The 288358-nt window shown below is 36.6% G+C and overlaps 2 protein-coding genes and 1 long non-coding RNA gene across 15 annotated transcripts in view; 2 read left to right on the top strand and 1 right to left on the bottom strand.

Annotated features, from left to right (window-relative positions):
• The window catches only part of MANEA (mannosidase endo-alpha), a 204858-nt gene extending 174669 nt beyond the window's left edge, over window positions 1–30189 (top strand). Inside the window, exons 1-5 of one of the 4 annotated variants that reach the window (XM_068677916.1) lie at window positions 11322–11472; window positions 17619–18211; window positions 21770–21879; window positions 24218–24294; window positions 24981–30189. In XM_068677916.1, the coding sequence (XP_068534017.1) occupies window positions 17662–18211; window positions 21770–21879; window positions 24218–24294; window positions 24981–25617 (1374 nt within the window). In that variant the 5' untranslated portion in view covers window positions 11322–11472; window positions 17619–17661 and the 3' untranslated portion in view covers window positions 25618–30189. Of the gene's footprint in view, window positions 1–11321; window positions 11473–11525; window positions 11677–11921; window positions 13155–17618; window positions 18212–21769; window positions 21880–24217; window positions 24295–24980 lie in introns of those variants that run through there. The other 3 variants (XM_068677917.1, XM_068677920.1, XM_068677919.1) reach the window with 3 other exon arrangements.
• Window positions 30190–139409: 109220 nt separating this feature from the next.
• Window positions 139410–285554, top strand: FUT9 (fucosyltransferase 9). Of its 10 annotated transcripts, none has more exons than XM_068677908.1 (4): window positions 139410–139481; window positions 174153–174630; window positions 253221–253323; window positions 275528–285554. In XM_068677908.1, the coding sequence occupies exon 4, from the start codon at window positions 275536–275538 to the stop codon at window positions 276613–276615; it is 1080 nt and encodes a 359-aa protein (XP_068534009.1). In that variant the 5' UTR covers window positions 139410–139481; window positions 174153–174630; window positions 253221–253323; window positions 275528–275535; the 3' UTR covers window positions 276616–285554. The 10 variants fall into 10 exon arrangements, 9 of the variants coding, with proteins under 9 accessions (XP_068534009.1, XP_068534013.1, XP_068534014.1 ...); XM_068677912.1 differs by lacking the exon at window positions 253221–253323 and adding an exon at window positions 232838–232894; XM_068677913.1 differs by lacking the exon at window positions 253221–253323 and adding an exon at window positions 181852–182151.
• On the bottom strand, window positions 205582–249478 carry LOC137854476 (uncharacterized). Its single transcript, XR_011095187.1, has 4 exons — window positions 246627–249478; window positions 231838–231961; window positions 207755–207918; window positions 205582–206016 (listed from the first exon to the last, which is right to left on the bottom strand). It is a non-coding gene; the product is annotated as an uncharacterized lncRNA (long non-coding RNA).
• Window positions 285555–288358: the final 2804 nt, after the last annotated feature.

Here is a 288358-nt window from a genome sequence, read left to right as displayed (position 1 = left end):
TAAAATAGATTTTCTGCTGTTAGGTATTGAAGCTTCTCAGGGTACCATGACTTCATTAAACTATTTGACCTTACTTATGTCTTCTGAAGTACTTTATGAAATAATTGTAGACTTTAAGGATGCTTTTCTTAGCAAATAACAGTTACAATTTCAACAGAGATGTTCAGATTTGTCTTGCAGGAAATTATAGACAGTGCAATACTCTATTTTCACCTCTCAAGCTGTCAGAATAAATACCATGTTAGAGAAATACAAATATTACACTTGGCAAACATGCAAATTCCTTGCCTAGAAGATCCATTTATTATTATCTTTACTATACACATATTTTTATGCCAAATTTACATATGTTTGGATAGGTTTGTAATGGGTTAGGGTGCTATTCATTAGCAAGGGCAGTTGTAACAGAGGTAATGCAAAAATGGTTGAAGACTGTTATACCTGTTTATTATTTAAAGATATGTTTCTCTGAAGATAATAAATAGAGAAAACTAAGACCCCATTTTTCTCTTTTCTTGTTATAATATTCTTATTCTGCTTCCATATTATCTCACTTCAGAAATGTAATAGGCTATCATCCCTGAATGAATTTAGTTTCTCATTCAATTTAGTCTCACTTCATATTTATTATTCTTAAGTTGCTTTTCAACCACTAATCCTTCCTAAAAAAATGATTTCCAAGTTTTCTCCCATTTTTTTTTTAGGTGGCCTAGTGTGCTACATGTTATCAAAAAACCCATTTGTCTGGTAACATCTTAGCAGAGAAAGTTTTTCCCAGAATGGAGGCTTGCTTCTAGCTTAATTTCCATCTTTCTGCCTCAGAACATCAGGACCAGAACTGGGAATTCATATACCTCAATTCCTATCCTCCAAGTCCTCTGCTCTAGTCTGCTTCAGACAGGTTTTGCAAATTGCCACCACTGTTCACCCCCTTTGCAGCTGTTCCTCGACTAGCAGATGTAAGAAACATAGACATAAATACTTTCCAAGACTGTGCCCAGATAAGAAAAGAAGTGAAAGGTTCCCAAACAAATAGTGACGCCTAATTTATTTATTCATCTGCTTGAAATTTGCAGTGTTCTGTACATATTGTATTTATTTTTAAAAGAGGACATCCAATTTATTTTGCTGTGTGTAATTATGTCCATTTGGGAGCACCATCTGTGCTCCCCAAAGAGGGGCAGTAGAGATATCCCGCAAATATCCAAGAATATCCAAAACACAGACAACCTGCAATGTAGGTGGAAAAAAGTGAAATTATTAGCAGAGACAGGGAGCAGTCATTGCCAAGTCACATAAGCAATAGAAAAAAAAAAAAATTATCGAGCAGTTTGAAAGAAGACTGCCAAGAGTTTGTTGCAACACAGAGATAAAAGTCACTTACTTTACCAGTATCAAGCTGGAAAGAAAGGACTTGTATTACAAAGTAATAGGTGGCACATAATGAAAACTTTTTTTTCTTTTTAAGCTTAACAGTGGCTTTTCTTTTTCAGCTTCTCTTTGTCAATGTGGTTCAACTGGGAGCCCTGTGTTAAAAAAGGGCCTGCCTCTAATTACAATGTGGTAATTTATTTCTTTTCATTATGATTCCTTTTTTTTTTTTTTTTTTTTTTTTTTTTTTTTTTCCACAGCCTATTGGAAAGATTCTGGCTTAAAATGAGATGCAGGTCTGGTCTTTTATGGCTGTCTTTTACTAGAAACTGCTTAGATGTCGGAGGTTAATAACAGGACCTTGAAGAAAAATATGCTCAACTCTCTTCAGGCATGCTACTGAATGGCAAAATATACTGTACTGAATATATGGGAGAGGCATTTTGTAGAAAAAACATTCCCTGTATTTCTCATTCAAGTGAGTCAGCAAGTCAAGTTGCATACTTAAGGAATTATAGCACTTTTCATGTAAAAGAAAGCAGTAAGTGCCCTATCTGCCCCTTGTTATTTGATATCTTTCATAGATTTTCAAGACAAGGAAAGAAGGTGCTGAAGTCCTCATTAGCAAAATCTCTCCTGCTTTCAAATATCATTTACGCAGAGTAGTAGCTTGCTTTTCTTTGAAAGCAAAACAAAATGGAAAGTGCTGGTTCTTGTAGGACAACTCTTGGGGGAATAGAAAAAAGTGAAATATGATGATAATACTTAGAAAATATAAGGGCTTTCAAGAAGCACCTGAAGTGTCTCGTGCATCTTTTAGATAACATTTCCAAATGAAGAAGCCTTAAGTTGAAATCTTAACCCTAAGTCAAGTCAGAGAAAATTATTATCCCTAACTTCAACCAGATCAGCATTTCACTCCACATGAGAAGACGAGCTCAAAAAACTGTGTTCCATCTAGTTTAGACTACACAGCATCTGCAAACTTGTATGGAGACAAATATGTTTACTAAAAATAAACTTTTCTTACAGTTGTAGTAACAATTACTGATGAAGAAGGCCACTTCAGACAATCTTTCCTGAAGGAAATAATCGTTAGGATTCACCTCACCAATAAATAAAGAAAATTCCACTGTACTTTCAAAGTCTAAGAAATTATATTTCTAAATTTCACAATACTTTAAATATTTACAATACTCTATTGATATCTAAATATAAGCATATCTGACAAATGAAAAGACTACTTCCTATTAGTGATTTGTTGCAATAATCTATTACAAATACTAAAATAAGCATGTAATTGTTTCATTTCTTTATTAGAAGATGGCCAAATTACAAAATCACAGGATCTCTTCAGATGATCTAGTCCAACCCTGCTGCTCAAGCAGGGTCAGCTAAGGCAGGTTGCCTAGGACTGTGTCCACTAAGGTTTTGAATGTCTCCATGGGACAACACTCCATCACCTCTCTTGGCAATCTGTCCCAGTGCCTCACCAGTGGAAGGATCACCTCTCTTGACCTGCTGGCAACAGCTGTCCACCAATATCTGCACGGTCTTCTTTGCCAAGCTGCCAATGTGGGAGACAATTATGAGAGACAGTGCTTCACTACACTTGTAGTAAAGGCTTTACTATAGTTGAGGTAAATGACATCCACTATTCTCCCCTCATCCACCAAGCTTGTCACATTGACGTAGAAGGTCGTCAGGTTAGTAAAGCATGACTTCCCCGTTGTTAATACATGCTTAGTACTCTTAAACACCCTCTTGCCCTTCATGTATCTGGAAATAGTTCCAGGGAGGAATTCCTCCATCACCTTTACAGAAATCGAGGTGAGGAAAAAAATAAATTTGAGAAAAGGAGATTTAAGTTAAGAATAATAAAAAATCTATTTAAAAATGAGGACAGTGAAGCATTAGAACAGGTTGTTTAGCAACGCAATCTTTTAGAGGAAATTTTTGATAACTGTCCCTTAAGAATGACAGAATTAGAGTGAATACAGTGTTTCCTTTTAATACTCATTTCCTCACTACTGAGGAAAAAAAAAGAAAGGAAAAAAAAAAAAAAAGGTTGTACAACACACTATTTTTATTTCAGTAGCCTGTACAGGCTACAATTGAAGATTAAACTTTTTTTATTCTACCTGGTTTGCATGTGCAAAACAAAAAAATCATTTTTATTCCCCAGTATTTTAGTCCATCAGACTCCTCTGACAAATAATGCATTAAAAGTTAAGAAATGGAAGGGCTTTTTCTTTGGGTTATTTTTAATACACTGTTACATAACTTGGTTCCTGGTATATTATTAACCAATCATAAAGAAGATGATAGTCAGAAAGTGCATTTTACCTCTGATTACAATAGGTAAACAAAGAAATACTACCTATAAAATGCATAAAGTTTCATATGTAAACTCTTTATATATTTTTATTTTTTTCAGTATCAGCTGACGAATATGTCCCTTCAGGCCCCACAAAGAAAAACAAATATGAGTGATCTCTCATTTGTCTCTCTTTTCCTTCCCTATCTTTCCTATGATGCTTAGGCAAACAATTGTTCCAGGCACCTATTGCTTTTATCACAATTCAACACATGAAGTCTACAGAATCTCAAGTTCGTTTTTAGAAAGCAGCAACTGAAATGTGTCAGCACTAACATTATACTGATTATACTGTTCCTTTTTTCTCCCTCGTTGTGCCCTATTGTTTCTATTTAGCATGATATTTTTGCAAGATTGATTACAAATTGTTCTCTTTCATTTTATAAATTTGTGCTAGTTAAATGAAGGCTTTCCTTTTTTAAGCGTGTACTAAAACATCCCTTAAAAAGGACTAATCCACATACATATCATGGTGCTGTTTGGCTGTGCTTAACAAGTGATCTGCTTTACAGTATACCTTCAGGATACTAGAATTCAACCACCTCTGCAGGTCTTATACTACAAGATCATTTAAAGTAATGCCCTTGAACCAAATAGAGGCTGAAAGGTATATACAGCTGAGAAACTTATGTGAACTTAGCTTTTTGTTAACTTTCCATAGTATACCTGACCCTCTGATGACTTCTGAGGGTAAAATGCTTTTGAAAATGGTTTCTTCCCTAGCACAATGGGAGGCATAATTTCTCATGATCTTCTATTTATTTGTATGAAAATTGCAAAAAAAAAAAAAAAATGAAATGTACTGAATGTTTTTTAATTAAGGGATGTGATTATTCCCCGAGATGTGCTTGTGTTATCCCCAGTGACTTCCTGAAAGCCTTGCATCAAAGCTGCCAATCAACCCCCATATTCTCTGCAGCATACTATATCATTACACAGGACTAACAATCTTTACAATGGAAAATCAGTAACTATAAAATGATCTTCAAATCATCATCTTTGCTATGAACTGTATTTTGATTAACTTCCTGGCTCACATTAGCTGATTCTTAAGACATGGGAAGAAAGTGAGTCATACAGTATCTCTTAAGTCTGGGGCCAAGACTAAGCAATATTTGTAGATGATGTATAACAGACACCAGAGAAAGGCATTTTTCCCCAAAGAAGGACACTCTATTTCTAGAAAAATCAAGTCATTTGCATACATCTAAATAAGCACTAACTGTCAGGGTACTTGTTCACAATATTGCTTTATGAAAGTAAAAAAAAAAAAAATACCTGACTCTTGGATTAGTTTTAGTTTAAAAAAAAAAAAAAAAAAAGAGGGAAAAAATGGAAAAAATAGGTGCTCCCAACTGGCGTTTTGCTACAAGTTTCCACACTCATCTATGCAATTGTCTATACTTCCCAGTATCCTACATATATTTATCCTCCTGAGCTGACCTGCAGTGCCACCAAGGATCACCTTAAGACCTATTTATTTTGGAGATCCTACAAGAATCTAGCCAATTAAATTCTAGTTTTGATTCCACTATTAGTAATACAAATATTATAATAACAGTAAGACAAGACAGTTATTAATGGTGTACAACTACCTCTCCCTTCCAACTCAACGTTGAATCATGCTTGAGAAGTTTGTAAGCCCTCACGATAGGCAATATCTCTTTTCATCTATCTTGAGAAACACTTTCATCCAATTAGGGGCTACAAGAAATAAATGATTATTGTTATTACTATACAGGCACTGACCAATGGAGAGTCACGCTCTGTCAATAATCTAATGTCAAAAATTGTTAGTTACTGTAATAATGAAAGCTGCAGTGCTTGACCATTTGCCAGCTCAGTGAGGTTTCCTTTTCTCTTCGTGATAAATCAGCTGCCAAGTCTGCCTACGGTCTCAAGTGCAACAATAACTGCATGCCGTTCATCCCTCTCTCATCACGTAAAACAGTAAGATCTTTGAATTAATTAGATGCCTTCATGATGCAGATGGTTTTAACTGCATAATTACGGAAATTACTGCACTCACTTGGCGACCTTCCAGACACTAATGCTTGGCTATATAATGCAAACAGATAATCTTGTGAACTACCATGTTCACCTTCTTGCTGTATCCTGGTCTGCATGATTCTGTTTTGCTTCTCCCAATTCTAACAACATTCCAAGATGAGACCCTCAATGCAGGAAAAGTATGCTGTGGGTAGAAGAGCTCTTCAAGTGCAGTTTGTGTGACTGAAAGAGCAATGGGGATTCTATTTTGGTAACTGCACCAAACATTTTCTGCATCTCAATTACATCCACAGTAATATACAGATGGAAACAATGCTGTTTTATAGAACAGCACTGTAATAAAAATGCTCGTATGCTTCCCATTCTGGGTTTATGAGCTCAAACTAACCAGGATGGAAGGCAGAAATATTTTAAACACAAATACATCTTTTTTAATTATTTTTTTTTTTTTTATGAGGAAAATCTGTGCTTCATAGGGCTTCCACTATTGGAAGTGCTCATTTCATAGTCTAACTCAACATATTTCCTCCATTCTCTTGTGACTCCTTCAGTGCCAGCACCTTTCAAACTGTAGACTGATTTGGCAGCATATACATTTCTCCATAGCCTTTTGTCTTCCCAGCTGCACTGCTGTTATAAGGCCATGCAGTACATTTCAGTGCTTTATGATACTGCACACCTTCAACTTACTTTGAGACAGTATTTCTGTTCAATATATGACTACAAATTGAAACTTGCTATAAACTTTTACTGGGAAATGAGACAAATAATTTATCTCACCCAGCAATCCTTCAGACAAACAAAAACCAAACCAAAACAAAAAAGTACATTTGTTACTGTTTATTCAACTGCAGATTAATCATGTACCCAGTGGTCAAAAAAAAAATGTAGTTGTCTTTGTCTGACAGTTACATCTCAGCGTGAATATCAGTGCTTCATTTATTCCTAATAATAATAATAAAAGCTAGTAAAAAGTTGGAATTGCAAATAGCACATTGTTTGATGCTAGTACATTTTCATCACTGGTGTTCCACAGCAACAACACTAACAACAAAACATAGTACTACTCATTTTAATATTCACATATACAGACAGCAGTTAAACACACTGACCTTTGAACCTCACTTTTAAACCCTTGTGGTGGTCTAACTCTGCAGTAGCTATGTGATCTTTGCTGGTTTCCTTACAAGATTAAAAGGAATTATTTTATCCTGCAGAGCTATCCTGACCACAGAACAAAATCACTAAGCGGCTTTATCTTGAGAAAGTTAATGGGCACTCCAAACTGGGGCCTTTTAAAATGGTAAGACTACAGCCTTTCTGGATGTACAGTTAGGGAAATGTGTATTTGCATTTTATATGTGTGTTACCTTGTGTGGTGAGAACAATTCTTATTTCTTCTGAAAGTTTTCATGCATTAATGCATGACTAGCAACTGAAGTGCTTGATCACTCTTAGAAATGGGATGAAATACTATTCAGCTAATTTATTTTCTCAATACTAAATCAATTAATGCTTAAATGGTATTGGAATACTCTGAATCCAAATTGATGTTTTTGAAGAGTAGCTGTGTTTTTTGTGCCATTTTTTTAAACACTCCCTTGGTTTGTCTCCTTTTCTTGCCAACCTCTTGGATTTCAGTTATGTTTAAAGCATATGCCACCCTATCACCAAAGCAACTCAATCTTTGTATCATATTCCCTTGAAGAACTATTTCTTCTGTTGTAACTGCTGATAAATAAATAAATAAACCAGTGTATATGACTACCTAGGCTGAATTACATTTTCTGCCAGAAGAAGAAAACATCATTGTCTCATCACAGTTCATTTAATCTAAGAGGAAGCACAAATGAGGCTTCTAATTTCTGAAGGAGATGAGACTCCAAATCAAATACATCCACAGATTGATAACTACTCCATGGAAAATCTTGAAAACAATATGTAAATTCTGTCTGTATCATTTTCTTTATCAGCAGAGAGAAAAAAAAGGTTTTTTTTTTTTTTTTTTTTTTTTTTCTCCTAAAATATGATATGACTTTGCTTCTAACCATATATATACATATATATATATATATATATATATAAGGGAGTTAAACTTGCTAACTGACTTTTTATCTTTCCAGAAAAGGTCTTGGAAATTAATAAGGAATGAAAGAAAGAAAAAGCTCATCCAAATATATACTAACATAACCTACATGCAACATATTGTCTGCATTCTTTGCTCTATGAATAACCTTCATACAAATCCAATATACACAACAGCACAGCTTGCCAAGCTTGGTAGACAAGATATACAGCATTTTGATATCCTTGAATTATTAGCTACATAAATATTATTTCCCTGTGTAAGTAAAAGAAATTTCTACCTACGTATATTGCCTAGCCATAAAAATATAAATGGAACTTTCTAAGGTGACTATAGTACCTTTCCCATGGCTGCAAGTTCTTATCTTTTTCTCACATATCCAGGTTATTAATTTCACAGCACAAATTTAAAAATATGCAAAGTCCACAGTTTTCCAAGGAAAAACACTGAAAAACATTTGAGTAATGCTTTTGAATCTAATATAACTTCTGTATGTATATATATATATATATATATAGAATAGGTTGTTTCTGAGAAGGCTGGAAGAAACCTCTAATAAATAAAACAGTGTAGAGAACCATTCAGTAAATCCAGTGGTTAGTTTCATGACAGAGAAAGAGTATGACCTTTATTAGGGCTCACTTACATCCACAGTCATCCATGGTTGTTTTAAAATTGCCTTTCCAAGCATGTACCAAGCAACAGTAGGGCTATCGAAATCCAAAATCTGACCAAAACATTATATTATCTCTCCTGCTGTTGAAAAATTGAGTGAAAAAAGGACCCACACTATGCCACTCTTTGTGGCACAAAAGCAAAGCTGTCTGTTGTTTCTGCCCAGAGACTGATGAAACCAAACAAGGAGCTTTGGAGCGTGAGTAATGAAAGTTGGAAAGAAAAGTTCTTGGTCTCTCTGTGTCCAGAGGGATCCAATTTTATCAGATGCTTACTGAGCAAAGACCAGCACTAAAAATGAAGCATCAGGATTACAGTACTGAATTCACATGACCAGTATCAAGAAGAAAAGAATTAAAAGTATGAGAAGGAGGCATGTTCAAGGTAGTATTTTCTGTATTCCTGCTCTGTAGGAGTGCTTTACTATCTGAAAACATGAGTCAGCATTACATTTCAATATTATACTAGGTTTCACATAATTTTAGAAATTAAATACCTTATTGTGTTGTCACTAAATGGACTTTGAGGGAACAAAAAGGTTTCCAGCTGCTGGCTTCTCACCTGATTGCTATTCCCAAGGGCATCTGTTTTTCATACTTATCCCTGACTATTTAGTGTCTTCTAAATATTCTAGGACAAAAGGTGAATATACTAAGGATCTGAATGAGTACAGAATTGTAAGCAAGAGAGAGACTCATGATTTTGAAAGAGATAAGACTCCTTGGAATAAAAGAAAAGGCTACAAGCACAGGATACTCCTTCTTTTGCATTTGCTCTGAAGCCAGAACATGCTATTAGAGCTATTATGTCCATAAATAAAGAATAAGTGAGAAAACAGAGGATATAATGGAAGAGAAAATTATGAAAGCTGCAAGAAAGGTAAGAATATACACTGCAATACACTGCAGACAGGCTGGTGAAAGGTACACCTTAATCTGACATAGAAAAATAATCAAGAATAAGACAAAGAAGGAAAAATAAATGTAAGACATTAAAAATTCTAAATAATTGTGGTAATATTGTTAATCAACCAGTGTTCCTAACTGTAACCAGTTAACAATATTACCACAGGCATATTAACCTTCTTTGTCCCCACTAAGCTTCAGCTAACATAATTATCTTATTTCATTACTATGCAGATAATACAATGATGACTAATGATATAATTTAAACTTTTTTTTTTTAATCTTAGCCAGTAGATTTAGTCTATTCAGCAACAATGTTCAAGCATAGCAGATACGATTTTTTTTTTCTCTGATTAAATGAATATATTTATTCTTCCTGCCAAATGAAATTTCAGATTTACTTCTCTATTCTTAAGCCATTTAATTTCCAAATAAACTTTCTTATTTCGAGTAGTAGTTCATCCACATGGTAAAGAGCAAGTAAAAATTAAAGTTATGTCCTCTACAAAATACAGATGAAAAGCATCCTAATGGTATCTATAGTATCTTTTCTTTTGAAAGAGAGGAGGAAAAAAATGATATTTTCTTAAGGGAAGAAATAAAGGGAAAAGAAAGCAAGCAAAAAACAAATTGCAACCTAAAAAAATGTCATCAGCCAGTGAGTCAATGATATGGATATCAAGTGTTCAAGTTTCAGTCTCCAGTCTATTCATATGCAAACTCATTTATTATGAAAGCATGATACTCTTGAACCATTTACAATATATTCCCTGTTAATGAAATTATTATTCAGACACTTGCAGGAAAGAATATTAGAAATGCACATTACTGCAAATGTATTTCTCATATAAGCACTCAGCATAAAGGAAACATCATGCAACAATTCTGCCTGCCCATTTTCTCAGACTTCAAGGAAAACCACAGGAGCTCTTGAATTTACTTGCTTATCTTGTTTATATCGACACTGTGCGACACTCATTCCAAGTCCTTTCACCCACATCCAAGGTGAAATCAATGAGAGTTTTGCATTGATTTCAGTGCAACCACAATTCTGGTTGCCGTTTCTACTCTGTCTCTCTCGGGGCTTAGAGAGGTTCTTAAAAAATCAGTCAAACTGCACCATGGGGATCCAACTCATTACAGTCACTTTTCATGAGGCAAAGGGAAGAAATGTTTTTATTCTTTGGGGAAACCATGTCGTTCATCGAGGGGAACAATTTGTGTCGAGTCAATCTCAAGTACTCATCAACAAGCAAGCTTCTTGACAGGTTCTAATGCAACAATGGAAAATGAGCATGTATTTTTTAATTGATTTGTTTGCTAATCTCATTATGGCAACTATTCATGGCCTCTTTTCACTTAAAAAAAAAAAAAGATAAAAAAAAGTGTAATTCACATTCTGACCATTAATGCATAAAACATACACAAACCCAATTTTACACTGTTGTGACTGCATGCAAATACAAAAGGGCCATGTAACAGACCAAGCATGTATCACCCTTCTACCCACACGCTTATTGCTTCTGACACGAGTGGTATGAAGGGGCGTCATCCCGATGCCCTGGCTTTCTGGAAGCACCGTGCTCTGAAGTCACCACACGGCATCGTGCGCTGTCTTTTGGTTCTCCCCCAGCTGAAAACCAATGGGCAACCCTGGAAAAAACCTTAAAACATTTATTTAGACTTTTGAGTTAAAAATGAAGGAAAAGGGGGAGGGAAGTCGAGGGTGTCTAATAAGCAGCTAGCCGCTTCCCTTCCCCACAACACCTAAGAGCAGCTAACTGCTGACAGAGAAGCAGAGGCAGGTTTCACGACCAAAACCCTGCCCTAGCTAAAGGGATTCGCGACTCCAACCCCTCAGGACCCCTCCACAACCCCCACACCCCTGGCGCAGGCCCTGCGGGCCGCCCTACACCCGCAGCCCGCCCTGAAGTAGCCGCAGCGGCCGCGCATGCTCCCCCTCCCGGGCATGCGCTCCGTGCCGGGGCGGCGCGGCGCTCGGCTTCCCCCTGCGGCCGCCCCTGGGCCGGCCCTCCCGCCGCGGCCGGGTGAGTAGCGGCCGCGCTGCCGGCCCCGTCGGCGGGGCGGGGAGCGGGGCTGAGGGGCCGGGGCGGGCTCGGCGGCAGCGGGCGCAGGGCCGAGGTGGGGAGGGGTGGGGGGGCTGCCTTAGCACGTTTAAAACAAGGAAAATACTGCGGGGTTGTTTGTTGTTCTTCTCGCTGCTGTCTCTTTGGAATTCAGATTAGCGAAAGGTAATAGCTGTTTTATGAGTGTTTTAAAATGAGCCAGGTCAGTATTGTCACACGTCAAATCCCGGTTTTTAAATTGGGTGGATAAAAAAGAAACCTTGCATTATTGAAAGTGCTTAAAAATGTGTATATGTATTGTGTATATTAATATGTAAACTCAGTTATGCTTGCCATATAAAATGTCTTCTCTCATCTTTAATGATTTTCAAGTGTGTTTTTTTTTTTTAAAGACTTTTTTTTTTTTTTTCTAAAGAGTTGTCCTATGCAAACACTGTTGGAGAAATTTCCCAGTTCCTTTAATACTAGAAACACTCCCAAGGCTCTTAAAAGGAAGGTTGCACAGGCCAGCCTCTCTTGCTTTTAGTGTTTGTGTTTCAGACCCAAACGTGCTATGTGAGTGTGGTGTGGACAGACTCCTCCCCTGAGATTTAGCTTACAAAACGTCACCTGCTCAGTCCCTTGGGACCCAGAGTAAGGTTTCCAGGTGCATATTTGCACTGTAGTCCCAGAATGCAGCACAGGATCAAGGGTAGCCTGTAGGTTTGCAAAACATTGAACTTTTTGAATGCCTGAACTTTAGCTCTGTCTGGAGTTGATCTGTCTCTTCAGAGTGTTCAGGTTCATCTTCTAGCTGGGAAATTTTAACAGAAGCTAAGCTAAGGAAACTTAACTGAGAAGCTTTGATATTTGCTGTGGGCCACCAGCCTCTCAGACTTTTGGATGACCTCTTCTCTCTCTGAATCAAGAAAGTCAGATTTTTCCAAACCTTTATCTGTGTTATGCTTTCATCTGTTATGTTTAAGGAGCATCAGAACAAAGAAATCTATAGTGTTTGCTGTTTCTTGCTAAAATAGATACTGTTTCATCTGAAAATACTTTCCTTGCATTGCATGTTTCTCTGTTGGGATCAATAAAACTGGCAGGAGAAACAAACAAACATAGGCCTGGTTATAGAAACTTGAGCTATCAAAGGACCAAAATGATCTAGAGAAATTAAATCCCTTCTTTTCTATGAGTAAGGAAACACTTATTTTGGGAAAAATAATGGAGGTTAAGGGGGAAAGTTGGGTTACCATCTGTCACTCTACACCCTTTTCCTTCATAATAGGGGAAGGGAAAAACAGTAAAAGTTAAAGCTAGCTTGCGGAATAGCTGAAGGCAAAAAGGCAGAGGTGAGTGAGGGAGAAGAAAGCACACTGCTATCAAATGTGGGTTTGAATGGAAGAAATTATCCTTGTGACAGGCTCATTGTTAAGCTTGGGGTACAGTTTAGAAAATGCTTTAATTTTTTTTTTTTTTAACGGAAGTATTAATTCTTTCTAGGAGGTGTAAGGTCTCCCAGGAGCCTTCTCTTCTTCAGGCTGAACAACCCCAACTTCCTCAGTCTTTCTTCCTAGCAGAGGTGCTCCAGCCCTCTGAGCATCCTCGTGGACCTCTTTGTCCTTGTGCTGGGGGCCCCAGATCTGAACGCAGTGCTCCAGGTGGGTCTCACAACAGCAGAGCAGAGGGGGCACAAGAAGGATGTGGACCTGTTAGAACCGGCTGTGAAGATGATGAACACCTCTCCTATGAAGAAAGGCTGAAGCAGTTATGGTTGTTCAGCTGGGAGACGAGAAGGATTCGTGGAGACCTCACTGCAGCTTTTCAATACCTAAAGGGGGCTTACAAAAAAGATAGAGAGCAATTTTTAGCTTGGGCAGACAGTGATGGGACAAGGGGGAATGGATTTAAACTAAAAGAGGGGAGATTTAGATTAGATGCTAGGAAGAAATTCTTCACTAGGAGGGTGGTAAGGCCCTGGCACAGGTTGCCCTGAGAAGCTGCGGAGGTGTCCATCCCTGGAGGTGTTCAAGGCCAGGTTGGATGGGGATTTGAGCAACCTGGGTGGGAGGTTCTTTAAGGTCCCTTCCAACCCAAGTTTCCTGAAGATTCTGACTTTTTCAGAGACCTTTAAGAGGGAAATTTGCCAAAGGTCTTTATGCCATACTTCCCAAAGTATGGAGTGAATGAATGATTGGTGTGCATGTGTATACATATATTTGAAGTTAATTTTGAAAAGATATACTATAATGCATAGAGGGAGGAAAACAATTTTAATTTTACAGGAACAAATGCTGAGCTACAATGCAGGAACTAGGTCTACGGGTGGTAATAATTCTGTATTCAGATTGTTTATTAGCTGTCAGTTGAATTGATAGATTGCAGAAGTTTTGGGGAAAAAGAATAGAGAGCCAATTAAAAAAAAAAAAAACAAATTTCCAGGATGCATGTTGAGTGCTGAATTGTATTAAAATTTGTTCCCTTATAAAGGAAGGATGTGATGTACATAGACCTCAAACAGTATAGGGAGAAGAGGAAAAAAATAAAAACAGATAAACAAAGCCAAGAGTGTTTAAATGTATCCAGTTATAGAGATGCATTTTAAAGACTGGAATTTTCTCTAAAGGAAAACTGAGCTAACTTGATAGAAGTAGTTAAATTAGTAGCGATGTAGAAAATGTAAGTGATAATGAATGTAACCAGATGCTTGCTGTCCTAGTTTGAGAACTAAACTAGCAAGTGAGTTTCTAGACTGCAGGTGTTTTTTCATCCTGGGCAGAGAAATGACTTTTGGTTTAAGAAGTCTGTGATCCACAAAGAGCTGAAATTGCCTAAATGTTTTGATGAAGCTTTGCCATGTTCTGGGTCCACAGGCAGAGACTGGTGATAGAAGCTAATTTGTTAAAGGCAGGGTTTTTCTGTTCTTTTAAAATGAATTCCCTAGTCAACAGAAGGAGCTTGAACTACTTTCATATATTTTCTGTTGTGCCAATGGGGTTCAACAAACCTGGGTTGGAATCCGAAAATTAACAAAGCTAACTAACTAGTTAACAAGGCATCTTACCAGTCAGAGCAACTGCATTTGAGATCTTAACCTGCATACATGTACAGCTGAAGTTATTCAGGCATACTTTTCCCTGCTGAGGAACTGCCTTTGGATCCAACAGTCCAAGGCAAGGTACTTCATGGGTATATAAAAGGCCTGTGTTTACATCAGTAAATTGAAGTCTGTTCTAAAATTTGGATGTTGATAACAGAGCATAGCTGTGATTTTATATGTCTTTTGATCAGAAATGTATTCTAAGCCTCCGTTTCCAAGGCCAAACAACATCACTTCAGTTGGCTGTTTCACAAGGCATACGTGCTCAGTCTGTTTCCCTGATATTACTGTTCTGCTGTGGCACTAGTGTGGATGAGCATAATTTGCATATCTGAAGAATGACATAATGCAAACACTGCCAACCTGTAGCTCTTGAATGCAGCTGCTACAGTAAAGGTATCTATGCCAGGGCTGAACTGTGTCATTGAGACTATGTTGGCATGCAAAAGACAAGCCGTTAGCATAGGTATCGCATACTTGTTTTAGAAATATTGCACTTGAATGTGGAGGTTCTGTATAAGTACATGAGAATAGCATAATATGCTATGGTAGACCAGAGTCTGTCCTGATGCTAGTAAAATTTTTTATCTGTGTAATCAAAGCTTTTAGTGGAAATACAATTAGTATGTATGGTGCTCACTTTTTAATATATTTTAATTATAAATATTTCATTTGAAAAATGTTTGTTTAAATAACAATGTGGAACACTAAGATCAATTCCCAACATTTCAGAAAAAAAAATAATACTTTATGAGAGTGAAAAAGTGCTTAGGAAAAAATTGAGAGCTGTTCTTTGCTCGATAAGCAAAGAACAGAAAATAACAGTTTCTTCAACAGATAATAGGAGAGCACTAATGAAAAACGTTAAAATGTTCTAATGGTAGACCATAATCCTTAGTGTCATGAAATCTCTTTATAGAAGAGATGAGATAAAATAATAATTGCAAAATAATTTATAATTGGCAAACCTGGATTTTGTTTTCTGAACATCAATAGCATGTGGTTAAAATGAAGAAAATTGGAATGCATTAATATATTTAACCAGGTAAATGACCTTGTTTCGTTTCAAGGAGGAGGGAGGAACAAAAAAACACATCAAAAATGCACCCTCATCCTGTAGAAAACTGTGTGTGATCCTAAACTTGAGTTAAATTCCCACAAGGTGGGCATGATAAACTGGAAAGAAGGCTGGAAAGGTCAGAAAAAAAACACCATAGTAGAATTAGTCTGAATGTCTTTTAATTTCTCACTAGAAAAAAAAGATGTTGAGGATTCCAAATAATCTCAGTGACAGAATTCTAACATCTTGGTATGGATTGTGAGCTGTATAAAAAGAGCTCTGTAATTTGATGTAAAGTGATGTGAAATCCGTTAAATGAAGAGTCTTAAATAAAGTGAAGCACTATAAGAATATATGCTGTAAAATCATTTTCCCCGACAGTAACCAAGGGTATGGTTTCACAGTCCAGTTGTTGAAAATGAGCTACTTCATTTTCCTTTTCTTCTCTTCCTCCATCTGTGCTGTTAACTCATGTGTTGGCATTAATGCTGTTATACTTAACTCAGCTGAGTCAGCTTTCCAGGCAAGTAAGAGGTTTTGTTGTCTATTTTTGAGATGTTAACAGGATTTTGCTCTTTGAGCATACAAGTACTATGTATACTAGATGAATACCAGGGGTTACAAAAGGCAGGCATAAAGATGAATGGAATAAGGTTCAAGTGGAAACAGAACTTCCCACTTTGGTAGTGTCACAGTGCTAATTCAACTCAGATTATGTTGTTAAAAAGCATATTCTAAAATTCCTTATCTAAGCTTCTCATGGTCATAGCAGTGACACGTATGGTATTGTGACACTTAAAGCTATACATGTATGTCAATGCATAGCAATTAAAGCACTCAAACAGTAGTCAAGAACACTGTTAGGAAACTAAGGTGAGAGATACTTTATAAGTATGTAAAAATGACCTGTGTATTCCTCTGGAATTTAAAGTTGGATTGTAAAATTTGGATGTCAGTGGCAGAAACACAAAATCACAGCTGTTGAATCAGAAGTTTATTTTAAGATTTTTCATTCTCATGCATAATCTTGTTCCACAAAACTCTGTGGTTACCTAAGTTTCATTTATTCTTTTCTTTTGCTTTGAGTTTAATGTTGAACAGGAAATAGAGTAACCAAGGAATAAAGTAATCAAGGTTTTGTGTACAGTTTTTCTTCTCCCTCCTTCCAGTGCTCAAATTTTACTGTGGTCAAGCTATTGCTCTTGCTTTGAACTTAGTCCTGGAATTGCACGTGCAGCTGTGGTACTGTACTAACAGGCTGCCAGCAGATAACTTGTAGGCTTTCTCATTGTAGGTTTTCTCGTATCTTTAATGCTGTGCTTTAATAAATATTTATTTATTTATTTATTATGTAAATCAGCGAATAAATGTGAATTTCAGAAGTGGAAGTTGAAAAGCATTATAGTGCAAAGTTTATTTGGCCAAAAATATTTAGGCAATGAATTTCTTATCTAAACAAGTGGTGGTTGGTCTAGTAAGTGGTTAGTAATAACAAACCCATATTCTGAACATAAACTGTGCTTCTGTCAATATCTCATTTTGTTCTTCATTCTTATTCTTTGACATTATTCTCTTTTCATGGCTTTTGCTTTTTTTCTGGTAATTATTTTATTTCTGTCAGACTTGTCAAAATACAATACTTCTTAAATAACGTCACAAAGATTTCAATTTCATGGGATTTACTTGGGTTAGGAAAACAGCAAAGTCTAAAAGTAAGACATTTAATAAAAACTGTGATTCCTCAGTGGTAGAACTTTAGCCATTGACACGCGTTCTCAAACCCAGAAGTGTTTTTGTTCCTTTCCACCCTTTTAATCCCTTGCGAAGACCTGTCATTTATGCAATATATAAATGTCGCATAAATGTCTCCGTATGATTTCTGTTATGTAGAAACTTGAAAAATAAATTTATGCTATTAAATAAGGTAATAAGAAATCTGATTTTAAAAATTGTTTCTTTTGATAGTTGCTGCCAAAATCCTTCTGTTTGGATTCTGAACTATGACATCATGGCAAGATTTCGCAGAAGAACATGCATCATTTTGTTGCTTTTTATTTTGTTTATTTGCTCCATAATGATGGCATTGAAGACTCTGAGACCTGACCGAGCTGGCTTTGGGGACCCATTTGGACTTGGTTTGTTGCCTGAGCTTCAACAACGGACAGAGCTCTTAGACAATAAACAAAATTCACTGAATAGGGTTCATGGAGATACTGTAACACAAATCAGCAATATGCGTGCTGTTGCAGTCAATACTATGAAAGCATCTATGCCTCCTGTAAACAAGTTGGAAGAAGAGCTTTCTTCTCCTAATTATAACTTTCATATATTCTATTATAGTTGGTTTGGGAATCCACAGTTTGATGGCAAATATATTCACTGGAACCATCCGTTGTTGCCACACTGGGATCCCAAAATTGCAAACAATTATCCAAAGGGCAGGCATAATCCTCCTGAGGACATTGGTGCTAACTTTTATCCTGAACTCGGATCTTACAGTTCCAAAGACCCTTCTGTCATAGAAGCACACATGAAACAAATGCTTTCAGCTTCAATTGGTAATGAATGTTAATGTTTCAGAACATTGTTCATTTATCCAGCCTTAAATATTTGAAGGAACACGATTGACCAATTTTTCTTTTTTTTCTGTGTAGTTCTGGAAATGTCTGAAGTTAGTAAATGGCTTTCCAAGGTTTAACCTCCAATCTGAAACAGATGTAAAGCTGCGTCTGATGAATGTAACAGCACAGAAACTAAGAACTGTATTTGTAATCCTTTAGGTGTGTGTGTTTCATGACTTACTGTTAAGCACTGGTGTGTGTGTGTGTGTGTGTGTGTATGTGTATATATATTTATATATATATATATAAATAATAGTATATGGTATATAGAGAGAATATAGAAACCGTTGTTAGAATTTATTGTCTGTGTGTTTTATTTTTGGAAATTAGTACTTAAGTTTTAATAATAGTAAATCTTGTTAACATGGCAATGGAGCAATTTTTCCAAGTATTTGCTGCGTAACAAATATATTTGTTAAAAAGCAATTATTAGAACTTTTATGTAACTTATATTTAATGTAGTTTATTCCTAGGTGTTCTCATTAGCTATAGAAGTGTCTTAAGTCAGAACTCAAGTAAGATAGTTTAGCATACCTAATAATGTTTAAAAAAATTTTTTCATACCAGAAATACCTTTTTTTTTTCCAATATAAACTGATGTTCCCTTTCTTAAATAGATAGAATATATAAATTACAGTATTTAATACATTTGTAATCCACTGTTACTGTGTTTTACCGCTCTTCCGATGTTTATCATCTTTAAAATAAGCAATCATACAATTTAGTATTAAATTCTGAACAACTTCTATAAATGTAGTTGGAACAACAAGACCAGAGTTTATAGAATCATTCCGAGTGATCGCTTCAAAATGAACCACTTTCATTCACCTAGACACTAAGGATCTAAGGATTAATACAACTGCTATATTCCAATTAGTAGTGTTTACTTTTTTAATTTTTAATTCTTTTTTGTTTGTTTGATTGTTTTTTAATCTAACCTGTATTTTGAACAGGTATTAATACAAAAGTAGGAATTTTTGTACTATTTTCAGTAATAACTCCTTTAACACCAGGAACGCTAGTGACAGCGGAAAAGCTACTGCAGAGAAATCTCAGGTGTTAGTTGCCAGTGAGCACTTTTCTTGTCTTATTTAAAACAGAAAATAATTCATGGTAGTCTGATGAAACTTAGCTTTAGATGAATCTGTGACATTACTCATCCTCTTAATGCAAACGTCTGATAACGCTGAACTGGTAGTAGGAAATATGCAAAAGATGAGGAAAAATGCTTTGCAAAGAAAGGTTATTTTTAGGACCTGAAGTTATTTTTGTGTTTAATCTCATCAATATGAATGAGTGGTACATGCTTCCTGTAACATACTGTTTGTGATATATTACTGGTACTTGTGAAAAGTTATTTTTTTTCTGTCGTTATTCTGAAGTATGTTTGAAATTTTCTTCAGTCTAGATTTGACCATAATTTACTGCTTTTCTCAGGTCATTACTTCAAATATCACAGCTTTTTATGAGATTAATACTGTGTTATTTTTTGTGTGTTTTGTATAGCTTCTTTTAGTATTTTAGCTGATTTCTAATCCTAATCTTATGCATTTTTTGTTATATCAAATAATTTTTCTATTAGCCTTTTTTGAGAGGCTTTATTAAGCCTCTCAGAAGTGGTTCTTTCAGCCAATAATGTGTAATGATCAAAGACACGTAAGAGATTAGAGCCGCAGGAACCACATGCAGTGCTGCCTTGTGTTATTTTTACATTTCACATTTTTTCCTTATGTAATTTCCTAGTTTCAAAATCTGTTGTATTCATCTGTTATTCCTCAGAATGCTTGGTGAAACTGATTTTTTGAACCACCCTGTTTTCTTGGTAGTTCCATTTTGAAGTCCTTCGTTTGTCTTGAATGACTATACTCTGAGTTAAAACATGTTACATTGCGCTTTTTGTGAGCAAATCAATCCCGTTGTAGTCTCGTGAAGTGGTACATTGCTCTTATATTTTCTTTTCTGTGGCGTAAATAAAATAACAATAATGATAAAATCCCTGTCTTTTCAGGGAAAGAGCAATGTAAGTGTGAGTTAGGAGACAAATTGTTCACAGAACCTGAAATTCTCTGTTTCCTAACAGTTTAGAAGGGGGTCTTGACAGATGTTGTATTCGAGATACATTGAAGAGTGTAACCTGATTGTGTTTTTGTTCTTCTATTTGTCCTTAACATCATAATCATTTGAATTTTGTCCTTTCTTCTTGTGTTAAATAAAAGATAGGGTGATAAAAATGCAGTAAGCTGTTGCATTTTTCTTGTCCTAAAGCAGACTGTCTCTTGAGGTAGTCTGTTATTTTTGATTCTCTTTTTGAAAAAATGTTGAGAGAGTATGTTGTGGGTAGTTGAACTAACCTCTGCTTTGTATAGTGAACTGAAATTTCTGTTTTTGACATTAGAAGATGGTTGTGTATTCATTCTAATTATTTATTTTGAATAATTTGGGGTTTATTTGGAAATTTTTAATTGGAAAACTTATAATATTAGTAAAGTGTAATGAATTTAGAGCATATCCCTATCTCTGTGACCTAATCTATTTACTTAAAACATTACCTAGTGAACAAGAACCACACTGAGTTATTGTTCTATATGTTTAAAATAGTACTGTTAGGAAAATATTCCTACATCACTATCTCATATATTTCTTTCTGTCCTAACCTTCTTCTTGATTTATTACATTATTTCCAGCTGCACACCTAAGCGGTCTCACTTGTTTATCTGACAGCATTTTATTTTAGAAGGAAAGGTTTTAGCCCCTTCTGAAGAGGTATGTCTTCCTTCGCTTTCATGGAGAGCATTAAGAAAACTTACAGCATATGGGCATTGTATTTATTGTCTTCTTTTTTGTCAGGCATAATAACTTGCTTAAATTTTTGAGAGTTACTCAAGCATGTTTTAGGTAATAAATTTAAAAACTAATTTCACCTAGTTGGAAGGGTGAATTACAGCATAGGGACTGCTTTTGGCTATAAGGAAGGTTGTGAGATTACGGTCACTGCTTCTAGTATGAAATGGCTGTTTTGTAATAGAGCGTGAAGTATAATGCAGAAATACGTTGTGGAATAACTTATCATAAAATAAGAATCTTTTGATCATAGGCATAGGATTTTGATCATCTCTGGAGTGTTCTCTAGCCCAGTGCATTTCTCTAGCCATACTTAGGCATAGCTATTATGCCTTCAGAGTATTCTCCACCTCCCCTCATCAACATCTAGAGATGTTTCATGCTATGCAGAAAAGTGGAAGGTGATGGCAAGTGTTAAGCTTGGGACACTGACTACAAATCTGTTCCCTTGACAGTTGCTTGTTTCACTGGTATCTTTAAAAATTGGGAGAGAAAAGTTAAAATATACCCTGAGAATACTGAGATTTCATAATTGATTAAAAAGTAATGTGAAATTCTCATTTATATAGATTTTACATCAAACAATAATTACATCTCATGACATCTACATGGTACATTTTCACATAATTTGAAAGAGGTGTTTTGTATTTTCAGGTGTAATAGCACTTTCATGGTACCCACCAGGTATGGCTGATGAAAATGGAGAACCAACTGATGATTTGGTGCCTGTTATTTTGGATTATGCACACAAATACAATCTAAAGGTAAAGTCTTCTTAAGACAGGTAATATAGGAGTATGTAGGAAAGAAGTAAAAATGTAAAAGTTTTCTGTGTTTGACCCATAACGTAGAGCAGGGAGATTTGTGTTGTAATAGTATCTTCTGTGTCTCTTGTTATGTTGCACTTTTTTTTTTTTTATTTGGGGGGGGGGGGCGGGGGGAGGGAAGGGTGAAGGGCGTTGTCCAGAAGTAGGTGTGTAGTGTGTAGCACTACACTAGATTTTATGAGTCTTTGGAGATGAGGGTAGTATTATGTTTCAAAATATTACAGAATGCAATGATCTATAAACTAGGTAACCGAGAAAGAAGAAAGGAGTAACCTAATTGTAACCTAATTCTTCACATTACTACATAACTTGGCGGTACTCAAGGTCAGGTGCAATAATAAAGTGGAATTCAGAATTTCTGTTTTGTATGAATGTCTTTATTCTGAAAGGTATCAGTTAAATTGCCTTGGACAGTCGGGTCGGAAGGGTGCTGCTCTGACTTTAGGATACTCCAGGGCATGACAGGTTAGAAAGGCTAAATTACCTGAAATAGATGAAATAACAAATCAGTTAAGGATGACATCAAATCTAAAATAAGTATTTCATTTTGTTTATTATTGTAGTTACACTTGTATTTTACCTTGAGTGGTCTGGGAGGGCCAAGGGTGGGATGAAGAAAGGAAACGTATTTCCTTTTATTTTTGTCAAATAACAATGAGGTTGACTTTTTGAACAATCTAAGTAGCTGTGTGCATTTCATCTCTAGAGTGTGTTGTCTGTATTGGGCACTAAAGAAATGTTCATCTGTTCTGGTTTTAGGTGGTCAGATTTACAGAAAAAAAAATCTGTCATTAGTATCAACTGTAGATTATTTGTAAAGTAGGATGAATGTAGGAAGATTAAATCAGATACAGAAGTAATTATCAAACTTGCAAATGTGATGTGCATTTCACTGTGACATGACACAGCCTTTTTTATGTATAATTTTTTTTTATATAATAGTAAAATACATATTTTACTATAAAAGAAGTTTTATTCTTCCACAAAATTTTCAGATGATCTAAAATTAGGTTGCTTTCTAAACCTAAAAGAGTTAGTTGATGTTCAGGTCCCTCAAAAGAGCCAGGCAAAACTGAAATAAACTACCCAAGAAAGTTGTAATATTATGGTAATAATTGGGATGTGGAAGCAATTGCTATTATTGTTTGGAATAATTACTGGAATACAGATAGTAAGTAAAGATACTACCAGGGAACCTATACTTTCATTATAATGTTTTTAAACATTATTGCTCTAGTAAATGAGTATAGTTAAGTGTTAGGAATGTCAGTAGACCCAAAACAGCAGAGAAAATAAATCTCTGTTTCAATAAAATAAGAAATAAACATCCGCTAGAAATGCAGCTCTGCTAAAGTTGTGTCCTTTTGATTTGCCTGTTTTTGAGAGATAGAAATATGAAGTATGAAATTATAACACTCTTCAACCTGTACTATTGGTCTTTGTGATTTACTGTAACACTCTATTTTTATATAGTTTGTACCTAATAGAGAAATTGGCTCTATAATGAAATTTGCTACCATTGCGGACTAGTTGAATGCTTTATTAAATTCTACTCTACTTGCTTTTTTCATTCTACATTCTACTCTAAACTTGCTTCTGAAAAACTAGTCGCTTTGACTGATGTAATATACTTCTCCCTTTAATTGTGTAGTTGAAAATGACAAGATTTTTGTATTGACATGACTTCATGTGTATGGAATAAATAATTCCATAAACCCTAAGCTTGAATTCAGAGCAGTAGGAAGACATCGTATTAGATCTAATTACAGGGGCTTATTGCTGTTGATAACTTCATACAATTTTAAACAAAATTTTCATGTCCCATATTTTAAAATCTAGTCTGACAGTGAAAACTCTTCTTGCAGAATTATTATGAATAGCAATGAATGCTTTGGAAAATAAAAATTTAAATATTTCATTGGTTAACCAGTTCTTTGACATTCTAATAAATTTTTATTTCAAGTTTTAGTTTCTATTGGAGTTTTAAGTTTTCTGAAGCATGCTTACTACTCATTGTAGCTTAGGGAAAACAAAAGGAGTGTTTTGTATTAATGAAAAATATTTACTCTATTACTGAACTTTACTGGATCTCAAGCTACTCATCTTTAAGAGTTGAATTAGTTTGGACTATTCTCAAATTACTAACAAAAACTGTGATGCTCTGTAAGGAGGAAATATTTTTAATGTGGCTGGCACTTGCTTCATATAGCAGACAATGCCAAGTATTTAATAATATTTTAGGTTTCTGTTGCTTTACTGCATTTTCAATTTTCAGGTCACTTTTCATATTGAGCCCTACAAAGATAGAGATGACCGCAGTATGTACCACAATGTCAAATACATCATTGACAAGTGAGTGCTCTCAGAATGTTTCTTTTTAGTTTTGTTACATATTGATTTAGAGAACTTTGGTATGTTATCTAGAGCTTGAAAGAATATATTAAGAATGTGTATTGAGATTTAATAAAATTTTATGACACTTGGTTCATATTTCCAGTAGTACTGAAACTCATTCTGTTTTCTAAATACTGAAGTATGAACTACTTTAACAACTACTTTGTGTAGTTATTCAAATGTACATTGCTTTCAACATTCATGAAATCAAAGTATTAAGTATACGATATATAAATTAGACATACGTTTTTATAGTGACAAATGAGCAGCGAGGTATAACATGTTGACCTGTAATGATTTTAATTCTGCTTGTCAAATTTTGTACAGCTACTAGTTGTTTTGTTCATCAGTGCTACTTACACTGTCTTGTTCCTTACCGAATTAGAGAATTGCCTTTCAGAGAAAAGTAATGCCTACAGTGCAGTTCTACACTAAATTACTGATTAGTAATAGTTTAAAGGATCTTTGGAGATTCATTATTCAGTAATTCAGCAGGCACTGGATTGAAAACGGATATGGATTGCTACATTTTAAAGCACCTGTACTGTCTTTAAAATGATTTTTAGAGATAAAAATCTTCAGATTGTAAATCAGTGTCTTTCAAATGGCAAATCTTATTTTAATGATACTTCTTTGCTTTATAGATATGGAGCCCATCCAGCTTTTTACAGGCATAAGACCAGCACAGGCAGATTTCTTCCCATGTTTTATGTTTATGATTCTTATGTAACAATTCCTGAAATATGGGCAAATCTGTTAACTGTATCTGGATCACAGACTATTCGAAATACTCCATATGATGCATTATTCATTGCTCTTCTTGTAGAAGAAAGACATAAGCATGATATTCACAGAAGTGGCTTTGATGGAATGTATACATATTTTGCCACCAATGGCTTCTCTTATGGCTCATCGCATCATAATTGGGCAAGTTTAAAAGCCTTTTGTGATAGTAACAACTTAATGTTTATTCCAAGCGTGGGACCAGGGTATATTGACACCAGTATTCGACCATGGAACAACCACAACACCCGTAATCGTGTCAATGGGAAATACTATGAGACTGCCTTTAATGCAGCCCTTTTGGTGCGACCAGAAATTATTTCCATTACATCTTTTAATGAATGGCATGAAGGTACTCAGATTGAAAAAGCTGTCCCCAAACGGACTGGACAGATAGTTTACCTTGATTATAAGCCCCATAAACCAAATGTTTACCTGGAGCTGACTCAGAAGTGGTCTGAGAAGTACAGAAAAGAAAAAGAGCAGTGGCTTATGTGAGCTATTGCTGCTGCCATTGTTCCTTAGCATACTAAATGCAATGAGAAAGAAATTGAGAGCTGAAGAATCTGTTATAACATGTCTTTATTATAAATATGTCCAAATTGTTGTATCACATGAATGTATATGCACTACTACTGAATTTGAATTTCAAAGAGTAAAAAAAATGATTACAATAATTGGCATCTCTAACATTGGGTATTGTAGTCCAAGAAAGCTTTTTCTTAATAGTAATTTGCATGCTGAACTTAAAGAACGTCTGCATGGGTTAACTACATGACTGAAGTAGAACAAAAATTTGGCAGTTATATTTATGTACTTATTCATGCAGTTGTATTCCTAATCAAAGTGATGCTTTAAGCTGAATTTTATCTTGGTAGATCCTTGTAGGATGCACGTCTGTAGTGTGTGGAGTAATCTGCATCTACTGTTTTTATGCTTTGCACATTGTGATTTCTTGATTATAAGATTAATTTGTGGTAAAAACACTGAAGATATATGTGTGATGCAACAATGGTGTTTGTTTTCTTTTTTTAATATTTGAAAGATTGAATTCTAAAGAACTGCTGAAGGATTTATAGTTTACTCTGTTTGTTCTGTTCAATACATGGTGCAGACTTTTGAATACTGGATACTGACCAATTACATTGTTTTTCTATGTTTGAATTTAAAAAAAAAAAAATCTGAAAATATTTTTTGTGGGGGAAAATCCCTAAAAATGAAAAAAAATCTATTACATTTTCAATTGATTGACTGCAGACACAATTTTAGTTTCTTTTTAGAAATGTTTAAAGATTCTAAGCTAATATATTACTAGTCCTACAATAAATGCAATTTTAGGTTATGCTTTTTCATTTACAATTTAGGAGCAGTGTAGTTTGGTAGCAGTGACGGCAGCCACCCATTACTTTTGTTAGAAATGTGAGATGTCAATTTTTCATGTAGTTCATTGGGTAGTTCCAGGGCAGTAAATGCTAAAGTCTTCTAATTGTTGAAGTTCCTCACCAGTATTACCTTTAACTATACGGTGTGCCTGGAAATAAGTACTTTTTAGACCTAAGAGTCTCACCGTTCAAATGTAGTGAGTGATTATTAACTGGTTTTCTTACTGAATCTTGAAAAGTTCAAGTCACATGGGCATGTCTCCTCAGGACCCCTTTTTTGTTTGTTTGTGTGGGTAAGAGGTTGGGGGGGTGAGGCAAGACATTTTCATACAACTTTATAGAAAAACAGTAGACATTGGAATGGTAGACACTGCAGTATTTTATTTGCAGCGAGTGTTTAATTGCAGCAAAGTGTTTCAAAACATTTTTTATACAAGGTGCTGATCCTGTGTTGTAGTTAGTATGCTGGAACTGTTGCGACCACTGGAATCCTATAATTTCAGCACTACCCACTGTAATTACTCACACTTTTTACTCAGTGCTCTGTCCATGAAATTGTAAAGTGCATGAGGGGACTTCTGGCTAAAAAAGAAAACAAACCAAAAAAGAAAGCAGTATGTTCTAGAGGTGGTATGAAGAAGGCTTGATTATCTAACTTCCACTTATTTGCAATTTAATTATCTTGTCACTTCTTTGAAATTATTAAAAAGATGTCATGCAATGCCATCAGCTGCTTGAAAAAAATGCAGAAATTGGGTTACAGAGGTATAATCTGACATGTTAAAGTGTGCCTCTAGAGCTATTGCAGTCTTACTTGTATTTGTTACTTGTTTTCTTGTTCATACTGTGTCTCTGCAAACTCGAAACTTCTAACAGAAATGTTTACTAAAGCTTATTTTACTTGCACTCAAGTCGATAAAATGAAGAAAGATACAGGTATTACCACAGTCACAAAATTGTGTTTGAGACATATGAAGCACTTGTTAAACTTTTACCACTTAAAAATTAACCACTTTGCCATTTATTAAGGAAAAATGATTTATACATTTTTACTATAACTCCCTTGATTAGCTATGTGTAATTTGTTTTCATAATTTGGTACATGTTTTTTACAGTCCAAAGAGCCCATATATTTATTTTAAATGTAAAAGAATGATTAACTTATTTGCATATCTATATTGCATATATTATTAAAAAAAAATCTGGATTCAAACCATTTAAAGGACAAATCTCTTTTTCCCTACTTAAACTTTTGTCATCCACTCTTCTTCTCTCACAGCAGTTGTCTGAACTCTTTACTAGTCATGACAACTATGCACTCAGCTTTCAGCGTCTCACTTTCTTCCAGTAGCAGTTTATATTTTCTCTGTGACTGTAGAAGTTGCTTCTTTTGTTGATGTTTAAAGTTTAAATTTTTTGTGTAGTTTTGTACAACTGAGATGATCTTGGTTTAAAATATAATTTATGGTAACAACATAATGGATCTCCATTCTTAGAAAGACTGTAATTATTGTAAAGGTATCATTTAGCCCTTGCTGTGAAGTGATTTGGGCTGTGACACACAGGTGTGTCAATGGGATCTTTAGAAGAATGTACAGAATTCATGGAAAAAATAAATAAAAAAAAAAATGTTACCTAGTTCTCATCACCTCTGAGCACTTACTATATTTTTGTGTTTAATGTATTTTAAGGCTAAATATGCAACCTGGAAAAGGAATTAAATCATAGACTAGGATTTAATTTGAGGAGATCTGATGGAATAGCAGCTGCTAGGACTACCCCATCCACCTTCCCAGTACTTTCTATATGCTTGGAGCAAATATTAATGCAAGTATTAGAGGAGAAAACTAGACTTCTGTGGATGAATTGCTGCTGCAATCATAAAATATATATATATATATATATATATATTTTTTTTTTTTTTCCCAAAGTGGTTAAAGTATGTCTATGGGAAAAGATTAGTACAAAATGCAAATAAATAAGATTCTCTGTTGTAAGTGCACATTTTCTGGGGTGAATATATATAGAAGATGATTGCTCCAAGCTTCACAGTTGCATTAAAAAAAAAAATAAAATGAATGATTGAATGTGCAATCAAAATTGTGAGGGAGTGATGACTATTCTGAGTTTCAGATCTTAAACGAAATGTAAGGAGTATCTAAATCCCATCTCACTTCTGCCTTACACCCCTGTTTTTTTGCCTAATTGAAAAAAAAAAATATTCTAACAATTACTCAACATTTTTAGAATGATGAATTTCATTTTATTCATCTTATTGTAGTATGTTATAGTACTTACATGAAGCGATACATGAAGTTTATACAAATTAGGGAAGAAATACTATGGTAATACTAAATAGAGATCATGCTATGCTATGCATCTGCACCTACAGAAATACCTGTATTGATTGCATACTACTGACTTAAGTATCACTGGAGGGGAAATGATCTCTGAGACAAGTAGCAAGTCTTTGTGGTGAGAGAGCTTACTTTCAAAGGAAACTCTCTAGGTTCGTTTCTGTTTCTGTCAGTTGTGATCAAGTAAATTGTTACAGTTCTATGAGCTGTCTCAGAAGTGAAGCTCAATACATCTTCTCTGAAGTCAGGATTTATATTAAATCTTGCATAGATCTATAAACTAGTACAGAATTCTAATTTAAGGGAAGGAGCATGTGCATATGCTGTTACTATTTCAGTGGTAAGCTGTAAATTATTGTGAAGGTAGTTTCTGTACTTGGGTTCATCATGTGTGTCTAGAGCCTTTCTTTTGAGGTGCCAATGATTTGTCTCTTAACAGGTTGTTGAAACAGAAGGGTCTTTATTTTTATTATAAGACTTTCTATATATACGCTGTATATAATTGGAATTTAACATTGCACACAGGACTCTTGGGTTCTATGGAAAATGTTTTACAGGAGTGAGTGTTTTCAGCACGGTGATGCTAGCAGAATATATCTCTGTGTACATGGACAGGGCCATGCTGATGTATGTTTGGTGGTGGTGGTCGTAGTAAATCTCATGTGCCTAAGTACTGAAGAGGAGATATAAACTATTTACAAAATAATTGCCATTTAACATAAGTTGAAAATTTCTTCCTGTCTTAAGGTACTTTACAACTGTCAATTCTTATCCTTCTACTTGCTTAAAATAGTGTCAATATTTCATTCCTTTTTTATCTGTTACTTCTGACCACTTCGTTAAATGTTGCATAAACTCCTCAAGTGATTGTGCTTTTCAGACTTTGTAATGTTCGTTGAGAGAATCTACAAAAACATTAGCACTGCAGAAGAGCCTGGTATATATTTCATATTGTATAGTTATGTTTTTTTGTGTGTGAATGGATGATGTATCTTGGATGTATATTGAACATGGATAAATAAAATACATTTTATTTCCTTTAATACACTACTTGTCCATGGCAGAGATGCATTTGCTTACATGCAACAAAAACAAATGTGTGTGTGTGTCTATATATATTATAAATACATACATATATATGTATGCATATAACTGAAGTAATTATTTGTAAAGTACTATATCTTTGTATTAAATTATAGATTAGATTTGGCTACTTTTATGCAAGCAATGTTTTTAATTCCCTATGATGTTTACAAAAAAATAAAGTTGCTTATGTATGAATACTATTGTGAATAATAAACATATGCCTAAAAAGAGTGACTTAAATGAAATGTTTGATGGCATTTTTTGAATAGTATGAGTCTGGAAAGTGTTGTGTTTTTTTTTTGTTTTGTTTTGTTTTACTTTTCTGTCACAGTATGTCTCTAGAACTGAGTGAGGCTGAAAACAACAGGCTTATTACGATGTTTTTTAACAATCATCCTGAAGTTTTTAGGCCTATTTGGATGATATCTTCTGAAGCCAAGTGAATTCACCTGTGTGAGGATAGTGTGCAGGTATCTTCGAGTCCTGAGGTACTACTATATTTCACCAAAGTAAAACCAAGGTTTGTGGTTTAAACAGAAGTTTAAGATGGATGGGCGTGCTAATTAATCTCACAGTAGAATGGTGTATGACAGAATACTAGAACAGGGTCTAAAAAGTTGTTGTTTTCTTAAGGTAAATTGTACTGTGTGGGTGTGAATACTGTCAAGAATGGTTGCCATCCACTGTTAGCAACAGAAATGGGAAACCTCGGTATTTGAAAATTTGTCTGGTTATTCCCAGCAAAATAACTGCATTGGTGATAAAGGAATTAAAGCTAACTAACACATTCACTCAGTACTGCATGTTTCTGCATGTTTCTGTATGTGAATAAAATTATTTTAAAATGTTGAATAATTTCATGTTTCCTTTGTCTATCCACAATATAAGTGTTTCTTGGCTGCAGTAAAAATAGAAGATTTTACTCCACAATAGAAATGATTTATTGAAAATTTTGTGTCTCAGGAAATGCAAGAAATAATCGGCATAAAGCATACTTGAAATTTGAACTTATGTATGACCCGTAATTGACACTGTAGCTCAGGGGACTGTGAAGTACTTGTGCATTTTAAGTAGATAAAATATCTCATAGGGTATGTCATATCACTTCATTTGAATTTAGTAGTAAGAAGAATTAGAAATAACAAACTGATTTTATTGCCTTTGTGTATATCTAATCTGATCACTTTCTATATAGTATACGGAATTGCAAGTTCATTTTTTGTGTGTGTGTGTAAAAGATAAGAAAGACTATCTTTGTTTATTTTTCTTTCCTTATCTGGGCAGTGTAGGTAGAGTACAGTGATAAAAAAGTTGCCTATAGCTTTTATTTCTTAAACTTCAGTTTAGTTCCATTTAATTAAAAATACTGTGAGTATAATAGAATATCCAGAAATGTAATAACAAAAATTTGAAAAATCAACTACTTGACCCACATTACTGGTAGATTTGGAGGAAAAATATCTCAAGACAATTATAATTGTGTTAGTATTTTACAAATTAAAAGGTACATTCTGTTAAGCTGGAGTCAAGAAAGAAGTCATTTATATGTACAGTATGATGTTCTTAGTGTAAACGATGGGAACTCCATTCCACTATTGCTACTCTTCAAAGCACGTTCAAAAATGGTAACATTTCAAATGAATTCTGAGCTTAGGGTATACGTAGGTAAGTTTATGCACATACAAAATTGATTCTTTTCCATTTATGCATGAAGAACATAACTATCCTTGTATGGTAGAAGAGATCTGGTGTAATTTTCAGCTGTTCCCAGATCTTTGCCTGTCAAGTGTTTATGGATTGATCCAGAAAGTTGCTTTTTTGACCCTAGCAGTTAAGGAATGTGGATAAATAGAAGCCGATGGTTCCCAACCATCTTTTATCCAAACATATAGTTTTACTGAATTTTTTCATAATTAGTTTTAATAATAATGATTAAACAGAAATGAATTCAACATAGATGTTTAATGTAGCAAAAGTGTAGGATGGTTGCCTGAAAATTCATGTTAGAGAAAAACTAAGCCAGCTATGTTTTTAAAATGTTGATCTCTGCTATTGCACTCAGAGATGACCTACCACTTTCAGAAATTGTTTTTAAAAATATTCTCATCTTTACTTAGACATATGAACTGTGTGTGTGTGTGTGTTTCTTTGTGTTTACTGTTGTGTTTGTTTTTTTTTTTCTTAATTTTGAATAGATGATTTAAACTTTGAAGAGAATTTTTACTAGTTCTGCATAGAGATAACACTTCAACAGATGTGGATTTTTTTTTTATTTTTTTTTTTAATGCATTGAAATGAACCTGGCCTTCAAAGTTGGTTTTGTAACTTAAAGTTATTGCTATGGAAACACAGCATGATGTCTCAAGACTGATTTTCTCAAGCTGCAGTGCAATTCAACAAATAAAGAACAGACCAGAACTCCAGTTGTTTTTAGAACACTAGTGAAAAATCAGATGGGCACTCTGTGATTTTTAGCAGAAACTTCTTGGAAAAGTCTCATATTTTGATGGAAAATACTTTTATCATTAGTCATTAAGATTCATTAGTCATTAAGACCAGATATATACATTATAATACATAAATTCATACCTATCGAACTTTAACTAGATATATTTCAGTGATGCAGTATCTCATAATGTCACTACCACTAATAAAAATAATTGATAACATTGAATACTTACATTTAAAAGAAGAGAAACACATTGTCTCAAAATAATTCAGTAACCTCAGAAATCAAGCTAAATTTATTCTGACAATTTCAGGGCGGTAAGAAATAGTCAGCAATTTAGTTTGTGAGAAGCTCAGCAGTCTTTATATTGACCCATGCTCTTCTTGGTTATTACATGAACTTGATTTCAGATAAATGAGTGAAGGATCTACTTTAAAGAATGCAGTTTGAAAGCACAAATGGAAATCAGCAGTAGACCTGCTGTCAGGACAGTAAGGATAAATCTGCTTTCCTACATAAGTCCAGCATTTGGCAAGCTTCCTCATCCAGTGCTAGCATTTGGAAGTTGTTACATTGATTTACACATTTTCTTTTGTTTTTAATGAAACCACTTGAAAATGAACACAAAGCAAAATTAAAAATAAAAATAAAAACCCATACCAGTAACATGACACTGGAAAGGTAAGCTCCATAAAGGTGAGGAAAACAGTGAAATGCATTGTTAAAATGTTAAACTATCTGGAGGTCATATGCAGGAAACATAGCATTAGTGTGTTTGTATTACTACATCAATCAACAAAGAATTTTAAGAGGAGTAGAAGAAACTGAGGTAGTTAAACAGTAGAATAAAAAAAAGAAATGTATTTCAGAGAAGATTCTGTCCAAATTGAGTGTTTTGTATTTCTGTATTGCAGAAGATTATGTTTTCCATGATAGAGATCTGTTCCACGTTGGTGACTGATCTGAAAAAATAGCCCAACCTCAGACGTCTCACAAGTGATTTTTGAATGGATTGTTAAACTCAGCAGGCAAAAATCAACACATCCCAATAAGACTGACTCCTGAGTTCTCAGGAAACTCAAATATGAAATTGTTAACCTGTTAAAAATATTGCATAATCACTTCTTTTTTATTTATTATTACTTTGTTTTGTTTTTAAGTCAGTGGTAGTCTTATGAATGAAATCAGACAAGTGTGGTATTTGCTCCAGGACACATTCAAACACAAAAAGGAAGCCTAGAGAGAGTAGAAGCAAAGACAGGTAGTCTCCTAACAAGAGGAACAGAGAAAAATCAGAGCCAAGGACATCGAGGGCAACAAGAAAGGCTTCTTGTAGGTGATAAAATGGAAACCACATAACCTGTGGGCCCTCTCTAGAAAGAAGTGGGAGACCTGTTTACCTGAGATATGAAGACTGAAATTAGGTATGAGGAAGAAATTCTTTACTCTCGAGGGTGGTGAGGCACTGGCACAGGCTATCGAGAGAAGCTGTGGCTGCCCCATCTCTGGAGTTGTTCAAGGCCAGGTTGGATGGGGCTTTGGACAACCTGGTCTGGTGGGAGGTGTCTCTCTGGCAGGGATGTTGGAACTGGATGTTAAGGTCCCTTCCAACTCGAACCATTCTATGAATAGAGAACAATTTTCGTTTCCTTATAACAAACGATGGACATCTAGTTAAATTTTCAGATAGCATGATTAAACAACAAAAGGAAATAGTTTCCATTCAATTCAGTTAAATTATCTAAGTCTTTGCTACAAAGAATTCAAAAATATAGTAGGTGCAAATTCATGTACCATTGATCAGATTTTAATTTCTTAGTGCTTCTGGCTAAAAAAGTTTAAACAGCTAATTGACAGAAGGCAATCAAAGGTATGTGTGAAAGGTAATATATAAATTCTAGTTCCGGTACTACAATGAGCATTTTGTGACAGTCATTGTATTGATTTCTTTATCAACAGAAAATCTTTTTTTTTTTTTTTTTTTTCTTTTCTCAAATTAAGAGTGATATTCACCTGGAAATAGAAAAGAAAGGAAGCAAAAATATGAATGATTCAGCGGTAGCAACTAATTAATGTGATTGTTGTTTTGGTTTTGTTTGGTTGTGTTTTCTTTTTAAATGTGGGGTTGATTGGTGCTACCTCGAAACTATGAAACCTCACAGAGATATCAAGCATTCTGTGCTGTATCAGAGCCATATATTGAGATTGCATTAAAAATTATCGTGTTCATGCAGCTTGTCTACTATGAGAACTGCATAAGGACCGGAGATGATGAAAATAGACCCCATGTGTTGCAGGAGAATTTAACCTATCACAATCTAGCTTTTTGGCCTGGTGCTCTATACGACCATTGGGACCACAGCAAGTTTTTTTTTTCTTGGAGCTTCGCAAAGAGATTCTGTGGAGTTAGGGGCCTTTTGAGTAAAGATTATAAAGGTAAAAAAAAAAAAGGGGACAAGCGGAGCATTAATCATAAGACTTTCAGGGGATCCAGCCTACAAATTGTAATTTTTTATGGTTAGAATGTAATTTAGTATGTAAACCCCCAAATTTCTTTTCTGATTAGCAACAGAAAAGGTCAGTGACAGCCGACTTTTTACAGTTTTACAGTTATTTTTTGCCCTTCTATATCCATTTGTTTCTTTGTTCAATTTCATCTGCAATTTTATTTCCTAGCTAATTCTCTTGAAGTCATTTTTTGTGCAGTTCTTCAAATTTACCTGTGACTAATCCTAATCCATGATTAAAATATAATAATAAATCTTTAGTTACCACGGTCAGATAATGAACTTCAGGAATCTTTGAACTGATGTCTGCTACTTGTCACTTCTGACAAAGCTTGTTAAGGGAGTGTGAGATCAATTTAGGATATTTTACTGTAAAATAAAGCATATGGCTTATACCATCTTCAGCTACATCTGAGGTGAGAAACTGGATTAAATTAATTCAGTGGGGGTGGAAACATGATAAGTCTTTGAACACAACTTTACAGGAGCAATGTGAGACTATTCACTTTTATGATGCAAAATAGAAAATTATTTGTAAATGTGAGATTTTTTTCAGACACCTTTCTGATTCATTCAGAGGCTTTCCGAATGATTAGGCTTGCAACCTTAGTAATTCTGAGATTTGGAAATAATTTTCATATTTATAAAGCTGAAAATAGGAAATTAATGAACAGTTGGCTAGTTATATGAATGACAGTGCTATAATTAGTATGTAAAACACATTAATTATTAATAGGGAAAACAATGAAGTTTAATGAAGAAAATTTCAGGTTACAAAGTAAACGATGAGATTACTTATACAAACATCTCTTCTTAAATTTCAGAAATTGTGAGTGGCATTTAGTAATGAGTGGCATTTTCAGAGATTACTGAAATAAATGCTTACAAGCAATCTGTAACAGAACCATGTGCTTATTAAGAGTTTATAAAACGGTAATGTTATTTTTTTACTACAGCTGATCTATAAAGCTTTCCTATGGAGAATTAATTATTGCTTTTGTTCTTACTTTCTATTTTTTCATTTGAGCCTGATTCATGCAGAAAATATCTATATCCTTAGTTTTATGTGCACAGCTCATTCTTCTCAGCGCGAATATACTCTCCTGAGTGTAAGTACTTGTTTGTTCATTTTAACGATCTGCATTGGTTTCATTTTATTTGCATCAGGAAGGAGAGGGGAACTGTACATCCCATGCTACATTGAATATGTGTTATGAAGACTATGTGCGTGTGCCAGGTTGGGGTCATCATTGAACAAATCAATTTGTACCTTTCTCCCTATGAAAACATGATGCATAGCAAAATTTTCAATTCAACAATATGCTGCTAAATATGGTACAACCAAATCTATTCAGTAAACATGTAAAAACCTGTGATACTGATGAAATGTGCTTTTCCAATGATTCTTATATTGTCCTCTGCATTCTTTGCCAAATGATAAAATACATGTCCACAGGTACTTAGATCTCTGTTTTGTAATTCAAATATAAATTCTTTTCTGTACCAAGTTCATATTGATCCAAAAATAGACAAGAACTTTAAACTGTGAGACTAATCGAAATACATAAAAACCCTCAGAACTAGCTTGCAAAATGTTTGTATTTAGTATAATTACAAAAGCTTTTTTCTCCACTGCTATTCAACCTTAAGTTAAGAAAGCTCTGACAAGAAAGGAAATGAGTGCAGAATGCAGGTATTTTTGTGCCCTTGTTTTTCTGCCAGTGCTTGAAATGTACAAAATAAGGCTGACATATGATAAAGAGCTTGTATGCTTAAGCTTACAGCCCACAGTCGCTCCTTTAGTTGAGATATTATAAAATGTAGCTTATGTAGTGCATTAGAATACTAGGATCTAATTGTGATTCTGAGCTTTGCTTTAGGTCCTAAACAGGTTTTCTAAATTTTACTAAAAAAGCAGGGAAGCTGACCTGTTTAAATACTTAACATGCTATGTACATAAAAGCATGAGAGCAGCAGCCCAAAAGCATTTAAAATCAGAATAGATAAAGAGAAAATAAATAAATGCTTATTTTGGTTCCTTAAATCATATTTTTTATGCCATTACTTTCTAGCGAGAATAAGCTAGAGGTGACTAGATGAAATGTTCATGTGTTTTTAAACTGCAGTAAAATCTGAAATCCTGAAATCTCAGTTTATAAGCCCCACTTCTATGTAATGTTAGTGTGCTCAGCTTTTATCCATTTACTGCTTGCCAATGACACGGTATTATGCAAGGCCCTGAGAAAGTATAAATGAAGACAGATCTAGCAAAAATAGCAGTTTCAAAGATGTTCAGCCTACAGATCCACATGACAGAGCAACTATAACCTGCCTTACCTGAGCCAGCATCACTATAACACCAGCATCAATAGGAAATGACATCCAGATTAGACACAGAATATAGTAAATACAGTATTTTCAAATTAAATTTATAAAACAATAGAACACAATGCAAACATCATCATCATACTGCAAGCACTAACACTACAAAAAACAAAGCAGGCCCTTTTTCCTATATCTAATTTCCTGAGGAGGCTGTAGAGTACTGGATGGAAGCATATAGCATCATCAACTTGTAGCTCACTTCCACAAGAAACAGGAAGAAAAAATGAACATTTTTAGGGGTGCATACTCTGAAAGCCAAGACATGCCCATGTGAAATTTGTCATATGGAAAACAGCCAAGGTGAGGCAAAGATGCTCCTCCAGAGGGAACTGGGAAAACTCTATTAGCAAGGAGGGGAGAGCAGCCAATTTTGAGTTGATTGATCTGTAGAGCAGATGGGAACAGAAACAATTGATGGAGAGAAATAGAAGCTGAGGCTCTGCCCTCTGTTCCAGGATTGACAAGGATAAAGTATAATATCAATATGTAGTGTGAATCTACTCCTACCAGAGATATTTTAGGGTAAGATAAGTGTAAAATTCTGAGCTTAGTTCTGAAATGCTGTGTTTTGTTTGTTTGCTTGTTTTTTTTTTTTTGTTTGTTTGTTTGTTTTTCATTATTAATCTGAATTAATGAAATTATAGAGATATTATACTATTCAAAAATGTTTCCCATAAGACCATCCTTTTTTCTCTCCATTTTTACATTTACATATTTTATAGTACCACAGATGTAGAAAAATAATTATGTAATGTCTCTTGGTGAGGTTCTTAGAGGAATGGTGATTTTTTTTTATTTTTATTTTTTTGATATTGCAATAAGATGCCAGATACAAGATGCAGTCCCCAGCTATGTCACAGACAGCTGCTGGCCTTAGGCAATTGCCTAAGTCCCCTATGTGTAAAACTGAAGTAATAGTCTTTATCGACTATGATTTGGCTATCTGATTTATTCAGTTGTCAAAAGCATTTTTTCAGGCAAAGACTTGTTTGTGATGATTTTTCTACAGAGCAGAATGGGTACCCTGTCACTGTCACATGCTTCTCTAGATACTGCCAAAACAAAAGGCATCTTCATAAGCAAAAAAATCTCCAACAGAACAAAATCCTGAGGTGGGTAAGAAATAAACAGTGCAATTCTCTTAGCCCAGAGAGAAATGAGGGGCAGAGAGAGCCTTGGGAAATACTTCAAATTGTACTCACTGATCATACAAGGAAAGGGTTGTCTTACAATACAAAAACACTTTTCACAGAGTTACAGCCACCACTGGATGTGACAAAAGAACTTCCCTGTTTTTTGCTTTTCTGTTTCATGCCCTGTTGCCTAGGTCTACAGGGAGAGGGCTCACAACATCTCACCTTTCTGCTGATCTTCTTTCCGTATCTCACTGCTCCATCACCTCTGGCTCTTTCCATTTCTTTCTCACTTTGCAGATACCCCATTTCTGAAGTTTTCTAGTAGCTAAGATTACTAAGAAGAGGAAGTAGGGACTGTTGGGGTGGAAGGGTCAGTCTTTGAGATAAACTCAAAATAACAACTTTCCCTTTTCTTAGATAGAAGAGGAGCATTTGGCAACATATAAACTGAGCCGTGGCGTATGGGTGTGGAAGATGACCTCAGCATGGGACCGTAATGTGTTACCCACAAGAATAAGCCTATAGCTGCTCAAGTAAATACTTTGGGTGTAGTACATAAAGTAAGGGTCTGTGCCACAGCAGAAGAGTTTTTTCTGGCATGACAAATCCATTATCAAGTACAGGATTAAAATGACCCCGAATTTCCAATAGCTTAAAGCCAAAGTGCAGTTCTTTGCTTTTTGAAAATTCCTTGTTAGATATTAGCCTGCCAATCAGAGCAAAATTCTGAACATGGATATCCTTCCCACGTCCTCAGACAGCATTTAATACATGAACAAGACTAGCTCACAAGGTCTCAAACCAGATAAATACATTATGGGCAAGCAATTGTGCAGTGAAATTCAGAAGCTCAGTCAGAGAGAGCATGGGTGGGGAGGATATAAGGAAGCAGATTAAAGGGAATGGGATAAGGCTGAGACAGGAACTGTCAGAAAAATAAAAAAGCAGCAAGTACTGTGAGAAGTACTGCTGCGCTCTATCTAGCCAGTATTCTCTTCATGAAAATAGCAATGCTCTGGCAAATTATGGAATGCACACACTCAGGTGCTCAGAGTTAGCTGGGCTCAGCTGAGGCTTGTGTCATGGAGGGAGAAGCAGCAATCACAAACCAAGGAGGTATTAGAAAATAAAAGAGAACTGAATCTGGGGGTTAGATGGAGCATGAGAACAACTGGGAAAAGCTCTTTAAAAGTTTGCAGTTGACAGAGTTCAGAAAGAAAGCACAATTTCATGTGGCTACTTTCATTTCCTTTTGCACCTTCTTTGCCCAGATTGCTAAGTGGATGGTTTTACTGTAGACTGCTTGTTACTATCAGAACTATTACACCTGAACAGGGGCGGTTTATATGAAATAGTGAATATTTCTTGGTATTTCCAATTTTATTTCCTCCTTTATAAAACTAGGTTATGATGAACTGAATTATTTGCTTGTGTGCTTTACCTTTAAATGTCTTTATCGTGTTACTCTCTTACATACTGTAAGAAGACAGTATTCATCAAGAAGATAGACATTCATCGTATATGCTAGCTATAATCAGTTTTGCTTAATAAGCTGTTAAACAAATGATTTTTTAAGATGTAAGTATAATGTAACTTTATGCACACACAGATGCTAATTTGCCTGTGCTTTTTATATAATACAGAGAGACATTTAATTCTTTGCATCTTTTACAGCCTGTGTGTCTTTTACAGCTTCTAGTTATAGCCCAGTGCTTCAGTTTACTTTTTCATGTTTTAAATGTGTTTAAATAATGCTTATATTTCTACAAGCCCTGTTGGTTTTGTTACTGAGTCCATATGAAGCTTAGTCTGGAGTTGTGGTTCATATTGTAAGTCAAGTGTTGAAGTTGTTACTGCCAACTCATTGCTATTTATCGTTATTAGTAATCATGATATTTTAGGGTAGGAATAAAGCAAGAGTGAAAGCTCTGCAATTTACCATTTCAGAACTGTTAATAGGCTTATCACCACCTATTCTCGCAAAGCAGAGAGCTGCATGGCACATCTCCTGTCTTACATAAGTCTGATGAGCACTCACAGAGCAGCTGCAGTTTTGTACCACTTTTAATGGCTCACAGATGAAACACTTCCTTTGTACATGAGCAATAGACTGGCTACCTGTTGGAAACCAATAGCATAAGTGTAGGACAGCTGTTCCATGAAGGAGCAAGGAAATATGTGTACTCTGGAAGCGACAGATGTAATGCATGTGTACAGAGCTGCACATGCCCAGGATGGCTGGTGCTCAGGGGTAGCCTTCAAATATATTCAAGAGCTTTGAAGCTCCCTTGCACTTGTCCAAGGGTGCCAGAGGGCAAGGCCTGAGACCTCCATGAGAGTGCACTGGCTGCTGTTGCATCTTCTTGACAGTTCCTGCAAGTGGCATCAGACAAAATGGGGCCAGCACTAAGGTAAGCAGCCTTAACTTACTCACCTTGTACAGAAAAAAATAGATTTTATTATTATTATTATTATTTTTTCCCACTAATGACTGCATAGTTTGCATAGGGCAAAAAGATACAGAAAGTGAAATGGAAATCCATTATAATGCATATGTACGTGTAAACTATAAGACAAACTGTGATCAAAAACAAATGCTCCTAACTGCCATTGCTAGTTTGATTACAGTTACATATTTATTTGTTAATTAGTTCCTGCTAACTGACAATCAATTAATGCCTCAAACTATAGCCTGTACAAATCCCAGCAATCTATTCAACAGTTAACACAGATATATTGTATTAAATTGCTCTAGTTAAGTGGAATGCCAGCAGCATTGAATCCAAATTTATGCAGTACCTAGAGGGTTTCACGTAATGTTTTGCAAAGATTGCATTATTATTATATATTTCTCTCATAACTGCAAAAATATTTGAATTATTTAAATTATCTTTTTTTTTCCCTATCAATTTATATCTTAAGAAAAATAAACACAAGACTAGTTTGCAAATTTTCATCAAATAAGCAAGAGTATCCATGATATATATAAAAGGAGCTATTTAGCAGTTCAGACAACACATGGGCCATTAAAAATGTTTGGACAGTTACATTAATGTAATACTGCTTGCAAAACATACTATTTTTTTTTTTTTCCTCAAAAAATGTTGCCAGAGATCATTTAGTATTATTTTTCTTTCACAGAATACAAAAAAAAAAAAAAAAGAGCTTAGCAGAAACTTGCAAATGAATGTCATTGCACATGATTAAAATTTGAAAATTATGAAAAAGGCAAATAAACATTCAAAAAAACAATTGTAGTCCATTACAAAAATAAACTGTATTTATTTCTGTTTAAGTGCATTATCAACAATATTGAATTGAATTGTGCAGGACAATCAAACACAGAAATGCTGCACTGATGCAAACCTGTACAATTTTTGCAGGTGGGAAAATTTTGCAGTAGGGCAGGGGCTTGATTGCAGTGCCTTATTTTTATAATGCGTGTTCATAATACCTATTACCATTTATAACACCTCATAACTTTGCTGTGAACTTTCTAATTGCTCAGCTGTATCCTCTGCATTCACAATGTTAAGGGATTTCTTGACCTTTCATCTCCTTTCAGCTAGAACACTCAAAATAATAGACAAAGAGAAGAAAATGTAATAGCAACACATTATTACGTATGTAATTATATATATATACGTATGTATGTTTGTGGCCATATTTTTCAAATGCTTATGTGCTTTCAAGAAAGCAAAACTCATACTGACCTTTATGCTTTTCTATTAAGCAAGGTAGCTATGATATTGGTTTGCTAGGAGAGGCTGTTGAGCGGAGTACCTGAGAAGTCAGCCTGATGATTTAAAGTCAAGTACCCTGTTCCTGACCCTGGCACAGATTTTCAGTGTGACTTCTGGAAAGCCCTTTCCCCACTTCATACCTCAGGCTTTGACCTGGCATATGAAACTAACATTATGGGTTCTCCTTTATATGACAGCATGAGACCTGCAGATGACCAGTGCTATCCAAAACACCGTTCCTTTGTTGGCAGTATTGTATTTTTTTTTTTTATTTGGAAATTCCAAACTTTATGTGCCAGCTCAGCTGATAAATAATGAAGAAAAATTCACATCACTTTTACTTTAGGTATCTAAAAATAGTATTATGAAGAAACTCACAAATCTTGTTTCTTGGTTTCATTGTACAGTGACTAATGAAAGCAGACAGCTTCAGGAAAAGGTTTTGAACAAAGTAGGTGACATGAATATACCAGTTCAAATATATTATATTTTCCTGGGCCAGAAAGGTCTCAACTGAAGATGAGGAGCAGATAATTGTGAATGGAATAAAGAGAGGGAAGGTAAGGAAAAATAAATGCAGAAAACATAAAGTAAGTAAGAATAAAAGAAAAGAAAAAAAATAGAATTACCATTTAAATTTTACTTTAAAAAAAAAAAAAAAAACTCCTGATGGCTCACTTACTGCAAGTCTTTTTAATTTGTAATTTGAAATTGAATATTTAATAAAAGTGATAGCTCAAGGTTGCACCTAGATAATTTAACAGTAATAATCCTATTCTCCACTAATAAACTGTGAGGGTTTTGGCCTCAGAAGTTAACCTGAATATGTTTTTTACCCAAAAAATAGGGAACTTCCTCAAGCTATCCTTATATTATGTATGAATCTTCAGACAATACTAATAAGTGGTCAGTTTTACTTAATAAAATGAATAAAAATGCAGTAATACAATACTGTGTAGATCCCTCTCTGTCAAGTTCTTGCTCAGGGGTAGATGGTAACTGCTGGGAGAACCTTTGGTGAATTTTGATTTATAAGCAGAGTACACAGAGTGGAGGTCTATCATATGTGACATATCCTGCAAAGCAGAGACTGGCATGTGAAGATCTCAGCATATTGCTGCTTATAGGAAAGAGTGGAAGGGGAAAAAAAAAAAGGTGCTAGCCCATTTAGTTTTGTCTCCTCCCTTTGATGCTCGTGTAAATCTGATAGGTAAGATTTGCCCAAGTTCAGTTCTGTCATACTGAAATTTTGCAGAGGACAAAGTAAAAGCAGATCCCTACTCTTGCATGTAATCCTATTTGTAGACCTTAGGAACATGTGGGTGACCGAGGAAAAAAAACATTTCAAGGCCTTGTAGGAATGCATCAAGAAGTAGTCTGTATTTAAAAATTTCAAGTTTTTTTTTTTTTTTTTTGACACAGTTGACACAGTTTTGATTCATGCAACCTAACATCCTTCTAGACAATACCCGAACATGGTTCAAGGAGTGACCAAAATCTGAACAAAAATCTGCTCATAGTAGTCAATATGAATGAATGAATGAGGCCATGTTTTTCTGGATATTGGATGCAATCTGTGCCATGCTACTTAAAACACAGTAAACAAACAAACAGAAAAATATACATTATGAAATAAATAAAAGGGGCAATAACCCCAAGCAGAGCTACAGGCTGGGAGATGAGTGGTTGGAGAGCTGGCTGGCAGAGAAGGACCTGAGAGTGATGGTTGATAGTTGGCTGAATATGAGCCAGCAGTGTGCTCAGGTGGCCAAGAAGGCCAACAGCATCCTGGCTTGTATCAGAAACACTGTGACCAGCAGGGCTAGGGAGGTGATCGTCCCCCTGTACTCGGCTCTGGTGAGGCCGCACCTCGAGTACTGTGTTCAGTTTTGGGCCCCTCGCTACAAGAAGGACATCGAGGTGCTTGAGCAGGTCCAGAGAAGGGCGATGAAGCTGGTGAGGGGCCTGGAGAACAAGTCCTATGAGGAGCGGCTGAGGGAGTTGGGCTTGTTCAGCCTGGAGAAGAGGAGGCTCAGTGGTGACCTTATTGCTCTCTACAGATACCTTAAAGGAGGCTGTAGCGAGGTGGGAGTTGGCCTGTTCTCCCACGTGCCTGGTGACAGGACGAGGGGGAATGTGCTTAAGTTGTTCCAGGGGAGTTTTAGGTTAGATGTTAGGAAGAACTTTGTTACCGAAACGGTTGTTAGACACTGGAACATGCTGCCCAGGGATGGAGTCACCATCCCTGGAAGTCTTTAAAAGATGTTTAGATGTAGAGCTTAGGGATATGGTTTAGTGGGGACTGTTAGCGTTAGGTCAGAGGTTGGACTCGATGATCTTGAGGTCTCTTCCAACCTAGAAATTCTGTGATTCTGTGTGAAAGGAATGAAGGTATACTCTCTTAGTCTGACATCAGTAATATAAATATAGTCCCTCTGACAGTGGTTACAATTTTACCATGTGCTTAGCTACCTGTCTGTATGGGAAGAGCTGTGCCAAACTAGCAGCTTTTCTCAGAAATTATCTAGAAAGCCAGGCCATGGCTAAGGTCGTTATTCTAAATGATCATAGTAGCAAGGGACTCAATGCCTGCTGCTAAGCAAACAGTGGTCCAAGTTTACAGAACAATGAATGCATAAAGGCACAATCCACCAGAATCCACTAGTGAGATAAGAATAGAAAGGGGGAACACATTCTGATAATGGATTATTTATCACCCTATTTGCTGACCTGCCAATCTGATTCTCTAAAAATAAAATTTGGTTGATTCTTTATTTCTTAAGCTGCTTTAATTAAAGTAGTTACTAATTTAAAATGCAAATAAGTTAATAAATGCTATTAATAAATGCCTATTCTTGAAGTTCTGAGCTTGAGCTTTAGCTATCTCTAAACATTATATAATGTTATTACAATTCTTTCCTGGGATTGATGATAATATCATTTAATTCAGAGTTTTCAATATTATTTGTATTACTTTTAATACAGCTTTGGAATGGTTTGTTTTCATGTCAATAAATTAGTTCTCCCTGATGTAGAAAGGTTCTTTTCAAGTGTGAGTGTATCTATAAACAAATTTCAGCCATAGTTTTTTCTCATGATTGCTGTTGTCTGAAAGTTTAGGTCTTCTAAGTTACCGTTTTTTGTTGTTTGTTTGTTTTTCTGGTAATCACTATGTCAGTAACATGCACAACCCACAATAATAATGTGTTTCTCTGTTTTCAGTGGCCTTGTACTTGAAGGTCATTCACTCAATTATTAACAAAATGCTCATAACTTACTTAACCATCAGCTAAAGATCTGTTGTCCCAACTGATCTTTCTGACAGACGTGAATGTCAAGACAAGGTGCTGAATCCAAATTCATCTTGTGTTTCCCAACAGACATCTGATTTTCTCTCACGTATTGTAATGGATTGCATTTGCTTCTTCAAGACCTTTAAAAGATTTATTTACAATACAAATTTTAGCTTTGTTTGCACTCAGTTCACACCCACAATGATCATTTAAGAAATAGCCCTACAAAGTGCTGAGTGAACTTGGAGACATCCTGAGCAATGTCAATTCTCATAGAAGCCAGTGAAGTTAGGGGCAGTTTGCTACCCAAAGAGACCTTTAGTATTTCAGAATTAGTTAATCCATTTGTCTTGTAAAATAAATGGATAAGACTGGTGAGAAAAGCATCCTACCTGCAGCTCCCCTGAGGTATATTTGTACCGCAGTCTCAGGGCTGCAGGCTGGCTGCTTTGGCACAAAGCTCTGCATGGGCTGCACATCCTGTCCCAAAGAGAAAGCAGTGCCTGCCAGCAGGGTTGATAAGTTGGACATGTGACAGAGTTTTCAGAAAACATCTGCCAAGTACAATCACTGGTAGAAGATAGTTTCCAAATGTGACAAAGCACAGTCATGAACTCCACATGTGGGCTGTATGCCTTAATCTGCAGGGACTGACTATTTGTAGAAGTATGAAATCTGCAGCCTGGGTCAGAAAAGATTCTTGGGTAATTTAGTCATAAAATCCCACATATTCTCTGTACTGTCCCAGTCTGCTGTCCCAGTTCCAAGCAGAAAGATAGTCCTGGATTCACAATTCCTAAGGCACTTAGCTAAAGCCTCATTTCCCTGTACCCTCTCTATAGACCATGGAGAGAAAATGAAATTTCCTATTTTCAAATTCCCATCAGAGACTATGATGTATAAGGAAAAAGAAAAAAAAAAAAAAAGTTAGGATCTCAGCACTGCATCTTGATTACCTGTGCTGTTCATGTCTTAGTATGGGCCCAGCACACTTTTGTCCAATGGTAATGACTGCCTCCCGATCCCTACCTCTTCTATGTCCCCAGAACATAGTTTGAGTGTTGACAACAATCAATAGATCATTTCCAAAAGGTGGTTTGGATTTGACCCTGTTCTGGATGAGGAGTTTAGCAATATGGCTGCAGGCCATTCTTTGTCAGCCACTGACAGAAACAGACAACAATGTTGATTGTATTTTATTTACTGGTGGAGACACAGCTTTTTATTCCAACACAAAGCACAAGTGGCATAAGTGACACTAGCTTTTAATTAAAGGTGTTGCAATTCCAGCATTCATACAGGAAGGGGCAGCCCTGGTACCTATGCTTCTTCTGAGAATCTTATCCAAACACATTCGCACATTTCCTAGAAGGCTCTTGACAAGACTATTGACATAGTTTGGCTTGAAGAAAAGCTAGTTGCCATTTCTCTTAAAACCAAATCACACACAATTCAAGCAATGAGTGTAGTTGCACAGGATATCCTGTTCTTGTTGTGCAGGTTGCACTGGATGATGTACAGACCATCTTTATCTGAGGAAGTCTTCATCTCTCAAGCCAACTCTCTGTTTTCACTGAGAATGTAGAGACTGAACTTGCTCACACTGAGGAGAGCCAAATAGCCTGCAGAAATGCAGTGACCACCAGACTTTATGGAAAAATGCAGCCATGAATACTTTCTGTTTCAGCTGTTGTCAGGGGAACCCTGACTTTCTGAATCCCGAGTAGATGGAGTTAGCAAATGGACACATCTGGGTCAGACACACCAAGCATTTCACATGAACCTTCATGCAATATTGCAGAATTTTACCTCTTAGTGTTCCTGACAGTAACCCTTATCTTTGCAAAAAAAAATAAAAAATAATTTCAGACGTAATAATAAATTTCTAAATATTCAGGTGGCTTTTTGAATCCTCATATGATCTTTTACATCAGAGAAGGTTAATGACCTCATTAGTTTTGTCAGTATTGAGTATATGCTAAGACTTGATCTTGGCTTTGGAAAAAGCTGAGCAGCGTTTGTGGAATCATGTTTAATGATATTTTGGCATTTAAAGGTAAAACAAATGCAAATATCATAGCACGAAAGTAATATTTGCATGTTACAGGAGGTAAATCCTGAACTATATTTAAATAGCATGACACCAGAGCATTTTCTTGAGGTGTAAAAAAAATAATAAAAAAAATAAAGGAACAGTAGATTGTAAGACATGAATGATGCAAATCATAGAATCATGGAATCATTAAGGTTGGAAAAGACTTCCAAGATCATCTGGTCCAACAATCCCCCTACCACCAATGTCACCCACTAAACCATGTCCCTAAGCACCACGTCCAACTTTTCCTTGAACACCCCCAGGGATGGTGATGCCACCACCAAGTCAGGATGCCATTGGCCTTCTTGGCTACCTGGGCACACTGCCGGCCTACATTCAGGTGAGCATTGACCAAAACCCCCAGATCCTTTTCCTCTGCACAGCTTTCCAGCCATTCTGCCCCAAGCCTGTAGCGCTGCATGGGGTTGCTGTGGCCAAAGTGCAGGACCCAGCACTTAGCCATGTTGAACCTCATCCCATTGGCCTCTGCCTATCAATCCAACCTGTCCAGATCCCTCTGCAGGTCCTTCCTATCCTTTGACAGATTGACACTTCCTCCCAACTTGGTGTTGTCTGCAAGCTTACTGAGGGTGCACTCAATTGTATTTAAACTATAAATGCCAGTCTGTTTGGGTAATAATTTTCTACTGTTGTTGTTGGTGGTGGTTTGTTTTTATTTCTTTGTAAAAAATTGTGTACTGCAGAACAAATTCATAAAAAGACAAACGACTTCATGTGAATGGACATATCCAGTCTGTACATATTCTTCATAACAAAATAAATTCTTTTAATTACAATATAATGAATAATTATAACAATACAGCAATATAATATAACAATACTACAGGGGAGCTTCTTTTTAAACCCAGGCAGTTAGTAATTGATATATAACCTGGAGCATAAAGGTTTGAATTCTCCAGACACTTTAAGCTGACTCCCAGGCTTTGAAAAATATTGCATACTTTTTCTATTCCTACAATAACATTTGAAATCCCATTGTAGTTCAAAGTCACATTAATGCTGCTGAATATAAGCACCTTCCTTTCATCACTTTTGAATATGGGGTCAGCCAATTTTGTTGAGGGAATGGCTCTGAGGAAGGATAAGCAGGAATGCTCAGATGACCTTCTCTATACATTCATACATTTTCTAAAACGTGTCACTTCTTATTTGTGTCACCCACATTGCCCAGACACAGTATCTTCTTTTCCCACTGTAGCATGAGAGAATGCAGATGTCAGGACTACTGGCCGTGATCATTGTTTCAATCGGAAATACACAGTTTACACATGTGCTTGAACACCTGCAGGATTTAGGGTGATCTGGCCATTTACAGCTCTCTGTTGTGATTTATTTTCATATTCACAATCAAGTATGTGCATGCATATGTCTGTCCATGATGTGGGGACAGACAGTTAATGGATCGCCTATCTGCGAATGACTGCTCAGGCAGACTGAGCTTGCAAAGCCATCCTAGCTAAAGGTAACATTTAGTTCTCCTCATACTGCCTGCATGTCCCAAATACATTTTCAAAGTGTCAGGCTCAATTTTTGTCTTTTTTCTTTGCCCTTCCTTCTCTCTGGTACGTGTGGCTGACACCATGAAATGGATTTTTCTTCCATTTGACTTTCACTATTTTTTAAATCTTATTTGTCTGGAGGCAGAAAAACAGCATATATCCCAGCCTTTTCCAATTTGCTCTTGCATATGGTGCTCAGGCAACACTATATGTGGTCTGCACTTACATATAACCAGAAGCACATCCCACTATGGCCAGCTCTTCCCTTCATCTTATTTTCCTTAAGTATTTTTGTGAAAACATTACTCTTTTATTTCTTGTGCCCATTCAATCCACACTTCTTTGTGTCCTGAGTCATTGCTGAGGTCATCTTGCTTCCTGAGAGCACAGAGGGTGGCCATGTCACCCAGGAGCTTTTGTCAACATATCTATACTGACCAAGGGCATGACGAGTTCACCCCACCAAACTGACATGCTGTTACCAAAGATCCTGTGAACAGAGTTATGACAAAACATCTATTTGTTTATTATCTTAGTTTTAGCCAAAGTCATAAAAGGACAGAAAAGCTCCTGCTGGCTTTGGTTTGGTGCTAGGGATGGAGCATGGATTCTTCATATGCAGTTGTGCTTGCAGGGCCTTGATTTCTGAACTGCAACTTTTGATCTATGAAAATCTGCAGAGCTTTCATATAAAATCCCACAACAGGACAGAAGCTGTTATGGTAAAAATAAGCACCAGTTTCAAAACTGCAGCCTGAACTTCTCTCCCTCCTTCCACCCAAATGGCAGCTGGCTAGTATTGAAAAAATAAAAGCATGTGGTTTGTTTTGTTTTGTTTTCAGTCCATGTCTCTCCAGTGCCTAGAGTTCCCCCTTTTTTATGTGACCAGACTGTGCACATATGACCATGGCATAGCTACGTAGTTCAGTGCCTAGATTGTGTTGATGTCCTATAAGGATCTATCAGAAAGAGAGGTCTTCTCAGAGAATCCTTAAGACACAGCAGAGAGGTTGGCCTGCTTTAAAAAACACAGTTATGACAACTGCTTTCCATTGAGGACATGACTAGAGGGGAAACAGCTCTCCTTTTCAGAAACCAGACTACTAGTTAGACATTTCCAAGGAAGTGTGAGAACCCAAACCTCTGAGGATGAACTGTAACCTACATTGTTCCAGAAAGACATCTCCAGTACTGTGCTACAAGTCATTTAAATTAATGAAGGGCACTTACTGCCTTCCCCCTTCATGTCATGGTCCAAAAAAAACATTTGTCTTTGGGTCTTTGGGCTGAAGACAGAGAGGAAGAATGCTTACAACAGAGAATGGTAGCCAGGCCATTTGCTGGTCCTTGCTTCTATACATGGTTATTCTGCCAAAGACAGGACATCACTGAGGGAGAATGTTATAGACCATTTGGTCAAGCAGAGGAAGTAGATGATAGCTTTGAGCAGGGGATTGGACTTTAAAGATAATAAAAAATCAGAGGCCTATTGAATTTTGTGAGGTACACAGTAGAGTTGGAAGGTAATTTTGGCCTTTGGTACCAATCTTACACTTAAATCACACTAAATTGATTTATTTTAGTTAGTTAGTTTGACTTTGGCTCTTGTCTTGAGACAGCCAAAAAGAAATAAGGTGCATTTGGATATTTTTAGAAGTACTTTGCCAATAACACGGAGAATGTTTTATCTGTGTTTATTTTGGGGCTGTAGGGATTATCAATGCTACTTTTATGCTGAGCCGAAACTCACTATTTAGCAGGCCTTTGAGGCATTTTGTGAATCAGGGGTTCTGCTGCAGGTATTAATTCAGTGAACCCTTCTTCTAAATATAGCACAGCCACAAAGCAGTTCTCCGTGCTCTGTATTAAACGGTGTCTAAAATCCTGGTTCTCTCCGTAGTAACAGAGCTACCAGGAAACTCAGGGGACAACCATGTCAGACCTGTGAACAAGGAGCCAGCAGAAAATCTTACCATGGGATTCAGCTGATGTTACCATGTCAGCCTGAAACACTGCAGGGAGGAAGGAATAGCAATGCTTTTCTCTTTCTAAACACTCTCTTTTACATTGCTTTAGTTATATAGCAGCATGCTATACTGCATAGTTTCATTTCAATCTATGCAGTGTTATACTGTTGGCATGTTACTTTTGCTATTCACTTAAAAATAGAGAATATAATACAGGGAATGTAAGCTACAGCAAGGGTGACAGATGGGATTCTTTCTCTTATGTAAAAAATGCAATATAATGAATATTTATGCAATTGCTTTTTTACTGTGTAGCAATACAATGAATGGATATTTGTGCTTGCATCATAATCCTTATAGTCCTAAAACCTCATGGATTGTCATATGGCACATACATCAAATGGCACAGAAGATTCTAATTTCTTCTCATTATCAAATAGAAAAGAAGATGCACCTTCTTGCAAGAAGTGGGAAAAAATCCCATAGATATTTAATTAAAAATATTAAAAGTATATTTTGTAGACAAAATAATAATAATAATAAAATCAAATTGTCTAGCACACAGCAGACTTTAAACATACATCCCGTTCTACCCTGAATCAGTTCTTTTCCAGCAGCGATCATCCAGAGAGCTGAAAGTCTTATTTTAAGCTTGTGCCTGCATCTTTTTATAGCTTTTTTTTTTTTTCTGTATTTACAAAACCTGTGAAAGAAAATGTAAAAATAATCTATTTAGCTAACTATAGCTAAATATGAGCTAACTGTAAGATTCACATTCTGGAATATAAAGGAAAAAATGTTATATTATTTTGTAAACAGCTGAGAGTCTTATTTTTTAAACAGATGACAGAAATTACATGCAACAAAGTGTTTGATCAATTACTTTGAACAGTCTCATGCTCACTTAGAATATCAGTGAAAAAAAATCATTAAATACATCTTTAATGAAAATACATGTTTTCTGAACTCATAAAATGTAAGAATAGTCAAGAAAAAAGAAACCAAGGTATGAACCCTTCATGCAAGGCATATCTTAGAACAACTCTGGAGCACTACTGTACTTAACAACTATTGAAAATAAGGAAAATATGCTGAAGTGAATTTTCATGTCAGTCTAGGTTACACAAACATCAATCCATTTGTTACTTGTGAATTATTTCAACATGAAAAAAAAAATGTTGTTCCTATAAAAACTATCTTCAGGAAAAAGCAATTCCTAAATGATTGATCCAAAAGAAATTCAGGAATTTATTAAGGAGAAGTTCATTCCCTCTGGAATATTTAAGCATGGTTTGGGAGTAGTCTTAGAAAATCAGAGCTCCAAATACTTTGTGGGTGGAATTCCTCCTAAACCTGCCTTGCACTGTCTGTGAACCCAGAAACCTAATGCCCAAGAGATTGTTTGAAAGCAAGCGTGGCATGTTCTTAATGAATGTTTAAATCATGAGACTCTGACTAAATGTGGGATAGTTCTTATGAATTCCACTTCCTGGCCAATTTCTGTTTGTCAAGGTACTGCACATACACACTTATTTTAGAATGTACTGTTCACTGTTTTGTTAAGTCATAATATAATTGCTAAGTAAATACATTCTTTCAGTACCCATAATGCAGGTCTATTGTTTTTATATTTTGTGTTGCTTAATTTAAAGAAAGAAGGTGATTTAATCTACTATCTTCTTCAGCAACACAATAGACTTTGCCAATCATCATACTACATTTGCTAAAGAGATAAGAGCTAAAATGAGCTTTCTCAACTTTGCCATCTATCACATAGTACCTGTGAGTGTCTTGCTTGGTATGCAACATAATTAAATGTTGTCCTTGAGGAGTTTATATATTGCTTATTTGCATTCTACAGTTATAATAGGAAAACTCCCGTACCTTGTAAGCTTGAGCTCTATAGCTCTTTATCAAAGGTGTATTACTGCATTTTCAAATAGCAGAGATCATTTCAGAAGGCACAGAGCTTGTAAATATGCTTGCATTTACCCCCCAAAAATTGGGGTTCTCATAATATCTACCTGAGGGTCCTAGTGCTGGGAGTGCTCTGTGGATCAGACTGCTCCAGAGATGCAGCTCCCCCTTGCTTGTCTGTCTCATCAATAGTCTGAGCATCAGCAGCTGGACCCCCAGGAGGGGGAAAGAGCTTGCCAAACTTGTCAGTGTGCTCAGGGCCCTGACAAATAGGACAAATGGGAACTGCTGGGACTGTCATAAGGCACTGCAGCTCCTCTGTGGTTAGGAATGCCCAGAGTGATGCCCACAGTGTTTCCATAGGAAAATAGTGAAGGTATTACTAAAGTGTTGTGCTCTTCAGCCTCTCCTTGGTGTCAAGCTGTAAAGCCAATGACAGCATGGAACTCTCTCATAGAGTTAAGGATGAGTACCCATTTGCAAGCCCACATTTTATTATTATTTTAGAAGATCATTCACTATTTGAGTCACTTTGCTGTCAGAAAATGAGAAGTTTGTCAGAAAAACATTGCCATTCACTGTTTTTTTTGTAACAACCCACATGGCACTAATACAGTATGTGAATACTATTTACTTCAGGCATGATTTTGAACCCTTCTTTATATTCTGCTGACAATGAAGTCTATGTATATTTTGTATGCAAGCAGATTAGTAGATTTATATAATTTACCCTAGTTCCATATAATATTGATTTTCTGATTAAAATCACAGAATCACAGAATCACAGAATTTCTAGGTTGGAAGAGACCTCAAGATCATCGAGTCCAACCTCTGACCTAACGCTAACAGTCCCCACTAAACCATATCCCTAAGCTCTACATCTAAACGTCTTTTGAAGACTTCCAGGGATGGTGACTCCACCACCTCCCTGGGCAGCCCGTTCCAGTGCCTAACAACCCTTTCAGTAAAGAAATTCTTCCTAACATCTAACCTAAAACTCCCCTGGCGTAACTTTAGCCCATTCCCCCTCGTCCTGTCACCAGGCACATGGGAGAACAGGCCAACCCCCACCTCGCTACAGCCTCCTTTAATGTACTTATACAGAGCAATAAGGTCACCCCTGAGCCTCCTCTTCTCTAGGCTGAACAAGCCCAGCTCCTTCAGCCGCTCCTCATAGGACTTGCTCTCCAGGCCCCTCACCAGCTTCGTCGCCCTTCTTTGGACCCGCTCAAGCACCTCGATGTCCTTCTTGTAGCGAGGGGCCCAAAACTGAACACAGTACTCGAGGTGCGGCCTCACCAGAGCCGAGTACAGGGGGACGATCACCTCCCTAGCCCTGCTGGTCACAGTGTTTCTGATACAAGCCAGGATGCCATTGGCCTTCTTGGCCACCAGAGCACACTGCTGGCTCATATTCAGCCGACTGTCCACCATCACTCCCAGGTCCTTCTCTGCCTGGCAGCTCTCCAACCATTCCTCTCCCAGCCTGTAGTTCTGCTTGGGGTTATTGCGCCCCAGGTGCAGGACCCAGCACTTGGCCTTGTTGAACTTCATACAGTTGACCTCAGCCCATCGGTGCAGCCTATCCAGATCCTCCTGCAGAGCCTTCCTACCCTCGAGCAGATCGACACACGCACCTAGCTTGGTGTCATCTGCAAACTTACTGAGGGTGCACTCAATGCCGTCATCCAGATCATTGATGAAGATGTTAAAGAGGACCGGCCCCAGCACCGAGCCCTGGGGGACGCCACTAGTGACTGGCCTCCAACTGGACTTGGCTCCATTTACCACAACTCTTTGGGCCCGGCTATCCAGCCAGTTTCTAACCCAACGAAGCGTGCGCCAGTCCAAGCCAAGAGCAGCCAGTTTCTTGAGGAGAATGCTGTGAATCTTGAGATTCACAGCAGAATCTCAACTTCTCAATCTCACTTGAGAATGCTGAGAATGCTTGAGGAGAAATGCTGGAGAATCAGGGAAGAAAAAAAAAAAAAAAGAGAATTGCACAATCATTAGGTTATTGTAAGCTTTAAGAAAAATTGCTGTTATAGATAACTATGTAGAAATACTGTGAAGTGTTCAAGTTCCCGAAATAAAAAAATACAAGAAGAAAGAAAATAAAGACATGAATTGCTATAAAACTTCTGATGCTCTGAGTGAGCACAGAACGAGCATAGACAGCAAAGATTACATATATGAAGACCCTTCCATTAAAATGCCCTATTCAATATCCTGTTTTCAGTTTCTTCAGAGAGAATTTTTACAAAGGTGCTAGCTGAACATCACCCTCTCTTATTGAAGAGTTTGTCTAATAAAACATCAAGTTTGTCTAATAAAACATCAAATAGCAGCAAGAACATGAAATTAAAGAAAAATAGACATCTTCCTCCTTTGTACTTCTGTAGTGGGTTTACATGGCAAGGTTTTGGTAGTAGGGGGCCATAAGGTTGGCTTCTGTGAGAAGGATCTAGAATCACAGAATCACAGAATCACAGAATCACAGAATTTCTAGGTTGGAAGAGACCTCAAGATCATCCAGAAGCTGCCCCATGTTTGGTAAGGGCTCCACTGCTGACCAGAGCCTAGCCAATAAGCGATGTTGTTTTGCACCTCTGTGAGAGCAGATTTAAGACAGGGAAAAAAAAATGCTGCAATGCACAGCAGCTGGGAGAGTGAGAGGAGTGAGGACCAGCCTTGCAGGCACCAAGGTCAGTGTAGAAGGAGGGGGAGAGGTGCTCCAGGCGCCGGAGCAGAAGTCCCCTGCGGCCTGTGGTGAGGACCATGGCGAAGCAGGATGTCCCCCTGCAGCCCATGGAGTACCACGGTGGAGCAGGGTTCCACGCTGCAGCCCATGGAGGAGACCATGGTGTAGCAGGTGGACCTGGCAGGAGCCGCTCCTTCTCAGTTACTCTCATCCCCTGTGCTGTGGGATCCCTCCCACGTGATGCAGTCCTTGATGAACTAATCTGGCATGGGCTTCCCACAGGCAGCAGCTCTTCCAGAACTGCTCCAGATATGGGTCCGTACCGCAGGGTCCATCCCTCAGGAGCAAACTGCTCCAACCTGGATCCCCCACGGGCAGCAGCTCCTGCCAGGTCACCTGCTCCTGCGTGGTCTCCTCTCCACGGGCTACAGATCTGGCCCAGAATCTGCTCCAGCAGGGGTTTTCCACAGGCGGCAGCCTCCATCGGTGCAGGTTCACCTGCTACACCATGGTCTCCTCCATGGGCTGCAGCGTGGAACCCTGCTCCACCGTGGTACTCCATGGGCTGCAGGGGGACATCCTGCTTCACCATGGTCCTCACCACAGGCCACAGGGGACTTCTGCTCCGGCGCCTGGAGCACCTCTCCTCCTCCTTCTTCATTAACCTTGGTGCCTGCAAGGCTGTTCCGCACTCCTCTCACTCTCCCAGCTGCTGTGTATTGCAGCGTTTTTTTTCCCTGTCTTAAATATGCTCTCACAGAGGCATAAAACAACATCGCTTATTGGCTCAGCTCTGGAAAACAGTGGGGCCCTTCCCAAACATGGGGCAGCTTCTAGATCCTTCCCACAGTAACCACCCCTATGGCCCCCTGCTACCAAAACCTTGCCACGTAAACCCACTACAACTTCTCAATGAAGAAGACAGAGGTTTTTAAGAAATGTATATCCTTTTAAGTGCTTGTGGGATATTTAGGGCAATGTCACACCTTTGCCAAGCCAGCATGAAAAACAGCATTATCTAAATAGTGAAGCAGTCTGTGTGGACACATTTTCAAGCTGTTTAATCTGTCTGACATGCTTAGTAAATATTCACAAAAATTCCTCCAATATTTCCCCCCCTAATAAGGGGAAAAAAGTAAAAGGAGTTTCTGGAACTACACCAATTCTTCCAAATAAAATACTCACATATCCGTCTTTTCTTGGTAATGTGTTTGCAAACTCTGAACAAAAATGAAAATAAAGAAGTATAAATTACTTCTGCTGTCTGATCCAAGCGTGTAGAAAAGCTGCAGGTGAAGCTACAAGCTAAAATTCACTAGAGGGTCAGAACTGATTTTATAGGTAATTAGCAGGGGAAGTTGTGTTGTCACCACACTACACACTGGCTAGGTAAAGAGAAGTGTCTCTGTGTCCTTTACTCATTCACTGCTTGGTCTTGCTCAGACGTGTTCTCTGAGGCTGGAATATCAGGATCTATTTGCCAACATCTCCTGCCTGTTTTCTGTGTACAGGCAGAAGAGGACTGTCAAGATCTCTGCTCTTCTCCTTTGGAGTGCTGGCAGCAAAGGAAGACAATTGGGCTGCAGAACTACAGAGCTGAATATGCTTGTTGCCTCCTTCACCACCAGGAACAAAATAGAATCAGAGGTATGATTTATTAACAACAATTTGTTTTGGCTAGGTTGTAAAACTACAAGCTAACTTTCCTCAACTTTCAGGAATTCCCAGAATTAAAGCCCATATGGCATCTACTTTATCAGATTATTTTTATGTGAAGATTCACTTCAAGCTACTGCTTATCCCAGCCATCCATACCTGTAGTGTGGTGGCACAGACTTTTAGACAAGATCACGATCATAAAATTTACTGAGTTCCATACAATAGACCCTAGTTGTTAGGCAGAAATTCCTTCAAACTGAATGAAAAATAATACGCAGAACCCATACTTTGGACCTGCTGGCAGATGACATTCACCCATGTCATGTTTTCTCTACAAGATGTCAACAAGACATGTTTTCTCTACAAGATGTCAACATAGAGCTGCCATCACTCAGAAAGGCATGCTTCATTTTAAAGCCTCAGCCCCCCAGACTGGAGATGAGCTAAGCATAACCCTGACCAGCATCAGTCTAACAGTATTGTTAGTATAACATATTGTATGTTGAATTTCCTGCCTCTGAAATATTGTCTTACTTTTAAGGTTGCATGTTTACAAAGGCAGATGTTCCTTCAAAATGTTAAGAAAATCTGTCATGTTTTTCTGAGTTAAAGGTTGCAGAGTTACTCTGATCTTCTTCTGGAGAAGAGGAGGCTCAGGGGCAACCTTATCGCTCTCTACAGATACCTTAAAGGAGGCTGTAGAGAGGTGGGGGTTGGCCTGTTCTCCCACGTGCCTGGTGACAGGACGAGGGGGAATGGCCTGAAGTTGCGCCAGGGGAGTTTTAGGTTAGATGTTAGGAAGAACTTCTTTACTGAAAGGGTTGTTAGGCACTGGAACAGGCTGCCCAGGGAGGTGGTGGAGTCACCATCCCTGGAAGTCTTTAAAAGACGTTTAGATGTAGAGCTTAGGGATATGGTTTAGTGGGGACTGTTAGTGTTAGGTTAGAGGTTGGACTCGATGATCTTGAGGTCTCTTCCAACCTAGAAATTCTGTGATTCTGTGAGCTGAAATCTTAACATTTGCTCCTTTTTTTTTTTTTAATCATTATTTTTTCCTTACTGCCTCAATGCCTTCTTGCTAACAGACTTACTCTAAATTAAATATTCTGGGAACTTTAGACTAGCCATGTTTTCAATATAAATCCCTCACTATGATCACTTATTCTGGTGAATTGTGTTAAGTCCCAATTCTGTGAGAACTAAATAAATGATAATTTCACTTACGTTAAGAGCTTAATGGAGAATTACTGTGGACTTTGCTGTAAACAGTATTACTCCCTCTACAATAGAGTGGTTTCACAGAGTTTTATTTCATGGGCAAATGTAGCTTTTTTTAGGCTTTTTTGAAAAGAGAAAAAAGCTCACAAACTAAATCTTACTTTTCACCTACCAACAGTAAAACTAATGAGATCTTTAGTCAAGAAGAGTTTTTGTTTGTTTGTTTGTTCAGGAATGATAGGTATAAGTTCTGTAGGTATCTCTTTTTCAGGTATATTGACAGTACTGAGAAACAGATGGAAGCATCTGGATAAGACAGGAAATGTCAGATCATACTCTGGGGTTCTCACTGATTTGATGACAATATCTTTATGACTGAGATGATGTAAAATGGAGATTTTTCTTAAGCCACATGAAGTAAAGTCATTTCTAATGTCTTATTTGGAAAAAAGAATATTGCTATTACAAGGTGTCTGTACACCATTTTAAAGAATAACTAACTTTACTTTAAGATTGGACCTGTTATTTTTTTCTAATGGTATGTCCTAGTTTGTACATAATTAATTAAATGAATACCTAAAGGTGCATGTTAAATTCGAGCTCTGATTTGATCGTTATAATGCTCACTTTTCCTTTCATATCTGTATATCTATCTATACTACTAGACCCAGCTAAATTCATAATAGCTCCTTCAGGTTGGAGGGTTTACACTTTATCTAGTTTAAAAAGTCATGAGGATAAACCTTAAACATATAAAAATAATTAACAACCATAAAATCAAGGGGATTTATAGAACTGTCAAGGAAAATTGATCATTAACTGGGTATTTTTTCTAAAATACAAGTACTATCTGAATACAATTAATAGACATATGTCATATGAGAAGGTATATTAATGCAATTAAAATCTAATGAACTACAACTCAGTTTCATTAAAATCTAATTACTCATCTAGATTTATATAACTGGGACCTGAAATTAACGATGGAGGTTTGTTTCTCTGTCATGTGTTTGCTACCTTCAATCAGAGCTACTTCATTCCCAATAGCTAGGCAGACAGGATTTGCATTTTTTTAAGAAATTCATCTGCCTCTGAGTCCATGGGAAATATCTCTATGCCTTCTTTCAATTTATAATGATATTTTCCAGAGATGATCTGAATTTTTCAGTGTGGGTGATGTGTTCTCATTAGCAGTCAGAGTTCCTTCATACATTAATTTTTTCCCTTTTTCAGAGTGCAAATTAAGTATTTTCCCCATTCCTTATGCCATGTATCTTTTTATGAATCCTTTTTAAGTTATGAATGGACTTTTAGAAGTGCTTAGGCAGTAGTAGTTCTCATGGGTATGCTTTCAGAGCTGCTGGATACCAAACACTTCCAAGTTCACATCCAGATTCTTAACAAGGATGAGAAGTCACCATAAAGTTTCATCAGAGGCTGCAATAGTTTGTGTTCTAACAGCCTAGCCAGTGGCAATGATGTTCATTTGCCAGAAACTATGGAAGAGTATATCTTCTATTACAAGATGTTTGTAATTAAGATCTGTTTGTCCTTTATGTAACAGAACTTTCCTGGTTTCCTTCATTTCAATGGAAAATTTAAAGAAAACCTCTTTGAACATCTCTGTCAGTTTTACCAAAATCAATTCATATGGAGAAATGTTTATACGGGAAAGTTATAGCTGTTTCCCAGTAAGAGAAGTACCAACTAATTTCTCATTAAACGACTGTTCACGTTTGGTTAGTCTCTTCTTTGACCTCAGATTTATAGTTTCCAATGATTTAGGACCCCCTGGAAGAAATCTTTACAATTTTAGGCAACTCTGCTTTGAGCTGTCCCTGCATAGATGTGAGAGAAGATAATCTTGATGAGATGAAATCCTTTTAGTATCACAGGTTAGTCCACAAGCACAGGAAGTTTATGAAGGTAGATAAAACCAGCGTAAGGTTTTGCTGTTTCTGTCACCTCCACATCCAATAGTATCCATAAACAGCCACTGTCACTAGCACTGTAAGTGTGCCTAGCTGTAATACTTCTTTTCTCACAGTACAAAACCTAGACTGGACAAAGCATCGGTAGTAATATAATACACAATATTTCTGCTTACATGTGGAGACAGACTACACAGTTTCTTCCATGTCTAATATTCATCAATCAAATTTTACTTAAATATATCAGTTGATACATTAGGAACCTAATATCTTACTTTACCTTGCTAGTTTTATACACCTTATACTATACATTTTATGTACAGTGCAGCTAGTACAGGTTAAGACAGGATGTGAATTTAAAACAAGATAAAGCCTTAATGTACTTAATGTACTTCCAGAGTAGACTTCAAAGTAGAGTTTTAATATGGAAAGGAAGTACATGTATTAAAAACATGCTTTGAGCTGAACATCACTAGTTAAAAACAAAACAGTTTCACTTGACCATGATGCTAAAGAAAAACTTTATGCTGTATAATTTGTTCTTAAGATTCATATTCTTTCATGTCACAGCATTTTCCCCAAGATTTCTCATGGCAGTTTTCCATAAAATTGAAAGGGAATCAGTAGATCAGGTTCTTCTGCTATCTGTCATGAGACACAAGCACACTTTACCTTTTCAAGAATTAGTATTCTTACTACTAAAAACAAAAAACAATATTCTGTGTTATTCTCTTTGGAGGCCTCCAGCAGAGAACATACCACACAAATGCTAAGAGTAATTACTGATTTTTGCAAGCGGATCCACTAAAATTGTCCTTGAATCATATAGATTAAGTAGATACTGCACACATTAAGCACCCTGTTGTCTTCTATAGAGTTATGTCTTCTTTCATTTCATTGTTCTCTGCTTTTCTATGTGATGTCCTCATACTAGTCAGAGAGAGGAGTGAAGTAAAGCCTAGAGAACTAGAAGGAAAAAAAGAGATTGTTTCTGCAGCAGAAGCTAGAGGAATCTCAAGGCGTTGACACTACACCATCCACAATAATAATTTCATACAACAGAAAAATTCTGCTTGAAGAAAACTTTTATTCATAGTCCATCCCCAGTTGTAGGCTGGTTACGTTTCGATTCCCTTTGATCTGCCTAAATTTCAGTGCAACTATAACAAAACTCATTCTTTAGAGAAAGTTATTTTCCAAATAACAGCATTCAGGAGAGAGAATCTGTTGAAATAATTCCCTCAACTACAACAAGCTGAAAAAACTTTTGATCAGTTCTTTAAGGTGCATCTTCCATGTGGAAGGACAGGGAGCGCAGGGGAACCTAGCTGACATTCACTGGTTCTGCTTTAAATACTTCAAAAACACCATCGTAGCCTGAACAAACAATTGAACAGAGCTAACAATGTAAACAACTTTTTTTTTTTTTAAATCTTTTAATTGCAAATTCTTGGGGGTTAATTATAATTAAATAAATTATTTCATTTATTACTATTACAACTGAATGTTTAATTATCTTGGTAGATAATATTTAATTATTCTTTTTCTTAATCCCCTTTTTCCTGTCAATCGTTATCACCAAGACAGCTGGCAAATATGGGACTATGATCAACCTCTATATGGGGTGAGATGACAACTGTCAGAGAGTCTGTTACTCAGGCAGAATTACCGAGTTCTCAGGAATGGAAGCATGTGTTTTCCTTTCCAGTGCAAGGGCTGTTCTGGGGAGTGGTGACACTAAATGCCATGTCACTAGAGAATAATCTCTTCTGACAGTCAATAATCAAAACCCATTGGCAAGCAGCAAGGAAGATGTTTAAATGACTTCTGACTTGGAGAATAAAGCTTCTCATGACTAATTTATTTCCAGAGAAAGAGTTGCACAGGGACTCAAAAGCAAACACCCCACAAATCCTGTGTGAGTTTCAAGTAGAAACAGAGTTCTGTTAATTCTATGAAACTACCATGTAGACAGATTTAGAAGCATATTAAAATAAGAAAATAGAAGGGCTTAGCAGTAAAGAGCTAGTCAGTCAGGATAAGAAAGTCTTCATTATCCTTATCTTATGTCTTAAAGTAATATTCTTTGCATTAAACATTTCATAGTGAGTTATGTAACAGTTACCAACATTTTAGAAATGTTCAAAAAGCCCTGGTATATGAGAAATTTGGTAGATGGATTTCCAATTCCTACATGCATCCAGAAAGAACCAACTTCCAGCTCACTTTCTGCATGAAAATGCCCTTGATTAAATGTGCAGTCATAATTATATATAGATCAAAGTATAAATCATCTTGGCTGACAGAACTAGTGATGCAAAGCACTAATATTCTACCTACTATTCTCTTTGAAAAACGACCTCTCCAATTGTGAAACACAGACATACCTTGTATTGACTGTTTTAATGTGTTTGGAGGTTCATAAAGCTGGGCTTCTATCTTGCAAATATTTTTGGCAGATGTCTGTCAATCAGCACCTTTCATTAAGCCAGCAGGCACTATATGAACCATTTAATCTTTGAGCTGTTCAGTCCTAGGGAAGATGTGCTCAAGTACAGGTCCTTGTAGAGGTCCCTGTAACAAAGGTCCCTGTAAAAATACTCACAGCCCAAAGTTCTATTTCTGTAATGATCTGTCTGTCCAAAGATCCCTGAACCAGTGAAGAATTTATTATGTTGGCCTCTCCCCATACAGAGGTGTCTGGAAAATGGGAAGTAGTGACAAATCAAGAAATATAGGATGTAGAGAAAGCATCAGTGAATGAAAAAAATAGGAACATAATTTTACACATCTAAAGTGGAAAAAAGAAAAAAAAGAAGGGACTAACTGGTCTTAGGTATGTTCATGTAAGAGAGAGAGTCAGTGATAAACTGGCAGGCATATTGGTAGAGTACTGTATTTTTCAGTACTCTACTATTTCTGTTCCTTCAAGAATTGGATTTCTAAACAAAAGGCACAGCAGGAAATCAGGCATCAGCAAAGCTCTGAGCTTCTGGAAGACACTGCCAAGACTAGGCCTGTAGGCCTTGTTGGCTTGAGTTCTTGTTACAGGCATTTCATGACAAAAAGTTGAAAGGTGGTTCCAGAGCAAAGAACAAGCTATAAGAAAATAACAACGTGTAAAAATCAGAAAGATTATTTTGTCAATGTGAAGATTGCAATATTCATGATCCAATTATCAGGATAATGAATGGCTGTATTAGGTCATAGGGTTATTAAGTGTATATGAACATAGACATGATTTAATAATAAGCAAAAAAGAAGCAAACTATACTGCTACAGCCACAATTCTCCGAAGATAAGAGACAGGATTTTATTAAAGTAATGATCTCTTTTATTAGTCCAGCTGACAGACCTTGGGAAAAATGAACTAACAAACAAATGAACAAACAAACAAAAAAACACACAGACACACACAAAAAAATGCTCCATATTGGAAGCAGGAGTACAAAATTCACAAATTAGATGTAGAGTAGGAATGAGCATTTCCTGTTGTTCTTCTTATATGCTAATTGATAAGACCAAATTATGATAAGCACATATAGGAGCAGGAAATTTGCAAGAGAATAGGAATTTCTTCAGGATCAGAGCAGAAGGAAGATTTTTTTATTTATTTTATTGAAAAAAACAGTATCTCTGTGGATATATGGATGATGGATCTATGACTTTAACTATATGGTAGAGTAATACATTTTAGTTCCCAGGTTTGTCTTTTGAAAGTATTTTATAAGTCTCCTTTGAGTATCAGGACTGAATAGTCAAAAATGAAGTAGCTGCTCTGTGAAAAAGTTTTTCCCAGTGGTAGCTGTATATTTATGTTCTGCATCGATTGCATATGTGAATTCATTTTAGTGCACAGTGGGGATGTTGTTTTATCCAAGTAATTTCAAAGAAGATATTTTGTGCACTAGATGAAATTCTACAATACACATGCTCGATGTTGATGATTCTATTGTGAGAGAAAACACTGATCTATGTTACTATGTATTATCATATACAAAACCTGAAGATCAACATACTTCAATCTAGAACACCAGTCCACCCCCAGAGCCATGGTTTGCAGATACTCCAGCTTATCTGATCTGCAAAGAACACTCACAAAACCCTGTTTATCAGTCTAAATATGATGTTCACCGAAAAAAGTATTCTTCTCATGAAATAAATCACACCTGAATATTGCTGTGACTTCCTGCAGTGCAAACAAAACAAAATAAAACAACAGAACCCACTGATCATATCCTTTTTCACAGCCAGTTTCAATGTATATTGGGTTTTAAAATGGAATACACAAGGTTTGAGCTTTTCCCATACTGACATCAATATAATCAAACCATTATAACCTGTTCCAAAAGATAACCCACGCTGAACCTTTTTTGACAATCTCACTATTCTCTTGAGCTTTCAAGTACTCTTCTACAGATTACTTTTTTTTTTTTTTTCATCAAAAGCAAGCTTTTCATAAACCTGCATACATCACACAGGTGAAAAAGCTCTTAACACTGCTCCACAGGCAGTGTTAATGTCTCACCAAAGCCAAGATAGGTCCCTCTAGTGTGATAACGTTAAGTTATTCTTCTTTTTGATACTATTCTCCTTCCATACTAACAGCCCCCCCCCATTTACCCTTTCCCAAAATGCCCCATTTTTGTTCATTTATATTTTCTATATATATGACCATTCTTAATATTCCTACCTTTGTCAGTAGTGCCATTAAACTAGCATCTTCCTTGCTTTTTCCATACTGCTCATGTTAGTGTTTTTTTCACAACATAACGTTTAAAAAAAAAATGGAATTGTTGTGTAGATCTGCCTATAGACTTAGCAGATCAGTGAGGTTAAAGTGAGACAAATACGTGTTTATAGTATTTTGCTACTTGCAAAGTCTTCAGAAAAAAAAAAAAATATATATATATATATATATATATATTGTCTTTTATTATCCAACGTTCTTTTGATCCAACGTTTCAATGCCAGCAGCGTCAGGGGCGGGACATTTAAATCGGGCGTCACCGCCATTTCGCAGCCACTTGCCGAGGCGATCGGCTCCGGGGCAGACGCGTTCTGCAGCGGAGCGGGGGATCGGGCCAGGCAGGGCTAAGGGAGCTGCCGGCAGCCCTCGTGAGGGAGGCGAACGAGGCGAGAACGAGGCGTAGCCAGCAGCGCCCCCTCCCCGGCCGTTCAAAAGCTGCCCCTAGGGAGCACGGGCAAGCACGGCGTGGCGCGTCAATAGGCAGTAAGCACAGGCAGGGCGAGCAGGCAGGGCAAGCAGGCAGGGCAGAGCGCTCCCCCCCGCCCATACGAGCACCTCCTCTAATGGCAGTCTACCGCTAGCTCAGCTGCAATGGTCTCCAGCAGGCACACTGCGCTCTCCAGGAAGTCTGTACACACCCAGACCAACTGCCCGCTCCAAACTGCGGCAGTTCAGGTCTCCGGGTGCAGGGAGTGCCTGAGCCTGTTGCTACCACCTGCGGGGGGCAGAGAGACTGTGTGCGTGAGGTGCGAGCAGGTGGATGACCTGGTCCGCCTTGTGGCAGAACTCAAGGAGGAGGTCGAGAGGTTGAGGGATATCAGGGAGTGTGAGCACGAGACAAACTTGTGGAGCAACTCCCTGCGCAGCCTGAAGGACAGGCATCGGGGTGAGATGCCCCAAATAGGGGTGGACCCCCTGCCCTGTTGCTGTTGGGCAGAGGGAGGGGACCTGGGAGTTGAGGAGCAATGGAAACAGGTCCCTGCTCGACACCACAGGTGGTGCCTCCCCCTTACCGGCCCCACCTTCCCAGGTGCCCTCACGCAACAGGTTTGAGGCCCTGGAGCTTGAGAGACCGGATGAGAGGGCGGATGGGGCTGAAACAAGGCCTGTTAGAGCTGTGCCAGGGCAAGGCTGGGAGAGAAGGCAATGGCCCAGCTGAAGTGCATCTACACCAATGCACGCAGCATGGGTAACAAACAGGAGGAGCTGGAAGCCATCGTGCAGCAGGCAGGCTACGACTTGGTTGCCATCACGGAAACGTGGTGGGACCACTTTCATGAGTGGAGTGCTGCAATGTCTGGCTATAAGCTCTTCAGAAGGGACAGGCAGCACGGAAGGGGTGGTGGTGTGGCTCTCTGTATTTGAGAATCTCTCGATGTTGTGGAACTCAAGGCTGGGAATGACAAGGTTGAGTCCCTGTGGATTAGGATTGGTGGAAAGGCCAGCAAGGCAAGCATCCTGGTCGGGGTCTGTTATAGACTGCTGAACCAGGATGAGGAGACAGATGAAGAGTTCTGCAGGCAGCTGACAGAAGTTGTGAAATCGTCAGCTCTGGTTCTTCTGGGGAACGTCAACTTCCGAGATATATCCTGGAAGCACAACACAGCCCAGAGAAAGCAGTCTAGGAGGTTTCTGGAGAGTGTGGAAGATTGCTTCCTGACACAGCTGGTTAGTGAGCCTACCAGTGGTGGTGCTCCGCTAGACCTTCTCTTCACAAACAAAGAAGGACTGGTGGGAGATGTGGTGGTCAGAAGCTGTCTTGGGCAGAGTGACCATGAAATGGTAGAGTTCTCCATTCTTGGAGAAGCCAGGAAGGGGACCAGTAAAACTGCTGTATTGGACTTCCGGAGGGCTGACTTTGAACTGCTCAGGACACTGGTTGGTAGAGTCCCTTGGGAGGCAGTTCGGAAGGGCAGAGGAGTCCAGGAAGGCTGGGAACTCTTCAAGAAGGCAGTCTTAATGACACAAAAACAACAAATTGTAATATTTTCTATGTTGAAATCTATTCTTCTTCTGCAGCTCTCAGTTTTGCTAGACTGGAAAATCAAGATTCACAGCTTCAGTTTGCACTCTGGTTACTAAAAATAGAACATTTACAGTATTAATTTACTTTCTTCATCCCAGTGCTTTTGGGATTTCAAGTCAAGAGGTTTCTTTGACATTTTCTTGCACATGTCCATCAGAAGCCATAACTTGAAAGTGGTTGAGACATTCATAATTTCTGAGTGTTCTGGCTTTGCAATAAAAACAATCCAATATTCCTGGAATAGCAAGCGACAAGATTTAGTTTTTCAGCCATCATAATCTTGTTTAGGCAAACCAAAATGCTGATTTCTGGGAAGCATGTTGTCAAGTATCATTATGTTGCACCTTGATAGAAGACTGACCAATACTACAAATGAGAAGAAGCAGGATCTTGTCATCAAAACAAATACAGGATTTCTGTTGGAAAGCAGCTCTAGAATCTCACTACTCTGGTTGCTAGGAATAAATATATATATACGTATATTATTTTCAGTCCAAGTATATGGTTTATGCAGATCTGGTTTATGCATATTGTCTCCTATCTTAAAGAACCATTTCTCCATTAGCCATGATACCCTCCCGATATATCTAAAGAAAACAATAAATTCTGTGTGGATTTGTCTTATTCTCAGACTTTGATTCAAGGCTAAAGAAGCCACATTCTTCTAGTCTCGTTTGGCTGAGAATCATAGAATCACAGAATGGTTTGGATTGGAAAGGACCTTAAAGTAAAGGACCTTGTTCCAAACCCCATGCCAGGGACACCTTCCATTAGATCAGGTTACCCCAAGCCCCATTCAACTCTTCCTTGAACACTTCAGGCGGGGATGGGGCATCCCCCACTTCTCCAAGCAGCCTGTTCCACTTCTTCACCACCCTCATGCTAAAGAATTTCTTCCTAATATCTTATCTATATCTACCCTCTTTTAGTTTAAAACCATTACCCCATTATCCCTCCCTGATAAAGAATCTCTCTCCTGCTTTCTTGTAGGCCCTCTTTAGGCCACTATAAGGCTTGAAGGCCTTATACTATAAGGCCAGTGTAAGGTCTCCATGGAGGCTTCTCTTCTCCAGGCTGAACAGCCCCAACCCTCTAAGTCTGTCCAGCAGAGCAGAGGTGCTCCAGTCCTCTGATCATATTTGTGGCTCTCTTCTGGACTCACTCCAACAGGACCATGTCCTTCTTATATGCTGGGGGTCCCAGTGCTGAATGCAGTACTCTATGTGGGATCTCACAAGAGTGGATCAGAAGGGGAAAATAACTTCTTTTGACCTACTAGCTGCACTTCTTTTGATACATCAAAAGAGAATGTGGTTGGAGTGTGTCTTGAAGTTTGTCCTCATAGTCTTTGCTTCCTCCAATTCTATCTTTCATGCACATGATAATTTATCAGATCAAACTTTCTACTACATTACATTAATTATACTCCTTTCTTTCTATTAAAAATCAATCTCAGAATACATGTTCAGTTAAAACACAAATTTAATATTCTGTGGACTTTTCCAATAATTAATCTTTCTTAAGTTACATGTCCAATGGTAGAAACGTGAATTGTTCTGAACAGGCAAGTGTCACAAATCCTGACCTCATCAAAGACCACCAAGCATGAACTCATCTCTGCATCCATTTGCACATAATTCTGGATAGTGGCATGTGGTAAAGCATGAAGTAAGTAAGTAAGTAAGTAAGACTCTGTGGGCAGGATCATTGCCTTATTGAAGGATTTGCAAATTCTTGGCAGTTGTTGAAAACATTGACCTGTTGAAGAACAGTATTTCTAGGGGATAAAGAAATCTGATTACATTCTTGTATATTAGATTACAGTTAAGTTTATCCTTCTGAAGGAATTACTTTATATTCTATATGGAATGTTCAAGCCTTGGTCTATTTGGCTATTCAATATCATATGGTTCAAAGGGTTTGTTTTTGTATGTTAATTTCCTGACTACAAATGTGTTTTTACTTAGTCATCAGACCTTGAATTCTAAAACATTTTGGCCTTCTAAGCTACAAAAATTAATCAGAACTGTACCAGCAATAAAATGGAGATGGAGACTGATCTAATAACTATCTGTATGAAAGTATCATAGTATCTAAGTCTGTTTTCCTAACATACCTATAAATTTAATTGTTGGATTTTTTAATGAAAATTATTTCTTAAGTGAGAACTAACAGAAGACATTATTTATTTCTTCACTTTCTTTAAGTAGAAGTGAAGACATGGTAATAGTATATTATGATACATTTTAAATAGTTTTTGAAACTGCAGTTGGCATGCACATTCTTTCCTCCTTCGCAATCTGTTCTCCCTTTTGACTTTTATCCATTAAAAAGGTCAACTAAGTAATTTAGTGTATGAGCTGAGACAATAAATGGCACCATTAGAGGTAGCAAAATTTGTATGAGACCAGTTTATGTCTGTCTACGATATGTTTATGCAATGACCTTTCCACACAACTAGTTTAAAAAGATGTTCTCCAAAGACAAATTGGATCTCACAGTATCATTTTTGTTTGTACATCTGTTACCACTTATCTTATTCCCAAGATGCTGGCAGATTATTTTTATCTACTTTACAATACCTGCATTTTTTATTTCAGTCTTGAATTTTAAATATCACATTCATGGGACTAAACAGTAAAGATGCAGATAGTTTACATCTGGCTAGATGATAATGGAAGGTGTGTGTAATTCATACAACTTCAGTAACTCCAGGTGCCAGTGTAGGATCTCAGCTGCACCTATGAACAGTCTTGTTCCAGTTCTGGACATAGCCAGAAAAATCAAATGAAGATGAAACACTGTAGATCCAATAACACTGGAAATGCTAAAGAATGTTTGTAATAGAAAGAAGAGGCTGTTGGATAGTTTTATGTCAAAGACATAAGACAGCCATGACAATGGCAAAATAAAAAGTTTTAGAAAGTCACTGAGAGACTTGGAGTGGATCGATAATAAATGAGGTAGAAAGTCAGAAGAAAACAAGTTCTTGAAAGGACAAGGGTCTTGCAAACTGATGATTAAATGTAGTATACTACATGAAGAAGCACAAATGTGAAATGTTTCTTCAGTGAGGAAGATGAACAACAGGTCCTTCACATCAGGAAAAGAGATTTCTTCTTGCAGAGTTACATTATTATTGAAGTTATTAGCATTTGTATAATAAAACAGACGTAAAAGTAAGTGTGGAAGAGGAAGGATGATCCAGATTCTAAACATTCTAAAAAACTAAAAGCTCTGAATTAGTTGCATTCACCAAAAATAATATTTGCTTATCCCAGCTGCTTATGCCAGCTGCTTATCCCGGCTATTATCAAGTCACAGCAAAATCAGATGTCTGTGAGGTAACATGGAAGCTGATAAATGGAAGGTTCAACCATGAACTACATCCATCACAAACTGAAGGTCAACTTTGAGGGAGTACTTCATATTATCTCTAATAAACAAGGAAAATTTATTGTATATCTAGGATAAATTTGCCGTAGATTATCTACTGCCAAAAAAAAAAAAAAAAAAGTTGAAAAGAGCTGATTTACAGATAGGAGGTGACATTAAAATGAAAAGTACAGATAAGTTCTGGTATTATCTACCTTCAGGACTCTATAAATGCTCAATAAATTTTCCTGTCAAAGGATTAATTAAATTCATCATCTAGTACTGAAAAGATGATAACATTATTTTGTCAAGACTTAATTTCTACAGGTACTAATGGAAAAATTCATCCACCAAAGCATGTGATGTTTGTTGAGAAGTTAATAACAATCAGCAGGAAGTTTGAATATTAAAGTGGATAGGACACAGGTTGTAGTTTGTTCACTAACTTAGGAGACTGATACAGCCTTGTGGCTTGAGAAGCAGGACTCATGTTTCATTTACTCCTGTATGCACACAAACCTGTCTTAGAACAATGTGGACTGGCCTAAGGAGACATTAAGTGCAAGGGGAACATTACATGATGTGGATGAAACCCAGTGGTCACATTATATTCATTGGACCACAGCCTGAAACACCATTAGTTAATTTTATGAAGATTAAACAGAGAAGGAGTATCATAGTGTAATTTTTGCCAAACCAGTTTCCAATGTCACAGAAAGGCTTGTAATGCTTGTGACATAGATACAAGAAGATAGAAAGGAAGATGACACCACAACTATAGTCCAAGAATCATAGGAGAATCTATTCCAGATCTTTCCTTACTTCCATACAGAATAATCCAAACAGGATTAATTTTTATATTCTCATCTGTTATGATGTCTTAGAAAGGATCACATAGGCTATCCACCTACTGTCAATATCCCTGCACCAAAGATGTCTCTTGTTTATCTCAATATGAACCAAAGTCTTGCTGAAGTTACTCAATACAATTTGTATATTTGACATTAAGACTTGTTTTCCAGAACAAGTGAACAGTTTATGAGGAGTTGCTGAGGGAGATGGGAGGCCGGAGAAAAGAAGGCTCAGGAAAGTCCTTACTGTACTTTAAAATCACATTAAAGGAGGTTGTAGTGAGCTTTTTTCCCAAGCACCAAGTGATAAGATGAGGGGAAGTGGCTTCAAGTTGTCCCAGGAAAGGTTTAGGTTGGACATTAGGAGAATTTTCTTTACTGAAAAGGTTGTGCATCTTTCGAATAGGCTGCCCAGGGAAGTGGTTGAAGTATTCATCAACCTAAGGACCTGAAGGTTTTCAAGAAATGTGTACATGCAGAACTTAGTATAAGGGTTTAGTGGTGGATGTGTCAGTACTAGGTTGTACTAAGTGATCTTAGAGGTCTTTTCCATCCTGAATAATTCTACGATTCTATGATTAGATAGGCAAACAGAGGCAAAGATGAAGTGAATATCTTGAGAGCTCTGGAATGACTCCACACATTATTTTCAGAACTAATAACTTTTGAAAGATCTGCAATTTTCTGTCAGCTTTATGTAAATGATTTTGAGATGTCGCTTTTTGAAAACTATGCTAATAATCTTGCTGCACAATCTATTAAAGGATAGTGGCTAGAGGTATCAACACTAGGTAGGCTTCATAATGGCATACTTGAAGCACATCTCCAGATGAATATGGAAAGTATTTCTTCCTTGGTTACATGGCATTTACACTGTCGATGTGGCCCACTTGGAAAGGCATCAGCATCATCAGCTGTGATGGCATCTGCTAAATACATGTCAATATTGTCATTTATTATTGTTTATTTGCATGAATCATGCATGCGTTGATGTAATTTTATTTTATTTTATTTTTCTATGAACTGCTTATAAGAGAAAGTATTCCACTTTCATTGCTTTGGTACCATGCTGATATTAGTATAACATTCAGAGAAAAAGACTGATGGCAGATTTGCATCCCACTACTCTCTTAGCTCTTGTATATAAGCTAAACTAAGCATATTATTGATAATCTAATGATAATTTAGTAATTTATTTATACATGCCCTTCAATTTTCGAGATAAAGGTGTGTCTCAGCTTAACTGGGACATTCAAGCTGTTTGGAAGAATTTCACTGTTTCTGCTGGAATACAGAAATTGAGAAATAATTAAATATTGATGCTCAGATTCTAGAAGTCATAAGTATATTCATTTTCCAGCTATGGACTTCTAGATAGTACCATGTTGCACCATGGAGATATAATTATGTTTATATCAAACAAAAGAGAAAAAATATTTTTTTAATTATTATTATTATTTTTAATTCAGGTATGTATATCCTTAGTATTTAAAAGACTGGCAAATGTTGAAACCTTGTTTGAAATTTTTTAGAATCATTCAAAAATGTTAAAAGTAAACAATCAGAGCTATCAGTACAGTGTATGTATGCTTATTTTTACAAATATTTAGCCAGAATATGGAAATAGTCCCTTCTGTACCCTTCTACCTCTTGATCTGTCTTATGAGTGACATTCATAAATACTAAAGTTAGATAACGACAGCAAAATGGGTGCTTATATCTTCTGTATAGAGATGGCAAAACTATAAAAGGACTTTCTTAACTTTTTAGGCTCTGTTGTGTTTCTTACATGTATGCCCAGTATATATTACTGATTATATGCCCATTGACTTTTGGCCTTCAATAATGTGTCTCCAGTCAAGCAAATTTTGACAAACTTTTGGGCATACGTTACCACTTTAATAAGGCTGAGAAAATTAAATATCCATTTGTTCTTTTTGGCTTGCAACAGTATTTAGTTTTAAATATCATATTAAATAGTATAAAAATAAAAATCATAAATGATAAATTGTTGCTTATATATATTGCTACCACTATAAAGCCCAAAGTGAGATAGAAAAACAATGCATCACTGGTGGATTTTTATGTAGAATGTGGACATTAGGAATTAAATTACTTGCATTAAACAAAACTGCACAGGCTGTGGACAGATTCAGTCAGGGAAGAAGGATGAGAAAGAGAGCAGCAGCAACAGAAGTAATAAAAGAAAAGCTGAGCAAGGGAAAGCTTTGACTTGGAAACACTCTCTCTTTTAATTAATATGAGAATCAAATATCAATCCCTTTCCACTGCAATGCTACAGCATATCAACTTTAGAAGAGTTGTTTGAACTCTAGGGAAAAAAGATACCAAGTAATCAATACAAAATACTTTTTTTTTTTTTTTTTTTAATACTATGTGAAATGGAAACACCTGGCTCTTCATTCTAATATTGTACATTGATCTAGTGACACAAAGGAATGAGGATTTAGATAGCCAGCCTAAAACGGGAAACGTGTCTGTAGTTTCTAAAAGCTCAGATGCAGCCGACATTATTGCACTGATGAGTGGACTTGTATTATATACTGAAGGCAACTAATTCAAGCCAACGTTAAAGCCAGAAGTACAGGTGACCTCAACAGAGATTCCAGAGAACTGGAAGAAAGGGAATGTTATCTGAAATGGCTCCAACCACAAAAAACAAGGAAAACATTACAACATTACAAAGGTGTCGTGGTTTAACCCAGCCGGCAGCTAAACACCACACAGCCGTTCGCTCACCCTCCCCACTCCCTCTCTGGGGCGGGGGAGAGAAATGGAAAGTGAAGCCCGTGAGTTGAGATAAAGACAGTTTAATAAGACAGGATAATAATAATAATAATAATAATAATAATAATAATAATAATAATAATAATAATAATAATACAATGATGATAATAGTACTACTACTAATAATGTGTACAAACAAGTGATGCACAATGCAATTGCTCACCACCCGCTGACCAATGCCCAGCCTAACCCCGAGCAGTCCGGCCCCCTCTCCCGGCTAGCCACCCCTATATATTGTTTAGCATGACGTCAGATGGTATGGAATACCCCTTTGGCTAGTTTGGGTCACCTGTCCTGGGTCTGTCCTCTCCCAGCTCTTACTGCACCCCCAGCCTGCCCGTTGGCAGGACAGAGCAAAAGGCTGAGATGTCCTTGGCTTAGTATAAGCACTGCTCTGCAACAATTAAAACATCGAAGTGTTATCAGCACTCTTCTCATCCTAAGCCAAAACATAGCATTCTACCAGCTACTAGGAAGAAAATTAACGCTGTTCTAACTGAAACAAGGACAAAAGGTTAAAAAAGAACCCATACTTTTTCATATTTTTCCTGATTTTCATTACAAAATTACAGAATGTGTTGGAAGGGACCTATGGAAGTCATCTTATCCACCCCTCTTCAAGCAGGGTAACTTAGAGCCAGTTGCCCATGTCCAGATGGCTTTTGAACATCTCCAAGGAAGGAGATTCCACAACCTCTCTAGGTAGCCTGCTCAGCCTTCCTCACAGTGGAAAGGTGTTTATTGATATTCAGAAGGAATCTTGTGTTTCCATTTGTACCCATTGCATCTTGTCCTGTCACTGGGCATGACTAAAAAGGGCCTGTTTCCATCTCCCATGAATCCTTCAAGTATTTGTACACATGGATGAAATCCCTTGATCTTTCTTTTCCACCGGCTAAGCAGTCACAGCTGTCTCAGCTTTTCCATATAGTAGATGTGCTCCAGTCTCTTAGTAATCTTTGTAGCCCTATATTGGATGGTCTCCAGTCATGAGAGGCTCAGTCTCCGACCATGTTTCTTTTGTACTGGGGAGTCCAGAACTGGAATCCAGCACTGGTGGAATCCATCACTCCAGTTGTGGCCTCACCAGTACTGGCTAGAAAAAAAATTAATCTTTATTAAGTGGTAAAATCATTTTACAGTGACCTTTACAGCAAACAGATTTTCAACCAGTAATACAATGTATATCTATATAAATCTATATAAATCTATATAAATGAATATGCTTTTTATTGTGATCTTTTTTTTCATCTGCCATTTTATCAGTGTCAAGTCATAGGGGCCTGTCATCTTATATTTGATTAATTCACTGATATTCTCTTATTATACTTGAATTTAAAGTAATATACTTATCTATTCAAATCACTGAGGTATGATATTATAGAACCATTACCTCCCACATGGAAGATGGTAGCAATAGTGAATGGACCCATGGATTCTATGAAATATTTGTTTGTTTTCCCTGGCTTGTGTAAGGACAAAAATACAGTCAGATCTGTTTATATATTTATTTTTAGTTTCCAAAGTTTCAATTTTTAAGATACTTGCATCAATAGCAATTTATATTTCTTGGATATTGCTCTTGGATATTGCTCTCTCTGTTGCTCTTTTTATTTTTAATAAAGTGCATTCATCAGTACTTTTGCATTCCACTTCAATAACATAATTTTGTTTTAATTTTAATACAGTTTTACTTTTTTGCTGAAGTGTATATTTCGTATAAAATGCAAACTTCTAATCTGAGTATACTTGACAAAATCAATAGCAGGATTCTTCAAGACACGGAATGCCTTCACAGCATTTCTTTTGCTGACTTGATGACAATACAGTATGCATCAACAGGTTTCTCAGCCTTTGGGTTCTGTGGCTTTAATAATACCATCCAGCTAGTAAGACAGACCTTTGAAATTGCTCATGCATCAGAAAAAAAGTACACAGTTTGATAAATAAATAAACTTTGGGGTTGCTGTTTTCCTTGTTATGCAAAGTTCACAGATGTTCATTTCAAACAGAACTGGCATTGTGATTAAAGCACGCCATAGGCTGTATTATTTGTCTAGGAGTAGAAATGCAGGTGAATGGTATCACACAAAGATGTAAATATTGAACAAATAAGCTTTCTTTGAGTTCCATGGAAGGCTGATATTGTGTGTGTTAGGGATTTTTCAGAAATATGAACTGGAAAATATGTTTGTTGATACTCTCAATATGCTCCCACTACTGTCTCAGTAAAACTCTCCCTGGCTGACTCAGAAGGGCTGTAAACCAATACTGTAGGAAGTCATACCTACAGGTGCATACTACTGCAAATTCTTTGCAGACTGAACTTTAAAGAAAAACAAAGGATCTTGATTTACAAGAGCAAATGAAAGGAAGAACTTCATTTTTTTCTTCCACAGCCTCTGTGGAGGGGTTATAGATCCCAGAGATCTGCAGGAAGGCAGAATTTTTGAGATAGTGACTGTTAAATGTCAAGTTTTGCACAGGAGACTAGAGTGGAGAGCTGAGTGGATGGTTATTAACGTGTATATTTTCATTTAGATATTTTCATTTTGAGTAAGTATATTTTTATAGAATTAATTGTTGGCCATGGTCCATATGTTTTCCTAAAACCAAAATACCTTCTAGACATCAAAAAAATGTATCCATTATATGCAAAGAACATGTAAGAAAGTCAGCTTCATTAGCTAACAAAGGTCTTAAAATCTCTCTTTGAAAGTGATGTTTGTGGATAAATACTATGTCAGGGATCATTCTTCACTTCAAGGTAAAAGAAAGCTGAGTTAAATATGCATACATATATAATGAGGTACCTATGTTTACCTGAACTTGATCAAATAACCATGTATTTGCCACCTGGATGGGGCTGTTTTAATGTGATCATGATACTTTACAGAACCAACATATCAATTTTGCTGGTAATATAACACCAGTATTACTGACTACCTGACTTTAATAGTCTAGGCTTTTGTCAACAAGACAGGGTATCATCACTGCAAAGAAACAAAAGTACCACTTGTTTTCGAAACTGGATCTTACCCTAGGTATCTCACCTAAACTGCAGCTAAGGCTTAGGTACTCACAGATGTTGATACATATAAGGTAGGAGCAAGTCTGCCTGATTCAGGCACTTATCTTGAATTCCACTGTATTTGTGTGTCCTGTAAGTGTGTCCTTTTTCCTCTTCTATATCGTCTGGATCTCCCCTCTGATGAGCCCACTTAACCTAGGGTACTGTCTACAGAAGCTAGCAGACCTGGGGCTTTGAAGGCTTGTCCAATTTACTGTTTCCTAAGGTATTTTGCTGTATCAATGTCTTTTCAATTTGAACATAAAACCAATTGGTGGCACTTCAATTCTGGCTTCATTCCAGCTTTCTCTTTTCTCTCTTTGAATCTCATAGTATCCATGGGATTTTTAATGTGAAAACCGAATCTCAAGAGAGTTTAGTATTAACTTTGTATTGGCTGATGCTGAATGTTATTGTGTTGGACAATCCAGGGAAAACTACTTGTCATACAATCCACAGATAAGACTCCTTTTAGAAATCACTATTATATGTGTTTTTCTATCTCAAGTATTACATGCAAGATTTACCTGTGATACCAGAATGCTGGTGAATTAGTATGGAAATAAGGCCACTGGAGTGTTTCCATACTGCATATGGTCACCTCATTTAAGCAGAACCAGAAACATCATGTGTGACTATCTGACTGCTTTGGCAGACATTCTCTAAAAACACTTGAAGTCTGATAAGGCATGAAAACTGTCAAAGTGTTGTTTGTGTTTACTCTTAAATGAGAAGTGATTAAAAGCAATTTCATACTTAGAAGCAGTTATCTAGTTGGCAGCTCAGAAAGTTCTTTGAAAACAGATGTATTTATTAATATCAGACCCTTTTGAATCTCTGCACTTCAGCCGTATAAGTCAAGATTTAGATGGCCCATATTTACTGCACTCTTTGAGATACAGCATAGAGAGATTTTACATCCTGCTGTTCACTTTTCTTTAAAGCACAAAATGTTATAGCTCTTGGCCTTCTTTCTGATGTTATTTAGTTTCTAGGACTGTCTTGCATCCACCTAGCTGATCCTTTCAGAACTCTTCCCATCAGAGTGAATGGAAGTAACCTTTTCTATAATTGGCTTTTCTTGGAAAAGAGAGACCCATTTCTCAGTAATGCTCAAGTATATCTCAGATAACAAATGAAGTTAAACTTATGATTCTCCCCATAACACACAGCACCCTCTTTTAAGAAAAGAAAAAAAAATGCAGGAAAAAATAATTAGAAGCATAATTGCTCCTGAGCATTTCTGTTTCCATGAAAACCTCTCATCCTATTAGTTTTCTATTGGACATATCTAATCTAATTGTCAGCTGTCACCAAGTAATTGAATACCTTTGATTTTGAACTGTTAAAGAGCCAGTGATACATGTCTGTTCTTGTTATTTTGGGTTTCAGAAAGAGAAACATGGCTTATATCTAATTGCTCTAGGTGATTTGACATTCAAACTTGCTTTGCTTGGCAGCTATATATATGAGCATATATATACATATGTATATACAAATATATACACACACATGAATACAAAGAAATCAGTAATCATAGAATCATAAAATGCCATGAGCTACAAGGGACTTACAAGGATCATCAGGTTCAACTCCTGGCTCCACACAGGACCACCCAAAAGTCAAACCACGAGTCTGAGAGCATTGTCCAAATGCTTCTTGAATACCATTAGGCTTGCAGCTGTAAGCATTGTCCTGGGGAATTTGTTCCAGTGCCCGACCACCCTCTGGGTGCAGAACCTTTTCCTAGCACCCAGCCTGACCCTCTTCTGTCCCAGCTCCATGCCATTTGCTCAGGTCCTGTCATTGCCACCAGAGAGCAGAGCTCAGCGCCTGCCCCTCCACTCCCCTGTGAGGGAGCTGCAGGCCGCCATGAGGCCTCCTCTGTCTCTCCTCTGGGCTGAACAAAGTGACTTCAGCTTCTCCTTATACATCTTGTCCTATAGACTCTTCGCCATCTTTTTAACACTCCTTTAGGTGCTCTCTAGTAGTTTTATATGTCTTCCTTATATTGTGGTACCCAAAACTGCACACAGCATTTGAGACAAGGCCACACCAGAGCAGAGCAGAGCAGGACAACTCCTTCCCTCAGCCAGCTAGCAGTGTTGTGCCTGATGCACCCAGGGTACAGTTGGCCCTTTTGGCTGTCAGGACACGCTCTTGACTCGTATTCAATTTGCCATCAACCAAAACCCCCAGATTCCTTTCTGTGAGGCTACTCTCCAGCCATGCATCAGCCATCCTGTACATATATCCAAGGCTGCCCCATCACAGCTGCAGAATCTGGCACTTACATGGCTGGTGATTGTCCAGCCCTCTAATTTGTAAAGATCTCTCTGCAAGACCTTTCCACCCTTGAAGGAGTCAACTGCTCCACCTAATTTATTGTTGTTTCTAGACTTACTTTGTGTACCTTCAAGTCATCCAAGTCATTTATGAAAACATGAAACAGAACTGACCCTAAAAGGAGCCCTGGGGAACCCCAGTAATGGCTGGCCACCAGCCTGATGGAACCCCACTTACTAGAACCCCGTTAAAACGATCCTTCAGCCAGTTGGATGAACACCCATCATATTATGTTTTTGTCTATCTTTATGCTGGACATTTTATCTAGAAGAATACTGTGAGAAAGAGTATTGAAAGCTTTGCTCAGATTCATTAAGATTACATCAAATGGCTTCTCTTGGTCAACTAAATGAGTAACCTTGTCATAAAAGGAAGTTTGTTAAACAGGACATTTCCCTCATGAACTTGTGCTGGCTGTGACTAATGACTGCATTGTCCTTCAGGTGTTTTTCAATGCCTCCCAAAATAACCTTCTCCATAATTTTACCAGGCACTGAAGTGAGACTGACAGGCCTTTAATTACTAGGGTCTTCTTTCTAACATTTCTTGAAAATTGAAACAACATTTGCCAGCTTCCAGTTGATTGGGACCTCTCCAGATTCCCAAGATCCCAAGATAAAAAAATAATAATAATTGAGAGAGATCTCACAATGATATCAGTCAGCTATCTGAGTACCTTGGGACAAGTCCCAACAGGACCTCTAAACTTATATGCATCCAGATGGAGCGGCAAATCCCACACAAGTTTGGTGTTGCCTGGGAATTTTTTGTTAACAAAGTCATGATCCTCCAACTCAGGGCTCTGGAAGACCCAGAACCCATCATTAGTGTTGAAGAGAGAGATGAAGAAGGCATTAAACATCTCTGCTTTGTATAAATCTCTTTTTGTGATGTGACCATGCTCATCAAATAATGGACTGATGTTACCTCTGGTCCTCCCTTTTCTGTTAACATATTTTAAAAAGCCCTTTTTATTGTCCATAACACTACTGACCAGCTTCTACTCTAACTAAGCTTTGGATGCACATTTTTTCTTCCTACAGTGGTGAACAACATCACTGTAGTCCTTTGATGTTGCCCAACCTCACTTCCAATGGCCATACACTTTCTTTTTGAACATAAGCTCTAGAAGAAGATACCTGCTAATCCAAGCCAACTTTCTACCCCACTTGTTTGACTTCTTACATTTTGGCATTGTGCGTTCTTGTGCTCTGAAAAGGTGGTACTTAAAAAGTGACCAGCACTGATGGAACCCTATGCCTTCAAAGCAGTGAATAATCTCAGACCATGCTGCAATATTTTATATTTCATTTGGACATGTATTCATATATTTTGAATAACTCATTTTTATCATAAAGGCAAAAACTTTAAGGTATGATGACATCTGAAAGACACTTTATCATTTCTTTATTTTTCTTCCTGATGTTTCATTCCTTATTATAATTCAAAGTTTTGATGACAAAACCATTATTAAGCTTGCAACAGTGTTGAAGAACAGCCAGAACAGCCCTTTTTTTCTTCTTCTTCTCATACCATTTTGGATGATGTTAGGCCATTTAGGAACACAGGATTTAAAGAGACCTCCCTGGCTATGAAAACAGTCTCTAATCCTGCAGGTGATAAGATCAGACGATCACTGTCTGAGTTTCCCTCTTTTCCTTTTTGACATGTATTTTTATTTCTTCATTAATGCTACAGCCTCTAGGTAGAATTCTACTCTCATCTACATCATGTTTAGTCTTTTATCATATCTTTCAAAAGAAACTTGCATGTTAAAAACATGTATATGTACATACATACATACACATACAGACAAACAGACACATACAAGCTATTGTAAAAAGAAAATGCGTAGTGTAAGACTCAAGATGCATTACATTACACTGACAAAGAGATGCTGATTTCTCTTGACACTTCCCCTTCATCTCAGGTACAGACTGATGATGTTGAAACTTAAAAAGTTAGAGATTTCAAAATTCTGCAAATAGAGCAAATAGATCCTTGAATTTCATGATTTGTGAGTAAGGCAGAAACAAGAGTGCATGCTGGCTTGGGGAGTAGGTTTTCTGCTCCTAAATAGCTCTGAATGTTTGCCACTCTCCTGTTCTGCCATGGGTCATATTTATTATAGGTTTCAGTAGACTATGGAGGTCTAAGGTTTCACCATTTTGCAGTCATCCACACAGAATAATTTAACAGGTTACAATAAAGAAACGGTTCACTAATTCCAATTATCTCCCACAGTAATTTAGCGGGAAATCAGATTTAGACAGAATTTAAGCAGTCAAAACCATTCTCCGTATCTCGTCTTCTCAGCTGCCATGTGTCCTGAAAGTATGAAGGGTCTCCTTCCCCGATTTTTACATCCCCCTGGTACCTGTCACCCTTCCTTGCACCTTGCCCAGAGATGTACATAAGAAATGAATTCCTCTCAGTGGTGGTAGATAGTCCTCTGACTTCCTGGAAGACTTAAGACTCAGATTTAATAGACATGCTCTGAAAAAATACACTGAACTACATAACAGAGTGGTAGTTACTTCTTTCTTTTAAAGGTCAAAACCACAACCTTTTATTTAGTACTTTGGTAGTTATAGTGGTAGGAGAAGGGTGAGAGAAAAGGTGAAAGAAGTGATAAGAGAGCATTTAGAGGTTAAATGTCAATAAAAAATAAAACATTTCAACTCTCGGCTTTGCTCTCATGATTGTTTATGATGTTTTTATTAAATACTTTCTCCCTCTTTTTCTTTCCTTTGTCTTTCTCTATTCCAGTTAAGCTTGAGTTCTTTTCTACAAAATTACTTCTGTAGTAGATTTTGAATGTCTGGGAATGTTCCTCCACTATCCCAATTACAGAATAAATTATAACTTGGTGGTTAGACCACTCCTTTGGCACACAGTGGAGGTATTGTATACCTCCAAAAGTGGGAAGAACACCTCACCTCCCACCTCCTGGCAAAATGGTCACCATTTCAAAACAAATAAATAATCTCAATTTTTCTCAGACATACCTTCAGTGTTGGGCTTGAAGAAAGAAGAAGAAAAATCTTTCTGGAACACCAAGAGCGAGCTAAAAAACATGCAGTTTTAAGTTTTAAGAAAAGTGTAGTCGTAAGGCTATTCCTTCTAAGTAGCTCCAGGCAGAAAACCACTCAGCATATTGGTTGTTCTGAGGTGCTTCTGTCTCTCTAAATATTTTATATTTAATTCCAGATGCATAAACCAAAGTACTGGGTATCTTACTTACACACTTAAAAGTTATAGGGATGTGAGGATATTCTTCCTGGCATCTATTTTTCACTGTTAAAAAGCAACATGTCATTTAATTGAATTTAGACACAGAGATAATGTGCTTCCATGTGCTAGTTTCATGTGCCAAAGTTCATGCTGTTACAACTGCTACATTAAAAAGACAAAAAGAATACAAATAAAATAAAAAAAAATAAATGGATATGAAGATAATATAGATTTGCAAATAAAAATACAAAACAAGTTATAAAACAAATTTCCTGACATATGTGAAGTCCATGCTATTGGATCAAGAGATAATTGGTTAGTCTGTCAGCTCAAGAGGTGAGATTTGTACATTGGGATCCTTAGAGGAATGCAAACTTTGTACAACCTGCCATTTCATTGTTAAAGAAAAACCCTCACAGACATAGAAATAACATGTATCCCAATGTCCCAAGATATTCCTGAATTAATTTCTAATTTAAAACTTACTTTGATATTATTTTTTTTTTGTCAGTGAATGTGTAATTTATTCACTTTTATGAAAGGGAAAAGAAGAGTAATGAATCATTTAAGCATTTCAGACATGGCATGACAATAGGTGCACAGTTTTCCTGACAGTACATTGTCTAGTGTCTAGCTGTATGGTACATATGCCTTTGTAAATTAGTGGAGGAACTGTGCTGGGAGGGAAGGAAGAAACTAGACAGATGAAAGGTAAAGTTGGCTGTGGTAGAAGACTCCTGTGATGCAAGAATTCTTCTGTTCACCTAGTTAGTCTAATCACTATACAAAAATGACTAGCAATTTGGATCTCCTATTTCCAAACACTCAACGTTTAAATTCTCTAAGTTGCTATGCAAAAATGGGGACACAGAGATGTGCAGATAAATGTAAAGAAATGGCAGATTATTCAATATGAAGCAAATAATGAAGTGCTTAAAAGAGTCCTTCTGACTGTTTGGTAACATCACATTTTAGGCACCTAGGAAACAAGCCAGACTAGTCATGGCCTCATAAACAATGGTTATCTTCTGCTGCCACTGTTCACATTTTATATAGTATCTTAGTGGCTTTAATACCAACAAGTCAAACAGATCACTACCTTTTGCAGTCTGGAACTCAGAGGGAATATTTGTGCTTATATCTTATGTTCATAAATCTCTCCTTTATTGGATGTCTCCTGCAGAGAAAGGCGATTTTCTATCATACAAGTACTTTTTCGTGTAATTTTACCTTAACATCAATTCTGTATTTTGCTTATTTTCACTGCCTTTTTTACTTTGTAATGTCACTTTGACTAACTTGTACTGAAAATATTTAAATCATTGCTACTTTTCATTAAATCAGAAAGATTCCCACGATGCTAGGCAAGATTCTAGGTTAAATTACCACCTGATATGTCTACTTTCCCTGGAAAATGATGTGGCTTATTATGCAAAATGAACCTATCTTTTCTGTGTTCCTCTGAAATAACTCTTTGGTATAAACACCACATTTAGTCTAAAACAGGTGTTAATGCAGTACTACCATTTGCTGTACACAGTAATTCACTGAAATTATGGAAGTCACTTGCATGCTGAAACTAATCTAGATGGACAACTGAGGGATGAATGTTAAAATCTTACTCATGACTAAAAAGAAAAAGGAAATAGCAGAATGCTGAAATATCTTCTTGGTCAAGTTAAAAATGGCACTTCATAAGTATGCCATTTCATAAGAATGGTTCCATGTACTTTTTATTCCTCACTAAATAAAGGGTTTAACTTTTTGTTTATAAGTGTGTTTAAGTGCACTTTACTTTTAGTTATGACTACTATCAAAATTTACATGGCAAAACTCAGCAGTGATAGAAATTTTCTTTTTTTTTTTTTTTCTTTTTTTAAATGGTGGGGGCTAATTTGCTTTCCTATAATTTTCCAACTTGTTTATTTTATTCCCTAGGGAGCATATCTTCATTTTGAAAGGCAAAAGATGAAACTGCCCTTCAGGTTTTCCTTTAATCCACAGAATTATTAGGGAATGTCAGACATACCCCTCTAATCCCAGAATCTTTCTTGTACATAGTGGAAGTATCATATGAGAGTAACTAGCTGAAATCCATTCAGCTTTGCTAGGGAAGAACTGAGACCAACTTTTTTACCTGTAATGCAAGTTTATATTGACTTTCCTGTTGAGCATCAGACTTAGCAGCTGCTTATGGATCTGCAAAATACTACTTACAGGAAGGTTCTGTATACTTGGTAGAATAAATGAATTATATCTAAGCCATCAGTTTTAGTATTTACTAAATATTTACACTCAGGTGGTGACAGATTTAATTTACAATGATAACAATCTTTCCTCATACTACAGAAGTATCAATTCCAAAAACATTATGTTCCATGATCTCATCTAAAACTGCAATCAACAGTATAAATTTCTGTTCAAATAAAAAGACAAAACTTTGTTTTAAGATAGAAATTGAACACAATTTCAAGCACATCTCTACAAGTTTTCATTCATGAATACAAAATAATATAGTAATAATTGTAATGGAAGTTTAAAATTATACCACAAATAATCATCATGCTTTTGCTCACAGATGGACCACATCAGAAGACAAATACCAGTACTGAAGACTGGAGTGACAAGTATAACAGAAGAGAGATGAGGTGGAAGGCCTAAATATAAAACACAGGACAGACACTGACTTTGGCATTGAAGGTTTTGACCATCCTCATCTGACTCAGGATTTGCTCAATGAGTTCTATTAGCTTAGTGCTTTATGTAGCAGGTGAAGAAAATTTTGTCTGAATGTTTCAAAAACCCCTTGCATACTGGGGAGTAAATTGAGAAAGCTTAAGTTAAACAAGTACAGAGATTTAATGCATTGATGAACTAGGTTATCAGCTGATATCCCAATTGCTTGAAATATTCATCTATCTGAACAGCATGTAAAAGTTGTTTTCATTCCCACAATTGTTCAGCTTTTTACCAATCATGCAGTTTTAGCCACAGTAATAATTCATTTGGAAAAACGTGGAGACAAACATTATTCAAATCACTTGATCCATTTACTAACTTGTTGAAAAGTGAACAAGAGCAATTTTTTGAACTTTTTTTTTTTTTTTTTTTTTTTTTTAAATCATGAATTGAGGAATTGAAGTAAGGAACTTTTATAAAAACCCAACTACATAAGGACATTGAGCAGTTCTACAGCAGAAGAAAAAAAAAAAAAAAAGAAATGTGATCTGTTTGAATAACTAATTTTCTTGTAAGTTGTCTGAACTTGAAAACTGAAATGAAAAATCCAGTCAGATAAGTGAAGATGATATACATATATATATATTTATATATATTTACATATATATAAATAAAAACTTAATACGGACAAAACCAAAAAATTAAATACGTGTTTGAGTGATTCTACAACTAAACATTTCAATTTCAATTCAGGTAGTTTTGGCAAATGAAATCAATGGAAATGAAGAGATAGACAGAAAAAAAATAAACAAACAAAAAAAAAAGCAGACAGGAAACAAACAGCCCATCACTTTTAATCATGTATACTCACGTAGAGAATGCATAGTAAAAGTTTAATTTTCTCCTGTGTTTCAGAGGATATAACTTTACAAGAGGTATGCCTCAGTTGCTACAGAAGTTGCTGAGCTGAGTAGGCTGCTCTCCACCTTTTGCTTTCAAGATGGTCAATTTGGTGTAAAATATTTACAAGCTGTTTTGATCAGTGACTGAAAGCTAAGTGTTCTCTCTTGCTATCTCTTCAATAAAATCTCTCACAGCTCTTCTGGATCTCTTTCTCTCTAGATGAATTAATATTTAACTATCCCATGCAAGGTGGAATTGTTCAAGAATTAGAATGAATGTGCCTTATGGCTCTGTCACTAGGATGTCATTCAAAAATCTCTCAGCTCTAAACACAGAAGGACTTAAACTTAAGAGCAGTCAATTTTTTTTGAGAGCCTTCTAGCTGCTGGCCTAGAAGATATTTAAAGAAAGAGAATAGACTCTGGTAATCTCTTCTATTGGATGCTCTATAAAATAGAAGAGACAGGCTCATATTCCTTTTGGAAGAAGAGAAATATGAGGTAGAATTCTTCATAAGTATCCTAAAGATTCAACAATCATGTTGAGGGTAAGGGGGGGTCACTCTATGTTGGCTGTAGAAATGCAATCTGGAAAAAAGGAAACAATATAAATAGTGAATATGCAAACAGATTGAGGATGTCAGGCCAAACAACTCAATATTTTTTCAAAAAATATAGATATTTTTATCTATACGTTTATCTACACATGTCTACATTTGAAAATGAAATCACAGTATTTATACTGACACTTTTTTGATGCATAGTGAGCTCCAGATATTGTGTTAGAAGATTCTGCTAAAGAGATTAAGACTTACATGTCTGGTCTTCTCTTTCAGGCTTGTGCATATTGTTGCATTTTAAGCTTCCAACACTGTCACATCTATGTCTGACAAAGAGTAAGCAATTAAAGACTGACAAGTGTGGAATTTATTATGGCCCTTTGCATGAACTGACTCTAAGGTCCCTCCTAGATTTCCAGGAAATAAAGTTACCAATGCACATGGTGGTCTAACACCAGCTTTGAAAGCTGGTAGTTAACTGCAGCTGTAGAATGTGAATTATCGACGCCTTCCTTAATATTTAGCATTCTGCTTTTGGTCTATGTCTTTCTTCTCAATGTCAACATTGTATTTGTATAAACATCTTAGATATGACTATTTCATACAGCAGAGTCTCAGATGGGCATTTTCAAAGTGAAATGGCTCATCAAAGACATCTTATGAGATAGTGTCTCCCAGCAAAAGAATATGGAGTCAATGAGAATCTTCCTTAAACTGTGGGAGACTTCTGAGTGAGATCATATTCAGTTTAGGGTAAAAGCATTCATGAAAATGACTACACTTTAAAGTGTTTTTGTGAACAATGGTTTTGTGTCCTCTGTCATGCTCCACATTTGTTTATGATATAAAAACAGGCAGATTTTTACAGATAAAGTTTTTAATCCAAAATATGCTTGTAGAGACACAAATGTCAAAAAAAGGCATATACCAACAAAGTCATAAAAGAATAAAATAAACTCCCAACATTACATAATTAAGGAGGTTTAATTCAGAAAAAGGTGGATGTCATACATGTTTGTATACAGTATCTCTAATGCTGGGTAACACTATACATTTTGCAAAAATATGCCATGAAAACTGATATTAGTGTCTACTACTCTGAACCTGTACAGCTGGCTCTTGTTCCCTACAGACTTGCCCCAGAACAAAAGTGTTTGCATTAACTGTCTGAAATGTTAAAATAGCAGCTTGATAGCTACTCTAGCCCCTATTATTTCCCTCTCTTCTTACAGTGAATTAATATTTAATTTTCAATTTACTAAGTTCATGAGTTAAAAACCTTCATGTTTTTCATTAGAAGACTGCAAAAGGCCCCAAACCTTCCTCCTACAAAGTAAATAAATAAACAAATAATAATAACCTGTTACGATGTATATAGGATAAGTGTTTCATCAGAAATTTAAAAGAAGAATTAAAACATGCTTCTGCCTCATACAAGAGAATGGTGGTACATTACAATGTTTCCAGTGTGTTAGAGGTACACTACAGCTGCAAGACAATTTCACACTGTATTCTCAATTTGGCATTTATTCCCAAAGTGTTCACAACTGTCTTGATCTTTAAAACATACTGGAAAAAAGAAGTTTTATAAAGCTGCCCATAGAAAAAAATAACAAAATATTGCAGAAAAATAGATGGTTCTTTTTCTCTCTGGAATGCTTACTTTTATGATTTAAATGAAGAAACAAACAAACAAGCAAACAAACAAAAAACAGGATGAATTCCTTTTTCAACATAGAGATATATATCTATATTTATACATTTCTGTATTTTTGCTTTTATGTTGAACTACACCTGGAAACCAATATGTCACATTCATTGAAAGGACAATTCAGTATAAAATACTGTTCTCCTATTTAAAGCAGAGCTACCTCTTATCATCATTTACAATGACACAAAATAATGTCATTTTAAGAAAAGGACAGCTGTAGCAGCTGGGGCTTGTCTCTCCTTTTCATTATGCAGCCAGAACATCTCTCTCATCGTGGTACAGTCGTTCATACATGCCTCTGAATAATTGAATGAATTTTCCTTTGACTCTTGGTGACATTATATTAATTCCTACTAACAGTGCCTTCATCTCTAAGGCAACGTGTCCTTATTTTCTGAAAATTTAGGACAGGAAGATAGACCGTAAACAGCCAAGTCTAAGCTGAAATGTCATTTTGTCACAGACAGCTTAAAAAACTGTTTTAAGAAATTGCACTACAGGAAAGTAAATTCTCCAAACCAATAATAAAATAGAAAACTGCTGCTTCCACATATATTCATATATTTAATAGTCTTTCTTCATGGGATTTTTATGTTGTTTTGTTTTGTTTGTTTGTTTGTTTGTTTGTTTTGGGGGGGGGGGCTACTTTGTTGGGATGCAACTCAGTTCATCAAATCTCTAACAACTAAAACGGCTTGTCCTGTGTTAAGAATTTTAGATTGAAATGACTCATCTCCTTTGATGGAAAATGCACAGACAGTGTCTCTCTTACTTAGGTTTCTAGCAAACTACCCTGAGAAACTCTCTGTTGTTAAAAATAAGTCTTTGAGCAAAGTAAACTTTGCCTTTTTTTCCCATTTGTAACTTTAGGGAGCACTTCCAAGAACAGTAGCTTTCTGTCCCTTCCAAGGCAACGACAAGGGCAGATTAATTATTCTAGCTCCAGGCCTCAGATTTTTAACGTTTGATAGTGCAGCATAATTAATGCAGGTGGTATTTACACATCATTAGATTTTATAAAGGTTTTACCTCTCTCCTCAAGCTACCATCTAGCTTATTTGTATGAATGATATCCCTTCCTCTCCCGCTTCAGTTCTGGGTATCCTTCTTCTGTTTAGCCGTGTAAAACCACTCTGCAGAGCATTTATTGTCATTTATTAACACTCATTTTCAATCTTTCTCCCTGACCTGGAGTTTAACATTGAGGGCTCATTGGGCTCTCGCTTTCTTCCCTTGTCTTTTTGTACTCCACCCCCACACATATTTTTCCAGAGAAGCTCTGAGTCACAGGACAGGGACCTCATGAGATCCCTTGGTCCATGTTCTTTCCTCCAGTCAACAACATCCAAACAGCTTAGGTGGGTGCTTTTGTAGCACATTGAACTGCCATGGGTAAAAATGGGTAGGGCTGCAAGCATCCAGTCCAGAAAAGGATGTTTCAGTAAAGAATGTTAACTGAAGAAAGCTCACATTGCACTTCAGGTCTTTTTTTTTTCTTTCTTTTTTTTTTTCTTTTTTTTTTTTTTTTCTTTTTTTTTTATCTTTCTGTACTTAACAGGGCCTACAGAAACTAAGCATTACACACTCTATTTAGCATAGGGCCTCACTTTGAATATTGTGTGTAGTTCTTGGTTCCATAATTTCAAAATGATGTTAAGATATTTGAATGTGTCCAGAGGAGAACAAAACTGGTTAAAGGGATGGAAGGCATGTTCTGTGAGGAGAGGCTGAGGACACTGGGTTTGTGAAGCATGGAGAAAAGGAGGTTGAGAGGTAAGCTCATTGCCCTCTACAACTTCCTGAGGAGAGCAAGTGGAGAAGGAGGTGTTTATCTTTACGCCCCGTATCAAATGACAGGATACAAAGTTCAACAAAGACAAGTTCAGGGTCCTGCACCTGGGGAGGAACAACCCCAAGCACCAGTGCAGGCTGGGGGCTGACCTGCTGGAGAGCAGCTCTGGAGAGGGATCTGGGGGTTGTGGTGGACAGCAGGCTGACCATGAGTCAGCAACGTGTCCTTGTTGCCAAGAAGACAACGGTGTCCTGGGGTGCATTTGGAAGAGTGTTGCCAGCAGGTCAAGGGAGGTGACCCTCCTCCTCTACTCAGCCCTGGTGAGGCCTCACCTGAAGTTCTGTGTCCAGTTCTGGGCTCCCCAGTACAAGAGGGCCATAGAACTACTGGAGCAAGTCCAGACGAGGGCTACAAAAACGATGAGAAGACTGGAGCACCTATCATAAGAGGACAGGCTAAGAGAGCTGGGCCTATTTAGTCTGGAAACGAGAAGACTTAGGGGAGACCTCATCAATATGTAGAAATATCTGAGGGGAGAGTGTTAAGAGGATGGAACCATACTCTTTTCAGTTGTGCCCAGTAACAGGATGAGAGGCAACAGGCATAAACCGAAGCACAGGAAGTTCTGTCTGAATATGAGAGAGCACTTCCTTACTGTGGGCATGACAGAGCACTGGAACAGGTTGCCCAGAGAGGTTATGGAATCTCCTTCTCTAGAGATATTTGTAACCCACCTGTATGCCATCTTGTGCAATGTGCTCTGGGTGATCTTGCTTGGCAGGGGGGTTGAACTAGATTATCTTCAGAGGTCCCTTCCAACCTCAACCATTCTGTGATTCTGTGATATGTGGGGATAAAAGCTGCACCAGGGGAGGTTTGTTCTAGAGATTAGGAAAATTTTATTTTCCAAGAATAATTAGACACTGAAACAGGCTTCCTAGAGAGGTGGTTGATGCACTATTCTGTTCTGTTCTGTTCTGTTCTGTTCTGTTCTATTCTATTCTATTCTATTCTATTCTATTCTATTCTATTCTACTCTACTCTACTCTACTCTACTCTACTCTACTCTACTCTACTCTACTCTTAAGGTCTGCAGATATCCTCATCTTTTTGCTAGGACTTGTTCCAGGTATCCCGAATGTTTGTAGGAACTAGTGGTGTCCCAGAATATGCCTTTTCCTCACAGTTCCTTTCCTGTGAGGTTTGGTCTTCTGATGGACAGGTCATTTTCCCAGCCTGCCACACCAGCTCTGTCACCCTTCTTGATACATAGTTCTTTGTCTGTTTTCTGATGTAAGCTAAATATTTTCACTGTTAAAGCTGTTTGCAGGTATCTCCATCTTACCAATGAAGCCTTCATTCGTTGCAGAAATGTCGGATCTCATTTCCAGGCAGCCTGAGATGTCAGGTTCTCTCTAACATTTATTAAATTGGAAAACAAAAACTTTTTTTTTTTTTTTTTAATCCAAACTCATATTTCAGATTAACTTCTCATAACATCTGCAAAGCTGTTTAATATCCTATTTTGCCACAGTGACGTTAAGATTGACTAATTGACTGCATTTAACTGTATCTTGGAATAGAAACTGGCCTTGATGTCAGGAACAAAGCTTGTTTTTATGTTTTGCTTCTGCACTCTTCTTTCATATTGTTTGGTTCATCTGCTGCCCTGGTCCTATATTTAGAAGAAAAAAAAAAAAAAAAAGGGTAGGGACTGTAGTCTGTAGTCTTTGGTTTGATGTTTCTACAATGCCTAGCAAAATAAAAGACCAGTTCTGCAGTTCTGCTTTATTGAGCTCTCATATAGCCTATCTGGGAAAAGAGGTGTATATAGATGTTTATATCTAGCTAGCTAGCTAGCTGTTTATATGTATGTGTTTACCTATCTAAACAGTCAAAGTTAATATTAATACTTAGAATTAATAGTAAAGAAAAGCAAGATGATAGGGCTTTAAAGTTCCACAGGAATACTGAATCTGAGCGGAGCTCATTTAATTAGTAAGATCAGAAGTAATTTTTGAAAAAAGAAATAAAAAAATCAGATGAGTTATTTTCTTAATATCTCAAGTAAAGCAACAAAAATACAAGTTAAGCAGAAAAAATGGAAGCTTCAACTTGATTTAATTGATAATTCTAAGTCTATATTCCTGCCACAAACACCAGAAGGTGGAAACTTCTGCAGTAGAAAAAGTAACTCTTTCTAATTTATTCTACTTAGCATATTTACTGATTACCTGAAAACTTCTTAAATGTACATGTCACAATGTTTACAGTGTTTTTATAGTGCTGTTTGCAAGGATTCCAAACTGCACAGAGACTTCTACAGGATCAATGTCTTAGGAGTGTCTGGGACTTTCAAATGAAACAAATCCTGTGAAATACTGATAGACTGGAGAGATCTTCAGATGAAAAGCTAGCCTACTGAAGGAAACCTAGGTAGTCCTGGCTTTACTTAGTCAAATATAAAGCTCTTCAAGAAATGATGTAACATCTTCTTGGGTTTGGGCTGACAAGATCAGAAATAGATAAATTATTACATCTTATCCAATATTTTCTTCTAACCTTAAGTAAGAGTCAATAGAAAAACAGAACATTGTGACTTATGTGTATCTTAAAGGAAAAAAGAAAGAAAGGAAAAAAAAAAAAAGATTACATGAACCACTTAACTAAAAGAAAAATAGTGCACAATTCTTCCTTAAAGGCAGAAAAAGGAATCATGTCCTAGAAGGTATCATGAACTTAAAATGCCTCTCAGTCAATAACCTGAAAGGATATGTGATCCTGGAAGCACAACCTAGCACTGAGCAATGACTTCGTAACAGACAATGGATCTATATATCTGAAATATATATTTCAGATATCAGTACAAGTATGTTGTAGTTTAACCCAACCAACAGCTAAGCACCAGACAGCCATTTGCTCACTCTCCCCCTCCCCATGGAATGGGGGAGAGAATTGGAAAAATAATAAAAAATAAGAATAAAAAAAAAATCTTGTGGGTTGAGATAAAGAGAGTTTATCAGGACTGAAAATAAAAGAAAAAAATAATAATGATAATACTACTACTAATAATAATGTGTACAAAACAAGTGATTCACAATGCAATTGCTCACCACCCACTGACTGATGCACAGCCTATCCCTGAGCAGCTGCCCCCCCTCCCCTGGTTAGCCACCCCCATATTAATTGTTCAGCCTGACGCCAGATGGTATGGAATACCCCTCTGGCCAGTTTGGGTCAGCTGTCCTGGGTCTGTCCCCTCCCGGCTACTGCTGCACCCCTAGCCTGCCCACTGGCAGTGTGAGAAGCTGAAAAGTCCTTGCTTTAGTGGAAGCACTGCTCTACAATAATTTAAACATCAGTGTGTTATCAACATTCTTATCCTAAATCCAAAAAATCCAAAACATAGCACCCTACCAGCTACTAGGAGGAAAACTAACTCTATCCTAGCTGAAAATAGGACAAGGTACTGCACATTATATATATATTAATTAAAATATTGTGAGAACAGGAAGCTGAGAAGTCTGTGTATTTGTACTTATGTCCAGGTCTTGCACTATACAGCCTTTTGGACTAAAAGGAACAAAAGGACCTCACTTGCAAAAATATGTTGTACAAGGGTTGAGGGTTATTATTTTTTTCCCCAAAGATTTTCTTTAATCTGCCTGAGACAGTGGTTCCAAGCCCTCTCCCTGTATAAAAGAGTTATTGCGTCCCAAACTATTATTTTGTACTTTAATAAAATATAGCATAAGAGATTGAAAACCTTTGGGCTCTTTTGATAGTCTCACTAACAAGACAAAAATATGGAGGCATTTCCACCTCATAATTCTGATTAATTTAAAACCCTCCACACAGATACTTTCTAAGCTCTTGCATTTTAAAATATATATATATATATAGTATGTGAGAATTATTTGTTAGTTACATATGGCCATGTTGTACAATCAATGTGAAGGAGAAATCCCCATTGAAGTTACTGAAAAGTTCAGCATTAAAAAAAAATCAATCATTTATGATTACTCTAAAATATTAATGTGCAATAACTGAAGCTTTCTTTTTAGGTAAAACATAATTGATTCTTAGATGAAGGAGATGAAAAAAAGAAAGAAAAAAAGAAAAAAAAAGAACAAAAGAACACCAATGGAAATTAAGTATTGATCAAACAAAAAATAGGCAGTTAGTCCTTTATATACCACATTTCATTCATAGATCCAACATCATTTTACAAGCAATGTAATTAATGCAAACTGTGACTTCACAGGCAAAGCTCTCCTCCTGGCCCTTGTAAGAAAGATTCAGAACTGCACTAAACACAACTCTACATCCAGAGCCTGGCCTCACAGCCAGACCTGTGCACTGTTGGCTGGGTAAGCAGAACGACATACTGATGCATTTCTCCTGAGTACAGCTGAGTATCAGCACAAATCAATCTTCTTTGCAGTTTATTCTACTGGCATCGCTGAAGTATTGGCATACTTCATGATAGGCTTTGTTACAAGGTTGGGGACTGTCAGCTAAACCTGGTAACTTCTTAAATCATCCCATCAAAATTCAGTAGAAGTCATTTGCCTGAGCCCTGAGACACTGAAGTGAAATGATTTGGCCAGCATCCCATTACAAATCATTTTAGGAGTTGAGAAGCAAATTATGGTCTCCTCACTCTCAAACTTACATTCTGGACTGTGAAATATCATCTATAAACCAAATGCTACTTTCATTAGACTCAGCTGAGAAAATACACACACACCAGCCTCGCCTCCATCAATTAAACTAATTGAAGCAGTAGGTTTAGCCTAGTTCCCCATTCATGACTGCTGGGGAAAAAAAAAAAAATCATCCCTCAAGCTTGAAAAACCTTATTTAGTTATAAAAAAAAAAAAAAAAAAGGTTAAAGAAAGTCTTTAAAGACATCTGAAGGTAAACCTCTGAAAAGAATAAAATAGGCTATAGTTGAAGAGTCACCATGCTGTCAGGCAGATTAAATGACATGCTGGAAGAAGCTTACAGGAGGTCTGGGAGTCCTTTGTGATGAATTCTGCCACCTAATTGGAGATGGATTTGAGGTGATTTTCTTTTCTCTGAAGGAATTCAGCCCAAACTATTTATTATTACATTTTCTCTGCCTGAAAGGACTGATCCTCAAGATGAAGAGAAATACTATAAGGGGTATTGTTTAGAGTTATGTCTCCCTTTGGAGGAAAGCATATCATATCAAGTGATGAGAATGCAAATTTCTAGGCAAAGTATACCTATAACAATGTAAAATGTGCATTTCTTCTGTGCTATCTTCTCATTACATAAACTGAAATCCACTCAGATTACTTTTTCCAAAAACAGTGACTAGGTGTGTCAAACAACTGCTATTTGTCATTGTGTTTTGATTAGTTTTGAGGAAAGTCTAATTTTTTCAAGGATACCTCATATTAACCTCATATTAATACATCTCTCTCTCTTTTTTCCTTTCCTTTCCTTTCCTTTCCTTTCCTTTCCTTTCCTTTCCTTTCCTTTCCTTTCCTTTCCTTTCCTTTCCTTTCCTTTCCTTTCCTTTCCTTTCCTTTCCTTTCCTTTCCTTTCCTTTCCTTTCCTTTCCTTTCCTTTCCTTTCCTTTCCTTTCCTTTCCTTTCCTTTCCTTTCCTTTCCTTTTTTTTTTTTAATTCTAAAATCTAGACATTCTTTTGGATGATACACAGACTGATACATGGAGCCTTAGAAAGACGTTTCAGGCCAGGCCCCCAAAGCAGAGAAACTACTGTATTGCTTTGGCACACAAGTCTATTTTTCTGTTGCAGCAAACATTTTAATTGATTTGTTTTTCAAATTTATTAAAAAAAAAATCTATAATCTTTCCTACCAAATTACTTAAGCAGTCCTTTTTTTTTTTTTTTTATATTAGTTCAATTTTCAGGCTTGCACTCTGCTCATTTGATCACTTTAGCAGTGTACAAAATTGTGCCTCCAGGCACAGCCTGTTGCAAAAAGACATGTGAAGATACATCGCTTTGTGGGGCTGAAAATGATGCTTCCTTCCTCAGTGTGTTATCTCTCAAAGCAGCCTGGTTGTGCTAAGAGGAAAATAATTGATACACATTTTTAGACAGCTGCAGAAAATTCACATTTTACTGCTCAGCCAATTCACTGGCAAATGAGGGGGTGTAGATAGAGGTTTTCTTCTGACTCTTAACAGCCAGGTTTCTTACAGGATGGCAATCAACTGAGCTTTCCCGAGAACAAAGGTTTCTGTTCTGCTTATCCCTGATACATGGACTATGTGAGGTTGTCAGGTCTTTACTTGCAGAAGTATCACTGAGTTCTTACAGGACACTAAAAGGTAAACTCACATCCATTTTCAAGATCTTGAGCAGAGAGCTAATTTACTTTGGGCTCTGCTTGAACAACTCAGAGTAGTTACCTATTCAGGTTTTAGGTGTAAGAAAACTCATAAAGACTATCCAATGGTTCCTGAAAAAGTACGCCTCCATCAAAATCATATTATTTTTACCTCAATTAATTAGCAGATATTAGGTGCTAAAGCATTAGAAAGGAAGATTAAACACCCTACTTCTGATAAAGGTCATAACTGTGCAATCATTAACCGTCTTTGCCTGATGCCAGTTGTTTTCCCAACCAGTGCCTAAAACCAAAAATTCTCTTTGATTTCATCTTCTCTCTTCTTACTTCTCTCTTCCTCCAGTAGACTATGATTTCTATATCAAATAAAGATTTATTATATGTGAGCCACCCATCTCAAAATAACAACAATAACAATTATTAACATCTGATTTTGTTGTTGTTGTTGTGAATACAGATGCTTGACAAGGCTATCTTGTTAATATTTCCTGTACTTAATAAATTCACTGAGAACAACTTACTGCATAATCAAAATAGTGGTCTTTAAAGGAACCAACATTGTTATCCACTGAACACAAATGTCTCTTATGGCCTTAAAAAGGTCACCTTGAAATTTACAAAAGCAGTTGCATGGCCAGCTTAAATTGGCAGTTAGAAAATTACTTCCACAGTCAAGACACTAGACTAAATTAGCATGTTATTGAAGATCCATTTAAGATTCCATTTACTACTCTGAGAAATAATTTGTCATTCCTATTGCTAACGAATATACAAAGCTTATTCCTGACATAGCAGAACTCTTTCTGCACCTCACCAGCAATATGCACCAGCATGACAATCCTGCTTCTGTCAAGCCTTTACCTCAAAGTTATCTGTTTTTTAGAGCTTTTTTTAAATAAATTACCGAATTAGGGACTAAAACTTGCACAATAGCCTTGTTCAGCAATATAAAAGTAGCTTTACAGATTTTGATGGAACTACTTGTGTTTAAGGTACTAACTTTGTTAAATATTTCTGAAGTCCAATCTACTTGGACTGTACATATTTCCCTTAGGTACAATGGAAATATAGTTCATAAAGGCTGAAATATTTAAATCATATCTATTTCTATTTTAATTACCTGTCACAGTCCTAATAGACAAGCTAGGATTGAAAAAGTTTCACTTAATCTGCAGACAGATAACATGACCTGCTGAAGGTATTACTTAAATTACGCTGAAGTTTTTAGCGGGGGAAAAAAAATAAAGACACGTTTTCTTTCTGAAATACATGTGATGCTCTGAAGATACAATAATTGAAAAGAAATTGGGAGCTTTGTCATCAGCTTCGGTGGAAGTGAACAGGATATCATTGCAGAACTGTAGGTACTTTCTGGAGAGTTTCTATCATAGTCTGAACAAGATGACATTTTATTTCTAGAATATTTTTTTTATTATCTGATTCACTATAGTGCAGTTTTATGTTCCTAAGTGTATTTTTCTCCTCTATTCAAAGAATTAATTAACAAGTATTTTATGTGAAATGCATACTGTAAAGCTATATATACATACTGATCAACAGTAGCACATCACAGTTTGGTTTCCTTCCTGTCTTTTGCATGTTACATGAAGGATAACTTTTCCAAAGCAGATACTTGACTTAGGAGGTTAAGTTCCATTTTCAAAAACTGCTTATGCACTTAAGGACCCTTAGGCTCAGTGACTTATAATGTAACTTGGACTATAAGTCCATTTGGAAAAATACATCTGAGTGCTATTGAAAATTACAGATGAAGCCAATTATCTCAGCAAAAACTGAGACTGAGGCAGAGAGAAAAAAAAAAAAACAAACAAAAAAAAACCAAAGTATTATACAAAGAGATAAATGAGTAGATAAAAGAAAGTGCATGAGCTGAAAATTATGTATAAAAAACATCTCAATCAATTAGAGGAACTAAATGGAGGATAACTGAAAAAGAGGAAAAAATGCTGTGTTGTTATTGATTGGAACTAGCACTTGAAATTTCCTGATTTTTTTTCAGACTTTTTTTTTTTTTTTTTTTAATTATTTCTTCACACTGACGAATTGAACTTGGATTTTCTGGGTCAAGCAATTGCTCCATAAATGTAGACATGACAAGTAGCCATTAGAAATGCAGTATATTTGTTTCTCTGACTTTCTAGGCCTGTGCTCAGAAGTGGATATTCTTGAATTTGTCTTGAGGTTCCTATTTGTTAAATCGCAGATATTGCCTTGAAAAATGTTTCAGCCACATTGATCCCTGCTGCTCCTTAGCTATATGAACTCAAATTTAAATGTTTGATGTTAGAAACAGTGAATTGAGTAAATGGAGGAAAATGGATTTGTGTGGGGGCTTTGACTGTATCACTTACATAGATAGGATAGGGTGTATTTCACCAGTCCCCAGCCATTCAGGTATAATGTATTTCCAGAACATGCTCAGAACATACAGCAGAAACAAAGGTGGTTTATGCATGCATAGAAAATAAAGTAAAATAGCACTGAGCTTCCAATGGCACATCTCCAGAGTGAAAAACTGATGTGAAGTACTGCCAGGCAAAGCCACCTGTAGGGTATAACATCAACCTGGTCCTAAAACACTTTCATCTTCTGTCTCCAGGCACATAAATATTAGCAGATTGACTACAGGCAGCTGTTGAATGTTCCTGTGAAATCCATGTGGTTCCCCACTAGTGTCCTCCATATATCTGCATTTGGCACTGTAATTTTAATTTAGGCAGTCTATTAGCTTTGTGGTGTAGAGCCAAACTGGGGGTCAAAGTCCCAAGTGATAAATTAACAAAACTGGTGCCATTATTTTGCTGGAAACTTTAAAGGGAATAACATGTGCAGATGTGTGGAGAACAAAATAGAGAGGTCATACAAAAGAGAATAGCTAACTGCATACACTCAGCCAAAACAACTGATTTTTTTTTTTTTTTTTTTTCTATAGAAATTCATTGTTCTTTCAGATGCTGAAGGGAATAGTATTACACATGAAATATAGTCAGCTAGACTTCTCCTATTCCTTGGAAAATTAAATTTTCTTCACTTTTCTTTACAATGTACAGATTTCAGGTCTGAGTGGGACTGTGAAGACCCATTTTGATGGAGAGGCTGGGCTAGATGACCTCCAGAGATCCCTTCAAATCAAAGTTTCTGTGATTGTAAGACCATCTTTGTGCTGCTGTTGTTAACATAAGGCATAAGGTATTGAAGATAAGCAGTGCCTCAGTCACTCAGAGCTGGAAGGTCAGAAAAGAAAAAGGCATCCATTCCTTCCAGAAACACTGTACTTCTAAGATGTGTGGCAAGCTACCTGTGAACTTTGTTGTGGAATTTGTGGCTGTTTTTGTTGAACAGTTCTTGAGAGGAAAGGTCAATAAAGTGAAAAAGACAATGTATATGAATTGATAAAAGAGAAATGACAATATTTTGCAGGTAAAATACTGAAAATCAATTGAGCATGCATATCTGGCCATGAAATTAAGACAACTGTATGCAGCAACAGAGACACCTCTATCATATTTCTATAAAAGTGTTACTGGCTATTACACTAAGGATTGGCATTGTTACAGGTTTCTTAAATTGATCCAGGAAGAAAAAGGTTTACTTGAACCACATCTGTTTGATCAATTCAGTTTATACTTGTGTGTCTGAAAGCTTTTAGGTCTTAAATTTAAAATGAACTCTGTACAAGTAAGGAAGCAGGCTGGAGTGTGTAGATTTTTTTTTTTCCCCCTAATTAATGTGACAAACTGTTGTCTTGAATCGCCACTCTTCTACAGGTGTTATATAACCTGTTTGTTTTTCTAACATTTAATGTTTTTTTAACATTTAATTCTGGTTGCCCAGAAGTGAGCCATGAAAAACTGAGCATATGTCAAAGACTGTCTTGTCTGAGTGAGGATTCTGCGTATTCCTTTATCTTTTCAGAGGAAAACGCACATGAGTTCTGTGTTCCTGGTGTTGACTTTCACAGAGTTAATTGGTGATGACTTCACGTCATACAATTTTTCCTTTTTTGCCTCTTTCACATTATTTTTTTTCTCAGAATACCATCCAGTAAAATTGATTTTATCCTCTTAATAGCTCAATTTTTCTTTCATTTCTGTAGCAGAAGCAACTATAAAAGCTGATTGGTTCCCAGTTAGCGTAGCCTGTAAGTTAGCAGAGAGATAAGAAACCTCCCTATCTTTGTAGGATTGGCAGAAACAGGAATTTCATTTAAAAAGAAAATGCATTTGAGATAAAAAGACTGAAATGTTTTAAGGGCTATTAACTGTGTTTACTTCCCTGTCAGTCCCATTATAAGTGATAGGAATTCCTTCTGTTTCCAAAGTCCAGAAGGAGAATAATTCAAACATAAGTGTATATGTATGATGCTGGGAAATATGTAGTTGTTTATTAATGCTCTGTAAATGCCTAATATAATCATTTATATGCTGGATTGGTGGTATTTGCCCTGAATATTTAATGTATTGATTACCAGTTAATTCTTTGTTGTTAACAAGTCGATGTACTGCTTTGATCATGAATTAAGTGACACAAACTGAGATGCTTTTTTTCCCTGCAGCAGTAACCATTGGAGAGGTGCTTTGCTGAGCCAGCAGCTGGAGATGAGATTTGGTCTGGAGAGTCAGGAGTTCAGGTAGGATGCCCCAGCTCCATTGTGGAGCACTGCAGAAGTCAGAACATGCACTGTCCTTAGGAAAGGAGAAGCACTGCCCCTGCAAGAATATGGCTTCTCCAAAAAGGCCAAATCACCCTTTCCACCCCCTTATTCACTCCTCCTTTCTCTTGCACCATTCTATGCCAGGAGCTGGGAGGTGCGCATATTTCTTATTTCCCTTTGGTGAATACATCACTCTAAGCTCATCTCTAGTGAAGTTCATAATACCCATCCACAAGTCTCTTTGATGTCTGATTTGGCTAAGGGAAGATTTCAGTAGCCCATTGCATTTTTATTAACTTAACAAATCTGACTTTTAAGAGACTGTACTGTGTAGGTCACAGGAAACAACACAGTTCATAATCTGAGAGCAGCTTCTGCCTAGCCAAGGTTTTGGGTCAGTCCGAGTCCTTACAGAGCTCTCTTGCTTAAAAAGATTTTTGAGGATAACAAAAGATTTTCAGCTTATAAGAACATCAGATTTCCATTTTTACTACAACCACAGGTCTACCAAAAACTCAATGGTCATCTTTATTGCTGGATATTAAATCTATGGCTTTTTATTCACCTTGCATTCACTTATTTAACCAAACTTTGAGTCTCTGGCTTTGTGAGAAATGGAGTTAAATACTAACTTTCTGATACTTTAATTCCAAGGAAGAATAATCCATGTTGACTACCCTCTACTTCAAAAATTATAAAGCAGGTCTCCAGCACCCTATCCTGCATTATGTGCATAGACATGGTTAAAAAACAAAACACAAGCTAGCTACAAACTCTTAAACTCCTAAATGTAACTTTAAGTCGTTCCTTAACTCATTGCTTGTAAATTGACCAGTGGCTAGGTAAATCCCCTTTAAAAAAAAATGGTGGGATCTACCTCTGCATTCTCCATTGTGCACCCTTTTTTTCCTTGGGGACTGCTCACCATCTTTCAGCCTGATCAGAACTGTCTCCCCATGGGTGTGGTTTGTCCTTGCAATTATCTTCATTGAGTCAGTCCCTAAGAAGATATCAATAAGTTGGATATTAAGTTGAAGGGCTATGGCAACATCTACTGCGGCTTTATTTGTTGTATTACTTTACCACCTCAGAGATATCTGAGGTAGGTCTGAATTGTAACAACCTTAAAAATGCACTTGCAGTTTCAAGTAAAATGGAGTGATATCACTGACCTGTGAAAGAGTTGATCGTGATCATAAAGGCTTGTTTTTGAAGCACACTATTTCAATTTCTTTTGCAACTACAATTTGCTGTTCATGAATATTAGAGTGATCACAGGGCAGTAAAAGCTTATGAGTAAGTACTGACACAAAGTCATATCAGAAACACATTGTTCCTATTTTTCCTATAAAAAAAAAAAAGTCAGTCTCTTCAGGGACGGGAATGTAAGCTATGTAGTATGTAACAAATTTCTAAACTTGAATACAGAATATCAGAAAAGGATGATTTGCCAGATGGCTAAAGTATATCAGCTGATCACTGAGGATGGTGTGAAAATATAGAACATTCCCCAGTTCTAAAACAGCAGGACTACTAATGAAAGACGTCTATTTAAGCTATTTAAATTGAAATTTTCAAGTTTCAGCCAATACTTTTGAACTAGTAATACTTTATTTATTTACCTTATTGATGCTTCTGTTTTGTCTGTATTTTTTTCCCAAGCTCCCCCATTTCTTTTCTTAAAAACGCTCTGAAAAAAACTCCACTGAAAGAGAGAGATCAGATTCACTATCTTCCAGTACAGAATTAGTACATCCTAAAACTCCAGAAAGCTTAAAAGCCCAACAGTCTGGTTTGTATACCCTGGCTTACAAACTTATCCCCAGCAAGAGTAATGGGCATGTTTAGCATAAAGTTAAGTTATAGAAAATTCCATTTCTTTTGAATCTTTGTATTGTAATAACATTTTAGCCATGATGTTTGTATATCTTTCTCACAATATATGATTCCTGCCAGTATTTCTTACAAATGCAGAGGTTTTATACGCTGGAGGAGAAGAAAATGAGCTATACAGTTTCATAACTGCTCTCAACAGTTTGTCAGGGGAAAAAATGCAAACATGACAGAAAATGCATACTTTAAAAAGTAGGAATATTCAGAGATAATTAAATATAACTCTATGTAAGGAAAAACTCTTGTATTTCAGTAAGAAGTAACCTTTCATATGAGAGTGTCATTAGTTCAAAAATCAGCATTAAAAGTATTTAAAGAGTAAGTTATTACTTACAATTTGTTCATTACTGCTCAAAGACAGAACTTGTAGACACAACTCATATTAGTTTTAATAGGAAAGGAATGCCATGGGGGATTTCAGAGACAGTGACTTCCTCCTCAAGCAGGGAGCCCCACAGTCATTAGTAATCTCGCTATACAAAATATTGTCACACAGGGGCCACATTTCAGACACAGGCCAGGCTATGACAAGTTTGTCAGCTTTTGATGAGTGTTTCAGCACTTATAACCAGTGAGACACAGCTGGCAAATCCATCCAACTCAACAATGTGAAGCCTGGAGAGCCACATCATCTGACTGTTTTTTAGACCAAGTGAGAAGCACTGGCATGGGAGTTGTGAGAGTGGGTTCAGAAGGGTGATTTGCCCTTCATCTTGGAGTCATCCTCATTGCCTATGCAGGCAGCAAGCTGTTGGCAAGTACCCCTGTACCCTTGGGGTCCCCCATCCACCAGCCAGAAAGGAGGGGGTAACTTGCATGGGTGAACAGGGCTGGCAGGTCAGCATGCTGCCAAACCCTCCCACATGGGCTGCCTGGGAAGGCACAATGTGGCCAGAGAACAGTACATGCAATGTACTGCCCTGAACAGCTGCCAAGTACAGTGAAGACAGAGACTTCACAGTGAGTTCTTGGGTTTGGAATTTGTCCCTTTTCCTTCTTGAATGCAGCTTTTGAAGGTGCATGCAGTTGTGTTTGACAGAATTATGGCCAGCAATGACCTTGTGCCTTTATCTCATACATTCTCGGAAATTCATGGCATGATCTATGAGGGGTGAACTTGAATATATGATACATAAAGCATAAACTCTGCCACTCATAGGATAGATGAACGATGCTGATTTTGTTGCATTTGTCAGCTCAAAGAGACACAAGTACATCAGAGTCCAGGCATACAAGTAGCAACGCACTGCACTGGAGGACTATACACCTATATTCAGGAGAAAGTACAGAAGCTCATTAACACTTCAGTAAAACAGATGCCAAAAAAAAACCATGCTGTCCTTGGAAAATGACAGCTCCTAGAAAGTCTAAACCAAGTAAAGTAGCAGGCAAGAGGACAATTTTAATAGTGTCATACTTTTGTCAGTCCTCACTGACAAAGCAAGGTGAAATTTGAGCCATAACTTTCAACATGATGGAGAGGAGGAAAAATCACTTTGTAAGGTGCAGAAAAGTGAAAGGGTGTTGATATAATAAACAAATATTGAAAACGTCACCTATCTTTCAGTGTACAGTATACCTTGTACATTTATATTCTGTGTTTTCACTGGAATTGTTACTATCTGAATCACAAGAGTTAAATCAGTAATTTTCTATGTTCTTGGCATCTTGTTTTTCTGCTCCTTCTGTTGTATCCAAACATCTCAACTGTTCTCATTTTTGTGGATAAAGATTTCAAAAGCAATAGCAATTCACACTGGGATGGATTTTTTCCCCTTCACTGAAAAATCAAAACAAACCCAATGTGATCCCAACATTTTCTTCATTGCTCTGGGAGACAGCCAAACCCTATCTACTGAGGCTATTGATGAGATTCGTATATCATAATCAAATGGGAGAGAAAAAAAATCTGTGTTCTTCATAATACATTGTGAAATACTGGGATAAACAAACAGCTTAGAAGAGCTATTAAATCATTTGCACCACCAATAAAAAGAAAAGAACATTTAACCTTCCTCTGACACAGAAAGCCTCTCTGTCTGTACTGTTTGGCAGAAGGTTACTATGGGTAATGAACTAAGCAAAATGCTGGTCTAGCTGCCTGGAATGCAATTTTATAATAGCATCAATAGCAGAAACTTTGTTCATCCCAGATGAAGGAAATAGGCTAGATCCAAGTAAGGGCAGATGACTATACTGCGGGCACTTGCATCCAAAACTACAGACCTTTGCTCAATTTCTTGTGCTCCACTCCCCACCTTACCTGAAAATTCCCTTTTTGTGCCTCATGTTTCTGCAAATGACCCTTCTACTACCCACACTTAATGTATAGGAATGAGATATGACATTAGGTAAGTCAATGAGTCAAAGAAATATATTCTCTCTTTTTAAGAAGAATACTTATTCTTTAGGAATAAGAGATACTGGCTATAAAGGAAGTTATTGCCACAGCTGATGATGTACTGTGCCTTCTACAGCTGCAAGAGGTTCAGGGACTTACCCAATACTTATGCATGTATGTGTCTTTAAACACAGAGACAGGAGAGAGAAACCAAGCTCATGCTGTTGCTGGTTCTCCTGTTAAAGTGGCAGCACTTCAGGGCATCAAGCGCTGCAAGGAGAGGCTTCCACTTCAGGTTAAGATTCTTAGATTTTTATGTCCACACATAGATGTTCATATGCATCAGATGCTTAAGTTTCTGCTGCTCTTGCTGGAGCTGGAGAGAATTTAAGCTGGCCAGCCTGTGAGCTCCTACTTTAGGCTGAATTTTACTTTTCTATGTTTGTTTAGCTGTTGGGAGCAGGTCCCCACTGACTGGAGGTTCGGTACCTTGGACGCTACCAGAAAAGACCACAAGAGCAACATGCTTATACATGTAGCATTTGGCTGGGAAGGTCAAGTTCCTATGCTTTTTTTTTTTTTTTGTAAAAAAAGAAAGAGGGCACTCTGCACTTAGATAAATGTTCTCAGATGAAAGAAGCCAGGCTCCTTTTTTGTGTTCTTTCACAACAGTTTTCTTCACTATTGTGTCTGATCACGTTCTACATGCTTATTAACTGATATGACTAGGACCTGACTTACACAGCTTCTTTATTCTGCATTTTTTCACTGGAATGAAATTATAAGCAATCAAATGTCTCTTATCTGGTAAAAGCAAAATACTTTTTATTTCAAATGAAAGTTGCAGACATTTGTGATCAGGTCATGGTTTCTAAACCCATTCATTTCATTACTGGAACAGCCCTTGAGAAACCACTGTCTTCTGCAGACAGAAGTATAACTTCATAGTGGTAGCTCCATTGTGAAGACAGAGTTTTTCAGAGTGAAACTGTTGAATTCAAGCTTTGTTTTAGAGCACAAGGGTCTTATTTCATGTAAGTGCCAGGTAGCTCAATTATTAATTCATGGTTTAATCTGGAACATTTCCCATATTACTTACCTATTCTCAAATACTTGAACAAATGAGTAAAACAAGGAAATTAATTAGAATGAGTAAATAACCAGTGAACAGAGAGTTCTTTCTCAAAAATCTGTGGCTGGTATCCCAGGTCACTCTGATAATATAGATTCTATCCAACACAGTCATGTCAGCTAGAAACTTGGCAAGGATATTTCTCTGTTTGCTATTGTGTAGCTCACTGCTGTATTATTGCTAATTTGGACTGAGGAAGTGAAAAGAATACAAAACTGAAAAAAAAAAAAAAAGGTTTTCAGCTAGTATTGTTAATTGGAACATTTGATAGTCTTAGAAGAGTTTCAATCCATGTTATAGCTTAATCTAGTCAACCCTTGGAAAATGTAATAGTTTTGCAGTTGTTATCTATTTTTGCATAAATATAATTGTTTTCAAGTTCTTTTTTCTCTGCCAAGAGCATTGATAAAAATGAAAAGTTTCTCTGCAGAAAACAGTAATACTAATGCATTAAGGAGGTGATCTTTAAAAACACTGCTCTCTCATTCAAATTATAGAGAGGAAGAGCTAGTTTTGCTAACACAAAAAGATGCAAAATATAGTTCCTGCTGTGAGAATCTCATCTTATTTATGTGTGTTCAGTATTCATATAAGAATCTAGTTTAATTTGGAATAGGTCTCTACAAATACCTGGCTGTCAGAGCAGTGCGGATTCATTGTATATAGGTTTTGGCCAGTATGGGCAGAAACAACTGCTTTCTAAGATGCACAAGTGTCAAGTTTACCAGACACTGGAGTTGTTTTGAACCACTCTCGACTCTTGTTATCAGTAGAATTTTTCTTTGCATTTCATCCACAAGGATTTTACTGTCTGGAAACCTACAACTGCCTGTCTCACAGTGTTCTCCACCTAGCTGCTCCTCTATTCTGTCTGCTTTTTCTGATTATAAAATAATGATGATTCAGACTTTATCCAGAAACTGAGATGGAAACTCTTACTGAGCCTGAGTTTGCAAAATCCTTAGAGGCCAAAGGACTTCCTTTCTTATAGACAGATACTGCATATAATTCTGAAGGTGATGTAAACAGCTTAAATCTCTTCAGAATCTTCTCTGGCCTCTCTTCCAGAATGCTTTCAGCTCATAGAAGACAGTTACAATAGTAAATACCTACGTATAAAAGTTTATATGACATTTATATTCAAACAAGAAATGAAAGGTTCATTCAGAAAATGACCAGCGTTATTTTAAGAATTATAATAACCAATAATAATTCAACTGATACAAATTCACCATCACAAATTGATTAATTTCTCAGAGACTATTTAGGGCAGAAAATCCAACAGTATCTTCTGTTTCATAGAGAAAGATTAGAAAAAAGTTACTGCTTTGGAGGATTTCAAATAAATCCTTTATCTTATATTCACTGAGACTGATATTACAGTTGTGGGGATGACAAATAGTCCATCCACTTGCCTTGGAAGAAGCAGGAATTTTATTCCTCCCAAAAATGTGAGGACATTTGTGTCTGCTTGAGTGAATGCAATGTTACCTGTTATTTGAAGATTATTTTCCTTACCCATAGAAGGAAGTAACAGCTAGATAGTTAAAAAAGATTTTCAAACTTTATTATCAGTAAAAACACAAAGTCTCCCTCACCAAGCACACAATTCAGCTTTTACTAGCTTACTAGCAGCATAAACTGTTATTAATACCTGCCCAAGCCATACATATTCCACTTTCTGGCATTTCTCTGGACTCCCTCTCACCCTCACATTTCATCTCACTATCAGCCTCAATACTTATTTGAATTAGGTTTGCCTCCTTTCTAAGTTATAGTATGATCTTTTATCTCATGGCTTGTTCCAAATTCCCTTTTCGCTTGCATCATGACAGAATAGTGAAGAGAAAAACAAATTCCCCTATGTCTCTTTCTGTTGTCTTGTTATAAGTTACATAGTGCTTAAAGTACATTACAGCAGGATGGCATACTGGTCTGCATCTCCTTCTCTTTGGCTTTTAGTTCCCATCGCCACTTTTTCCCAGAAACTGATTTTTTCCTGACTCTATGGTGTGTTGGTTTAACAATGAATTGGAAAACAATCCAACAAAAGCAGTGAATATTTTTCTGTGTTTTAGTGCTCTAAATCAGCTCATTACAAGTTTACACAATAGCTAGCGGTGAGAAAAATGAGATAGTGGGACAGCCCAGGGATGTCACACAGGGAATGGGCCTGTGAACCCTGCTCACCAGCTCTTTGCCATTAGGTTGGCTCATCTGATTTTGCACTTGGAACACAATTCCCAATCCCTTTTTCTTTAGCATAATAAAACATATTAACAAAGTATGCATTAACAGGGATTTTATGAGGGATTTAATATGGGATTAAACTATTTAATTGACTGATTTCATTAAGATCATTATTAATAGTGTTCAGGTTACTTTTGAAACTGACATCTAATTATGTGTTATATATGATGACTGTAAGATAACTTTCATAGGAGTAGATACAAGTTGCTAGACTTTATCTCAATACTCAGTGCTTCATACAGATATTTAGGACATCGCTGCATCAGTTTCATAATACTCATTTATTAATCAAAAACACAGACAATATCATCCATTTTCAAATGTATATTACATCTTCTTCCCACTGTAGAATATCAGATTCACAAAATAGAATAATCATGTCAAGTGCAAAATTAAATTTTGATTTACTTATTTTATAGGAAGCATTGGTCTACAGTAATGAAAAACAATATGGCTAAATCCTCCTTGTTTTTTTCGTATAGGTAATCTTATTATGGACTTGCTCTAACATACCTGGAAAGATTTACCATGGTTTCAAAAGACCCTATATCAGTCTCCAAATTAATATATTTTATTTTCTTTAGAAGGGATATCCTGAAAGACCCTTTGAACAGGTAACTACAGATTTCAGTCTTAAAGAAATAGAGGCACATATATGTAATATTGCAATATCACATATATTTTATGTAATATATATGCAATCAGCTCATCATACATTTTAGCTTCTGCACCAAAGCAACCCTCAGCCCAGCCCAGCATGGCTGAATGTAAAAACCATTCATGTTGCTTTCCAAGATGCCAGAGTAAATAAAACACAAAGAAAACAACATTTCACACGAAATTTCTATTTTTTTTTCTATTGCTAGGATTGTAAGAAACTGAAAGATACACCTTTATATTCAAAGATTTCTAAAACACTACTTGAGACTTCGGGCTTGCTGTCACTGCATTTATTGATAATGATTTCCATATTAATGATAGTCTTGATTTCCACTGATTTGAAATCTAAGCTTGCCTTATGGAAAGTATGTTCCTGACTTCTGCTTTGCTGACTAAGAAGCAAACAGATTTGATCAATTCTATTGTCTTTTACTTTTTTTTTTTTTTTCTTCATGTAGTCTATATCTCTTATTTTTTCATGTGGACAGAATTCTAGAGAGCTGTTCAAAGACAGAGAATGTTTCCTGACAAGTCTGAGGCAGAGAAGGAAATAAAAAACATCAAAAACTAGACAATGTCAGGATGATCATTTCATACTGTCACTCCAGACTTCACTGCACTTCCAGACACTGTTACAACTGTGCTGACTGACAGCATTTCAATGCAGCTACAGATTGTTTATTGGACCTCCAGCTGTTATGTCAGAGAGTAAATTGGAAGAAAATGATAAATTTGTGTCCAGTTCTTTAGATATTATTTATTTATTTATTTATTTATTCAGTTAGCATTCTTTTAACATATAATCTTACCAAGGGAGAAATATTTTATTTCCAAGGGAGTCACTGTATGCAGAATGCAACTATCAAATCACTTTTGTCCTTTAAGTCCTACAGGGGATATGCTTATGTGTTTTGCTGCATACCAGTGACAGAATATAAGGTAATATTTGGTGGTAATTCTTCCTAAAACACTAGTCATGCCCTTCAGCATTATGCTAAATCTTTATACCCTTAGGGATGTACTGGCATCTATACAGGTTGTGGGCATGGATCTAAAGGTCACAGATAACAGCTAGATAATACTTTCAACCTCAATTGCAAATTATTGCTTAATTGTCATCTGTGCCTTTGAAAATGTTCCCCTTAATTGTTTTGCTGAATTGGTACCTATGTGTGGCCTAGCTCACTTCATATTTTACAGGGTGAAGTACAGAGCTAAAGATTTTGCAGGATTAAGAAAAATTCTCCCTGATACACCAGCTCTTTTTCTTTATTGTTTGTAATGTCAGTGAAGTTACCAGAATGTTATTCCATACCATAAGATAACAGAAACTGAAAACTGTAGAATACAGAAAAATAGTGCAGGATGGTGCAGGGATATGAGCAATAACTCCACTGTTGGGGAACCTAAGGGAACAGAACTAGTTTTTACATGAATCAAAGGAGTCTTAGTGTTTCAATAGTCTTGTTTGTTAGGGATGGAAAACAGTTGTTGTATTAATCAGTTGTCAGTGACTGCTTTTTGTCTATGTTACTAAAATGATTGGAGGTAGATGAGCACCACCTCAGTGAGCAATAGTTGAGGCTGTGACTTTCTAAAGTCCATGCTTATTACTTTTACCTGCTTTACTAACTCCTGTAGGGAGAGGAGTTGGGGAAACTCCTGACCACTTTCAAAGTCTAAATATTGAATAGATGTGAATAGCATATCTAAATAATTTATTAATAAAGAACGGGTAATGATAATTGCAATAGGGAAATATATCTGTTGCAGATAGGACAAAACTGAAAAAAATCTGTAGTAATAAATGAAAATGTCTTTGAAGACAATCTTGTAGTTGTACTTTCCCCACTAATCCTTCATTGATTTATGTCTATTAGCCCTCTCTTTGCCATTATTTTCATTATTCTCTTCCTTATCATATGATGACAATCTCTTCTCCTTCATTTTCTCCCCATTCTACTATAAGGATCATTTGACATTTTAGACTCCTTGCAGATGCCAAAGCCATTAAATAGTCACAAATGGTTTGTCTTTGTCTTATATTAGTTATTTATCATGAACAAACATCATCCAAGCTTGAGATTTTCAATGCTAAAGCATCCTTATCCCACTCACCACTTAGTTTTACCCAAAGACTGAGTTTTTATAAGCAGGACAAACTGCATAGTAAATGTTCAAAGCAGTAAAATATCAGTACTAGCTTCTCTTCATCTTGTTACATTGCTGGCAGCCATGTTGAATCAAAATATTATCTCATTAGTGGTCCATTTTGTGGATGTTACCAGTAGAAATGTAAAAAAAAAACTATTTATTATCATTTTTATTTTTATTATATCAACACAGTATACTATGTAGTATAAATAAATAATAAAATAAATCTATCCTTTTGAACGCAATAATTATTATGCTAAGTATGCCATATGTAAAACAGAAAGGAACCATCCTGTACTCATTGATAATAGTTGCTTCAGGACAGAAAACTCAGGACTAGTTTTCTTTTAAAATATTGTTTTTCAGGGTTAAGCACCATCAGAAAAAGCACTACCTGCTGAAGGTGTCAACTTTCTACAATTTAGATTTATGCATACAATGTCTGCCTGTATCTATACACTAAAGTCTTTTGTGCAGCTACTGTTTTGTCTCTTTTGAAACATTAATATAGAAACTATTGTAGTTGCAAGGTAGCCAGTACCTGGAAAAGCAAAATTTACCCTCTCTATACAAGACAGAAAAGTTTGTATCTCACCATCAACTGGATCTAAGGTCCTTAAAATATAAGCACGCAATTGGGAGCGAAGTCTATTCATACAATCATAGAATGGCTTGGGTTGGAAGGGACCTTAAAGATCATCTAGTTCCAACCCTTCTGCCATGAACAAGGATGCCTAACACCAGATCAGGCTGCCCAGAGGTTCATCCAAGCTGGTCTTGAACTCCTCCAGGGATGGGGCATCCACAGCTTCTCTGAGCAACCTGTTCCAGTGCTTTACCACTCTCTGAGTGAAGAATTTCCTCCTAATATCTAATGTAAATCTTCCCTCTTTTATCTTAAAAGCATTCTGCCTTGTCTTATCATTATCTGCCCAAGCAAAAAGTTGCTCTCAATTTTATAAGCCTCCTTTAAGTATCAAAAAGCTGCAGTGAGGTCTCCCCAGAGTCCTCTCTTCTTCAGGCTGAACATCCCCAGATCTCTCAGCCTTTCTTTGTGGGAGAATTTGTTTGAATGCCCTCAAACCAAGCAGTGACATGAATCTCGGATATTATATTTCTAGGGCAGGGTGATCAACTGCTATTTGGAGTTCAGACAGACACTCATGCTATCATTTCCTCTTGTTTATCACTAACATTGTTGAACCTATTTCTTCAAAGGTGTTCGTCTTGTCATCATTATACAGTTTACTTGCCTGGTCTGCAGAGACATTAACTCTTTCAGCAAAATGTCTGCACAATTTAGTCTTTGTTTGTACAAACCAGAGTATATAGGTTATAAAGAATGAACAGCCATAACTATTTGCACAGTTATGCCCATTCTCACTTCAAAGTGTTTGTAATTATGTCTTTTCAAACTCAAGAAAGCTTTGGAGAAGGCGGTAGAAAATATCACTGTAGTTCAATGTATAATAATCAGGGACATAAAAAGAAAGATCAGGTAATTGTTCCCCAATGGCTGTCTCATCAGTACTTCAAATATGAAAACTCTCAGTTAAAGTCATGAAAATAACACAAAATTATGCACATAAGTAGGTAATGACATGTAGCAGGGAAAAAGGTATTCTTTCACAATAACTGTAGAAGCATCTTGCAGAAAAATTGCTATTTATAGATACTATATTATTCAAAAATGACAACTACAACAAAAATCAAACTGCTTCTAAATATCTTTCAGTGTATAACCAGCTGCACTGAAAAACTTAATTTAAAAAGCCAAAAATATGGTACTACCTTCTCACCAACTTGAAACAAAGGGGATTCAACTCCAGATGAAGACACTGCCATTAAGATATCTGAGAGTATCTGTGGGTGAACTAAATGTTTAAGACCCGTCCAATTAGTACAGATTTAGTTAATGGAATAAAAAGTGACAGCTCAATAGACACCAACATTCAATCAGCTGAATTGCTTCCTCAACTAAATTTACTAAATTTAGTCACATTATTCTAACTCTCTCATACAGTTTTGGGTGCACTACAATATCCCATATGGCTTCTGCCTACCCCTTAAAAGAACACAAGTCTTTGTTCATCCCATGCAGAAGGCTCACATATTAAAGGGTGTTTCAAATTTCACTATGTGCCCGTATTTAGATAAATGTTTTTTTTCTTGATTCTTAACTAAAATGGCAATTGTATTTTATTCATTTCCATGTTTGTGCCTCGGTTTGTTCAGTTCAAACTGCTATGGCTTCTCATGGCCTGAAGAAGCTGGCTCTTCATGTTTTGGACAAGAGTATCATTGGGTTAAAAGCTGGTTTGGTGGCCAGGCCCAAAGAGTCATGGTGAGTGGAGTTAAATCAAGTTGGATGCCAGTCACTAGTAGGGTCCCCCAGGGCTTAGTATTGGGGCTTGTTGTGTTCAATATCTTTGTCAATGATCTTGACAGAGGGATTGAGTGTACCCTCAGCAAATTTGCAGATGACACAAAGTTAGGAATGAGTGTTGATCTGCTCGAGTATAGGAGGGCTCTGCAGAGGGATCTGGGAGGCCAACTGGGATCTGAGGCTAACTATAAAGTTCAACAAGTCTGTGTCAGGTTTTACACTTGGGACACAACAACCCCATGCCATGTTACAGGTGAAAGAGTAGCTGGAAAGCTGTCTGGTGGAAAGGGACCTGGGAGTATTGGTCAATATTCAGATGAACATGAGACAGCAGTGTGCTCAGGGTGTCCAAGAAGGCCAACAGCATCCTGGCTGTATTCCTGATACAAGTATCAGGAATCGCATGGCCAGCACGACTAGGGAAGTGTTTTCTCCTCAAATATTGTCTTCGCTTTTGGGCCCCTCACAACCAGAAGGACATTGAGGTGCTGGAGTGTGTCCAGGAAAGAGCAACAAAGCTGGTGAACGCTCTGACGAGAAGTGGCTGAGGGAGCTGTGGTTGTTTAGCCTGGAGAAAAGGAAGCTCAGGGAAGACCTTATTGCTCTCTGCCTTAAAGGAGGCTAGAGAAAAGTGGGAATTGGTCTTTTCTCCCAAGCACCAAGTGATAAGATGAGTAAATGGCATTAAGTTGTGCCAGGGGAAGTTTAGGTTGGATATTAAGAAAAATTTCTTCACCTAAAGGATTGTGAAATATTGAAACAGGCTGCCCAAGGAAGTAGCTGAGTCACCATTGCTAGAGGCATTCAAGAAACATGCAGATGTAGTGCATAGTGACATTGTTTAATGATGGACTTGGGAGTGCTATTAAAGGTTAAATTAGATGATCGTAGAGGTCTTTTCCAATTTAAATGATTCTATGATTCTAAGATCTTTCTCCGTTGATCATATGAGGGACTTTGGCAGTTATCTAGGCTTTTCCTTAGACACCAAAAATTTAGGCATATGTATCTTCAATGTGAATAAAAGAACAAATGATTAAATCATAAAACCAGATGATATACTTTTAAGGGTTTATTTTAATGCAATGAACATTAAACCAACTGTCATCTATTTTGTACTACTTCTTCCTAGTATAAGTACGTGAATATATAATAGATATAACACCAATGGTGACACTCTTTGAATACAATCATAGACTTTTAGTATGGTTTGGTCAAAGGGACCTTAAAGATCATCTAGTTCCAACCACCCTGCCGTGGAGTGGGGAGAACCAAAAATAATGAGTCATACAGCAGAACTACATTGTGACTTCTCTGAAAGATACGGACATTATGTTCATTCTACACGTTTGCTCTCTTTTGTTTTATTTATGACACATTTTAGTCAGAGACAAAATTACAAATGATATTGATTCATTACTGACATCTTGTAATTAAGGTGTATTTATGAGTAGATGGGCCAAATTCTTATCCACGATAACTCTGTTGACTTTAGCCTTGCAGAAATGATGCACTGAACCTGATTTTAGATTGTAATCATAGTAACAGTTATGCTCAGAACTTGATTTCTCCTAAATTGTGGATGCATGCAAGTCCTCTCCAAGACTCTGATTTGCTTTGTAGTGTGCTTACCACTTGTACTACAAGCTGGACATATTCAGCATCCAGCTGGAGGAATGAGTGTACTGTAGCTTGTTTTCCTTGAAGTAACTGTGACCCCAGGGACTGACCACATTAATATTTACGATTCTTCTTGAGTTGCCTTGACCTCTTCATGTGAGCTGCCCTTCTCATGACATACCTTGTGACTGCACAGAGGCTAGTCACCTTGTATTTCTTAATTTTGAAGCAGTAGCTTGTTAGGTGTCAGTCTAAAGTTCTTCATCTTTTCTGAGGTGTTTGTGGTGGCCAGACTGGAAGCACATATGCTGGAGAAGGACTAAAAGTTGCACAGCTTAATAATTCAGAGCATCCTAAATGTACCTGAAAGGTAAATAGAAACATAGGCTTTGTCTGCTAGAGTTTGAATGATTACCTGTAACAGCACCTTTTCTGTGGAGTTAAATACCATTAAGCATCTATTAAATTTTGTTAGATACTTAGACATTGGAAACTATGTGTGGCTTTAAAAAAAAATTAAATTTTCTTCTACTTCTCTGTGCTGTCTAAAGAATAGGAGTATTACAGAATAATAGCATTTCTGTTTTCAGTTGCAGTATTAACCTTGACCATGGAAGCACCTTTAAAAATAAATAAATAAATAAAAAATTCTGATACCATTATGTCATATTCTAATTAGACAAACAAATTTCAATCATGAAATCTCAGACAAAGCTGTAACAAACATGATATATTATGGAGATGCATTCTCTGAAATAGTCCCTAACTCCCTCCCTTTTTTGAGACCCTGTCAGGCTGTCTGATAAGAAATATTCATACCGTGATTATCTTCTTTATTACACTTCCATTTTATCACTGAATAGACTATCTCTCCTCCTTTCATAATTGTCTTAAGAACACTGTTACAACAGCTGTGATTGCATGTATGGCAAAGTGACATTAGGAAAGTGATTTGTGTGTTTCTAGAATGCTTTAAGGAAATTAAGCTGTTGGAAAGAAGAAAAATGGACTAGAAAAAGCTGGTGTCAAGGTCCTGAGAGCACTGGTAGGCTTTAATAACTTGTATACTCTGTGTACTATACTGAATTGTGTTTTTGTTTTTTGATGTTTGGACCTTTCTGGACTACAATAATTAGTAGCATATACAGATATATATATATATATTTTTAAATTACTATTATTATTTAAAAAAAAAATAGTCGTCTCCCAGATTATTTTTTTTTTGCCCGGTCAGGCATCATGGTGAATTCTTCTTGATGTTCTCTCTCTTTATTTCTGATTTTTGTATTCATTTTAATGAAGAAAATTGCTTTTGCCTACTTCATTTTGCATCTGTCATCTCTCCATTCCATACTGCCATTTACGCAATAGCATTTTTTTCATGTCAATATATTTTTCAGATGAAAAAAGGTAGATTATATATGAGATTCAGAATCAAAAGTATTAGTCTTCCAATTAGCCCAAGTGACAATTTCTATGCATCAAAATCATTTTCTATTACTTTACATTTCTGTTTTACAGTGTTTGTTTTTTTTGTTTTTGTTTTGTTTTGTTTTGTTTTGTTTTTACTTGTACAGTCTCTCTTTTTTTTTTTGTCTCTCAAATTCACTTTTTAAAAAAAAAATTATTATTTTTTTTAATTTTTTTTTCCTTGCAGCTTTCTCAATCTGTGGAGATTATTTTGCAAGCAAAAGAGTCAAACGTATCAACATTACCTTAGCTTACCACGGTACGTGTTTGCCAGAAATTCCACACCAAAGTTTTTCAGATTTCTCTCTGTACGTGAATTATGAATCCTCCACTTCAAAAGAACATGCATCATTTATTTCCCTGTCTAAAAATGCATAACATCTATGGGATAACTCTACAGAGTACGGACAGAAAACAGAATATTGGCTAAATTTTCAGTTTTGTTTATTTGTTTGCTTGGCTTGTTGGTTGGTTTACTTCAGTATAAAAGCTAAAAATACAGAGGTGTCAATTATATATATTTACAGCACTTCTCCTTGTGATGCATATTGACTATATTCAAAGCCTATTTTTGTGTTAGGAACGGCAAACTTTTTTTTGAAAATGGAAAGAGATTTCATTATTCACTCATACCCATTTGTCTTGCTTCATATGTGTCCAGGTATTCCTGTATTGATCACTGTATTGTTCTGGTATTTGTTAAGCCTTGAGGCTACATATCAGCTGCTTGCTGTTCAGTCAGAAGTCTAGTGAAGAATTAGATGTCTTACCTCACTAGCTTTTCTGCAGGAAAATCTTAAAATATGTTTGTTGGTATTTGAGGAAGGGAGAGCTCCAAAAAATGTAACAGGCATTTATAATGGAGCATGATCCTCTTTGAAGTCCTATTAGCTCCCAGGTGAGATTATTAGTTTGTGTGACCATCTGTAGACAGGAAAATTATGTTCTAAAGGATTTATGTTGTGATGTTGTGTCTTTTGCTGCACACAGGAAGTGATAGAATTGAGGAATATTCCCCCACCTGCCCCATCTTGTCACATATCTTTTATCTTAGGAAGCAGCAAGTAGTGTTGTCAGTTCTATTAACAACATCACAAATCTTGCTGACACATGCATTAAAAAAATTATCACAGTCTCCTGTGGTAATATTCTTAAGTCTTCAAAAGGGTTTCAATTTCTCTTTAGTTTTAAAAGAACTAGGCTTAATTGACTACAATTGGTATCCTTTTTCCTTTTCATAGTGCCCAAGAAAATGAGAGGCAGTCAATAAATAATAATAATAAAAGAACTAGTGACAGAGATAAACAAAGTGTTATAATGGGAACAATTTCCTTACTTGAGGTAAGGAAAGAAGTAAAAGAGAAGTAGGAAGAGGAAAATGCCAGAGGTAAGACAGGTGATTCTAGAGAAAAGCCTAACAGAAACAGGAAGAATTTGAGGTGTAAGATGGTACAGAGAAGGGCTGGAAAGGCAGAGAAGAGCGTAAGGAAAAATCTCCAAGCAGTGAAGAAAATGTGTCTATGCTGTTGAACATACATTTACATTTGCAGTGACCACTTCACAATTAACATGATGTAATCAAATGTATTAGTGCAAAACAAAATAAGAACAAAATAAGAACATCCTCAGTGACCATACTTCACCAACTAATTTAAGCCATAGTAAGCCAGAATCAGAGTAACTGAGATAGGAGTAGACAGAATCAAGTCTAGATCTAAAAAATATGCTGTCTAAAGAGATAGAAAATGACCATCTTATAATTATTTTATCAAGACCTGAAAAACAGTGAGATTAAGTAACCTGCCTACATTCATTTTAATTTATCCATTAAAGAAAATCTTTATTAGGCATTTTGATCTACTTTACCAAAATCCCAGTGTTAACTCTCTTTCCTTAGCTAAATTCAATAAATCAGGGGAAACAGAAAGAAATTTAGAAGAACAGAAAGAAATTGAAAATAAAGATAGAAAGTCAAGTTGGAATGAGAAGGGTTCATTAGGCAAGAACTCAGATGTTAAACTGTTTAGATGTTAATACTGTGATATGTTAAGCATTCATACTGAGAAGCTGCCTCTTCTAGCCCACTGCAAATGTGCACAGAGCATATATTATGCTACATTCTCATGATACTGTAGTGTGTGCTGGATGCTGCTACCATTGTCAGAACTGCATCTGCTGCGTTTAGTGAGGAACTCTGTAAACCTGGTTCCAGAATTGCATGGTAAGAGCTGGTAAATAGTAAGAAATGGAAAAGAATGTAAGGAGCATCATGACACTTTTAAAACCACATCTAACAGGAAAATACATGGTGAAAAAGAAAAGTGAAGAGCAAAGTGGTCAAATCTCTCTAACAAGCTGATAGAAATGGTAAAGTGTCTGTCTGAATTCAGAAGTCCACTTTAGTCAGGCATTTTCTTTTTACAAATCAATCACAAATCAATCAATAAATGAATAAAGTAATATATTGCCTGGAGTATCTCCTTTAAAAAAGAGGGTCTTCTTATCTTTCTTAGAAATTTCACATGTCTGGAAACTTAAGACTTTCACATTTTAAATCAGAAAGTATAGATTCTAAGAGTCGAGGTCTTGATCAATATGGCTCAGTCATTCTCCATTATCTGTTAAATTTTCCATGTAACTTTTTTTAGAAGGCTGAATAGCATTTTCATACCAGCTTTCATTGTTGACCCATGTAATTGCCTTTAGTCTTTTATGTTACATGAAAATCCATCTTCTGAGCTGTGTGATGACAGAAAAGCATCTTTGTTTCTCATCATTTCAAACAACCCTCACCAGAAAGAAATCACTAACAGGTATTCTGCAGATTACTGATTTACTCAGCCAAAACAGAAATGAGAAACACCAACTTTAAACTGCCTCTTTTCCCATAAAACAGCTGTATTATCAGCTCTGAAATGGACATGTCTGCACTCATAGTAAAGTTTGATAAAATACAGTCTTATTGACCTGAACAAAGCTTTCGCTCTTTTTCCTGTTCATCGTTCATAGTGATATCTGTCGAGGGCATAAGCCTTTTTATATTTTTAAATGAAAGCTCCTTCTGAAGATAACCTATCAACACTTCAGCTATCTGCATGACTTGTCCACAGAGTCACATTAATTTAACATATTCAAGCTATTTGCATATTGACTTATTTGTAATGAAAGATGGGATCTTTAATCATTTTCTCTGAACAATCCCTTTTGCTGTTTGCGTGTGGGAAAACATCCAAGAAGAGTATTCCTATGGAGAGCAATAGCATGAATTCAGTGCTTAGGGGTCCTTGAAAAACGTATCGTGCAACAATTTTGCCTATTAATTTTCTGAGAATTCACTAGATATCAAGAGAGCTGTTATATTCAGTTGCTTAGCTGCTTTTGTCTGCAGTGCAGGACTTGCAAAGATGTCTTTCATTCTGAGACTTAGCACATTAAATATCACCTGATCTGAAGATGTTTGAGGGCCTAGAGCCTCTTGCATAGAATAAATGCCTTATGTAAAAATAGCAGTACACTTTTACATAGTTCTTCAATTTATGTCACATTACTTTGTACATAAATTAAGGCATAAGAAAAGCTAAAGGCCCATCTTCATGGTGACAGAGAAGAAAATTCAAAGCTTAAAAAGAAAATCCTCTGACATTCCTACTTAAAATCACCCCAGTATGTCCAAATATTGCATTGAAGATGGAAGAAGGTATTCTTCAACAACAAAGATTGGAAACAGGAAAAAAAATAAAGCTGTAATGTCATGCTGAAGAACAGAATACATTAAAGCTGCAGTATCTCATTGAATATTCACTTTCATTCTGTAGATTTTAAATAAGGCCTTTAACTTAAGATTCCTCAGTGACTAAATCTCCTTTAGTGTATTTTCACTGAATCTCTTAAATTACTATTCCTTACCATACTACCTTTAGTGTAAATTCACTGAATCTCCTAAATTGCTATTCCTTACCATATTAGGAAACTAATAGATTGCAAAAAAAAAAAAAAAAAAAAAAGTCTAGAAAATTAAAGGTGAACAATATTGAAACTAAGTACCACCATGGGCTGTACTGAATACCTCCATGGATTAGCAATGACAAAATGACAAAGCACTAGACAACAACAGTCCCCTTTCCCATATTATGTGAATATCTTGACAATGGGGATAAGTGCAGTTTTAATGTCTATTCAGTGCAGTGGCTTTCAAGTTGCAAAGGCTCTGAGTTACCCATGTCTGTAAATAAAACCAAGCTACGTATAATATCAACACCAAATTAGTTATTAATCAGTAGCTAGATCCTCACGCCATAACAATACCTAATACTGTACTATGGAGTTGCCATTTGAAAATTGAAGGTACAATTCCAGTTCTCTTAAAGCACAATGTAATAAGGAGCCTTTCCATGCATACCTGCAGATTTCTTCATTTTCTTGGTGATCCTTAACTCCATTTGATTTACAAGCATATTTATGATTTAAAGTTTTGCCCATTTAACAATGGAGGAGGTTAATATGTAGCAAGGACATCATGCATTGGAAGCCATAGGATGGTCTTCTGACTGACTTGCTGAAGTTGCTTCAACCCCTTTTCTGGACCTTCACAGCAAAACATGCAGAAGAAACACAGAGGTAAGGTCAAGCAGCCTTCTGTAAGATATAGCGATATTGTCTTATAGTTAAGAAAATAAGGACGTACTTCTTTCCAGTCTATTACTTGATCTTTCTTTTGATAGAACTGAAACTACTGACAATGGAAAATTGGAAATAAATTTTCATTCCATGCTGACGAGAGAAATGAGAGCATTATAAATATTTGGGAGCTTCACTCCTATGATTTCAATAACTTCGTGAGGGCAGACAGAATTCAATAATGAAGGGCAAGGCAGAGCACAGAGGGAAGGGAAGGGAAGGGAAGGGAAGGGAAGGGAAGGGAAGGGAAGGGAAGGGAAGGGAAGGGAAGGGAAGGGAAGGGAAGGGAAGGGAAGGGAAGGGAAGGGAAGGGAAGGGAAGGGAAGGGAAGGGAAGGGAAGGGAAGGGAAGGGAAGGGAAGGGAAGGGAAGGGAAGGGAAGGGAAGGGAAGGGAAGGGAAGGGAAGGGAAGGGAAGGGAAGGGAAGGGAAGGGAAGGGAAGGGAGTTAATAAAATGACCATTATCCTACCCTCTTTCTCTTTCAGTATCACTCTTTGCAGTAGTGGTTAGTTTAGGAGTTTAGGAGTTTGTTTTTTGGATTAGCTTTTTTTTTTTTTTTTTTTTTTTTTTTCCAAAATTTATGACATTAGTTTCCTTGACCTACTCATAATGAAAACCATGAACATTTCCCTCTCCAGCATGTTTATTCTTCACTGATTTGTGGAACCAGAATGTATACCTCAAGGCATGTTTCTCATAATGAAACTGCTAACATGGAGGAGTTAGCAGGCTTTTTTTTTTTTTCTTTCTTTCTTTTTTTTTTTTTTTTCTTTTTTTTTGGAAATCAGATCTAATTTCTTCCAGATGTTTGTTCTTCTAATGGAGAAAAAGGAAAGTTCCATAAAAATAAATAAATAAATCCAATTTAAATTTTACCTGTCATTGCTTTAAAACAATTTCAATAACTGCTATGTTCTTTATGAAGGCTGTAAATTCCATTTTAGCACTTTTATAATCGCTTAAGCCACAGGCAAAGTGTATGCAAAATGTGATGAAATTATACCATGAAACAATCTGACAGGACTGCAAAGACATCTTGGCCACTCTGCTGCTTCTTTTCTATAATTTAAATCCCCCATCCTCTATTTCAACAAGTAAACTGTAGAGAAAAAAAAGAGAATGTATGGGCTAATATTTTCAGGAGTTACAAAGAGTTACAAAATAAAAGATTTCCAAGGAAGGACATAAAGGTAACCTTCACTAAGACTAAGATGCACACATAATTCAAATGCTATTTAGTAATACGATGGAAATTACATTTGTATATACTGTCCTACTGTCCTAGAATAAAACATCGAAGACAAATTTGGTAGGGACAGACTAATTTTATAGAAACCATGATATACTGTGATTGATCAGCTCTTGATTCTCTGAGATAGTATCAAAACTATACCATTGACATGATGTTTCTTATAATTTGAATAATTTGACAGACCGGCATAAGAAAAGATAAGAATGACATCCATCAATACTTAATCTTTATGCTGCATTGAATTGCATTAGTATCTATGAATGTTTACAACTCTAGAGACTATATTGGTTTTATGTAAAAGGCTTGAACAATTCCAGCAGACTGCCCGCATTCGATGTTTTCACATTTCTAAAGGTTCCCAAACTTGTCCAGGACTACATCTACAATTTCCATTGATCTATTTAATTAGGAAGCAAAGAAGTCACGTCTGTAATATGCAATGATAAGTACCTTTATAGGCAAAAAGCTTTTAAGAATTAGAATAATGATGAGCAGAATAACCTCACATTAAAGCTTAGGGGTCCTCAGGGTAAGTGAAATACATTAAGTAGGTACTTACTACAATTATGTTTAAAATAAACTTTTGTTATAAATCAGCAGTGTTCTATCAGATCATTCTCTTGGGCCAGACTTCATGGTAAATGGAATGATGGCTCTAGAATTTACTACACAAATCAAAATGTCAAGAACTGCAGAGCTACAATTAACCCAAAGTGATAAACAAAACTTTGTATCAATCATTAATAATTAATAATTAATAATTAATAATTTGATGATGTAAGGAATAATACAGATATCCACATTTCACAAAACAAATGAGAGTTTATTTACTGTTCAACTAACTTCATCTAATACTATTTCATCTGCAAAGGTGCTCAGAAATTAGTGTATATATAACCTGACTGAGACTGTTCTCCTGTTTTGGCAGTGTTTTCAAATACCTGATAAAATGGGTGTTCATTTTCAGTGAAAGAAAAGGCTCAATGTATTTCTTTAAAATCAAAAACATATTTTGATCGGGATAACAGCAGGAAGTAAGTTACCAAACAATAAAGACAGAGATTTTAATGAACATATTCAGTCTTCTGCATAATTTTAGCCTAATAAAAAAATACAATGAACCAAAATACAGAGTTTATTAAATGACTTGATATTCCCAACTTAATTTTAAATGTAAACTTTTCTTCTCAGAAAAATAAATAAATCAATAAAATGTGCAATGGAAAGGTAGTTCTTAATGTTACTTTGCTGTTGCAAAACTGGCCAATAGCCAAATTTGAATGGATTTGTTTTATATGTAAAACCTATCATGCAGTTCTAATTAAAATCTGCTGAAGCTTTCAGCTTCATTTAAAATAATTAATCTTCTGACTACTCTCCATTCTCTTTTTAAAAAGAAACTATCATACTGTCTTAAATTAGATAAGATGGACTAACTTTTAAAGCATCAGAAAATAAAACCCCAAATTTGGTCTCCTGTAGACAAAAATCTAGGAAAATTTGACAGGATTTTTCAGTGACAGAAGCCTAGCCATCTGTAAATATTCAATATCAGAATGTGGAAAACATTGTTTTAAACAAAACATGTTTAAAACAATCAATATTTAATTATTTCTTCCCATTGGCAGAATATATCCTTTTTACATATGAGTACATCTCACTGATATGGATACTGACTAACCCGACCATATATATAAAATATTTAAGTCTGTTTCTGTCTTCTACTTTATTAAATAATAATAATAATAAAAATATGGTGTGAGTGACATTGCTAAAGTGATTAACTGTAGCAGCTTTTATAAGAACTTCCTTGATCTCACTTTACTAGATGAACAATAACTGGCAAGATAGCAGATGCTTAAAATTGTTTAGACCATTTCTAGTAAGTCTCCTATTCAGTCTTCCATGTGTTTTATATAGATAATATATATCTACTATTCTGTATAATTCATATTAAGATAATAAATGGTTAATAATGATACAGTAATGTAATGAATAATAAAATGAATGCAAATAATAGTATAAAGGTTACAATAATGAAGATAGATACAGATTAGATATAGATACAATGCAGATTGAGATAATATAGAAAAAAATATTTTTCATGGGTGTATGTGGAAACGGTAAGTGAACTGGTCAAACAACATAGACTGAACTATTGCCAGCAGCAATGGTGATGACCAGTTCTACCCATCCTTTGCCTCTGAAAGCCAGTGTTAACCTACGCTGGACTCACTGATGAATGGTACTCAGGTGCCAGACACATACCCAATGACATACTGGAGGCAAGGGAACCCTTCTGAATAGTTCACAGCTAGGGTTAATTCCCTTTGATAAACTAGCACATAATTTATGAATATCTTTAGAATTACCACACTGAAAGAATCCCCAAAAACACTTTCTTTCCCCTGTGGCTGACTAGGACATCCTGATCCATCCTGACCTCAAGTATTTAAGATGGGCTGGTGTTGTATATTCAAGCTGGAAGCTCACAATTGAGCTATACCAGTGCAAAAACCTGTATGTGATGACTGAAGAACTTAAAAACTTCAAATCACAGCTGTATGCTATAGTTGATCTTCTCAACAGCATTGTCACCAGGAATGCAAAGTACAGGATACAAACTTTTCAAATATTGACTTTCTAGGGGATTGCAAGTGAAATCTAAGAGAAGGATTTTTCTACAAGGCACTTAATGTCCCATAAAAGCTGCTTCACTGCCTAGGAAAGTAAAGAGATTTTAAGATTTTTAAGATTTTTTCGCTCATTCCTCATTCTAAGGAATGAGCGAAAGCAGTCATAGCACTGGTAGTGTCAAAAGAGGTTATACCAGTTTGAATCTTAGTGGAACTCCTCCTTGAAGTTGATCTCATTTAAATGTGTATTAATGATGCATTTAGGTTTTAATGGTGTTAAGTAGGAGTGGGCTGTGAAGTTTGCTGATGATATAAGACTGAGAGCTCTCACTAATAAAGGAAAATTTCAGAATCTCATACAGAAAGTATTGGGTGATCTTGAAGGATGGATAAATAGGACAGGGGATAAATGTAAAAACTGAAAATAAGCCTTTCTGCTATACATTAAGAATTAGAAATGATTGAAAGAGTTGTGACTGTTTGAGTATTAATACTATGTAACACTTAAATATCTAAATACAACCTTTGAACACATCAGGGAGGTCTGTCTTGTAGATATGAAACAAATGTGTGATTTCTTCCCCCCTCCATCCAAACAATTTACTCTGCTCTTCCACATTTAAGAAAAATGAATTCAAACTGAAGCAGGTGCCAAGAGGACTATATGTAGAGCCTATCATTCAATGGGAGAAAAGGAGATACATTTTTTAGAACAGCAAAACAAGAGCTGCAAAGAAAAATGTCTAATGTCTATAAATAAATCGTAGTGTTAAATACCAGAGAGGTAGAGAAGTCTTTTCAAATATAATGTTGACACAGAATATATATTTGATAGTTATTTTATATAATTGATATATATATATCAATTGATTATGCACATTTGTATATGAGAATGCTCAGAAGAATGCTCCTTAATGCAGAAAGAAAGGTTTTAAGAAATTTTCATTAAAAAAAAAAAAAAGTAGAAACAGAAATATAATCACTTCTAAAGCGATAATGAGAAGTTTGTGAAGGAGATTTCCATTTTTGAATACTTGGCATAGCTAGAGATTGGACTCAAGGACCAGGGAAGTGCCTTCCTACCCCGCTATGTTTGTACAATATCTAAACTACTGCCTTGAACATTAGGGTTAAGGACATAATGATTAGGTATAATCATCTAGCTAAAAAGGAACTGTGCAGAGTAAAGGCCATCTGAGAGTAGGTTCTTTGGCATAAGCATTCAATGACATCATGAATTTCCCAAGATCTACAACCTGAATCAATTCTCCTAACTACTTAGCCACTGAGTATTGTGGATGAGATTCTGTCCCATCTGGCAATGGTAAAAAAATAAAAATAAAAAAATAAAAAATCTCTCTTCTGTGGAAAGAGATAAACTTAGTACGGCTCTATCAGTTTGGCTCACTCTGTGCTCCTGTGTTCCCCTGCAGGACTCTGCCCCTATTCAGTAACGCAATCTACATGACAACTTATGCCCAAATTTATTACTGGAGCATGTCAGCAGATTCCCTCCAAGAAGAGACACAACACAAGCAACAGGACAGTGCCCTCCGCATTTTGTTTTGATTAAGCAATGTAGAGCCTGGAGTGTCCCAAGTTTCTGCTTACCTCTAACACAATTGGTTAGGCATTATGAAATGAAAGGTGCCTCCATGCTCTCATTTTCTGTACAGAAACACATCTCCAGTAAAATAAAAACAAACAAAAAAGTAAAGTCCACTATTTTGAAGGATGGCTCTCTCACTGAGTCAGACATTTTGAATCAAAATAAACAAACAAAAGGAGGCAACAGTTTTTTGTTAGGGTTACCTGCTAGGTTCCAGGGGAAAAGATACTCATGTACAGTCTATACAGCTATACAATATAGCCACTACACTCCAAAAAGTCTTAGTCTTGAACTGTGAAGGCAAAAGTCAGACTGTGGCTCTAAGGGAGAGTGTTTCATCTTAGCACAGTCAAAAGAAATAGAAATTTCTATTTCTGCAATGCTATTTATTTGCAACAGCAACAACTTTTCTTTGCTCAATATCTTTGAATCAAACTGGCTCTGTTTACAACTAAACATCAGCTTTTTCCCTCTGGCTAATGATTTTTCATCTTCGCCATTAAAATTGAAATTCAGTATCTGGGCTGTGACCAATAGAAAAATTCCTTCTTCATGTATATCTGGAGTTGCAGTGGATTTTTGCCTTTTGATACAATCAGGACGGTTGTGTTCTGAAGATCTCTGTCCATTTTACTCCAGCTGAAGTGAGTTGGAGGTGTGGGTGTTCAGAGGCTTTGCTAAATCAAGCGGCTCTGTTGATGATGGTGATTCAGAAGGGAACCCATACCACACTCCCATATTTGCATCAGCTCCTTGCTTCTAACAGCAGGATTTAGAACACATTTTTTGTCACTGAATTCAAATGTGACTGAATACAGAGCATATCTGCTGAATAAGAAGGTGCATTTCTACATAATACCTTTTCAGAACTGAATAAAGGTCAAAATCTGTTTGACTTAGATTGCATGAAATAAATTCAGAGGATCATTTAAGACAGAATTCAGCCCCAAGCTGCTGTAAGACTACAATTACAAATGACTTTTTCAGAAACAAAGGAACACATTACAATATCCTTCACATACACCCTATAAAACTGTTTCAAACTGCACCCAAATGTAATTAATGCCAGATATTAAATAGTTATTGGAGTGGAATCACAAAATCATAATGCTGTATGTCCTGAATTTGGCTGAGATAGAATGTTTTTTTTTTTTTTTTTTCATAGTATCTGGTATGGGGCTGTATTTTTGATTTAGGATGAGAATAATGGTAGCACACTGATGTTTGAACTGTTGCTGCCATGCTTAGGCATTAAACTGACCAAAGGGATGTTCCATACGATATGACATCTAGCTCAGCTCCTTTTTTTTTTTTTTTTGGTCACTTTTTAGTTCTCTCCCACATGCCACTGAGAGTCAAGAGAGCAAATGGCTGTGCGGTAGTTAGCTGTCTGACAGGTTAAACCACAACATCTTCATAATAGGTCTAAAATTAATTATCTAATTTGAAACAGGATTAAAAAACGCATATACAACTGATTGCTTTTCATGAACTGCTCTGAATTAGAGCTTTGAGAATACAGTCAATGAGGCATCATATAGAAGTCATACTGAAGAGATTTAATGGTCAACAAATATACAGTATGAAATTCAGAATTTCCACATCGGAACTGTTTGATTTCAGCCACAATGGCCCATTCCACAAACTTCTGGTTACACAGAGGACTGGTACACTCCTCATTTCATGAGAACTGTCTCTGCTCTCAGCACACACACATGAACACACACTGTGGTGGCCTGCATTCAGGCTCTGAATGATGTATAACAGAAGGAGCAACTAAATCCTTCTAAAAGCATTAAAGTCACATTTTCATTGTTAGTTTGCAGCACAATACCCCTGTGACCCCAATTCTGGTGCTGTGAATGCAGTAATATAGTAAAAATGGTTCAAAAATAATTTATTGGCTATTTCAATTAGTCAGTCAATTAGAATTAACAGATGTTTCATAGTGTAGTACAGCACTACAGAATAACAATATGACACAGCTACATTGATTTTATCTTTACTACCTTTTCTGTGTAGCACAAGGCTACATGTAGAGCACAAGACTAAATGCAGTTATAAGTCTTTAGAATTAGTAGCTGGACATGGCAAAAAAGTATTTTTAAGTTCTTGCCCTTAAGGAGACCAACATATTGAAAAAAAAATCCATTATTATAAAGTTTTTGGATGGTTTCCCAGATACACTGTACAAGTGATAAACACTTAAGAATTTTTCAGCCAAAACAGAAGTGGTGTCAGAGGAAAGAGTTGACCTATTGTGGCACTTATACAGCAGTGGATCATCACAGTGATAGCTTAACCCCAAAATATGGTATTATTCAATATCTGCTTTTGTATTTAAATTCATCAGTTCCAAGGTCAGGAGCAAACTCTGAATACATAGAGTCTGACCTCCTCTTGAACAGAAACTGTAGGATGCCCTGAATGTCGTTTGACCTGGAGTGTGTATGCAATAATCCCAACTGTAGAGTACTCAGTAGTAATATTGCATTTTTTTTTGTGCTTGCAAAGCACACATAGCTTTCTTCTGATCTGAGTTTTTCTAGTTTTAACATTTTGCCCTCAGATCTTACCAATAATTTTGTCTTAGTTTCAAGTTTTTGGTCTTCATGTAAGTGTCTTTAGATTATGAACACACCACCACAATAAACTATTAATTACTTATTAATTACTATTAATTTAACCAGATTAAACTAGATTCAACTGCTAAAGTTACTCACTATAAGGGTTTATTTCTCAATCCTTTAAGGCTTCATGCAACCTCTCTAAACTATACACATACCTATAGCACCAGATCTGAGCTTGCTTTTCTCAAAGGTGATACAGTGATATAACTTCCTTATTTCTTCACAAATGCACCTAGCAATAACATCACAGTTCATGCCTGAGCTTTACGGTCAAGGCTCCTCAGAACAGAAAAGTTTTCCTTCTTCATTGGAAATGACATCCTTTCATGCTATGGCTATGGCTTCATGCTTGTCTATAAGTAAATTCAGCTCTTTGTCTGCAGCTAGCTTGCCAGACCGTCTTGATCACCTTGCATAAAAGACTTCTTTTCTATTATTCACTATTCTCACAACATTTTTTATCTGCAAAATTTATCAGTAACATTGTACTTTTTTTTTTTTTTCCAAGCACTGAAAAAGAATGTAGTAGAGTCAAATACTGATCCCCATGGAACACATAGACAAAAATCTGAAGAACAATTTTTCATTTACAGTAATATTTTAGGACCAGTATTTTAGTTGGCCAGGTTTTAATTAATTCAGTATGTGCCATGTTGATTATATTTCTTAATCAACATGTCATATGCTAGCAAATGAAATGTCTTATAGAAGCCTAAGTGTGTTCCATCCATTTTATTACCACTATAAACAAAATGGGATTGCTGTATCATCTTTTTCATTTTTCTGCCTGAGACCATTATCAGGCTGACAAAACTATAATTACACTTTTGTTGTTGCTGTTTATATTGGTATGGAATTGCATCTTCCCTTGACTTCTAGAATTCCTAAAGTCTTTCAAGTATTGAATCAGTGTCGAAAATAGGCCCTAACAATTCAAGGACGTCATCGGCCAGCTCTGTTAAAAGTCTTGCGTGCAAATTCCCTGGACTTCATTATTTTTACATGTTTGTTTTTATGAGCCTTTGTTTAAAATCTACCTACATTTTTTTAACTGAAAGATTTTTGTGCTTATACCACAATACATTCAAGGCTACAAATTGCAAAGCTGCTATGAATCTGTACAATAGCACCACCTCTTCCTCTTCACAAGATACCCATTCTCCCAACCATCAATATCCTCTGATATGCCCACATCATCTGCCTTTTTCCTAAAGCACCAACAATGGCATCATCATTTTCCTAAAGCATCATCAATGGCATTTTTTTTAATTAACATTTTGCCTTTATTATTTTATTATTAAAATTTTCCTATTTCCACCTAGTTTTAAAATATCTTTCTTCTTGCATTGAAATTTCTCTCTCTCTCTTTTTTTTGTCCTGTTATTTCTTCCATTATTATTCCATATCTCAAAATACTTTTTTTTTTTTTCCAAAATATGTTCTGAAACAAACACGTATTTTTAAAAAGCACTTTTGAAAGACAGTGGTGAGTGAGGTGTACTTCCTGTTCTGTTTAGTCTAATCTAAAACTCATCAGAAAATACCATATTGACTGTGATAGAACCTGGTTGTTCCCACTAAAATAACCATATAATATCTGATTTGTATTTTCATTAAATGTACACACCACTTTTGCATGCCATAAATATGCAAAAGGTCTATTTTGTTTTAAAATATCATGAAATGTGTATATTAACACAATACTTAAACAATTTTCACTTTTAAATGTTAGCATTTGGAATGAAAAAATTCAATTTTGCCTTCCAGCAATTATACTTATGTGGAAATTAAAAAAAAAAAAAAAAGTGTTCAAATGTTCTGAAAAAAAATTTGCCTTTGTAAACTGAAAGTAATATCCAGAAAGTTGTGGTTGTTAGTTTCACCTAAAATATGCATACATACACAAACAGGTTCAGTTGTATTTTTGATGAGAAAATTTATTCTTAGAGACCTTGCAACAGACTTGAAGACTGATTTTCATTATTTGTTTTTCAAAAGAGCACTCTGTAAGAATGGAAGAATTTGCTAACAGAGAACTTACTACAGAATCAAGACCATTATTTGTAATCTTAAACCTTTTTTAACAATTCATCCTCATTACTGAAGTCATTTCCTTCATACTGTCTTTCTAAAGACAGTACAATTCTTCATACAATTCTTTGTCAGTTTTGTTTGTCAAAGACCTTGAGACTTCTAAGAGAAATTTCATCAAACACAGAACTTTAAAAACATCATGATTACTAAGAGATTGTAGGATAATACAACCTGTTCAATATTCATATTTATTTTGCACAGTTTGTAGTCTCTTTGTCTCCTTCTGCTCCCTAAATACCCACTGTGAACCACACAGGAAAATGGATGTTGTCTACACTGTACTCTGGCTATCAGCCAGATCTGTATTCATTTTCTACAAAGTAAAAATTTTGCTCCATAACCCAACACTACAATATGAGAAATCTTGGAGGTTAGAGCAGTGTAAAGACAGAGTAGTGGTCTGTTATTGCACTACTTGCCTTGTCCATCAGGAAAGGCTGCTAAAGCCTCATTTTCACTGCTGCTAAAGCATGCAATACCTCCCTCCCCATCTCTGTATTACTGTTCATCATATTTGATTTATAACAGAAAACAATATTTATCTTTCAAGTCATCTAGGAACAGATGTGGCAGAGCACAACTGAATGAAGAAACACCACAGGGTTCCTTTCAACTGACTAAAAGGGCATGTGAAATAATAGCCATAGCTCTGTATTTTGCTCATGGGAGCCTAAACCTGTAGTAGAGGGCAATGTAATCCTGACTAACTTGGGAAAGGCAACATTCTGCCAACTGTAGTCTTCAAATACCAGAGACGATAGACGATATTCTTCAATTCTGTGTGTATTTGTTGGTAAAAATAAGAGTAGAAAAATTTGACTTGATATATCATATTGTGAAACTGATGATAAACTTTTTTTTTTTTTTAAAGGAGTTTTGTGTATTTTCTTGCTGGGATGTATAATGCAGTCAAATCTGCACTAGAGCAGCTGAGGCCCATCCAGCCACCACTGATGCAGGACTGTAGCTCTACGTAGGTTCTTGCAGCTGCAGACAGAAACACTGAAATGCCACAAACTCCCCCAAACCTACACCAAGCTATTGCAGTAGCACCAGAATGCTGTTTTTGATGTGACTGTGCCTGGTTTTCCCCACAACCACCAGCAGTGTCTTTTCCCCAAGCCTCTTGGTAAAGAACATCTCCAGGACAAGATGCTGTCCGAGCAATGCTATTCCTACTTCTCTGAGCTAGCTGTATGTGCGCAACCACACTCAGCCTCCAACTCAGAGACTGGAAAGTGATTTACCCATGGGCTTTTTTGTTCATTTGTTTGTTTGTTCATTTGGTGCGTATGGGGGGGTTATTTATTTATTTATTTATTTATTTTTTTTCCAAACCCATAGAAGACTCTTCTCTTGTTCTCTGCCAGTGTTCCAATGCCCTTGCAAGTCCATTAGTTCTCCAGAAACAAAATGGCAGGAGGGATTAGTGTAACCAAGTTGTATACAAGCCCTGCTCTTTCCAGTCCAGTTTTGTTCGTAAAGTGAAAAGGATAACACGATTGTTGCTGTCAGGTCTGGGGTGAAATACATTTGTGTATGGAACTAATTATACCTAATTTTTGTACTTTTTTTTTTTTTTTTTTTTTCCCCCCAATGGATGACTATTCCTCCATTGCAGAACATGAACAAATAACCTCTGCAAATCTGCAAGTAATCTTTACTGATGAATCAGTAACAGCAAATGCAGCACAAGTAATGCAGATGCTATCAGGGCTTACACATGATGTATGTAACTGTGCAATAGGAACAAAAGAAAGGTGAACACCGGATTTCTATGAAAGTTTGGGAAATAAAGGTTTCCCAAATTTTAACCAAATCTTTGTTAGAAGGTGATGTTTCAGAACAGCATTTAAAAAGAAATTGAAGGCATATTTCAAATTTCCAGTTTTCAATACCCTAGTTTTTATAAAAGCAGAGAGAATGTTTTAAATCTAATATACCAAGGAATTACAAAATTATCTCCAGGGCTCTTTATTAAAAATGTAAGTTTAATGCATATACATTACATCACAGCTACATACATGTATACTTATTGATTTATACCATCATAGATAAAAATTCTTTAATCTAATGGAGGAAATAGAAAACAAAATCTTAAAACTGCAGAAAGTATATTATTTATCTCAAATTAGAAAGTGAGTTGATACTGGCAGCTACCTTTGAAACTATTACTGTTGCCAAGATGGTTTTCTTGTTTGTTTTCTATAAACAAGAGCTGTAGATAAAAACACTAAATCATCATGTGGAGTTTGGTTGCAATCTGGTACTGTTAAATTTTTATAAGTGTTTTTATTTCTCATAATTCATTCAGAGCTCTTTAAAACTTATGTCTTTGATATATATATATATAATTTTTTTTTTGGCTTGCTTTTTTGCCCTCAAGGTGTTTTTTTTTTTCAGTATGTAATTAAGAACAAAAGATAGTTTATTACTATTTGTGACAAAAAAAAAAAAAAAATCTCTTCCTTACAAATACAAAACCAAAAAATGAACAGAATGCCACTACTTCTAAAGACAAAAAAAGGAGTTGTGTTAAAATTCCAAATTAGCATGGAAATATCCTAAGTGAACAAGTCTATGTCTCTTCTCTGAAGTAATTGGTTCTGACTGTGTAGGTTTATTTGTACTTGAAAATTTCATATCAGGTAGACAAAGTCATTAAAAAAAGAAAAAAAAAAAGAAAAAAAAAAAGAATGCTTAGTGTTGTATACCAAAAGAAAATTCGCTTCAAGAGGAATACATCTCAAGTGATTTTTCCAAGAGGCATTATTAAGGAGGTAAAGTCTGGGTCTATCTAGCATGAGTTATTTGTACACAAATAATTCCATGGACTCCTGCCACCTTCTGTAAGTACATTCATTATGAATACCATCTTGTCACATCTAGTCAGTTTAAGTTGGAAACTGTCATTTATGACCCTACTTACTTGTCATCTGTGTACCTTACTATTAACGATTATTAATGATTATCACAATGTCTCTAACTGCTATCCTGCAGTATTTGATGGACAAATTAAATGGGAAAGCAGGTGATCAAAGTTTTTCTTAATTCTTCCTGAAGATCCACAAGTCCCCATCTAGCTTTTTACATTTTATTTTTTTTTAATGGAAAAGTAGAAAACTTAGATGTTGTTACTTGAAGTTTTCATGGAAGTGAGAGGAAGAAACGTCCTTCCACTCACTTCAGGACTGAAACCTGAAATAATGAACTTCAAAGACTATAATGGAAGTAATCACTAGTTTCTCCTTTTGTGTCCTTTCATTCTTCCATCTGCCTCCAACAACCTGCTTTTTATGAGTCCATAAGTACCCAAGAATTTGCTCATCCACCAATCCACCATCTAACTCCATCATTCTAGTATTTTACCCATGAAATTCAACTTCTCACTCCTTTATCTCACAAGTTATTCTAACTCATCTATTAGAATGTTTTTCTTTGTCTTTTTTGTCTTTTTTGTCTTTTTTTTTTTTGGGGGGGGGGGGTGGTGGGTGTTTTTTTGTTTGGTTGAGGGTTGTTTGTTTGTTTTTTTCATCTTCATGTCTATCCCATCAGAAATCATAGGTGTTCTGCTAAAATCTGAATCTCTTCTGGCTAAGAAACAGAATTGGAATAAGAACACTTCCTCTTTAATATTGTATTTCTCTTCACATTCTTAATATTATCTTTCCCTCCTATTCAACACTTAAAACTGTACCTATGCATTTTGTCTGAGAGCATGGACAGGCATATTAGTAATGGGGTTTTACTACTATGGTGCATTTTTCATTACCCTTTTACCTTTGAGGACAGTTTTTTTTTTACACTTCAAAAACCTCTTAGGAGATGTGGGTCATAGACTTATAGACACAGCAAAAGGAGTGAAAGAATGGAGTTAAGAGTCTATTATATATCAAAAGCAATAGATTTCACAGTTCCATTAATTTAACATTCAAAACTGCTAGGAAGGTCATATGAGATAGTGTTCCCTTCATAAAAACATTTTCAAGGGATGAGACAGCATTAAACTGAAATCCTTGACCTGAGCAGATGGTATTAAATTCTGTCTCAGACCAGAGCCACGTGATCTGGAGACGGTTGCCCGCAGTCCAATGGTGTCTCCCAGCACCTTAGCTGGGTTGCTAAGCTCGAGGCACAAGATTTGGGAAGTGCCTACAGCACATGGATGTGTAACCACAGGGAACATGCCAGCCACCCCCTTTTCTCACACCCTCTTTTCTGTTAGAGCACTGTTCAGGGAGCTCCCTGAAGCTACCAGCTGATACAGATGAACTCAGTCCTTTCTCTTCTCTACTCCAGACGTATTCTTCAATTTCTTCAATATTCTTAAAGCCACAGAACTCTTCTGGGTCAGGGAGAGTGACTTTGGAGAAGCATCTATCTGCTGGAGGGTAGGAAGGCTTGGCAGAGGGAACCGGAGAGGATGGGTTGATGGGCAGAGGGCAATGGGATGAGTTCAACATGGCTAAATGCCAGGTCCTGTTGGCCACAACAGCCCCATGCAGTGCTACAGGCTTGGGGCAGAGTGGCGCGAAAGCTGTGCAGAGGAAAAGAATCTGGGGGTGTTGGTCAATGCTCACCTGAACATGAGCTGGTCAATGCTCACCTGAGCTGGCAGTGTGCTCAGGTGGCTAAGAAGGCCAATGGCATCCTGGCTTGGATCAGGAATAGTGTAGCCAGCAGGCCCAGGGAGGCGATCGTTCCCTTGTACTCTGTTTTGATGAGGCCACATCTCAAGTACTGTGTTCAGTTTTGGGCCCCTCACTACAAGAAGAACATCAAGTCCCTGGAACTTGTCCAGAGAAAGGCTACAAAGCTGGTGAGGGGCCTGGAGCACAAGTCCTATGAGGAGCAGCTGAGGGAACTGGGGTTGTTTAGTCTGGAGAAGAGAAGAGTCAGGGGATACCTTATTGTTCTCTACAGCAACCTGAAAGGAAGCTGTGGGGAGCTGGGGATTGGCCTCTTCTCACAAGTAATTAGTGATAAGACTAGAAGGAATGGCCTTAAGTTGCACTAGGGGAGGTTTAGGTTAGAAATTATGAGACATTTCTTCTCCGAAAGAGTTGTCAGGCATTGGAACAGGTTGCCCAGAGAGGTGGTGGCATCACCATCCCTGGGGGTGTTTAAGGATAGGTTGGATTAGAAGATTTTGCTTAGGGACATTGTTTAGTGGATGATATTGGTAGTAGGGTGATGGTTGGACCAGATGATCTTGGAAGTCTTTTCCAACCTTAATGATTCTATGATTCTAAGTTTGGATGTTATCCAAATTAAAAAGTGACCACCCCAAGGATTTGGCCACATGGTAGGGAGCAAGAGTGTTGGGTTCCAGGCTGAATTTCCAGAATACTTTGGTGTTTACATACAAATAGCCAGTGGAAGAGGTTAAATGCATTACAGCATGGTGTTAAACCTGGGGCAGTTCCAACTGTAGGAATAATGAGCATGCTGACTACCACCACCAGCTCCAGACAGGTTCTTTCTACTAATTAGAGTTCTCTTGTGAGAGCACAGTAAGAAAACAAAAGAATTAAGATCCATGAATGACACAGGCTCATATAACTGACTTGTTGGACAAAAGGGAGCTGGCACATCCATACCCTCTGCTGCTCGTGATTGTTGTATTATTTAAATTTGGTAATCATGCTGTGCAAATGCTGCCAAATCAGGCTCGCCTCCTGGCAAACATGGAAGAAGAACACTTCTGCAAGTAATGTGGATCTTGTCTATGGGAAACAGATAATTAGTCCAGTGCTGTCAAAACTAGGTATTTTTAGCATGGCCAGAAACCCAACTCCAACACCAGTATACTTGACATAAAATACCTGGACAGATTATAGGTCCTTTCTCATAATCAGCAGCTTATGTGAGGCATTTAAGAACTGTAATTTTCAGTTCTGGTATTTCAAATTATAAATTGTTTAAGTTGGGACATATAATATTTCTGCATTTTCAGTTCATCTCAGATAAGGTTGCAATAAATAGCTCAGTCTTCAAAATAGGACTATAATCAAAGTTTACAATTTATTAAAGGAACAGAGGTAAGCAAACAGTGCTGGGTGCGCCAGGAGTCTCTGTTCTACCAAGACACACACCAGTTACATCAAGCAGCTGATTTTTATGCTCCTAGACTAATACATATTCATTACTACTTCTAAAAAAAACAGAGTTATTATAATTAGTTTCCGGAATCCAAACCCTCCTACTGGAGCATGCGTATCAGTCTCCGGTGGTCCCTCTGGGGGTCTCTCATGCTGAAGGCTCATAGTCTTCCTCCCTCTTCTCCTTCTCCTTTGTCCAACTTGGCTGTATGTAAGAGACTTGTGCAGCGTCCCCTGCAAGCTTTGTCTTTTAGTTGTTCTTCAGCTTTCCCCATCTCCTTAATCTCCTGGCCAGATATCAGAGACTTGCATAGTGTCCCATGCAATAGTCATAATAGTTTGCAGTTATTCTGAAACCCCTCAGATATCAGAGACTTCAAAGAAAAGCCTACAAATACATTTCCCTTCAAGCTCTCTATTGACACGAATTGCTAAAACATTCCTTTGCAAGACACAAGAGCTATATACATTAACCACTCTTTTTTTCTTAGACTGGTGCTTATACAAGGGTATGTAAGACAGAAGGTCACATTCATCATACCATGTGGCCCTAGCATTGTTCCATACTGACACGAACCAGATGAACATATTTCACAAGGTGTCAGTGCTTCACAGTTCCTGCCTCCATAGTGATGTTGCCAACAGTGTTTCCCGCTTCTTCATGATTCCCTCTATAAAGATTTGAGATGCTGAATAGTATTTTGATATGAAAAATCATATCTATTTCCATGGCCAGCGACTATTAGGTCCACAACCAACCAGCAGTGAAGATGAAAAAGAAAGCAAACCATCTGGTCAAAAATAAGTTTGTGGAGTTGCAGTACTGAGTCTTGTCGAACATCATTCCTAACACCAGAGGGAGCTGTGCAAAGGCATAAATTCTGAAAAATTCATAAATTCTGAGAATCACAGACTTTCATAGCAAAACTGTCCTCAGCAGCTAATACTGGTGTCTAAAACACCTACAGATATTGCCATAAGGTAAGCTTTTGTCATCTCCTCTTTGATGGGAAGTTAGAAAGATAGCTCAGTAGTGTATGCCAAAAGGTTTTCTTTTCTGTTCTCTCACAGATAATTTAATCAAATTCAAAATAACTTTTCAATATAGCACCCTTAAAAATAAAAACCTTTCATACATCTATTTCCTGTCTATCACTGATAGTTTTTAGTTTACATGTATTTCATATTTTCACTTAACTTTAATTGTCACTGTTAGAGAGAGCCATAAATTTTTCTTTTTGATAATTCGTCTATTCACAATTTCATTCTACAGAGATTTTATATGTTTAATAGTACTGTATTTCCTATCAACAAGGAGCTGAGCTCTTCTGCAGTAAGTGGAGCTTAGAGGTTTTTTTTTGTCTTTTTTGTTTGTTTGTTTGTTTGTTTGTTTGTTGTATTATTTGTTTATTTTTGTTATTATAGTGGTGGTTTCATTTGCATTTTTTTTATGTTTTCCCAATAGTTCTAAAGGTATACAGCAATATTAAAAACTTCCTGATCAGTATTACAGACAAATTTTGTCTTTAATTTCAAAATATTTAAAATTATTATTATTATTAATAATAATAATAACCCTTATCAGTTAGTTCAACAATTGTCTTAAGGTTTGCTTTATTTCTTAAATAAAAGGCAAAATATCCATTGATCTATTAAGCTTGCTCAAGCACACTTTGTAGCTATTTCTGTTTTTCTCACTGGCATAAATTCTGACACTGGGTTTCTCTGCCAGCAGATGACAAGAACCATCCCTTCCCAGACATGTAAGAACTGACTAAAAATATGTAGAGCCTCCCAATGCATGCTGAGCATGTTCAACGTACATTATTTGAGCCAGTAGTAGGGCACCAGCCTTCAGATTAAAGAGAACTTAAACATCAAGTAATTTTTTGTGGATTTTTATTCATAACTCTTTTATTTATTTATTTATTCCTGTTGACCTGTCATTATTTGCTGCAGTGGCCTGTTAGACAGATTTGCCATTTCCTACTTCACTTGTGATTAACATGCTGCAGTAATTTTCCTAAAGTGCTTACCTTTGTTTTCTTGCCTGACATTTGCCTACATCACCCCTCGTTTGCCACACAGGAGTCCAATTAATTTCAAAAAGTCCAGTCTTGTCTTTATTCATCTATTGCTTATCATTTCTGTGCAATAAGTTCAGCTCCGTATGAAATACCACAACCTTGATTTTCAACAAGCATGTGGTTATGATTACTGATGTGCACACTGGGTATCTGAATGTGAAAATGATCATCATCCATTTGCATGTGCAATTATCCATTCTGCATATACTATCTGCAGGTGAAAGTTTCACAGGCTACAGTGGTAATTTCACATGCAAATTAATCATGTGACTACACTTGCATGCTTCACATGCAATTATTTACCTAAGACGTCTAGAAATCAGGACCTAAAATAAACATTTAAAATAAAGGTGACAATCCAATCCATCAATCTGAGGAAATTCTAATAATGATGTAACGCTGTGAAATCTCATAGCACATTGCACTCAACAATTATGCAATAGCTGCTGTAATACAAGTGAATAACACAAAACTGAAGCAAATTTGTAGATGGGTTATCACCTTAGGAGAATCAGTAGCTGGTAAATGGAAGACTTTGATACAAAGTTTGACCTTGTCAACACAGTTGAGGTCACCTCCTGTGAAAGATGCAAAATGAGAGCATAGGCTCATATTTAAAGGAAAACTTAATCCGTTGCTCAGTTGCAGAAGAGCTGAAGTTGTTATGTTTAATACACTGTTGAAGCTGCTGATGGGTTTGGGCTAGGCTTAAATACATGGCTGTTAAAGTTACTGATTCTTCACTGTTTGAAATGTTTATATGGCAAGTTTATGTCTCACACAAAGATCAACAATGTGGATGTTAAAACCCAGAAATGGGTCAGGTGAAATAATAGCTTTCATCCTGACTTGGAATAATTACTTGAATTTCTATTCAGAAATAAATGTCTGCATCAGGCCTTGCAAAAGCAGCAAGTGTGAAGAGAAAGGATTAAGAGGGATGTCTTTGTACTTTGCTGAAAGAATTTCTTCTGCTGAAAGAGTTTCTCCCAGGTGAGACCAACACAGAACTTAGCTTCTTTCATTAAAATCCAGGGATAATATAATTAACATATTGAATTTGGGATGTGCTTGGTTCCTTTTAGTTGAAGTAATCAGATCAAATTGTTATCCCATTTGTGAGTGTGAGACTTCCTGCCTTACAGATAAGTCTGTTGTAAAACATTTCATATTAAGCATTTGTATTTCAGTCAAATTATAATGTGCATTTCAACATCTTCTTTTCCATAATAAATCACTGACTTTCCAGAGCTTCGTGACACATCTTTTGTTAGAGGGCAATATGGTGTATGTTTTTGCAAGGTTAATCCTTGTTTGAGTATTTTAAGTTTTCTGTGGCAAAAGAACATCCCTCTGGCTCATTTTTTGGAGTACCGAGAAACATATTGTGAAGATAGTCATGTTCATTCATTCTCCTTTTCATTATATTACTATAAAGATTTCTTATGTTTTGTGTAAGATAAAAGGAACGCAGATTTTTAGAGGACAATATATACATAAAGTATCTGCCACCAGTGACATTGCATTAACTACTCAGAAAAACACACCTCAATACAAGTCCAGCAGTGCAAGAGAATGTGTCATAAATAAATTCTCTATACAGTTTAGTTATTAAAATACTCCCTGGTACAGTTTTGGTTCAAAACAACTACCATAGTCCCAAAGAGTCCCTAGACATTACTTGGAAAAAGCAGAATTGAGGGACCATTTGCTGTACTTCAGCAATGAGTGTGGTGGCCAACCTACAGCAGACAGCTACCCATCAATCCTCACCATGTTTACTATACTAGTACAAACATAGCCGGAGCACCTGGGTCTCCTGAAAATTAAATTATGCTCTTAAGTTACTGAGTAGTAGTGTTTTTATAGCAGCAATAGTCCAAGGGTATGAGAGAGACAAGGTTTACAAGCACAGAGAATATTTTCTATCAGACTAATACATGCAGTTAGTGAAAAGGGGAATACACTTAAGGCTCAAAATGCCTTAGAATAAGTATTTTTTGAAAATGTATTGACTGAACAGTAACAAAATTTAAAAAAAAAAAAATAATAATAAAAAAAAATAACAATGTTTAAGAAGAAATACAGGAAAAAAAAAAAAAATGAACATGAGATTGTGTATTGATAGTCTGTCCTTGTCCATTCTGTCCCTTTACACTGTAGTCATCTTTGTGATATATGAGAGCCTGTTTTTAGTTTGTCAAGAAATATGACTACAAAATAGATGCATGGAACTAGATCAGTCTGGGTCACCAAGACCAGTCATCATTTTGTCAGGTAATGCCTTTCTTAAATGTATCCCTCTTAAAACTGATTACCATTCTTGCTTTCCCTTTTCCCATCATAAAAGGGTGTTTCAGAAACTCAGTGTCCTTAAGCTTAGAAACTTCCTCCTAAATTCTACCCCAAATTGATTGATCAACCATTTTCAACTCATTTGTCTTGTGATTGATTAGTTTAAAATGCTTTTACCTTCACCAAGTTGGTGACTGACCTTCTTGTATACTTCTAAAGAGAAATCATACCTAGCATTTTGTTCACCTAATAATCCAGATTTTTATAATTTTCCTTATTGCAATAAATAAATTTCCCTGATTATATCGCTGTGTCTGCTGTAGTTCAAAGTAATCTTTCTTAAACATGGGGATAAGAACTGTGAATACTGTGAGGAAATCTTACTATTTCTTTTTGTCTCTTACATGTCTGTCATGGAAATACCTGACTTCCTACACCTTACAATTTCAGTTGTCTTTTCTTTTTTTTTTTTTTAATGACCACATCACATTTTTTTATGTCACATCACGTAAGTGACTCATAGTCATCTTGTGATTTCTAATACACTCAGTGTATGATACATCTATCATGTGTTTGTTCATTCTCTGAGTCTTTTCCCAGGAGGAGAAGCATGTCTTGAGATGTGTTAAGCTGCAGTGGCATTTTCCTTTATTTTTTTTCTTGTTTCACACTTTGCTCTATGGTACGTATTGCAGCATATTTTTCCAATTTTTGTCTTAATATTTCCATTTGGTTGAAAAGATGATGCGATCTGTGATCATTGATAGCTCCTGGATAGTCAATTCTTAAGTCTCAAACCAACTATTACCATAACACTGTCCTTCACATAGTTTTTTCATAGTAAAGTGTGAAGTGTTCAGGAAGTGGAGTTGCAGATCATGGTTTTATTCTAATATTCTCTAATGGTCCTTTAGGTATTTTGTCACTAAAACAAGAATTTTGTCACCAAATTCTTGTAGATATAGGCAGAGATCTAGCATCAAAGAAATATGATATAGACCCCACAACAGCTACAAGCTTACATTAGTAAGGAAAGTAATCTGCAGTGTGTTGTATCACCTGTGTTTAGCACTAAAGACTTCATGCCTTGTACCTCAATATACCTATATTGACATCATACAGTCAAGAAGAATGTGTATCTATAGTCGAATCATCCTGAAAAAAAAGGTCTTCATTCTCTTTGGTGATAGCTGATGTGGTCAGTCACACTTAAACAGGCAGCTGCCTGATTTCAACAGGAGTAAGGGTTATGGAAAGAGGACCACATTATCCATAAAGGATGACAATTCTGTATTAACAGAAGAGCCAAATGCTCTGAGTTCCTGGAACCTAATCTGAAAAGGAAAAAGGTTAGTGTGACATTTTTTGAATCAAAAGCCCTCTCTTCAAAGAATCTAAAATGAAGTCATATATTTAGATGACTGAAAACAAACAAACAAAATAAATAAAACACTTTGATATTGATGAAGAGGGTTATCTGAGTAGAGGTTTCTCAGTGTATTTTTAAATGGCAATTTTTACATTGTTTCTTCCCAGAAAGAAGAAGCTCACTCAGAAATTCAAAACAAGTTAAGATATGAAAAACAGTAAAAAATATGCAAATATGAGAAAAGATTATTTTAAAAATAGTGAAAAACAAAGTATGTAAAATACCTCAGTGGGTTAACTTTAAATATTGGGTGAATTATGCAGACTGTTTTCTTGTTTTGTTAATGAAACAGCAAGACCTAAAATATATTTAGTGTTTCAGGAATATTCAATGAAATGTTAAATATTCACAGTGAGGTTTGGCAGTGTGAACTTTCTTGAAAACTTACCAACCTGAAGATTTAAAAATCTACCAAGTCAAGCCCAAGTGCTGATCAGCTGCTCTCTTTGCCCAGAAGGATGACTTCCAGTGACTTTTCCTCTTTTGGTCAGGTAATTCAGAAGAGCATCTGCTATGGATGAAAGAGTTTATGACCTCAGTCAAATAATATCTTGACCAAATAGCAGATGGAGGTGCTTAAAGGCTCCCCGGATAGGCTGATTGGCTAGTAGAACTGAACTGGAGTGATTATTGTTATAAAACACAACTGCTTGTTCTGTCACCCAAAACAGGATCTTCAGGGTGCTCAGTGAGTTTTAAAATATTTTTTCAGCTCTGTTAAACACCAATTTATTAATAAAAGATCAGTCATAAGTAGAATTAGAGACTAACTGCAAAACATGGTAAAATGGAAGCTGTTTTATCAGACAGAAAATAATAATAATAAAAATAAACAGCAATATAAAACACAACAGTCTGGTTCATCATCTTAAGCTTTATTCAGGAATATTATGAATCCACAGAAAGGACAGAGGAGATGCTTCTTGCCCCATCATGAGGTCAGCACCGTGCAGCACCATCTTCCTCCCACACTTGCTTCTAAGACTGATCAGAAAATGATCCAGCCTCACCCTCTCTTGTAACCGCAATCAAATCCTTTTAATGGTGGATATTTTTAAGTCATAGCAACTGTATTTCAAACTGCTGCTGGTAGCAGTGTTTTAATTAGTGCTGTGAGTCACATCAGGGCTCTGTGCTGCCCTTCTTCTGGAAAGACGCGGGCATGGCTGAACAGGGTGCCTCTGCTGCTCAGCAGCTGGAACGTGCAGACTATCTCATTATTACACACTCCTCTCCATTGCTGTTTAGGTTAAAATCATAGACTGCAAATTTGAAAGCTGAGAGGCAAACATATTCTTCCTACGTTGTTACCCTACTGGAAGGGAAGCATAGCTTTTTAAGGAGAGCTGGTGCAGGGAGTGGTAATCCTATCAGTTGTCTTACACAAACTTTTTCAGGTATATACGTCAGGGCTGGAGATGTGATGCCACGTAAGAAAGTGAGATGACAGATGCCTCGGTTGCAGGCAGAAAGCTGCTGAAAGAAGCTGGTCAAATGGCTCCAGACAGTGCACTCCACCTTCAGTTCCAGTGTCCACCATTAGACAAGCCGTACTGTGCTCTGTTTTTCATGATGGTGATGCCAAGTGTTAAAAAAGACAAACTGCTAGAAGATTTGTGGGTTTTAGCAAATCTCTTATATATATGTATATTTGTATATATTTACTTATATATATATATCATTTTCAGATTTTAAGATTCTCCAGGTCAGTGAAAAATATTAACATATTAACCTAAAGCAAAAGATAGAGGCAGTAAGTGTAAATTGATCTATGAAAGCATGCACTCGTACTTGGGACTTCCTTTGTTCAAAGAGAAACAGAACTTACAACTTAAAAAAAGAAACCAGCCTGAAGTCACAGCTTCCCACTCTGTTGCAAACCTAACTCATGTTTCCAAGCACATATTAAAAGTATGGAGACTACAGCCTGAGATGAATACCAAGCATATCCAAGGGATTAATGCAAAACCTGCCATGTGTCACAGTTCAGGCCCAAACCTGATCTTTGGCAGCCCACTGGTGTTTGTACTGCTAAAGCAGAGCAGTTTCTATAGTAAATGGCAAACAGATAGGGAAATGTGACTGGCATTCAGCAAAACTCGTTGTTAACATTCAGCATACAGGGCCATTGGTAATTATTTAAACACCAAAAGTTTAACAGTTTAACTTATATATATATATATATATATTGTATATATATATAATTCTTGATATTGTGTGTTGTGGTAGCACTCAAGCTCTCATTCAGGTATTAGGCATCGGTGTACAAGCAGTTTGGCAACCTATAATCAAAAGAAATTCTTTGATGTATAGAGAAAATATACACAACAAGCTGACTGGGTAACTGTAAGAAAACAGTTATGGTGACATTGTAAGGTGTGGTAGCATATTTTTGAAAATTTTTATCAGATGAGCTAAAAAAAATAAAAAATAATTTAAAAAAATCATCTAGTCCAAATCCTGGTAGAAGATGATAGATGATAAATAGTTCTTGGATTCTCTTGCATTTAAGCAGAATTTCAGGTTGTTCGTCTTTACATTACTGAAAGTTAGGTTTCTTGACAAATATGAAATCCTGGCAGGAGCTGATATTAAAGGTAGTCAAGTGAAACCTTTAGCGCTTTCTCTTTCTATATTGCCAGGGCAAATGATCCTTTTTGCCTCTCTTGAAAAGATTTTAATTGAATTTGGAGCCAATTCAGGACTCCTGAATTTAGACTCAGAAAATCCAGTGGAGGAGAAAATACCAAACAGCATTTGTAGACCAAATGAATTAGCAGCAAAGAGTTATCCTCTGAATGTTTGGTGATTTTGATTCCTATTTAAGTCACAGTAAGCTGTGATTGTTCAGTGTAATTGGTCCCTATATCCTATATTGGGTTTATGTGGCAAGGTTTTGTTAGCGGGGGGGGGGGGGGGGGGGGGGGGAAGGTAGGAGAGTGTAGGAGAGTGGATGTTGCAAGGGCGGCCTCTGTGAGCAGAGCCCAGAAGCTGCCCTATGTCAGATCCCCATGTGAGAAGCAGCCCTGCAGACCCCAAGGTCAGTGCAGCAGGAGGGCAGGAGGTGCTCCAGGCAGGCAGCAGCAGTTCCCCTGTGGCCCGTGGAGAGGCCCCTGGTGGAGCAGGCTGTCCCCCTGCAGCCCATGGGTCCCACATGGAGCAGATCTCCATGCTGCAGCCCGTGGAGGAGCCCACATGGAGCAGGTGGATGTGGCCTGGAGGAGGCTGCAGCCCATGGAGAGTCCCCGCAGGAGCAGGCCCTGGGCCAGGACTGCATGCAGCCTGTGGAGAGGAGCCCACGCAGGAGCAAAGGGTCTGGGTGGGAGCTGCCGCCCGTGGGGAACCCGTGATGGAGCAGCTTGCTCCTGACAGATAGATGGACCCTGTGGTATGGAGCCATGTTGGAGCAGTTCTTGAAGAGCTTCTGCCTGTGGGCAGCCCCCGAAGGCTCAGTTCAGGAAGGACGGCATCCCGTGGGAGGGACGCCATGGGGAGCAGGGGCAGAGAGTGACCATGAAGGAGTGGTGGAGATGAAGCATCAGGGACTGACCATAGCCCACATTCCCCATTCCCCTGCACCGCTTGGGGTAAGGAGGTGGAAGAGAGTGGATAGGGGGAAGGTGTTTTTAGTTTTCTTTTAGTTTCTTACTAGTCTACTCTGTTAGTAATAGGCAATAAATGTCATTAGCTCTCTATGCTGTCTGTATTGCCCATGACGATAATTGCTGAGTGGTCTCCCTGTCCTTATCTCAACCTTTGAACCCTTTTTGTTGTTGTTGTTCTTATAGTATTTTCTCCCCCTTTTCCTTTACCTTTGAGGAGGGGGACTACTGAGAGAGCTTCTGTGGTGTAGTTTGGCTGTGCAGCAGAGTAAAACCACCATAGCTGTCTGAGGGACAATATTGCCCTTTAATAAGAAATATTACCATCCTTGTTAGCTCTGGAGCAGTGCTGAAAAACTGTGCAATGCCATGATACCTAACAGCTTGATTTTATTTAGTACAGAAAGAAGAGAATAATGAATCTTATAAATTTATAGAGATTCAGGAACCATGGAAGAACATTACGGATGCATAATATTTTTAGGAAGTATCTGTTTTTGATCTTCTTTCTTCAGGCCAGTCTACTGGTGTACTTGCTGTGTCACTAGAATCAGCCATTCACCCTGTAGAATGCAGGAAATACTTTCCTTGCTGTCCTCAAAGCTGTGATCAAGCAGGAAATGTCAGACCTCCATTTTTAGTAACTTGCCATAAAACATTGTTCAGAATCTAAAAAGCCTTATGTAACTTTAAAAATATTCTCATGTAGGAACCTATAAACACCATCATTATTTCATTTGGCAACTCAAGTGTAAAAACACTATGATTTCCTCTGGTCAATCAATGTTTTGTGATTGATGGACAGAATGTCAAAAAAATTACTTGAAAAATGGCTTGTGATTTTATGCAGACTTACTGGAATAATAGTAAGAAACATAGCAACGTAACCAAATCACAGGAAAACTCCCTTGTCATTTTCAGATATGTCATAAATCTTGCTAGGATACAGAAGGTCATTATCAGGAATAAAATAACAACCTCTATGAGCAAAATCACTCCACCTCTATGAGCAAAACCACTCCTCGTACCTGAGTTCAAAAGTGATCAACAGTGAAGTGAATAGTCTTTCCTTAGGCCAAATGAAGTAAAAATCAGCAAGAGAACAGCAAGGTGGTATGATGATGGCATGCTTGTAAGATGTTGTTTTTAGCCATCACACCTGAGATTTAATTGCTGCAATTTAAAGGCATGAGGAATCTTACTGTCACCAAGGATGAAAAACATAGTAGTCACTGTCTGATGGCAGATCCTCAGCAGACATTTGCTGTCATAGCACTGCAGCACTGGGGCACATACTAGAAAAATCTTTTTTTTTTTTTTTCTTTTTTTTTTCTGATTACAGACTCCCTTAAATTGTATTTTGGGGTAAAGCAGACACTAAAAGCAACACAGCCAGAATGTGTGTCTGAGAAAAGGGGCCCAAGTCTTCAGTATTGCTTAACATGGTTCTGTGTGTCCAGTCTCTAAGGCAACTTATTTTATGATTGATTATCAAATGCACTAGACTCCACTGTGCCATACTGGTGGCACTTTCTGTCACAGCTGAGATAGAATGAATAGGGATTTAGACATAGGACATGGCTTTTGGATGTAGCATTTGGCTGGAGGCTAGTGAATGTGACACCAATCTAAAGGAGGCATGAAGAAGGATACAGAGAACTATAGGTCTGTTGGTCTGACCTCAGTACCAGGAAAGATTATGTAATAGATCATCTCAAATGTCATCACACAATACATCTAGGGCAAAGCTGGTCTCTTTTCACAGGTGACACATGACAGGATGTGAGGAAACAGTCCTTTGTTGCTCCAAGGGAGGTTTAGATTGGATATTAGGAGGAATTTCATCACAGAAGGGAAGGCTGAACATTGGAATAGGCTTCCCAGGGAAGTGGTGAAGTCCCCATCCTTGGAGACTTCCAAGGATGGAGACTTCCATCAAGAGATGTGTAGACATGGCACAAAGGGACATGGCTTAATGATGAGACTCTGCAGGTCAGGTTGATGGTTGGACTTGACGGTCTTTTCCAACCTGAATGGTTCTATGATTTTATGGAACTGCTGCTTTGTCAAACTGTGGTGGGATTTCTGATTCTTTGAATAGTATGGTGAACTGCTGCAGCTTTTTCCAGGTTTTTGGACTTTCTGTTGCAGTCACCTTACTTTAAGTATTGGGATATCTACTGACAGTGATATGCTGAGATTAGATTAACACTTACCTAAACAAAACAAAACAAAACCTGAAAGCTTAGAACAAACTATTAAAATGGCATTAGTTACCCATCTGAACACAACACCATGTTTAATTATCTTTATCCTTTTGAAATTCATACTGATTCACTATTGCACCACTGTTAAGATTAAAAAAAGAAAAGGTTATAAGCAATATCATTTTAATATGTGTATAATATACCATGTTAAATGGAAAAGAAATCAAATTTGAAAAATACCCTGGTGTCATTTGTCAACTTTCTCTTTCTTCTTTGACAGTGGATTCTGTGTTTTTCCACTGCAATGTAAATTAGCATTTCCACAGGATGCCATCTAGAAAAAATGATTTCTCCTTACAGTGTGGTATATTATAGTAGCTAGTTATATTGTAGCATTCAGGGACTATTAGAAAAGACATATGTCCCTCACATGTCTAATTCAATGCTCTACTCTCCAAAAGGTACCAAAAGCCTGCTTGTTTCACACAGGGTAATTATAAGAGCTATGACCTGCACAAAAAAAAAAAAAAAGAGTCAAGAAAAGAAATGAATAAATTTGGGAAAAACAGAAAGCTAAGTGAAACATGAAAAGAAAATTCTACATTAGATTTTCCACATAGTCTATGCAAGCACAATACACATAATGCATCTTATAACAATGGCATGTATTAAACAAAGCAAGCATAATGCATACAAACATGCCTAAAAATAAAACTGCTAGACTGAGCAAATCAGTGAGGAAGAAATTTTCAAAATGATAGGCAAACATGGCATTTGGATTAGAAGATTGCATATCATATTTCATCAAGCATAAAGTATATATCTCAAAAACTTGGACACCAGTAAATTTTCTGTCCAATCAGAAAAAAAAAAAAATCTGATCATGAACAGGGTGGCAATGCATGAAATACTAAATAACTATTTAATGTTGTCAGTCAACAAAAATAGAGCAATAAAACAAATGTTTCCCAGCAGGTGGCAGTGAATTGAATGTACTCTTCAGGGGAACTACAGGCCTGTCAGTCTGACCTCAGTGCCAGGGAAGCTTATGGAGCAGATTATCTTGAGTATCATCACACGACACTTGCAGGACATCTAGCTGATTAGGCCCCGTCAGCATGGGTTTATTAGAGGCAGGCCCTGCTTGACAAACCTGATCATCTAAGAGAAGGTGACACACTCAGTGGACGAGGGAAAAGTTGTGGGTATGGTCTACCTACACTTTAGTAAGGCTTTTGACACCGTTTCCCACAGAAATCTTCTCAAGCAACTGGCTGCTCAAGCCTTGGACAGGTATATGCTTTGTTGGGTTAAGAGATGGTTGGGTGGCCAGGCCCAAAGAGTCGTGGTGAATGGAGTTAAGTCCAGTTGGAGGCCAGTCACTAGTGGTGTCCTGCAGAGCTCAGTACCAGGGTCAGTTCTCTTCACAGAATCACACAGAATCACAGAATTTCTAGGTTGGAAGAGACCTCAAGTTCATCAAGTCCAACCTCTGACCCAACGCTAATAGTCCCCACTAAACCATATCCCTAAGCTCTACATCTAAACGTCTTTTAAAGACTTCCAGGGATGGTGACTCCACCACCTCCCTGGGCAGCCTGTTCCAGTGCCTAACAACCCTTTCAGTAAAGAAGTTCTTCCTAACATCTAACCTAAAACTCCCCTGGTGCAACTTAAGCCCATTCCCCCTCGTCCTGTCACCAGGCACGTGGGAGAACAGACCAACCCCCACCTCACTACAGCCTCCTTTAAGGTATCTGTAGAGAGCAATAAGGTCGTCCCTGAGGCTCCTCTTCTCCAGGCTGAACAAGCCCAGCTCCTTCAGCCGCTCCTCGTAGGACTTGTTCTCCAGGCCCCTCACCAGCTTCGTCGCCCTTCTCTGGACCCGCCCAAGCACCTCAATGTCCTTCTTGTAGTGAGGGGCCCAAAACTGAACACAGTACTCGAGGTGCGGCCTCACCAGAGCCGAGTACAGGGGGACGATCACCTCCCTAGCCCTGCTGGTCACACTGTTTCTGATACAAGCCAGGATGCCGTTGGCCTTCTTGGCCACCTGAGCACACTGCTGGCTCATATTCAGCCGACTGTCCGCCATCACTCCCAGGTCCTTCTCTGCCTGGCAGCTTTCCAACCACTCATCTCCCAGCCTGTAGCTCTGCTTGGGGTTATTGCGCCCCAGGTGGAGGACCCGGCACTTGGCCTTGTTGAACTTCATGCAGTTGACATCAGCCCAATATCTTTAATATCTTTATCAATATTACTGTACGTTAACTGTATTAACTCCACACTGTAAGGAGAAATCATATTGGATGAGAGGATCGAGTGCTCCCTCAGTAAATTTGCAGATGACACCAAGTTAGGAGTGAGTGTTGATCTGCTTGGGGGATAGGATTGCTCTGCAGAGGGTTCTGGATAGGCTGGACCGATGGGCTGAGGCCAACTGTATGAAGTTCAACAAGGCCAAGTGCCAGGTCCTGCACTTGGGGCACAACAACCCCAAGCAGAGCTACAGGCTGGGAGATGAGTGGTTGGAAAGCTGGCTGGCAGAGAAGGACCTGGGAGTGATGGTTGATAGCTGGCTGAATATGAGCCAGCAGTGTGCTCAGGTGGCCAAGAAGGCCAACAGCATCCTGGCTTGTATCAAGAATGGCTAGCAGGACTAAGAAGTGATTGCCCCCTTGTACTCAGCTCTGGTGAGGCCACACAAGTACAGCGTTCAGCTCTGGGGCCCCCAATATAAGAAGGACATGGAACTATTAGAATGAGTCCAGAGGAGGACCATGGTGATTACCAAGGAGCTGGAGCTCTGTCTGGCTAAAAAGGAGGAGTCTTTTCTCATAAACAGTGGGAAAGGAATTCACGCAACATCACAGAAACTTGTCTGTATTCTCATTGCTTCAGAAGTCATACCTCATGTTTGCCTAATATTCAGGCTAATATCCACCCTTTGTGTTTTCAAAATCATAGGTGAAATATTTTAAACATGATTGCAGACAAAGCCTCTTTAATGTGGTTAGTGGGAGATATATGGTGCAGTCCTGTGAAAGAACAGCGTGATAGATGGATGCTATACCAGGCTTACCAGCCAGCCTGATTTGTATGCAATGATTCTGTCCTCATTCTGAAACTCCTGCATTATGCCAGGGATTATGATTGTTCTGAGACTCCTGATCCCTAGGAGAGGCATGCAGAAAAATATCTGAAAGTGCTACAGTGAGGCAAAGTTGTAAAGGAACAGCTGGAGGGACCAGACATCAACAACAAAACAAGGAAAAGACAGTCCCATAGGCCTTAGATGGATAATTGAATGACATCGTCTGTCCCTAGCATTCCTGATATCCTACCATTCTTTTTTCCTTGTCTATCACTATGTCACTGAAGATAATAACCCTCTCTTTAATAATACAGAAGAGATGTGTACTTGACTATTATAATGTTTTCTAAATCACTCTGCCTTCATCATTTGTCTACTGCATACTTGAAAATATACTGGAAACTGAAAAATCCTGTTAGCTGACATGCTCTGTAGTAAAGAAATTGGGGGGAGCAATGGGGAGTGTCTGCTTTTTGTTTGTTTGTTTTTCTTTTTGTTTACATTTCACAGTATCTGTTTCAAAAACGTGATCTGTATGGCTGCCCAATAAATTAAATTGTTTAAACTTTAAAAGCTATTTCCAAATTACTGTTCTGCAGTGTATGTATTAGTTTATTAATAATGGATTTCCATGTGATGCTTCTTTATTGCTTTTTTTAATGAAAGAAATTTAGCCAGTTGTTTTCTAATTGTGACTTGATTATATTCCAGTTTTTACAATAGACTTTCCTAAGGTAAAATTAAACACAATTATCTCTCTGCAGTGTCACATGCTCTGAAACTGTACATCTAACTGGTTCAGAAAGCATGCTGCTTGTGCATTCACATGAGAAGCTGAAAGCAGCCCAGTAGAGGAATTATGATTTTGGGAAGCTATGTTTATTAGAACTGAATGCTGTAGAAAGTAACCAGGCATACTGGCAAAGAATAATATTCAGTCACAAAATAAGTCAGTGAAAATCATCTCTTTTCTAGGTACATTGCTGGAGAAAATCAAATCAAAACAAAACAGCAACAAAATGCACAATTGGTTTAATTGCCATGAGTGTAAAATTCAGCTGTTTGGAAAACACAGCTAAGTAAAGGCTGGCTTCAAAGAGACTGCAGATAGGTGCATAGAAATGCATATATAGATGAAAACTCTTTGCTACAATTATTAAGATTTCAAAGCAGATTTTCTCATAAGTCAGGCAATGACAGAAATAAGATTTGTTGTAGAAGCCTGTGTATATATTATTCAAAGGGTTTTCCTGTAGGACCTTGCCTCATGAGCCTTCTCTTCGTAGGATCAAGCAGGGATTCAGACAGACAGCACAGTGCACTCAAACACTTAAAAGATTAGCAAGTAGCTGCAGATTTTTATCTTCTGTGTGGGTCACCATGCATAGAGGGATAGAAACAGACACTTCGTAGTGTGGCAGCAATTAAAAAGTTATATATATTAAAAAAAAAAAGTTATATAAAAAAGTTATAGTTGAGCTTTGTATGATCAAAAAGACAAACAGTACAAATGATAAAATATCAATATACCTTTAAGTTGTGTGTAACATTTGCAGACATCACTCATTTGGTGATAAGTATGAAAAACATGTCACACTTTTCCCGCAGATTTGTCTCATAACAAGGAAGATACGAGTATTATTCAAAAACAGAAAAAAAAAAAATGCTTCAGTTCTTCTGAACAGCTGAAATACCCCAGCAGAGGTTGGTAACGCATGTGTTCTGGTTTTGATTGGCTATGGTCTCATAGCTCTGATCAATAAACTAATTGAGCTGTGTCAAATTGGTCTTCTGGGCTTTTACTCCTATTAAGAACAATTCATACTCAAATTTGGAATAAAAGCATAGATGAAACAGGAAGGGCGATGTCTCCTCTGTGAATAGCCTAGATGTGATAGATTCTGTCTCATCTCTGCTCATGGCTCATTCTGGATGGATAAAGGCAATTAAGGCAATTTCTTTTCACAGTTTCCACTACACTGATGTTGCTCAAGCTCTTATGTTGTGGACCAACTTTCTTTATATTCTGCAACAGTCTTACACATTAGTCCAGCTCTACCAGTATTCTTCAACTGCTTTTCTCTGTTCAAAATTTCATTGCCTTCCTGAAGGTTTTTTTTTTTAAGTCCCACATTTTCCACTTTAATTTAAGAGGCCTTGCAAAACCACAGTCCTCTGTTCCTTTCACTACGAGATACTGTGACTGTGAAATTTGAAGGGTGGATCATTAATTCTTACATGTTCTTAATAGAAATAACTATGGCAGACAATCATGTGAATAATATATTTATATTTGTTGTTCTTGGCTTTCGGTGACATTGAGCTATATCAGAACTGCTTTTAGAAGATTTTACAGGAATTTCTGCTCCGGAATTGATGAGACCTTTTCCTTTCTGCTTCACCATCAACTTAGCAGTGTCTTGAGAGGTTTATTTAAAAACAAATTTCAGTAAGTATGCACAGGTTGTAAACTTCCAGTAACATTAAAAGTAAATGCAATAACATTAAATGTGCCTCTCAGGGAAGGATAGCTATACACAAGGTTGTACCTTCAATTAGTTCAGCATCTGCCTACCTCTTTTTTTTCAGCCCCCATACAGGTCCTGCTTGCATTATCACTTCTCATAACGATGCAGAGAGTTCCTCTGGAGATACTCAGTCCTGTGTACACTACTGAGAAGCTCCTTTGAGAAGCCTGCTGGGCACAAGTGTCAGGATCTAGGTTTGCATTTCTCTTCCCTTTGGTCTCCACCTATTAGTTTAGAGTTTGGGGAAAGACTTCTGCTGTTTTGCATCAGATGTACACAGAGAGATGTTGATTCCAATGAACCTCGTGCAGTAGTGCACCAGGATGAAATTACAGTTTAGGAAGTGCTCCATTAACATTTATTCTATTAACATCAGAAATTTTTGTCCTTACCCTCAGCAAAGCTTTTAAAAGATGTTAATTTTAATAATTTTGCAGCTACACCTAAACTTTTTCTGCTGTCGTAATGAAAGAAGACATATGTTGTACTGCTGCAAATTATGCAAACCTTTGGGTATGATTAGTACTTAGAGATACTGGTTTAATAAAAGCAATTTTCTTTATGTTTGCAAGACTTCCTCACATTTACTGATTTTAAAAATAAATAAAATAGAATGCTGAGACTTCCTGGTAGCAAATACAGTTCTTCAAATTGCAAATTTCTTTTTGGAGGGGGGACAACATCTTTTGCACTTTGTACACTTAGGTCATGAATTTACTAGAAGTTCCCTTTATGGTTATGGTTGGGAGGTAAAACTTCAGGGACCACCTTTTTTCTGTCAGCTTTACTTTTCAAGTGGGGTAGATTTGCCATTTAGTAAATGCACCATGGCATTTACTGTCATGACCACTCTTAGTGTTTCCTTCACTAAAGAGTTAACTGGTGTTTTTGCCAATCAGTATTGCAACATTTCCTACCAACAAATAATAATCCTTAGTCTGCTTTTAGAAGTGATTTAAAACTGTTCTAACTGAAACTCTGATTTGCTGAAAGAATGTGATGGGAAGGCCTCTGAGTTAGGCTCTGACAGAAGCACATTTACTATGAATTGAGGACGCAGAAGACAATCAATCAGCTGCCATTACTTCTCCAGAAACATCCCATAACTCTTGCAAAGAACAGACGAGTAGTCCTGTAATTGACCCAATTGATAGGAGAGGGTTCATAGGACGTTAACTTGTAAAACATTGGAACTGACCATTGAGGCGTGCAAGCAGAAGCAATAAGAACATGGAAAGAATTTGCTGGTGAAATGCTTAAATCCGTGGTTAACTAAGGTAGGTGTGTGCCACTCACACAGTGAGTCTCCTGCATGGGAAACAGTCTTGTGGGCTGGCTGTTTCAGCTACACTTTTTAGTATGTAAGCATTTTAGAAAGTATTTGCCAACACTTATTACACTTTTCTCTTTGAGCATCTGGCAGTAGCTGATTAAAATGACTGAAGACCAGCATCTGAAAGTCAAAGTAGCATGTAATTGCCAAATAGGATATAAGATTTAAGAGTGTATTAACACAACAAAAAAGACCCAATGTGCCTTTGCCTACATGAGTTCAGAGGGCCTGTCTATTGCTCTAGCATGGTCCAGTCTGTTTCTTCCCCTAGGCTGAAAGAGAAACAGTGCTGGCTGGAGATAGCAGCCAGGTAGGGTTCAGCTCTGTTGATACCATCATCTTCCTAAATCCAGAAAGCTTGGAGCTGAATGCTCCTTAACCACCTATGCTGACAGCCTTCAAAAGAGTAAATGTAACCAACTTTTGTGGTCTTTGCTAGGTAGCTATTTCTCAGAGGGTGGCTCTGCTTTCATTATCTCAAGTCTTCTACAGCTGGCATTTCACCTTTGCTGTTGCTTCTTTTTAATTTTGACTTAACTTCCTAGACTTCAGGGAAGTTATTACCAAACAGAAATCAGACAGATATTTATGAAAAAACAGTATACAACTCCTGTTTTCACACATTTAGTGAAGGATATCAGACATCTCCTCAAATAGAACACTTGATCACTGTTAAACAAACTCATGCAATTTCTAAACCAAAACTTATTTAGCCAAATCAAACTAATCTGTCAGTATCCATAATGTTAACAGTTTGAAAATCAACAAATTTATTGTACTACCCTTAGAGCAGTAGTAACTTAAAATCCGTGTTTAAAGAGATTTAATTTTCATTTTAGCTGCAAAAATATCAGAACTCATTTCAATATTGTCTGTAGAATAAAACTGAAGATTCACTCCTACACTTTCCATTATATATTAAACACTGAAATCAACTGATAAGTACTATATGAAATAATAAGTAGTAAAATAGATATAGAATATTCATAATTCTGAGAGGGGATGCAAATGCATATGAAATAATTGAATGGCAATATGGCGATAACATTTTCATTGCTAGAATCGTAGAAACACAAGATTGAAAAGGACCTACAAGATCATCTAATCCAACTGTCCTCCTATCACCAATACTATGCACTAAGCTACTAAATCATATCTTATAGCACCTTGTCCAGGTACTTCTTGAACACGAGGAGGGACGGTGACTCCACCACCTCCCTGGGCAGGCCATCCCAGTGCCTGACCATTCTTTGAGAGACAAAGTTTTTCCTTATATCTAATCTAAATCTTCTCTGGTGCAACTTGTGGCCATTTCCTCCAGTTCTATTATTAGTTATCTAAGAGGCTGACCCCCTCCTCATCACAACCTCCCTTCAGGAAGTTGTAGAGTGCAATGAGGTCTCCCCTGAGCCTCCTCTTCTCCAGACTAAACACCCCCAGCTCCCTCAGCCGCTCTTCATAAGACTTGTGCTCCAGACCCCTAAAGGTCTAGCTTTTATATATATAAAAAAATCATGCTATGTTTTCCTAATGAACGCGATGTTTTAACTTTAATATAGATGGCAATTTTTCCCACAAGTTTTGGATTAGCACCAGTTTTCTTGTGTTCAGTAAGTCTGCAATCAAAGCCAGTGTACTGCCCAGCATATTAGTCAAGCCATACTTATATTCCTTCTACATGTGTTCTTTATTAATGCATCAAAATATTTTCCCTGCAAACTGTTAAAAGACAAGTAATGAACAAACCTTTCAAAGAAACCACGCAGCAGAGCTCTGCATTAGCAATAATAATCAATACCTGAATTTCCCTCAGGAAGAAATTCGGTCTATAAAGTTATTTGCCTTGGGAAGCATTTGGGCAACAGGCATTCTTGTTGCTTCAAACCAACAGCAGGGAGTCTGAAGCATACTGTTAACACCCTTTTGAGTAGATGTAACTACAGTTTCAATCTATTGAAATTCCTGCTGTGTTGCTTTTTATTTAATCACAATCTTTATTGACATTTATTCATTGTAACTGTACTTTATTCATTTATTCACTTAAATGTTTATACAAAATTGAATATATAAAACTGAGTCAACATCTTTTATGAGCAACAAATAAAAATTAAGCCTGCATGCATTGCATGTGCATATCTATTCAACAGATGCCCTGTTATTGTTTGATGAATGTCTGTGCCAGAAAAGAGCTAGAAGCATATTCTGTTTTGTTGAGAAATAATTGGTCGTTAAAAGATTTTCAGTTTTCTATTCATCAGATACACACACACACACATATGTGTACATGCATACACTCATTTTATAGTTTAAAATGTCATTTGTATTTACTACAGTCAGAATTCTGATTAAAAGAAAGCATGATGGGTCAGATTGTCTACTAAAAGTCAGATGATTTTCACTGCTGCCAGTCATACCAACAGAGTAGCGTCAGTACACACCGAGTGTACAGCCAGTGTTTCTTGTAATTCTACCAAGCAAAAACAGTAAGTTCTTAACACTAACTCACTTTTCTTTCTTAGATTTTTTTCCATACCAGTGTAGGATATAAATTTCCATTTTCTACCAGGGAAGAGAAAGAGAAAAGTTTTCAAATCCATACTTGTCATTATTTGGTTGTACTAAATTCTGCAGTAGAATTCCAAGGATTAAGCCAGTGAGATGGGAATATGCCACCAAATTCTACTGTATGGGCCAGAGTCTACATTCCCCATATTTTTGTTCTAAAGGAGTCAGAGGTCACAGATATACTGTCCCATTTTGAAAATTTTATATAAGCTGTCAGAATTATGTTTGTTCTCAAGTGAGAGGGACTCGACACACTACTAGCAACACTAAAAACTCCCCAAAGCCATGACTGGGTGCACCAACAGGGAGATGCCTTTTGTTCTGCCAGGCAATGTTTCAAACTGGGCACTGGAGAGGGAGCATGTTACATCTTCAGTAATGAGACCCATGAATCATATCTCTGCATGCATCTCCAGAGTCTTTTCTCTTGCCTCTCTCCTCTGGAAGGATGTGTTTGAGAATTGTTTCTGTGTATCTTCAGCATTCTGGCCTCTCATCAGTACAGAGGTGGCAGAGGTACAGCATTTATCTGAGGTTTTAAGTTCTGAGCTTAAAAGAGGATTTTTGAAATACATATATATATATATATAAATACATAATATATATATATATATATATATAAATATAAAAATAAGAATCAGTAGCAGGGTTTTTGGTTAACAACTGCCTTTTCAGGCACTTAATTGAAAGTGACTCGTGAGTCACTTAAAGACCCTCTTTTCTGTCAGCAAAATCCTTATGGCCCTTTATTACTTAATTTTTGACAGCAGTGAACAGTTCTGTGTCTACTTTGTTTCTAAAATGCAGTGGGACACACAAATACCTTTACTCTTCCTTACCTGTTCAGTTCTGATCTAGGGCATCTGTGCTAATCACATGGTATAAACCTACAGGAGGAGATATCCCTGACCACTTGAGAGTCAACACATTCATTTGCACTGACCTTGGGCCAGAGACACTATGTATGGATTAATCGACAGTAAATTTGAGCACTGACTTGGAGTAAATATTTAAAGGATTTATATGAATAAGAATGACATACTCACCAAAGACTAATAATAGTACATCAGATTGTATCCTATAGTTTGAATAGCAAAAACAGGATGGCAAAAGGAGAAAGGAATTCCAACTACTCTATGGGTGTTTTAACCCTTTACATTTACATTTACATTTTGGTACTGACTTCAGTACCAAAACACAGAAAATTGTTTATGAGTGGACAAAAGTGCGTCTACCCAGCTTGGATTTAGACTTCTCTGTCTCACAAAGAAGGTAGCTTTAAGCCAATTTCTTCACTTCAACAACTCCTAATTGTTTTAGCAGTTTTGTATTCTGTGTTCTGTGAATCCCGTTCTGGAGTACTTTCAGTAAAGAAAGTACAATCATTAAAGAATTTATTTAATTGTTATGTGGAAAATGTGCTTGCCTTACCTGTGGCTCAGGATGCTGATAAGGAGAATTGAGGAAGTAGTTTGGCACACAGTTGCACAGAACCAAAATTTCCAGTGTGAGTCTGGACCTCTAAGATTATCATAAAGTGGAGGAGAGGAGAGGAGAGGAGAGGAGAGGAGAGGAGAGGAGAGGAGAGGAGAGGAGAGGAGAGGAGAGGAGAGGAGAGGAGAGGAGAGGAGAGGAGAGGAGAGGAGAGGAGAGGAGAGGAGAGGAGAGGAGAGGAGAGGAGAGGAGAGGAGAGGAGAGGAGAGGAGAGGAGAGGAGAGGAGAGGAGAGGAGAGGAGAGGAGAGGAGAGGAGAGGAGAGGAGAGGAGAGGAGAGGAGAGGAGAGGAGAGGAGAGGAGAGGAGAGGAGAGGAGAGGAGAGGAGAGGAGAGGAGAGGAGAGGAGAGGAGAGGAGAGGGAGAAAAAAAAGAAAAAAAAAGAAAAAAAAAACCTTCAAAGTAGTATTTCATACAGTGATTTCAGACTGATGGAACTAATTGTTGGAATTATAAATTGCTCAAAGTAATGGTCATAAGGACTTAAGCGGCACCTAAAGAAATGAGGTACAGACTCATATTTTAGGGCCACTAGGGACCATTAAGCTCATCTAGTCTGACCTGCTGCCTAGGACAGGCCATCTAATAGTCCCTGTAGAGAAAAGGGAATATTCTTCCCTACAGTACAAGTTAGCATTACTGAGCCCCTTAGCTTGCAGCTGAGCTTGTAGCTGTTAAGACATCCAGTTTTGATTTAAACAGTTATAGTTTACCAAATAAATAAATAAAAATAAAATAAAAGTCTCCAAGTTGCTTCTCATTGGAAGGTAAAGAAACAGTAAAGACAGTGCTTTTCTGAATTATAAAGGTGTGAGTTGCACAAGAAGCTGTATGAGTCCAGTGTCAACCAAAGATGTATTTCCTTGTTTATTTCCTTTATTCTTCTATACATCACTGAGGTTTTAAGTAGGTTAATTCCTGAGGCTTTCCTACTGATTTCAGTCAATATAACTTTGGATATATTCCAAAACCACTGCATCTAACAGAAATTTCATTGTCTTAAACACGCTTTGGAGTCAACCCAATGTCTAAAGCATTCTCTAAAATATTAACCCATCCAATGGTCTGTAAGATGCACCCTTTGTGACTAATTTCACACTTTTCAATAACTATTAAATCTAAATGATATCTTGAAATTCATTTTATATCCTAAAAAAAATAGAGGAGAAAAACTTAACTGTAATACATGGTACCTAACTTAGCAAAAATAACCTTCTATCTGCTGCCACTTATTCTGAAATAAATAAGCAAAATTGGCAGTCAAAAACTGTTCATAAAATTGATCAAAACCATATTACATATATAACATGAAACATATATTAGCTGAATCTGAACAAATTATGGAATACATATTACATTAGTACTTCAGTGTCTCTCAGAAGATGCACTGGGTAGGTCTTTGTGACAAAGAGGCAGTCCTGAGACTGCTTCAGGGGAGGATATGGTCTAGTGAAGTGATGTGATACAAGGCTTGATGTCTAAACGATCAAAAATAGCTGTAAGAGAATATTGCCGAGGTCATTTGACTCCCTCCCAGAATTCATTCCAACAGTAAGCAAGAATAAATGGAGTATCAGAAGCTTGGAGATTGCCTAACAGAATCTAAGTATGTTCAATAAACTGTTGACCTCTTTGTTATCAAAGCTTAAGGCTCAATTCTCAATTACCATATTGCACCCCTCTGCAACCTTCCTCATCAAAGGTCTGTGGTAGGATAGAGAGAAACTTCTATTGAGTGAACTTTTCCCTATCACTCTAGTTTCAGTCCAGCATGAATAATTCAGTATAGAAGGAAAAATAATTGGTATTAGGCATAGGGCCATCTCTCACTGATTACTTCCTCCATGGAGTGGTTTAGGAACAACATTACAAATATGTGAATCTCAAAATAATTTTTAGTTACACTGATCAGCAAAAAAATCCACTCTGCCCTATCTCCATCCATACTTTTTGATATGTCATAGCTGGTAATGGTAGCTCAAAAGCTGTTATGAAGTATATTTATGGTAATTTCAAATCAAGTAAAAAGACATTTGCATAGCTATACCCCAAAGGTAGGAGACACACAACTAGCCAGTAGGAAATGCTGAGGAGAGAGCATAAGGCACTAGACGATCTTGAAAAAAATTTAGCCTAATGATATTTTTTCTCAGAAATGCCTCATGTTTTGTCCATTTAACAGAACAGACCAGACCTAAATTGTTTCAGTGTGGTATAATGTAATTTTGAGTAAGGTGAACCTTCATTTAATGTCATTGTTCTATGGTAAAATGATGATCTTCTATTGAGTAAAGGGATTTGATTGGTAACAGGAAACAGTACAATGGGCAGAAGCATCCAGTGGAGAGCTTACAAAGAACAGATAATGTTAGATGAATGTAGATAACAGCCTTCTTTGACACAAACACCAGTCTGAATATTTTTAAAATGACAAAAAAACATTCTTTAACTATCATCAGCCAAGAATCTAGCCTATTTTCATTAGGGTTTCATTTGCGATATGGATATTTTTTGTTAAAATATGTTCAATGAAGTGGATGAAGAAAATGTTATTTTCAATCCTCAATGCAAGAAATTTCAAAGAGGTGCCTTCAGCCTCACCTATGAACAGATTTAAGATACGTGCATTGAAAAGTCATGTCAGGCTTCCAAATCTTCTGTACTTAGTTTTGTAATCTATTAGTAAGAACTGAAATATTAAAGTGTGATTTTTACAGTTACACATCTTAACTTGAAACTCGGACAACTATTATTCATATGAAAAGTGTAAATTGTAAGTACTTTTTAACATTTCTGTGTAGCTTCTGCAATACCTGTTCATTACTCAAAAGCATCACACATTACATGAATTGTATGCTGTTACAGTATAAGATGGTTTACAGTTAATACCATCAGCTGGAAACTGTTTGGTCCCAGCCCAGTGGTTTGCTAGGGATTGTGAAATCCTCAGAGGCCTCACAAGCTTGCAAGATTTGGAATACGTAGAGATTTTACAAAGTGCTTTTTGGTGCCTGCTGAGTGGTTTCCCACTGGCTGCATCAATTCACCACACTAATCAAGTGATGGCAATAAACAAGAGTCATTTAAGTACTATTAAAACTGCTTTCTGCCTCTGGATATGGATAGGTAACTGCCAATGACTTTAAGTGGAAGCACTGATGTGAGCCTGGGCCTAGAATCTCATTCTATGCAGCTTGGTTTTACTCTCTTCTTTAATGGTTTGGCTTGAAGTCCAAAGACCTAAATAGTATTTTCAGTGTCTTTCTCTGTCTGCAGAAAAACTGCTTTGTCAAAATGCTCCATCAGCATCCTCTTGACCTTATCTTCCAAATGCAGATGTTTTTCAGTACTGTAGTATCCTCAGCATATGGGAGGTGAACATCAAATGAGAAAATTGCTCCATTCCACATGTATCCCTGACAAGACTACACCTGGAAACACTGATGCTGCAGATCCATCAAATTAGTCTGCAAAGTAGAGAAACCTCAGAGCCCTGCACATGTTGCATGGTTTCCTTCATCTAAAATTTAACTGGGCTGACAGAGGCCCATACCACACGATTGCTATGGTCCACATGCAAACACAGAACTAGAATCCACCAACATCATGCCAAACAGAGAACCACACAGATGTATAGGCATGGTTTACACTCCCCACTCTAAGTTCCCTAGCAAATCCTCTCCTTGTCTCAGACTCATGGTACAACCTGCATATATCTATTAATTGTAAAACTGCAGAGTTGGGCCATCGTTAGCTAATAGAGTCATTTCTTTTAGTAGTGACTTTAGACCGAGACTCCCCAAAATAAATAAATAAATAAATAAATAAATAAAACCAAAACATTGTCTAGTTGGTAAGATATCAAATCCACATTGCAACTTCTACAGTAGGAATTTAATTCTAGGTTCCCAATGAGGTAACTAATGTATGTCTGCAGCCAAAGAAATGCAGTATCACCCTGCCTAGTGCCAAGCTTTTTAATAACTGCAGGGCCTCAGGGGTAAAACTTGTCAGACTCTTCATCTGGACTTGCCTTTTTTGTTTTAACTTGTTTAGTTGAAACCACCATTGCCAGATGACCAGGTGGACATTGCATAGTTTGTTTTAGATTTGCTTACCTGCATATGATTTTGCAACACCTATTGCTTTCATAACATTGATATATTTCCTGTAAGTAATAGATACTGGCTACAAGTACCTATTCGGGTAGTTAATCTATGTAGAATGAATCATCTGTGACTGCAGGATAACATCTTGGTGTAGTGCAATGCAAGGATGCTAGCAGAGGCCATAGAATTGTTGAGCCACAACCCCAGAGACTTCAGGGCTATATACAACTTGCTTATTATCCATTACTTAGGTTTACAGGAATACAGTTTCTGGAGCTGGGTAAAACTGGTTTTAGGAGTCACCAGGAGAAAAAGGAAATAAGTGCTTGACTTATGTAATACACACCATCTACAGTAAATTCAGAAGTAAGGTGACTTTGAAGATCAATGAAGAAAGAACTAGGCATAGACTTTATTACAAAACAAAACTAGCTCCAAATTTATACTTGTGTGTGGTGGAAGAAACCATCAACATTACAGTTGATGTCCTCCCAAGTCCTCCTCCTGTCAAAGGACTTGGGACATCAAGTACAGAACTAGTCCCTACACCCATGCACATGTACACACCCTGACTGAAACCAGCAACTTTTAAGAGATGGAGGGGCAGTGGAAGACAGAATAGTCTGTCTGTATTGAATGGGTAATTTGGACTATGAATGTCATAGCATTGTAATTGGTCTAATAGTAATAACTTCAGTGGATTTTAACAAGGTGATTGTAAACTATCAATATATATTATATTTATATATATATATATTTGGTTTAGCATATAAGGTGCATTATCTTTTGCCTATTACAAGATTTTGAGAATAACATCACTGCATAATTGCAGTTATCCTCATTTCCCTACATAGCCAAGAGAAATATGAAGAAAATATTGCCTTCCTTTAAAGTACCTTTGTATCATTATTGATTAGAGATGAATCCCAGGTTGATTAGATTCCTATACTGGAAGTCTTAGTTTAGTAGGAATGAATCCTCTAACTCTCACTCTGATTTCCCATAAGCTTATAAGACCTCCTGATGGACTGAGCAAGAGCACACTTTGTCATATATTCCAGACTACCTAAATTGCAAGAAAAAGACCTTAGCACTAATGCATCAAGTAGACCAGGCCTTTTCTTCTCCAGAGAGCTGATCACACTGAAGTGACCTATTGGTTCTAAGCAACAGGGTGGATAAATCTCAACTAAAGCATGCTCATTCACTTACTTCCAACATAATGTGTCTTCACTGTGCTATATGAAGTTGTATTTGTGCTATAAGGCAACTTAGAAGTTGCAGATTAAAGTTAAGAATTTGAAGCTAGAGACTAAAAAAGAGTGGACAGGGTTAGGTGGAAGAGAGGCAGGTATGTGAGTGCCATGAGAGCAGAGAGATGAACAGGAGTAATGGGGTAGGGGAATAAAAATTGTCATACTGTGACTGGAAAAAATATATGGGTTAACGAGTGAAAGGTGAGTAATAAGAAAGAAATTATGTAAATATCAAACCAAGACATAGGAGGACTAATTTATGAAAGTGCTGAGTGCTCATGTCTGCAAGGGAAGAGTTCTGTGCTTTTCTTTTCTTTAAGAATGTGTGACTATGATTAAAACAAGATATTAAAACTATACAGTCATCCTTAAGAAGTTCTTCCAAATATCTGTTCTTCCAAATTTCAGGGCCTGGAACATCTTCCCTATGAGGAAAGGCTGAAATACCTGGGTCTGTTCAGCCATGAGAAAAGGGGGATCAGAGAGAGGATCTTATCAATGTTTATAAATACCTTAAGTGTGGGAGACAAAGGCTAACCTCTTTTCAGTGGTTTGCAGGGACAGGACAAAGAGTAATGGTCACAAGATAGAGCTCAGGAAGTTCCGCACCAATATGCGAAAGAATTTCTTCACAGTGAGGGTGGCGGAGCACTGGAACAGGCTGCCCAGGGAGTTGTAGAGTCTCCTTCTTTGGACATATTCAAGGCCCATCTGGATGCCTCCATGGGCAACCTGCTCTAGGGGACCTGCTTTGGGGGGGGGGGAGGGGAAGGAGAGGTTGGGCCCGATGATCTCTTGAGGTCCCTTCCAACCCCAACAATTCTGTGATTCTGTAATCTGAGTCAAAGATTGGCTTCAGTACTTTGAGAGACCCACCATGAGATCTATTATCCTGATTCACAATCTATTCAGTGCCTCAAACAGAAGTTTAAAACATAACTAGATCATGGTCCAAAATGACCTTGAAGATTTCTGATATGTGGGACACTTTAATCTGACAGACAATAGCATAATGAGATTCAGTTTCTGGATAAGGTAGAGAAAGAAGAGTATAAAATATGAGGAATAATAATTAAAAGAAACAAACAAACAAACAAACAATGAAGCTAGTTAATCATTGCTGCAGTTTATCAAGAGAAGTGTCAAATGTATCATACTAAAACTTTAATACTATGTTTTCTGCCTTTCCAAAAAATAGGATGCAAACAATAAATGTTAGGGCAAAAAGGAAGAATTCCTTTCCACAGAGGAAATACTTACTGAGTGACACTGTCTGTCCAGTGATATGCATGATACAATATGTGTTTTCTCATCTAGGCTTAAAATAAATGTATTTATTACATGACTGCATTGCATGATGAACCAAAGATCAGCACATACCATAACATATACAGCATGCACTCACTGAACTAAACATGCAGCAGCTGTCTTTGGGGCATGTAGTTTGCCTCTTTTTTTTTTTTTTTCAGCAAAATTAATGACAAGTGATTATTATGTATCATTTTAATAACATCACATATCTGCATTGCTGCCTAATGAATATAAATTAAAACACTGTCCTGGATTTCTAGTCTATCATAAATTAAATAATAAATAGATCAAAGAAGAAGGAAAGAATAAACTACAATTATAATGTGAAAATTGTTTACATCCTGGCATATGCAATGACATTTCTCTTTTTTGCTTTTGTTTTCATTTGCTTGCATCTGTTTGCAATGTCATTATTTCACAATGAGTGAAGGTTTTAGATTTTCCAGGGACTGTATTTCTCACCATGGGTAATACAGACAGTTAGAATGCATTTTGTAAGTTTTTTTTCCAAGCATTAAACATAAACAATTAAATATTTAAATAAATATATGCCATTAATTTTGGAGGAGTTACATCCCATTATATCAGTGATTAATTTACATCCTAACTTGTATGTTCATATAATTCAGTGCATCTTAAAAGACCGCTAGAAAGCCTTGACAGAGAAGCCACATTACTTTGGACACTCAGTCTGAGAAATGTAAATCAGTTAAGAGTGATTATAATTGAGACGGCAACAACTGAAAAAAAAAGGGGAAGAGAAATTTATTGTGCTATTAAGTTAGTAACATTCATGTTTCAAAAAAGAACATGTTCATTGGTTTTCCCTGAGTCAAATTCCAGAAAGGAATTTAGGATTTATATAAATTCAGATATTAACATCTGCACCCTTATTTATTTGTAATAGATTATTTAGTTAAACATTTAGAAAGAACATGACAGGACCTGATCTTGCCATTTGTTGTTCATGCTTCACATAGTCCTGTCACAGTCACATGATTCAGATTCATAAAACACAGTATATATATACACACTATCATTCAAATAAAAAGAAGGTAAAAACCTGGTGAACTACTGCCTACCTCTTTTCCAAATCTATAAGATTCATGCTTCAGATAATACTAAATATAATATTGCATACTAATATATTACTAATACTATTATTAATATATTACTAATACTAATATAATATTGCATTCTGACTGTAATCTGGAATATTCAGATTAATTTTCTGTTTTTGGATTTAGTAATATCTGCTCAGTTTTCAGAAAGTGTTTCCTCAGAAGAGTGAATTAAATTGGAATTGTAAATATTGACATCCAATGTGACTAATCATGTTTTGAACACACCAATGGAGTTCCAGAGTTTGTACTCAAAATATATTAATTGCTATATGGATTGTACTCAAACAAGTGGAATTTAGTGGAAACAATTGCAAATTACAGTCCTATTTGTTCTTTAATCTTATGGCTTCACAAAACAGCTGAAACTTTTCCAAATATACTTGCTTAGAAATTTCAATCTGTCAGAACACAAGTGGATTTTGTGACTATTTTTTCTATAATGATTCATAAAATATATGATGTCTTTAACTCCAACCATCATAAACAATTTAAAATATTCTCCTACTTTGCAAATTTGTAAAAGAAGTTCTGAACATAAACTTAGCATTAACTGGAATGAAAACCTCTGACTGTATACACATTCAAGGTGGAAATTTCCAGGGCACCAAGTGGCTTTTCTCACTACATCTCCAGCAGCCAGCATCATGGCAGCTTCTCAAACCCCTCTGCTGACTACCAACTTCCCTTGTCTGCATATCCATGTACAAACTTCCCATGATTGCTTCCCACTCCATCACATATTTTTCTAACACCAAAAGCATTTGATTTTTTATTTATTTATTTATTTATTTATTTTTTACATCTCCCAGTCATATAACCTATGTGAATACAGGGTTTGGAGCTGACACATTTTCATTATTACCAGTCATTATTTGGAACCATGCTGGTGGATCATGACTCTGTTGTCCTGCATGGTGTAAAATGTAAGAACACAAAGATGCTTTGTGGCTCCAAAGAGCTTATCGTCCTTCCAGACGAATGAAGTCGGGAATGTTACAGAGGATCTCAAAACAAAGAGATAGGTCTATAATTAATCATTAACAGTTGTAATGGATACTGAATAGAAACACTCAAAGAGAACAGGATTAACTCTCACAAGGGTGAAAAGACTATTAAAGCTTAATATGTCCCTGAAAGGACACCGAAAAAAGAGTTACTATGGAACTGAATGTTTTGCTTGTCTCCACTAGTTCTATCTCATACATACAGAACCATGCTTCAAATAGAAAACATATTAATTTTTCCAGTTGTAGGCTCTGCACACCCAGACTGGACTCTGACATGAAAGGGGAGCATTTTTATTCCCCTCAGTGGAATTTTATTCCCCTCAATTTGGGTCCTCAGGTATTATCTTCCAATAATTCCTCAAACATTTCCAATATTCTGCTGTCTGTATCAGAATATACATATTGTGCTAGAATAGCTTTTTGAGCTGCTGATGCAACAGTACTTTCCAGAAGTTCCTGTTAAAAACCCACTTGCATTAAAAAAAAAAAAAAAAAAAAAAAAAAAAAAAAAAAAAACTTTTAGCAATTTAACTTGTTTAGCTGTTTAGCTTGTTTGACTCAGAGGTAATCAGATAAGTATATAGCTTTCACAAGACAAGCTGTATCCTTACTAGGAAAGAATTGTGCTGCTGTGGTACAGTAGTATAGGAATACTTCTTGATCACTCCTGGGGAAGACATGGCCCTCAGTGAACAATTCTGTTGATGATACACAAAATAGACCGGAATCTGCAGCATAGCTGTATTGACTTGGTAGTACTAGGCAATGTTCGAAGAAATTTGTGCATTCTTTTTTTCTAAAATCACCAGATTTGATATTGAAATATTAAAGAAACAAATCGGTTGATGTATTTCTGCTCTTTTTTTTTTTTTTTTTTTTTCTTTTTTTTTTTTTTTTTTTTCATGCATTAAGCTTCATTTTAGTACACCACTGCTGGAATATATATGAAGTATCAACAATGTAATACTGGTTCACAAGACAGGAGGCAAGGCAAGAGAAATCCATAATTAGATTTTTCTCAGTACATCCATCTTCATTTATCCAAGAGGCCAAAGTCATTATTATTTACTCAAGAATCTCCTTGGAGAGTAGAACTGTAAAGATTTACTGCATATTATGAGAATCTGTAAGTATATTGAAGTTCCCTAGTTCAATTATTTGTCCCTTTTACATTTGATTAAAATAGGAAAGAAAATTATAACAGCACCTATATGTTTGGTTTCTGATGATATTTTCCCCCTCCTAAATCACATCTCTAATGGAAAAAGGGGTAAATATATTTCATTTATTCCTTTACACTTTATTTCTTTTTTTCACCAGCTGATATGAGCTTATCTGTGAAGTTCTTTAGTTTTGGTATGAGAAGACCATCAAATTTGTTAAACAGAAATAGAAATAGAGTATTTCAAAGCCCTCCTTTGCGTTCAATGGAGATGGAGGCCTGAATCCAGCAAAGCACATCTCTCTTGTAGATACCTGTAACCGAGACCAGTTCAGGTTCATGTGTTAAATCCTTGCTGTGCTCTTTGCCTGTGAAAGAAAAACTTTTCTTAAAATCAATCCTATAAGCCATACTGCAAAGGCTTTTAATGTAAAATTTTAAATCTGATTTTCCTCTACAGTATGAAACTGCTGTTTAACAAAGTGTCTTAAAAATGGCATACACACACACACACCAACCAAACAAACAAACAAAACATTTGTTTGCTATAGATTAGTTAATCTCACGTAATCTTTATTTTTTCTGGATAAAGCATACAGAGCAAAAAAAAATATTTTGTCAATAAATCAAATCTTTAATAAAGCACACTAACTACATGGAAGGAAGGAAGGAAGGAAGGAAGGAAGGAAGGATGGAAGGAAGGAAGGAAGGAAGGAAGGAAGGAAGGAAGGAAGGAAGGAAGGAAGGAAGGAAGGAAGACTAAGAACATAAAGTTCATTCTGAGATCCAAGTATTACTAATACTTATCATATTTTTTATCTTAATCATATCCAAAGCCTCAGCCTGGTCTGGGGCCTCATTGTACAACACAGTCCATTGTCTGGATCTAGAATCCTACTCATCCCACGGCCATGCAATGGGCCGCTGCACCCATCGGGGTCATTAAGGCTCATTGCACAAACACCAGGTGCTGGCATTAGTTAAACCAGTTATATAATCAGGGCCAAGTTTAAGGCAAGCCATAACTAATGAACATCATGAACAGTAAGCCAAAGGATGATAGATTTTTAAATGCTGCACTTAACCCCCAAGCTAACAATCAATTACAAATACGAAAATGTGCACAGGACTCCCATGAACATGGGTACTGGGCCATCTGAAATGAATGCAGGTGAAAAGGGAAGACTTGCTCCTGAAAACACTGGTAAGACCAGCTTGATACAGATAACATCAGTGGAACAATGCACGTGCTGCATATATGTTTTTAGTAAGAGCTTAAATGTTTGTTGAAGTATGCTCTTTAAAAACATGCCTGAAATAAATGTTCAGACCATTTTAAAGAAAAAATGAAACAAAACTAAACAACTACCCCTTCCTCCCCCCCCCCCCCCCCCCCTTCATAATTTTTATAAATATCTACTTTGGGGGCTGGGGAGCTGTCTGGGGAGGGGATTGTTTGGATTTGTTTTATTTTAAAATTCTTCTGTTTCTTTTGACCTTTAAAATATGCTGCTTAAAACAATCAGTCTGTATCTACACTTACTTTATTTTTAAACTTCTATTAATATCCACTTTTTTTCCATTATGTGAATGAAACCTTTTATCAAACTGTGCTCTCTGCAAATATTTTGGAATCTTCAGAAAACAACATATATATATATATATCCATTCTAAGGTAGCCAGCAGCCAGATTTTGCAAAGCCAATTTATATGGCAATTCTATAATCACAAAAGACTTAAATTATATCTCTAGTGGGAAAAAGAATGTTTACTGCTCTCATCCAAAGGATTTATAGAAGAGATGCAACCTCATATCTAAGAATAAACCTGTTCACAAGAGTGATATTGAAAAGTTAGGGTTAATATTTGTATTCTTCATAAACACAAAATGGTGATATAATATGAAACTAAAGCAATCTTGCTAACCCCTTACTTGGAAAATGACAATATATATGACATATATGACATATGACAATATAACATATGTATATAATATAAGGTATATGTGTAAAGAGCATGCAAGAATCTGAACAGAGCTCTGGATTTTTTTTAAGAACTGACACATCTGCAAAAAAAACTCACCTTGGTGAGGGAAAACATTTCTGTGGGCATATATGTGCTTGTGTTCATGCAGATAAAATTTGGAGTCAAAGCTAGGAGAGAACTAAGTAATTCATCTGAGAACAGACACAAGACCTCCATGGTTCATTTCCTATTCTGAATCTCAGAGAAAAAGTCTTTACCCTCAGTCTCCCATTTCTCCGGAATCACTTTAACTACCAGGCTACTGTTACACTGAACTCTGTTGTCCCTACTGTGGCCATTCACCTTTAACTACAGAGCAAGAAGCAAGAGGGGGACAAAAAAAAAAAAAAAAAAAAAAAAAAAAAAAAAAAAGCTATAGTAAAAGCTATAGTAAAAAAAATGTCTTAAGTATACTTAAAGCCTGTGATATCTATATTAAAAAAAAATAATAATAATAATTAACCAGATGTCAGTGAGACTCACACAAAATTCTTGAATTCTTGCTCAAAAATGTTATCTATACAGAGTCCAAATCCCCAGTTTACCTTCACTTTCCTGACTGGCCACTAACATTTCTTTTAATGGCTTGTAGCCCTTACTGGAGAAAGCAGAAAGGAGATGGGACCCAATACAAGGGAAATAACAGAAATCTGTAAGCTAATGGGGTGCTCAAACCTAATCCCAGGACGGAGACCAAAGAAGAGAAAAGCCCTGAAAAGCCAATTTGTTAGGAATTTCCTTGTGAGCAGCAATGAAACATTGAGCCTTACTCCTGCTGGCTTTACAAATGTCCACATTCGGACCTAGGAGTTTCATGGTGTTCTGTTTTGCCCACTGCATCTGCTGGTTACATGGCTTGGTTTGAGCTTACAGAGATCAGACGACATGCCCTAGACAGGGACTGTAACCTGATGTCTAGCACATATTTTTGCTAATAGCTACAGAGCAGCAAAAACAAGTATCTGTATCTCTCAACAGTTTTATGGAAAAGATGTGCATATTGGTAATTATCCTTTTTTTCCCCAGAGAGTTCTTACTAGCATGAAAGAACAGTGGCACTCAGGAATACCTTCATGCCAGCAGTGAGCTCACAGTGGTTTAAACCAGTTCGACCGTGGTTATAGAAATATTCGTGCTGTCTTCGGTGAACTTTGGGTCAGGCCTCTCTTTGGAATAAACCTGTTAGAGGAACAGACCAATTCCCTGAGCGACTGTAGCCCTTACAGCAAATCAGCAGTTTGAAATGTGGAGCAGCGTGGAAATCTACCCAATCTCTCTCTTCCCCGGCTTCACAAGTGGGAGCTGTTGATACCTGCATAGCTGTTGGTACAAGGCAGAGCGGAAGAGCATAGTAAGTTAATAATCTACAAGCAATTCAGAAACGTCGAGGGCAGAGGCACTGACACTGGGGAATCATATGTCTGCACCAAACGTCTAGTCGCTTGTTTACTTGGAGGGCGGATGAAAAAAGGACTGATGAACCTCTGAAACAACTCCTTGGCAGGTAAGGCTACTGATGTACTCTCATAGAGAGTGCCATGCTCTCATCATCACTGTATCCTTTCCCCGAACATACTTGCAGCAGTTTATCAACATTATGTAATGCAGGGACAGTTGAGAACAAGGGTAAAGAGTTGATGGCCAGCTTTTAGTACGCTGGTTTATTTGGCAGGCTTGATTGACAGTTCTCACGTTCACACAACGCATTTTGAGCTGCTGTTTCTTTTATTTCTGATGTCAAAATAATTATTCCTGATCCTAAATAAACACCTGGGAAGTCCTCTAGGTTTCAGGAGCAGGCTCGAAAGACGGTTTTTAAGAACTACTCCAGCGTGCGGTTTATTTCTCGTTCGGTGATTACCGTACTCTGTACGTTTCCCTCTTGTTTACCGCCTTTTCTCCTGCCACGGCACGGTTTTGTGTTCTCCTGCCGGGTGGGAAAAATAAAAGACAGAACGGGGAAGAGCGCGACGGGCAAGACCTGTGCGCTTCTTCCCCCGGGGGCTGCGGGGAGCGAGGGGGGCACCGGGGACCCCCTGCCCTTCAGAGGAGCGGGGCGCCCTTCCCGGGGGCGCGCCGCGGGGACGCGCAGGCGGAGCGGCAGCGCGCCCGCGCCCGCCGCGGTCCCGGGGGGCTCCGGAGCCCCCCCTGCGGCGGAGGGAGGGGGACAGTGGGGGGAGACGGCGGCTCCCCGGCCCGGGGGAGAGGAGGGACGGAGGGACGGAAGGAGATGGCTGGGCGAGGGAGGGATGGAAGGATAACGGGCGGAGGGATGGAGAGATGGGAAGATGGAGGGGCGAGGGATGGAGGGACGTGGGGTGGAGGGCTGAGGGCCGGGGGTCTGAGCAGATGAGGGCTGCGGGGCGGAGGGCTGCGGGGCTGAGGGCCGGGAGGGCTGCGGGGCTGAGGGGGACAGACGGCTGCAGGAACGTGCGCCCGCCTTTCCCCGCTGCTCCCCCTCCGCTGCGCGCCCCCGCGCCGCTCTCCGCCTCCCCTCCCGCCGCCGCCGCGCGTGCCCGCGCCCGGGGCTGACTCTCCCTCGCATCCTCCTCCGGCGGCGGCGGCGGCGGCGGCGGCAGCGCCGGGGATGGGCAGCGAGAGCGCGCCCAGGAGCAGCCCGGGCCCCGCCGCTCCCCCCTGCTCCCGCGCCCGCTGCTGCTCCTGCCCCGCCGCCCCCCGCGCCCCGGGGGCAGCGCCGCGATACCCGCAGCCCCCGCCTCGGACGGGTGAGTCACCGGGCCCCGGCCCCCCCGCACAGCACCACCATCACCCCAGAAAAGCACCTGCCGTGCTTTCACCCCCCCATCCATCCCCAGCCTCCCCCGCCGACCATCCCGGAGTGGCCCCGGGCATGAGCGCTGGGGGATTTGAGGAGGGTGCGGGGGGAGGCACTGCGCTCCGCCTGCCCCTGCCCCCGGGGAACTGGGGGGTCCCGGCCCCCGGTTTCTGCCCTCCCCGGGGGGGTGGAAGGAGCGGCGGGGGTGGCCCCGGGGCTGCGCGGGAGCTGCGGGGGAAGGGGCTGGCGCCCTGCTGCCCCTCCCGCTGCCCCTTCCCACGGAGGTCTCTCTCTCTCTGTGTCACAGACAGACGGACACCCGCACGCACAGACACCCCGACAGCCCCGCTCCCAAGCTCCGGGGCCAGAAGCCCCCTCGTCCCCGCACACACCCGCACGCCCTCCGCAGCCCCCCAATGCCCGGGGCAGCCCGGGGGAGGGTTCAGCGCCTTAACTTTTGCGAGGGACCATTTTAATGTGCTGGTGGCACACACACACACACACACACACGCACACGCACACGACACCCGACCCAGCTGAGCACAGCTGGCTGCCTCCCCCGAGTGGCACCCCCGGGGTGCCGGGCCCTGAGATGCTCCGCGATGCTCTAGGGAGAGCCCTTCGGGCAGAACTCGGCTCTGGGATGGACTTTTCTACCCCTCCTGCCCCAGCAAACAAATAAATAAGTATAGGGTCGGAGGGGATGGGGAGAAGAAGTCTGTGCTTGTTTGGCTTTCGCTGCTCTGGAGTGGAGAGTGCAAATGTTGAAGATGCTGGGACTGAAAAGCCTTTTTCTGGTTTTATGTGTCATGATGCACACGGTTGGTTGTAGGTAGTGTAGTAGCTATCTGTATCCCAATAGTTCCCTGCCAAAAGGGTTGTTATGGCAGCAGCGCTTCCCCCTTTTATTTAACATCTCTGGCTCAGAGTAATGCTAAAGACCTGGAAACTGCCTTAACAAAACCAATAATAATAAGAAGAAGAAACCTCTTGCCTCTTTGCCAAATAGCCAACAAGTATGAATATAGGATTCAAAGTAAATCTTCACTTCTTTCTCCAGAAGCTGGTGCTGTGATAACACTTAGGACTGAAGGAGTCTGGGGGGAAACATCTTTTATTTTTTTCCCATAATTCCTGTTTTTTGTTAAATTTTTGCTGGAATTTTTGATTTATTTTTTTTTTAAGTGTTTCACTTATATATATATTTTTTTCCTAGCATTCTGTCTCAGTTACAGAGAACTCCTTAGTCCTGCACTGCCCTGGGTAAAGAGATTAAAGCAATTCCACATACAAGTACTAAAGGGAAAGGTTGTATTTCTGTAGATGTAGCTTTCTGGCATAGTTTACAGGATGGTGAGTTTTTGTCTGCAATAAAGAGAGGAAAGCTTGTGAGACTCATCAGAAAGCTTTCATCACACCTTAACTGCCACGGCTGGTGGCAGCCTGAAACAACAAGATTTAAAGGTTATTATGGAAATAAGTTCTTCTGTCACTGGTCATGATCAGCCTGTTCCCAGTCAGACCACAAATAGTTGTAAGAGAAATGCTCTGATTTTGATTTCTGTTTAATCAGTAGTGTTTTCCAGAAACAGTGTTTAAACCACGCAGCCTTTGATTAGGACTGCTGCTAAAAACACATGAAATTAAATAGGGAAAGGGTTACATTATCTCTCAGTTTTTACTCTGCAACTATATAGTTACCATTTGTTATATCCAGCTGGAGTTTGCCTGAGTAGAGGTTGAGCAGTGAATGATAAGGATGGCAGGATTTTGTCCTGGAAGCTCTTGCATTTTTATTTCGGGCAGAATATTTACAGACCAATATTGATACTGCAGAATGAAATGTTATTGAATTGTGATATCTTGTTTTCAATTGTACATTTTGAAATAAGTTTTGCTTATCAGTAGGAAAGCAACATGAGTGTGGAACTGTTCATTTAAGAATGAAAAAATGCTATCCCAGTAGGATTCATGTGTTGAAGCAGACTAGGTGCAGGTTAAATAGGTGAACTAAAATGACATAGTGTAAGTGATACGTAACTAATTTTCATTGCTTATAATGAAAACAGGCAATCTTGTCATCTTCAAATTGGAATAGAGACATGTTAGAAGGGAGGTGAAGAACAGCACTGTATGTCTTTAATGACAAACTGAACTCTTGAATAAACCTCAGAAATTCTGGAGAGAATACAAATACATTTCTTGATATAACTGTGGTCATGATTCTGATCTCAATTAAATCAGTATGAGATTCTCCACAGACACAGGTGTGAGCTGAATCAAAGACATTTCTGCTAACCATTTTGAAGGAACCAGGATGTGAAAAGATCATTTGTATTTTTCCCCATCACTGTAGCTGGAAGGATTTATTTTATGTCTGGTATGGAATATTCCAAGCTTTACCCTTCTGAGCTGTAGTCAATCCTATAGTTCTTACAAGCCCAGACAGCTCAGCTGAAATAATTCTTGCGAGAAATAATAAAGCATGTATAGCTATGGACTGTTCTTCTAGGCCTTACTGGTTAAAAAATTGTAATGTTTGATGGTAAAAGGGCTCGACTTTGAATGACATTTTCATATCTGATACCAGTAAAATTTCATTTTAGGCTGTGGAAATAACGTGTTTCTTAAAATGGAACATTATTTGTTTTATGGTTCTGATATGAAAGAGCTAGCTGAATCTAGTCAAGCGGGAGAGCAGATGTTTCTAACTTTAGTGATTTAAAAAATAAGTGTAAATTGTAATGAAGTAAAAACAGATTTGGTCACTCTGTGAAGGGTTACAGCTGAAGTTATTTATGCAAATGAACAAACAGATTGCACTTGTTTAACATTAGACAGAGGAACAAAACCAAAAATAGAACAAAAACAAAAGCTGGTAGTACCCAGTCAGTCATTGTAGTAGTCATTTACACACAGCATATACCCCAAAAGACTGTTGCAAAAACTGCCCCAAAGGTTCCAGCTTCAAAGGTATGACTTGAAGAATGGGAGTCCAATGGAAAATGTCCCAGTGACTTCAGTAACCACTTGTATCTGGAGAATATTGTTAGCAAAGGGTTTGGTAAAGATAATCCAATGAAATACCACAAGGATTCTGACAATTGCTAAAACATCCTCAGTTAGGAGGAGGTCCTGGCTTCACGGAAGCTGAATTGGAATCTTGCCATTGATATCACTGGGGCCAAAATGTCATCCGGAGAATTATGTTTCAAATGACTTTTGAAATACGTTGTGTGTTATATGTAATCTAGTTTTAATTTGTGTGATATTCTATTAAAATGAGGTTACCTTTGCCAAGCTTGAGTTATTAATTAGTTATTAGCGATCATTTTCCCTTTCCTTTTACATTTTTTTAAATGTCAGTTTTTCAGAAATGGCAAGAAATACAAAATAGTCTTCCTGTAAGAGTGCACTCATAAGCTGAATAATTCAAAACCTGTACTGTCATTGTGCAATCAAATTTTTAATATGATGCTGTCAAAGTCATAAAATAAGAAAATCAAATGTGACATCATAGAAGACAATGTATATAGCTGACATGACATCTGGATGTTTTAATATCCCTGCTTTATATTTAGTGGTTAATGAAGATAGACTTTTCTTCCTCTCCTCTGAGGAAGTTCCTAATACCACATATTAAATGTTCAGGAAAAAAAAAAAAAGTATATATTTTCTTAAAAAGAGATACACTTCTTGTGAAGAAAAGTCCCTTATGTAAAGGAAATGAATTAATGAAGGAGACAATTTAAAGTCTTCACTGGGAAACACAGAGCTGAGATAATTTATAACTGGGGAGGAAAAGTATTGTCAGATGGGTTTTTGAGAATATGGTAGATATGAGCTTTACAAAGGACAACTTAACTATTTCTACATATGTATGTACCTCTGCATAAAATAAATAAATAAATAAAATAATATAAAATAAAATGAGACTGATGCACTCAACCCCCTCAAAAAAGAGTCATTTTTCTCTCTCTCTCTCTTTTTTTTTTCCTATTGTTTTTCCTCCTAAATTAAATTCATTTAATTCTAATGAAAAGGTGCCAGACGGCAGAAATAGAAAATGACACTGTTTGTGCCCTGCATTTGTGAAGCACAGAGAGCAGCAATGCCACGCAGAGTTACCACCTTGTGCTGCCGCCTCAGCTCTGCTTTGCTGGATGGGGTACTTGATATTGCTATAAGAGGTCAATCTCCTGAGGAAATTTGCCTGGAAATGGATCAGAAGTGGGATTTTATTTGTCAGTCTTGGCCTCTGCCATCTTCAAAGAAATCAGACCCAGATGTGTCTTCATAGGTGCTGGCCAGATCCTGTGAGGAGCTCAGCATCCTCAGCACCGTTTATAAAAGTGCTGAGTGCTTTCCAAGATCCTTTAAGAAATTGAGTGAAATAACCAGTTCATTTCACGCAGCCCACAAACCAGCTTTCAAACCACAATGATTTTCCATCACTACTTCATGTTGGCTGTATTTGAATCAGTGAACTAGAGGTGAAAGGCTCCAAAAATGTGATTACCAGTCCCCTGAGACATTTAGTTCTTCAAGGATATCTTACTGGAAGTACGTGCTCATATTTCACAAACTGGAGAAGAGTGAAATGAATTAATAACACTTTTATATTATTATTATTAAAAAAAAAAAAAAAAAGCTTTCACACCATTTATTTTAATTATGTAGAGAAACTGTTAATGCTGTCAGATATTTTGTTCTGGAAAGAAAACAATCCATGAGCAAAGAGCTTCATTTCTTTACAAGATAATGCTACATTTCTTGATCTGACAATAGACAATGTATTACCATGTTATACATTATAGACATGTTTATAGACAACAGACATGTTTAACCATGTATCCATAGCTGGCTAAATTAAAATAGTCCAATTCTAATACCTTTTCCCCTGTAACTTCTAATACCCAACAGCACAAAATGTCAGAAAACAAATTAATAAATAAATACAATTTGATTCTTTTTAATAGATATTTATACATAATGGTTTGCTTTGTATAAATTAAACCTACAACTCTTGTAAAAAAAAAAAAAAAAAAAAAAAAAGGAAAGAAAAAAAAACACTATTGTAATAGTACAACCCAAACTTATTATGTATGTAAAGCTTCTGAACTAAAAGAATCCACCGGCTGACCAGCTGAACACTAACAAATATACTTTTGTATATTTTAGTGATAATCCAGCTGTTAAAAGCTTTGTTCTTTCCTGTAGATGTCTTCTTCCATGTACTTTATCCAGGATAAACTATAACTAGCAGTTTCAAACTGATAAAATGTGTTAGAATTGAAAGTGCAGAAAAACCTGTTTTCCTATTTCAGTGTTAGAATGGAAAGGCAGAGATCTATACAATTCAAACTTTGAAGGACACAAAGATGTAAAGCATATACTTCAAAACTATTTATTTCATTCATTTAACAAATGAGTGTTGGGTTTTATTTAAACACGGAATGTGTTTGTAAATTTTGTATTTATTTAGGGCCTTTCTCACAGTTTCATTTACCTAATAAAAAATCTAGAAAATATATATATTTTTTTGTATTTTAGTTGTATATTGACTTCTGTCCCAAAGCATCTTTAAAACATTAGGCACCATTTCTCATATTGAAATGCACAAGTTGAAAATCTGAACAAAGGACAGATGTGGACTTCTTTGTGATTAGCAATAAATGGTATCAAATTTTACATAAAGCTTATCTTGATTGCTGATTAATGTTCTTTAATGGTTAAGTGAGTGATGCTCAAATATTCTTTAAGAAAATAACTAAAACGCATAATTATAGTCCAAGATAAATTACAATTATTTAATACATGGTGTCTTTCTTCCTGATTTGAACTATGGTTAAAGTTGGTGATTGAAAACAGTTTGACTGAAATCTGCCAATTCTTATGATAAAGTCAACACTAACATCTTGTTTACATTTTTGTCTTTACATTTCATAGAATCATAGAATCATTAAGGTTGGAAAAGACCTCCAAGATCATCTGGTCCAACCATCACCCTACTACCAATGTCACCCACTAAACCATGTCCAACCTTTCCTTAAACACCCCCAGGGATGGTGACACCACCATCTCCCTGGGCAACCCGTTCCAATGCCTGAGTGCTCTTTCTGAGAAGAAATGGCTCCTAATTTCCAACCTAAACCTTCCCTGGTACAACTTGAGGTTATTCCCTCTAGTCCTATCACTAGCTGCCTGTGAGAAGAGGCTAACCCCCAGCTTCCCACAACTTCCTTTCAGGTAGGTGTAAAAATTTCCCCACAATTCCTCCTGCAGTTTTTTTTTGTTTTGTTTTTAAATCCACTTTTTTCCACTCTAGATAGAGACACCAGGTAGGAGTTCCAAATTTTTAAATAGCTTCTAAATTATTAAGCAGCCTCAACTCTGTGTATTTTGAAGGGCTACCTTCAGATGAGTCACCACATCTCAGGAAGTCAGGTACTAACAGTAGTACCCAGAGCAGATTACTAACTGAGGACAGATGGATGCAGGTGGAATGTAGACCTTGCCAGACACCATGGGGTGAAGGAAGCTCATAAAGTGTCAAATCTAGTTCTCTCTGCTTATCAGGATGACATTTCAGAGCTTATTGAAATGACAAATGTTGTGTCCTTTTGAAATAAAAGATACAAATTTAGAAGTCCTCAAAAAATGAAGTCTTTCCTCCAAATTGTTTCAGATAGACTGAACTCTTCAAGCCAGGCTTTTAAAATATTATAATATACATCTCAACAAATCAGAAATCATTTGAATATCTTATTAGATTTTCTTTCAAATCAAGACTTCAGCAAAATTAGTCCAAATTCATAGATCGCTGTGATACCTGTTGAACAGCATATTCTGACAGAATAGGATTTCAGTGAATTTTCTACAGTGGCTTTAACTACAAAGGAAGAAAGGCCTTCCTTAAAGTTAGGGTTATGCCAAATGAAGGCATCAATCAATCATTTATATGTACGCCAATTTCTGTGAATGCAAATATTCCAATAAATCGGCTGATTGTGTAAAACATGTTAGTCCTATGATAAGCACTCTGACTTTAACAGACTTTGTCAGAATTGAGTCCTTGCTACTCTTCGCCAAAGCAGGGGAAGTCTTGGCTTAGAGGGAGAGAGTTATGGAAAATCATAAACTTTTGAAATTAAGGAATCGAAAAAGGAAATACTTTACAGTCACTAACACTGAATATTACATTTAAATGGAATGGGACAACATCCAACTACACTTAGAAAGCATTCAAGTTGTTATTATTATTGCCTGTGTTTTTATGTTTGGAATCAAATTTGTCAGCTACACAGCCAAGGCTATCAACCTAGGCTATCCTGATTTTACGATTTATTTAATCTGGCAATACAAAATGTTCACAAACTAACTGCTTAAGACTATTATTCAGCAGTTCTAAATACCCATAGTGTAAAGGCCAATGTTTAAGTATAACGAAGTAAGCTTGCTCTGAAACAAATGCTAATTGGTTTCTTGCAAACTATCAAACTTTAAAAAGAGTTTTTAAACAATACTGAATGCAGAATGGAAATGTGATAATATCCAATGAATGCCATTTTAGAGCATAACAAACTTGCTAATTCTAGAACTTGTAATAATTAAGAGTTTTAACATTTGCCATAACCACCTCCGCTAAGAGACAACTGACGTCCCTACATGATACATTATCACTTAGATTAGGGTTGTTAGTGAGGAACTCAATGAAGGAGCCAAACTGCACTTCCCAAAGATCTACGCAACTCCCCCACGGCTATCCACTGGCCACCCTTGTTCACAGCATGCATGGAAAGAAAAGGAATAATCATCTGCCTCTCCAGTGAGGCTTCCCAGGGGACACAAAATAACATTTAAAATCTGTTGGAGTTAGAGTGTTCATAACTAGACAAAGTTTATGTCCTTCAGGCCTCATTTAGGGGAAGAGTCTTCTTTCCAAAGGTGTCCTAGGGTGGGCAAGTGCAACGACAGGAGAGCATTCATATTGCTAAAACACAACAAACATAAATATTGACTATAATAAGTAAATCTGTTTTTTAGCTCTTTGCATGAGAATTTCTTTTGTGTGGAAAGTCTATTTTGTGCAAAGTGCTATGCAAAGCCTTGTGTAGCAAGTGATGCTAATGGTCAATGGGAAGGAATTCCATATTGATTGCACACTGGAGCTCAGCACAGCACTGCTGTGAAATATGGGACCAGGATTTTTACACAGTTGACAATAATCAGCATAAGACTGGGAGTAATTTAATTTCATGCAATCAATGAAACAATTAGGAAAATGGTTTGTATGTGTATGTGCGTATAAGCTGCAGTATGAATGAGTTGTGCAATTCAGTAAAAGGAAAGTAGTTGACCAAAACCTGTGAAGTACATCAGCAAATAACTTAAGAAGATACCAGCAAGTCATAGTTTTTTCACATTTATAAGACGTGATTACAAAATATGGAGAGAAATGTCTGTCTTAGAAATGCAGCCTGAAACTGGGAGGCTACCTATTACTAAAATAAGTTGCTTCATCCCACAACATCTCGACACTTTCAAATAGCCCTACATCAGACATCACATTATCATATTCCTCTTGATCTTGTTATAAGTCAAAATAGAGTAGCTGTGAAGACCACCCGCTTTTCAAATAATGATTTAGTGACCTACTATATGTATAAAGTTTATCACTGAGGAATAAGTTCTGTTTTCTTTAACAGTTAAGATGCAAAAGGAAAAACATGTTATGATTCTGTTGCACATTGAGTAATGAAGCACTTGGCTAGATGAAAATACCACTTTGTGGGAAATTTTACAATTTTACAATTTACTACCCTGAAAAGAACAAAACCAAAAGTTGATATGTTCTACAGATTAAGAATTTATTTTTTCTGGTCAGTAATTTTACTTGTAGGATAATCTAGTGGTGGATAAATTCGGAAGACTGATTTTGATAAAATCAAAGTAATTTGTTGTTTTAAATGTTAAAAATACACAGCAGTCACTTATTCAAAACATGTTTTCTTGAAATTGACATTATTCCAAGAGATGTTTTGATGTAAAAAAACCTTCATTCTCCCCTGGAAAAAAAATAAATAAAATAAAATAAAATAAAATAAAATAAAAAAATAAAATAAAATAAAATAAAATAAAATAAAATAAAATAAAATAAAATAAAATAAAATAAAATAAAATAAAATAAAATAAAATAAATCATGCAGCTCTGATCTCCAGAAAAGAATATGATATCCTATTGGATGTTACAAGGAAGATCTGCAGCTTTCTGTATTAAGTTTTATATAGAGAACAGTCTAAACTACTGAATAGTATCACTGTGTCTAAATGTATTTTTTTTTAAGTAAATATATTTACTGGTATAGGAATATATATATATACATACACACACACACACACACAGAAGCATATATACTCCTATTCTTCCTGGTCCAGAGTAGCAGCTGAGCTCCTCATGCATCCTGCTTAGTTAAAAACCTCTTCCCTGAAAGTGAGCTTTTTATTTATTTTTTCCATAATAGAGCAATTTCTTGGTTTAGATTTATGGATTTATTTCTTTTCTTGAACTTTCTTGGATTGGCCTAATTTGTACTCCTTTTTGCTCTCATCACTATGCAGATAATATTTGTTCCTTTCACTGGGTTGTTGAATAAGTCATTTTGATGTTTGTGCCCCATTTTTGTAAGTGGCTAATGCTGTGTAATGGTTATGGATTATCTGTAGTTTTCAGGTAAGTAGAAGAAATTACTCCAGAATTTTGCCTCTGTGAAGGTCAGAGATGCAAAGCCGGAAATGCAAGCCAAGGCACTAGGTTCCCAGTCCACAGCTGCAGCCATGCCTCTTTCTATACTACTAATTTTTTTAGCACATATTTTCCTCAAAATATACAGAATTCTTCTGAAGGGAAGGTAATATGTGATAATCACAAACACTTTCAGCAGCAAATGGAAAAAGGCTGGCATAGACTTGAGAGAATTGTCAATGATCAGTCAAGATAGTAAAATTCTCTACCTACTGAAATAGAAATATATATATTTCTAAATATTTTTTTCAATCTATTGTTTCAAAATAGCATTTTCTCCTGCTTCACTCCCACTTGTATTCCTTTTCAGTCTGTTCCCTTTCTTCCTGCCGCTGTTTCCTTTATGCCTCAGATTCATTTCATTTCAGATCAGAATTTCCTTTTTTTTTTTTTTTCCCCTTTACATGGATTCCCAAATTGTCACTTCTTAATTATATAAAAGCCATTTTATTCAACCCAGGAAAAAATAAAAAAATAAAAAAAAAATTGAAGTTTTCACTAACAGCTACCTGTGATGATTGAGGGCAAAATTCACACACAGAGTTATGACTAAATACATTAAAGGTTTTAGGCAACAAAAAACATGACTTGGGTGTATTTGTCTGTGTTAGCAAGTAATTCTGCACAACAGGAGCAGACCAGTAGATCAAAGCAGCTGGTGCTGAGGTCCCTTTATTTAAAATATGTGATCAACGCTTTTTACCATGGACTAGATTTAGTTTGTTGTCTTGAACCAAATGTTACTACCTTGTACATAGTCTGAGGCTGTTCAAAGGACTGATTAGCTCAGATCCATTTGTCCCCTCTGCAGGACAAAGTACATCTGGTACAGGCTGTAAGCAGAGCTTCCAATTTAGTTTCCTTCAAAAGAAGTCTAGTTCCTGCACACCAAGACTGCTCTGGAAACCAAACCAATGTATGGTAATTGGGATGCACTACAAAACAACACTACTTCTCCCAGCCAAATGGCAGCATAGTCTTTTAGTCTCTGAACAGCACAATCCACCATCACCTTGCCCTGGAGTTGCCTTTTGCTAGCTCAGTTTTCAGTCTTAAAGTTCTATTTGTCTATGTCCCAAGTATCACCTTAAGTCTTCTGAAGATCAAAGTTAAAGGACTTGCATAAATCTTCTATTATGTGATTGTATGGACTAAGTACTGCAACCAGGAACCCATTCCTTGGGCAATTGCTTTGGATAGTGGGCTAAAGAGTCATTCATCATGTGGGCAAATAAATATTTAGTATTTAAATATTCTGACCATGTAGTGGCATCATTCCTACAGGTGTGACAAATGTCTTATCTCAGAATAATCTCTGGGAGCAGCAGGTTGCAGTGCCAGAAAAGGCAGCTGGCAGAACTGAACCCAGTCTGCGGACAGTTTTGACAACAAATCTTATCAGTTTTATTAGCAGAGCACCACCATCACCTTTCCTTTTATTTTAAAATAAAATAATTTCCATTTATTTTTTGTCTTCCATTCAGTTTCTAAAGGAGAGAAAAAAAAAAAAAAAAAAAAAGAAAGAAAGTATTTTATATCTACTTTGCTAGAAGGATCTGAATAATATATGGATGGATATGCATACTTCCTTAAAACCTTAAGCGGGATGCTTAACTTCTGCCTTGGTAGAATTTAAAACAGGCTTTGTGACCTGTATTGTCCTCTGTATCATAATGTCTGGTCAGTGTCCTAACTTCACATAGCTATCTGTTCTGTGTGTGGGGTGCCCACAGCCCAGCCTGTTCCACCTGACTTCCTGGGGGACTGTGTACAACTTAAATAGGAACGCTTTATGTGATGTGTCATCAAGACACCAAAAGTGAAGTAATGAATTGCTCTGTCTTTTAATACCCAGACTTCTTGGATTCAGCCATCAGGCATTGCAACATTTATTGCAACACAGTACTTGTCAGTTAAAGACTCATTTCTCTGCCCTGAATCAGGCTTCACATGGAAAGCATGGGAGATAGGTGAGTAAGAGCAGGATTCAGTGAAATCAGCAAGCTGAGCGTCAGAAGGAAATACAATGGGACAGTAATACACATACAACCTACACCTTAAAGGATCTACTTTCAGCACTGAGCAAGCACCTACTTACTGAAAGTAAGCACGTACACCAGACCTGCCTTTTCTACAAAATAATTAAAACATGCTGCTAATTGATACCCAAGTATCCAGTAATTAGAGGATTTACCATTTGGGTGGATGACCTTTTAAAAACGTCCCCATGTGTCTGAACTGGAAAAAATACTTCACTCACAGACACTTTCAGGTCAGAAATGTGCCCTTACTACTGACTGAATGGTTATTTTGGGATGAAGTGAGTGACTTTCTCCTTTTGAAACTTTGCCAATTTGCATAATTGATTAAAGAGGTAATGGAGGAAGAATTTAAATCTGACACTCTTCTTTCACAGAAGAGTGGACTAATGTTGCTCTGTGGACTCAATTGCTGCTCTTGTGAGGGAGTTTGTGTTCAGAGTCTGGGCAGGGTCAGGGCTTGAGGATTTGTTGTGTAAGCACCACAGTGCTTTGAGATGCTAGGCTGCAGCTGCATGAGGGCTGAAAAGCATTAGTGGTGCCTTAGCACTGAATTTAGCATTTGACCAAAGCACCAACTAAGCCCCTTGATAAGTTTTACCTTTATAGTTCATTTAAAAAAACAGAGTGTTAAAACGAGGTTTTGGAACTACAGAGAACTACTAATAATAGAAACCTTCAGTGAATTTAATGGTCTATAAAAAGCACTTAGTTGCTAGTTTGGAAACTGAAGATCTCTGTTCTTGCATATAATAGATATAGTGCAGTGAGCAATAACATAGCTTTCTCATAGTCCTTCATCACTTTGCCTCCATTTGTTGTTATAAGATATTAAAGTCTATAGCCAAGGCACAGAATAAGCTAATGTCGAAGGGAAGAGAAGAATATATTAGTTCAGGGAATTATGCATTGGATGAAAGTAAGTATCTATCATTTTCTTATAGACAGTCATTTTTGATGGGCTATTTAATAAAAAACAAATATCTTTACCAGTCCTTTGTCTCTTTTCTTATTTAAGATTTTAAAGTCTTCATGGTAGACACTTTTCCAGTAGCCTTAAAAGCTGTTGTGTACTAACATGATAGCTCAACATAATCTAATCTAGTTTTTACACTTTATTTTACAAAGCAAACCTTTACATAGGTTTCTGCAACACTTTAAAAAAAAAAAAAAAAAAAAAAAAACACCTTTCTGAAGTCCTTAAAAATCTGATTTATTCATACTTCCTAATGCTCCTTGAGCAATTATCAAATTGTAGATATTATTTTAGTGAAAGCCCTAATACTTGTGATAAATCTTCTCTGGTAAAGATTATGGGAAAGAACTAGCCATTGAAATTTATTATTTTCTGTTTAGACCAAAACCTTTCTGAAGCAGGAGTAAGTTGACAAGAGCATTAGAGTATCACAGGTAATAATGTAGTCAGTGCCTGCAAATCTGTTTCGGTTGGTAGGCTGTCTTTCCCTGTTTTTATGACTTCCTCTAACCTCAAAAGAGTGTTTTCAAGGAAAAATTTTATCTAAATTATAATGAGTGGGAAATGTCTCTTTAACTATAACATAGAATTTCATTGTTGCATATATTATTCCTTTCAGATGATTAGCCTGCAGTTTTTTGATAGACCAATTTTGGCCTGGAATCTTCCTAGATTTACAGTCCAGTTACTAGAATATATCTATTCCATAGTCTCTTAATCTTACAAATCATTATTGGGTTTATGTCTCTTTCAGAGTTCTGGAAAACTGGCTTTCCCCTCTGACACATAGATATGCCAGAACTATCATCAGTTCCTGCTAGAATCAAATCCTCAGCTACTGATCAGTTATGCATGAATATACCTGGGAAAACCCACTTTAAATATTTGCATTTTGAAATCCCCAAATTTTCTTGAAAGGCAGTGAGTGAAGCTAAGAAATGTGCCCTTGACTGTGAAGCATTTAACTAATTTATAACTCAGCCTAGTCTTTTATGTAAAGCCACCAAAATTTTAAGTCTAAATACAGATATGATAATGTCTTTCAATTTCTATATTTATTATCTTCTTTTTGGTCACTTATAATTTGCATCTTTGACTCTCATTTTTTTTCTGTACTTTCCCTCTTCTTTAGCAGTATTTTATCACTCAGTCATGATTCTACTTGTAATCAACTATAATCAACCCAAAATTGTGAAGAGGTGCCTGAAGAGGTTAAAAATGTATTCATGAATGGCCCTCATTTCACCTCACTTTAGCCACCAAAAGCAAGCTAACCTTCAGAGTTTCCTCTGCAGTTAAGAGAGGGAAAGACATTTCCAGAGAGCAATACATTGTGCTTTCTGGACCTCTCTCTTAGAATGGGAGGAATTACCCCGTGAAAGTACTTGTTCCTCCCTCTGACTATAAGGGAGTTTCTGTGAGCGCTATGGAGAGTATGTCTTTCTCTTTTAAGATGCAATTTAATTATTTAAGACCATCAATTATTTTTATATAGGACTTTCATTTCCAAGGCCATCACCTGCGGCTGACTTGGGCTATCTCTAGACAGTAGGAATGGAGCCAAAAGAGCTTGCTGTACTCCCCTTGTATTTAGGAAAGCTGAGGAGTATGGTACAGAGAGATTTCAGCTAGCAGCACATAAGCCATTGTGGGGCTAGAAGCAGCACAGCTGTGTTCCTGTGACACTGCACACTGAGCTAAGAAACTCTGCTGAAACCAGCTTAATTCACTGGCACAGTACCTCAATTTTCTTTAAATTTGTTTATTGCAAATAGATAAGTAGATATTCTATGTATTCATTTTTCTTCCAGTTAACCCGTCTCCCAGTTTACTAGGTTTTGAACAAATCATTACAAAAATTTAGCAAGTTTAGGGACATTCTGTACAAGTCATTTTCTGTTACAGAATATATGCTCCCTTAGAAGCAGTACAATCATTCATTTTGTCCTACCATTTCTGTATGTATGCACATCTATATTAAGCCAATGGAGGAAAATGTGAGAACATCCTGATACTCAGCTCTGGAGTAGGGCTTATAGTAATGCAACTTAATTTAATTACAGAAAAGTCCTCTCATCCATTTCTGTGAATGAATATAAACTAGATGCTAATAGATGACTGCATACCATCAATTAGTGCTAAAACTAAAGGATGCATGACCTAAATTTGTCAATAGATGTCCACAATAGTATTCCAAATAAGATCTTCTGAAGGTGTTCATGACATACCAATATTTATTTTTAGAACTGCAAGGCTATGAAGAATAAAACTGCAATCTTCTTGGAAAGCCTGCAAAGCAAGCCTGACTTTCTGTGCCATTGTTATCATTTTGCCATCTGAATGGATGCCATTTAAATTAGACTCTGAAATATTAGAGCTACATAGCGTGTTGTCAGAGGGAGTGTTTTGACTAGGTAGAGTTAAATTTGGTCTTTGCCAAAGGATGGGTACATGAGGATGGGACTGTTTCCCATTTTGGTTTACTACTCTTTTACACTAGGGTTACTCTCTGTTGTTTAACCTAGAAGTCCTTTTGGTTTAGGAAGTTACTACAATCTCTCTGAAAGGAAGTACTAATTTAATCAGATAGAGGGCTCAACTTGTTTTATCATTGTTAAATGCTTGGAGGGAATAGCTAGCGCCCCCTCCTGTGAAATGTCAGAAAATTTTCTCCTTTCCTAACTTCCAATTGCTGATTATGGAGACAATAGATCTGTCTTTGTCTCCCTGGAGTAGAGAGTTGACCTCAGTTCTTCAATATACACAAGTTCCTTACTGGCCTTTTGGGCTGAATGTAACAAGACACACAAAAGAGGAACTAAAATCAGTTTTATAGCAGTGATATCTTTAAATTCACTACACTCTTACAGATTCAGTATTTAATCTTCCCTACTATGTAGGGGCACAGGAAAGGGCTGTTGATGCCTAATTTCATTATTTTATGATATATGCCCTGTTTTGTTTTGTTTTGTTTTTTCCTCTCCCTCTTAATGCGTCAACTTAGAAAATTACAGTATTGCATGAAAAACTCAAATGCCATGAGACAGAAAAAGTAAAAGCTGGGAACATAAGTATTACATTTGTTATGCAAAATCCTTCTAAGCATACTAAATATTATTGTTTCTTAGTTCTGTTAGCAAACAGATACTATTTAAATTATTTAAATTAGATTAGATGTTTTAGCCTGAAACAAATGATAGGAAATTATATGAGGAGTTATATGTGAGCAGTTGAACTTCTGGATCATAGAAGTTATAACTTCCATCTGTCAATAGGGGTAATGTAGGTAGGTGGAGGTAAGTCATATCTGTAACCAGAACTGTAGGATGAGATTGTTTCCAAATGATAAGTTTATAGATATCATGAGTGTAGGACACAGCTTCAAAATACCTCACCCCCAGAAATAAACAACAACAAAAACCAGCAAGGTTGAAGCATATTTTAAAAGCTTCCTCATTCTTTTATTTTTAAGTAAAATAATTTTTGAGCCTGTCTTGTACAGCTTGAGTTACCATTTTTGAGCTCTTTTGGCAGTTCTACAGAACAATCTTTACCACTGGGGTAGTAAAGATGGAGCCTGGAGAGTGACAATGATTTTGAGTGAGTGCAGTGAAGTTGGACAAATTTGTGCTTCAGAAAGGAGGTAGAAAACTTTTCTATTTTATACATACTCTTTGTCATATAATTTGACAAATATCCAATTATTTTTTCTCTCCCCTTTTGAGAACCATGAAATTGTGCAGAAAAAAAAAAAAATTTTTGGCTTATAGAAGTTTTATTTCTTGTGATAAAACAAAACAAGACCAGTAGAAATAAAACCTTCTACACAGAATAGTTTTAATGGGCTAGCTGTTAAAAAAAAAAAATATATATATATATTTTTTAGATATAACTTGAATTATGTTAACCTTGGTAAATCTTAATCCCAATTTCCCTTCTGTACTTTGATGGACATATGTACTTAGGCAGATAGTACTATTGACAACAGTGTGTGTAATCCTACTCATCACTAGGATTATAAATCAGGGGCAGTAAAGAAAGCAAAATTGGGTCTTGAGCCAAATTCAGTATGGAAACCTCTGATGCTCTAATTATAATCTTTTGTAAAGTAGTATTTTTCTTAACTGTTCATTTTGCTTCATAGCTAAAGTTAAGCCTTACACTTGGATCTTTACTGAGTCTATGTGTCTTTCTGTTATGAGATGGGGTGTGGGGAACTGGTCATGCTAACTCATTATGTTTTGATGCTGCGAGCTGCAGCTTTCCCAGAGCAGCTGCTTTTTCTGACAGACATAATGCTCTACACTGGGTCTTTGATTTTCTGCATATTTTACTTGCTCATTAGGTCTTGCTCTTTGTATATAGCTGCTTCATTCATAGTATTTATTCTACTGTATGTTCCCAGATGGTCAAGTATTTTCATCTGTGTTTTCTATTTTGCTTTTGCAGAAGTTGCTGAAAGTTTCGATAAACATCAGTGGAGGCAGGTTGAAATTATAACTTAAGAAAATAACAGGAGAAAGGAGTATGAATCACTGGGTGCTCAATTGTAACAAAAATAGCTGGGGGGGGGGGGGGGGGAGTAGAATAGTAGGGATGTATACTTTTCTACTGCAGTTTTGAGAGCAAAAAGAGTATTATGAGGAGCTAAAGGTCTGCACATGAGCACATTCCACTTACTGGAAATTGTCCCTCTGACTATCACTTTCACTTGGAAAATACTCAAGTCTCTGGCTGTGTACTGCCAACATTCATTCATCCCATATGGACAGAGAAGGTTTTGTTTTAAATCTTGTGTATCTGATGATTTCTTGCTTTCACAGGAGAGGTTTTTGTTTGAGTTTTCCTTAGGAGAAAAAAAGTTGTAGCATTTCTATGACTTACATTTCATGTTTACTAGGTCATCTCTTTTATCATTAATCACAATGGATTATCTGAGTTCTAGCCTTGTGTGTTTTTTACCGTTTTTGGAACTTGTCATTGCATAAGCATCTACATTTTGTTAAATTACTACCAACACTGTGCTGTAACAATTTAACTATATTATTCACTTGATATTTTAGAAAATTATAACTTTTTTTTTCTTTTTTTTTTTTTTTTTCTGGGAATAACACCCACAAGCAGTAATCATTTTGATTGTAAAATGTATGCCTATATTACATTTCAGGCCATAGTATTCTAAAGTCTTATGGATCAGTGAAATTCAGGAATTCATTTCTTTCTGATATTTGCAGGAAAACATTTGGGTTGTTGGTTTTTTGTTCACTTTATTGGACTTTAGGTCACACTGTGATTTTATGTGTTCTGTTGATGCCTCATAGGCTCTGGTTTGCAGGCCTTGTTGTTGGGCAAACAGATCTTCAAAACAGAAAATCTCAATTCATTTAATGGGATGCTTGACAAGTATGTAGCCCAACTCTGTATTCTCTACAAGACTCAAAGATTGCTGTGGTCATGTCCTGTTATATCTATTGAAGGTCTTTATGCAAATAAATATAGATTTTAGCTAGCTTTCACAATTTTACTTATGCTTCAAGACTGAGAAAGTCTTGAGTTACTGTTCTGTTGCCAGCCAATCTTTACAAGTTGCCACTGTATGAGATTCAGAAGAATTATGGTGGAGATCAGACATCAGAGTAACTGAGCGAATATTCAGTTTCAATATGTATTTTGAAAGATACCGTCTTCCTAAATGCTAGTTTTGTTTTGCAGTTAACATGATTTTGCTTTAGGCTTCAGCAAATAGTATTGTGGGAAGAGAATTTTGCTTTGTACTCTTCTGTTATTTCAGTTTAAAGATCCTTGCAGGCACCAGTGTCAAGCCTCCAGGAAATACCTTCACAGGGTCTTTCCCATTGCTCTGTGTAACTCAGTGCCTTATGGAAAGTCAGGGTATCATGGATATATTGGGGCATCCGGAGAAAGACACAGTCCTTACTGTCCTGAAGTTCTGCTACTCCCTGCTGTTTTGAAGCTGGTAATGGTGGGTCACAGCAACCAGCACTCACAGCTCCTCTGAATGCCCTCTGGGCCTATCTGTAGACGCCCACCATCTTAGGAACTGTCATGAGGAACTCAACACAGAGATGAAAAGAGAAGTTTTAACATTACTGTCCTTCACTAACACCCTACCAGGCTCCCAAAATAGTCTTGGAAGGTGCAGGATAATAGAGCTGCTTATTCACAGAGCCTGCAGAGCCGACCCTTGTAAATATGCATGTTTTCAAAGGGAGTGGAAAGTCCCCTGTAACACCTGTCCCCAGGAAACATTGATCATCATTTGCTTTCTAAGCTATTTTCTAATGAAGGAAACACTTTTTTTTTTTTTTTTTTTTTTTCCACAAAACAAAAGAAGGCCCATTCCTAATCCCTAGCCAAAATATTCCACAATTAACATTTGTCTGTTTGCTGTATTCTGTTTAAGAAGCTTTAAATGTTGTTTTCATTGTGATTTGATTTCTGTGTTTTATAACCTTGGTATAGTTATCAGTCCATTTTTTAACTTGCCAAGTCTTGGTAAAAGTGATAAATTTCAGTCCTTGGAAAATATGATTATTTTCATGACTATGTAATGATGTGTTCTTTGGATTAAAATGTATTTTTTCTTTGTATAGATATATAGTAAGTGTTAAATGAAACTAAATTATGCTGGATATAGATAAATTTATTCTAAATAATGTGAAATTTTTCACACAGAAGTAGATCTCAATACTAGTTTTAGAAAATTGCTGAGGTATGGTCAACATAATCAACATAATAAATTTAGTATCAGCACTTCAAATTTATTCTGGTTTTGATTCTCACTGTCTCTTTACAGCAACAATTATTTTTATTTATGTAATGAAGTATTTAAACTCAGTTCAGTACATACTTTTGCAGGTAATACTAAAACCTCTTGCTGTGATACTAAATGTAAGTTGTCTGTTTTCTCAGTGAAATTAGTGCACTAATAATTAAGAACACATTTTTAACTCTAACTTTAGAAGTTTCTTGCTTAAATAAACAGAGTAATTAAAATATATATATTTAAAAAAAAAAAGGAAGGGGAGGGAAGGGAAGATTTACTGAGTTTTGAATGGAGATAGCTTATGTTGCTGTTCGCACAGGTAGTTTGTGAGGGGATTTAGCTTTTTGATGTTTTTATTTTTTTGCTTGTTTGTGTTTTGCAAGGAACAGACTTTGTTTAAAGTCTAAATAAACTCTTAGACAAACAAAGATTTAAACATACAAGTTTAAGATATGACTTTTCATTTTTCAGTGCTTTGTAGTTCATCTGTAAAACCTAAAATTTTACTGTAGTTGAATGGTTATGAATTTGTCTGCTCAGCCATTTTCTCAGGAAAGTAACATTTTCCTGTGAAACAGCCTACTTGAGGTTTGGTTTGTCTATTTTTTTAAGAATATTGAAAGAAACTAGCTTGGTGAATGACAGCTTTATGTCCAAGAGGATTTGTTTCCTTTTGATGACAGATTTTTATCAATAAGAATTTACAGTGAACTTATCATTCAAATTGGATAATTTAATAATCTGTCAAAGTTGTGCTAAGATGCAGGGATAAAAAGGTTGTGCTTTTTTTTGTTTGTTTGTTTTGGTGGGGGTATTTTTACTGACTAAGAAAAATGGCAGCATGTAACAGATTGAGAATATTAATTCAAATAAGGGACTTAATGAAAACAATTGTAGACTGAAGAAATGAAAACAAACAGTATTAGCAAATAATAAATGTTGTAGACTGTAAAATGAAATTGTTGATGACACAATGGCAGAATTACCAAAATCATTTCTAAATAAGTTTTAAGTTAGAGAAATAGAGATTCCACTAGCAAAGGAAAGTAGATCTATTAAAAATAAATAAATCGATCTAGTAACATAAATTCTATGGGATGAATGATTTATGAAGAGATACACACCATGTACCTTGCTTATATAGCCCTATTTCTGAGGTATAGAAGTGCAACTGTCTCTCAGGTTCAAGCAAATACCTCCTTCTGAGGGCAGTCACATAATAAGTCGTAGAAAAGACTGAGCTGGACCATGCTTGAGAAAAAAGGAAGCCAGTGGCTGGCAGCAGAAGTGGTCATGTTGATTTTTATCTATTTATTTATTTATTTATTTATTTATTTATTTTTATGGCAGATTCACCCAAGCTACCTTATTGAATGAGGGAAATCCACTTTCCTTTGCCCTTCCCACTTCTTGAATATCCCATGGGATATTCTCATTTGTTCCATCCCTTTAGCTGTCTGTTAAAGTATTGTTCAGCAAAGAGAGTGATATACATGTAATCAAGAATAAGTAAAAGACAGTTTTACTCTATATTTAAGATAGGATAGTCAGATAAAAAGAGGAAACCCTGGCTTCTGCTCCAGGGGATGCTTATTTTATATTTAATCATTAAGCAAGATGAAATAGATTGTTCTCAATTCTACTTATGGAAGTACTACTGTCAGTGAAGGAATAAAAATGACACGAAAGGCATTACATTCCCAAAGAAAGCCAAAGGTCAGTCTTCCCTTCCTCTGTTCCAACATTTGACACATACTCCACTTATCAGAAATATGCTAGACAGCATTGCAGGATGTTTATGAGATGACACTTACAAATATCAAATGATGAGTAGATGCTAGTTACCTCCCTATAGATTCTTGTTCCTCTTATTCAATGGGGAAAAAAAAAAAAAAAACAAAAAAAACCAAAAAAAAACAAACAACAACAACAACAAAAAAAACTCTTTTATGCTAAAGATATTATGTTAACTACTTTTTATGTTATTTTTATTTTTATTCATTTTCATTAGCAGGGAATGGAACTAAAATTGCACAGATAAAGTTAAGTAAGAAGAGATAGTCCTCTCTCAGATCAAATTTTGAAACTGTTCATTCTTAGATTTGAGTATCATCATTGTCAGCTAATAATTCTTGAGTCCCATTCGAGAGCACTGAGGGAACATTAGACTGGCTATAGACATGGGCATAGGAAGGAAATCTCCTGACAAAGAGATCCTGATTAACCCTGACAGATTTCATCCTTCAGGTCCTTGCAACAGCATCTAAATGTGAACGACTAATGGTGTCCAAACAAATTAATGAATAATAATAACAAAAAAAATGTCTGCTAGTGCTATTTAATGCCATATATAATTTCTTTTTAATACTTAATGAACAGATGAATTAGCTCAAGTTGGAGACTGTGTTTGGAGATTGAATTAGGCAACATGGTAATTCCTCAATCTTGATTTATTACCAAAGACACATTATTATTTTTTTTTTTCATCCCAATTTCAGTTTTGATGGCATTCTTATTAGCAGGGAATGATCTATTTACTGACCCTTCTGTGATTACGGTGTTTTCAGTATTCACTGTACCTTTTTTTTTTTTTCCTTTTTTTAAATGAAGGTAGCATTAAAAGTTAAGAACTATTATTGCATCATGTAGCCTGACCTATGTTATTATTTATTGTTTGATATTCAGCTTCATAATCTCCTACCTATAAAGGGTCAATGTTAGTGTTGTTAACTGATCACTCTTGCTTTCAGCTTGGGAAATCTGAGGTGCTGTTACTGCATTCAGTTTTGCTCTGTTTTGCAGCCCCTGGCTGACAATAGGTAAAGCTTTTCCCATTCCCAAGAAACCAAGTACCTCATGTGAATAGCTTGTTTGTACAAGCTTCCTTTGTCTGAGGTCTTCTCACTCAGCAGAATCAACGCTATAATAAAAATGTCAGTTTAGTTTTTAGTATGAAATGCTTGACTTTTTTTAACAAGAGAGGAACACTCAATGTTGAAGCAGTCATGAAAGAAAAACTCTTTTCATGACCACTAGAATAAGTGGACAGGGACAGTGAGGCAGAAAGCAAAGACTGAGAAACTGGCTTTCCTCCAAAACAAGAAAAAGCTACATTTTAGGACATAATTGAATGATTTGGTATTCCTTTGAAGAATTAACACAGCATAATCTTTTTAAACGAATAAAAACTAAATATATGATAATCCCACTACATATATATATATATATATATATAAAAAAAAATGAATGTTTGAAGTGTTAATGGATGAATTTACAAATATTTTAGATGAGGAAAACAAGTGACAATACAACTGCTGTCTGGGTTTAAAACTACAAACACACACAGGCCCAATTATCTACAATGAAGTAGTGTGAGAAAAACAAAGGAAATGAGAAAACTTTAAAAAAAAAATAACATCTTGTCAGCATACTGACTTCTCTGCTTGCTTAATAGAAAAGGGTGTTATCACTTTTATTTCCTTTGAGGATAGCGAAGAAGCTATTATAGTGCAGAATCCCTTGTGCCTATGAGAAGAGAGCTGAAAATAGATTGAAAAACGTGTGGGAAAAGCAGGCATAATCAAAACTAGTTACTCTACAGAAACATTTCATTTTTTTTATATCCCAGCTAATGATACATTTTACACATTTTTCTGTTTACCTAAAGAAGCTGCTAATCGTATTCTATGTAAGCACAGAAAGGAAACTGAATTATGGCTAGTTTGCAGAGAACTCAAATTCAATAATTGCTACATAAAGCATGCTTAAGCAAAGATATTCAAACCCAATAAAAAGGGGCATTCCTATAAATACAAACAGTGTCTAATTAACAGAGAATCATAGCTGAATATGTGACATACCCTGAAGGTTAAGTAGTGTTTTATGTGCCTGGAAACAGGCGTGGGAGGCAAAAAATAAGATCTATTCATCAAGTGAAACTTGTCAATAACAACCTCACAAAGGCCACAACTTTCATCATCTTTATAACTGATGGCTGCATAACATAGGATAATACAAAACACATCTCCTGGGGATGGAGGTTTGTGGTTAGGAGAGGTGGATGAGGCTATCAAGTGACTTGCAGTATTTATTTCATTCTAAACATGATTTTTTGTCCTTTTCACGAGCACAGCCACATGCACCCACATACCAGAAGTCTGTGCTAGACTGCCTAGACTGGAGAAGGACAAGGTCAAAACATGTTTTGGGGATGATAGGAACCAAAAAGGGAATTTGACTCTGACTCACCAGAGAAGCAGACATTCCTCTGCTGATGATTTGGTCTTTTTACAGCAAGAAGTATACTGAATAATATACTGTAATACTGAAGTATTACTTGAAGAAGTATTTAGCAGGGAATGACAATGGGAAGGATTGGGAGAGGAAGAAATAATGAAAAGGAACACATACACACAAATACAAACTCACTGTTTCTAACTCAACCTTCTTATTCTTTCTCATTCTGTGACATGATCACAGAATCACAAAACACTTGACGTTCGAAGAGACCTCTGGAGGTCATCTAGTCCAAGCCCCTTGCTCAAGCAGGGACACCTAGAGCAGGTTGCCCAGGACCATGTCCATATAGCTCCAAGGAGGGAGACTCCACAACCACATTGGGCAACCTGTTCCAGGGCTCAGTCACCTGCACAGTATAGAAGTGCTTCCTGATGTTTAGAGGGAACCCCTGTGTTCTAGTTTTGCCCATTGCCTCTTTTGCTGGTGCTGGGCACCAATGAAAAGAGCCTGGTTCTGTCTTTATTGCATTCTCCCTTCAGGTATTATATACACCTTTATAAGAGCTTTTCTGAGCCTTTTCCTTTCCAGGCTCTACAGTTCTGTCTCTCTCAGCTTCTCATAGAAGTGTTCCAGCCCCTTGATCTTCTTGGTGGCTCTTTGCAGGGGCTTGCTGATGATGTCAAACAGACCTACTGTTTGCCTCGATTTTTTTTTGTGTTATTGCCTGGGATGATTAGACAACCCAGGTGTCTTCACCCTCTCCTTCCAGCCCTTTTAAAAGCTTTGTTATCCTCCTCTGGCTGATTTCAAGTATCTTAATACCCTTTTAATATTGTGGAGACCAGAACTGTACAATATAACCAAGGTGAGGCCACACCAATGCTCTCTAGCAGGAGAATCACCTCTTTTGACCTCTTTTTTGGCTGTGGTGTGTTTAAATGCATTCCAAAATACAGTTTGCCCTCCTGGCTGCCAGGTCACAACACTGACTCAGGTTAAGCCTGCTGTCAGCTATCACCCCCAGATCCCTTTCTGATGAGGTGCTCTCCAGCCATTCATCTCCCAGTCTGTGCCTATGTCCAACATTACTGTGTACCAGGTGAAGAAGCCAGCATTTTCCTTTGCTGAGTTTCATGCCACTGATGGTCAACACTTCAGTCTATCTGGATCCCTCTGCAAGGCCTCTCATCCCTCCAGTACCTAACAGTACCTCCCAGTTTACTATCATCAGCAAACTTGCTGAGACTCATTCCACTCCTGCATCCAGATTATTGATAAAAATGTTGAACAGAACTAACCCTAGAATTGATGTCTGGGGAACACTGTTAGTGACTGGCTGACAGCTAGATATAGCCCCATTCACTACAACCCTTTGAGCTCTATCATTGAGCCAACACATCATCCAGTGTAGCATGGACCTGTTTATCTCATAGTTGGACAATTTGTTCAGGATACCATAAGGAATGGCATCAAAGGTCAAAAATATATATATACATGTATATTACATATATATTATATATACATGTATATTACATCCCTTGCCTTCCCGTCATCCAACAAACAGGTGGCATTATCATAGAAGGTGATCAAATTACTAAGGCAGGATTTTCCCTTCATGAACCTATGTTGACTGTGCTTGATAACAGCTTTGTTCTTCAGGTAGCTTTCAGTAGCTTACATAATGTTCTCAATACTTTTCCAAGTATAGAGATTAGATCATAACAGGTCAGTAGTTTCCTGGGTCTTTCCTCAGGCTCTTCTTGTAAATTGGTATAATATTGCCTAACTTTCAGTCAGCAGAGACTTCCCCAGACTTCCCAAGAACTTTGTTGAGAGAGGTCCAGCTATAAGACTAACTAACCCCTTTAGTACTCAGGTCTCATAAACTTATTATAGCATAAAGATCAACAAAAGCTAACACCAAAAAAAAAATGGTATGTTTATTACTCATTTTTCAGAGCGTTCTCCTGCAGAATGTTGCTGCTGGAGAGACAGGGAGGAAGTTATAAAGTTTCCATTGATTTCAATGCAGTATTTATTTATTTATTTATTTATTTATTTATTTATTTGAAGATCCCAAATTCCATAACAGACACATGACATAGGAGAGGATATTTACTCTTCCAAACCTTCAGAGCCTCCTGTCTGAGACTGGAAGTAAAAAGTCTACCACTTCAAAACTACTTTCTGAGATTTACAAGAATTTTGTGACAGATACATCTGTACTGCTTGCCTAATAATAGTAATTGTCTGCATAATTGGGAGCATAAAAAGAGGTAGGTAAGCCTTTGAGGAAAGCCAATTAAGCATGCAAACACTGCTTGTAATTGGTACATAAATTTAGGTATTCTAGTTGCATGTGTATTTCCTGCTTAACTGTGATATTTAGTAGCTCAATATTTTCTCTGTATCTTTCCAAGTTTAAAGAAGTGATCCTTCAATGCATCTGACTCAACATAACTTCTACAGGGCCATACATCCAAAATCAAATATGGCAGGGGTAAATCACATTCTATGACACTTTGAAGAACGTTCAAGGAACAGCCGTAGTGTGACGAAGCTGCACTGAAAAAAAGAGTTGGCTGGCTGTTAGCCAGCAATTTAAAATTGTGTTCACAGCCTTTTTTTATTGAAAGTGATGCCCATACATACCATAAGATATTTTTACAGTTAATACTAAGTTTGGATGCAGTCAACATATATGGTGACAGAGCTTTTTACTGCTTTTTATTACTTTTTTTTTTTTTTTTTTGGTACAGGTAACAGATTAAGTCCCCATCATTATAACTATTGATGGTAACTATCCCATTTATTTTGTGTGTAGGTCTTTAACTGAGACGTTATCAGTGGATAAATAAATGTTCCACTAACAGTTCAGTAATATCAATTACCACTGCACTCAATAATAAATATAATAATCTTATATGCACGAATAGTTGCATTGCTATTAAAAAGTGTGAAAATTGGAAAGTTAGAAAAATATCAGAATGCCAGTTTTATTTGACTGTTTGACACAGCACATTCTATGAGTTTGCATTCTACAAGGATTCACAAGAGTTTGTTGTTTGGAACATATCATTGCTATAGCGTTCTTGTATGGTTTCTCTTTCATTTGAAAAATACCTTCATAGTACTTGATTGTTGCATATGTTTTTATTTTCAGAGTGAACAACATGTCCATTGCCTATTTTAGAAACACAGAATTTCTTTTTAATGTTGATGAATGTGTAGGAGAAAAGGACAAAACACATATGCCGGAAAAATAATAACTTTTTTGATTTATAATTTAGTATGTTTAGTATCAAAATAAAACATAAAATATGTTATAACTAATAGTGTTTGACTGAGTCCTTACAAGATTTTTTTATAGAAAAAGGTCATGAGTCAGGTCTGAGGTTGCAATCCAATTTTCATCTGAATTTAGAATGAGTCTGGAACCTTAATTAACAGAAAAATAGAAGTTTTGCAGTTTGAATCAAAGATATAATAGGCACTTAGTAGAACTGAGTCACTAAATTATCAATTTGTTTATCATTCTTCAAGGTATTTATTTTAACTCGCATGTTTGCTCTGGTATATTTGTAAAAAGTAATAACAAATCCCCTCATTCTATTCTTTAATAGGCCTCTTAATTTTTCCCAAGAACAACCAACCCTCTTCTGATCATCACAGTAAGGCTTTTCTCATCATTCTTCTGATAGAATAAATTTTACATAAATAGAAGGGATCAAAATTGATACCAGATATTTCGATGCATGTGTGGAGGGAGCTTGACCAAGGAGACTCTTACTTACTAAGATACAAATGTTGCCTGATGAAAACAGGAAAAATAAACCTTTTTTTTTTTTTTTTTCAAACTCAGATAAATATAATGGAAGGTTTTTCATGGAATGGGTCAAACCCAAAGATAGTAGACAAATAAACAGGTGATCTTCAATTCCAGTTCTTCTGGAAAGGGAAAATAAAGCTGTACCAGGTGTTATACAGATTTTACAATGGCTGCTATTAGGAAGTTTTTGAAAGCACATGTTATAAAGTAGACTCTAGTACAAATAGATTTTTCTGATATTAGTCCTTTGAGACTGTTGTTGCTATGACTAATAGGAATGAGCTAAAAAAAATAGGAGACATCTGAAAGAAACTTATTTTCATTTATCTAAGAAAGGAGTGCAAGGAGTATCAGAGAAGTGAATAGTCATTTAAGGAAAGGAACAGTAGTAGATTTCTGGAGTAACTTAGATTTCTTTTTTAAAGGTAGAGTACAGCATATTTTGACTTTTCCTCCTGCATTTTTTCCAAAATACACATTTTTGCAATTTGCTTTTCTGAGGCTAACTTTGTATCACCAAAGTTAGAGTAAACTCTTTTCAACACCTCTGTTCAATCCTATGGCTGCTTGCAACATTAATTAAACCATGGGTCCCATCTGGATCTAAACTAAATGATGTTATTCACTATCATCAATGCAATCAGGATCAGATTTCTTACACTTAATTAGTGAGATCACAAAAGCTGCCTTCTTAGCAACATTTACTCACATCAAATTAAATTTCATGGTGTAAGAGAATGTGAAAAGGAATCTTAATCTGCCTACACACATCCCATTGATATTACATTTTTAAACACAGGACTGAAAAGGAGAATGCTTCTTTTTTTTTCTTTTTTTTTTTTTTCTTTTTTTTCTTTTTTTTTCTTTTTCCCTGTAGTAGACTATAATAGACAAAAGGTTTATTTTTATACTCTTCCAGAAGGTTAAGTATTTCAGAGATCCATCAAACTATAATTAATATCCATTAATGTATAAAGGGAGAACAGAAAATAAAAGGAAAAAAATATATTCTTTTACAGTAGTCATCACTTTTTCCATTCAAAATACTAGAAAAAAACAAGTTTAATCCATTACTCTCCTTTTTGATTTAAAAATATTGCAAATTGCAAAGAAAAAAAAAGAGTTGTCCAAATAAAGACATCTGAGAGGGATGTGTATATTAACAAACCAAGTTTCTCACTGGAGATCCACTCATTGCTGTAAGCAGACAGTTCATTTTTCTGAAGTTTCTGACACCTGTTCAAACCCTTTGAATATCATGAACATGCAAATCCTGAGCCTAGTGGCCATTCCAGATGTTCTACACTGAGTATGTGGTATTGATTGCTACAAAGCAAGCTATGACATACCTTCCAGAGCTTTTATGATACTGCCTGGTATTGGCAAAGCCATTTCTGTTGCTTTCCAAAACACTATATTCTCTGAAATGTAAAGTCTACAATAATGACAGTAATACAACTAAAGCATAAAAATACCATAAAACATGGAGTAACAATTTGATGGCAAAATGCTATTTATAGAGAAGATGTAAAATAAGGATAAAACTGAAATCAATATCTCTTTCATACTTTCCTATTACAAAATTGTTTGCAGTTCACTACAAACTTAGCAGAGCAAAGGTTTAAAATCAGAATCTAGTGACATATTTTATCACATTAATCAATTCATTATTAAATAATTATACATTGTACTGAAAATTTAGTAAAAAAGAAAGTATAATGTTCCAAAGCTTTCTACTTTAAAAATACATCACCACAAATCCCTTCTTTTCCTTCCCAATTATTGTTTTCTCCAGGAATCTGGTTTTCCTATAGGGGTCTAGATACCACCAATCCTTAGGTTTTCATATTCAGAAGCTTCCTGCATAAATAAGCATTTCTCCTGAAGCGTATACCATCAGAATCATAGAATCATAGAATATCCTGAGTTGGAAGGGACCCTTAAGGATCATCAAGTCCAACTCTTGACACCGCACAGGTCTACCCAAGTTCAGACCATGAAACTCACCTTTGACCAGATTCCTGGTTTCAGTGCCTTTACAGGTTACAACAACATTGTATGACAGAAGGAACTGTCTTTCTGGTAAGAAAATTGTGAGCTGTGATGAATTTTGAGCTCTTCCAAGTACTGTCGTTTCTGCAGTATCATTTCCATTCTCATCAACTACTGAATCATATTCAAAGTTGTAGGGTTTTTCAAAGTCTTTTTGTGGCCAGAGTTCAGAGTATCTAAACTGAAGTCCCCAAATGAAAATAGTGACTGTTGACTTTGTTTTACTGGAAAACAGAAACCTTTGCAGGGAGGGTAAATCTTATTAAACAGAAATGAGTGCTTTTGCTGGGGCCAGTCTGGGACTGAGAAATCAACTTCTGCAGGTGGAACAAGTTTGAGTGCCACTTCCTTTTCCACGTGCAAATTGGATTTTCTTAACCTTTCCTTCTGTAACATAAACATTTGGATGAACAGTCAGACAAGCATTGTATATTGTAAAACAAAACATTGCACAGTAGACATATCTTCCCCTGGGGAGAGGAATGAAAGAATAAACATGTAACAAGCATTAGTCACATTGCTTAACGCACTACTGGAAGGCACTCAAATATTCATTGTGACTAAGCTATAAAGAGATATAAAAAATATAATAAATGTATTAACTTGTCAAATAAGTTGTTGCATTCTGCATCAGCCTGAGTTTAAATGAATTTTAAGAGTAGTTCCATGTACAGTGCACTTCAGCTGAGTTGGAAAAGGCTTCAAAATCTTGTCAGAAAGAAAATTTTGCATTTGCCTTACTAAGCACAGGTATAAAAAAAAAAGTAATCCTGATCTATTTATTAATAGAATTCTGTAGTAGCACCTGGAATTGGCAAATCATCAGTGGTGATCTTGATCAACAAACAGCAGGGAAATACCCTGAAGAGAGGCCAGGAAACTGGTCTCCTCCTCATCATCATCAGTCTGTTTCCTAGCAACCTTTCAGTATCATCTCAGATTTATTTCCATTTCCATAGGGACTGAGGCAAGAGCAGTTAACAACTGCAGCACATAGACACAATCAGCCTTGGAAAGGAGAACAGCCAGTGGAAGTTGAACAGAAGGAAGTCAGTTATTTATAAGTTCAGAAGAAAGTTCTTGGAAATATTTGCCACAACAAAGGTGAAACTTCTACCTCTTGTTTAAAGTTCATATCTACAGTCAGTCCCTTGTAGTCTGTAGTTTCCAAGCACTATACTTAACTCTTCTTTAGATATAACCACTAATAAAAACCTCTACTCTCTTCAGTTGGCGTGGGAAGTGTCTTCACCTTGCTCATGGCTGGCCCTAGTTACACAAGTATTTTATCTCTCCTGTTAAATAGACAATAATATAGGTATGGTGGGCATCAGTCTCAGAAACACAGATTAGTACTGAAAATTTTAACAAGCTTCTTCAGCCATATGAATTAGAGAAAGTAAATATGCCAGTTGCCTTTGCAACAAGCAGTATGACTTTGATGCCATAGCAAGGCAAACTGATCGTCTCAGCATTTTTCTGGGTATGGAGTAGTCTGAAACTAGGATATTGAAAATTCATCAATGATTACAGATAGACGCTGTGGTCTGTAACTATGCTCTGCTGTCAGAATTCAAGTTTCTGACATAACAGTAAAGTTTATTTGTGCTGAAGACAGCAATTTTGCAGTCACTATATTCTATAATATTTTTTTTTTTCCTAAAATGTGTAGATTTTATATATTTGTTTGTTCATTGGTTTGATTATTTTGCTTCCATTAAATATTTATCTTATTCTCATCACTCAATATCCCCTGACAGATCATCAAGCTGCATCACAATTCCTTCCTCAGACCAGTCATTGGCAAAAGGTGAAGCATGTCTTATCTTGCCAGGAGTGAATCCAATTTGTCACACTTATCTATTTTTCCTAACACTTGCTTGTGTGGTGTCATTTTTAATAGAATTTAACTTCTGATGTGGCTGCTGCTACGGTCACTTAAGTTGTTTGGAATCTTGATGTCATAACCTGTAGGCACAAATAGGGACCTTGAGCTGTCCCCAGTACTGGAGACAAGGGCTGCGCAGAGAAGTCTGAAACATGTATCCGAGCACGCTTTAATCACACTCCACAGGAGGCTGGTGATACAGAATTAATTATGTGACTACCCAATTTAGGGGCTTACCTGTGTTTCACAGATCAGTATTGCAGAATTTTATGCAATCTCCAATGCTCATCTTTGAGCATTTCATCTTTGTTGAATTGTTGAGGAGTTTTAGCAGAGCTGCTTCAATGGCTTGAGGAGTAATCCAGATGTATCATGCATCTGCGTAGTGCTTCATTTCAAATCTGTGAAATATCACGCATTTTAGGCTTAAGTTTATGTTTCAACTAGTACTTATTTGTATTCATAATCTGTATTCGTATATCTAAAGTGCAAATTATAAGAGTGAGGTTTTATAGAAGACTTTTGCCAAGATGAAGAGCCTTGGACACCTCTTGCTCCTTTGACAGTTTTGTTTTTGTTACTCCCTTTCACTTTGTAACACATCTTTGAATTGCCTGTTGTGCCTAATCACTAAATCTTTTAAATTGGTAGGGACCTGTTGAGGACATCTAATCCAACTCTGAGCAAGAGCAAGAGCAATTTGTTCTCAGCTATGTTCACTCCAGTTCTGAATATCTCCAAGTATGGAGGTTCCACAACGTCTCTGGGCAACCTGTTCCAGTGTTTTACCACCCACTTTGTAAAAGGTGTTTTCTTGTGTTCATATGGAATGTCATGTTGTCATTTTTTGTTTTTTGTTTTTTTAAATTTGTCCTCTTTGCCTCTTATCCCATCAAGGGGAACCATGCTAGAAACTGCTCTGGAACAGTAAGTCAGTGAGGTTTAGCAGTGTCAGAGTCTAATACTATCTGACCAGGTTCTTTTAGGTATTTTACAGAATGAGGATTTGACATTTAATTCAGAATTTACTTATTTTGAGATAATCTGACATTACACTGGATTTTGATTTACAAGAGTGTTACAGAAGTGTACTGAAATAAAAATACATATGGAATATAACAACTGCGACATGCAGTTGGATCATAATACAAATGTAATTCCTGTTACTGGTCTCTATATACTCATTGTCGTGATGCTGGGCATCCCACGTTGCTGGAAAAGGTTATGTGGTTTAAAGCCCTTGGTTCTCTTCAAAGTTCATTTCATTGTTTGACAGTTTTCTTATTCTATGCTGCACATATACGCTTCCCCCATACTGATCTGACTGGCTCAGGAAGAGAATACTCTCTATTGGTTATCTATGTGAAAGCCATTTATAGAACCAGTTGATTCATCCAACTGATATAACCATCACCTAAAACAAAGACCACCCTGCAGTCCACTTTGTCTTGAGATAAATTAGTCTTCCTTTACCATAATTATGGTCACTTCTTGTACTCTTCTCTAAGTCTTGAGCACTTATGCTCACCTCCTCAGAGCTGTATTTCATTGTAAGGGTTTGTAGATCTGTCACAGGTAACATGGGGCCATTGTGCTCCATATGGGACAGTGATATCACAGCCCTCAAAAGGAGCTTCTGTGACACCCAGCTTTCTTGGGGAGGAATCATGAATAAATAAAGATACTTGGCTGGTGCAAAGTAAAAGAGTATTCACTCAAGCTGAGAAAAATTGTGAGCAATACTATTTCATTTTCATTAACCAAAATAAACTGTTAAGTAAAAATAAATGATAAGAGAATGTCTTGTAATGGCAAAATGAGTGAGTGATGTCACTGTAGCTGCAAGACAGTATCATTACCAGCATAATTTTGTACTAGCTTTACACAATAAGTATTGAAAGACTTCCAATATAATTTAGAAAGTTCAAACACCCCTCTCTTAAAGTCCACTGGATTTTGCTTTAATAGTTTATTCCCCAGGGAGCTAAATTATTTATTGATTTGTTAAGGAGTACAATGATCTAAATGCAAGAACTGAAGTGTATGTAATTGAGATCCAATTGGAGGGACATTAACCTACGCACTAAATTTAAGTGCAGACATTTAAATTGGCCCCCAGATTAAAAGAAAGCCTTTTTTCAGTTGGATTCTTTCACTGCCAAAAAGTACATTTTAAGAACGAAAGGGCATAACTCCTCGATCTTTTTTTTCTTTCTTTCTTTTTTCTTTCTTTTTTTTTTTTTTTCAATCCACAGATTTTCTATCTCATTCTAAATTGGACAAAAGTAACAAAGCAGTAGAATTTATTTTTGAAATGACCCAATGCTTGTTTATTTCAGACTGTAAACCCAGACTGCATTCCAAAACAATGCTAAAAAAATAGCTAATATGATTCACTATTGTAACTTTCCCAGCATGTCACATTAAAGCAGAACTACTAGAGGAGTCAAGTGATGAATTTCGAGACCTATGGAAAAAGTATCAAATCAGCATGCTTTTGTCTGAGTACTGGGAAAGTTCAGCACATTTTGCTTCAGTCAAGGAAAGAAATTTATTGTAATTGGTATCAATTAAGCTTTGAAAGTAACTTTACTTTAGTAGGGCTGGTGTTCTACCAACATAATCTTATGCTATTGGTTCCTTTGAGTAAATAAGAGTAGTTAACTGTTAGACTTCCTTTTATAAATTAATTTCTCTAACTGATAATGGGAGCATCTTTCCCAAAAGAATGTACTATACTTGAATCGTCTCAGCCTGGAAATGCCACCTTCTTCCAGTGTTGTGAGTAAATAGTGAAAAAATATTTAAGCTTTTTAAAAGTAAAGTGATAGATAATTTTCTCATCTGTCTGATTTGCACAAGATATAATTAGCTGAATTTGAAATTGAGCCATTTTAAGTCTCCTCTCTTCAAATGAAATATTGTCAGTAGGTTTACATGTATATCCTTCTAAACAGTTTGTGAGTTTTATGATGATGCTTGCTTAGGTGCTGCTTCCAAAGCTACTAGAAAGCATCCAAAGCAGTAACGTGTTGTTAGGATTTACATGTTCTACATTGCCATTTATCTGGACACAAAATTATGATTTCTTATATACCAATGCAAGAGTTAGTATAATATCCAAATGAATGTCATCAGCTTGCACTGAAAACGATGCTACTCCATGGAAGATATTAAATGTGGGCTTAGATATGCTGTGCTAAACTTATTATTTATTTTTTTTTCTGTATTTCCATCTGTAATTCCATATATACTTAAGATAGAATCTGATATCAATTTGTTTTGTATTGAGTCCTACATATCTATTGGATTGTGCAAATGATAATAAAAGTTATAAAACTTCCTTGAAAAAAATATAGTGATTCTTCTCTGTCAGTTCATAGTTTATAAACCTTTATGAACAAAAGGAAAGAACAAACTCAAGCTCAGGGAACAGTGTTATTAAAAGCTTCCTTGTCTCTAATATATATTTACTCTCCCTCCATCTCTCTCCTTTCTCACTTTTCCTCGTTTTGCATTTGTTCATTTTCTTCATCTCTCTCCCCAGGCTATGCAGTGAGAAAATTTATTATCAGTATAATTTGGACCTACTCAGCTAATTTTGCTGCAAGGTTGCCAGAGACATGGGGTAATGCTCTTGTGCATGATCACAAAAATGTTTGTAGTTTTTTATTATTATAGCTTTTGTTTTTAAAATATTGACCTTCTGTAAGTTTGAGGCAGACAAAATGAGAATTAATTAGAATCTTGGAATTCTCACTATCTGGACCAAAATTTAAACTGCTGTTATATGGGCTGTAGGTAACAGAAACTTATTCCTGTTTTATATTTTGTTTATGGAGGATTGGTTGCATGTTGTAGGGCCTCTATTGCTCTTTCGTAAAGAACAAATCCCTTTTATATTCCACAGCTTACAGGTTGGTTTGGATAGTAAAAAAATGTAAATGTAAATGCTTCTGTGTTCTTAAATCTGGTTATAGAACTTAATTGTGCAGATTTTTAGTGAATGTTGATATGAGCACTATGACCAGTACACTTCAGATCTGGATATTTCTTCGGGCTGAATTGTTTTATGTTTACTTTGAGTTCAAAAGCAAGATATGAGGTAGAATTTTAGCAAACATTTTTCTCTTTCTTTCTTTCTTTCTTTCTTTCTTTCTTTCTTTCTTTCTTTCTTTCTTTCTTTCTTTCTTTCTTTCTTTCTTTCTTTCTTTCCTTTCTTTCTTTCTTTCTTTCTTTCTTTCTTTCTTTCTTTCTTTCTTTCTTTCTTTCTTTCTTTCTTTCTTTTTTAAGTAAATAGAAGAAAAAATTAATAGCAATGTATTTGTAGATAGTTTAAGAGGTCTACATATGTTAGATTTGCTTTATTTTATTTTACTTTAGTTTTGATTCTTTAGGACACTTTTTCCAAGTTGAATTTTAAATTCTCAGATTGAAAAGCAATGGCAGTGTTGAGTCCTGTGTAGCTTAATGATATTGTTGATTTTAAAACCAGTCGGGCTTTTAAAATCTTTGCATGTCAAGTATCAATGACACTTTTTAAAGTATTGGATAAGCATGGAATTCAGCCTCAGGAACTGTCCTAAAAGAGCTGGCTATTATCTGTCACACTTTGACCTTAGAACTTTCTACAACTACCTTAACGATATTATGAAAGTGTAGGGCCAAAATTGTTATCATTGTATTCATGCCTGGAAGATAAGTATGCTTTCCTTCAAACACTTTTGAACTTCAAACTTCATGTGATGGAGTTAGCTGATCAGCTTTCAAAAAGTAACACCCTTCCCCTCCCCTTCTATTATACTTTTCTCCATTCTTTGCATTGCTTCTGCAGAGTTTCAGTATGGTGACAGGGGGAAAAAAGAATCATAACCAGAAGTCAGAGGCAGTAATGACTCTTCAACAGCACACTTACTATCATATCCATTTTCATATGAGTAACAAGTGATTTTTGCCCTTAAGAGATATAAATATAAGAATATAAAACTGTAAAGCATACAAGTGAACTAAGAATTTTTTTCGTCATTTTACTTTACCTTTATATTACATACCAGGATTACAGATTAAAACACGTATTATGGAGAATCATGTTTCTATGAGAATAATAATTTTCAGGGATATCTAAAGACACATGACTTCCTGCAAAACTACATACTAATATATCATACCAAACTATAGTGCAGCTATGATGAAATCATATCTTATTTCCTTCCAGCTTAATTTGCAAGCTTCTAGGGACCCATAGCCATTCTCCATTCTAGAAGAACCACTTCTAATAAATAAATTCTTTTGGCCAACCCCCTGGAAAATGGAATAGTTTCAGAAGGAAAACATGAAACGGAAGCAGTTACTGAGGTCTCCTGAATCCTGGTGAAATATTTTAAGAAATTATCATCCTTATTTTTTGCTCCAGATTTTTTCTGTCCAAGTATCAGAGTTACGAAAATTGAATGTATATTATTCTCTTCATCCTTGACACCCTGTGGCACATTGTACCATACTGAACTGAAATTAATGGATTTTACTTTCATATTATAGGCTATGAACTGTGGCAACTGAGAAGCCAATGCACTTCCGCTTTTTTTTGTCCATTCCATGTTAGCAATAACATGGCCATAAGTAGGTTAGCACATACAGTAACTTAAAAAGCTACTGTAAATTCATTAGAGCCTTTGCTTCATTGTGAGATAATGAAATGAAAATAAGGCTCAAGTCTCTGTTACAATAGCTAATGACTAATACAGAGAAGGAAGCATGAGCAGTAAAAGACCTATCCCAAGAACAGTATCTTCAGTAAGCAGAAAATATTGGGCACCTGGGAGCAAAATAGCCTGCAGAAGAAGTTTTTTACATGTACGAAGCCAAAACAAGAAAAAACTTGAGAAGGATGAGAATCATTTTCCAGTCCATCCAGCAGTATGACAGCTCATAAACTATGTTACACATCAAGAGCCTCATTGAGTAAGACTGGAAAAGAGATGTGCAGAAAGAAGTAGCTTTCGGACAGCTATCTTTTGTCATCAGTGGATACCCTGAAATCCTTGAGCATCTCAGCCAAATTGCTATTTTAGAGAGTACTGTTGCCAACCTCTTCCACAAACTATCACAGCACATATGTATATTAATTGCCAAAGGTGTCAAGTAAATCCTTCTGCAACTTGGTTTCTTAAACATGACAGCCTACACAGAATGTTTTTACTTCATTTTAGGCTGCTATACTTCATGTGAAATCAATGGCACTGGTTTTGTGCCATTGATTTACACCCTGTGTATCCTACTTATGCCAGAAAATTTATGCATTTCTGACAGTAGGCACAGACCATAATCATATATTTCCCCCTTTCCTTTTAGTGCAGTAAAATTAGTATGTCTGATTAAAATATCTTCATAGACTGACTGGGACAGCAGTATCACTACAAGAGAGGTTCTTCTTGTGTTTAAAAATTACCTGAGGGGTTTCAGATGCTCTTTTAATTAATTTATAATAACTTCTGAGTATAAGTGACAATACAATATCAAGTTATTGAGACAAAATACCTGCATGTCTTTTGAATTTTATTCAGTAATTCGACTGGCCTACTGAACAGGGATTGCCTCAGCATATGGCAAAGATTCAAGAAATTTCCAACAAAGAATAGATGACTGAGATGAAGTCTTAAAATTGCACTGCTCAAGACATTAATCTGTTGGAACATATATTACTACAGACCAAATTGTAAAGAAAGGGTGTTTGCCCTTGATTCATCATTACCTTTACATTTGAAAGGTAATGCCAAAATTACCTTTGTGAATACAAAGGTAAAAAAATTACCTTTGTGAATACAGGAAGATCTTTCTACCCATCTTTGAACATATTGAAGCTGCCTGCACAGTGGTGCAAGTATAATTATATAAGCAAAGCAAACAGCAAAAATTGTACATGTGCAAATTTATTTTAAAATTAGATTTCTGGCAAGTACATTAAAAAGGATTGAGAGTATGTTAGACTACCCAAAAATAATTGCCACTAAATTTAATCAGTTATGTGGAAAGTGAAGAAGTCAACCCAAGGTCAACTTAGAAAGGAAAATGAATGATTTAAGCAGCCGTTGCACAGGACCAGATGGCATGACTGGAAGGTTAAAAACAAGAAAGGACAGAGTTCTTCAAATTGTGTTAATTTATTAATGTATGTATACTATAATCATGTAAATTAAAGGATCACTAATTATTTACTAATTAAATTAATTAATTTACTAATTGCTGAAGGGAAAGACTGTGGAAAGAATGATGAAAAGAGTCTTGAGAAACATATACCTTTTCTTCTATTCCTATCAATAAGAAGTCCATACTTTTTCTTTAAAATTTTTCATATTGCTTATGGACATTTCCAGATCTCTATACTTGCCCTATTTATTCTGGAGTATAAAGAAGAGCAGGCAGGCTATGGTTTCTACTCCTGCCACTTCCTGCTATCCTCTCTACAGTGGTCTTCAAAGATGTTTCCCTTTTACATCTATTTATTCTACATTTTAGTAGATACAGGAAACACTCTTCTAAGAATTAAGAACACATAATTTATCCTTGTGTATCAGGTTTCCCTTCAGACTATTACTTCATCTTTTGTTTATCTTATCCTCTCACATCTGTACTCCAGACAACAACCTTCTCTATATTCCTTGAAACTATTCTCAGCTTTGCTGTCACATTAAGATATTTTTCTTTCTTGACACCAAAAAGACATTATAATTTAACTACTCATCTATTAATGAATTAATAACTCATATTTGTGAAGGGCTAAAAGCCAAATGAAGACCAGAGAATTCTGTAAGATCATTGAACGTGAAGCTAATTACTGCTTTGGAAGTTAGTGTATAAGATATAGGAAAAATAAGCATTGTTTGAATAAAGCATGACTAGCAGCACCTTGGTCCTTGACTCTTTCATGTGATTAGACCTTTATGTAGGATGATAATTTTCAAGGAAGACCATCTGATAAAGATGAAAGGTAGTGCAGTGGACAAAGAAGTAGCCTAGAAATCAGGAAAGCAACATCCTTCTGGGTCTCATGTCCACATCTAAACAGAAAGTTAGAGCAATTTACTGCTCATTGAAGTAAGCAAAATAGGTATAAATATAGTTCAGAAACTATTGTGGAGTTCTGATATAGCTGCTGCACTGTTTGTATATTGGTGGGGGGGAGGAGGGGAAAGTGGGGGAAGAAGGAAAATATATAATACCAGGTAATACAGATAATGCCTTGTCCAATAGAAAAGACTTTTGGTCACTATTATGCAGGTGAGATTGCAGAATTGACTTGTGATTTAAAAGCCTTTTTATTATTACCAGTAATCTCACCCATTCAGTTCATTAGCTGACCTGAAGTTCCCTGCTAATAGGAGGACATTTTTATTTAACAATGACACATTAAAAATTAGTCATCTTACCCCAAGCTAGGCTCCTTCTGTAGCAGTTTAGACACTTGGTAAGGGCAATTATGTCTTACAAAGAATTTAAATCATAGGCTAATTCATGTTGGAAGTGGTCTCAGAAAATTCTCAGTCCAATCTACTGTTTCTCAGGGGTTCATCCTACTGGGCCTTTAAAAATTCCAAGAATGAAGACTACACAACATCTCCAGGCAGCCTGTTCCATGATCCAGCTGTCTTCAGTGGAAAACTTTTCTCCCTGTATCTAGCCTGAACCTCCTTTGTTTCAGCCTATTCCTGTTGTCTCTCATCCTTCACCATTGTGAAGAGACTGGCACCATTTCTTAGTGACCATCTTGTAGCTACTAGGGGGCTTCTTTTAGGTCCCTTCAAAACTGCTTCTTCTTCAGGAAGTGCTGAGCGAGGTGAACTCCATCAGTTTCTCCTCACAGGGCAAGTGCTTCAGCCCCCTGAGCATCTTGGTCACTTCTGCTGTGCTTTCTCCAGATTACTGATACTTTTCCTGGGCTAGGGAGAAAGGAAGGTGGGGAGAGGAGAAGGATGAGCCTCAAAATTGGACACTGTGTCTAGGTATTGTCTCAGGTAAAGAAGGATAATCACTTTCATTTACCTCTTGGCTCTGCTCCTCTGTTATTACAGCCCCCAAAACTGTTGACATTTCCTGCTAGGGCAAGTTGTTGGCTCACATTCAGCTCTCCTCCAAGATCACTACAATATCTGTGTCCTTTTCCACAGAGCTGCTTTCAAGCCATTAAGTCTTGAGACTGTATAATCACAAAGGGTTCTTCTTCGTAGGTGCAGAACTTAATGTTGTTGAATTTCAAAGGTTCGTACTGGTCCATTCCTCCATGCTGTTTGGTACCTTCTAGATGACAGCTCTGCTTTCAGGTGAACTGGTGGGTGTCCCCAGTATCATCTGCAAACTTGAGAGTGCAGTCCATTGAATCCTCCAAGTCATAAATAAAGATGTTAGAGGGCAGGTCCCCATTTAGACCTCTGTGGTACTCACTATTTACTAGCCTTCAAGTGGACTGTGGCCTATTTATTAACTGGTATCCGCTGAGTCTATCCAGCCAGTCAGCTTTCCACCCATATAGTTATCCACCCATACAGATCATGTCCTAATCTGCATACAATGAAGCTCTGAGAGACAGCCAAATGCCTTGCTAAAACAGACACTAATTACAGCCACTGCTCTCCCCTTGTCCACAGATCCATCCACTTTACTATAGAAGGTAATCAGATTAGTCAGGTGTGATTTACCATCTCCCTACCTTGACTCTAGAATTCTACATAGTTTACTGCTTAGATCATATGAATTTATACTGCTAAAATAAGATTAAACAAATCCTAAACTTGGTCTTTCATAGTTCTAGAAATTTTTATTCACATTGTTCTTTGTAAACTCAGGACTCTTTCCCTCACCAACTGTTTTAATACATCAGTTTATACAGAAAATGAAATAAGAAAGTTTCAAGTAATGGAAGTGTAGCATTATTTCAAAAAAGTGTTTCTGGCAGACTGGATGGCAACTGCATCATCAAGTATCCTGCCAGTTCTAGGCTGGCTCCTCAGTACAATTCAACTTGGCAGAGCTAATATGTACACAAAAGCCAATTAGCTATGGGTGAATTTTTTTTCTAGTTTTCCATTTTAGCTCCCATTAGAGCAACTGATCAAGCTCCCATTGCTTTTTGTGGAAACTAGGTTATGTCATTAGAATAATTCAGAAAATCCAGCATATCTCATTTGGTTTTGAGAAGCTTTGAAACTGCAAATCAAACTGGAAATTGGGTTGTTCTGAAAGGAGAGAGGAAGCTTTATTTGGAAAAAGACTTTTCAAAATCCCAAACTAACTCTGAAATGCAGCAAAGAGAATCTGATGGCCTTAGTGAAATAGGACTCCTACAGTATATTTGAGGTGTATTAAGACAGAAAGTTAGAAACTTTATTCATTTGAGGAGTTGCTAAGAACATTCCAAACATTATCACTAATTTCTATCACTTTATAATATCATAAAATCATAGAATTATAGAATAATAGGGTAGAAGATCATCTACTTCCAAACTCTCAGCCATGAGTAGGGACACCTCCCACTAGCCCAGGTTACCCAAAGCTGCATCCAGCCTGGCCTTGAACATCCAGGGACTGGGCATCTGCACTTCTCTGGGCAACCTGTGCCAGTGCATCATCACCCTCTGAGTAAAGAATTTCTTCCTCATATCTAATCTAAATCTACCCTCTTTTAGTTTAAAACCATTTCCCCTTGTCCCTCCACAATCACTCCACTCCCTGACAGAGTCCCTCCCCAGCTTTCTTGTAGCCTCCTTTTAAGTTCTGGAAGACTGCTATAAGGTCACCACCGGAGCTTTCTCTTCTCTAGGCTGGGTAACTCCCTGTCTGGAGAGGTGCCCCAGCCCTTTGATCATCTTAATGGCCTTCCTCTAGACTCACTCCAACAGGTCCATGTCTTTCTCGTGCTGGGGGCCCTACAACTGAATGCAATACTTCAGGTGGGATCTCACAAGATCAGAGTAGAGGAGGAGAATCACCTCCCTCGACCTGCTGGTCAAAATTCTCATGGTGCAGCCTAGAATACAATTGACTTTGTGGAGTGCAAGTGCACACTGCTGGCTTGCATTCATTTTTTCAACAACCAACACCCCCAGGTCTTTCTCCTCATAGCTGCTCTCTATCCATTCTTCACTCAGCCTGTATCTGTGCTTGGGATTGCCCTGATACAAGTGCAGGACCTTGCACTTGGTCTTGCTTAATTTCACATTAGTTTCATAGTCTCACCTCTCAAGACTGTCAAACATGCTTTAAAGCTTATAAAAAATAAAAATATTTATTTCCCATTTCTAATAATGTCACATACATGTGAAGTTAAGCTGCAATCAGAACGATGTTTCTAGTATCAGTGCACTATGTGCTATGATCCAGAAAGTATTACATAATTTTGGTACGCTCTAACCTTTTCCTTCCTGGAAATCTCTGTTTCCACAGTCTGTTGAATATTTCAGACTAAGGAAATATTGGACTAAGTAACTTTATGCTTATCCTTGTTAGTTTTCCTTACACTTAGCTAGCTGTAAATTCTATTCTATTTGCAAATGTGCATGTGCCATTTCCCCATTAAGACAAACTACACAATTATCTTCATAGGATCATTAGAACAGATACTAAGTTAAATTATTTGTGTATATACAGCTAATTACAACAGAAACCAAAAGCGTATATTGTCTCTATACAGGAAAATTTTCTAGTTCTGTTGTTTGCAGGTACAAAGTGTAGGCTGAAAATGTAACTTCTAGCTCTGTTGCTCAAAAGAATGAATCATGAGGCTTAAAGACTCCCTTACAGGAAAATACGTCAGGAAATAATCTGTTTATCAGGCGGAAAATAAAGAGACTGACCTATAATACTCCCATATAAGTATGTAACAGGAGAGGGCTAATGGATACCATGTTATTTAAACTACAACAAAAAAAAAAATGTCCACAGTTTATAGATGGGCACATTCAAAATGGAAATATGAGACACAGTTCCAACAGTGAGGGGAAAATAACTATTGGGTCAATTTATGAAGGAAAGTAGTAGATTTTCTGTGCATCATACAACATTTTAAAATCAATGTTGGTTTCTTTCTAAAAGGTGTTCTGTAGTCAACCATGAATTATTGGACTTCATGTAGAAGTTATTGGGTGAGATCTTACTGCCTGTGTCACATAGCAGGTCAGATTAAATGACTGCAGTGTTCTCTTCTGGCCTTAAAATCTATGAAGTGATCAATGATCACTTTACAGGACTGCAGTCATGGAAAAAAGTAATGATTGCTTGTGGTCAAATGGAAAGGGAGACACCACGTGATCTAATAGGCCTATTCAGTCAATACCAGCCTATGGAGGCTCCCAATACTGATAATGCAAAATGTGACCATATTTAACCATCTTGTGTTTTCTGCATTTAAATTCAAGTTTAGTATTTTGTCATTTTCATTCTCCTGCATAGAATTTAATGGGTTCAGTTAAGATGTCATTTCATTTCATGGAAATAGAAACAAGTACTTGAATAGGGCTGATATTTTGATATATATAAATACATTTGATTTTCCTTCCCATAATTTATGATCACTGCTCTATTTTGCCAGTTTTCTGATCTGTCCATTTCCCCCTGAGTACTATTTCTCTGTTTTTCTCTGCCCCACATCTTGGTCTAACACATTATTAACAACTTTGCACTTATTCAGGAAAAGATGGGTGAAAAAAACAACAACAACAAAAATTATGATTGAATGACATCATACAGCACTTCTCACAGTCATGAGTTCAGTATGATCTCCTTTGCAGTCTACATAATGTCAGTAGTCTAAGAAACAAACAACGAAAGTGTTTGTTTGTTTGTTTGTTTGTTTTTGAGGTTGGAATTAAAATGATTTATGAGATTCATTATGCTTTGCTTTCCTAAGTCTTTTGCATGTCTTGGAACACAGAGAAGTATTATTTTCTTTGAAGAATAAAATCAAGAATTAGTGTTTGATTGAGACAGAAAAACCTTGGAAATTCCACAGTCTGACTTTGTATTTGTTTTAATTGATTTAGCAGTAAATTAGCCTTTGTGATTTCCATGCAGTCTGCATATAAAAGATCACCAGAATACTAATATATCCTCTTGTCTTCTTTAGCTGTTCTACATATAGTACTTTGGTGAGAAATGACTGAACTCCTTTTGAGACATTTACTCAAAAACAATTCTTCCCATCAGGTCTATTGCATGGAGTTTAATGAAAGTGCATGCTTTAAAAAATATATATAAATAACTTCTGCATGCTACATGCTTACTTTACACATGCTACAAACCTTCATTTTGATTTCATGTTGAATATCTGTTTCTCCCATTGAAGTGTAGAGGACTGTGACAAGATACTAGTGGAAAATAGATTTATATGTATATATAATTTCAGGAGAAGAGAGAGTGGAACATGGGAAGGAATATCTCATATATCTCATATTCCACTGTGACAGTATGTTGCTGGAAAGGGAATACTGTTCCTGGCTCAATTTCAAAGACTTTGTTTAAAAAAGAAGTATAGGTACATTTGCTACCTACTGAGTTGATATCTTCTTATGTTTTATGATTCACAAATAAAACAAAATAAAATAAATAAATCTGAAGCAGCTGTTTAAAAAGATTCTGTACACTCAGGGGAGTTACTTTAAATAACATTTTTTATCATGATGTACACTTGTAACACCACACCAAAATCATGTCAGTCTTTAAAGAGCTGACAATTCAGACAGATAATTTTTAGAACTGCAAGGAAAATGTTATAATCTTATTCCATGGCATTATGCCATTGATATGTGGATTAAATGGTGCTTAATAGTACCTTTTGCTACAGTATAAGGTGACAGTTCTTGTAAAGATTACAAGGTATTGTATGAATGTATGTTGTTACTATCTACATAAAGTGACATGTCATTGCACTGCCAAAGTAAGGTGTAGATCATCTTCTTGGTCTCACATCAAAAAAATTCCCAGAAATCCATGAAAAGTTGAGCAGAATTGTTCTGCCTTCATTTAATCTTAATAAATCTTAATAACTTTTTCTTTCCACAACATGGAAGCATGGAGAAGCAATATGTAAATGCTGTCTTCATCCTGGCAGCTTCTGAACCAAAATAATTTAAATTCTGAAGGACTAAATTCAAAGAATAAAACATGCATTACTTGATGAATTTTCAAGACCTTGCTATGAGTTTTGTTGGTAAGTGTAACTTTTCATAACATTTTAAATATGATTTGGAAAAAGACATATTCATAGCTGTTGTTATCAAGAGTATCAAGAGAGAAATTAAAAACCTGGACCTCATGAAATCTGATAATGTGTATGAAAGATTAGCATAAATTCATCTTGGAAGAAAAGGTATCTTAAAATTATTGAAGACAACATCATCCCAGATGAGGTTACTTAGAAAGGCTTTAAAAGTTTTGTTATAAAAAAAAAAAAAAATCCATAATTTGATTGTTATGATTTTTTAAAATCAGCTTCAGATGTGGGGTCAGACATCTAAATGTTGTATCTAAAAGACTGAGGAGAGCACATTGTCTCACTGTCTCACTGCATAATCAGTAGGATCAGGTTAATTGCTTTTACTTCTGAGCAGTTGGTTATAAAGAGAGTGGTACTCAAAGGAGAAAACAACATATGCATGATTATACACCATACAGAACTCCAGGACGATCATCTGGGTCATAGTGCTATTTCAGCTGATACTGTGAAGGGTATGCCTGTAGTTTGCACTGCTGTTTCATGTAAAGTTCCTGGCTCCAACAAGTTATCCATAACAGGAAGCTCTGTGGCAGCATCAGTTTAGCCAAGTGCCTGAATAACTAGAAGTGCAAATCAGAAGAGTAAAAACACCTAGGGATATTTTCTGCTATTGAAAACATCATACTGAGGCCACTAAATAAAGGAAAGAGGTGAGTCACATAGATGTTTGATGACTTGCCACAGATTTCTTTATTACAGCTGTCTAAAAAAAATGGGCTGAGGCCTTTCTGACCTTATTTCTCTCAAAATGAACAACATCACTCTTCTTCTCTCCTGTTTTATATGCTTTGTTGCCAGAGCCTTTGTACTCAGGCATTCAGAAGTGACTGTACTAAAGTGTTTTGAGCCAATCATATCGTGCCCTTTTCTATTGAGAGCGAAAAATTTACATTTTGCCAAGCTTCTAAAAGTAATAAACCTTAAAGTGAAAGGTGGAATGGAATGGAGGACACAAAGTCCTGTGTCAAGGCAAGTCCTGCCTGACCAACAACATTTTCTATGACCAGACAAAAACTATGCTAGATTGTTTCTAAATCGAGTTCTACCCATTGTAGTGAAGTCACTCTACAAGTATGTCCCAGTCTAGGCGTCTCAGAACCAAACCCTAGGTTGCCAGGCAATATTGACTATCTTCTTGATGAACACTTCTCATCTTCCACTTCAGCAGATTCTCCCCATTCCTTCCTTAATTTTCCATGAGATTTAACAACCTTCTTTTTGGGTCTACTTGTTTGTATTTTTCTCCATAGATAATCTCCACCAAGCAAACGGTACCATCATCTCAGTGTTTTATCTTTCATTATCCATATAGATCCTGCCTCCTTCTGGCTGAGGAAGGACTGACTCCCCTTTGAAGTCTCCTTGTAGATAAAAATATTGGTTTTAGGAGTCCTGTAAATGTATGTGATTTGTCAAGGGTAGGATAAGACAGTAAAGCATAGCATAGCACAGCACAGGTAGCATAGAAACATAACCTTATCAACATTCATGTCTTCATCAGCTTCAGCTCTGATGCCTTCCCATCCGAAGATCATGGAATTAATATGCACACAGGGCTAAGGGCTTTAGAAAGTACCTAGAAATAAAGAACTATGTACTAGTGCTTCACATTTAAACTTCAATTCCATCTTCACATTCAAATAATTATTAGTGCACCTCCCTGGTTTTGTGTATGTCTTTTACCAGTACTCGCATTTACAGAAGACACTTCTTAACCATAAAAGAGATCAGTGCAGAAATTGATGTTGTTAAACAAAATTATAATTTTAAAACTGCTAGAATTTGCCCTGTACTACTGAAACAAATGAAGTTTCACCTTAGACTCTCCTGGAAGCAATTCTGTAGGCTGATTGTCTTTTCTGTGTCAGTTAGTAATCGGGGGAAAATGAAGAGAATTCAAGTTACGTATCAGAACAGGCCAAAGATTTCAGTGAGTCTGGGATGAAATAATAAATAAAGCTTTTTAACACATCAGTCATGGCAGTAACTTAATTCACATCATATTCATACAAATAAAGTATTCCACAGCCTCAGAAGTATTGATCTCACAGTTTTACAGAAATAGAGCTGTAAATAATATTTATTTCCCATGCAGTCAGATTATTTGAATATACTGGTAATTTTCCAGGAGAAAGCTATGATTGATAATTATATGTTGGTATGGTTGATTTGAATAAAAGCTTCGTTGTAAAAATATATGCAATAAAATATGGTGTAAATTAATTCAGAGCAGCTACACTAATAGCTGTTGTCTCTGGACTAGAAAGGAATTTCAAGAGCAGTGAAAAGCACAGCCCTAGATATAGAACACATTAAAGCACACCAAGCAAGCTTTAATTTTAAAGGGTGAGTGGTTTCTTTCTCTGTTGGTTACCCTTTGGCATGCTCAACTAATGTGCTTTCCTCTTTGGCCACCTCTTTCACTGTTGAAGACTTTTTCTGCTGGTGATGGTTGAAAATTACAAGTCTTTTTGAATAGTTATGTGGGCCTATTTGATAACAAGTCTAAAATAATTTTCAATAATCCACATTATAAAGGTGTCTTATGAGGTTAGAAACACATATCTTATATGTTCTTATGTTTTACGCAAGAAACAGACTTTAGTAGGCATCAAGCCAGTTACAGTAATTCAATTATGATCTAAAATTAAACTCTGTCTATACTGAGAAGGTCTGATTCTGTCTTCTTTCTCCCCCACCACCATTTCTGTATATGTGTTTATCCATGCAGAGCAATTTCAGAGTGGATGTAGACCATCACAGTTCTAATGTTGTAGGCTGTTACACCAACTTAGCACAGTTGTATGTTGTTCCACAAAATGTAATATAATTAAAACAATCATGCGATAACCATGTTTGCATTATACTAGGTCTCATTCAATAAAAAGAGAATAAAGAACAAGACATACTATAATTATTACCATTTCTACTTACCAAAGTCTTGAGGCTTCATGTTTTGAGACTTAAAGTCTCACTAATTGTGGGATATAGAAAAAAGACCAAACTAAGGGTAGCATATATTTAGAAAAAGAATGAGAGAATTGGTTAAATAAAAGTCAAAACACCGTAGTAGAGACAGAAGAAATTTGCTATAGAACAGTAATTCATGTCTCATCTGAAAGTGCTTGAAGAGCTCCAAAGGCCATTTTTACAGACTGTTACTCTTACAAATAGCCCAGATAAGCAAAGAATACAGATATGAATCAAATACAGCATATACCTGTGAATCAAAGATGAAGGTTCAGACCCTTATTCAATATGCACTGAGTTAATTGAAGCCACAAAATACATCAGTTTAGATTTAAAATACAGCATCAGGTCAATGGCACATAGAAACAAAATGGAAAGGTTTAAAGGTGATAAAAGAAGCATATCTTTTCCAGATGGAATTACAAAAACAGTCCAAAGAGGTATTATCCACATACAAATTGGCTGAAGCACTGACTTTAATTTCAACTCGAACCTCTTTCTGGTTATTGCTTTGCTTGTTTTTGCTAAACTCATTAGCTAGGCACTTGAGAAAATTTGCACTCAATAATTAAGTACTCAGTAAATTGCTCAGTCCCTGTGACGTGTTATGGCCCAGAACCAGATTTAAAAAGGAAATAGGATTTTGGAGTTTTTGAACAAATGCAAATGTGTTCTTGAGTTCTTTAATAATATGGTTTCAGTTTATAGAACTTGCTGGAACCAAAGTTTTTAGGCAGGTGCACACATTAGGCTTACCCTTTTTATCTCTTAATTCAGAAGGGTCCAGGCCTTGTGATTCAGCACCTAGGATTCCTTGATACACGAATAGCTTAATCCCTATTAGCAGCCATGGCAAAGCTGATTGTAGAATCCAGATGCATATAAACGTTCACAGGTTCAGGTTCTTGACCTGAATGAATATGTGAATGCATCCCTTTTCTAGTTCTTTTTACAGTAAGTAGTGCAAGCCTAGGTAAAGTTCCTTCTTTGGATCCTTTTTAGGTTTCTTTTCTCAAGTAAATTAATATAGGAAAAGAACACATATTATTTTAAATTAAATATTGTAATTGTAAAGACTTCTGTCTTGCAGAAAAACAGTGCTGAAACTACCTGTACATGCAAGAAGTATTGCATTACAAGCTCTACATGTCGTAACATTTTACTTTTGAATAGTATTGCTCAAATCAAATATTACTTCCAGCATTATTTCTTCTTTATCCTACATGCAATCACTTGTGCCTGTTCTTTAAGGACTATATCTAATTTGATAAATCGTTTCCTTGAAAAACCTCAGTGATCTGCATCACTCCAAGCCACCATATAGACCTGAAACACAATATCTATATAGCAACAAATTTTAACTTAGGAGAGAAATACATTTAAAAATAAACTGTAGTTATATCTTTTCCAGGAGCTATTATCAATTTAATTTTCTTCCTAAAAACTGAAAATTAAATCATGTTTTCTATTTGTGTTCGTTCGTTCTTTCTTTCTTTCTTTCTTTCTTTCTTTCTTTCTTTCTTTCTTTCTTTGTGCCTACACACACTCAAAAATGCATCAAGAATATAATTTTAGGAGGTAATTTTCCTTTTAATTCAGTGGGTGTTGAGTCATACACAAATGTACATTCTTCTTATCTTCACGGTGTTCGTTAGTAGTGACTACTAGTAGCATGATCCTTGGAAAATCACTTTCAGAGCAGAACCAGATCAGTCCTTTCTCCCTGTCTCTGTCAAAAGTATTACATGTACTCTCTGTCATCCCTAGTGACTATGAGAGAAGAAATAAATGGAAAGAAAGGGAAACCGAGAGGGGTTGGACTGTAAAAACAAGAACAGTGTTATTTGATTAAGGTCTACTGTACAAGGCAGTTGTTTGCAAGCATCTCTGTGTCATTACGCTGTGTTTCTCCACTGAGGTGCAACATCCTCATTATTCCATGCATTTCATGCTTAAAAAGTTTTCTGTTCATTCTAAGCCATCCCTGCTCATTTCATTCATTTTTAAAACCAAATTATATTCCTGTTGTGAAAATTTGGTAGCATATGGCTTACATGATGTACCTGTAATGGGCAGTATTTCTTTTTGAAGTACATGCTTGCCACTTAATTGTTCTAATTTTGTTGAAGCATGGTCCTAAATTCTCTTAGGAAATCTGGCAAATGTAACTCATCTATCTAGGTTTTTATGCTGTATCCATAGCAGTAGGGTACGACTACCTATGCTGTTGATCTGTCAACAATAAGGATTCAAATCTCTGTGCCTTAACATCAAACTTGGAAGAGTTTTAAATCACATGTTTTAAAATCACAGAAGGTCACTATATTCAAAATCATTGATTTGAAACAGTAATCTTAAATGTTGACTTATGCAGAATAAGACATCTTGTTTTCCTTTAACCTGGCTTATTTTAATATTTTCATCAGTATGCAGTATGCCTGTAATCATGTATAATGTATAAGCTCTCTAAGTCCTCATTAAAATGTTGTTTTTTTCATTCCCCAGTAAAAGTTGATTTTTCCCATCTTGAATAATTCTTAGCCCATGCTTATATTTTGAAAACAAAATATCGTCATTACTTGTGAGGATGACCATCTTGTTATCCTTAATTTCTTGATGGACTTTTTAAAACTCAAGGTATATAGTTTAAAACTATGCAACTTTATATATACATATACATATATATATATATATATACATATATATATATATGTATATATATATATATCCATCTTTCATGCAATATGAAATTATTTTCTGTTTTTGAAAAGTGATATTTTTCTTCATTTTACAATGCAGGTGCTTTTGCAAAGCATGTTATATCAGAAAACTGAGCTATGATATGGTTTATAACTTCTGGTAAAAAGTACATAGCTTTTCATTTTAATGTAAGTTCAGAAAGTATTCATGTTTCTAACATGACTTCTGAACATAGCTGCAATAAATATTTTCTTGTTTGTTTATTGTATATAATTGTACTTAGTTACATTGTCTTGTTCTTAGCATGAAAGTTAAGCAGTGCTCTGACTTGTTTGCTTTCAGGTTTTCATATTCCAAGGGGATTAATTCTATAATTGGATATTTTTTTATTATTATTATTTTTTTACATTTTCTACAGATAATTTAGTTTGTACATTAGTCATTATTTTAGGATAGTTCACAATAGTCTCTTAATTGTGCAGCCTGTGGTGAAAGCATGTTGTTGATAACTGAAACAGTGTATAAAAAGAGATCAATTCTGATAGCAAAATATACAGAAAGGCATATTATAGATTTTCTAGCTCTGAAACCAGAGAGAGGAAACACAAAGAGAGGAAATATAATAGCAATGATGACATATACTGTAACTTTTTTATTGTTATATGACTTTGTCTTCTTCCTATTTGTCTTGAACAAGGCCATCACAACTGCGCTCTCTGCTTATGTTTCATTACCCCAAAGGTCTATTGTCAGTCCTACACCATGAGTCTTCTGGTGTCTAAAGAATAGTCAGGACTCTGCAAGTTCTCTACTCAGCTCAACCACCCTCCCACACCAAATTTTTCTCCATTCCTCTTTTCAGTATGTTGCATGCTTCTCCTGCTCTATGCTGTTATCTCTCTTGAAATATTGCAGATCCTCTGGTTCCTAAAAGGAGCAAATGTCAAGTCATGGGTTGGAAAAAAAGGGAGATTAACCCATATCAAAGAATAAGGGAAAGGAGGGAGGGAGGGAATTAGAGCATAAGTGGAAAAGAAGTGTGTGCTTCCAAGATAGGGATAATTTGGACAACTTCCAGAAAGTAAAAAGAAGAAAAGCGAAAACACACATAATAAAAGAGGAATTAGGAACGTAGAAGGAAAGTAAATACACAAAAAGATAATTCCAACCATATTTTTTATTGGCTGGCAGAGAAGGACCTGGGAGTATTGGTTCATAGTTGGCTGAATATGAGCTAGTGACGTGCTCAGATGGCCAAGAAGGCCAACAGCATCTTGGCTTGCCTAAGAAGCAGTGTGGCCAGCAGGTCTAGGGAAGTGATTGCCCCCCTGTACTCAGCTCTGTTGAGACGTACCTCAAGTATTGTGCTCAGTTTTGGGCCCCTCACTACAAGAATGACATCGAGGTGCTCGAGCAATTCTGGAGAAGGGCAACAAAGCTGGTGAGGGGTCTGGAGAACAAGGCTTACGAGGAGCAGCTGAGGGAGCTGGGATTGTTTAGCCTGGAGAAGAGAAGGTTCAGGGGTGACCTTATTGCTCTCTACAGCTACGTTTAAGGAGACTGTAGTGAGGTGGGGATTGGTCTGTTCTCCCACATGCCTGGTGACAGGACAAGGGGGAATGGGCTAAAGATGCACCATGGGAGGTTTAGGTTGGCTATTGGGAAGAACTTCTTTACCAAAAGGGTTGTTAGGCATTGGAATGGGCTGCCCAGGGAAGTGGTGAAGTCACCATCCCTGGAAGTCTTTAAAAGACGTTTAGGTGTAGAGCTTAATGATATGGTTTAGTGGAGGGCTTGTTAGTGTTAGGTCAGAGATTGGACTAGGTGATCTTGGAGGTCTCTTCCAACCTAGATGATTCTATGATTCTGTGATAGTTACAATAATATTACATGTTTATATAGGTAGCATGTACAGACTTTAAACTCTTCAGGTGCACTGTGAGTGCCTTTCATTTCAAATATAATGTCTGTGGCAGTGGAGAAGATAACTGGAAAAAAAGAAAACAAACAAACAAACAAACAAAAAACAGATCTTTGTTGGCAACACCTAGGTATAACACTGGCTACAAGCACAATTACAGAATAAACTCGATGTCCTTGTATTTAAGTTTTTTGTTTGTTTGTTTGTTTTTTGATTTGTAGGCAGATCAAAAAAAAAAGTTAAATTTTCTTGTTTCTAAAGGCAGGAAGGGATTTTATCAATCATACAGGTAACCCAGGAAACAATAGTGTTAATTCCATCAGCAACTCACTTTCCCTTGACCGTACACTGAACCATTATTTATTTGTTACTGTTCTGGGATATCAGTAAGACTGCACCACCTTGTATATGCAAAAAAATAAAAATAAAAATAAATAAACAAAAACAAGCACTTAAGTCTTTGTAACTCTCAGCAGATATTACTTTACTCCTATTTTGAATAAGGTGGAACTGAAGTGTTGCAGAATTATTTTAAAAGTCTGTGATATACTTAGCAGATTTGGGTGTTAAATCTAGTGTTCTACTGAAATAGGTACAGCCCTCATTGATTTCAGTTCAATGCAAATGCAGTCATTTAAATCCTTCTGTAGATCCCAGTTGCCTATATCACACAAGATAAAATGACAATTTTACCTGAATGAAGGTTGCAGGAGTTAGTATACAGACAATTTTCTGATCTTACCATAGATATTCTCACTTATTCCTTCCTTTACTTTTTTACATTTCCTTAATATTTATTGAGGCAGAATCTTAGGATAATTCAGTTTGGAAGGGATCCAAGGACATTTCTAGTCAAATCTTCTGCTCAAATGCTCAAACTCAGGTCAGGCCAGGTTTCACAGGTCTGTGTGCATTCAGATCTTAAAAATGTCCAAGGATGGAGACCAGATCTTATAGTATCCTTCCAGTACTACAAGAAAGATGGGGAGGGATTCTATCAGGGGGTGAAATGATACAGGGGGTAACAGTTTGCAAATAAAACAGGATAGATTTAGCTTAGGCATTAGGAAGAAATTCTTTACTATGAGGATGGTGATGCAGTGGAAGAGGTTGCCCAGAAAAGCTGGAAAAGCCCCATCCCTGGAAGAGTTCAAGGCCTGGCTGGATGGGACTCTGAGCAATCTTATCTAGGGGGAGATGTCCCTGCCCATTGCAAGGGGTTTGGTCTTCAAATGATCTTCAAGTTCCCTTTAAACCCAACCATTCTAGGATTCTATCATTCATTGTTGACTTAGAGCAGCTTTGGGATTTGCTTTTGCTTCTGAGTAGGGGTGCTTTAGAAGAACACAAAATCTGAATCACTTTCATCAAAAGTAGAATCACTGAGTTTGATTGAATCTTTAGATAATACTTTTTTTCTATCTTCCCTGATGTGCTAAATTCCAGTCATAGTTTTTTAGTGCCAGAAATTCTGGACCCAGGCTTGTCATTAGCAGGCAGGTCCAATACATGCTCTGTTTTCCCTCACTAGAGTATCCAGGGAGTTTGATCTCATTCAAAAATAGAAGAAAGTGAACACCTTTCTCCTGGATTTTTTCCCCTACGGATGTTCCTGCCAGAGGCTGTAATTCATATGATAAATTCGGGATTGCCCTTTTAGATACTAGTATCAATATCTTTCCATCAATTCACACACCAAGTAATTCCTTTAGTTTTTCATATCAGGTCAACAAAATCTTTTTTTGTTGTTTTGTTTGTTTGTTTGTTTGTTTGTTTTGTTTGTTTGTTTGTTTGTTTGTGTTTGTTTGTGGTTTGTTTGTTTGTTTGTTTGTTTGTTTGTTTGTTTGTTTTCCAAGTGGATGGCAATATATCTGTGGTCACTAGACACAGAGGTCTTCCACATTTGTCTTCATATGAATGACTAATTATGGTGAATGAATTCAGAAAGTCAGACACTAATTACAGGGAACATAGTTCAGTTCATTCCACAACCCTACACTCTGAACTTAGACTGAATGAAGGTTTTGCATCTTTCCTGCCTCATACACAACTTAGCATCATAGGTATACAAGATTCTTATGTATTCCTTGCCTTGTGTGATGAGGTTATCACTGAAAAATAAACCAAGTGATTTAAGCTGAGGCCACCCACTACAGCAGCCAGCACCACTAATTTATTCATCAACTCCAGTTTAACATTAATACACTACCAAGTTTGTAATTAAAAAAAATAGTCATGTTCTCTCTGTCATCTGCCTACAATAACTAACATCTTTTCTCCCATTGTTTTTCTAAGATGTTAGTCAGCCTACTTTGCTATTCTACCAGCTTCTTCTGTAATGAGTTTCACAGGACTACCATTCCCCGCTATTATTCCAGTATCATTTCTCTGTGTGGCTATAAAGCATGACAATTTCTACTGCTCTCTCTTATCCTTAGTCACTACTTAGCTATAGATTTGTTTTACCTTTTTGATCTTTCTCATAAATCAATTCCTCCAGGACTCTTTATCGCTTTTCTTCCATTTCCTGATCTTGCTCTGTTTTCATCAATATCCTCTGAAGCCTTGATGTCCAGGATTGTGTCCTCCCCTGAGTGGTACAGAGAGATATTGCCTCGTTTTATTTCTTTCTTATGATGCATCTTCAAAACACCTCTTTGTTACACATTATTTTATTTGAGTTTATTTATGAATATCTTAACATGAAAAGGTGTTTTAACTACAAAAGCAGCTAAATAAATCCTGAACTGGAGCATATTTTCTTAGTTTTCTGATAACCCTGAAAATTCCAGTAGCTTGTATTGTCTTCACCATGGATTATAGACTTGTTCTTTCCTTTTCAATGTAAACAGTGTTTGCTTCTTGCCTGGTCAAACATGTTAATAGCAACTGAGAAGAATGCTTCAAGAGCAAGCATAGTTATGCTGATGAAAAACTGAGATAGCAGTGTTGACTTTTCATGACCATTTAACCTGAGTCTTGCACAAGCTCTATTTCAGATTCTAGACACACTGACAAAATATCTAATATGAGCTCACAAAACTAAATCTCAAATAAACTGAAAAAGAAATCTGTTTTTTGTTTGTTTGTTTGTTTGTTTGTTTGTTTTTCCATTCAGGTTTGAGCAATAGCTGATATTTTTAATTTTTTTTTTTTTTTTTTCTTGGCATGTCATAGGATTCTAATTAAAATTTGGCTTCAGTCAAAGTAGAAACGCATAAAGACTCCAAATGAAAAATATTCCAAGTGACTATCATCTTTAAATGTTCAACTTCTGCCAGACTTTCCAGTCTACAATAGGTCTTATCCATGATCATAGAGGATGGCTATGTCAAAGCTCTGAGTAGAAATTAGAACAGTTGGGTCTCTATTTTGTTCCAAACACCATTCATCCTAACCTGAATCCGCTGGCCAGAACAATGTTTTTCTAAAAGTCTATTTGCATCTCATTCATTTTTATTTCTAGAGAACATCTTATTGGAAAACCTGAAGCTGATCCTGCTGCATCTTTGAAGAGATTACAGTAAGAACACTTTACTAGTTCATAAATGAGGACCGGACAACCTCAGATGGTCAAGTGAATGAAGTAAAGCTGAAAGTCGTACAGTGTATCACAAAAGGAGGCAAAAATAATGCTAAATTGTTGTCAGTTCTTCTACCAAACCTAATGAAATTACAGTAATTTCTTCCAAATTTGAAGTGTTATCCAAGTATTCCATCCTCTCCTGTTTTAGAGCTGTTTGCTGCTATCCATTTAACACATAACAACAGTACTTTCTCATGAGCTCCAAACCTCACTGTTGGCCTCACTTTGCTCAGGTAGTGTTTAGTTTCTCCTAAAGCTACCAGGGATGTGTGCTATTGATCAAGAGTGTTCATCAATGACATATTTATTATCTAGCTTAAAAGTGTTTGAAATCACAGCTTGACAATTTGGAGAGTGACTTTTCACTCGGACACATGATGACAGGACAAGTGGGAATGGTTTTAAACTAAAAGAGGGGAGATTTAGATTAGATACTGGGAGGAAATTCTTCACTCAGAGAGTGGTGAGGCACTGGAAATTGTTGCTTAGAGAAGTTGTGGATACCCCATCCCTGAAAGCATTCAAGGCCAGGTTGGATGGGGCTCTGGGCAACCTGATCTAGTGGGTGACATCCCTGCTCATGGTAAGAGCATTGCAACTAGATAATCTTTAAGGCCCCTTCCAACCCAAGCCATTCTATGATTCTATGAGTCACTGCCTTTTTCTATGCATAGAATTATTACTTTTTAGTGAAAATAAAAATATATATATATATCAAATATAATTTATCTTTATTAACATTTATTTCCTTCTGCTTGGTACTTTTTTATTTTATTTTATTTTATTATTTTATTTTATTTTATTTTATTTTATTTTATTTTATTTTATTTTATTTTATTTTATTTTATTTTATTTTATTTATTTTATTTTATTTTATTTTATTTTATTTTATTTTATTATTTTATTTTATTGTGTTTCTGTGATGTTTTATGTTTTATAGCACATCACATGAATAATGGTCATATGCCTTGCACCTGATTGTTTCTTTGCTCAGATTTGCTGGAACATTTGCTGGAAAGTTTCCAGTGTTACAAAGGCAACAAATAATCTTCATAAAATAGAACAGATGGCAGGCACCTTTGTATTTATTACAGCATTGTTGCTTTAGAAATCTACAGGTGCTAAGAAAAAGATGGAGCTTCATTCTCTGAGTCTTGTATCTGTTGCTTGTTTCATACTTTGTTAAAAACTATGGTAAATATGTCATATTTTTATGACCCAGTATCTTGGGTTTATTTGTACAATTGCCTGTATACTTCTATTTTACCACTTAGTTTAATAAGAATATTGCAGCTTCAAAAGTAATCTTAGAATGGCAGCAGACAAAAAATCCTATCCTGGTATATGTTCACAAGTAATGAACTCATATTCAGTTAACATCCATCAAGTTGCTGAGAGTAGTCATGAGAATTGAATAAGATTTTCTTATCAGAGAATGGTTCTTACATTTCTAATGGTTCTTATTGGTTCGTGCAAAACAGGATAGACCCAATAGAATCATAGAATTGTTTAGGTTGGAAAAAAAACCTCTAAAATCATCTAGTCCAACCTTTAGCTTAGCACTGCCAAGTCCACCATTAAACCATGTCTAAATCTACACATTTTTTTGAAGACCTCCAAGGATGGTGACTCAACTAGGCAGTCTGTTCCAATATTTCACAACCCTTTCAGTGAAGAATTGTTTCCTAATATCCAACCTTCCCCTCCCCCCCCTCCCCCCCAGCACAACTCAAGGTCATTTCTTCTTGTCTTATCACTTAGTGCTTGGGAGAATAGACCACCTCGCTACAGCCTTCTTTAAGGTGATTGTAGAAAGTGATAAGGTCTCCCCTGAACCTCCTCTTCACCAGGTTAAACAACCCCAGCTTCCTCAACTGCTCCTCATAAAATTTGTTTTCTAGACCCTTCATCAGATTCATTGCCATTCTTTGGACATGTTCCAGCACCTCAAAGTCTTTCTTGTAGTGAGGGGCCCAAAACTGAACACAGTATTTGAGGTGCAGCCTCACCAGAGCCAAGTACAGGGGGACAATCTGTTCCCTAGTCATTCTGGCCACACAATTCCTGATACAAACCAGGATGCTGTTGGCCTTCTTGGCCACCTGAGCACACTGCTGGTTCATGTTCAGTCAGCTATTGACCAATACTCCCAGGTCCCTTTCCACCAGGCAACTCTCCAGCAACTCTTACCTCAGCCTGTAGCATTGCACGAGGCTGTTGTGCCCAAAGCACAGGATTCAACACCTAGCCTTACTGAACTTCAATAGAACAACTGAAAGAGAAATGGGAGATTATACAGTTCTTAGGATCTAGCTTCCACAGATATATATATATATATATATATATATATATATATATATATGTTTACTTCAGAATGCTGTAATTTGCACCAAATTGGCTCTCATTTACCAAAAAATAGCATATCTGAGTAACAGTATATAAGATTCCCTCCAAATTTGTTATCACCTTGTCTTTAAACCATGAAGTTCAAACACTACTCTACTGTAGACTAAATTGTAAATTCAATCAAGTCATTTCTTTAACTTGTAAAAAGAATATATATATATAGCCAGAGATAAATACATCTGGGCTGAAGATAAATAACTACATACTGTGGTGAAGAACAGAGGAGTTGCCTTAAAGCCACAAGAAGATATAAAGTAACATCATGACATCATGCTAAGACATTTTGAGACTGAAGTAGGAAAAGTTAATCAGTGTGTTGCACAACGAAATGACCATCTTTGGAAGTTCTGCAACATTCATATTTAGTACAGAGTATTGTTTTCTTATTTGAACCATACTTCCTACAAATGTTCACTCACATAAATCAGTTCTTGACCTGCAAAAAATATACTGAAGAATATTATTTGGGTTGCAAAGCCAAAAAATTGTGAGTTAGGAAATGCCTGAATCAATGCTGTTTGTGAGTCTTCAGTCTACCCTTATGTGAATGTGCATGTTGTCTTTAATTACATGATCACATACTATTTTTCTCAAAGGACCTCTGACTCACTGAACACAACATTTGGAAAGTTCTCAGTGGATAAAGAAAATAAAGAAACAGTCATCCAAAAAGCACTATTATCCTGAAAGAAAGTTAAAGACTTTTCAGACAATAGTACAAAATTGATACAACAGAAATTGATTTTGTCTTGACAGAAGTGAAGTGGGTGAATATTCATGAGTGGCCTTAAGGTATATAAATAAAAATAAGAATTTGACATATGGAATTTACTTTGATTGGAATTATCCTGTTTTCCTAATCATTTCTTTAGAATATTTCAGTATTTAAATTCCAGCAAGTTTTAAATAGATCAGGCTCTGTGATTTCTAATAATGTCTATAATAGTTACTCAAATATATTTCTCTGTGCCACCACAAATTTTCCTCCATATTGTGTTTGATAATAAAGATGATCATGCACAGTTTGAAACATATAATAGTAAGACAGCCCAGTTACATACACAAATTATAAAGTAAGTAATTGTCTGTAGTTGTATTTAATTGCTAAGCAAGAGAAACAAAAGCAGCTGGAGAAACAAAAATGCTGCTAATCTTAATGCTAGGCAATAATAGGAGAAATATACTCTGGATGAACAGGTATTACCGAAACATGGAGCACTGCTAGAAGATCATTAGACATAGGAAACTTATTCCAATTCTACCTCATAATGTAGTATTTTTCTCTGATTATGATTTATTGTCTTATTTTATGAAGATTATTCACCATCTGGAATAGTGCATAGATCACCAAAAATAGGAGGCAGAAGGCAGGATCTGAAAAAAATGCTATCCACCCAAATACTTAGCTCATTTATTCTAGAAGATATCTTGGATAGCACAAAAGCAATCAGTGCCACCTCCCATGACTTTTGACAATGTCTTCTGAAGACCAAAAATAAAATAAAATAAAATAAAATAAAATAAAATAAAATAAAATAAAATAAAATAAAATAAAATAAAATAAAATAAAATAAATAAAATAAAATAAAATAAAGAGAGAGAGAAGCAATGGCTTAAAAGTCCTCTTCTAAACTCTTAAGGCCATGTCACTTATGATAGTTTATTATAGGTTTAAAGGTTGGACTAGATGACCTTAGAGGTCTTTTCCAACCTGAATGATTCTATAGGGAGAGCTAGTACATGATATATTCAGACACAAGATCCTTTTCTTGCTATGTGGTAAAGTTTCAGTCATCTGATCGGCATTTATCTGTATTAAGTGTTTGATTTATGGTAATTTTGAAACCAAGTCTGGTTAGCTATTTCCAAGGATAAAAATGGAAGAAAGATAGTTTCATTATTTTTGGGGGGGTTTGTTTCTGTTTTGGGGTTTGCGGGATGTTTTTGTTTGTTTGTTGGTTGGTTCTTCAAAGTAATTCTTGGAATCGTTTAAGTAGCTCCAAATAACATGGAAGGAAAAAGGCTGAGATTTGATGTTTAGTATCACTGCTGTTGTTATTAACAGGGAAAAGGAAAAGAGAAAGGGCAAGGGCAAGGGCAAGGGCAAGGGCAAGGGCAAGGGCAAGGGCAAGGGCAAGGGCAAGGGAAAAAAGATGTGAGAATGCTCAAACTCAGCCAAGTGAAAAAAAAAATAGCTTCTCAGAATTTTTAGTTCATAAATGGTTAATAGTGTAGCTACTAACTTTTCTTGAAAATATATTTAAACTGAGAATGTTACATGTCAGACGTATTTAGACTGAGAGGGACTTTCCCTACAATTTCCTCTCCCATATTCTACAAGTCACTCTGGTCTCTAGCACTGGGAACCAAAAGCGCTAAGACTGTCTCTTTTGTGCATTACATTCTTCAAGCTAATAATCAAGTTGAAGGCTGATTTGAATAAAAAAGAGGCAAGATTAACCTACCTGATATTATTATAGCCATTACATAAACTGGGGATTTATTGGACATTTCTAAGTTATTAGATTCTATGCAAGCCAATAAAGTTCACTTTCATCTGTAACTAATCAGCAGTTTAACTTCCATCATAGACAGACCTGCTCGAACTGATTCATGAGTTCCTGACATAAAGTTTGACTACTGCATCTACAAAGTTACTGTACCTGCTATTGCTACAAAGCAAAGCTCCCAAATCAGAAAGTAAGTTTTCAAGATAATGACTTTTCTGCCTAGCAAACCAGTATGGTATGAACACACAAAGCAGGTCTAAGTGAAAGGAAGAAAGAGTGAGAAAGTCATATGATAAGGTTCCTCTGAATGATTTAAAAACTAGGGCATGTAATTCTCATTGGGTTTTCTGAACTTTGGACTCTGTTAGAAAGAAACAAGGAAGCAGAAATGCTCCATTACTTCTGTCTAGTTACTATTTATTGCAGGTTTTGAAAAATATCTATATTAGCTTCTAAGTTGAAATAGCTGTGCAATCTTTCCATTGTGCAGTTTGTAGGCACTTAATTTTGTGGAAAACAATTTCATTTCTGTCTTTCTAGTTTCATTCTGAGATTTCTTGTGCACATCTTAATTAAGTCTCAAGTTTTCTGTATTGTTTCCTAACTTCTTTTGGTTTTATTTTGCCTGTAAAGCTTTTGACCTCTTTTGCTCATTCTGTTTTCTTGTCAAATCCAGTTACAAAAAGTAGTTAACTTTGGTTTTCTTTTTTAAAAAAATCTCTAAATAAGCATGAGATTGAACTCAAATTTAATTATTGGAGGTAGGATAAAAACCAGGGTACTTAACAAAACCAGCTACAGAAATAGATTGTTGAAGCAGAAGCGACGTTAGACCTAGACATGTCATGTTATTATTGTTTGAAATCTGAAGCAGCTGAGCTTTGATCCTGCAAAGGTATACTCAGAGACCTGGCTTAACTCACTAAATCAATGAAGCTGTTTGCAATGCAAAATGACAAGCAGGTACTCACTTTCAGTATTGTAGCCTAAATGTTCATATGAAAAGCCACAGAGTCACTAATGAACAATTTTTTGAGAAGCCATGGAAATCATATTAATTTGAACTCCATGTAGTTCTCCACTTGTGTTTGAAAAAAAAAAAAAAAAAAAAAAAAAAAAAGATATGAAAGATATGTAAGAGACCATAGAGACCAAGAGTCTCTTTTGTTGTAAAGAAATTTGGAGAAAATAAGACAATGGTTGTCGCAGCACTGACTCTCATCATGCTTAATCTCTGTAGTTACCTGCTTCCCTGCTTCCATCTGATCAGTTCTCAGTAGCTTAAAGGTAGCAGACAGGGAGGGGTTAGTAGACAAACTATGAACACAGTTTGGGCAATGAATGGTATAGACAGCAGTTCTGTGGAGAAAAACTTGGGGGTGTAGGTGGATGAAAGACTGAGCAAGAGTCTATAGTGTGCAGCTGCAGCCCATAAAGCCATCTGTATTCGGGGCTGCATCAAAAGAAGCATGGCAAGCAGGTTGAGGGAAGTGGTTTTCCTTCTCTACTCTCATGAGAGTGCAACACTCTAGGTGTTGCACTCAGCTATAGGACCCCCTGCACAAGAAGGACATGGACCTGTTGGAGTGAGTCCAGAGGAGGGCCACAAAGATGATGAAAGAGCTAGAGCTCCTCTCCTATGAAGACATGCTGAGAGAATTAGGAGAAGAGAAGGCTCTGGAGAGACCTTATAGCAACCTTCCAGTACCTAAAGAGGGCCTACAAGAAAGATGGAGAGGGACTCTTTATCAGGGTGTTGAGTGATAAGATAAGGGGTAGCGGTTTTCTAATAGAAGAAATCTAAAATCTTCTTTCTAAATAGAAGATTTAGATTATTCATTAAGAAGAAATTCTTTACTATGAGGGTTGTGAAGCAATGGCACAGGTTGTCCACAGATGCTGCAGATACCCCATCCCCGGAAAAGTTCAAGGCCAGGTTGGATAGGATTTTGGACAACCTAATCTAGTAGAAACTGTCCCTGCCCATAGCATAGAAATTTACAGTTCTATAGGAAAATATACACTGGTGCTAGTGAGACTAGTCTGTTTTTTGTTTCACTTTTTTTTTTTTTTTTAAACATTGCTTTCTTAACTTCTGTCAAAAACATAAAGTGATAAATAATCTTTTTATGAGGGGGTATGAAGTGATAATCTAATTTATGAAGGGGTAGTGAGACTTGAACAGTATGAAAACAAAGAAATCCAAACCAACATTTCATGAAACTATTTGTAATTTCAAAAGTCATTATTTTTTTAAAAACAATAGTTTTGTTTGTTTGTTTTTAATTCAGTGTTAAGTGTTTCTGTATTTATTCATTCTTCTTCACTACTCCTCTTTCTCTTTCTCATCCTTCAGTACCAGACTATAACAAAATACCAATGGATATTTTTCTCCAGAAAGTTAAGGAACACTTTGATATTTTTTTATTATGGATAAGCTCCTTTCCTTGCCCATTCCATTCATGTATTTGACACAGGAAGCTTCTATAAGGCCTACTCTAAAACTTCTAGTAGTGCAGTGGTGTTAGGTAACACAAAGGTTCTTTGACAGTTTTTATAGAGGTGGAATACATTAAATCCTGTGCAGATACACAGACAAATATCCTTTTTGTAATGTAGCTATGTTTTCTGGGTAAGTGTCAAAGACTACACCAGCTTTATCATGCTTTTGGTGGCACAAATCACTTCTAAGTGAATGACATATTAACAAAAGGACAGATATCTGTTGTTTGGCACTGCACCTTTACAATATTAAGGGCCTTTCACTTCAGAAAAAAGTTTCATACAAGTGGATTTAAGCATTTTATAAATCTCTGCAAGAAAGGTCTTCTGCATCTAAAATCTATACTACATCAATTAATCTTCTTAGGTAGATGAGAGAGAAATGTGGCAAAAGTCACTTATCTTGTGGATAAAACAATTTATTATTTTTAAAGAATAATAAGAGGAAACACTGAGCAGGCAATAGCTGTGAGGTATATAGCTCACCCTTGTACATACAGATGAAAATTCTGGGGTCAACACAGGTGAGGCTTATGGTATGTAGCACTGTAGAAGTGTAGCAGAAACACATTGCTGCTATATATACCAGAGACAACAGTTCTCAAACTCTAAAATAATTCTTTCCATAAAGCTCAGCCTGTCTTCACTGTTTGCGTAGAATATGTTTTCCCTCTAAGGTCCTGTGGCCTTGGGTAGTTTCTATTCTGCTAGTAAATAATCTGATCACGCAATCCCTATTCAAACAAATCTGGTTTTGATTTTTATTAAGCCTGTTCTGCTATCTGTCATATTTACCTAAACATAACTGCAGTGTCTTCAAAGGATTGAAGATACAGACATGAATGCTGGGCCAATACTCGTCTAAACCTTGAATTGGGAAATGATCATGAATTCTTTATTCAAGCAGAATTTCCAGAAAGAAACTACATTTTTTTCACAGAATCTCTGGAGGTCATCTGGTCCGATCCACCTTCTCAACCAGGGAATCATAATCATTCATTGCCTTCTTTCCAGAAGTTGCAATATATCAAAGGACATATCTAAGTAAAATTGTCATAATTAGCTGAATGATACACATTGATTACCATTTTTAAAAATGTTGAAAAATAAAAGGGGTATGATCTTACATAATATTATATTAAAAAATTATTTGTCATTTTAGGAACTTTATTAATTTATCCATTGGATACTCAACACAGATAATTTTTAATATATCATGTATATTTTACAATATATAATTAATATATATATATAGAAACATTCTATATACATGTATATAGAATTCTATATACATTCTATATATGTATAGAAACATTCTATATACAACTATATATTTAAAATATATATTAGTAGTATATTGGGCATTATATTTAATCCAATATACAGAAAGCTACAATAAGGTTGTCCACATTCAGTTATTTAAGTTGATGCTTATTTCATACAGTGGACCAGATGATCTTGAAGGTCTTTTCCAACCTTAACGATTCCATGATTCTATGAGGAAGGTGCCAACAATTTTAGTATCAATAAGCAGGTGCAAAGAAAGGTATGTAATGTGACAGCTTTGCCTTTGTCAAACCAAAAATCTGGCACTTGACTCCAAATTGTACCTCTAGACCAATATTCTCTAAATATATACAGAAAGATGATTATGGTCTTAATTTTTTTCCTGTGCTTAACTCTACACATGTGAGTAACAGCTCAGTAGAACTGCCAGCATGCAATTTAATAAATGTTTGTTGTGGTTCCTTTAGAAACTTAGCACATTAAGGAATGGTCAAAGCTTTTCAGTATTTTGAATTGTAAAGAAATACAAAGTGATTCTAGTTATTCATTTATACAAAATGCTTTAAAATCTATTTTAACATAAACAAATGAAAAACATATGAAACATAAAATAAACATGTAAAAACATATGAAAACATAAGAAAAATACAGAGAAATAACAAAAGCAAAAATAGCAAAAAGAATTGAAAATGGAAAAAAAAAAATAGATATGACGAATGCCATTTCAGATAGAAGGGTAAATTAAATTATTTGATTTTTTAAAAGTAACAGAGAAAGACTTGTGGTGGAAGTAGATCTCAGCTGTTCTGATGAACAATGTGCATTGGCTGTCAATCCTTTTCTTAAGAATGCTAGGTTGAGGTAGCAGGGGTTTTTTATATATATATATATAAATAATTGTAATAACAATACTAACAGGTCACGTTAGTCATATATTTAAAAAAAAAAAAGTTTATTTTGTGTGCTAGCTGAATTTATAGGAATCAAAAGGTGAAAAATGTTACTGAAAGTGAATCACTTTCAGTTCTTATTAAAGACCACTATGCAGTATAGTGTAATCTTTGTAATAGAACATTTGTAAGTCTTGAGCAGTTTTTCAATAATATTTAAATTGACACTGGAATTTACAGAGATGCTCATTAGGATTTTTTGTCCCTGTGCAAACAAAGAAATGATCAACAACTATCAAGTTAAGGTAGAAGGGCTTTCAGCTCTCAAGAGACTAGTCCTGTTTTTTATATCATGCAGCCTGATTCCCATCTAAAGGATTTACATAGTATCAAGATTTAAAAAAAAAAAAAAAAAAAAAAAAAAGTTTTCTTGCATGAAGTTGGAAAAAGTTTAATTTTGCACAGGTTTTCCCAGCAGACCAGAAGCAGCCAGGGAGCTTGTCATTTGGAGATGAAGTAGACATGCCAGTTAGTTTGGGTCCAAAGCCCTCCAAATAATTTTCACGTGCTTGTTGCTAAGTTCATAATTAGTTTTGCTGAGTTTAGTGTGATTACACACAAATTTCAAATGAAAGACAAAAAATAAATCCAACAACAAACATTTCCTACTCTAAATCCAAGGTAGCATCACAGAAAGGTTCTTCTCACAGAACCTCACAGAAGGTTCTTCTACTCTCAAGTTGAACATTTTAAGGCAATATAACTAGGCTGTCTCTGTGCATCCTCTATGCAGGGAGAATCTACTTATCTTTACAATTATCTCCAGGTCAAACAATATATTTTCTGAGTACCTAAAATAAAGCACATTTGCAGAAAACCTCCAGCACACTCTTTCTCAGTTGAATGTCATAAACACAAAGCTCTGAGCTAATAAGATTTGAAAGATAAAAGCCTTTCGGGGTTTGGTATCATGCTTACTCCTTTTGTCTTTTGTTTTCTTGGCTGACAGGCTGAACCAGGGAAAAAAGAAAAGTTACACACACACACATTATCTTTCCATAATGACTTACTGCTTGTTGGCTTGGACACTTTTCTGAGACCACTCACTCCAATTGAGTGCTGCACTCAAGCAGCTATGTGCCCTTCCCATCATAGGAAGCAAAGACCAGTCAACATCCAGCTTGGTAGCCACATTCAGGAACTGGGCTTCATGTTCTCAGTTTAAGAGAGATGACTAACTACCAAGTGCCTGCTTCTAACAGAAGAAGAGTTGTAGATTCACCCTCCTCTGGACTCATTTAAGCACCAAATTGTTTCACTTGCTGATAGCTGCAAAATGTTCTTCATGCATTCAAGGGAACATGGACAAGGAACAAGGGACACCTGACTTCATATTGCAACTTCACTTTTCAATGCAAATGTTATACTTGGTTCTCAGTGTGTAGGATTTAGGCATTGCAGCATTAAATTGCAGTTGCCTGAGCCCTTTTCTAGTTCTTAAAAAGATAACACTGAGCACTGCATTCTTCTCTCCTCAATTTTTTTCTTACACTAGAAAAAAAAAAAAAGTATATATGTATATATATATAATAATGATAAAAATACCCCTGAGAGTTACATTACAATCAACATACTACAGAAAGAAAAAACATCATGCTACTGAGAAAAGTCAGAATGAAGTAGCCATTTTACTGCCTGCATAAATCCATAGAAGATATATATGAGTTCTGAGAAGATGAAATTGAAGTTAACTCCTGTGCAGGATTTATTTCAAAAAGTGTTTAAGATGATTTCACCTCAGAGATTAATGCTTAAAATGAAGAGAATAGAAAAGTTGCAGGATGGAAAGCTGATTTGTGAAACATAATTTGGGATGGAAACTTTCAGTTTGAGAAGAGACTGTAGTGTGCTAGGGTAATTGTAGGGCTATTTTGCATTTAGATAACACCTGTGACTTGGTGGAGAAAACTGATGAAAAAAATGGGTAAGGAAATTATTTAACTCAGAAGCAATGCAATTATTGAGAAATAATTCATACACACAGCATCCCTGGGATTGGTAATATAGGCTCTTTAACTACCTGTTGAGCATAAATGCATTTTATAAAGCACCCTTCTCACCTGTGCTCAAATAGGACATACCCTACAGAGAAAATCCCTTCATTCAAAGGAACAAGGTTAGAACACTTTCACTGTCGTGCCCACACAGCAGAAGAAAAGAGAAAAGATAATGCTGACCTTTGTGGCAGCCAGGACAGTGTCCTCACAAGTTCTAACATCTCAGAGGCTATGTGCAAAGTTAGCTGTCTACTCACAAAGTACTAAGCTAATAAGTAATATGATTAGATTTAAAGAATTTCGATTATTTAGGGGATTCAGTAAGAATAATCAAAATTCTTTAAATTCTAAAAATAGGGGATTCAGTAAGCACTGAGCAAATAGAAATCATCATAGGCAAATGTAGACCATGTTGGGAAATACTTGGTAAATAGAACAATTGTGTTATACACTGGAAAGGAAAGGGAATAAACTGAGGAGAAGCAGTGATTGGTTTAGTGTGTAGGCACAGGAATGTTTCTCTTATACGGATGACTTGCTCCTTCCCACCTTCAGACTGGGTCGCCATGAGGAAATACGTGTAGTGTGCTCAGACAACCCACCTGGTAGGAAAGAGTGACCCTTTAACTCACTAAAGAAAGTTTTCAGTTCCTCCTTCTACTTTGTTGCCATGATAAAGCCATCTCTGGCCACTTATTCCTCCAAAGTGTGTTTTCCTGCCACTGCTGCTAAAACCCACAACTGATTTTTGTTAGTTGCTCTCCTGTTTTTTTAACTAGTCTTCTCACTGCACTCTTCTGCCTACAAAAAATGCATCTGCCAAAATAGTCCTGTCTGTTATTATAGTATGCTTTCCTCTGTTCTGAAGCTCTACTTTCTTGTCCTATTTCCTACCACATCAGGGTCAGCCATTGTGTTTTTGACTTTGCACATCACACCACCTTGGACCATGTCCATCTTTATTCGTTCTTTTGCTATGGAGGCAAACACCTTGGAAGTTTCTCTGAGGTAGCCTCTTAATCCTACAATAGATTCCTAAAGTTGATCCATAAATTGATCCTATTCTCTTCCCATTAAGACCTACGGAAAGAAGTTTGGAAAGAAGTACCTTGTCATAAATTCAAGAGCAAAACAGATGTCTGATATAAATCTATTTTAAGCTTTCTAAAACAATTTGGACATGCATACTTAAACACATGATCTTATTTCTGCTTTGTCTTTCTTCTTATCTTTTGCTGCATTCATTTATTTTATCTTGATTCAGACAAAATGTTCCTTGTGGCAAATTTTCCACATGTATGTGAATCTTCATGGTGCAAATACAGTCAAAACTTCTGTTCAGATGGGTTATTGCAAGAACCTACCAATATATATGTTAATTTCCATATTGTTATAGAAACTGTAACTGAGTTGGTCATCCAAGCACACATGCTTCTGTAAAAGAAAGGGTCCTGTGCCCATGTGTTTCTTACAAAATGCTAAAGAAGTTTGAGCCACCTAAACTCAGTTATAGAGCAGGCTCTGTGCATCATCTACATGTATTACATAAGTCATCACTTTTAACACATAAATGTGAAGCAAATTCCACTGAACTAGAGGAATTCATAATAAAATATTTTGGATACAACAAAATATTTATGATTTCCATATAATGTAAATTTTCAGTGCATGGTATTTACAAAGATTTAAAAAAAAAATGTGACAATTTTTCTGGTGATATGCAATAACATAGCTTATTATAAAGTTGTACTCATCAGGAAATGACAAATTCCATTTGCAGTCTTAACTTTACTCTTTTCTACATATGTTTTACAGTACAGATGCAAATTACATTTATTTCATTATTTCTCGAGTAATGCAATGTCCTCTAACATTATGTATTTTATCTACATATTAGCTAATATTTTCAGAAGAAAAATTAAATTTTCTCAATTTGAAAATGAAAATTTTCAATGAAAAAAATCTTAAAAACCCAGTCTGAGAATCCAGTTTCATGGATGCAGCTGAAGAAACTTACCCCCAATTATTCCATTTATTATCCCTTAGAGCATCAAACTTGCTAGCCCAGTCCACATACTCACTTTTGCAGGTAGAAAGTCAAAAACACCTGAGCAAACACACATGTTAAGCAGCTTGACCTTGACTGTGTACTGCATACATTATATTAGTGATACCTTTATAAAGTGTTGTTTAAGCAGAGTTAATGATTCCTAGCTGAGATCAGATTAAGAGCTTGTGAGAATGTGGGTGACTGAGAGCTGATGTGATATGAGGTGGAGCAAAGGCACATGCTCACTTTGGATTTCCCTGAGGGGGTAAATAGAGACATTGAGTGTGGGGAAAAAAAAAAAAAAAAAAAAAAAAAGTCTGTTGGAGGAACGGAGGTGGAAAGAAATGCCCTTGGTAAGCACAGATAGGTGGCAGGTTTTGTGCTGTTATCTATTTTCAATATTTTCTGTAAGACACTGCCCAGGGTATCCAGAAAAGTCCCTAACTGGGACATTTCACTGTAGCAGCAAGTAGATGTTAATTCCTTTTTAACTTAGTATGTTTTTCTGTTACAATTTTGGCCTTATAAGCACATATTTAATAAATGTTCTTAATTTTAAGGTAAGGGTATGCAGTGTCACCATTACCTGCCACCAGCTGTGCTCCAAAACCCCCTGTGTATTTGTGGCAGGTCTCACTGCATCTTCAGCAGTCCAAACAGTTTTAATGCAAGAAACATCACTCACTTGAAATCCTTGCTTTGCACAGCCAAGAGCTGGGAGGCTTTGTCCTCAGTGTTGCTGGTGAATTTGGCATAATCCAGAGAAAACCAGAGGCTAATCAAGAGCAATACTGAGGCATTTACTGATACAGTCAATGACAGTAAAATCTTTTAGTGTGGGTGAGGCATATAAAAATCACCTTTTTTTTTTTTTTTCACATTGTGACCTGATAGACATAAACAACTGAAATATCTAAAGGGTTAAAAATGGCTAGGGAATGAAAGAAAGGCTATGAGTCTATAAAATCTTACATTTCTCATTTTTGATTGTTTCCCTAGAGTCCAGGGCAGAAAGCTATGGCAAACATATAGTAAAGCTGGGTAGACAGAATGCAGAAAAGGGCTAAACATGTTGTGCCTATTTGATATTCTAACTGCATTGCCTCCTTCTGCTGCTTCTAATCACATCTGACACTCATTTAGTTAGATTATTCTGATAGATTGCAAATGTGTATCCAGGGTTGTAAATGTAATTGACATGTGTTAAAAATATAATCATACTGGTCTGAAGTATATGTGTTTTGTCCTCCTAAGGACAATTCTAATTTTTTGACCTGTAAGTCAAAAATAATGTTTTTGGTTTTCATTCCAAGCATTTGGAATTTTATTTACTACATTGGTTCAGATTTGGTGTTTTCACTTCTCGTGGCCGGTGGCTGTGATGTAGCTGTGTAGCTGTCATTTAATAGTATTAAATTGATAGTATTAAATTGTACTTTTTTTCCTCTCTGTATTTTTTTTTGTGAATTTAAGAATGCTCACAAAAAAAAAAAAAAAAAAAAAAACAACAGTTTTTTTGAGCTTGATAGAAGAGATTATGGTTCTGTTCCTAAAATCATTGTTTTTCTTTATCACTGTAATATTCATGTATAGTTTTGTATGTTACCATGTCACTTTACCTGACAAATATTTAATCATCACTTTAACCAAGTAAGTAAGCTGTAATTTCCATACTTTCTTAAGTATTTTATTCTGATATTTTCTTTGCAACAACATTTTCATTAAGTATATTTGAACCTGTGTTACTGAGGATTTATTCTATTTCCTGGATGGTTATGTATTTATTTCATATTTGCAATGGTCTATTTGATCCTGATTCTGAAAGATGGAGAAGATTTTATATCCACCACCCTGCATTCTTCTTATATCAGCTCAGCTTAGTCTATAGACAGGGTGTAGAACATTTCTGATTTCATCACATTTCATACTTCTAATGACAATACTTTTTTGCAAAGTCCACAGAGCAGATTAAACATAGACAGAAAGTGTCCTAATCCCTTGGTTTTATTTATTGTTACTTTTTTTTGTTTGTTTGTTTTGTTTTTACGATCACATTAGATTTTTCTCTGTGTTAAAGAAATTTCATTTATTTGTTTATTTTTGAATAGCGGCATTAGACTTTTCTGCATACTAAAGCAAGAGCATGCAAATTTTTACTGGACAAAAAGACCTTGGCCCTAGAATGAATTGATCTTGTTCATTGAAAGTAAAGAGAGCAGTATTTAACTAAGAGTTTTTGCTGCTCTGATTTCACTGCCTTTTGTATATCCTATCAAGTCATAACAATGTTCTGTAAGGTGATTGACCAAGACCAACAAAATTATCAGAAAACTTGGTACTGTCCTTTAAAATAATTATTTGGGGAGTTTGCTTTTATTTTGAATCAGTAGATCAGGCTTTTCTTGCTGTTATGAATCAGAATAAGGCTTTGTAGAGAATTTAGCTCAATGGGAATTATGCTCAAATCCCATTCATTTCTATGTGAGAAAAACTCAGGGATATTTTGTGTGATTTTTTTTTCTGGCTGCATAATGTACGATTCTATGTCTGAGCAGCAGTTGTACAAGAAACAAATTGTTTCAGAGGTACACCTGCTCTTATTTTTTATGTTGTGGAACTTGTGAGTCTTGCATTTGCTCATCAAGACCAAGAAATACAAGCTTCCCCAATCAGGTAGGGGTCTTAATGCTTGTTTATAGCAAGGCAGGCTCTACAGTTATTCAGAAACAAAGCTTCTGACCCCAAAGGTAATAGAGATAAGTAAAATATCAGGAGAGATTCAAGTCAAAAATGAGAAGTGTTTATACACATACATCGTGTTTATACACATACATCATGTTTATACACATACATCGTGTTTATATGGGTTAGGCTATTTTAAATTATCTGCGTTTATATTGTCACAGTGTTCACAGAATGTGAGGTAATAAGAAAGGTCATTTTAGACAGTTTATTCTATTGGGATTTTGTTGGACATCAAGCTTCAAGAACCTTATAGATGTTTAATCTTTGCAGTGGCATCACTGTAAGATCATAGGCTAATTCATGCCTTTTACTCCTGGGTGAAAAGCTATGGTGGATGGTCTCACAGCTTACCTGAGTAACCTGCCTTTCACCAGGGACCTCTTTCTTACAAATGAACCATTTGTAAAAATTTCATATTAAGCTATGTTTGATAATAGCTGCTTTTTATTGGCATCATCCTCAGGCACAAGAGTTAAAATCATTGCATTTCAGTATAATCTATTCTAAATGTGTTGGGTGCCTTGCTAAGAAAGAATGAAGTTCTGATTTCTCTTTTTATTCCAAAGTATTTGCATGAGCTCTTAGTTCTCCAAGCTGTGCCTCAGCACTACAGTTAAAATCACTTTTTCTTGCACGTATGCGGGAGCAGACCACAGCTGAGCTGTGAGCTAACCCAGACTTTGCTGTGTGCCCTGCCTGTGATAAGGAGCAGGTATTTGTATGCAGGACTCATCCTAGGATATGGTCATGGGGATAGCAATCACCCACTCACTGTCTCCATTCCTTTTAATACCAGAAAGGATACATACCACCTTCCTCTAGCTTGCATTGATAAATCAAACAGGTGGGAAGTTCAACTTGCTCAGCTGCATCAGATATTTGAAGAAGTTGAAGACCTTTATCAGCACACTCCAGTTCAAAGTAATAATCCATAAAGTACAGCCAATAATGTCAAGAAAGTGTTTGAATTAAAAAGGCCATTTAACTCAGTATATTGAATACAACTATGCTGAAAATTTTTAGAGATGTTTGCTGGCAATTACTTGTTGATTCAAAATGGTAGTACTTGTACATCATTAATATTGCTGTGTAATTGCCAATTATCAATTATCAATTGATAATGACAATTCATCATCATCAGTTAGAGTGCATTTCATACACATTTGGGGTATATATGCAGCCTTCTTCTTTTAACCACTGACTGAAAGATTTGCATAGAATAACATCTGAGGTAGCCAGATTCTGTGTGGGACAGATCTGTACTTCAGGAGACAATCACCTTCAAAACAAATCTTGTCTGTTTCCTGTGAGTATAATTGCCAGCTCTGGCCAGAAGCAGAAAGTGTTTAGTTTATTTATTTATTTTGGTCTCCAGGACCTGCATTATAAGCCTGTAGTGAATGCACTGTGTGTTTCTGCATTGGGTTTTCCTGTTTGGTTGGTTTGGTGTTTTTTGTTTGTTTATTTCTTTCTTTTTGTTGTTGTTTTGTTCTGTGGTAGTGGTGTTTATTTTAACAATTGGATTGTGGTAAATATATATTATCTGGAAGATATCTTTTACTCGTCCTTCTGTGGAACTGGCAGGTGGGAGCAACAAAGGTAGACTTGAACAGTACTGTTCTCTACCCCTTCTGGGAGTACTTTGGGCATTAATTAGATTTGAAAGCCAAGAGAAGGACTTTATATTTGTTTTTTAACACATTTCAGGAAGAGTAGTTGTCAGATGCAAGACTATAAAAAATTAATATTTCTGTACAATAAAATAGCCAGGCTACTATTTGAGAATTTGGTAGTAGCAAAATAATGTTAACCATTCACCATATGCTGCAATTCTAACTCTATTCTATCTGAAGATGTAAATATTAAATAATTAATCCTCACATCCTCTCAGTAATCTGACCGTCATTATTTCAATTTTACAGATAAACTGTGGAGCAGAATAATTAAATAATTTGGTTAAGGTCACACAGCAAGTCTGCTGAAGACATGAAAACAGAATCAAACTGTATTGATTCTGAGTTTAGTACTTTATCTACAGAACAGTCTTTTCCTGTGAAATCTCTCTCACTTATGATACATCTCATGCATAATCTAAATTAGAAGCATCATTAAAAAGGGAAGTTAATTACCTTCTCTCCTTTAAAAACTATTTGCTGATTTTAATATTGAATACATTCAAGCAGTTTTCTCATGTGATTATGATGTGAAAAAAAAAATCTAAACACAAATCTGAAAATAATCATGCTGTTTCTTCATGTTTTCATGGTATAAATAGCAGAAAACACCCACGGCAACTTTATTAGGATAAAGAATTGCAAATATGGAGGTATAATTGGATTCGGTTTTCAAACATATCAAAACCCTAAAAGGCTAACATTTACATTCTCCCTTTTCTTTACTTATTGTACATGACATTTTAAGTAAACCTGTTGTTATGAAAATAATAATAATTTAAAAACAAGATGACTAGAAACTCTGCATTTTTCTAGGAAAGGGAAGGGTGGTTTTTAAAAGCACCTTGTATAACAGTTTTTCTAAAATTTCATTTTGAAAAGCAAGTGCTAGGGAAGGACAAGGCAGAATTTGAAGGTATGAATGTAAATTAATGAACAGTACCCAAAAACTTTAGAAAATTGCCCTGGCGTGTTAAATGATTCTGACATAAACAGAAACATTTGATCTTCAGGCACTTGTAGAAATAGACAGGGAGATGGCTCACCAATTACTGTCTCAGACTTGGTTTGGGGAAAATTAATTTAATGTATTGCCAATTAATATCAGTAGAGAGTGAGAAACTCAAAACAAACTAAAAACAACTTCCCCTCATCCACCCTCTTCTACCTCCTCCCCCCCCCAAGCAGCACAGGGAAATGGGGGCTGTGGGCAGTCCCTAACGCTTCGTCTCTGCTGCTCCTTCATGGTCGCTCTCTGCCCCTGCTCCAAGTGGGTTCCCTCCCACGGGATGCCATCCTTCCTAAACTGAGCCTGCGGGGGCTGCCCACAGGCAGCAGCTCTTCAAGAAGTGCACCCACATAGCTCTGTACCACTGGGACCATCCCCCAGGAGCAAACTGCTCCAGCACCGGTCCCCCTCAGGTAGCAGCTCCCCCCAGCCCCCCTGCTCCTGTGTGGGCTCCTCTCCACGGGCTGCAGCTCTGGCCCAGGCCCTGCTGCTGCGGGGGCTCTCCATAGGCTGCAGCCTCCTCCAGGCCACATCCACCTGCTCCACTGGGGGCTCCTTCACAGGCTGCAGCATGGAGATCTGCTCCATGTGGGACCCGTGGGCTGCAGGGGGACAGCCTGCTCCACCAGGGGCCTCTCCACAGGCCGCAGGGGAAACTGCTGCTCCAGTGCCTGGAGCACCTCCTGATAGGATCGTCAAATCCAAATGGATTTTCCCTGTGCTACCTGCATACTCAGACTTCATTACCAGTTTTGTCTAAGCTTTGCCAGTTGGCATGGAGTTAGAGGAAGAACATCTATTTGACAAGTAGCTGAAGTTATTGATTTACAGTATCACTAATTAAATTTTGTTTTTGTTTGAGAATCTGAAGTAGAGATTTACACCCTCTCCAGGCTCTCACATGAAACTGCTTTATTCTATGATGTGTCATAGAGGGAGGATGTTCACCTCCACAACCAGAATAGCTTGGTTAGGTCTGCTGCAGTAGTCAAGTACTTAAGTTTCACTCTGGGATGCACTGAGATCTTAATTTCTGAATGCCTCCTTATGGCTTAGTTGTTAAGCTCTTGCGTAAAAGATAAGAAACTAAATCAAACACAGAAGGGATTTGGATTTGATTCTTCTGTTTTCCAGAACAGCGTTATATCCAGCTGCAACTTGCGTCCCCCACCTTCCAACCCGGAAAGGACTGACCTAAGACCAAAAGAGGGTTAATGATTCTCCATTACAAGGGGAAGTAAGTTCTCTCAATTCTCTCAGAGAAATAAGCATATAATGTCCAAGATAGTTATCTTATGATGAGACATATGACTTAGTGAGAAATATCCCTCTCTCTTCTTTAATATGAGATGTAGATTATATGAAAACTTTAGAACAGACACCTAATTTTTAAGATACTGAAGTCCCAATTTAAATGCCTAGGTTTGTTTTGAAAATTGGGATAGATTTCTAAAGCATATAGATGATACCGGCTTTTGGAAAGGGTACCCCCTTAGTACTTCTGCAAAGAGGACCCTAGTGCATTTCATTGACTTGGGACTTTATATTATATGTGCAACATATTCTGCAAACTAAATTTAGCATTTACATTTTTCAAGGAAGATTTATATGAGAAAGCTAAGATTCATAACAATAGTTTAAATTATAACTGGTTTTAAAACCACTAGATGTATTAATAAGGAATTTTAATGTGGCCATCATTATGAGATGCAAATTGTAAGATGCAACAATTTATTTCTGTGTTCCATTAAAATTCATTATATTTAATTAATTGATAGTTTAAAATTCAGTGGTTTGCTTGCACTCTGTATAAAGTAGATATAACATACTATGTAAAACAGTTATAAAATACTATAAAAGAAGCTTTAAAAATTAATTTTATACATGAGTCTTCAGAGAGGAATGGAAGCACTTGTTGACCCTTAAGATTTAATCTTCTGATCATTACATTTTTTATTTCTTCTAGCTCTTCCTTTTTTAATTCTCTTAAGAGATTCTGAAATAATGTCAAAATCATGGGTTTCACTCTTCCCTGTTGCCATTTTGACTATGTTATAAAATAAGATTATGACTTTACAAAGAAAGTGTTCTTACAGATTTTCAATGGGCAATTTTAAAGTTACTATTCAGAAAAAAAAAAAGGGGGCTTTCATGTGATAACAACTATAATTCATACTTTCTATCAAAAGAGCTTTGAATTGAAAAATCATGGTTTGGAGACATAATCTGAAACAGCTGAAAAGAACACAGGAAGGGACAACTTCTACCTTGGGAAATATAGAGTCCATCACCACTAGAAACTTTATAATCCTTTCCAAAACAATTATTTCTTATTCAGTTTTGATAGATGCTTTAGTACAATACTAACAGGCAGTAAAGGGGTAATATGGGACATATCTCCATAAATACATATATATTTACTAATGTATATCTGTGTTACAGTCTACTTTTTTGTAGGTTTTTTTTGTTTGTTTGTTTGTTTGTTTTAAGATCTATGCCAGATAAAAATACTTGAATTGTAAGATCTATGCCAGATAAAAATACTTGAATTGTAGTAATGAGCAGATGAAGAGAGACTGTTGATACTACCTACTCCTATATCTCAGAAAGTGGAATGAAAGATTGGGTTATATTCCTGTAGCAAATATATCTTCATTTAACGTTTGCCTTTTAATAGCATATTGACTGATCTAAGCATATGATATAATACAAAGGGAGAGGAAATGTAAAAATAATAGCTGTACTATATATCAGCTCTAAGTGTATTTACCTACTCCTCTCTTCCTCTGTAACCATCAGTTCTACCTATTCCTTCTTTATATCATCCTAAGACTAAGAAATGCTTCTTCCAGGTATTGAAGCAATACCAGAACAGAGGTTGCTTCTACCAGCCTAAAAGTTTTGGTGTCCATCAAAGAAAGTGCACAGCAGTCTTTCAGATGGCAAGGCCTTGACACAAGTGCCTAGCAATGTGTGATCACCTATGTGTGCCTTGTGAGAGAAGTCACAATGAGAGAACCTCATTGTCCTTTTGCACAAATTAATGGAAACCTTAAAAATCTCTTTTTCATAAGGACTGTCATGACATTTGTGCTGTGTAAGATCTGTGCTGTAACACTGCTCTGGCCATACTCAGGGAGCAAGCTAGTTCTGCCCTGGGCTGTGTTTAAGGTTATCTGCACAGCTGGCCCTCTTGACATCATGCTAAATGTCAGGTACATCAGATCAGCTAGATTACAGTTTCTGTTCGCACCATCACTGAAATAGAGTGGCTTGATTTGGGCTTATTTAGAGGGCAAGCAATCCAAGGCTATAATCTGATGATATGGACCTACTAGTCTATCAGTAGAGCATATCAGAGTTTCTTCTGCAATCAGTGCAACCTACTTCTTGCACATGGCATGAAACTGATATTAAAATGTATCTTGATAGACCATAATTTGTTTTTTATTTTTCCACTCTGGTGGATCTCATCTGTGCTGATTTGCAAGCACAAAGCAGGCACAGATTTCAATTAATTGGTTAACAGAAGATTCAGTCAGTACAAGGGAACCGATCTTAGTTACATGGTACTTTCTGTAAGTACTTTCAGAACACTTTACAAAGAAGGCAAGTATTTTTAACTTCATTTTAAATTCAAGGAAACTAAATCAGGAAGAAGATCTGAATTGCCAGTGTCACCATCACCTGTCCCACCACCCAAGCAAACTAGGTATCAGCATCATCCACACTGAAACTGCGAGTATCCTCCTAGTTGGTTCCTCTTGTATTTAATCTCTGCCAAAACTATGATTATGGCTTCTCTTTTATGGTAGCCTAAAGAGTGCTTTTCCGTGTAAAGGGATTAAATGATATTTTAAATGTGTAAATGAATTTTTACTGAGATAAACTTCTCCCTGTTGGTCTAGAGGGAGGATTTTATTTGAGTGAGATAAATCTTTTGTTCACCACAAAATTAAATACAAGCCCAGTCATTATGCTTTCCACAGTTATTCTGAAAAAGCTTGTTGATGGTTTGGCCAGGCAACAGTTCTAACTACACACTAGAGATATTGTCATTTCCAAACCTATGCTGTAACAGCTAGAAATCCTTTAGGAGCAATGTTAAAAATTGATACCTTGATTAAGTATTAAGTTTGAGAATTACAGGAAATTGTGTGGAAGAGAGTAGAAAGTGAATGGGAAGGATGTGTGGGAAGACTTGCTGCAGGTCAGCATCCTGATCAGTACTGACAGTTCTCAGGATGGGGGTCTTGCCCAGAAGGATCCCAGAGGTGAGAGCTCTGTAAGCATCCTGATGTCTTTTTTTGAATGAAATAAGAAATCAGACATTTTTAGATATTTATAAGTAACTCTGAAACAGGGTGTTTTCTATTTCTGCATATCTTTCCCCCCGCAGAATTTCTGAAAATTTTTTCACTATCACAAAAGAAAACTGTTCTTCACCTTTCTTCATGTTATAGCAATGGGGACAGTGATTATAACACTGCATGCAAACCACAGGTATTGCTCTCTCTCTACCAAACAGCAGTCCTGTACAGACAGCAGTGGTACAGTGTTCTCAGAGAAGAAACAAGCTTAAGGAGGGGTCCTGGTCACAGAATCACACAGAATCACAGAATTTCTAGGTTGGAAGAGACCTCAAGATCATCGAGTCCAACCTCTGACCTAATACTAACAGTCCCCACTAAACCATATCCCTAAGCGCTACATCTAAACGTCTTTTGAAGACTTCCAGGGATGGTGACTCCACCACTTTCCTGGGCAGCCTGTTCCAATGTCTAACAACCCTTTCAGTAAAGAAGTTCTTCCTAAGATCCAACCTAAGATTCCCCTGGCGCAACTTAAGCCCATTCCCCCTCGTCCTGTCACCAGGCACGTGGGAGAACAGGCCAACCCCCACCTCGCTACAGCCTCCTTTGAGGTACCTGTAGAGAGCAATAAGGTCACCCCTGAGCCTCTTTTTCTCCAGGCTGAACAATCCCAGCTCCCTCAGCCGCTCCTCATATGACTTGGTCATCCCAGTGTCCTGGGGTACTCCAGAGAGGATGGGACTCTCCACCACTGATGTTATGGATAAGTTGGGGAGAAAAATAGTCTAACAAGAGACTGCAGAAAATACCTCACAGCATATGCTATCTAGCATAGCCCTAGCATGCAGCACAGGAACATCTAAACAAAGAAAAATTTCTGTGAAGTATAATAGTCATTCTGTGACAGTAATACAGCTAAAGCAATTCAGACCATACCCATTCCACCTCTCAGATGTGTTCCAAAATACAGAGAATATCACCCAAATATGTTTCTACTCTGAGCCTACTCAATTTCTACATCAATTCCTAATGAAGTATCACAGCCAAGTATACTTAGTATAATTTTGCTCCAAACACAAAGTAGTATGCAGTAATGGTTTGGATCCATGTGACATTAAAAGAGAAATTAAAAAAAAAAAGGGGGGGGGGGGGAGGGGAGGAAGCATTTTTTGGGACTATTTAAAACTTTCCACACTAAAAGGCTTCTACCTTGAGAGAAAAAGAACTGAGTTCTGTAAGCTGTATTGGAAGTACCCGGCACTGAAAGTCGGGAGCTGCTTTCCCACAATTCCAAAATAGGATTTCTTGTAATCAGTACTGTATTTTTTTATCTTATTTTTTGTGGTACACCAGGTTGCTTTTTCAAGCTTTCCTCTACAGCTGCAATTGCTAGGATTGTATTTCCTTGGGAAAATGGAAGCTCTGGTTCTTGTGAATTCACAATGCTGTGGTTCCCAGGAACTTAAGGTAGATGAAAGTTTAGGCTTCCCCATTCACTTGAATTAAAAAAAAATAATAAAAAAAAAAAAGATAAAAAAATATATATATATAATAATAATAAAAACAGGGCATGCAGGGAAGATATTAACAGGCATAAAGTATATTTTCTTTATGATCATTCATCATTATGTGGTTCCATGGGTAATGTGTACTGAACTCTGGCAATTCTCAGACATATTTAATTGCTCCTCATCAGCTATCTAAGCCAGAGTTGTTCACATAGTGATGTGTGCTTTCCTGCCATATTTAGCTGTTTAGATCACCTTTTTACAGTGCAGTTGGGATGTTGAACAAGCTGGGATTATTTAGAGATGTTGTTCTGCTGCTTGATTGCCATAATGCAGCTTCCCTCATCAGAGACATTTTGATTGGAAATCTGCAGTATGAGTCACAAAGGACAATGTTGATGTAATTAGGATGCTAAAATGACAGTGACAGAGTGTTAGCTGAGTTGTGGGTATGACATTCAAATACTGGGTTTTATATTCTGTATTTACAATGGAAATATACCTTCAGACTTATGACACACAGTAGCAAGCATCTACCACCATTATTATAGAGAAAGTGAGGCTTATTATGCAGGGAGTGACAACAGCTTTCAGATCTGCAAAGCAAAAGGGAGAGTGCTGATGACCAGGAAACCCTCTATTTTACCCCTATTGTTTGGAGTATACAGATCTTGATAGCTTAGTGGTCATATCTAGACTGTGGCCAACAACCAGGAAAACTTCAACAGTAATTCCCAATTGGTAAACTGAAAACTTATTAAGTGGGATGCTTCCACTAAAAATACTAAATGGAAGTGCAGGCCCTGTGTTGGCTGGTTGCTGGGCCAGTGCAGGGCTCTGGGTCTGTCACACTGAGGAACATGGGAGAAAATGACTTGGTTGCTCAGAGCAGCATCTGCTACTGGGAGCGCTGTCACCTGCATCCAGAGTCTTCCAAAAGGACTGAGAAATCAGAGATGAATATAGCTGGAAAAGCAGTGCCTCTTCTTTGAAATGAGGCATTAACATAATCACCTACATGAAGCCTGCAACCGTAGGTCCAGAAAATATATATGCAAAACACCACTGTTATAACCAGATTTGTGGGATTTTAATTCATGCTCATTACTGGGGCAGAGGCTTCACCTGAAAGCTCCAGTGATTTGGATCCTGCAGATATTTTTAATTTGGAATGTCTGCTGCTGGGGGAACAAGGAGTAACTCCACTAATGAGTAATGAGCTGAGTGAGCCTGGTATGAAGTGAATGTAAGATTAAGAATAAAGTCTGCAGGAAGTGTCAGGGATGTAATACATACTGTACCATGTCTCCTTGAGAGTAACACACACTCATAGGCATGGAACTAATTTTGCATAGCAAATAACACATAAAATTCATTGTTTTTCATGTCTGAACACAATTAAATAACATATATGTAACATAAAATATATTTTAACAAACAAGTACTGCTATCAACAAACCATCTCTATTCTTCAGTCTTTACTTTGGACTAGCCTGGAGATCCCGTCTTTCCTGAACACACATAAAGTCCTAAAGTTTCCAGATCCTTGTCTAGCACTGATAATCTTTTGTCTCTCCCAGTGGAGTAGAGTACTAAAACAAAAAAATGCACAGCTTCTAGATGCTCTTCTCTCAGTCTTCTCATGGGCCTTTATTGTCCATGAGGCACTTCCCATTTATTTAATAATTACTCTTGTATTCACACGCTAGGCCGTACCAAAAGCATTCTAATTTCTGGTTTTTGGCCTTAAAATAGGAAAATACATAGACAACAGCAAAAGCCAAATGGAGAAGACAAAAAAGTGACACTGGCAGTACTATTTGGCTAGTTCAATAAGTTGTTAGGATGTTGCTGGAGCTGCCAGATTCCCACAGCTGTTGTTAATTCTGAAATATAGCAAGGGTACGAGCTTGCCACAGAAAGTAGGAAAAAAAAAAAAAAAGAAAAAAAAAAGTGAGAGAGGCAGTTAATAGAGAGAGTTGGGGCTACTGTCTGTGGGAATTATGATTTTTAAGGCTGAGACCATGAAGCTGTCACCATGTTCATGCTCTTTGTGATTCTATGATTCTCTTTGTATACTGAAATTTCATAAGATATCTCAGAAACATTGTACATATGGATGCAACAGGTACAAACTCCTTGAGGCAGATTCTTCAAAGTACCCTTACCTAAAAAATTTAGGGAAAACTGGAAGCAAAATATTCATCTGGGTGGCTGGTGCCTGAACCACCCAGTTGCTGGGTTATTAGGGAAACTAGTAATCGCCCAGGCTATGTCTGCATCGAGGTGAGATGTAGTTCTGCTTTTGCTTTTCTTTAGGTGTTCTAGTTGTACAATTCAGGAGGACATTGTGATGCTGTTAGTATCGTACAACAGTGTGTACCAGTCCTTCAGTTTTCCCAAAGGATAAGAAATCTTCCAGTGGTTAAAGCTATCATGAATTGATAGCTGGAATGATTTCTTGCCCTCCACAAATTTTTGTGATGTTGAAAATGTTCTTACTTTTTTTCTGTGCAAAATTGCTTTCAAACCATTCCCTCCCTAATAAGCAGTTAGAGAAGCTATGGGCTTCCTTGAAAAATTGTTCAAAATCTGCCAAAAAATATCCTTGAGAAATTGTTAAGAAAAACTATATTCTCAAGAGAATATTTTGTTTTTTACACACCGATAACTAAAACAACAACAAAATTTATTAAACATTTTGTGATCAAGTCTTCTTGAACTTTTCCAGAGAATAACATAGTTTTATGTGCAATGCATCAGAATCCAAAAACATTTCAGAAGCAATATATGGAGGGAGAGTAGGAAACAAAGGGAATTGAATTCACCTTGTCCAATGAAAACAAGACACTCATTTGTACCATAGTTTATAGTCGCTGTCCAGTAAATCTCAGTTTGGCCTCCACTAACAGAGCAACAGCTTTTATACACTGCAAGAATTTGTAAAAGAAATAAAACTCTTACTTCTGTATTTTAAGCAATAACAGCAGTGGAAACATGTCTATTGTTTTTAGGTTCTATAAATCATGGTACTACAAACTGAAATTCTGTGCCAATTTTGCCCTTTTATGTAATTTCCCTTATATGTAGCAGTTAAATAAAGCAGAGATGTAAAATCCCAATGGAAAAATAAATCTAGCTGCAGTAATCATACTATCAACACATCAGCTCTGCAGAACTCTATCTTGCTTCCTTGCACAAAATGACAATTTAAAGTATCTTTCCAGAAGTCTCCTGGGAGATTATCATATTTTATTCTCCATTAAAAAAAAAAAAAAAAAAAAGCAATAATAATAATAAAAAAATATATCTTTCAGAATGTAGAATTTCCCAGTGAAATACTTACCGTTCAGTTCAGCATAATAGGGTAGTTTCAGAAAGGCTGAAATGTAATTTATTTCATTTTACTTTTATCAGCAAGTAAGGTCATCTACCCAAAACAGTTTTTTTTCCCGGTTGTACATATTTCATTTGGTATCTTCTTAAATAACAGAGAAATGCAATCAAATTCCAATATTTGTCAATCATACACGAGCTCTGTTAAGTGATCTTTTACTTCATGTTTTAATGTTTACACCATGGGCATTGAATAAATGCTTGCCTGGCATTCAGAAAATAGCTTAAAGTGGGAAGACTTCCTTGAAATTGTAAGGACTTTTCTAAATATTTCTTGAGTACCCAAAAAAAATACATTTTCAAGTTAATATTATACTATTTGGAACCTAGAAAACATCTTCTCCACACAGTTATGCCTTTGAAAATCCAAAGTAACTCATTTTTTAAAGGCTTTTTTTTTTTTTTTTTCTGTAAATATGGTTTTTTCTCCTGTTGTTTTTAGTGTTAGTAACAGGTGTCAGTGAGAGTTCACTAGGAACCACAGTCACGGAAATAACACACAAAAAAACACTTTGCTGAAATATTGAAAGATTTTATTCTAAATCATCCTTAGAAATATTTTTAATGTTCTTTGATTAAAAAAATATTAATCCTCTGTATTGGCAGTTAAAATAAATCCGCTAGAAGTAGCTGGTTGAAAACAATTATCATATTGTACTTAAGACCCAGAACCAACCTAGTAACCTTGCATAGCATAGTAACCTTGAAAGATAGTAAATAAAATAAAAATAAAATACAATAATAATAGGTAATAAAATAATAATTAAATGCAATGCAACATAATCAATGTAATAATAAAAAATAGAAAATAAAAATCCTTGCTGACATGGAAAATGAACGAAAAAAAAGGAGCAGAATATGAATGAAAACTAAAATGGATTTTAAGAATCCTTTATCCTTAAAGCTTTCTATTCGTGTCAACTATGCAAATAGATGTACTTGTTTGCATATTAGAAATGATTGTTGAGTCAATCCACCTTACTGCCACATCATAGACAAATTTCATCAACATCCTGATATGAGCAACTGCCTTCTCTTCCTTGATGTACTTTTTTTCCAAAAGTCTGAAGGAAGATTTCTGATCTCAAGATATGTATACAGAAGTCTTATGCTCTTAATGATGTTCAGGACTTCAGGATTCAGCCTGCTGCTATGCTTCTTTCTAAGTGAAGTGTTTGAGATCAGTGCTTTCTTTCACATCCTCTCTGATAAAAGGGTTAAGGTAAGAAAGAAAAAGATTCTATTTCTCATACACAATAACCCCATCTCCACTCTTCATCTCCTCTTCTCACCTATCCCTCCCCTGCTCAGTGTCTCTCTGAATTCAGTGCTCTGTTTCTCTCCCTCATAGTTGTCAGTGAGGCAGGAGTAGTTGTGCCATTACCACCTACATCTCCTGGCTGTCACATGGCAAAGCATCAGCTTATCTCCTTAGACGCACTGCTTCTACCCATGTCCAGCAGTTTGGGCAGTAGTTTACTATATGTTCATAAGCATGTGTGTGTGTGTGTGTATTTACATACGTATAGGGTACAGGCACAAAGAATGTAAAGTGGTGTTGTTGATAAGACATTACAGTGAATCTAAAAAATGTGTTAAATTTCCTAAGGTTACCGATTGTGTGTGTGTGTCTATGTAGGGGAGAGTGTTTATTATTTGTAACTTGTTCTAGAGTTTAGGCTCTGACATATATCTTTCTTGCTGTCTCTTGAGCTGCCTTAGGTTTTTCATTTCTAAGCCAACTTTGGTCACAAAGGAATAGCTTTTGTGCTCTTTTTCTCACTTCTTAGATGTTGCTGCATTCACTTGAAAGAACAAAACCGTAACCATACTGAAATTAATAGAAGGCTTGCTAGTGTTTCTGTGAGCAAGATTTCATCTCTGATACTTCTTGTCTTTCAATAAATTCAGCTCTTCTGACAGTATTTTTCAGTGTTCTGAAAAAAAAAAAAAAAAGGAGTTCAAGGTGTTATTTATTTATTTATTTATTTATTGTACAGATCAAGGGGTCATTGGCTTATATTGGTTTCTGATTATATCTTACATTTTCCTCTACTAATGTATTACAGTCAAGAAGTTCGGGATCTGTTTTCAGAGACTGAAATGAAGATATGCTAGAGGTATCTGGTCTGAATTAATGTGATGAGTAGTTTCTGCTGACATTTGTTTGAAGGAAGATATTCTATCCCACAGATGCAACCATTTTGATATAAATTAAAATCATCATTGTCAAATACCATAAAAACTATATGGCATTATGTAAATCACTTAATCTTTCTTGGACTTCATTTTCACCCCTCCTTGACTCCCACTAAAGCAGTTTCAGTAATAATTTCCTAACTGTGCTATGATTAGAACTTAACTAATGCTTGTAAAAATCCTTTAAGATTATTTAAGGAAGGCATTTCAGAAGTAACTATTGCTATTACCAATGCAGCATTGGTTTTGCTTGTATGGTGCTTATAATCTGTAGACTATTTAAAGTATTTTATTAAAGGAGGGAAAATATCATTAGTTTCATGCTATAGTTGTAAAAAAAAAAAAATGAGATAGAAAGTGATTAACCCAAATTAAATTTCATTCAACTGAACTCAAGTGAAACAGATAAATGAGCCAGGAAGTTCTCCTATCACCTTGCTCTCTGTCCCATGTAAGAGGTTTTTTAGGGCACCAGCAGGCTCTAATAGTGATTTAGACTTGGCAAAACCATGCTGTTCTTCATTAGATCAATATGCTGGTCAGAAATATCAAGATTTACTAATATTATTATTCTTTTTGGTTTCACTCCCTTTATGAAAGATTATACATAAGAATTTTATTTACTTCATTTAATTTGGCTGGGAGGGAGACTTCATAGTATTCATAGTAGTTTGGTCTTTGGTTTTGTTTGATGTCTGACCATGCATGCCAGAATCTGCACTCAGATCCAGCTTGTGCCCTAAACATTAGCATGGCTGCCTGTTAGCTGTCAGCCCCAGGATAGGAACCCAAAAGCTTCCTTAGGGTATTTAGGCTGCCAACCTAAATGCAGGAAATTAAACCAGTGAGGATGGAGACACAGGAAAAGCAATGGAAGAGGCTGCCTAAAATGGGACAGGGATGTGCCTTCCTCCATCCCTCACCAAGGCACATCTGGTACTCTTTAAGAGTACTCTCCTTGGGACTCAGAGCTGGGAATCCTCCCTTGAAATCAGGGAGCTAGACTCTTTCTTTTATGAAGAAATTGGGGTGTTACAGCTTTTTAAACCTAGCAAGAGGAGGACAGAAAAAACAGTCACCCATCATACAGACCAGTTGTAATCTTTCTAACACAGGAGATTCAGACCACCTCTACCACCTCCCTGCACCATCCCCCATTACAAAGATGTAAACTGCACAGGGAAAGAAGTTGGACACCATGCTCCACTGCTGCAGATGTGCCCCTGGGCATAAATCATTAAGGAGTCAATAGGCAAGAGACAGAAGGAGGTCAGGGGAAAATAGTAGTGTCTGGGTTAGCAGCTCGGGCACCAATAAGGAGGAAAGGATTCTTTCCTTCTAATCCTAGATCTCTTCTCACATTTTAAAATCAACAGTCACTGCCATCAAGGAGCTAGGAAATCTTTAAGGAAAGTGCAATATCTAGGACCGAATTACTTCATGCTGAAGTAGGATTTGTATCTCTCATCCGAGTTTGTAGCTTCAAGTGCTGCATAAAGGGACTTCACCCTATTCTGGTTTGTTTAAAAGCAGAGAAGCAAAAAGCAGCTGCTAACACTGCATTTGAGATGGAGTCTGTGGTTGTAGACACAGCTACTAAGTCCTTCCTCAGGGCTGCGAGCTGGGAGAATAGCTGGCTTATCGATTTAAGTGGCCCTTCGCTGTGAAGAATGAGCCCCTTCCAGGCATGTGCTGGCACCAGGCTGCTGAGTGCACAGGAGGCTGAAAGGCAGAGGGCCAGAGAGAGTTCAAGTATGACTAGCATTAAGGAACAAATGAACAGAGATTTTCAGGGTTGCAGTTTTGGAGTCAGACACCAGCATACCCCCTGAGCCCTATTAGTAGTGCCTGTTTCTGGTTTGGGGCTCCTTAGGACCAGGGGTAGGCTAACCAAGCATGAGTTTCTTATCATCCTTGTCATAAAATTAGTCCTACCCACCTGTGCTAAGCTGCACTAACTGCAGGGAGACACAGACTAAATAAAGGCAACTGCCTGCCATCATTTTTCTTTACACCAATGTCTTCAAAGCAGAGGAAAATGGAATTTAGCAGAGTGCTCCTTTTTTTTCCAATTTTCTAATTTCTTTTCATTGTCCTCTCTTTTTCTCCTTGCATTTGCTCCTAGACATCTCAGTTGACTTTTTTAGAAAGCTGCTTTCTGAGTAAGATGGCTATAGAAAGTCTTCCTCATATACTGGAACAAATGAGAACTATTTTCTCACCCCTATTTAAATGCCTCATTCTAATATGTACAGTAGGATTGTAGCAGATAAAAAATATGGGCTGCAAACCTTAAGATGGCAAAAAGACTGCCTAGCAAATTGTATCTTCAAGATATAGTAAATAATTTTACTTTAACCTGTTATTGCAGTGGTAAAAAATACATGAATTCACTATGGAATTTTTGCTCTATTAAGAATAAAATAATGTATGACAGTAAAATGCAGTAACTGAACACCAGAATGGACTGCTTTAACTTACACTGCAGATACTCAACTTGTTTTTTTCAATAGTCTGAAAAGGAAGAAAATTAGCTAGGAAACAGCAAGTTCCATAGCAAGTAACCTGAGTCTTTTCAAATTAAGCATGATCTCTGTACTAACTACCAATCTGTTTTATGCAATTTATTGTCATCAACCTGTTCTTCCTTCCTATATTCTAACCGTGAGAGTTGCTTTCAGAGGCATCACTGCATATGTTAACCCAGACAGCAAGTAGTAACAAGAAAACATCATCTTAGTGCATGTAGGTGTTGTAGGATTTTTTTTCCAGACTGTAATTCCTTCAACTCACTCCTCACGTATTTACTGTTTCTTGACTGAAAGATTTTTTTTTCTTTTCTATAGAAAATGTCTTTTCAGTGACTTGTTGTTACAGCTTTGTATTTCTCAGCTTGTTATACTAGTAGTTCCAGCTCTTTGTTCTTCCTTTCATTATACACACAAAGAGATACTCCAAAAAATTAACCACTGTTTCTCTCAACTGAGATTTTGTTTTCTCAGAGGAATGTACGGTTTGAGAGGCTTAAGGATTGCTATTTTTGCTGGGTTTACAATATATACTATTTAATACATATATTTAAAATATGTTTTCATCCTTACTGTTTAATTTTCTGCTGTTTAGGTTTTGGTGAATTCCAGTTTTGTTTCTGTTTGGGTGTGAGGGTATGTATATGCGTGATTTTTAAGCTCTTATAAAATTGTTTTGAGCAATTATGTTTTGTTTGTTTGTTTGTTTTTTGTTTTTTGTTTTTTTTGTGTGTGTGTGTGTGTGGATCTTGCTCTTGCTTTCTGTGCATGAGTAAGAAGCCAAATGGATTGGTCTCTAAAAAGTTTTCCTTTCTTATTTTTTAAAATTTCCAAATTTGGCCAAAGTTTATAGTGACTTACACACTTCTTTGCTCCAGCAAGATAAAACACTTACATTAAGAGTCCTGTTTTATAATGACCTTCCATCTTACACCTACCAGGCTCATTCTTTAAAATGTTTAACACTTTACCAACATAATTCACCTTGAAAACATAACTGCTGGTGTGCAATTGGAAAATGATTGGTGCTTTTCCAATTGTCCATGTATTTTGTATTGAGGCACTTGCACTTATAAGTGCTCACTTACTTGAAGTACATATTTTCAATACAGAAAATAAGTGACGATCATTTTTGGCACTCAGTATCTTAGGATACGAAGGATTTGTATTTTATATACACTGACTTTAACCTCAGCCTTTGACTTACTGAGTCTCTTTTAAGAAAGCAAGAGCAGTGTGGACAAGAAGTTGCAGAATCTGGATAAGGACTCTTTTTCATTGCCGAATCCTGTTGACAACCTATAAGTCATCAGCTCTCTTCTGCACTTTTATTCTGACTTTATAAGTAAATGTCTTTTTCCCTTTCAGCCATAGAGCTGATTACAACGGATGTGAGCACTTCAGTTGCCCCCTTCTCTCTCAAGAGCAGTTTTCTCTCCAGCAACTAGCATTCTTAACAGTTTAGGCTTTGTAAATTAAAGCAAGACCATCAATTTGCATCCTAAAATACTGATATCAGTACAGATCCAAAAGCCAGAGTATTTATGAGTTTCTTAAGAAAAAGGTGCTAGGCAGGCAGAGAACTGAAATGTTAAGAAGAGTTCAAATTATGAGGATTTTATGGGAAATTTTAGAGGCCTCTCAGGCTTTCTTTCTAGGCTACAGAGCTGTCTCAGAAGTTATGCTGCCACTGGCACAATCCTCCAGATCTTTGCAGTTGTATCTGCAAAAAGAACAGCATTAAATCCCAATTAAAATTTTCTAGCTTGCCTATGCAGCAAGATTCAGCAGTGTAAGAGGCTGCACACAGCCTCTAATCATATCTACGCAAACAGCTGGTGCTTAGAGCTCCAAAAGCCTTGCTTTGCCACAGAAGTAATGTCCCCTAGTAAATGTTCACTATTATAAGCAGGCATTTTCCACTTTTTCCTGACCCTGATTTGTCTGCTTTGCATGGAGAGGCATTTTTTTCCATTGTACTAAGGAATTATATACTAGGAAATTGGTCAGAAGCAACCATGATTCTGGGATGTGCAGTTTAGCACACATACACAGCAAAGCCTATGATTCTTCATTTGCCACTTTACATCCCATCTCTTTTTGACTTAATTTACACCATTTTCACAGCTACTGTGAGTTAACTAGGGCTTTCTGGTAGGCTGGTGGGCATCACAAACTCATACCTTGTGTAGATATGTTTTCCATATTTCATCTGGTTGGCTGCAGTTTTACAAGCTATCCACAAAGTTACTGAACAGCTCTTTCTGCAGTTCTGGCACAATCAGTGAGAACAGCAATTTGCTGTCCCCAAACTACATGGAAAGAAGGGAGAAAGAAACCACCTTACCCATTTCTGGGGGTGCTTTTTTTTGAACAGCTTCATTTGGTGCAGAGCATTTTCAGTGCTTTTGAAAGAAGACTGGATTGTACTGTATAACTAGGAGGAGTTTTATCTTCAGGAAGACAAAAAGTACTTTCCTGGGGAGGTGGATAAACTTGGCTTGTAAGTTATAGTGGTAAAGAACTGCCTTTTCTGTAGTCAGCACAGTATGGAAAGCCACCACTCCCTTCACAGAATGTTATCAGTTGTAAACTAGCTTTGACGTGGACAAGCCAACATGGTCATTAAGGTAAAAAGTTACTGTCTCTGCATGTTACCAAGCCTGGCAATGCTGCTGATGTTTCTTAAAGCTCTGCATGCATGAATTTTCCAGTTGTGCCAGGGAGGGAACAGACAGTACTCTTATGTTCCCTTAGAGTTCATAAATAGAAAGAGATAGAGCTACAGTGTGAAGTGGGGTGTCCTGATGCTACTGCTGTATTGGCTGGAAAAAAAGTTCCTTGGATAGGATTTTCAGGTAATTCTTTTCTTTTTCCTTTTCAAATATGTGGCAGTGGGGCGTGGAAGTAGGATCTGTCCAGTATGGAGAGCAATGCTGTAGCTGCTTCCCTCTGTTATTACAAAAGACCCCGCATCCCTGGCTAAGGCTGTCTGCTGTAGCGTCGGATTGCAGAAAGGAACCACTGAGCTGCTGCCTCAGCAGCTGGGGAGTGACAGTATGTGAGTGCCACCAGGAGAAGGAGGATAGATGGCAATCACACGGGAACGCTGAAGGCTGCTGAGCCATTGCAGCATTCTGTGTGTTGCACAGCAATCGGGAGAATGGAGATGAGAATAGGGTGTTCCTCACCAAGGCCTGAGAGGAGAAGATTCAGAGATTCTCAAAAAAGCAGCAGTACCTCAGCCAGCAATTGACAGGAAGCTCTCTGTTTTGCCTTTGAAAACGGGGACTTTTGTTGTTGTTGTCGTTGTTGTGCACTAGATTTTTCAGTTTCCTTTACATTTTCACTATGCAGTATTGCTGTTTCATAGACTGCAAGAAAGGTTTCAAGATGAGATTTTTTTTTTTTACTAATTTATTCAGCAATTTTCTGCAGTTTTAGGCTGTCGGGATGCATTTTTGTTAGGTACTTTTTACAACAATCTGTGATTAATATCATCACTGACCATAAGGCTGGAAGGAATTAAAAGAGGTCATCTAGCCCAGCCCCAGGACCTGAGAGAATCTAATCTCTCCTTGCTGAGTGATGCTTGTCTAACCTGTTCTTAACAGTCTCCAGTGATTGCTTCAGCACCTTCCCTAAACAATGTCTTAATTATGCTACCTGTCCTCTTAGATTATTTTTCTAAAACTGTTCATAATAATAAAAATTACCACTGTTGAATAAAAACATTCTATATTGTCCTCAAAGTGCAAACACACAAAACTGGAATCTGAGGAATTGAACAAATATCCCAAAAACAAACGAGGTGGAGAAGGGAAGAAAAAGAATGGTGCAAACAACTATAGAATCAAAATACACAGCCTGAGATTAGCAGCTCATTCAACTTTCAGTCTGAAAACCTTTAATTCTATGTAGCTCAGCTGAGTCTTTTCAGACTGGGCTGCTTTCAGAAATCTGTGGGACAGGTATGGAAAAGAATGGAAACAAGCCCATGCAAGGAAAAAATCTACTACTCCAGTTGCTAAAAAGGCATAACTGGGAGCAGTAAGAGTTAATTCCATCAAAAAGAAAAATTTTTTAGTCTCAGAGAACTGAAGCAAAAGTAGTTTGGGGCATGTCCACACACCAATGACTTGGAGATAGAAAGATAAACTCAAGCTAGCCTGAAGCAATATATTTTCTTTTAATACTGCAAGTGAAAAAAACTCCAGCTAACTGTAAGTTTGGTCTAAGACAACACCACCTTTAGCATAAAGGTAGATATGTCACGGCTGGGGCTGCTACAATATGCCAGAGGACAGGGAAAGGAATTTCAAAGGAATGTTCTTTCCAACAGTAATGTTTGTTTGCATGAGATTCGTATCAGTTCCCACTGCATTCAACTGTTCTTTTAATATTTCCAGAGTATCTCCATAGATACTATCTGCTTGTAGATGGGCCCATCTCTGACATGTCTATTTGCCTCAGTGTCCTCCTTCTGCTTCTCACTTTTGATAAATCCTCTGTGCCAGAGATGCCCAATCTGATCCCAGGAGTGATCACCAGAGGCTTTAAAGTATTTCTTCTTGAGTTCTCCTGAAACCAAATGCTGATAAAGATAAGAATTAGCCCTGAACAATTCAGGATTTTAAGTAAGGCAAGAAAAGTAACAAGAGTTCTTTATTCATTATTCAGTGTCCATGACTTCAAAAATAACACTGTCCCTTTGCTCCAGCTTAATTTTAAAATACTGTCCTCAATGTCCCTTTCCACCCTTGGAAACAAAACGTTCCCTCACACTTTCAAATTCTCCAGAAAGCCATCTTAGCTCTTCTAGGAGATTTGCAGTGACTGCCAGTGCTGACAGTCAGGTGTTGTTTTTTTTTGATGGATGCAGTGGCCAGCTTGTTTGGATTATAAAAATCATAGGACTGACCTTGACACTAAGCCTTTGGAAGATCTCAGTACTAGACTAGTAATGACAGTTATACTTCTGCAAGTAGTTATATATTTGGGTTACTGGGAAGACTTTGATAGTATGCCAGTGAAGCTGGCATAAAGATATGCCAGAAAAACAGATACTGATATTATTGACCAGGAAGGTTACCTTTTTTTCTCCCTCCTGCAGTGTTGCATATCAGAAATATATATATATATATATCCTTTCTGGAGTAACTAAGAAATCACCATTGCAAAGGAGCCATGATAAAACAGTTCCTTTAAAATTCCATTTTATTTCTTTGTGAACATGATGCATTCACACAATAGATATATTTTTTGCAAGCCTTGCCTGGTGTACTTAGGGTTAATGTTGCTAGTACCCTGCTACTATCTCCTTGGTTGTGTTGCTACTACGTGGAGTTGCTTGCAGATGTAGTGCCAAATTTTGCACTTTAAAGTTTTAAGTTTTGTACTGAGAAAAATAGCCTTGTACTGATGAGATATTATACTTTCAACTAGGAAAAAAAGCACCTAGAAGATACTCGCTATGTCACAACACTCAGAAATGTACTTTATAATGAAACTATCAAAGGTAATGAATTCTTCCAGTTGGCAATAGTCTCAGTAAACACATTTCTTTGACAAAGTTTTCTTTTCAGAGGCTGGCATGCCAGAGGTTGATGGGGGAGGGGATCTGCAAAAAGGAAATTTGTGCTTCCGTGGTGGAAGGAAAGCCATGAAAGAGGAAGGGTGAGCTAAGGTTATTTGGCTGGATGTCTTGTAATGAATGTCTCCTTAGTGTCCGTCACCTTTATGTGAGAGCTACAGCAGGAGATTGGTAGTTACCTTAGGCACAAAAAGGAAGAAGGAAATGTTAAATATGGAAAACACATTTTGAAGAACATTGTGAAAAATAAATCTTCCATAAATTCTAGTGGGCAAACAAAGGAACCAATCTTAATATCCTAGCATTATAGAAAAGCTACTTCGCAAGAAAATACTATTTGTCGACAGGTGCTTGCTGTATGTTTTCACTGTGCTACTGCCTCCCTGTATATAGAACTAAGGGTCCCAAAAGCCATGAAGGCAGAGTTTGCTGGTTCTTCAGTCTGCTTTAAGGAAGGCAGAAGTTATTGCTTCTGAGGTTAACACTTCATTCTGCAAAAAAAATATTGCTATTCCCAGTGAATATCTTAATAGTTATTACTGCAGTTACCAAAAAATCCTGTCAGCTCCTTGGAGTATAAGCAAGTGGTATTGCTAGAATTCTGCTCTAGGCTTCTGCTTCCTTGCAAACCTCTCATTCCAGGTTTTAACATCTTACTTTTGTAACATTTTTCCACAATCCTGTTAGCAGTAGCTTCCTAATAGATGTTTGAGTCTGTGTAATGAATGGCTAGTTCTCTGAAACCAAAGGATGTAAAACCAGACAGTACTTTCCTGTCTGTGAGCTAGTGTTTCAGTGAAAGGTAAATTCTAAGAACCACGGTCCCGCATCAGTAGGGGCACATAAGTAGAGGGCACCAAAACAATGTGAGGAAACAGATTTGGAGGACAGAAAATAGGTTAATTTACTTTTTTAGTGTCGTGAGAAGTTAATGTTGGTATTCTGGAGCAGCAAGTGTTTATCCTCACATTGACATTATAGTTCAAAACTTCCTACACAAATACTGCACCGTGAATACACTATAATTTCTTGCAGAGAACAGAATAAATAATATTTGAGTCTTTCCTATGTAGCAGAAATTGTCTTGTGATGATACAGGGGGGTTCATTAGTTAGCAGATGAGTTTGGTGTAAAATAATCCCTGCAATGAAAGCCTTGTGAGCTTTTAACCGGAGGGTGACTGCATTACAAGGCACAATGTTAAAGTACTTTTCTGATTTGCCGGCCATTTCAGTCTCCAGAAAATGATCAGTCTCTGTGAATAGACACCTTTCCCAAACTATCCTTCAAACTCAGCTCACACTAGCTCTTATGTGAAAAGCTGTCCCTATTCTGTGTTGGTTTCGATAGCAGAGAAACTAAGAACAGTCACATAAAGATTGGTTCAGCCCCTTGTTTTTAACTTGAGTTTCATCTCCTAGAGCTGTTCAATCTAAATCCTTTATTCCTCAGAGACCCTGCTCAGACTGTCATTATAGAAAGGCAGGGAAAGAACCTTCTGCTCTTGTGGGTCATAAACTGCCCTCTAGATGTATTTCAAGCAAAAATCAACATAAGCTGGAAAAAAAAAAAAAAAAAAAAAAGCCAGTGTGATGTAGCTGTAAAACCACAAATTTCCTTCAGAGGAACTTGAGCTGATGAAAAGAAGTGGAAAAGTTATGGACACAAACATTCCTCCCCTTTACTCCTTTCAGGATCATTTTGCTTGAAAGCATAGAGGACTTGCTAATCTATGTCCAAAAGAAGAGGACGAGACAAAGGAGTCAGACTAAACACACCAAAAGATTTTAAAAGTCTCTACTGGCTGTCCATGTCCAGGCACTCGTAGGGTAGGAGGGCTACAGGGCTCCTCTGTGAGCAGGGGCTGGGGCTGCCCCATGCTGGACTCCAGCCAATTCCACTGACCCTGCCACTGGGCACAGCTGGTGCCAGCAGCCAGGATGGCAGTGCCTAGGAAAAAGTGTGTTTAAGAAAGGCAAATACACTAGACAGACAGTGAGGAATGAGAAAAAAAAAAAAAAAAAAACAGCCCCATGAACACCAAAGTCAGAGAAGAAGTGAAGATGCTTCAGGCACCAAAGCAAAGATTTCCCCCTAGTCCATGGAGAGGGCCATGATGGAGCAGATATCCACACTGCAATCTGTGGAAAACCCCATTCTGGACCAGCGTTTTTTTATAGAAAGACTACAGCCCATATACTGGAATAGGGGAAAAGTGCGAGGAAGGAGTGGTGTGGTGGAGCTGTTATAGACTGACCTCAGTCCCCATTAACAATCCCTTCTGCTCCCTTTGGAGGGGTCTCACTATCCAAATCTATTTTCATTGGCAATGAATCAGATTAATTTTCCCCAGAGTGAGTCTGTTTTATTGTCCCATTACAGTAATTGAGAAGTGATCTTCCTATCCTTACCTCAGTGAGCTTTTCCATCTTAATTTCTGCCCCTGTCCTGCTTAGGAGAAGGATTGAGAGTGCAGCTGGGTGGTCACATAGCAGCCAGCCAAGGTTAACCTACAGTACCTAAAAACAGAAAATTAAGACCATCAGACCTTCCAAAACAGGGAAGAAATTGTGGAAAATTATTTTCCTCAAGATATAGTGGTAGTGTAGAACTAGGAATGACATTCCCTCTGTGTCCCTTTCATAAATGATGAATGTGAAAATGTTTTTTGTTGTAACTGTGCTGCTATGCTTACGCATCATCTTTTACACTCACAACATTCTACCATGTCTTTGTGCTGAATGTAATTGTTTATCTCACAGGTTAAATGAGATGAGCTGGTTTAAATTTTAAAATATATATATATATATTTTTATTTTTTTGCTTTCTGTCTGATTATTTTTTTTAAGAGTGATATTTTATATATATTTAGGTGTGGGATTTTTTTTTTAATTAAAAAAAAAAATGTAACACTGAATATGGGAGCTGAGAACCTGAGAACCACAGGACTGTGGCATAAAAACATAACTAAATGTTTAAGGACTTACTACTGTTTGTTTTTCTTTATGTGGGAACTGTGACGCTGAATATGGGAGCTGAGAACCTGTACTGCTGCTTTACTTCCCTATCTGTTCTTGGAGTTCTCAGGAAAAGGCACAAATGTTCATACCCATGTACCCACCAGGCATAAGCTAATTTTCTGACAATCTTATTGATAACAGAATTAAAGTTCCAGTGCTTTCCTTCTTCTTTTCTCTAAAGCTGTATCCTCCATACATATATACATATGAATATGTATGGACCAAAACTGCATCATATTATCCTTCACCCAGACACACAAGAAGAGAATCAAAGAGAATCATTTGTCTCAAATCCTTGGCCTAGGTTTTAAGCAAAAACACTGTTTAAGATATACAATGATTAAGACATACATATATATATATAAATATATATATATATATGATATATATCAAGCATGACATGTATGAAAACCCTACTTTCAATTTATGTCAAATAGCTTCTAATGTGAAGAGGAGAAATATGCCATTATCCAAAATTTTGCCATGAATGCTGTGCAAGATCACATAGATTCATAGGAAAATGGATTCATGGAATCATGGAAGTGCAGAATGGCTTGGGTTGTAAGGGACCTTAAAGATCATCTAGTTCCAACCTCCCTATCATGGGCAGGGATACCTCCCACTAGTCCACGTTGCTCAAAGCACCATCCAATCTGCCTTGAACACTTTCAGGGATGGGGCACCCACAACATACCTTCTCTACTTAGGAGAAGTTTCTGAGATTATAGGTCAATGATATCAAAATTTGTCCGTTTTGGGGTCTGATGTCTGATTGTATTAACAAGACATGATTGCATTAGCAAGACATATATATATGATTTAAATATCTGATGTTATTTTCTCTCTTTCTCTTCCTCTCTCTCTCTTTTTTTTTTTTTTCTCAGAACAAATTATGACATCGACATCTAAAGGAATTTTCCGGCCATTTTTGATTATCTTCATTGTCCTTGGTTGTTTCATGGCATTTATACTAATTTATATTAAACCGACAAACAGCTGGATCTCTGGTCCTATAGAATCAGCCAGCTCAGTTTTGAAAATGAAGAGCTTCTTTTCTTCCAAAACTGATAATGTTAATGAGACTACTATTTTGATCTGGGTTTGGCCATTTGGTCAGACATTTGATCTAACATCCTGCCAAACAATGTTCAACATCCATGGGTGCCATCTGACTATTGACCGCTCACTATATAACAAATCCCACGCAGTTCTCATTCATCACAGGGACATTAGCTGGGATCTGACTAATTTACCTCAGCAAGCCAGGCCACCATTCCAGAAATGGATTTGGATGAACTTGGAGTCTCCAACACATACTCCTCAAAAGAGTGGCATTGAACACCTTTTTAACCTGACCCTGACTTATCGGCGTGATTCAGATATTCAGGTGCCTTATGGCTTCATGATGGTTGGTACAAGTTCCTTTACATATGAAGTGCCAAGTAAAGAAAACTTGGTGTGTTGGGTTGTAAGTAACTGGAATCCTGAGCATGCTCGAGTCAAGTATTACAATGAGCTTAGCAAATACATTGAAATCCATACCTATGGGCAAGCCTTCGGAGACTACGTCAATGATAAAAACTTAATTCCAACTATCTCTACTTGTAAATTCTACCTTTCATTTGAAAATTCAATCCACAAAGATTATATTACTGAGAAACTTTACAATGCCCTTCTGGCTGGATCAGTACCAGTTGTACTGGGCCCTTCCAGAGAAAACTATGAGAATTACATTCCATCAGATTCTTTCATACACGTGGAAGATTTTCTCTCCCCAAGAGAGCTGGCAGAATATCTTCTAATGCTTGACAAAAATAACAAGATGTACCTTAGTTATTTCAACTGGAAGAAGGATTTCTCAGTGCATCTTCCTAGGTTTTGGGAATCACATGCATGTCTTGCTTGTGATCATGTGAAAAGACACCAGGAATACAAGTCAATTGGAAATTTAGAAAAATGGTTTTGGAATTAATGTGTGTGTGTGTGTATGTGTGTGTGTGTGTGCACGTACGTGTGCACTTTTTTGAAGAAGCCAGAAGGATCTTTAGTCCAAGTGGAGAGGAAAGGAATAAGAAAAGAAAAGAAGGAAGAGAAAACCTTATGTCATGGTTTATCAGCTATCCTCTCTTGGCTGTCCTATTTATATTTTGTAAGAGATTTTAAAGATCATGAGCAGCAGTCATCAATACTCAGTTTTAAATTATAATGTACATACTAATTATGTGCACTGAAGAATATTTGATTGTTTACTATAATTTTTAAACAAGATTTTTCACATTGTCTATGAAGTATGCCTCATTCTTGCACATAAAGTGGTGATTTTTAACATTTGTTTTTTTCCTTTTTTTTTAAAGATTTTATTTGCTTTTTAATCTATTTGGAAAATGAGGACACAACTCTTAAATGCCATAGAGAATTTTAAGAACATAATTTTCTGTTCTATTCTGAAATGTGTGCAATGTTTTAAAAAACAGTAACTTTTTTATGGGTCATCTTATATTTTAAGAACACAGTGAAGTTCAATATCTGTCATTATTTCAGTGTGATCAATTGCACCCCTTTTTAAGGGTGCAGAATGTAGAAATACAGTTTTTAAAAGGTATTACAATAGCAGACGCTCTGTTTCTAAAAAGGATGAGTTTCCGAAGAAACAGCTCCTAGAGTTACTTTAGTAATACGTTTGTTACCCTCCAAAGAGTAGAGAAGCCAGATATAAACAAGATGAACAATCATAGTGATCAAAGCCCGATTCATCCAACTTTTGAATGCATTTAAATGCAGCATGTCCTTAATTTTCCTGGTGTATCAAGTATTGTTTACCTGAATCAGGGCTGTAATTGGTGATATATTGATACAGAAGTAAATGGATTTTAATATAGGCATTTGATCGCGTAGACTCATGCACTGAATTTAGCTGGTAATAGTAACCTTTAAGAAATAGCTTGTTAAAAGATTCTAGAAATTTCTCTCTGTTGTTTTTTGTTTTTTGTTTTTTTTTTAATTGTTAAATTTCTCTCAAATTCTGTAAAGATCTGTTGAACTGTAATTATAGTTGGACAACTTGCTGAGTAGCAAGTTTCTTTTCTGAAAGAAATATGCTGAAAATCAGTAAATAAGTTATCAAGATGACATATTCAACCATTCAACTCATTATGCTAATGAGTTTTGTTTTCTGAAAATATTTTGTGTGACAGGTATAAACAAATGCATTCTTAAGAACAGTAGATGCTTTCAAAATCTGAATATACAAACAGGTTTTTAAGTATTAAATTTGCTCTGATAACAAATACAGAAATGTGATGATTGTCATGATTGTTCAAAATATGTCTGTTTCTAATGTGTGTTATTTGATTTTATTACTTTTTTTCTTTCAACAGCTAAGACTTAAATTCTGGATTGCTGTGTATAGTACAAGGTTAGTTTAATGATGTAGGACATACGGATATATTTTGATACCAACTGAAAACCAATCAGCTTGTTTTTTTAGGTCAAAATATTACAGAGTACAGTTTCTACTGAGTTGCAGTCAGCTCTCAGAATCTTGTGTCTACTATTTTGATATGTTTTAAAATCATACTAGAAATGTGAATTCTTTTCTGACTATGTTATCTTTTATTTAAACTACAGAAAGAGTTGTAAAAGAAATGTTAAAAGGTACAAACTCACTGGTAAGCATCACACAGTAAAATTAGTACATTGTTTCAATAGTTAACAGATGAACATCGAGTTCAAACTTTTGAGACTTATCCCTAAGAAAAAGAAAATAACATGTAAAAAGCTTGAAACATGAAGGTGTAAGATGCTTTTCATTTACTGTGAACAAATACATGTCCTGCTACTAAAGTAAGGCCTGGTAAAAGAAGCTACATACAGAAAAGAATGAAAAAAAGTCTAACGGTTTAACTGGAAAAACTTCTAATTATGTGATGTAGAAGACCTTGATCGAGCAATTTAATTGATAAGTACTTAAGATTAAACTTGCAGACAACAAGTGTGCTGCAATAATGAATCAAGTTGTAAGTGATGATTAACAAACAATAAAGTGATTTATGAGATACTTTGTTTACCCCAGGCTGGAACAGAAACATGGAAGGCTGTAAGAATAATATACTTACATTTCTAAACTCAGAAACTCCTCTGAAAATCTTATAGAAACACTTGTGTTCTCCCTATGTCTCCATTTAGATATTTACTTATACTGTGTATTGCTGTCTTAAAAAACTAATTTACAAGATACTGTGAACCTCCTAAATTCACCAGCATTCCAGTAGGAAACAAGATGGGCTTACCTTGCAAATTTATGCAATATAAGGAAACCCAGTCTTCTAAAACCAGTGTTGACATTGTCGTAATGTGAATAATATTTCTATAATTTTGAAGGCAAGTGGCTATTACCCACAGGAACAAAACCTTTCTGTTTCTTCATACTTTTTGTTTTCAGGGCTGTGAAATTCTCAGCTGCTGAATATGGCACTGCTTTGGCTAGATTACCTGATTTCTTTGATGCTGGAATTTTAAAATTCTTTGCATTGACCTCAGTGGAAGTATATTCACCCATTGGTGAACATGTACTGTCTCTTATTTCATTCCTTATTCCAGATAGCAGGAGGTGTGCTAGGCATTACAAGGCCTTAGTCAGAGGAGACTAATTCCTTGGCTTCAAGATTCATCTGATAAATTCTTATATTAATAACAAGTAAGCACAATAATGAGATGAGATGGGAATATATATTACTCATTACTAAAAAGATCAATAGGAGTATACACTGGAAAGTTTTGAAATATATGCTACGTGTTAAGCCTGTAAGTAATATTGTTACTTCTGTGAGCACTGGATCCAGTCAGCGTGGCTAATCTTGTGCTGAATTTTAAGGTACATGACAGTCTTTTGCTGGAACTGGAAACAGTCATTCTTGTCACAAAAACTCTACGCAAGCTTGTGTAGATACTTTGCCTTGAGGATGCATTACTTGAATTATTTCAAAGATTAATAAAACGGGAGAAATTTAAACCAGATTGAAATGACTAAGAATCATGATCAAATCCTAACACAAGACATGGCCCTAATGTCTCACTGATATTCCTGAAGTGTGTGGTCTGGAACAAAAGTGAGTCAGTCATTTTATGAAGATTTTAAGGGGATCTACGTGTGTGTATTGTCAAGACTTAAGCAGTCCTGAATGTAAAGAGCTTTGCTGACAGAAGCTGTAACATCTTCAGGCATATCCAGCCTAGGTGGTAAATGATGGAAAAAATGGTTGTAAATTATCTGGACTTCATGCATGCAAAAATGCAATCTGCCTGGACCTACACACCTAACTAACAGAAGATTGATTCCAGTCTGTTTATGCTTTCTGTGTGCCATCCTAAATGAACAATTAGTGTAATGGGTTCAAATAGTAAATCCCTGTGAAGGAGAATGGGCATAAACAATTAATTATGGAAAGAGAAATTACACTGAATTAGTTAAAATGGAAAACAAGGCATTATTTATGCCATGGTACCACTGTCAAAAGAAGATACTTGTACAATAAAAGAGAAATTAAAGATGAGAAATCACATCAATTCTTACTATTTTCTTAACAATTTTATTTAGCCAGTCAGTTCATTTTATTTGCCAGCCAAGTAACCCAGCAGCATGCTTACTTGTCACATATTACATCGTCAGTCATTGAAGACAGAGAGTAATCATTATTCTTTCTTTTACTATACCTTCGTTTGGTTGTTCTTAGGCACTCTGTGCTATGCTGAGCTATCAACATTATACTGTCTTAATCAGTGTGGAAAATAAGATCCAAAACAGATAAAATGCTAACAGCAGATGCATTGCTATCCCACTGAATGTGAAGAGATGTCAGACAAACTGGCAGCAGATCCTTCTAAAGAAGACTTTTCCTTTCATTTCACCAACACTCAATGACTATAGCAGCTCATGCTCAATGTGAGATCTCCCTTCCTTAGCAAATTCGGGTTCCTAGTTTCTTTGAATGCCTCTTATCATCCAAGGTGGCTGTGATTGCAATGAATAAGCAGCCTGAGCGAGGCCCACAGACTGTGCAAGAAAGAACCAGCAACATATTTGTTTTTTAAGAAATATATTAAATGAAATTAAAGACCGAGAGAGCTAGAATATGTATGTGGGGCTGCGGATTTCATGCAGACTGAGCACTATCTGTGTAACTGGCACTGCTGATCACAGTAAACAGATGGTTACTGGCTCTAGCTATTTATGTTCACTTTCAACCTGGAACTGAAGAAGGAAAAGGAAAAGGAAAAAAAGGAAAAGGAAAAGGAAAAGGAAAAAAAGGAAAAGGAAAAGGAAAAGGAAAAGGAAAAGGAAAAGGAAAAGGAAAAGGACCATATAATTTTCTCTAATCAGGCATCAGTTAAATAACTAAAAACTGTTACTGGTTATTCAAAAATGACACTCCTGTTGGCATTGTATTATCTCTTTTATTAGATAAAAAATAACATTCGGGGTGGAAGACTGAAGTCTGTCAGTATGCTAATCATATTTCCTATATGATATAAAGAATTCTTATTATCTTTTCTTTTTTGATTTTGAAATAAATCTTTCTGCACTTATGCAACAATGCTTTGTGGACCTCATTCAGAAAGGACCTTAAGCACATGCATATGACCATGAGACTCAAGCACATGCTTAAATTTAAAATCATCTTAAGTGCTTTAATGCAATGGGGCTTCTAACAGTATATTTTTTACTGTCTTTGGGAATGGTGCCAGAGAGCACAGTCTATAGCATAGGCCTTGTGTTTCCTTTTAACATCCATGGGTCTATTCTGTGAGTAAACTGGCTACTCCAAACTGAAAACTCTTCAGACTAATTCTAGCTTAGTGCTTATCCATCAGACGTTGGCCCTACTCTTCTGCTTCAGCATATAACATGTGCATCATCACCTCATATCATCCACTCAGTATGGCACCCCACCTTACAACCTCCCTGTGCTGTGCACTTAGATGTTGAATACAGAGGTGAGAGGAGCTGAGGCTTGCTGAGATGGTATTTAGAATATTCTCCTAGGAAGAAAGTATAAAACCTGGTCACATCTGCTTCATTTGACCCAGACCAAGTACGTCCTAGAGGCAATGAGTCTAATCATAGAACAATCATAGAATATCCTGAGTTGGTAGGGACCCATGAAGATCATCAAGTCCAACTCCTGACTCCACACAGGGCAACCTAGGAGTTAAACCATGTATCTAAGAGTATTGTCCAAATGCTATTTGAACATCTAAATGTGAACCCCTGATTTACTTCTTATTTTCTTTCTGAGGATAAGAAAAGGCATATAATTGAAAAACAGCACATGGTTTTATTCCCACTGTTGAGGAAATGTTTGCATTCTTCATCTTAGAGAAGCATACAACCAGAAACAACTGAGTTGTAAGTAAATTAATTGGACTACTGATTTATACTAAACTAGAGTTTTAGGAACTAGAGGTCGACAGCCTGGGAGAGACAGAGAACACAAGTGTGTCTGCGCACACAGGGAGGCTTCTGACCTCTTTAAATCTAATGGTGGAAGTTAGTCAAATATTCAAGTGCTTCCTTCATCCAAACCAGTAAATTATTGAGAAGAGAATCTAGGTGAAGTACTTGTTTATCTAACAGTTGGTGGGTATTCTTATTAACAATGGGTGACAATTCTGCTTTCTTGTTTGTTGTTTTGTTTTTCTGATATAAGTGGTTTTTTGGATGTTAGACCACAATCGATACAAATACAATTCATTCAAAATGGTTGTTTAAGCTTCATCTTTTACTCCTTGCTCAGGCAAATATTCCACCGAAGTCAGTAGCTGATATGGGACATTCCCAAATGGGACATTCCCAAACATTCATACAGGATGAGCCCAGAGTGGAATGGCTGGGGTAAAAAGCAACCTTCTTATTTGTGGATGTTTTCCTTATAATATATGAATAAATGGTTCTAGTGCTACAGCCCATTCTAACTTCAAAGAATCAGTGTAACATTCATACTGGTTAGATATGTTCATAAAAAGTACAGGAATGCCAAGAAATTGATTAAATAAACCATGCAGTAGTAATTTTAATTCATGGCACAAATGCCACAGAGTGATACAGATAATAAAACCATAAACTCATGAGAAATAATTAGTCCTAGAGACATCATCCTGTGGTTTTTGTATTGGAAAAAGTCACTTAATTACTCTATTGGAAAGCTATTTAATTGAGAAACCTTTATGTTGCCATATTCCCCATGCAATTAACTGAACCCAATAGTTTCTGTGCAGTGAAGAGTTCAGAGATTTGGTCACATGTCAGAGCCTTTCACCTCTGTTAATTGCCTGAATTATGAGTAGGTTGGTGCAGGTGGCTATTTGGGAACCTCTAGCAGGTGATACTATGATCTCAACCAGGCTTCTCATTCCTACTTTTAGCTAAGGAGGTAAAGAACTGAAGTCATGTGAACTGAACTCATATGACATCTTTGTGCATTTCTCAGTGCACAGAGTGACCTAGGGTGCTCCCAGTCCTGCAGCCTGCACCATGCCTGTTTGTGATTACACAGAAGTCTCTGTTGTCTTCAAGAGTATTGGCATTTCTTTGAAGTATAGTGCTTCTCTGTACAAATGAAGTATTCATACCTGGGGGAACTCTTCATTAACATTCCTAAGTAAATAATTAGTAAAAAAAAATCATCTAATCATTGCAAATTGGCAGGGAAAGCAATTGTTGGTTATTCTATATATGAATTAGTCCAGCATAAAACAGGCTTTCATGAAACCCTGTCCCCCTGACTTGATACAGACAGTTTGGATCTATATACAAGGACATGCACGACAGTAAAATGTGAAAGATATACCATAAACTAATGCTTTGAAATTGGGATAAATTTCCTATAGAGCCTTGAAGCTGTAACTAACCACTTAGCAGTCACCAAATGAAAATATTCCTTTTCCTTATAACATGGTATGAAAAGCCAGTCTGATATATGTATGCTGTTCGGTAAATAATTTAACCATAAAATCTATATTTTCCTTTGCTGTTTCCTTTTGTAATGCATATGTTAAATGAGATTAAAAAGTATGGAAAGTTAACTCCCTTGGTGCAGGTTAATGTTTCAAGGATTCAGTGGATATCCTGAAGACAACAAAATGAGAAGATTTTCCATCTATACAAAATTCTAATGTGCCAAACTGCTTCCAGTGAATAATAATAATAATAATAATTTAAAAATAAAATAAAAAGTTATGTATGTCTTTTTATTAGGATTTGCAAAATCTTCTATTAATGCACTGTAATTTTGCACTATTTTGTAAGAAAATAAAAAAAAAAAGAGGGAAAAAGAAAAAAAAAGGAACTGACAAAGAAACAGAAAAAAAAATCTAAAAATAGATGCCAAATGTATAGTTTGTAAAATACTATTTTTCTTATATAAGGTGTCATCATATAGTGAATCTAACTGTGTTAATGTAAACTGTGAAAAATGTGATGTACTGTTGTGACACAGCCTGTCAAGGGCCATTTCTAACACACAGACTAGTCACCTGGACTTGTTTATATATGAAACATATTCATAAATCTGATATCACTTTTATACTTATTTTTTGTAGGCTATTTTTCCACATTTACAACACAACTGTTATTTTATATCAAACATTAATTTTGCTTTAAAATATTGTTTAAATAGCTGGGTGGGTGTCTTAAATGTGCCAGATGTTCAAAACTGTAACAAGGTACTTCAGAAACTATTCTCTGCAAAGCTGTAATGCTGCTGAAATTCAAAATGTTTTGTTGAACAAACAGGCATACTGTCAATAAACAATGGTTTTTGGTCCATGATAATGATGATAATGCTACATTTGCTAGGATAAATGCCTGGTAGTTATGAGCTGCATTTCCCTATCTTTCTCTCTGTTGGAGAAACAATACTGGGTGCCATAGCTGAATGTCATAGATATTCAGCCACTTGCATGATATGCCATAGACTTGACCTCCAAAACATATTGACAAGAATTAGGAGAAAAACCCTAAAGCTGCTTGTCCTGATTCAAACCCACTTTGGGCACGGATCATGGGATTGCACTCAGGACCGGCACAATCTCTGTAAAGATAGTAAGTTCTCTATGTAGAAACATGGGACATTTACTCTCCTAGTGAAAGATCAGGACCAAAGTTCCTTTCTTGTTTATTTGAGCTTACACACATAACATTGAATGGGATCTGATATGAACCCTTTATTCATGTTCTCAACTAATAATATTTCTTGTACTGACAACTTAATCTTTTATATGTTTTAAATAGCACACATAATGCATAATTCATGTGTAAGAAATAGTAACTATGGAAAACTTAATTTTAATAAAAGAATGAAAACCATTCTTATCTGCAGGCACATTTTAAGATGCCATGTCAAAAGGAAATATTGTAAAAAGCTGTATTTTTTATTTGTTAGTGACTGTATATTTTGCCCCATGATGTTTTATAACAGGAATTCTACCAAACTGTTTCTTTGTTACCTTCGAACAATATCGTCACCCTGAGATGCATCTGAAAAATGTAGAGGTTTAACCACTGATGTTTTTCAGTATATTTTTAATTTGATGTTGTTGTTAATCTTTGTTCTAATTATGTATAACTATGGTCAGAATTTTAAACACAATTTGACTGCAGTCAGAAGATACCTACTGTATGAAACCATAGGTAACTGTAACCATTTCAAGGACTTTCATCATTTATGTGAAATTAATCTTTCTGAACTCTGATCCTGACATGGTTAACAAGCAGCTCACTGACTCTTATTTATTGAGCACTGGAATTCACCCCAAAGGATAAACACTGAATTATGTAAATAATAGTGCTCTATATAAGCCTAACAAATTATTGTAATAGGTATATTTAAAATAAAAGAAAACATTCTAAGTGTACTACAGTCTTTGATCATTATTTTGTAGGTCTAATGCCATTTTTTTTCTTTTTGTAGTTCTCAACAAGAGCCGGATCTAAAGATTGTTGATTGTTGCTAGTCATTCCCATGATTCTGACTGAGATTTCACAAACAGTATTTTGCCTTTTTTTAAGCTGTTACACACAAAATCCTTGCAAGTGGTCAGAGTCAGAACGAATTCATGTGGACTGTTGTTTGACTTTCCTGTGTACAGTAAGCAACATAGCTATATCATCATGGTACTACTGTTGAAGTTACTTTGCCTTGCTTTTGATGATGCCATTCAAATAAATGTACTAACTAATGCAGCATTCCCAAAAGAACAGAGTATTTGGTCCCCATGATAACAGAAGCAAGGCAGAATATTATTTTTGGCTACAGTGCAACTTGTAGAATTGGTTAGGGTGTTCAAAAATCCTTCTCCCTTCCATTAGCTGGGTAATTTGCTTTCCACGTGAGCTAAAGCTTCACTAACTTGGATACATTCTTTAAAAGTTTCTTACATTTGTGTCATTTGCTCAAACCAGAATTATCATTATCTTCAACTTACCCATAAAAAATGCAGAGGCTTTTTTTTTTTTTTTTTAATAGTACATGGGAAAGAAATCCCTGTCACATTTCATTATTCACTCCTTCTCATTTCCTCTTCTTACATTCAAAAGCCATATCAAAAAGTCAGGCTAAGACAGCTAATACAACCTTCTGCCTTTAAAACAGAACTTTTTTTTTTTTTTTTTTTTTTTTCTCAAATGATCCATTTCATTCTCCTTCTCAAATACAAACTCCTTCTGGATACACCAACTTATTGGACATAAAGCCTTACATGTTTAGAAAACCGGGTCAGAAGCAACTGACTTTTTGATCTGCCTCTAGAAGCACAGCCCTGAAGTGAAAGCCAGAAGTTGTCATGCACAGAAGTTGTGCAGGTTTCTAGCACTGCCAGCATTAGGGTTCTAGAAGCTGAAACCGTATCTATGAGTGATAAAGCTGCTGTGGGCACAACTTCCTCATTCAGTAAAACCAGCAATAACCCCACTTTAGCTTTATGCAGGCTGGTACTTTGGCACAAAACAGTGCACGGAACTGAACATGAAGCCAGTGTGAGTCTGTGAACAGGCTAGCACTTCTCAGCAAAGCTGATATAGAAGTTAGAGACAGACAAATAGTTACAGCACTTCTTAGTCTATCAGCTGGTTGCACCCTGACACACCACATTACAAAATACCCCATGTCGATTCTCACTAACTAAAATAGCAGCTTCCTTCCAAGTCTAATATTTTCTCAACACATATTTTAATTCCAATGAAGCTTTTGGATAGGATAACAAGCCTTTAGGCAAAAGACCTGGTTGTAGCTTAAGATATCTCAGAGCAGATGCCTACATGTAGGTGTGTAGAGGTGCAATAAATAAGTTCCCACTACATGAGAAAGAGTCACAAGTTAAACAAAGTAAAAGGAGTCTGAGAGCAACTCATCTCACCTACTCTGTGGGTCTTTATCTTCAGTCCTGCCTAAGATCACATTAAAAAATAATGTATTATCTAGCAGTTCAATTATAATTTTATTACAATTAATTTTGATGTACAAGGAAGAAGAAAATAGTTGCCTGTGTTGAAAGGTGAAAAATTATAAGGTTCCATTTTTTCAGTAAAAATTAGTTTTTTATAATGTTCTAATTTATATTTATGAAAGATCAAAAGTATTCTCAAAATTTTTGCTTTTAATTCAAATCTTAAAATAATATTAATATTTCCATAATAACTAAATAATATTAAGACTAATTTGAGAAACTCCACACTAATTTCAACATTTTTATGAGATGTTTCTTTTTCCCCAAAGAGGCTGTTTTTCAATGACAGGATTCTTGAATGAGGAAAATGTCATCAACAGCATTTCATTCTTCACTTGGGCTCTGTCATCTGAATTCTGTCATGTGTGAAGAACACATACTCAGTGGGCTGTGGTTAATCAAAATGGAAAAGATGTTGCAAAAGGTTTCAAAATAATTTCTATATAGTCACAGAATCTCTGATACACCACAATCATGTTATTCCTGCAATAGGAGCAATCATCTAATAGTTCATTGCCATCTTTCAGACACATTCTTTCAAGGTACAAAGTTCACTTTGCTTTTTAAGCTGTTCACTCTTGTTTTCCAGCACCATCACAGTTTCTGGCATTTGTTGACACTGTCTCCATCTTATGTCAACTTGGTTTCCTCAGCCATATCATGCCCTCCCCTTCTGCACTGAATCTATATTTTTGCATTCTGTCTATTTTGACAGAAGAAAGAAATAATAATAATATTTACTTCCAGCTAGAATGATTCAAGCCCCTGTACACTTGAACTAGTGAGCCCTATACTCCTACACCACTGCCCCCTCATTGTCATTAAATTAGATGTAATTCACTGATAAGTGCACTGAGATGAAATCTAACAAGGTACGTGGGCAATCAGGTACTTTTTAATTGGTTCTGCTTGTCAACCAAATATATTGTAATGCAATCAACTGGATGTGTCAATCACATCCAGAATGGCAATTTTACCCTTGAAACCTTTTATTTCAATGTTGCTCCAAGCTGTCATGTGGTTGTATTTTACCAGACCCAGTCCTGAGCTCAAAGACAGAAAGCAATACGAAGGGGACTGAGCAATATCACAGGATAACCATGCAGTCAGATGTTATCTGAGATTTCATGATTAATTGAAAAATAAAAATCAAATACAGGTAGACATACCGTACAATTTACTACAGCAAAATCCACCTGCACAGCCCCATCTCA

This window comes from Anas acuta, chromosome 3 (genome assembly GCF_963932015.1).
Source record: "Anas acuta chromosome 3, bAnaAcu1.1, whole genome shotgun sequence".
Lineage (NCBI taxonomy): Eukaryota > Metazoa > Chordata > Aves > Anseriformes > Anatidae > Anas > Anas acuta.
Note: the sequence above shows the minus strand (reverse complement) of the source record. Positions and strands in the feature narration are given on the sequence as shown.

Coding starts and splice junctions, on each gene's coding strand:
- FUT9 (XM_068677907.1), top strand. CDS start 175,714: ATGGGCAGCGAGAGCGCGCCCAGGAGCAGCCCGGGCCCCGCCGCTCCC. Junction 175,853..275,527: donor GCAGCCCCCGCCTCGGACGG/GTGAGTCACCGG, acceptor TTTTTTTCTCAG/AACAAATTATGACATCGACA.